The sequence below is a fragment of the Pseudorca crassidens genome, chromosome 1 (genome assembly GCF_039906515.1).
Source record: "Pseudorca crassidens isolate mPseCra1 chromosome 1, mPseCra1.hap1, whole genome shotgun sequence".
In the NCBI taxonomy this organism is placed as follows: Eukaryota; Metazoa; Chordata; class Mammalia; order Artiodactyla; family Delphinidae; genus Pseudorca; species Pseudorca crassidens.
The window spans coordinates 28,149,049-28,392,750 of NC_090296.1; the positions used below are offsets into that span (position 1 = coordinate 28,149,049).

The window sequence follows — 243,702 nt, forward strand, 5'->3', positions numbered from 1 at the left end:
TAAATAAGAAGCAATACCTATCCTCACTCAAAGTGCCTTCTAATTAATAGGAGGAGGTAGATGGAATGTCCTCTCTCCAGCATGATCTCCGTACTTTCTTTAGCCACCACTGACTTAACATTTTGGATATTCCTCCAGGAAGCCTTCACTAACCCAGCTAGTTTGGCTTGGAAGGGTGCCCCTCCTAAATACCTTTCTAGAAGATTGTACTTTCCTTTTAATAGCACTTATATACGGTTGTAATTGCCTGTTTATTTGTCTGTTATATGGATTGTAAGCTCCATAGGAAGAGTAGGAACCATGTTTATTTTGTTCTCTTGTAACCCAGCACCTGACACAAGTTGGTACTCAGTGTTTGTTGGATGAATGAATTGAAAGTTGAAAACTATCTGTACAATCTAAGAACCCCGGAATGAAACCAACAAAAAATTTAACAGGGGTTATCAGTCAGTCAGTCTTGCATTTTGGTTTAAAAACTGTTATATATGTATGAAATAATAACGACCTGATATTCTTTCAACAAATAATTTTTAGGCCTATAATATCAAGCACTTTTCTAGGCACTGATGATACATAGTTGTGAACAAGAGGGCAAAATCCAGGCTCTCATGGAGCTTGTATTCCAATGAATGGTGATAATCAATAAAGTAAACAAGCAAGACATCAATTTTATAGATAAACATTGTGAAGAAAATAAGGGGTGATGTGATCTGGTGGGAGAGCTGTGTTACTTTGCATCACATTGGCTGTGAAAAAGAGAGGTTTGGTTAAATACAAGCACAGCGTAAGTAGATCATCATGAAGTCTGGTACAATAATAGAAAAAATGGATCCAGATCAAGGAAGACAGAAGTCCCTTGTACCCTCCTATTCAGACCCAGTGTGGAAGGTTATGCAGAGTGTAGCATATCATACTTTAAAAGGAACATTGATGGGGCTTCCCTGGTGGCGCAGTGGTTGAGAGTCTGCCTGCAGATGCAGGGGACACGGGTTCGTGCCCTGGTCCGGGAAGATCCCACATGCCGTGGAGTGGCTGGGCCCGTGAGCCATGGCCGCTGAGCCTGCGCGTCCGGAGCCTGTGCTCTGCAACAGGAGAGGCCACAACAGTGAGAGGCCCGCGTACCAAAAAAAAAAGGAACATTGATGAATTCTAGAAAGGTCAGAGGAATGTGAGCTCATTAGCTCTCATACCCTTCACCCCATTCTACCAATTCTCTTCCTCCTGTATTTGCTGTCACTACCTAAAAACAAACCTAGATGTGAGTCTCCTGGACTCAGATTTGCCTCACCAACCATATCCTAACTGAGCACAAAGTTCTAAATGTTCCTCAGATGGATTTCTTAAATCTGGGTCCCTTTTCCACTCACAGTGATAGTACCTCAGCGCTTGTCTCCCAGCCTCCAGTCTTTGTCTTCCATATTGTCATCAGAGTTCTTCGTAAAGTATAGCTTTGGTCTATGTAAGGTGATCATATTGGTTTTTGTCTGTGCTGGGCACATGAGCAAAAGAAGACTTACTAATTATGCGGGGGGGGGGGAGGTATAAATAGGGACATCACATCCCCCAGCAAATCAGGACATATAGTCACACAAATCATATACTCCCCTGCTTAGAAATCTCCAATATTTTCCATTGCCCACAGGAAAAGCCAAATTCTCTAAATAAACATTTGAGGCCTTGTCTTCTGCTTCTACCCCACATATGCCATGGCCTCCAGCCACATTGCCTTCTCTTAGCCCTCAAACATCCTGCTCTCTGAAAGACATCTGGAGCCATGTTGCTGGCTTTGACTCCCAGCTCCCCTCACTACCTATGTAACACAGAGCAGGTTACTTAACCCTTCTCTCTCAGTTCCTTTTGTAGAATGGGAATACTATGAGGATTAAACGGGATTATACATAGAAAGAAAACCTTTAATTTTTAAAAAATATTTATTTATTTAGGCTGGGTCCGGGTCTTAGTTGCAGCACGTGGGATCTTTGTTGCAGCGTGTTTTAGTTGTGGCATGCCGGATCTTTTTTAGTGGCAGCACGTGGGCTTCTCAGTTGCAGCCTGCATGTGGCATCTAGTTCCCCCACCAGGGGTTGAACCCAAGCCCCCTACATTGCGAGTGGGGTGTCTTACCCACTGGACCACCAGGGAAGTCCCAAGAAAACCTTTAGCATAGTGCCAGGAATATAACAATAAATGTTAGTTGTTATCTCTGTAGGACATATTCCCACAATTTTACGATTAAAAAGTAACCTTGGGGCTTCCCTGGTGGCGCAGTGGTTGAGAGTCCACCTGGCGATGCAGGGGACACGGGTTCGTGCCCCGGTCCGGGAAGATCCCACATGCCGCGGAGCGGCTAGGCCCGTGAGCCATGGCTGCTGAGCCTGCGCGTCTGGAGCCTGTGCTCCGCAACGGGTGAGGCCACAACAGTGAGAGGCCCGCGTACCGCAAAAAAAAAAAAAAAAGTAACCTTGGAGGGCCTCCCTGGTGGCGCAGTGGTTGAGAGTCCGCCTGCCGATGCAGGGGACTAGGGTTCGTGCCCCGGTCCGCGAGGATCCCACATGCAGCGGAGCGGCTGGACCCGTGAACCATGGCCGCTGAGCCTGCGCTTCCGGAGAGGCCGCGACAGTGAGAGGCCCGCGTACTGTAAAAAAAAAAAAAAAAAAAAAAAAAGGAACCTTGGAGATGTAAAGTTGCCCAAGGTCACATAACTGATGGAACATGTTTTTTCACTGCACTGCAATTTTTTTAGTGACTTTAGGGCGGGGAGCACCCTTTGCAGATTCCCCACCTCCAGATACAGTATCTGGCAGTGCGCAAAGAATGTTGCACGAGGTCAGTTGGTCAAAGATTTGGAAGGACACGTAGAAGGAGAATGTGAAATCTGGAAAGAGAGTGTCAGGAGAGTTGACTTAAAATATTCTTGAAGTTATGTGGAAGATGGAGGGACCCAGCGTAGTCCTGGGTAGGTCTGGAAGAAACAACTGGGCACACTGACTGAGATGACAGGAGGTAAGTATTTCCTCTGGGGGGGAAAAAGGTATAAATTGAGGGGAAAAGGTATAAATTGCTTACTAAACAAAGAGCGCTGTGCGATGTTGGAAGGGACTGTTTCCCCAGTCACTGCCCTTGAGATAGGCCTGGCGCCCATGTGAGACTGGATGACCTCTGGACATCGAGACTGTCTGAGCCTAGAGTCTGTCATACAGAGTGAAGTCAGAAAGAGAAAAACAAATACCGTATGCTAATGCATATATATGGAATCTAAAAAAAAAAAAAAATGGTACTGATGAAACTAGTGGCAGGGCAGGAATAAAGACGTGGACATAGAGAATGGACTTGAGGACGTAGGAGGAGGGTAAGTAGCATGGACATATATACGCAACCAAATGTAAAATAGCTAGCTAGTGGTAAGCAGCTGCATAGCACAGGGAGATCAGCTGGGTGCTTTGCGACGATCTAGAGGGGTGGGATAGAGAGGGTGGGAGGGAGGATCAAGAGGGGACATGGGGATGTATGTGGCTGATTCACTTTGTTGTGCGACAGAGGCTAGCGCAGTATTGTGAAGCAGTTACACTCCAATAAAGATCTATTTTTAAAAAAAACTGTCTGGGGACCTGGCCAGCAATCAGGGGAGGGGTCTGCAGACCCGTCGATGACGCCCTTGCCCCCGCCAGAGCCACTGGACTCCACGCGGTCTCCACCAGGCGCCGCCCGAGGCCTCGACTTCCCGAACCGCCTGGAGGAAATGCAGCCTCGCCGCTAGGCTAAACGAGCGACCAGAGAAAGCGGAGGAAACCCCGCCGGGCCGGAAGCACCCAGAACTGCTTCCGGGTCAAGGGGGAAGGACCCACCATGGAGCCTCGCTGGGTGCCGGGGTGGCTGGGCTGATGGGGCCGCGGGCTGGCGTCTGAAGCGGGAGAGGCGCAGCGCCGCCCGGGACACGGAGGCGGGTCCCGCGGCCGCCGCCATGTCGGTGCTGGGCGAATACGAGCGACACTGCGATTCCCTCAACTCGGACTTTGGGAGCGAGTCCGGGGGTGGCGGGGACTCGGGCCCAGGGCCCAGCGCTGGTCCGGGGCCCCGAGCCGGCGGCGGCGCGGCGGAGCAGGAGGAGCTGCACTACATCCCCATCCGCATCCTGGGCCGCGGCGCCTTCGGGGAGGCCACGCTGTACCGCCGCACCGAGGTAGCGGACCCCGGCTCCGGCCGCCCCCGCCCCGCCTGCGCGGCCCTGCTCTCCCTGCTCGTCGTCCTCGCTTAGTGTTAGGGCCCCGCAGGGTATCTGTCTCGGGGTCTTCATCACTCGTTCAACTCTCCTGCACTAGGAGTTCGTTAGAGCACTGGTTTTACTGACTGGTCGTTTTTGTTTAAATCAGGCAACTGAACAAGTCATTGAACCTTCTCTGAGCCTTAGTTTCCCCATCTGTAAATTGGAGTTAGTGATAGCTACGTACCTTAAACGTAGTATTTACTTTTTAAGGTTATTTTGTGAATCGAACAAAGGTACTTTGCAAACTGTAAATTAAAGTAGTTTATGAATGTGAGGTATTGTCAAAACTTCCTTCCTATTGTGCTGTACAGCTCTCCAAGGTCGAGGTGGAGAGGAGGGGATAGCTTCAAAATTCCCACATCCGTGGCAGCTCCTCTGCCTTTGCCGTATCTTTATGTTCAGATATGAACACGCAGTTGGAGATTTTTCTTGAAGATCATGGGGAAGATTGTAGCGTGTTAGTTTCTTCAGTGATTATCCAGCAGCGTTTATGCGTGGGAAATACTTTTTTATTTTTGGTATATTCTAAGCCATTAGTTCTTAACCTTGGGAGGGACAGGACTCCTTTGAGAATCTAATGTAAACATACCCTCCCCCCAGTCCACTACTGCACACATACAAATCCTTTGAAGAGATTTGTGGATTACTGACCCTCAAGTTCAGAATGTATACTGATTAAAACCCTATACTGAGGAGTCTACTTGCAAAAACTAATCATAAACAGGGTTTGATCACTAAAGTCTTAAAACTCTAGTTTTAGAATAGGTAAGCATCCATGAGAACTTGCTGGGGTTGCTGAAGGCGATTGATCTATCAGTGATCTATCTGTCTGCAGTTCTGGTGTGTGTTCCAAGGTACTTTTAAGGCTAAAAGATGGAGGAGGAGAGAGGTGGTTGCAAGATTAATGTATAAGGTTAGAGTTACTGTTGGTATTCTGTTTTCTTATTTGTACTCAAAATATGAGAATGAGGAGATGAGCTTTGGCATTCCTATTTTATAGTTAAAGAAACTAAGATAGTATATTTAAGAACTTGCCCACTTAAATTAGAAGCAAATCCTGGGCTAGAATGGAGTTTCACATCTCCTTGTCCATGCCTTTCCATTATTATCATGTTGAACTTGATTACCAAGGTTGTTTTAAGTTTGATTGCACTTTCCCTAAAATTGCACAGTATTATCCATAACACCAAATGTTTATTACATCTGTGAATTTACAAGGGTTTATTTAGAAGCAGCCCTTTCTCTCAAGAAGCGTATATTTCATTGGGAAGACATGTTAGTCTTGTTAGTAACAAATAGCGTTTAAGTTGTATGTGTATATAAGGGGAAAAGAATGGACAAATATTTTAGTGTATGAGCTCTGAAAGTTAAGGAAATGCACAGTGGGAGGTTCATTGATCTTCCCTCAAAGTTTCAAAGGCCTAACGAAGCCATTCTAAAGGATAGGGAGGGTTATTTAGGTGGGGATGCTCCTGGGCTGGGGAGCAGTATCTGTAAGGAATTAGAGATGTTATAAAACGGAGTGAATATTGGGAGCCACAGGTAAGTCTTCATGAAAAGAGGAAAACATGATAACATAAAAGTGACAGTAGAAAGAGAGCTGCAGAATGGGACAGGGTGAGGAAAGTTAACTCAGAGCCCTTAGACCTGGCTTATTCTTATCCAGAAAGGATAAATGAAAATCACTAGAGAGAAATCTAAATTTATAAAATTAGAGGCAATTTTAACATTTCTATTTTACAAGAAACTGTGGTCAGCCATAGGTAACCATTTTCCAGTTCTCTACTTCTCCAATACAATCCTCATCATGACTAGCAGTCTTTCATAATGTCCCTCAATAGAATCTTTGAGACCTACCTCCATCCCATATTTTTTACCTGGAATTGACATCATGTAAATTAAGTGTAGAAACAATGTAACAGAATCTTTTTTTTTTTTTTTTGCGGTACGCGGGCCTCTCACTGTTGTGGCCTCCCTTGCTGCGGAGCACAGGCTCTGGACGCACAGGCTCAGCGGCCATGGCCCACGGGCACAGCCGCTCCGCGGCATGTGGGATCTTCCCGGACCAGGGCACGAACCCGTGTCCCCTGCATCGGCAGGCGGACTCTCAACCACTGCGCCACCAGGGAAGCCCTGTAACAGCATCTTAATGCTTTCCCAGGCCTGCAGTAAATTATGATGCTTGGTTGTATGCAGAACCTTTAAAGTCTGTTCATGTTTAAAGGAAAAAAAGGAGTCAGTCTAGGAAGTTTTCTTTCTAGGCTTACAGATCCGGGTGTGGATTCATTCTCTGCCAGGCGCGAGGAAAGCATGATAGCTGTATTACTGTGTTACAGGATGACTCATTGGTCGTGTGGAAGGAAGTTGATTTGACCCGACTGTCTGAGAAGGAACGTCGTGATGCCTTGAATGAGATTGTTATTCTGGCGCTGCTGCAGCATGACAACATTATTGCCTACTACAATCACTTCATGGACAACACCACCCTGCTGATTGAGCTGGAATATTGTAATGGTAAGGTAGAATTCAGTGGGACTTCCTCCAGTGAGACATTCCTGTGCTTATACTTACCTTAAGGGGGAGAGAAAAAGAAGATACACATACAAAGAGTAAGAACTTTAAATGGATTTCTAGAGTTTAAGAGAAATAGTTCAGGCCCTGGAGAGTTTTGAAATGATCTACAAAATGAGGGGAGGGATTTTTACCCTGCATACTCAGATTCTCCTTTGTGATGATAATTCCATCTTCAAATTACTTGTTCAGTTGAATTTTACATTCATTTTTCAAGGTTTTTTCCTTATGAAATGACATTAGTCAAGCATTAGAGACATAGCATGGTTTGACACTTGATATAATATATAATGAAATGGCTTGATATATAATGAAATCTTATAGGTAATATTTATTTATATTGACTTCAACTAAAGCCATCCTATTGAAAAGTGGTCCAAAGATCATAGCTGACTGAAAATGAAAATGATTTCTTTGAACACTTTTGCTTGTAAAATAGCAGTATAGCCTGTTTGTTAAGAAAATAGACCCTGAGCCCATATCCTAAGCTTCACTACTTTTTAGCTCTGTATCTTGCATTAGCAACTTAACCTCTCTGTGCCCCAGCCTCCTTATCTTAAGTGAGCTTGATGATAAGCAATAGTTACCTACTAGGGTTGTTGTATGAAATGAATATGTAAAGCTCCTAGCATAGTACTTGATATGTAGCAAATTTTTGATAAATACTGTACAAGCTATTATCCTTATTACGTAAGAGAACCCCCAAAGCCCTTTCTTGAGCTGCATGCTAAAGAGGTTCCAGCATATTCTTCACTTAAATCTCTTAAGAGAAAGCTCCTAGACTTCTAACTTTCTTACTAGATTCTTGTGTACCATGATTGTTCCTGTGTTCAACCCTAAATGTATGAGATTATATTAGAAATTTTTGAAGTAGCAGAAGCCTCAAGTAGCTAACTTCCTTTGTGGTTAGGAGGAACTAGAATGAATGGTGTATTTATTGAAACTCTGAGTTTAAATTGCAAGGGGAAAAAAGTTGTGAAACTTAACCAGGACTACAGTGTAAGTTACAGCTGCAGGTAGGAAATAAAATGAACCATCATCATTTGCAGTCTGTATTACTTGATAATGAAAGGGAGAAGCAAATTCAGACTTACTCTGCAGGAAGGAGTTAGTAAAGGGAGTAATGATTGGAAACAATCTAGAGTCTCCCCTAAATTTTGGGAAACTTTTTCAGCGTGAAGTGGAAAGAAAAAGAAGTTGATGATATACACCTGTATATACAAAACATCACATCACAGCTGTAACCCAAATGTTCTAATAGTCACACTGAGAGAGTTGTTACCAAAATATTGCAGATTCCTTTAAAAGCAGTTTCGGAAAAGAAAATCATCTGATTTTGAAGACTTTCAAAGTAATTTTACAAATTAGGGCACTATAGAAAGTGTCTTTACTCTCATCTTTTCTAAAAATGCTGTACTTCCCATTTTCATATTGAGTCTCTTCTGTTAGGGAGGGGAATCTCTGAAGAATATTTCAGATATAGTCCTTGACAGATAGGAAGAGTTTTGTAGCCATGTACCCAAGAGCTGAGAAGGAAGAAGGGGTATCTTTTAAGAGGAAGCGGAATCCTTCACTTACTGTGCCACCTGTTAAAACCCTAGGAGCGTTGATCTCTATTAAGCAATTCAAACCTGTTTCTTGTTTTATTGCAGGAGGGAACCTGTATGACAAAATCCTTCGTCAGAAGGACAAGTTGATTGAGGAAGAGGTAATTCATATTTCTGTGGAAGGAAGCTAGAATTGTAATGTTGTGATTCTTGCATTCTAGTTCTGTATTTACTCTTACAACAATGAAGAGTGTTTTTTTTCGTTTTATTTAGACTCCTTCCAGGCTCTGATTGATATTCATGAGAAAGGAAACCTCTAACAAGGAAGCTGACTATAGCTGCTTCCTAAATGGTTTACCTCCACATCATGATTCTCTATGAGCTTTCTTTCCTGGTTCTGTTACTGCATACTGGTATGCCCAGTTTTCTATACCTTTGCATTCTTCCTGGATTTCTTTCCACAAGTCTGCTTCATCATACTATATAACAATATTGGAACTATTTTATAATGATCTGCTTTTTCTTTTTTTTTTAAACCCCTACCACTTTTCTTTGCCTACTCAACCTACAAGCAAGAAATGTCAAGTCATGTTGAATCATAACCTCTGGTTGCAGCTTCCTTTGTTTTGTGTGTTCGAGTGTGTGTGTTTATTTATATGGTTTTTTTTGGTTTGTTTCCAGTCCAAGTATAATTTATTTTTTCTCTGCAGATGGTGGTATGGTACCTATTTCAGATTGTTTCAGCAGTGAGCTGTATCCATAAAGCTGGAATCCTTCATAGGTAATGAGTGAAAGAATGTGGGATGTATTCCTTTCCACCAGTACAACCCTCACCTTGGGTACCTCCCATCAGCACTATTATTTTCTTGATTAAGCAGTCAAGGCTTTTCCGTTGATATAATTTAGGAAGGAAACAGTGAGTAATGAGGGGCGTTATCTTCACTTCCTAAAGTTAAACTGTGATCTAGGAAGAATCTCCTCAGTAGCTAAGTACTGCTCAGTCATCTCTTTAAGAAGTATTTTAGAGGTGAGTTCATTAATTCATCAGTAAAGCCTAGAAAGCCACAATAAAAGTGGTATTAGATTGGTTGGAACTCATAGTAAATGTTTTCTCTGAGCAATAAAATGGGCAATTGTTTTTAATTTTATAATTAAGTCTTTTAATTTAAGTAAAAAGGGCTTCCCTGGTGGCTCAGCAGTTAAGAATCCACCTGCCAATGCTGGGGACACGGGTTCAAACCATGGTCTGGGAAGATCCCACATGCCACGGAGCAACTAAGTCCGTGTGCCACAACTACTGAGCCTGCGCTCTAGAGCCCGTGAGCCACAACTGCTGAGCCCACGTGCCACAGCTACTGAAACCCATGCGCCTAGAGCCCGTGCTTCGCAACAAGAGAAGCCACCGCAGTGAGAAGCCCGCATACCACAACGAAGAGTAGCCCCCGCTCACCACAACTAGAGAAAGCTCGCGTGCAGCAACAAAGACACAACACAGCCAAAAATAAATAAATAAATAAATAAATGATTTAAGTAAAAAGCTTATTCACTTTGTACAATTAATTATGCAGTTTTACCAGAGCTTTGGCCAGGGGAAACAGCTTTCTATTCACTTTTAGCTATAGGAGAGAACCATTATAAGAGCATTTCCATGTCATTATACCCTCCTTAAGTGAGTCATGGACCATTGTTAGAGATTAATGTTAATACACTAGCATTTCCCTTTTTATTGATTTGTCCATTCAGTTACCATATATTTCTTGATAGCTGTCGAGTGGCTACAGTTGTGTATTGTTACTTTCTTTTCGACAATTACAAAGAATATTGTTCTGTTTTTTTCACATCTTTCAGTAAAGGAAGCCAGAGTATGAACTAGACACAGTTTATTTGTGTTACTTATGGTCAGTTCATCTTTAGAAAGATAGTGATTTTATTTAGGTGATCTGCATAGCCTAATCATTTTGCTGCTGGAATGTGCTGTCTCTTCTGTTCTCTTGCCTTAACAAATTTGAAACTTTGGCACCAAGTGTTAAAATTGCCTTGATAATCACTTATTTCAAGGCACAAGTGTTAATTGAAGAGGCAGTACACCTTATAGGAATTATGATTACCTAGGGCACCATTTTTTTTTTTTTTTGGTCTGACCCTCTCAACTTTTCCTAACGACTTCAGTGTTTTGGGGGACATGCCTGTGCTGCAAAACCACGGAGGATGAAGTTAATTCTCTGCCTCCACTCCCCCAAGTCCCCTTCTCAGTGTTAAAATGTATGAGAAAGTGATGACCACTCTTTGGGATCCCGTAACAACCTGAGCAGTGGTAACACACTCTTTTTATTTTGTAATAATTTGGGGTGGGAAGGGGGATGAGATAAAATTGTTGAGTGTATGGGTTTAATATACAGCATCTTTTTTTTTCAGAGATATAAAGACATTAAATATTTTTCTGACCAAAGCAAACCTGATAAAACTTGGAGATTATGGCCTAGCAAAGAAACTTAATTCTGAGTATTCCATGGCTGAGACGGTAAGTATGTGTTATCCTTGACTTGGTTGGTTTTGTTTTGTTTTTTGGTGGCGCTATGCAGCATGTGGGATCTTAAGCAAAGTCCTAACCACTGGACCGCCAGGGAATTCCTCCCAGCGTAGTTTTTTTCTTTTCCTTTCCTGCACTGTGAGATATAACTGTACCCCTAAATTTTGCACACTTTTCTCAATATTTTTACAAGTTCTCCATACTTCTAAAGCAAGTCTTCAGGAGTCTTTTTCCTGGACCCACTAACAGTCATTTACATGCTCAGGTGTTTTTTCAAGAGCCATTGTCCACATAACAGCTCTGACATCATTGGCCTTTCCAACACTGACTAGAGACTTTTCTAAAAGCAATAAAATACTTTACCATTTTTTCCAGCCTAGGATCTTTAGTAGATTTCACTTCATCTCTCATTTAATTGTTTGTTCTTAGGGTGTTAGACATCTCTGTGTTTCCTTTGAGTTTTTTCTGGTTCAGAAACCCTATATTACAAATAAAGGCTGATGCCCAAAGAACAATCGCATCTTTAATATGATACACAGTCTGAACCGCAGAGCTCCCTTCTCACTTGATCCTATGAAAGATGATTTGTAAAGAGTAGACATAAGCTGATCTTTAAAGACAGTGATCTGATCCTTTTAGGACTTATAAAACCCAATTATTACTCTTCTGGTTTCACAATGCTTTGTCTTTAAAAGAACTTGAAAATGTAAACTAATAAAATTAATTTTGTCCTGATGATTATTTTTGATAATGTTGAGATGTGCCTACAAGCAATCTAGAAATATCCAAGGATACTGATAGCCAAGGTTGGGAGTCGGCTTCAGGGACTCAATTTGCTTGTATGACGGTGCCATATTGAGTTTCTGAGGAAGTAGTCATGTTGCATGGATTTTTCTCATCAAGAGTAATCCGATAAAACCAAGATTTAACTTTTTTAACCCAGTTAAATGCAAAGAAGGAACGATATGTAAGCCATCTGAAAAACTGCTTTGCCTTGCTGATGAAAGATGGCTGTCAGTTTTATTAGAATTTCCAGGGTACTCATTGTCTCTCATCTTGGGAGAGGCATGACCTCCATTCAGGGCATTTTTTTTCCTTCCAACACATTCTTGAACTCAGAAGGTCTTTTTAAATTTGGAAGAAATTCACTAGCTGTGTTAGTATTACAAATGTTAAATTGAGTCATTTACAAAGTTTCACTACTATGCGTTTCAGTTAGAACTTTTAACCTGTTTATTCAATTACCATCTCTGCACTACCAGTTTTTTTTTTTCCATTAGTGAACTTTTACCAAGTATGCTTTTTATAAAGTCTGTGAAGTCTTAAGTGGGTCTTGAATGCCTAAATCCTTTGTGATCCAGGAATCACAGAGCTTTTCTGTCTCCCAAATTACCATAGGTCTTTACCACAGAGATTGTCCCTTTATAATTGGCCCAAGAGATCTGATATGAATAAGATTTCTCCTCATAGTGGCATCATCTCATAAAAACCATTTTGGGATATGCTGATGAATGTTTTGTAATTGTTATCACTAGTTCTAGGAAATTTAATTTAGTTGTTGAAATATTAATATAGTTACCTCAGAAAAGAAGTTATTCTTTGATTGCTTTCTTTGTTGTTCAGCTTGTGGGAACTCCATATTACATGTCTCCAGAGCTCTGCCAAGGAGTTAAATACAATTTCAAGTCTGATATCTGGGCAGTGGGCTGTGTCATTTTTGAACTGCTTACGCTAAAGAGAACATTTGATGCTACAGTAAGTTGATGTATTATCCCTGCATTGTCCTTGCAAATGGTACAGCTTGGTTGAGAGAATCAGCTTTATCCCTGAGCTTCTGATTTCTTGAACAGAAATCAGCTGTAGGAAAAATAACCAGTATTCAGGCACTGGCTTAGTAGTGTATTACTAAAATTCTATAGACAAGATTTATTTCCAACTTGAATTCCCCACTGAAATAATCATAATCAAGTAGTTTGAGCACGGTCCTTGAATCCGTTGACTATAATTTTAAAACTGGCTCTAGGATCGACTGTGTGATGCAGCAATTTAGATAAGCTATTTCATCTCTTACGCTTCAGCTACATCATTTTATAAAAGCTAAGGCAAGTTATATAATACTCATTAAAGTGTTTTGATCTTTTTTATGAAAAATTACACCCTGACTCTTACTAAAGATTGCTACTGTTTTATAAACAACAAATCCCTTTAAGTCTCTTTTCTTTTCCTCTTAAGTAAAGCCCAGTATAAAGCAGTGCTTGCCAAACTTTAATATACATAGGAAATCACCTGGGCATCTTGTTAAAATGCAGACTCTATTTTAGTGTGTCTGGAGCTAGGCCTGATATTCTGCATTTCTGACAAACTCCCAGATGATGCCGATGCTACTAGTCCATGGGTCACAATTTGAGTAGCAGAAGTGGATTCACATCCAATATCCTCTACAAACCAGATGTGAGAACTTAGGCAAATCACTTCATGTCTTTAATCCTCTATTTCATTAGCTATAACAAGGGAAAAAATACATATTCCTCTCATAGAGATGCTCTGCTAATGTATATGAAAATGCAAATATAAGATAATGCAGAATTCTTTGGCCTTTTATGAGACCTGTTTATTTTTCTAAGTGCTGAAGTTTATTCTGATCTGTCGTCTAGTTTTCTTAAATAACATAGTGGAAAGAAAATGAATTTTGGAGTCACTTAGACTTTGGCTGAAATTATGGCTCCATTTTTACTATCCGTGTGTAGTCTTGGGCAAGTTACTTTACATCTCTGAATTGGTAATGATAACCTTGCATGGTGTTTGCAAGGGTTAAAAAACATTATATGTGCAACTTATGTTTCTATTGGTCTCAGTAAAGGTGGTGGTGGCACTGGTATAATAATTTCTTATCATTATGAACTTATTATTCATTGCCTTGTCTGTTACAGCAGAGTATCACCTGTATAACCATTATTCGGATATATAAATTAGGAGGCAAATTAGTTGGCAAAGGACATACTTAAAGCCAAGGAGCATAGCTAACCTTGCTTTCCTTTTTCTTAGGATTCAGTTGAAGGGTCAGATTATAATATACTCTGAGTATTATTCTATTGGTCGCATATTATTCTATTGGCTCCATGTTGGCCAGTTGGCTTCATTCTCTGACAGCAGTAATGCATCCCTAACCATTTCTTTTTTTTTTTTTTTTTTTTTGCGGTACGCGGGCCTCTCACTGTTGTGGCCTCTCCCGTTGTGGAGCACAGGCTCCGGACACGTAGGCTCAGCGGCCGTGGCTCACGGGCCTAGCCGCTACACGGCATGTGGGATCTTCCCGGACCGGGGCACGAATCCGTGTCCCCTGCATCAGCAGGCGAACTCTCAACCACTGCGCCACCAGGGAAGCCCCCCTAACCATTTCTTGCTGATATATACCAACGGTTGTAAAAAGAAGTCAGACCTAATTCAGAACTATTGCCATTTCTTTATATGATAGTCACAGGCATCTCAAAGCCCCTGCTAGTAGATTATAATGTCATCTTTATATAACCAAGGACAATACAATAATCATTTTCTCATAGAACCCACTCAACTTGTGTGTGAAGATTGTACAAGGAATCCGGGCCATGGAAGTTGATTCTAACCAGTACTCTTTGGAACTGATCCAAATGGTCCATGCATGCCTTGACCAGGTAAGTGTGACTTAACATATTGATTTCAGTTCAGTGCTTTCCCTTCCAGCCTCAGTGTTTGGAGTATGGCATAGATGAACCTGCACAAAACCACATCCACTTCCCCAGGGTAGGATGTATTTGGGGCTGTATCCAGGAGAATAGGCATTGGCAATTCATGATAGTTGTGTGCTTCAGCCAACAAATTCTTCCTTTACTAATTTGCGAAATGAATTTACCATCTAAATTGTGCTCCATTTTTTATGATCAAGATTAATTTTTTTAAATTGATTTCATAAAATAATAGAGGTAATTTAGAATTCCTAATGTGCAGAATGTTTACAGTTCTAAATGTCACAGTTGCCTTGCAGTGCAGCTCTAGGTCAGTATTATTCAAAGGTGGTCCAGGAACCACAGGCGTTAGAATCTCCAGGGGATGGGGGAGTTTTACAAGAAGAAAATGAAGATTCCTGGGCCCCACCCCAGACTGACTGGATCAGAATCTCTGTGGATAAAGCCCAGAAATCTTTATTTGTAACAGGCACTCCAGGAGATTCTTATGTACTATATATACTGAAATTTGAGAACCACTGCCCTGACAGTTAAAACAAGTGAGGAAGATACATTCTCATTCACATATAAGTGTTGATGATAGTGAGCATGAAGCATAGAATGTGACATAAGAAATAGGTTTTTTGAAACAGAAGGATGGTATATAGTGATCTTTGAATAACAAACCTCCAGGCTTCTAAGAGGAAGTAAAATGCGTCTTTAAATCCCATTTTGCCCATTCCATTTACTTATTTAAATATTTATTTTGGCTGCACCAGGTCTTCGTTGTGACGTACAGGATCTTCATTGCGGCATATGGGCTTCTTAGTTGGGGCACATGTATTCTTAGTTGTGGCATGCACACTTCTTAGTTGCAGTATGCATGCAGGATCTAGTTCCCCAACCAGGGATCAAACCCAGTCCCCTGTATTGGGAGCATGGAGTCTTACACACTGGACCACCAGGAAGTCCCTTGCGCATTCCCTTTAAGTTAAAACTAACCCACTGATACTTTTTAGGATCCTGAGCAGAGACCCACTGCAGATGAACTTCTGGATCGCCCCCTTCTCAGGAAACGCAGAAGGTAAAGAGCAAAGAAGTTGCTTCATTTTCTTTCTGTAGATGGCTGACTATTAGAAGCCTGACCAGAGTACTACAAAGAGAGGGTGGTGTTTCCTGACTTTGCCACTCTGCTGCTATTTTCTTCCAACAGCTCTGCTTTCATTGCTTGATGTAGTTCCTGACTTTCAGCTCCTTAACCTGTGCTACTTTGTTCTAAATTAATACTGATGAGACCCTGGAGCCCTTCACTCCTCCCCATCTTCTGTGAGTTCTAATCTAGAGTTTGGGCACTAGAGTGTAGTAATTAAGAGAGGAGGGCTCCGGACTCAGACATCCTTATGTTTGTATCTGAGTTGTGTCATTATCTTTGTCAAGTTATTTAACATCTCTGTCCCTTCGTTTTCTCTATAAAGTGAGGTAGGGTGAGGATTAAAGGAGGTAACGCATATAAAGTGCTCAACATATAAAGCCCAGGGCCTGGCACAAGGTGCTCAACAATTGTTGGATAGTAGTATGGGTTTGGACCAGGCCTTTGCTTTTTAGTGCATTTGTTTAGATGGTAGATTGCAATTGGAGGGGTCCTCTTCAGATACCTTTTGCCCATTTCCTGTAGTCGAAGTTGATTGATTCCTGACAGGTTATTTCCTGAGGTTTATTTAGTGTTAAAGATCTCTAGAGGTAGGAAGAAGGTCCTTTATCCCTCATTTTTTGTAGGAGGCTTCAAACCCTAACTCAGAGGAAGAGGTGTTCTTCATCCTTGTTAAATGCTCTAGTCTCTATTTCATCCTGTTATCTATTTTTTTTTCTGTTATACTATTTTTGCCTAACAACCCTTCTTCCTCCTCTGCCAGTTCTTTGTTTTTGAATCTTCCCAATATTCAAACATGTACTGTGCTCTTTTTCAAGTGTTGCCCTTAGATGCATTAAGTGATACCTAATTCCATAATCTCTGCTGTTTAGTCAGTAACCTTTATTCTGTTGTATTAAATTAATCTTTTTCTGGTTCTCCAGTTGATCTCCAGCCAGTGTTTTAGTGCATAGAATTATGTATAATACTCCAGATGCAGCACTGTAAACTTCCATTTATGTTCTTTTCGTATTCAGGCAATATCACCCTTTAGGGCTGGTTGAGCATATTCTAATTCTTTATCTGGCTTATTTTCCAACAATATATTCACTGTTTAAATCTCTTATTTAAATGTTTCCATTGATAATGCAATTTTTATTGAGAGAGTTGGAGATTTACATGTAGTACTTTGTTAGAACTTTGTTCTTTGTTGGGAAAACAGAAGACAGAGCTTTCGAGATAAAGCACAGACACAGGGAATTGTGGAAGTATTCAGGAAGCACTAAGTCCTGTTTGGCTAGAGGTTCTAGACCTGGCGTTCTCAATAGCAACACCTCAGGAACTTTAAAGAAAATGCTGGTTCTTAAGCACCACCCCAGGTCTTCAGCTATAATTGATTTAGGCAGAATGAGAACCCTGAGTTAGCACATGGGAGTGGATACAGGGAAGGAAGGCTGGAAAGGTAGGCAGAGAATGTTGAATGCCAGATGAAGGAATCTGTGCTTTATTCAAGGAATAGTACGGAAGTGTTGGTTATTTATGAGAGGGCAGTTCATGTGGTGAGAGATGCGCCTTAGGAAGAGTTATTTAGCAGTAATAATATCAGTGTTAAATCAGTATAGGACTGATTAAAGTGGATTGAAACTGTGGTGAGACCAATTAGGTGCTACCACAGCCCAGTTGGGAAGTAAAGCTGCCCAGAACCAAGGTGGTGAGACTGGGAAGGAGACGTGAGTGAAAGGGCATTGTATAAGTAGAATCTATAAAACTTGAATATTGAAGAAAGGAAGACATCTGAATCCAAAATCACTGAAGTTTTAAACCTAGTTCACTGGAAGAATAGAGGGTGCCAGTTATAGAATTAGGAGAGTCAGAAAGAAAAGCTCTATTGGAGAAAGACAATGAGCTGAGCTTTAGAGATGTTGAGTTTAGAGAGTCAGTGGGCAGACTAAAGGAAGATGTCAGCAGGTTCCAAAAACGAGCATCAGAGGTTCTCAAGGTTCTCTGGTCCAGCCTGGAACATTCCTCAGAGACAGAAAGCAAATGGCCCCAGACTGCTGTCCCCCTTGTATTTAATGAATTGTCTAATGCTAGGCCTATAGAACTGTTTCAGTTGTATCGAAGTACTTTCTTAAAAGTATTGTAACATTGTGGGAGGCATATGGTTTATAGAAGATTAAGTCTGTGAAAGGTTTTAAAGAGACACTAGTGCAATATAAGAACCTATTATTTCTCTCATGTATCTTTGCTTTTCTTTTGGTAGAGAGATGGAGGAAAAAGTCACACTGCTTAATGCACCTACAAAGAGACCAAGGTAATGCTCAAGAGACTCTTGAAAAGTAATATATCTTAAATTACCACCAGGGGGTCTTTCTTTCTTGGGTCTGGACATTGTTTGATCCCAGTAAGAAGCCTTTGGCATCCTTTCAGAAGCCAACATCTGCTTAAATGTCAAATAGTCATTTCAGAGAAAAGGAAAGCTATAATTTTACCGTCATGCTAAAGTGGACATCATTATCATGATGAATGTTGAAAAGTTGAAAAGTGTAGGTGTTATGGATCAGACTGCTATCTGATGTGGCTGAGCTGTGATGAAGCCTTAAGGCAGGAATTGCAAAGCCTGCTATGTTAGAGGGTTGAAATAAGTCATCGAGAAAGAACATACTTTCTCATACCATAATTGGCAGTTCTCAAGGAAAAGACTGGAAGCATTTTTCTTTGATATAATTTTTATGTTAAATGTTCCTTTGTTCTGGGGGTTGTCGTCAGGTCAAGCACTGTGACTGAAGCACCCATTGCTGTGGTAACATCTCGAACCAGTGAAGTCTATGTTTGGGGTGGTGGGAAATCCACTCCCCAGAAACTGGATGTCATCAAGAGTGGCTGTAGTGCCCGGCAGGTGTGTGCAGGGAATACCCACTTTGCTGTGGTCACAGTGGAGAAGGAACTATACACCTGGGTGGTAAGTGAAAGCTACGTACTTTAGAACAGTGACGTGCGCCTCATTGTTTACTGGGCCCAGGCTGTCTAAGAATTTTGTTGGTTGAACATGTGCTGCAGAAGTGGCAGCATGGGATGATGGAATGTGAGCTCTTTTGAGAGTAGGGATTTTGTCTGTTTAGTTCACTGATGTATCCCCAATGCCTGGTACATGTTAGGTCGCTTATAAATGTTTTTTGAATGAATGAATAAAAGAGAGAGAAAGAAAGAGAGAAAGAATTAAAAGGCTTGGACTCAGGAGATTGCATTCTCATTTACCACTGGGTGATTTCAGAAGGTCACTTAATTACTCTGTTCTATTACCATGCATTTCAGAGCAACTCATACCTGTGAAATAGCTTTGTAAACAAATGAAGCAGTGTACCACGTCAGGAAAATTCTAAGACTTCCATCAGTGATTGAAGATGGAATATCTTGAGTAGAATTTTCCTTTGTTCCCCTCTAGATTCTATCCTCTCTCTCACCTCGAACAAACTGCCAATATTTGCTGTCTCTTTTCTTATCTCCCACTCATTCCTCATTCACCTACAGTGCAGCTTCCATCCCTCCACTCAATTGAAACTACTCTTGACAAAATGACCTATAAATTGTGAAAATAAAACAGATAGGTACACTTGAGTCCTTGCTTGATCTCCTGTAGTATTTGACATAGTTGGTCACTCCCTCCTTGAAGCCTGGTCTTCCCTTGGCTTCTGCAAGAGCATGTTCTCTTGACTTTGCTCCTGTCTCTTCTGCTGTGCCTTCTCAGGCTCACTTCAGGCCGCTTTTTCTTTACCTGACCTTGTCTTATCTTAGGTTCTCGGTTCTTCCCACTCTTCCTCCTTCCTGAGGGAGCTCATTTTTTCCAGTAGTTTCAGATAACTTCTCCATGAGGACAGGCTTTATCCCCAGTGTGTAACAGAGTAGACACTCAACTATTGATTGATAGAGAGAAAGAATGAGTGATTTGGCCTCTGTTATAGAGTTTTAACTTGCTGTTATTTCCTAAAATCCTCTCACTTAAAGAACTAGCTTCTGGGGGGCTGCCAGAGGTGGATTGAAATGAGTGCCTTAAAAAACATTCGTGTAAGGACTTACAGTTGAGTTATTGGATGGGAAGAATTACTTAAATCTTTAGAACTGTTGAAAAGTCATGTAGGACTATTCTCAGTGCTTTATAGCAGCGTCTTTGATGTTACCAGATTCCTTATGACGGTTACGTATTTCAGGGAAACTGTGACCAAAATTTGTAAAACTTTTATAAGGATTTCCAAGAGGCTGTACTCCTGTAAAAAAACAATCAAATTAGACTACGTAAAGAATTTTTTCATCATCACCCATAATTAAATAGACAGTTCACCTTAGACTTGGAGAAGAAAGACAAAATTGAGAATGGGTCCTTTTAAGGCCCGATGGATATCAGTCTGGATACTTTAAAAATCTTTATCTGTTGGCAGGGGTTTTTTACTATCTACCATTAAAAGGTTTAATCCTCTTACCTTTTTTTTTTCCCGTTTCTATATTTCCAACTGATTTTTTTCCTACTGTTTTTCTTAATAAGTGATACTACAGATTAGATTAAAGATTTGGCGTGAAAAGTTTAAAACTTCACAAGACCTATTTATTTCACAGAACATGCAAGGGGGTACTAAACTCCATGGTCAGCTGGGCCATGGAGACAAAGCCTCCTACCGACAGCCAAAGCACGTGGAAAAGTTGCAAGGCAAAGCTATCCGTCAGGTGTCATGTGGCGACGATTTCACTGTCTGTGTAACAGGTAAGCCAGCAGCAGAAAGCACCCAGGTGCATTTAATGTGGGGTATTTTAGTTAATTCTATGCAGTTTTAGTTGGGATTTTACAACGAAAGACAGTATCCAAAGAACCAAAGACAGCGAGCAAATATTATACACATTAATAACAACATGCCCAACTTGCTATAGCATTAGAGTAGTGATGAGCAAGGAGAAGGCAGGTGGATAACAGAGAAGAGGTGGGATTAGGAGAAATATATCGTATGTCCCAGTTGTGGGGGGAGCAGAAATAACCTCACTACCTAGTCAGGTGTAGATAACGCTGAGTCAGGAATTAGGAGCTCAAATTTAGTTTGGGTCTTGCCATTACTCACTTTATGATGTGTAAAATAGAGATGGCCCCGGTAAAATTTTAAGCCTCTTTAATATATCATCCCACCATTCTTTTTTTAACTGTTACTGTAACAGTACACATGACCCCCTAAATACCAACAACTCTAGGCTTGATAGACAGTCTGTCAGATTTCTCTGATATAATCATCCCATGTGAGCTCATTGGCTGAGGTCATCCTCATTCCAGCCCTGGCCAGCTTTCTGATGAGACAAAATAAGTCATTCCTTTGATGGGTTCTGCTTTCCTTCCTTTCACAGATGAAGGTCAGCTCTATGCGTTTGGATCTGACTATTATGGCTGCATGGGCATGGACAAGATTGCAGGCCCTGAACTATTAGAACCCATGCAGCTGGACTTCTTCCTGAACAATCCAGTGGAGCAGGTCTCCTGTGGAGATAATCATGTGGTGGTTTTGACACGAAGCAAAGAAGTCTACTCTTGGGGCTGTGGTGAATATGGTAGGTGTAGCCTTGACTCTGTCCACTTATCCCCAGGCGGACAGCCTGACCTCTTGCTTGTGTGCCTCTAAACACATCATGCAGCCTCTATTTGAGAAGTGTTAATTCAGTAAAAGAGAATCTTTTTATTTTATTTTTTTTGGCTGCGTTGGGTCTTTGTTGCTGCGCTCAGGCTTTTTCTAGTTGTGGCGAGCGGGGGCTACTCTTTGTTGCGGTGCGTGAGCTTCTGATTACAGTGGCTTCTCTTATTGCGGAACATGGGCTCTAGGTGTGTGGGCTTCAGTAGTTGTGGCACACAGGCTCAGTAGTTGTGGCTCGTGGGCTCTAGAGTGCAGGCTCAGTAGTTGTGGCACACGGGCTTAGTTGCTCCATGGCATGTGGGATCTTCCCAGACCAGGGCTCGAACCCATGTCCCCTGCATTGGCAGGCAGATTCTTAACCACTGTGCCACCAGGGAAGTCCAGTAAAAGAGAATCTTATAGACTATTTTCATTGGGAAGGAAGCACTCATTTTATTTTATTTTATTTTTTTAAGTTGAGGGGTACAGTAGATTTGATTTGATTTGATTTCTTTTTTATTTATTTATTTATTTGGTTGCATCGGGTCTTAGTTGCAGCAGGTGGGCTCCTTAGTTGCCACTTGCCGGCTCCTTAGCTGCAGCACGTGGGCTCCTTAGTTGTGGCTCGCGGGTTCCTTAGTTGCAGCTCGCCAGCTCCATAGTTGTAGCATGCGAACTCTAAGTTGCAGCATGCACATAGGATCTAGTTCCCTGACCAGGGATCCAACCCGGGCCCCCTGCATTGGGAGCGCGGAGTCTTATCCACTGCACCACCGGGGAAGTCCCTGGAAGCCCTCATTTTAATGATTTTCTTTCTTATGTGTGTCTCAGGAAGGCTGGGTTTGGATTCAGAAGAGGATTATTATACACCACAAAAGGTAAAATCAGAGGCAACTTCTTCCTAGAGCCTATCTAGGTCACACAGACTCCAGTAATATGTCCTCTTTACCTGACTCCTCATATCAAGGTGTTTATCCCTGAAATATTTCCTATCTGGGAGACTGACAATCAGGGATTCCTAATTTAGCACTATGTGGTCTTGTCATCTGACTAAATCATAAAAAGTTGCGAAAGAAGATGCAGCCACTATGGACACTCTGGAGTCACATCTTGCTTGGGGATGAGCACTAAAATCAGAATGTATAGCGAAAAAGTCACATCAAGCTAAACACACCCTGGATGGGAAATATTGGAAAGCATTAGAGTATCCCTTAACCCAGCACAGCCATTTCCCTTCCCCTTTCCACAGTTGGATACCAAATGAAGTAGTTGTTTGTATTTAGGGGTCATATTGTATGAAATGTAATATCTAATTCCTCTCAGTACTGCAAGAGCTGGCACTGTGAGAGCTGGCATGGGAGCTGAAACAAGCAGAGAGAGCACGGTCACATGCACCCTAGGACACAGGCTCACCCACTGTTCACTATTAACAATGTTTATTTACATTTTAAAAATTAACATATATCTGTGGGACCATTCTCAATCAATAGGATTCACAGTTATTCCTCTTCTTCTGAAAAGACTATAGGAGAAGGTTTGAGGTTTGAGTTTTCAGGTTTCACAGACATCCATCATGTCCCCCCACCATTCTTCAACCCTGTCTAGTTAGCTGCAGAGGGATGTGAGCCTTCAGAAGTCTTGGCTGCTGCCTCAATCCTTGGTCACCTCACTTATTATATGACCTGACTGGCACCCCACAGGGCTACTGAGTTTCTTCTATAACTATCATGGGATCTCTGCATCTCAGAGGACTAAATCAGTAATAGATCGAAGCTTCTCTTTTCCCAGTGTTTTCTGAGAAGTCTTCCTAAGTAGGACTTATTGCTAAAACTTTTAGCTGACCTGGAATTGCCTTCTTTTACTTTATTATAAAACTTGAGCTCCTTGTTGAAAACAGTAACCTCTAAGCTTCTGGGCAAATCTGAAGAAAACAGAGCAACCTTTATTTCCCTGTAGTCATTCTGCTAAATGCAGAGCATCATTTTTGAAAGAATTTGAGGGTTTTTCCCTAATACAAGTTATGTTTGGGAGATTTTCTGATTTTTTTTTTTCTTGCAGGTGGATGTTCCCAAGGCCTTGATTATTGTTGCAGTTCAATGTGGCTGTGATGGGACATTTCTGCTGACCCAGTCAGGCAAAGTGCTGGCCTGTGGACTCAATGAGTTCAACAAACTGGGTCTGAATCAGTGCATGTCTGGAATCATCAATCATGAAGTGAGTACCCCGTTTGGTATCCTAAGTACATCATCAGAACTTCTCTAGGTTGGAATTTCTTTGGAAATGCTATTATTGGTTTGTGACTGTGGAATTTGACTTAAGAATAAAGTGACAATCTCACAGACATTATGTCCAGTAAAGTAGCCAGCCACAAAAGTGTACATACTATATGATGCCCATTATATGAAGTTTAAGAACAGGCAAAATTAACTTATGATGGCAAAAGTCAAAACAGTGGTTGCTTCTGGGAAGAGGGGCATAAGTGTTAACAGAAAGAGTAGGAGGGATCCTAGGGTGATGGAAATGGTCCATATCTTGATCGGGATGGTAGTTTTACATTTATATACCTTTAGAAAAATGTATCAAGCTGTACAATATTGTATAGTATGTTATACCTCAATAAATAAATTGATTACAAACAATCAGTGATGGAATTCAAATTCTACCTTATCACTGAAGTAGATACAAGAAAATTAACATTATGAAAAGAAACATTTTTCCATGTATCACCTCTCTAGGGAGTTTTTATGATTACTCTCAAATCACTGATCCTATACAGGCTTATTAAATGTAATTACCATTCCCCTCCTTCAAGAATGTCATAAATTTGCCACTGATATTAAGTACTAGTCCCCTGTTTGTGTTAGTATGATGAGTTTTTGTCATTTTCTAAAGAGTCATATTGAGACAAGTTTGCTGTCTCAATGGAAAAGGTAAGAATTAATTTTTAAGGGCTTCCCTGGTGGCGCAGTGGTTGAGAGTCCGCCTGCCGATGCAGGGGACACGGGTTCGTGCCCCGGTCCGGGAAGATCCCACATGCCGCGGAGCAGCTGGGCCTGTGAGCCATGGCCGCTGAGCCTGCGTGTCCGGAGCCTGTGCTCCGCAACGGGAGAGGCCACAACAGTGAGAGGCCCGCGAACCACGCCCCCCCCCCCCCCAAAAAAAAAGAATTAATTTTTAAGCAATCTCTAAAGTAGTGATTGTGAAATGGGAGAGTGCAAATTTGGAGCAGGTCTGGGGAGGGTGTCCATGTACTTTGAAAAGGCATATTCAGAATTACCATTACTTGATTTGGGTTTTGTTACAACATTGTGTTTGTTGTGAAATTTTAAACTTACATGGGAAGATTTATTTTTATGCTAATCTAAAGGGGAAAAAACAAAACAAAACAAGGGCTTCCCTGGTGGCGCAGTGGTTGAGAGTCTGCCTGCCAATGCAGGGGACACGGGTTCGTGCCCTGGTCCAGGAAGATCCCACATGCTGTGGAGCGGCTGGGTCCGTGAGCCATGGCCATTGAGCCTGTGCATCCGGAACCTTTGCTCCGCAATGGGAGAGGCCACAACAGTGAGAGGCCCACGTACCGCAAAAAAAAACAAAAAAAAAAAAGGAACGTGGTTTTTAACAAGTTGAGAATATTGTAGGTAAAATTAGATCACAGTAAACTGATGGGCTGGACAGAGTCTTCAGGATTTTAATTCCTTCCCCTGCTTTTGTTAGGTATGTAGAGTGTATAACCAAGACAAAAATCAATGATTCTATCCTTATATAGATGCCTTCTGGGATGGAGAGTTCATGTTGTGCATACCCTAATTTAGGAATCTTAAAACTTTTGTGGTCAGAAAGTCCTGTCTCATACTAAATTCTCTGATTACATATTGAGCTTATTTCTTCTTTTATTCTATTGGAGATGAAAAGCTACCTGGCACCTTCTTAATAACATGATTCGCTTGAAAGGCCTTTGGATCACCACGACAACATTTTCAGCCTGTTTCCCCTCCATTTTTTACTTCATGAGTCTTTGCTTTGTGTTCTACCTTGTTTCAGGCATACCACGAAGTCCCCTACACAACCTCCTTTACCTTGGCCAAACAGTTGTCCTTTTATAAGATCCGTACAATTGCCCCAGGCAAGACTCACACTGCTGCTATTGATGGTGAGTTGATGTACGACTGTGTACACAGGCCTTAGTATTTCAGGCTCTTTTATTCTATCAAGTAGTAGTGCTTCTTAACTATATGTACACATTCTCCTGATTTCCCCTATCATCCAGTATTATCTCATTAACAAATTGGGCGTTCAAATAAATGTTTTGTTGGTAATCATTATAAGTATATAATCTATATGTTCCTTAATGAGAATACCACACCTATAATTTCTGGCAACTGCTATTTGTATTTAGCACCATCTATAAGTTTTCTAAGTTAAATAGTACCCATTTTCCACATTTAAAATAAAATATATAATATTGAATCGCTTCCTGGGTCTAATTGGTCATAGTTCTAGATGCCCTAGCTGCCCTAGATCCAGGATTGTGTAGCTAGCTTTATATTTGTCTACTCTAACAACCAGAAGCTAGTCTATGGGACTCTGCATTGTCTGCATTTTCCCTCTGTTTCATGACCCATTTGTACCTGGTTATTTATTTTTGCTTCTGTCTCAGAGCGAGGCCGGCTGCTGACCTTTGGCTGCAACAAGTGTGGACAGCTGGGTGTTGGAAATTATAAGAAGCGTCTAGGAATCAACCTGTTGGGGGGCCCCCTAGGTGGAAAGCAAGTGATCAGAGTCTCCTGCGGTGATGAGTTTACCATTGCTGCCACTGATGGTGAGTCTGTACATGTTATTTCAGGCTTTCTGGACAGATGGCTATATTTTAATTTTTGCTTGCAAAAGAGGTGGACTGGTTATTTGTGTAGCTGGATCATATGTTTACTTTTTTATCTGTGTTAAATTGGTGGCCAGTTTTTATGCCTATGGAGCTTCATTAACTTTTCATGTGTCCAACATAGTGATTGCTGTAAAAAGGTCAGATTTCTAGAAAATGGCAAGTTAGTACTCTTAAATCCCTACTTTTTTTACTTTAACTTTTTTGGTACAATGTTTTAAGAATTATTAAATATTTATATATATATACCTTGCCCAGTACCATGTTGGTTCCAATAAATGTTGGTGGCTAGAGAGGAGAACAACATAATTTAACCTTGTTCCTTGGTTGGGGTCAGCTGCACTGCAGTGATGTCTTTAGGGACTGCTAAGGCTTGAAGGGCTATATACCATGTGTTTCTCAACTTTCTGAATTGGTCTAATGGAATTTTCTTCTCTCTTTCCTCTCAGCTATTTCTTCTCCTCAGCATCCTGCTCCTATCACTTCTCTTCTTTATTGCAGCTTCTGCTAGCCTTCACTCCCTTTCCTCTTTCTTGTGCTTTCTTTTTTTCTTTTTTCTCTCTTCCTGTAACACCTTCTAAACTCTCTTGATTTTTGTAGCCACTTCTTTCTTGTGACTAGTGAACAACAAAAAAACATATTTCATCTTCTTATCTTTTGACTCATTTTGGCTTTTTTTGTTATTGCTCATGCTCTGGGACGTCTTTGTTTTCTTTCAGTCTGTGTCTGTTACTTACACAAGAGAGGTCCAGCAATAGTGTCAGATAAGTGATCTCTTACCATATTTAATTAAGTGAACCAGCCTTCAGAGTAGCACATTAACCTTCCCTGCTTGTCCCAGAACAAGTGGTTTTAGGGAACAGACTGGTTAGTTCAGGCTAGATAAATGGAAATGGTACCTAGAAAGACAGAATCAGGATGTCACTGAGGATTAAAAATAGTATAGCAAGTTCAGTAGCACTTTCTGACAGGTCCTCAGAGAGGTAATGTTTCTTCAGTATCTGTGTACTTCTCAAGTTAAACTTCAGAATGACGAGTATAGAATTAGACTCTGTGTCTGGGCATATTACCTGTTGATAAATGTTCCTCTACTCCTTTGAACTGTACTTGATCACCTCATTCACATAGCAGACATAAACTGAGTGCCTACTATGCTCCAGGTCCTCCTTTAGGCTCTGGGACTATAGAAGTGAGTCTCAGTAAAAATAGAACCATTGTATGATCCAGCAATTCTACTCCTGGGCATATATTCGAAGAAAAGGAAAACAGTAATTCGAAAAGATACATGCACCCCAGTATTCATAGCAGCACTATTTACAATAGCCAAGACATGGAAGCAACCTAAGGGTCCATCAACAGATGAATGGATAAAGAAGATGTGGTACATATATACAGTAAATGGGATATTACCCAGCCATTAAAAAGAATGAAATTCTGCCATTTGCAACAATGTGTATGGACTTAGAGGGTATTATGTTTAGTGAAATAAGTCAGAGGATGGCAGATACTCTATGTTATCACTTATATGTGGAATCTAAAAAATAAAACAAATGGATGAGAATGACAAAACAAAAACAGACTTACAGAGAGAGTGAGAACAAACTAGTAGTTACCAGTGGGGAAGGAGAAGTGGGGAAGGGCAAGATAGGGATATGGGGTTAAAAGATACAAACTACTATGTATACCATAAATAAGCACCAAGAATATATTGAACAGCACAGGAAAATATAGCCATTATTTTATAATAACTTGAAATGGAATATAATCTATAAAAATATTGAATCACTATGTTGTATACCTAAACTAATATAATATTATAAATCAACTATACTTCAATTAAAAAAAAAAGTGACGGGGCTTCCCTGGTGGCGCAGTGGTTGAGAGTCCGCCTGCCAATGCAGGGGACACGGGTTCGTGCCCCAGTCTGGGAGGATCCCACATGCCGCGGAGCGGCTAGGCCCGTGAGCCATGGCCGCTGAGCCTGCGCGTCCGGAGCCTGTGCTCCGCAACAGGAGAGGCCACAGCAGTGAGAGGCCCGCGTACGGCAAAAAAAAAAAAAAAAGTTTCAGAAAGTCCCTGTCCTCAGGGAACTCACAGTCTAGTAGGGTAGGGGAGACATACATATAGACAGATTAGTGCAGTCAGGTAGGTTCAGTGCCATGATTGTAGTATCCAAGTCTAAAGCCTGGAGTGTCCAGGGCACAATCCTCTCCCTTTTTTTTTTTTTTTTTAATATTTATTTATTCATTTATTTGGTTGCACCAGGTCTTAGTTGTGGCAGGTGGGCTCCTTAGTTGCAGTTCCCGGGCTCCTTGGTTGCAGCATGTGAACTCTTAGTTGTGGCACGCATGTGGGATCTAGTTCCCTGACCAGGGATAAAACCCGGGCCCCCTGCATTCGGAGCGCAGAGTCTTATCCACTGTGCCACCAGGGAAGTCCCTCACCCTTTATTATCTAATTGAGCTTATTACCTTAAATCTTCCTTGTGCACTGATAGCTTTAATTACTGTACCTGACTTCTAGACTCACTGATTCAACAGTCCCTTGATTTGGATGTCTAAAGATAAAGTGGCTTTATAGCCCGGTCTTCCCAGGTTGGTCCTGATTCATGCCTACTGTCCGGGCTTAATCATTAATAGCACCCCCTTTTCATTAAAAAATGCCCTGATTTGGATAAGAGGTAATGGACATCTCAAACAAACTTACTGTATTCAAAATCAAATTTCCGATCTTCTTTTCAAACCTGTTCCTCCTGCAGCCTTCCTGTTTCAGAAAATGGCAGCTCTATCCTACACCCCACGTCCCATCCATTCACAAATTCTATAGATTATCCTCAGAATATATCCAACCACTTTTTACCATCTTCACTATTACAACTGATCTCCCTGCTTCCATCCTTGGGCCCCTGCAGTCAGTTCTCCTCATGGTAGCCTAGGGGATCCTTTTAAATACCTACTGTTCAGAATCTCTACTAGTTTCCTATCTCAAACAGTAAAAACCAAAGTCATTGGAATGGCCTGCATGACCCAGACTCCAGTCACCTCCTGACCTCTTCTATGGCCACCGTCCCCTCCTTTACTTTGCTCCAGCTGCAGAGGACTTCTGTGTTGTGTTTGTGATACATACTTTGCACTTTGCTATTCCCTCTGCCTGGAAAGCTCTTCCCCTAGATACCCACCTGGTTCTCTCCCACTTCAATCAGGTCTCTGCTCAAGTATCAACAAGTACTTCTCTGACTACCCTGTCTAAAGTAATGATACCCTACTATTATTGTTTATTTCCAGTTTTCTTTATTGTTTATCTTCCTTCTTAGCACTTAATGCTACCTGAAGTAATTTATTTATCAGTCTCTCCCCACTAGAATGTCAGTTCCACAAGGGCAGCAACTTTGTTTTGTTCTCTGCTCTCTTCCTAGCACCTCAAGCAGTGCCTGTCATGAAGTAGATGCCCAATAATTATTTGAATGAATGACCAAAAATGTTGAATGAGTGAATGAATGGATGGCAGTATGTAGGAGCGGTGGTCATTTTTACCTGGGTGGCATCAGGAGTCGTTTAGGCTTTATATAGGGGAATAAATAGCTTTCCCTTGTTTTGTACATGGTGGAAAATCTTTTTAGCTCTAGGGCATAAAGATGGGGAACCCAAAAGAGTTGGGAAGCCAGTATTCTGTTCAATTGTCTGCTGTTTAATTTTTTTTGTCTAGATAATCACATTTTTGCCTGGGGCAATGGTGGCAATGGTCGCCTGGCAATGACCCCCACAGAGAGACCGCATGGCTCTGATATCTGCACTTCATGGCCTCGGCCTATCTTTGGATCTCTGCATCACGTCCCAGACTTATCTTGCCGAGGCTGGCACACCATTCTCATTGTTGGTAAGGGTTCCATATGTGTTGGTTAGGATGGCTTTGACAGAGGATAGACCCACACCTAAGTTACTAATGGTCACATTCTGGCAAACAGAAGTGTCCTGAAGAAAAGAAGCTACTCGTGTAAGTCTTAATAATTGTCAGTGATACCATATCTAGTGGTAGGAATAGAACATTGTTTGCTGTCTTATGATAACATAAGGGCTCTGACCCCCTCGCGGTAGAATTTACTTCTAGTAGTCCACTGATTAGTTTATCTGTGCTCATGCTTTTGTGAGAAACATACAGTACACCTTTAAAAAGAAACTAAATCATAACTGCCTCCTGCATAAAGATTCCTTTGTTATGAACAAATTATAAAGGTCTGTGTGAAGGTTTACAAGTTCATTCTTTAGGTCAGCGGTTCACAACCTTGGCTGCGCGTTAGAATCCCTTGAGGAGTTTTTAGAAATCCCATTGTCCTGACCAATTAAATCAGAACCTCTGGGGTGGGACCTAGGCATTGCTACTTTCTAAAGCTTCCCAGGTGATTCCAAAGAATAGTTAAGGTGGAGAATTGCTACATAGTTGAATATAGAGTAGCTATTGGTGCTTGGCTTATAATATTTTTATCTGGTATGAGAGATAGCAGTTATCTCCTAGATTAACTCCCTATCCTAGGCTGTCACTTTTCCTGTCTCTGGCTGTAAACAATGCTTACCTACTGAATATTTTTCCTCAGAGAAAGTATTGAATTCTAAGACCATCCGTTCGAATAGCAGTGGTTTATCCATCGGAACTGGTAAGTAGCAGTATCTCAGGTACCAGTGGTTTTCGGAGGTGTGAGTCTTTGGGTTGAATTCCGTGCAGTCTCCCAAAAAAGGAAATAGGAAATATCTCTGGGAAATGAGGAATACAGTGATCAAGAGGGAAGGTCATAGTTTGGTAGATTTCACAATAAGTTATGACTTCTACATTGCGGTCAGAGGGAGAGTACATCTTTGCCACCACACATGTGGGAGTAATTACGTGGCTTGCCCAACATTGTATTGTGACTTACGTACTGTTCCTTTCCTTTCAATGCTAGGGGCTATGGGTTCTGTCTACCCTTTACTTCCATAGTGTTCCCAGGGGTATTCCAGTCTATAGAAGTAGTCCTTCAGAATAAGCCCTTAGAATTAAAAGTTGGCTGAACTTTCAGTGTAGTTGGGAAAATCAGCCCAAACCTCTCTAATACTTTTCCTTTGGCTGCTTTCTTCATGGTTCTCTTATTTGGGGCCATGCTAGGAAATTGAATCTGTGTTCCTTCTGGTTTTCCATTTGCTAGGGTACCTGTAGTCTTTGATGTCTCAGAACTGGATTCTGATGTTTTGTGCAATCAAAACAGATGAAGACCCAGAATGAAAGCAGACTAATCCTCCAAAAAGACAGTTGAAAATCTGATCTAGACTTGTTGAGCTCTAGTTTACACAAACACACATCATACCTTTTATTAGTTTCCTTTAGTAATCCATTGCTCAGCATCTGTTTATGCATATTAATATCTGTCACAAATGATAAAATACCTTTTTGCTAAGCACAGCTGTTATATTACAGCTCTGTTTTACTAGAACAGTATTTAAAGGAAAAACTTAAGATTAAAAGCACATGTCCATTGTCTGGAAAATATAAACTCTGTAAGGGCAACGATTTTTGTCTTTTTTATTCAATAATTTTATCCACATTGCCTAGAAGAATGCCTGGCAAATGGTAAATGCTCAGTAAATATTTGTTGGTTGACTATGTTATAACCATCCAATGGAATATTATATGTGTTAAAATGAACAACATCTACAAATATTTCCATAATGTGAAATGTAAAAAGCAAGTTGCAGCAGACTACATGCCTTTTTATAAAGTTCAAAAACAAGCAAAATAAATAATATATTGCTTAAGGATACCTAAGTATGTGATAAAGTTTTTTTTTTTTTGCAAGAAGAAATGAAAAATACAAAATTAATCAGAGTAGTTATATATAGGTAGGAGGCCAGAGAAGGAAGGAATTCACAAGGCAGATGGAGCAAAACAGGTATTATTCTTGTTCAGCCCTGTCCCATAGCTCTTTCTGCGATAATGGAAATGTTCTATGTCTGTGCTGTCCAGTGTAATAGCCACCAGCCACATGTGGCTGTTGAGCAGTTGAAAGTGGCTCTTGCGACTGAGGAATTGAATTTTTCATTCTGTTTAAATTTAAATAACCATATTTGGCTAATGGCTACCGTATTGGAAACTAATTGTACTTTCATGTAGTAGATGCATGTATGGTTATTTTGTTAGGCATCAAAACTTACACATATGTTAAAAATAGTCTTAATGTGTATGTCAAATGTAACATAATTTTTAAAAGCCATTTAAAACAAAAAAGCAAGCTTAAGAGGTTATTTTGGCGTCTGCAGTTCTGCTGCTTTGGTAGGATCACAGTGTGGCATAGTCAGTCCTCAAGCCAGGTTAGCTGATGAGCGTAAATAAGCTTTTACATTTAACTTTAGAATATACCATGCAATTTTTTTTTTCTTTTAGCTTTGGCAAATTACTTTCTTAGTTATATTTTTCTTTGGCTCATATTAAAGCTCAGTGTCATTTCCTGACTGTACATCAGCTCATCTTCATTAAATGTAACTTGGAATATGCTGCATGATATTTAAAGAACCAGCCATCATATTTTTTAAATTCTTACGAATAGTCATTAAAGAATTTAATGAATTTAATGGTTGAGGACTTCTCCATTCAGGTGTTTCCCCAGAAAGGGAGTTAATGGTGAGTTTATCTGGCAACTTTAAGAGGTGTTTGGCTCAAATGTGAAAAAGCTTTGTATATAAGGTGAACCTCTATGAAGGATGCTGGAGTCTGGGTATATCTGTTAAGGCCTGGATGCTGTGGTTGGGGTGAGTATTCAGTAATGCGGTAGAACATTGATAATCTGCTGTGGACATAAGGATAAGCAAGTTTGGAAAGTAGAAGTGAATATTGCTATAAAGATACTGATACACAATACCTTGTATAAAAACTAAAAATTTAGTCCCAAGTATCTGATTTACACTGTTGCTGTTCTGCTTCACGCAACTCTAGGAACCTCTCCGGGGGTCGGTGGGGCTATCAGATGGTAAATCTTGCTGCATAGCAAAGCTTTCTATTTCTGTGCTGTGTATCTGTCAGTGGTTCAGAGCTCTAGCCCAGGAGGTGGCAGCGGTGGCGGTAGGGGAGAAGAGGAGGACAGTCAGCAGGAATCTGAAACTCCTGATCCAAGTGGAGGCTTCCGAGGAACAATGGAAGCAGACCGAGGAATGGAAGGTTTAGTCAGTCCCACGGAGGCCGTGAGGATCAGTAGTGGGGCCAGCAGCTCCTGTCCTGGCTGGCTTCGAAAGGTAATTCCTTTGGTAGAGGTACCTCTGTAGGGACTAGAAAGGATCTGTTTCCCATGTCCTATCCAAGCGTTTTGCAGCAGGCATCTAGGTTTCTGATTTCTACCTGAACCGAAATCACCAAATCTCTAATCCTTTTTCTTCCTGACAAGAAAAGGTATAAGATGTGCTCATACCTGTATTACTTAAATGAATGGAAATTAGTGCAGCCTTCCTTGAAGGCAGTTTTTGTAATGCATGCATGCAAAGGTTAAGCTTCTAGATTTTGTACTGTGGTTCGTAGAAGTAGAATATTGGGGCAATTGGAATGCCTTATGGTAGAGAAATGCTTAACAGTGGTTATCTATGAGTGATGGAATTACTGGTGATTTTTATCATCTCCCTTTGCCCATCTGTATTTTCACATTTTCTACAGTCAACATTTATAGTTAGAGAAATTTTAAATTTTGTACCCGCCCCCAACCAAAGAGAGAACGTGTAGATTTAAAGCTCCCTCTATAATAAGATTAAACTTGATAGCTACATAGGAATATGAATGGAGGAAGCAGCACACAGTTCTATCTAAAGCTTTAGGTCAGCCTTTAGCAACCTGGCAGTTGGCCTCACTGCCATTACCTTAGAGCTTCCCAACTTACTGAATAGCCTGTGTAGACTGAGTGTGTTAGAGAAACATGTCAGACACTCCAAAATGTTCTTGGATTTGAGTTTGAATTTGCTTCACTGTTCACTCCTCAGAGGAAGGAATGGCAGGATGTTGACAGGTAGGGCGAGCTATGTTGTAACCACAACTGTCCTGCTCCACTAGAGGGTGCTGATGTCACGACAGAGTGAAAGCTATAGCAAGAAGGGAATTTGGTCGAAAGTAAATGGCTCAAACAGAACTGATGAGATTCTTTCTTTTATACATAGGAGCTGGAAAATGCAGAATTCATCCCTATGCCTGACAGCCCATCCCCCCTAAGTGCAGCTTTTTCAGAATCTGAGAAAGATACTCTGCCCTACGAAGAGCTACAAGGACTCAAGGTGGGCTCTGAAGCTCCTTTGGAACACAAGCCCCCAGAAGGAGCCTGGGTAACTGAGCTTTTGCCTTTAAATCACAACTAGGTAAACAGTGGCTGTAAGCTCTGCCCACTTCTCCTGGCCTCACCGTCTTCCCCTCTAGCTTCATTGGTTTCCCAGCTGCCCAGCATCAACTCATACTGTCTGTTCAGTAGTGCTTAAAGCCTGTATGCAAGGCGAAACTGATTTCTGTGGAAAAGTATCTACCTTTTCACATTTCTGACAGGCCCCCATCTTTCTATACCAGATGATTGTCTTTCTTTTCTCTCTGCCTCAGAAGTACCAAAACTGAAATTCCAAAATTCAAATCCAACTCTTCATGACACTGCTAGGGTAGGTTGGAGGTTCTAAATGTAAGTAAGAAATAATACTTGTAGTCTACTGGGGGAGCAATGCATGTATACCTAATTTTGGTAGAAATCAAATTGTGGTAAATATCTCAATAAAACTGTAAACCAGGGATCATCAAACTTTTTCTAAAGGGCTACATAGTAATTATTTTAGGCTATGCGGACCATACAGTCTCTTGCAACCATTCAATACTGATATCATAACACAGAAGCAGCCAAAAATAATGCATAATGAATGGGCATGCTTATGTTCCAATAAAACTTTATTTATAAAAACAAGCAGTAGGCTGGATTTGGCCCATGGGCTATCATTTGTTGACCCTTCCTATAAACAAAGTACAGTAGAAGAAGGGAGGAAAATCCAGGCTAGGATAATTGAAAAGCTTCCCAGAAGAGGAAATAAAGCCTTTGAAACTTCAAGGTAAACATTTTAATTCCTCTGTCAGTTAGCTGTCTTGAATTGTTTTGGCGATCCTATTTACTGAACACCTCTTAAATCTCTTCTAAAGTGTGATCCACTACATTTCATGAATATTGACCCTTTGAATCATGGTACCCTCACTGTGATCAGAAAGACTTGTTCCATCTGGGAAGATCCCACATGCCGTGGAGCACATAGAGTAGAGTGCGCCACAACTACTGAGCCTGCGCTCTAGAGCCCACAAGCCACAACTGCTGAGCCTGTGTGCCACAACTACTGAAGCCCGCACGTCTAGAGCCCATGCTCCGCAACAAGAGAAGCCACCGCAATGAGAAGCCCGCGCACCACAACGAAGGGTAGCCCCTGCTTGCCACAACTAGAGAAAGCTGGCGTGCAAAAAAAAAAAAAAAGAAAAAAACTTGTTCCAAACCAAATTGTGCATTCTCTCACTTCAGCATTTTAAATAGGAAGATATCAATGACTTTAAAATTTTTCACAAAGTTCTCCAAAATAGATGATTATTCTTTTACCTTACCATAATGCAGACTGAGGCACTGAGAGTCCTCTTGCTCTGTTATGTTAGAGCCAGGTTCTATTGTAATCCCAGCAGTTTTCAGTTTCTCTTCCATTTACTTTGTGTATATGTGTTTTATATTGTTACTTTAAAGTAAAATCTGGTAGCACTTAGAGGACATTTGGATTGGGGAGCTGTAGCATCCGGGCAGAACCTCCTATGACCCTTTTCTCCTGTCTGTCTAGCCACCTCGGCTGAATCCCACAGGAACATGCGCTGGGAAGGGAACACCCTTGACTCCTACCTGTGCATGCAGCACTCTGCAGGTGGAGGTTGAGAGATTGCAGGGTCTGGTGTTGAAGTGTCTGGCTGAACAACAGAAGTTACAGCAAGAAAACCTTCAGATTTTTACGCAGCTACAGAAGCTGAACAAGAAATTAGAAGGAGGGCAGCAGGTGAGAGCATTAAAAGGATAATTGAATTTCTAATTCTGTTTTGAAGAATCACAGAAACAAAACACCAGTGCCTGAAATAGGCTTACTTCTTTGCAAGTACTTACCTTTTGATGATGTAATGTTTGTAATTAATCCCAGATGCTTGGTCCTTCTTCAGGCACCTGGATTGAATCATTTCATCACCTAACTTCCATTGTATATTTGTTACCTTTGCTTTTTCTTCTACTTATTATGAAAAACTTTAAACATTACAGTTCAGTGGACACCCATACATCCACCATCTAGGTTCAACCGTTGTTAACATGTTGCTGTAATTATTTCAAATGTGTTTGTGTCTGTGTATGTTTAAAATATGTGTAGGTATTTATCTGTGTATTTGAAGTATGAGTGTGTGTATGTGCATGTATATTTTTTCCTTTTTCTTTTTTTGCTAAACCATTTTCAAGTAAATTATGAAAGTCATGACATAGCCTCCCTAAATACTTTATGACACATATCTAAAAATAAAGACGTCATTCTTCTGGAGAACCACAGTACTATTATCACACTTAACAAAAATAACACTAGTATTCTCGATTCTCATCTAGTAGCCAGTTGATACTCAAATTTTCCCAGTTTTCCCATAAAAATGTCCTTTATAACTGTTTTTATTAGACCAGAAACCAGTCAAGAACCCCCTTTTACACTATTATGTTTCTCATTTCTTTTAATCTAGAACAATTCCATCACCACTTCTACCCCCCTTTTTTTTTAACATTTTTAAATTGTTTTATTCAGTGATCCATACTTCCCTCACTGATTTGAAAGATCACATTTAATATATTGTAAATATCCAAATACACACGGGTTCATTTTTAGGCTCTCTTTTCTGTTGCCTTGAGCTATTTAATTAGTCCTATTTAAAATACTAGAGTTTTGAATGTCTTGATTCCCAGTAAGGAAAGTCCTGTGCTCCTTTTTATTCTTTTCTGGGGTTACATTGGCTATTTTTGCACATTGCTTCTTCTGTATGAATCTTAGAATTCCTCAAAAGTGAAGTTTCTCAAAACTCCCTTTGGTATTTATATTGGAATTTATTAGATTTGCTTTGAATTATATCTTTATTTGAGTAGAGTTGACTTGTCTGTAATGCTGAGTCTTCCCAGCCTTGAATAGTTATTTATTCAAGTCTTCCTTTATGTTCTTACATAAAGTTTTATCATTTCTTAGAAGTCTTGTGCGATTATTTTTGTTGTCATCTACCCCCGTTTTTTAAAAAAATTTCCATGGCATTGGTTTGTTGAAGAAACAGGGTCAGTTGTTTAACAGAATGTCCTACATTCTGGATTTGCCTTATTTTCCTGAAACATTGCTTATCTTATTCTTTTGTCACCCTGTCATTTCTGTAAACTGGAAGTTAGACTTAAGGCTTGATTAGGTTCAAGTTGAAACATTTTTGGTAAAAATACTTCACCGGTGATGCTGCTTGCGTCGTTTTTTTGTTGTTTTTTTTTTGCGGTTCGCAGGCCTCTCACTGTTGTGGCCTCTCCTTTTGTGGAGCACAGGCTCCGGACGCGCAGGCTCAGCGGCCATGGCTCACGGGCCTAGCCACTCCGCGGCATGTGGGATCTTCCCAGACTGGGGCACGAACCCATGTCCCCTGCATCAGCAGGCAGACTCTCAACCACTGCGCCACCAGGGAAGCCCTTGAGTCGTTCTTAAAGGGCCATAGTATTGCTCTATATAGAGTGAACTAGGTTAGGGAAATACTGTCAACCTTGGCTTTGCCATTTACCAGGTTTATGTGTTTGGACAAATTACTTTGTTTCTCTGAGCCCTGGTTCTCACCTGAAAGAAGAAAATAGTTGTTGTATGGTTGTTTTGAGAATTAGATGAAATAATGTCTATGAACGTACTTTGGAAAATAATACACACACTTGAAGTAAGCATGGAGTGATTGGCAGCTGTAGGAGAGAGGAGGATTGTTTTGCCTAGGGCTGTTTGAGTTTTAAAACTGAAGAGTTCTGCATCCCAGAAAATCCTGCGGTCCTGGGCAAACCACGACACTTGGTCACCTACCTGCAACAAATGTACAGGTGTGGACTTTACCTAAGGTCCTATTATTAAGGTAGTAGTATGAGCTTCTCACAAAACCATGGCTACACATTCTTAGAGGTGGGCATTGAAAATCTAGTCCTGAAATGCTGTAACTAGGTGGCAATGTTGTTAACCTGGAACTGTGTTTTATCTGGACAGGTGGGGATGCATTCCAAAGGAACTCAGACAGCAAAGGAAGAGATGGAAATGGATCCAAAGCCCGATTTAGATTCAGATTCCTGGTGCCTCCTGGGAACAGACTCCTGTAGACCCAGCCTCTAGTCTCCTGAGCCTGTATAGCCTCCAGGAAACTGGAATCCAAAGACCTTCACAGCACACTTACTGAACGCAGAGAGCGCTTTCCTGGCTTCGTTCACTTGCAGACAAGGAGTGCGAGGCAGAGGCTCTGAAGCACTTTCCATGTACACTTGGAGAGTAGCATTGCCTATTAGATAGGATCTAGGAGTGGTTTTGTGTTGGAGAATGGAAGGGCCCCATGGCCCTGGCTTTGTCCTCAGTGACTGCCATAGCAGCAGCAGCTCTGTACCTCATCTGGTGATCCCACCTTTGAAGAGGAGACACAATGCTCACCTTAATTTTGCTGGTAGCAGCTTACATCCCACGTACCGTTTTCACCATTAATTGGAAGCTGCCTTGGGAATTCGACACCAGGCATTGCACCCCTGGGTGGAGGAGGTTAAAGTGTAAAGCTGGAGTGGGCTGGAACCAGGTGTGGCCCATCCAGGGTGATCTGGAGAGTGGTGAAGTGTTCTAAGCCCTCTCAGGAGCCTTAGTCCAGGAAAGTATGTCTGGTGGAGTCAATCTCCAGCTTGTTTTCAGAAAGTTCAATTATTTTGTGCAGCTAAATGCTTGAGGAGGAGCAGTGGGCTTAGGTTGCTTTTCCTCTGAGGGTTGAGTGAGACTTCTTCGATGAGGAGTAGAGAAAGAAGGGTAGGTCCCTCCTCGTCACACAGCAGGAGTGTGAGGCTGTGGCCAACGCAGGGTGGGATTTCCTAGCTTTGGAAGATTCCTCTGAGAGATGAGGCGTCTCGTAGAGAATTGAGTCTGTGGGGCAGTAAGAATGGACTTCAGAGGAAACTGTGAGGGGAGGCCCTCCTTCAGCTGCCTCTACTCGGTGTCTTCGAGAGGGCCTAGAGTGACTGAGTCTTCTGCCCCTGAGAAGACTTCTTGTGCCTCTGCCTTCATGGCTCTTAGGGTTCTAATCTTGACATCAGCAGCTCCAACCGCTCCCTTTCTGTATGTCTAGTCAGTGTGTTTCCCCTTTTGGTGTTTTATGAAGCCATATCAGTGAATCTGTATCATCTTTCCTACTTGAGTGGCCCAAAGCCAGCCCCCAGACCAGGTAGTCCCTGAAGCCTAGCAGAACAGGAGGAGCCTGCCAAGTGAGAGGAATTTGGCTGAGAGCTCCCTTCTGATCCCCGTGTCTTCATGTCCTTGTAGACAGGAGCAAGCTAGCTTTCCCGGAGAGAGAAAGTGTCCTAGAAACGTTTGATGGTTTTACTTAAGGATGTGAGCGTTGTGTTTCCACCTATATACTAATTTTGAGTCACAGGAGCTGCCTTGATGAGTCTCATATCCTACCTCCCTAGAAAGAGCTAAATTAATTTTTGTTTCATTTTTCCCCAACCAAAAAATGAATGTTTGATATCTGTTTAATATTTTGGAAGGACCTGTGCAATGAAAATTATGCCATTTCCCTAAAACTGGTAGTGAAAAGGCTGCTGCTCTGGGAAAACCCCTCAGCTGGGGATGGGCAACTCTATTCAATGGGATCTTCTTTGGTTTAATATTCCCATTGTTTTCTCAGTTCTGGGAAGCCTAGTACAATGGTACTAATGTAATCACTGAAGCCTTTTCTTAAAATAAGGGAAGGGGCCAACCCTGGATTAAAGTTACAAGTTCTGGGGACTTGGGGTTTGCAACAAACCCTAACAATGGGTTTTGATTCATCATGTAAATGCAACTTTGATTTTTTTTTTTTTTTTAAGGACTGACTGGCCTTTCACGTTCTTGTATCCCTCATGCTCACCACCTCAGCAGGCCTGAGAGGCAGGGTCATTTTGGGTGTTAATCATGAGTATTGCTTCTGCCATGGAACCGAGGAACATGGGCATGTTGCTGAGACTATGGGATGAAAGTGAGCACTGAAGGGAGGGTGAGAGCTGGGCTCTTGGTCCGGAGGGGAAGTCACTCTAGCAGTGGAACGCTGGGGTCGTTTTCTCTAGCACGTTCCCTTGGGAAGTCTAGGTTTGCTGTTAATCTGGCTGAGAATCTAAGTTCTGTGCCTTAGAGACAAGTTGCACTTTGCCAAATTGTGCCTGGGATAGCCATATGATTTTTCCCACCAAAAAGCTACGCAGACAGAAACCAGTTCAAAGGTGGTAGCCATGCATCAGATGAAAAGTAAAAGGTGAGGCAGCAGAAATGCCTTTGAATGGTTTTCTGTAGCTAATTCTTTTAAATTGCAACCTACTTTTCTTCTTTATGTAGTGCTAGGTGTTTTAAGTTTTCCAGTAGTATTGCTTTTGAGTTATAGTATAACCTGAGTTACTCCTCTGCTCTGACATTGTTGCTGAAGAATTAGCTTATTGTTAGCCAGATGTTTGAAAGGTTGAGGGTGGAGTGGTTTGACATTTCTGTTTTAAATAAACATTTAAACTCTCAATCAGTGCTATGCCTCAGTGAGCCTACGCATCGACCTTAGTCACTGGGGATAAAACACACAGACTCTAGGCCTTCGTGAATTTTTGATTCAGTGAGTCTTTATATAAATAAAGAAATAAATAGTCTTGTAACAGAAACAATGCAAGGGACTTTTGCACAGAAATAATCTTTGCTTCTTGCCAGTTTCTTTTTCTTACTAATAGAATCATTTTTGCTGCTACAACTTTTTTCCCCCCAAAACTTCTAAAATATAGTGCTTAAAATGCAGAAGGAGAAAAAGATGAGCCATTAAAAGAGGAAGGGTCATGTCTTGTACTTATCTCCACAGTGGGCTTTTTCAAGGTACTGCCAGTTTATGTTTGTAAAACTGTTTTCCCGCACAAAGGCTGAAGTGTATTTGGTCTCCCTGGCACAGCCACGTTGTGCCTTCTCTTGGCTGAACGGTTCACTAAAGTGTAGAGCAAGAGCAGCCTTAACTCACATTTCATTTGATTTTGCCATAGACTTGGAAACATTCATGATAGAACAACTCTGGTGCAAGGATGTATTGTAAATGAATTATTTCAAATGAGCATCCTTGGGCCTCCAAAGAAATGTTATTCATGATAGTGTCAGGGCAGAGTGGGCTGTAGTCAGGACTACGAAACAAGTTCCTTCCTGCCACAAAGCAAAAAAATCATTTATTGCTTCAGTGATTAACTATGGAAATAAACATGCTGAGCACTAAACCTCACAGAATTACGAACATTAGGGAGAAAAACACTATATCACATCTCTGCTGCCTCCTGTGTAGTTGTGAAAAGTGACAAACTGATGACCTAAAGCAAATGTTGGCCAAAGGTGCTGTGCTGCATTCAATACACTGCATATACTTTTTAACGAAGTGAGTTTCACGGTAAGATTTTTTCTCATTGCTTAACCTTTTGAGCTTTAAAATTTATAACATCTACTTGCACTAAAGTTTCTTGGATAAAGTAGTATAAAACACGGACATTAACAAGCAGCATTTATTTATCCTCTGTCATCCTCTGCTATCTAGGAAGAGATGTAGATAGAAAAAGGTTCTTCTTCCCAAAGATCCGATCAAGCTAAATTTAAAAGGCTAATAGATATTCCTGATATAATCAAAGGCCTAAACATGTTGAGATCGAAGGGAACACTATGGCATTGACTATTCTTTGTTCCTCTAGCAGCATAAGAAAGCACTCCCCACACACACAACATTTGTTCTCCCTGGAGGCCCCTGGTCTGTGACCTTTATAATGTCATCCAGGGGTTCCAGGCCAGGCAGACAAGGCAAATAAGTGAAGCACGCCAGGCGGGGCTGTGGTGATCGTGCTCCACCCCGTCTGGAAGGAGCAACTGATTCTAAATCCCACTCAGTTGGTGCTATACAGGGTGCAGGCCCAGGGTTTCCAGAACTTCCAGTTTCTCAAAAGATGCTCCATATCCCAATTTTTTAATGTCAGATTATATTTTTAATACTATGTCAGTCAAATAAAACATACCTGTGGGGCAAAGCAGTCCACAGGCTACCACTGTGTGACCTTGGCCACCACTTATTCTAGTCACCTACTGCTTTTACCATCAAGTGTGAAACTTAAAGTGGGTACCTCATTAAACTTGACTGGGAATGTATATATTGGGTTAAATATCCAGTGTCTCTCTGTGAGTTTTCTTTGAACGACCAACCAAAAAGCCCTATTATGTGATACCTCTCTTTCTTTGTAACAGTTATGAAGAGCATAAAGCAATACATGCAGTTTTTTAAAACATCATTTTTTTAGCCTAGCGTCTAGCAGCTTCACAGCTAAAGCCTTAAACTTGCATATCAAATTGGTCTGATCTGTTAGCCCAGCCACTCAGCAGAAGCTGCAGAGGAAATGGAACAAGAGTGAGTGGCCATCTGTAGTTTAGTAAATGTGGTTTTGTGGTCTGCACAGTCCCCTTTGCCCAGGTCAGGTTAGTTGATTTTTCTCCAGTGTTTTTTTTTTGTTTGTTTGTTTTTTCTGTTTTAACATCTTAATTGGAGTATAATTGCTTAACAATGGTGTGTTAGTTTCTGCTTTATAACAAAGTGAATCAGTTATACATATGTCCCTAGATCTCCTCCTTCTTGCGTCTCCCTCCCTCCCACCCTCCCTATCCCACCCCTCTAGGTGGTCACAAAGCACCGAGCTGATCTCCCTGTGCCATGCGGCTGCTTCCCACTAGCTATCTATTTTACGTTTGGTAGTGTATATATGTCCATGCCACTCTCTCACTTTGTCACAGCTTATCCAGTGTTTTAAGCTAACAATTTGAGTGATACTCTCAGGACAGTAATCTTACTAGTATTTCAGATCTGTTGTGTTAGCTTCATCCTACCTGGACTGATAGCTTCTCCCCCATCAGACATTACCTTATCACTTCTCCCATTTGACAAGTCTAAGACTCACTCATTTTATTATTTGTTTAATTTTAAATTCCCCAAACCCATTTATTGAAGGCCTAATTATGAAGGTTACTTGCAGTAGGCATGATTCTGCCCAGAGAAAATTTTAGATCTGCTATCTTTTCCTTCAAAGTTTACTTCCTAGAATAGAAGTTTACTGTGATGTGATCAGCAGGGACATGTGACACCAGAATGTCCCAGGTTGCTTTGATGGTATATTTTGCTGCTTCATTTTAAAAGTCATTAAACCAACCTGATTTGAAAGCAGAGTGCTAGCAATAGCTGAAACTAACGTTCCTTCCTTCCTTTTTTTTTTTCTGACATATGAAATCCATTAGGAAGGAACAACTGCAGAGACATAGTGTGCTTTTCCCCATCCCTACCCTGTAAAGTATTGTACATAAAGATGAGGTTCCCTTTATTACACAGTACAACATGGGGAGGCTTTAGGACATACTGGCGCCTGAACCTTCCATGCTTGTATTGACTTTTGGCCAGGACCATGTATCAGGGAGGTCATTTGTCTTACGGCAAAACTGTATTTTTTATAAGATACCATGATCCTCTGATACCAACGAGCCAACTTCTTGCAAGAACAAGAGTTAACAGAAGCCATAGACATACATGCAGAGGCAGTGGCAAGAAGGCACAGCAAATGCAGGCACTTAACCAGCACAAACCACAATCAGGCTTGCAAGAAGAGAGCTTTAATGTAGCCTCCTCGCTACTCTTACGTGCCCTCACCCATCAGTTCTTAGGGCAACAACATGAGGCGCCCCAGCCGCAGGCGGTGATTTAGTGGGAAGCTGAGGCTTCCTGTTGCCTCCTGCTGCTCAGCAATGGGTCTCTCTCTCTTCACCGATTTCAGCTCTGCAGGCAGACCTGGGAGATGTAAAAGTTTTAGTTCTTTCTGCTCTGCATCAAATTATTCTACTCCCATTTACTGCTGAAGAGAAGCGTAGCCTTCTGGACTATCAAGGAAGTTTCCACTGTTGTCTGCTCAACTGCAGTGCTTCCTTGGAGGTGGAGGGCGGTTCTTGATGGTCTTACACTTAGGAATGTGCCACTCTGCCACCTTGGGAGCAAAGTGGCGGCTACAGTGAGGACACTGAATATAGTCTGGATTTTCTGCAGGCAGGATGGGCGGCAGGTCGGAGGGGTTTCCACCTTTGGCAATTATCTGCTGGACCTCTCGAGCCTGACGGAGGGTACGGATGAAAGATTCGTGCTTCTGTTTCCAGTTGGTCTTCCAAGGAGGTTCAGCCTGTAAGTTGAAGGAAGACTGATCATTTAACTTGGTGTCTATCTCATCCCCTTCCTGAGTCTCCGTTAGAATGACAGTAAGGAAATTAAGGTCAAAGAGAACAGGAAAGAAGCGACAATGATAACTGACTTGCCAGAGTGGAGGCACTTAAACCAGGGGCCCCCAGCGCCCCCGGGGCTGCGGACTGGTTCTGGTCCACCGACTGCTAGGAACCAGGCCGCACAGTAGGAGGTGAGCGGCGGGCAAGCAGCGAGCGAAGCTGCATCTGCTGCTCCCCCATTGCTCGCATCACCGCCTGAACTATCCCCCTCCCCACCCCACCCATGGAAAAACTGCCTTCCACAAAACCGGCCCCTGGTGCCAAAAAGTCTGGGACCGCTGACTTAAACTAAGGGCCTGCAAAGGCCTATATAGTACTGAGAGGCAAGCCTATTTCCCAGCAGAACCCCTGGGAGGCTCAGTGCTTGGACATACAGGTAGTGGGAAGGGGGAGGTGAACAGGTTGGCTCCCAGGGCTCCTCTCCACCTTGCACATCCAAGTGTCCAACACTTCCAGCACCCTCTCTGGAGAAATTGAACCAGACAGGTTTCAGACTCAGGACATCCAGGCACAGTGGAGAGCAGGGTTAATCTAGGGGCTGAAAATGGAGATTAAGGGCAAGTGTACGCAATGTATTGTGGAATTAACTGTCAGCTTCCTTCCCCCACTCAGCTCCCAGAGTACCAGACACAGGCACCCTCATAGGAGGCAGGAGTTCTCTGGATGCACCAAGCAGTTGAGAGAAAAGTTGAGATGCTGATTCTGAGGGACCCCAATGAAAAGGCTCACTGTTTGACAACCCTAATATGAAAGCCCTCAGTCAACAAGCCCCACTTAAGCTTAAATATGAACGGACAGTCAGTAAAGCTCTAACAAGGAAGAGACCAAACAAGTACAGGAACACACATGCATACACGCTCAGGAAGTAGCAACAAGGCAGGTAGCAGAAGAAATTTTTTTACAAAAAATCATAATATCAAAGTAGTGTTAGAAGAGATTTTATCTATGAAACAAGAATATATATACTATGAAAAAGGAATGAGAGAACCAGAAAGAACTATTATAAATTAATACTGCAATAGCTAAAAATAGAACTGTTGTAAAATAATGTCAGAAAAGTTACGCAGAATGGGAAAAAGGATCAAGATGGAAAGTAGAAAAGATCAGAAAATTAGGAAGTCAATCTAGAAAGTCCAACACTGACTAATAGGAGTTCCAAAAACAGAAAGCACAAGGAGGAAATTATTAAAGAAGACAATAAACATTCCTAGAAATAAATATCACTACCCTTGAGATTGAAATGGCCTACCCACTATCCAACACAATCATTGTAGAATAAAGAGAGAATCCTATAAGTTTTAAGAAAAAGAAAAAAATCTATAGGTTTCATATAATGGAGCAGAAATCAAAATGGTATCAGATTTCTCAACAGTAACATTGGATGCTAAAAGCTAGTGGGGAAATGCCATAAAAGTTCTAACAGAAAATAATTTTCCAGCTAGAATTCTCTACCTGGCCGATTCATCAATCAAAAATAAAGCTATTATATCGATATTTTAATTCATCCCAAGACAAAAAATATGCCTCCCGTGCACCCTTCTTAATAAAGCTTCAGCAAAGCAAGGAGTAAAGCAAGAAAAAGGAAGACACAGGGTGCTGGAAACAGGAGAGAAGCAGAGAGAAGTTCCAAACAACAGGTCTGCACCAGGCCTGGAGAAGAACCAGTCTGGACTGGAGCAGGAAGAAAAAGAATGGTGGGATGGAGGTTCCAGAAGAAAAAAAAGTCAAACTGATAGAAAAACATTAACAGGTGTCTGATACTGGGCAGATCATTCAGGGGAAAAAAAATACAATTAGGTATGTAGGAAACCAAGCAAATTAAAACTTGGGTCAGTTATTAACTCTGGGTGAATGTGGGCAGGGGCAGAATCTGTCCACTCAGCAGTGAACAAAATTTATGTGGTTATTATCACAAAAACAGCTGACTACTGGTTTAACCCCAAACTGTGATATCACTACAATGGAAGGATAAGGGAAGGAGAAAAGTGGGAGGAGAGGGGATAAGAACCCAGAGTGTCCATAAGAGGTCAACAGATAATGTGCAAAATTGATAAATCAAGCAAATAAGTATATTATTTAGAAATATGGAAATGCATACCAGAAGAGCCATCTATCAGAACTGCCTGTGGGAGCCAGATGAGGGGCCAGAGAGGGATGAGGCAAAATACTGTTGATCTGCATTATAGGTCACTCAGTACTGCATGATTTTTCAAATGTATTCAAATACTACTCAGATGAAAAGAATATTAATTTTAAAAAGAAGAAAAAAGAAAAGCAAGTAGCTGCTTGGTGATGAATATAGGAAGAGATGTTATCAAAGGAAAAGGAAGGATCCATCAGGAAAATCTTACTGAAACAGACAAGGCAAGAGAATCAGAGTGTTAGAGATGCTATTTAGGAACCTTTAGAATTGAATTAGGGGAAAGTTCCTCAACTATATGATACTTATACTTTGATTCTTCATTGTACTGAAGTTTATTCAATTAACACTTATTAATCACAAAGCACAAAGATATAGTCTCTATGCTCAAATACATAAGGTCTAGTAGAGAGACAAGAGTATGAGTCTGCTGGAAGTTATGTGAATATTAAAGGATAAAAGAAAAATCACCTGTTCTTGCAAGTACACTGAAGGAATAACAGAGAGACACAAACCACTCAGCTTACAAAGGCACAAAGCTTTGGAATAAAACCTGGGACGGTCCAAGGAGAGGAGTCCATCTCAATCCAGATCCTTTCTGCCTTGATGTCCTCAATGCAACATATTTCCTCAAACTAGTTTCCACAAAGCTAGGGCATCTGATCTCAGAAACCCTTTTTTTTTTTTTTTTTTTTTTTGCTTTATTGCTACTGTATTTGGGAATTTAAGAAACACAAGATTCTTTTAGGTTCTGGCCAGAAATAAACCACTATAGTGGGACAGAGAATACCCAAGTGGATTATTGGGTTGACCAGAAAAAAAACAGGATAGAACAGGAACTGATGATCATATCATTATCTGCAAGGGCAAAATGTTGACTTCTCGTTGGAAACCCGATTTCAGGGAGATCGTCGCTAAACATGGAAAAGACTTTCTTGTAGTGATCTCCCATATCGTATTGAAAGAAATAATTAAGACTGCAAAAGACTTCTCTTAACAGCCACCACATAAACGTGAGTTTTTAAAAGCCCCGCAAATACACACATAAACTGTAAAGTGCTAACGGACAAGAGGTGTTAGCGTGGCAGTGGGAGGGTTGGAAGGAAATGAAAATAGAATAACACTCTCACAGTTTACGAGACTCAGAGCTGGACAGGCTTTGAGATCATGTGGTCTAGGCTTTCGCACATTTTGATCATTTGCATACCACTTTCACTTAATCCCTCTTACTATTTTTCTTTAAATTCATGATTCCTAGAAATCAAGGGCTTACCATGTTTTACTTTTCTAATACGCATTACAATTACTGAAATAAAAAATGCAGGTCAGCATGCCACACTTTGAGAAACACTCATTTACAACCCCAGTGTTATAACCTTGACAAGGTGGTAGAAGCTTCACCAGACAATCTTCTCCAGATCTGACTATCCAAATGTGCCTATGAAATTCCCCCAAATGTATGGAAGTGTCTCAAAGTCACTTTTTACAACATTTTTCTGCAGCTAGGAATGTTCACCAAAGACGAAGTCCTCTAATCCAGCAACCCCACTTCTGAGCATGTATCTGGAGAAAACCATAATTCAAAAAGATACATGCACCCCAATGTCCATAGCAGCACTATTTACAGTAGCCAAGACATGGAAGCAACCTAAATGTACATCAGCAGAGGAGTGGATAAAGAAGATGTGGTACATATACACAATGGAATATTACTCAGCTATAAAAAAAAAAGAATGAAATAATGCCATTTGCAGCAACATGGATGGACCTGGAGATTGTCATACTGAGTGAAGTAAGTCAGACGGAGAAAGACAAATATATGATATCACTTATATGTGGAAGCTGAATTGGGCGATTGGGATTGACATGTATACACTGATGTGTATAAAACTGATGACTAATAAGAACCTGCAGTATAAAAAACCAAACAAACCAAAAAAACAACTAATACTAAACTTTCTTTGGGTTATTTGTATGGAAATATGTTAATATAAATGTTTCAGACATTACATGAAATTTCTAAAAATCTTATATGTTCTGGTATAATGTTATAAGTCATAATTCTAGTTATTACTTTAAAATGTATATCTCAGAAATAACTAAATTTCCTTGTCAACTGCATTATTATGAACTTTCATCAAATCTTTAACCGTGGTCATTTTTAAGTCTTTGGTCATTTACAGAGAGTTCTGGGTGTACTCTGATGCTTTTGCAAAAATGTTCCTATAAAAGGGTTTCATCTTCAAGGAATTCATGGAAAAGACTCTGACAAGTACAGGTTTCTGGTAACTGACTATACTGCTGAACTGAATGAATAAGCATTTTCAGAACTCTAATGGAAAACTGATGAATTCATAAAAGAGCTAACAAAAGATCAAGATAAAAAAATTAATTACATGGGACAGAGTGAACTGATGAGGATGATTATAATTTTAGTGACTTTCTGTTTGAATTAAAAAAAAAATCCCACAAGGACTCAGAGGCAAAAAATATACAAATCAATTTTCACTGCAAAGTAAAGGAGCTGTTGCAGTGGAGGATTACTGGACTGAATGTCAATATTATGACATAGAAAAAATATATATATATGTGTGTGTGTGTATGTCATCTTGGGCATGTTACTTAACTTCTTGCCTCATATCTAAAATGGGATAGTAGTAGTATTGTTGGGAAATTATGTGAGATAGTATATGTAATCTAGAGCACTTAGAATGGTATATGGTTCAACCAAAAAAAAAAAAAAAAAAAAGGTACAAATGAGCTTGTTTCCAGAACAGAAATAGAGTCACAGACATAGGGAACCGACTTGTGGTTGCCAGGAGGGAGTGCTGAGGGGGAATAAATCGGGAGATTGGGATTGAGATATATACACTACTGTATATAAAACAGATAACTGGACTTCCCTGGTGGCGCAGTGGTTAAGAATCCTCCTGCCAATGCAGGGGACACGGGTTTGGGTCCTGCTCTAGGAAGATCCCACATGCCACGGAGCAGCTAAGCCCACGCACCACAATTACTGAGCCTGTGCTCTAGAGCCCACGAGCCACAACTACTGAGCCCACGTGCCACAACTACTGAAGCCCGCGTGCCTAGAGCTTGTGCTCCACAACAAGAGAAGCCACTGCAATGAGAAGCCTGCACACCGCAAGAAGAGTAGCCCCTGCTTGCCGCAACTAGAGAAAGCCCGTGCGCAGCAATGAGGACCCAACGCAGCCAAAAATAAGTTTTAAAAAATAAAAATAGGGCTCCCCTGGTGGCGCAGTGGTTGGGGGTCCGCCTACCGATGCTGAGGACGCGGGTTCGTGCCCCGGTCCGAGAGGGTCCCGCGTGCCGCGGAGCGGCTGGGCCCGTGGGCCGTGGCCGCTGGGCCTGTGCGTCCGGAGCCTGTGCTCCGTGGCGGGAGGGGCCGCGGCGGTGGGAGGCCCGTGTACCGCAAAAAATAAATAAATAAAAATTAAAAAATAAAATAGATAACTAACAAGGACCTACTGTATAGCACAGGGAACTCTACTCAATATTCTGTGATGACCTATATGGGAAAAGAATCTAAAAAAGAGTGGATATATATATATATACATATAACTGATTCACTTTGCTGTACACCTGAAACTAACACAACATTGTCAATCAACTATACCCCAATAAAAATTATTAAAAAAATAAAATAAAGTCTTCTAACCTTAAGGTGTTTACTCTCTAAATGGGGAGAAAAAGAATTCCAAACAATTGTGTTTCATGTATTTACTAAGAAGGTATATCAAAATTAGCCAATGTTGAAAAAATAGATACAGCTTATAGGAGTGGTAGCAAGTCCTAATCTTGGGAGGGGGCAGAATATATTGCAGAGAGCGAAGAATTCTCTCAGGGTAGTGAAAGGCTTCATAATATTTTTCTTTATATTTTTCATTCTCTTAAATTTTCTAAAGTAAGTGTTTATTACTTTTATAATCGAAAGGACACACACACACACACACACACACACACATATATATATATTTTTTCTTTTTTTTGCGGTTCGCGGGCCTCTCACTGCTGTGGCCTCTCCCGCCGCGGAGCACAGGCCCCGAACGCGCAGGCTCAGCGGCCATGGCCCACGGGCTCAGCCGCTCCGCGGCATGTGGGATCTTCCCGGACCGGGGCACGAACCCGTGTCCCCTACATCGGCAGGCGGACTCTCAACCACTGCGCCACCAGGGAAGCCCAAGGACATATATTTTTTAACTCTAGATTTTTGGAGTCATTCTGACCCAGATTTATATGCTGACTGTCATTTAAGACTGTTTGTGATCTCAAGCAAGTTAACCTCTCTGACACTTGATTTTTGAACTGATAAAAGATAATGAAATCTTCACAGGGTTGTGGTGAGGATCATATGAAAAGCTCCCATCACTGTGACTGGCACACAGTAGTAATCAATAAATCAAACGTTAATTCTCACTTTCTCCCCATATGACACATGAAATTTTTTTAAAGAAAATGGTTGAGTATATAACAGGCTCTTAAAATGATCCCCACTCAAGGCAAATCCATAAGGCCCTTGTTACCTTGACTGAGGCTGGTCCCTTCCAGTTCAAGTACTGCTCTAGTTCTGTGCCCTTGGCCCGGGCCCTGGAGGAATCAAACACTTTCCTCTTGGAACTCTGCATCCTGCGGCAGACGTTGGAGTGTCTCTCCAGCCTGAGCAAGAGAAACTTTCGGCCACAGTGGCTGCACTCACCCAGTTCTGGCTCTTCAGTGGAACAGCCAGAGCCCGAGGAGTGTGGTGCCCTAGATGAGCTAGAATTGCTGGTGGACCTCCGCAAAGCACTGAGCGGCGCTTCTGAAGCTTGAGAAAACGTCTCCTTCAATCGCCCTGAGACTCGGTCTCGGATGTTGTTATTGCTTGCCACCAGTCTTTCCCTTTTGAGCTTCTGAACTCCATAATCAGAGAACTGGAATGGACTAGATCTTTCTTGAGACCGTCCCCAAGTTTCATCCTCTCCTGTGTCTCTACTGAAGACCTCCTCAGACATGAGTTCTGGGGAGAAGATAGGTTTGTATGTGGTATTGCCTTTAACTCTCCTCCCGGGGAGTACCATTCTCTGCAGCTCTCTTTTTTCATTTTCCTCAGCCTGTTCTTTTTCCTTCTGGATCCTTCTGAGTTCCTCCTCTGTCTTCTTCAGCTTTTCCCTCAGAAGAGCCTCTTTTCTGCAGATTTCCTCCTCTAAACTCTCCCCTGCAGCCTCTAGTCTTTGGATCTGCAGCCACTCCGTCCTGTTGGGGTTTGCCATGACCCTGTCCTCCTGACTGGCAGCAACTGTACCAACCACAGATGAATTCACCCAGTTCCTTGAACCAAAGCTCTTGTATGAAAACTTTCTTGGCTCAGGGGGTCTTGGAGAGACATTCGGGTCCCCATCAGTGCCAGCCTCACCTGTACTATGGGGCTTCCGGTGAAACACAGGTTTCAGTGGGTATGCCCGGTCCACCCCAACTCGCTTCTTTGTAAAGGGGATGAATTCCTGGTTATTTGCTTTGGGATACTGGGATTGAGGGCCTGGTGAGTAAAATAAACACTTTGCTTGGCCCTGGGGATTGCTTCCTGAGTCTTGCTGGCTGATTCCAGCACAGCAGGGATAAGAGTAGCTCTGGGCTTTCGTGCAGGTGTTCCATTTGGGGTGAGTGTAGAGGTTATCCAGCGTCTGCTCTTGGTTGCTCAAAAGCTTCTGCTGGACATTGTTCCTCGGGTGCCCCATAGAGGACCGCTGGGAAGAGTCACCTTTTTCAGAGGGGTCTTGCTTAGCTGAGTGGAGCTCTGGAGCTTCCGTTTTATTATGTGGGCGCATAATGCCCACAGGCAGAGGCAGTGCCAACTGGAGACCAGCCATTCAGGGCATAGACTGAAAGCCTAGGGGAGATTTAAACCAGATGTATGTGAGGAGTTTGTCTGAGGTTCATGTCGGCTGCTAAAGTAAACTGTTTCTACATTTGTCCTACCCACATTTTCCCTTAGACTTCTTAGGGACAGTGGTGCTGGGTCTGCCAGAGCTTTCATTCAATAAGCATTTGGTGAACACTTATTATGTCTTGCGGGTGCTTATTAGGTCCTGAGGATAGAAAAAGGAATGTGATACAGGTGTTCCTGTCACCTGGCTTTCCTTTGTATCAGTACCAGCCGCTGCCATACACAGCATACTCTGTAGCAGGTGGAAAGAGCTATTGGACTGAAAGTCAGTTTTTAGGCCTGTGACACAGGACAAGCAGCTTCCCCTCGCTGGCTCCAGTTTCTTCACCTGTAAACTGAGGGGTTCTCTCAGAGTTACAAGACTCGAATTTAGGGACCTTAGGACTCCAAGTCTAGCCCCATCATTTTATAGGTGAGAAAACTGCGGCCCATTGCTAAGTGACTGGCACAAAGAGCTCTCGGGGCTTCCCTCCTGCTGAAACAATGCTTGACCCCAAAGAGCACAGCTGCTGCAGCTCAGGGCCTGCAGCAGGTGCCTGACTGGCAAACCCTCACCCAAGGAGTCCCCGCGGCACAGACGGCAGGTCTGTAATCCGAGAGGCGGGGACCACCTGATCTGGCCGCCGCGGGTTTTAGATCCGTAACGCCTAAGTCGCATTCTGACCTGGAGGGCTCAACCGGGAAGCCTCTACTGGAGACTCCGCTTTGGGGACAAGCCCTCGCTCTACAATCTGTCGGGCCCTTGGGAGGTCAAGGTGCTGACCCCATGTCTCCCCGCCCTTCCGCGTACCTGAGGCTCTCGGGGACAGCTGTTGCTCAGGCGAAACCCCAGGACTTAGTTTTCCCGACCACGAACCCTCCCTCCACCGACGGCCGCGCAGGCGCTCTCAGCTGGCCTCTGTTTTTCCCGTTGCCTGGAGACGGGAGAGCGTGGGCGCCCAGCCCCACCTCGCCGCGAATTCCGCGGAGGGTGGGTGGGTGAGGCGTGCGCAAGCGCAGTCCGCACACCACCGGGCGCCGCCCCGGGCGCGGGCGCGGTGGACCAGAGTGTCGCCTGACCCGGTGTCCCGCCAACTCTGCAGCTCCTTCCAGCTCTGCCCTTAGGGGACGGGGGAATGGGGTGGGAGAGGCTTTTCTGGGGCTCCATCAAAGAGCTTAGATTTTTCTCAGAGCGATGGTCTCAGATCCTGGGGTGTGCCCTTCTCTGGCAAAAGACGGAGCGCCTAGATGTGCCCTCAAGTCATTCTGCCGCCGGATTCCGGTGTCTGCCCCCTTAGCGGGAGTGGGCCTGCTGATAGCCTTTCTTAGCACGTTCGGCTGCCTTGTACGGGCCCCAGGTACGGCTGTATATTATCTCTCCATGCTTTTCCTCGCAAATAGTTTGGAGCTTGCGTCAAATTTTAGCAAGTCGGCTAGGTTTTGCTACGCAGAAGGGGGGAAATTTTTGTAGCCAATCTAATTATTTTGATATAATGTTTTACTCTCACGTGGTAACTCTGGCCCTCTCTTCTTAGGGCCCAGGAGTGACTCAGACAAGTGTAATGATAATAAAGTTAACTACCAGATCGAAAATGCTCAGTATAACCTGGTTTCAACACTAAAGATACTCCATAACTTGCTAACATCAGAAGAGAGTTTATTTGTCTTCATACTTCAGTTCATTTGTGTAAGCTGTTTGGAACAGGCAGCTTACTTTTTTCCCTGTAACTACTTAAAAGATTCATGCACATGGAAAATAATATAGACAGCAGTGGTCGGTGTTAATACTTCAACATGTCATAATACAGCTTTTACATGTTATAAAGAAATGCCTTGGTGGTGTTCCAAGGCAGTCCTTTTATGCCTTGTTTTCTTTCCTAGCTGACTCTCCAATGCCTTCTCTATGTATGCATTTTCAGACATTTCCCACTCTTCTCAAGGTCCCAGTTATCTCAGCATGGGGCTTGCCTGTCATCAACTCCAGAAGCTCCCCTCCAGCCTGGCAGAATTTCCCAGGGTGCCTCCCTCCATCTTGACTTCTTTCCCTCTTGTTTATGAGGAAGAAGAATCTTTGTCTTTCCTTGAGTTCTCTTGACTTAGTCCCTTTCAGTACCCTCCAGGAATTGACTCACTTTACCCCTGCATCTTGTTAACTTCAAGTTGTATCTATCCACACACGCTTCTGTGGTTTTAGAATATGCTTAACTTTGCCCTGCACAAAAAGCCTCATTTCCCTTGGCCACACCTTTCACCTTAGGGTCCCATTCCTTTCTCCTCTTCTCCACTTCTTAATAGAAAACTCTACATTTCCTGCCCCCACTTCCTCAACTCCCCCTCATTGTCCAGTCCATTGTGGTCTGGTTCCCCTCTGTCCGCTTTATTTAACTGCTAGGCTACCAGTGACCTTCCAATGACCCTAAAGACAAAAGCTGCTATTTCTTCAGCCTACTCATTTGACATTGATTTTTCTCTCCGTTGGAACTCTTCTCACTTGCTCCTGTGTGCCTTCTTGGTTTCTTCTTTCATGTCCTTGCATTTATGTCTTTTCCTCACCTTCCCCTCAAATGTAGGTGTTCTCCAAGGCCCTCGTATTTCTCATATAAATGTAGTTTCAGACATTCTCTTCCTTAATGATTTCAGCCAAATGCTGAAATTTCAGGTCTCACCTATGTTTAAATGGTATCTAGGTTAGTTCTCTCTCCTTAATTACGGACTCAAATTTCCAAATTCCCATGTAGCACTTGCACGTGAATGTTCCTCAGGAACCACAAACTCAATATGACAGAAAACGAAGTTGTGATCACCTCCGCATTCCCCAATCTACTTCTCCAGTGTTTCCTCTCATGCTGAAAGGATCAGTCATCTTCTACTCCTCCCACTTTGTCACCCCCTCTCTCTAACTGGTCAGCAGGTTCTGTTGAAGTTACCCTGCGATGTCTCTTATATGTGTCCCCTCCTTTACGTTTCTACAACCCTAGGTGAGTTCCTCCCTCACTTCTCACTGGGATGACACCACTCTCCTAACTGCTATTCATCTGCTCCCCAAACCTATCCTTCTGGCTGCTGCCAGAATAATTATCCTGAATACTTCTGACCCCATAATTCTCCTACCCAGTGGCTGCTTCTTTACCTATAGGATAAAGTTGAAATGTGTAACTTAGCATGGAACTTCAGCTTGCCAGATTAGGTCCAGCCTACCTTTCCAGTCTTGCCTCCCCAGAGGCTAGTCCAGGGCGTCTGAACCTTGGCTGTGCTTTAGGACTACCTGGAAAGCAATTTCTGGGAGTGAGGCCTGGGTATCAGGATTTTACAAAGCTTTCTCCAAGGTCCTAATGTGCAGCCAGGGTTGAGAAACCCTGGTCCAGCCACACCTGACTACTTGCACTTTCTTACCTCAGTGGCCTTACTCCAAGCTCCACGTACTGGGAGGTGGTGGAGCATAGCATTCATGGGAGTAGGTTCTGTACTCAGACTGCTTGGAACTAAATCCCAGCTCCATCACTTACTGTTTGTGGTTGTGTAACCTTGGGTAATATGCTGGTTCCTCCAAGAATGCTTTCCCACTCTTCCCAGCCAGAATGGATCTCTTTGCTCCTTTGTGTTCTCATAATATTTTCTGTCCTTGTTCTAGCACAGGGCTGGCTCATGACGAGCTCTCAGTGGATGCTTGTGGAATTGAATTAGCATGTTGTGCATTGTATTGTCATCATTTGCACGCGTATTTGTCCCTTACACTAAATAAAAAACTCTTTGAGGGCAAAGATTATATACCATCCATCTTTGTATATCCTGCAGTGTATATACACAGTAGATACTCAATAGGTTAATTCTACAGAGAAACTAGTTTTTAAAAAATAAATTTTAAATAATATAAGCCAGTTACTCTGTTCAGCATTATTTTCAAATATTACCAAGCGTAACAATTCAGTTCAGCTTCCCACCCCACTCCCACCCCAACGCCAGCACTGAGGTTGTATGATTCTCCAGGATCTGGATCCTCACTTTGTAGCGGGCAGCTAATGGAATAATGAACCTCCATGGCTTCCATTGCAAATCCATCTCACCTTGCCAAGTCTGCCAACCTGGCATATTCACAAATGGCATCTTATGTTATGAAGGGATGTAAGGTACACAAGCACTCCAAAGAGCAACAATAAACACCACAGTTTTCCTTCATACACATTCTTAATCTTAAGGGTATCTGTATTCAAATGCCTTCAAGGTGACCCTACTTTTTTTTTTTAATTAATTTTTATTGGAGTATAGTTGCTTTACAGTGTTGTGTTAGTTTCCACTGTACAGAAAAATGAATCAGCTATACATATACATATGTCCTCTCTTTTTTGGATTTCCTTTCCATTTAGGTCACCACAGTGCATTAAGTAGAGTTCCCTGTGCTATACAGTATGTTCTCATTAGTTATCTATAAGGTGACCCTATTTTTGTTGTTGTTGTTGTTGTTGCGGTACGCGGGCCTCTCACTGTTGTGGCCTCTCCCGTTGCGGAGCACAGGCTCCGGACGCGCAGGATCAGCGGCCATGACTCACGGGCCCAGCCGCTCCGCGGCATGTGGGATCTTCCCGAACCAGGGCACGAACCCGTGTCCCCTGCATCGGCAGGCGGACCCTCAACCACTGCGCCACCAGGGAAGCCCAAGGTGACCCTATTTTTAACAATCATTACCCACAACTCCCCTTGACAATTCCCTTCTCCCAAAAGAAATTCATGCAACTTGGTCACTTGGCTTAGATTGACTGATTCAGTTGTGATTATGGGTTATTTTGCTTGTGCTTGTGATTGATGGATTGATTGCTTTAGATAAGCATTGTTTGTAGTTTTCTTAGTAAGGTAAACTCTGGTGGGCCGCTTCCAGAATCACAGAGGGAGAAATAACCTCCACTGGGACCTCCTATACACTTATCTCTGCTGCTACCAATTCCAGACTTAGGCATGACTCAGAATTGGAAGAGAACTGAGAAAAAGGGCAGAAAAGTTGTATGTCTTCTATTTAATTTGTTTGTCTGTTTGTTTATGATGTTTAGTGTTTATCATCTGCCTCCAGAATTTAATCTCCTCCGGTCCAGGGATCCTTTTTGTTCATTAACGTATGTCAACCACCTAGAAATGTGCCTGGCACACAGAGGCTCTCAGTAAATATTTACAGAATGATTGGATTTATCTCAAGTGTTTCTTCGTCTTTGTCTTTATCCCCGCTAGAAAATGAAAAAAGGCGTGCGCTTAGTGACAGTTGGGGTGAGGGCTCGGTGTGCAGAATCCTAGCCGAGACCCTGGACAGATCCCGCCCCCCCGCCAATCGGAGGCTCTGGGGCTACTAGACACTGGCGTCCCGAAATCCCACCCTCTAGGCGGGCTCTGGGCCGAGCGCGCCGTGCGTGATTGGCCGGCGGAGGTGATGGGCCTGAGAGACAGCGAAGGAGGAGCCGCGTTCTAAGCTACCGGGCGCGGCGGTTACGCAACCGGGAGAACAGTTGGCCTGCTGGTCTCCCGGGTAGTCCATCGGAGAGGAGGACCAGGAGAGTGAGCCTGGGGCAGCGCCCCGGGGCGTGCTCATCAGTTCGATTAGCCCTAAAATATTAATAGGGCATTCTGGTGGGGGCGCGGAAGCCAGGTTCGCGTGGGAAGAGGGAAGGACGGAGAGGGAGCGGGACCGGGGATGGGTGTAGGGAGGTAACTGGATAAGCAGGTAATTGCCCCAAAAGAGGCCTCTGTGGGCTCCCTTGCCCGGGTGTCTTCCTGTTAACTTCACACACCCGCGCTTACACGTGACCGCTTACTTACTCCGAAGTACTGGCACCTTAAGGTCAGGGAGAGGTCACAGTGGTTAACGATGGAGAGGTGTGTGTGTGACCCTTTCTGCCTCAGGATTGGGGGCCCGGGTTTAGGATAATGAGTCCTTTACTTTTCTGCTTTCATGGTCTCTGACAGGTCTGAGCGTGAGTATGGCAGAAGGGGACACCCTGATATCAGTGGATTATGAAGTTTTTGGGAAAGTGCAAGGTGTGTTTTTCCGCAAGTACACTCAGGTATGTGGCTTACAGGCTTTGGGGACATACCTAGGGTATGAGCATGGGAACAAGAGACATGTTCCTGAAAAATATGCATTGGAGAACCTTTCTGTTTGGTAGCTGGATGGCAAAGAGGTGGTTTGTAAAACAATGGGTATGAAAATGCTTTGCAGTGGATAAAACACAATGCAAATGGAAAATTTGTCTACTGTTATTATTGGTCTTTTCTAACAGTGGTACTTGAGTACCTAGACACATATGGGTGAGCTTCTCTTTTCCAAAGGGGAATAGAGGGCTTCCCCAGTTCTCCCTGTTGTGGCATCATCAAACCAAGTCACAATTCTTGTAGGAAAGTTAACATTGATCAAAGAGATGGCATTTAAGTGACTTTTAATTGCTTCCTCTGCAGCTGCTGCATTTTCTTCAGACCTCTTTCCTTTTTCAACTTCTCCCATTCCCCTATGTAATTCCTTTCCGCTCATTTTAGCTTTTAAAGAACAATTACCTTTTCCAGGTGAAGCTTTTCTAATGAAAATACTTTATCTATTCCAGGGTAAGTAATGGTAACATTGAACATGGAGCCTGGTATTCCTATTTGATATTAGGGAGTAGTTGAGGGGATGAACAAACTATTGACAGCCTCTGTCTTAATATCACTAATCCTCCCTCAATGGGCACACACAGATGCAATCTCAGTTTGCCTTCTGTCTTCTATAGAGGGGTATCAGGCTATTGCCTTCCCAATGTATCTCCAACCCCAAAGATACTGAGTTAAGACTGCAGAACTTGCCAAGTGTCACATTCCGGGGACTGTGGTACTTAAAATTCAAACGTGAATCTTTGAAATATGAATGTTAAATATCACTACCTCTTTTTCCAATTACTTGCAAATCATTTCCTCCTGTTTCATGCTCATATATGAAGTGCCTATTGGAAAAAAAGAATTACTGAAAGTCATAGCAAGAGCTATGTTCCAATTAGCTTTGCTACTAATTACGTATGGTAAGTTCCTGTGATTTAGTAAATGGAGGTGGCAGCCTGAAAGATTAATTAAAGTTGTTGAGCGAAAAGGACCAGATGGCAGTATACTCTATCTTTCTCTACTGCGCCTCCCACCCCCCAATTTAAAGAGAGAATAAAAGAATGCAGAAAAACAAATATTGATTTGGAAAACTGCAAGGAAAATGTCATCCTTTTTTCCCCTTAATTAGACTTGTAGTTTATTCTTGACTACTTATAATCATTTTATTATATATGTTCATTTTAACAATTATTTTGTTTTGCTACAGTCTTTTTATGTGTTGATATCATCTAGCCTCTTAATTTAACTCCATCACTCCTAGAATGAGTGATAATACTTGAAGGGATTTTTTTTTAAAGTTAGAATATAGTGTCTTCTCAGACGCCGAGGTGGTGGGTCATGGCACTGCGAGCCCTTCTTCTGCTCCTCACGGGGGCCCTGACCCTGACCGAGACCTGGGCGGGCTCCCACTCCCTGAGGTATTTCTACACCGCAGTGTCCCGGCCCGGCCGCGGGGAGCCCCGCTTCATAGCCGTCGGCTACGTGGACGACACGCAGTTCGTGCGGTTCGACAGCGACGCCCCGAATCCGAGGATGGAGCCGCGGGCGCCGTGGGTGGAGCAGGAGGGGCCGGAGTACTGGGATCGGAACACGCGGAACTGCAAGGACGCTGCACAGATGTACCGAGTGAACCTGAACAACCTGCGCAGCTACTACAACCAGACCGATGCCGGGTCTCACACCGTCCAGTGGATGTACGGCTGCGACGTGGGGCCGGACGGTCGCCTCCTCCGCGGGTACAGCCAGTACGCCTACGACGGCGCCGATTACATCGCCCTGAACGAGGACCTGCGCTCCTGGACCGCGGCCGACGCGGCGGCTCAGATCTCCAAGCGCAAGTGGGAGGTGGTCGGTGAAGCGGAGCGCCACAGGAACTACCTGGAGGGCACCTGCGTGGAGTGGCTCCTCAAATACCTGGAGACCGGGAAGGACACGCTGCAGCGCGCAGACCCTCCAAAGACACACGTGACCCACCACCCCATCTCTGACCGTAAGGTCACCCTGAGTTGCTGGGCCCTGGGCTTCTACCCTGAGGAGATCTCACTGACCTGGCAGCGTGATGGGGAGGATCAGACCCAGGACATGGAGCTTGTGGAGACCAGGCCTTCAGGGGACAGAACCTTCCAGAAGTGGGCGGCCCTGGTGGTGCCTTCTGGAGAGGAGCAGAGATACACGTGCCACGTGCAGCACGAGGGGCTTCAGGAGCCCCTCACCCTGAGATGGGAACCTCCTCCTCAGTCCTCCGCCCCATCATGGGCCTCATTGTTGGCCTGGTTCTCTTGGTGGTCACTGGCGCCGTGGTGGCTGGAGCTGTGATCTGGAGGAAGAAGCACTCAGGTGAAAAAGGAGGGAGCTACGCTCAGGCTGCAAACAGTGACAGTGCTCAGGGCTCTGATGTGTCTCTCACGGATCCTAAAGTGTGAGACAGCAGCCTCGTGGGACTGAGTAATGCACGGTCCCACTATGTGGCTTCAGATCCCGTGACTCCTCTTTCTGCAGCTGCATCTGAATGTCTGTGTTCCTCGTAGCATAATGTGAGGAGGTGGGGAGACTGGCCCACCCCTGCCCACCACGACCCCTCCCCACCCGGACCTATGTTCTCTTCCCTGATCCACTTGCCTGTTCCAGCAGAGGCAGGGCTGGGCCACCTCCATCCCTGTCTTAACTTTGTGGTGCACTGAATAATAATGTCTTAACTTGCCTGTTGGAAATAAAATCTGTATATGGAAAAAAAAAAAAAAAAAAAAAGTTAGAATATAATTCACATTCCATAAAATTCACCCTTTTGGGACTTCCCTGGTGGTCCAGTGGTTAAGAATCCACCTTCCAATGCAGGAGACATGGGTTCAATCCCTGGTCGGGGAACTAAGATCCCACATGCCGCGGGGCAACTAAGCCCACTCACCGCAACTACTGAGCCCATGCACCACAACTACAGAGCCCACGTGCTCTAGAGCCCTCATGCCACAACTAGAGAGAAGCCCGCGCACCGCAACGAAGAGCCCCTGCACTGCAACGAAGATCCCGCTTAAGGCAACTAAGACCCAACGTAGCCAAAACTAAATAAATAAATTAAATAAATAAATATTTTTTTTAAATCACCCTTTTAAAGTGTATAATACAGGTCTTCCCTGGTGGTGCAGTGGTTAAGAATCACCTGCCAATGCAGGGGACACAGGTTCGAGCCCTGGTCCGGGAAGATCCCACATGCCGCAGAGCAACTAAGCCCGTGCGCTGCAACTACTGAGCCTGTGCTCTAAAGCCTGCGAGCCACAACTACCAAAGCCCGCGTGCCTAGAGCCCGTGCTCCTCAACAGGAGAAGCCACTGAAATGAGAAGCCTGCCCACCGCAACGAAGAGTAGCCCCTGCTCGCTGCAACTAGAGAAAGCCCACACGCAGCACCGAAGACCAACGTGGCCAAAAAAGAATAACAATTAAATAAATAATAAATTTATTTTTTTTAAAGTGTATAATACAGTGGTTTTTTAGTATTCATAAAGATGTACACTAATTCCAGAACATTTTATCACCCCAAAAAGAAACCCCACACCCATTAGCACTCACTCTTCATCCCCCCAGCCCCTGGCAACCACTAACCTCATTTCTATCTCTATGGATCTGCCTGTTCTGGACATTTAATGTAAATGGAGTCATACAATATGTGGCCTTTTGTGTTTGGCTTCTTTCACTTGACATGTTTTCAAGATTTATCCATGTTGTAGCTTATATCAGCACTTCATTTCTTTTTATGGCTGGGTAATATTCCATTGTATGGGGAATTCCCTGGCGGTCCAGTGGTTAGGACTCGGCACATTCACTGCCAGGGCCTGGGTTCAATCCCTGGTTGGGGAACTAAGATCCCACAAGCCTTGCAGTGTGGCCAAAAAAATAAATAATAAAATAATTGTTTAAAAAAATATTCCACTGTATGGATATAACACATTGTATATATCCAATCATCAATTCATGGGCATTTAGGTTGTTTCTACTTTTTATCTGTTATAAATAATGATGCTGTGAACATTTATGTACCTGTTTTTATGTAAACATTATTTTCAGTTCCCTTGGGTATATATACCTAGGAGTAGATTGCTGGGTCACATGATAACTCCATGTATAACTTTTTGAGGAACTACCAAAGCAGTTTTCCAAAGCAGCTGCACCATTTTACAGTCCCACTATCAATGCATGAGAATTCCAATTTCTCCCAATTGTCAACAGTTGTTATTGTCTGTCTGCTTTATTATAGCCATCCTGGTGAGCGTGAAGTGGTATCTCATTGTGGTTTTTTGTTGTTTTGTTTTGAGGTATCAATGAATTTAAAAGGATTTACGTCATATAAAGCATGTTCTCCTATGACCATAATGAAACTAAACTGCCATCAATAACAGAAAACTGGGAAATTCCCAAATATTTGGAAACTATAGAACACATTTTTTTTAATTGTGGTAAAATATACGTAATGTAAAATTTGCCATTTTAACCCTTTTGAGTATACAGTTCAGTGACCTTAAGTACATTCATATTGTTATGGTACCATCACCATCATCCATCCACAGAACTCTTTTCATCTTGCAAAGCTGAAACTCTGTACTCATTAAACAATAACTCCTGATTCCCCTTCCCTAGCCCCTGGCAGTTACAGTTCTACTTTCTGTCTGTATGAATTTGACTACTCTAGGTAACTCATATAAGTAGAATCATATAGTATTTGGTTTTTTTCCTGACTTGCTTATTTCACTAGCAATAACATCCTTAAGAGTCATCCATGTTGTAGCATCTGTTCAAATTTCCTTCCTTTTTAAGGCTGTGTAATATTCTGGTGTATGTGTATACCCTCATTGTGGTTTTGTTTGCCTTCTAATGATTAATGATGTTGAACATCTTTTCATGTGCTTATTGGCACATGGAAGAAGATATTTCTTCTTTGGAGAAATGTCTCCAAATCCTTTGCCCATTTTTTTTAAATATAAATTTATTTATTTATTTTTGGCTGCTTTGGGTCTTAGTTGCTGCACGCGGGCTTTCTCTAGTTGTGGTGAGCAGGGGCTATTCTTTGTTGTGGTGCGCGGGCTTCTCACTGCGGTGGCTTTTCTTGTTGCGGAGCATGGGCTCTAGGCGCGCGGGCTTCAGTAGTTGTGGCACGTGGGCTCAGTAGTTGTGGCTCGCGGGCTCTAGAGCACAGGCTCAGTAGTTGTAGCACGTGGACTTCAGTAGTTGTGGCGCACAGGCTCTGTAGCATGTGGGATCTTCCCAGACCAGGGCTCGAACCCATGTCCCCTGCATTGGCAGGCGGATTCTTAAGCACTGCGCTACTAGGGAAGCCCTTTAATACATCTTTATTGGAGTATAATTGCTTCACAATACCATGTTAGTTTCATTTGCACAACAAAGCGAATCAGCCACACCCATACACACGTCCCCACATCCCCTCCCTCTTGAGCCTCCCTCCCATCCTCCCTATCCCAACCCTCTAAGTCATCGCAAAGCACCGAGCTGATCTCCCTGTGCTATGCTGCTGCTTCCCACCAGCCAACTATTTAACATTTTGTAGTGTATGTACGTCGATGCTACTCTCACTTAACCCCAGCTTTGCCCTTCCACCCCATGTCATCAAGTTCATTCTCTATGTCTACCTCTTTATTCCTGCCCTGCAACTAAGTTCATCAGTACCATTTTTTTTTTTAGATTCCATCTATATGCGTTAGCATACGGTATTTGTTTTTCTCATTCTGATTTACTTCACTCTGTATGACAGACTCTAGGTCCATCCACCTCACTACAAATAACTCAATTTCATTTCTTTTTATGGCTGAGTAATATTCTATTGTATATATGTGCCACATCTATGGAAAACAGTATGGAGGTTCCTTAAAAAACTAAAAATAGAACTATCATATGACCCAGCAATCCCACTACTGGGCATATACCCTGAGAAAACCATAATTCAATAAGAGACGTGCACCACAGTGTTCATTGCAGCACTATTTACAATAGCCAGGGCATGGAACCAACCTAAATGTCCATTGACATATCATGGGCAGTTTTTAATTACTAATTCAATCTCTTGTTATAGGTCTATTCAGATTTTCTATTTCTTCTTAATTCAGTTTCTGTAGTTTTTGAGTCTTTCTAGGTATCTGCTCTTTTAATCTAAGGTATCTAATTTGTTAGAATACAACTGTTCATATTATTCCCTTATTATCCTTTTTTTTTTTTTTTTGTAAGGTTGGTGGTAATAGCCCCTCTTTCATTTCTGATTTTAGTACTTTGAGCCTTCTTTCTTTTTTTTTATTGATCGGGCTAGCTTAAGGTTTGACAACTTTGTTGGTCTTTTTAAAGAATCAACTTTTGGTTTCATTTATTTTTTCTTTCTTCCTGCTTTCCTTCCTTCCTTCCTTTCTTTTTTTCTTTTTTCTGTATCTATTAACTCCTGCTGTAATCCTTATTATTTCCTTTTTTGTGCTTGTTTTGGATTCAGTTTGCTCTTCTCTTTCTAGTTTCCTAAGATGGAAGTCTAAGTTATTGGTTTGAGGGTACTTTCTTTTTAGATTGAGACTAGAGTTGGTGATTATATTCGTTAAAATGTTTCCAGGGGCTTCTCTGGTGGCGCAGTGGTTGAGAGTCCGCCTGCCGATGCAGGGGACACGGGTTCGTGCCCCGGTCCGCGAAGATCCCACATGCCGCGGAGCGGCTGGGCTCGTGAGCCATGGCCGCTGGGCCTGCGCATCCAGAGCCTGTGCTCCGCAACGGGAGAGGTCACAACAGTGAGAGGCCCGCGTACCGCAAAAAAAACACAAAAAAATGTTTCCAGATGACCATCCAAGCAGAAATATTATTATGAGGGAGAATTAGCTTTTTGGAATTTTCGTAGGAGAAAACACTGCTTACTTGTTTAGATATATATTCAAAACTGAACATGACTCAGCAACATTATGTTATCATTTAAAAATAAAAACAGGGACTTCCCTGATGGCACAGTGGATAAGACTCCGTGCTCCCAATACAAGGGGCCTGGGTTTGATCCCTGGTCAGGAAAGTAGATCCCACATTAATGCTACAACTAAGAGTTCACATGCCACAACTAAGGAGCTGGTGAGCTGCAACTAAGGAGCCCACCTGCCGCAACCAAGACCTGGTGCAACCAAATAAATAAATATACATATAAATGTGTGTATATATATATATATAAAATAAGAACAGAAGCGAGTGCACAAATAAAACCCATACGAAATCTCCATTCTCAACACCAGTCAAAGTTGGGAGTGTTTTGTTCACTCTCAGAGTTCAGATAAATCATATTGCAATTTAAAATTTAAATAAATTAGTTTTGAGCAGTACTGTTATAACCTCCTGCTCAAAACTCAACACAATCATTCCTATGGCTAATTACCATATAAGGTAACTAAGAACTAGGGATAGCCCGTTCCCCTAGGTTAAAAGAAGTAGAGGAGTGCAGTTGTTACACAAAGTCAGCTGGATGTGGAGTCTTATTCAAATCCATTCTCTGCATTCTTTTTTAATGCCACAATCTACAACACTCAATCATGCTGTAGGTATCTCTTATTTTTCTTCATTCCTTAATTTCCTCTGTATCCTTTAAACTGTTATTTATTTGACCAAAGTCTCTTGTTCATTATGCAAACATGTCTTTGCTTTGAACGTAACTGATTTGATGAATACTTCAGTTCCTCATCAAACATAGTTTTGCTATGCATAACATTTCCTTTGGCCAACTCCAGCAATTTCCCATATTTACTAGGTCACTCGTCTGGCATTTGGACATGCAATCAAGTTAACTCCCGTTTTCTTTTGTAATCTAACCCCTTCTATTTAGATAGAATGTAACAGTCAATAACTTTTATAATATCCTTAATTGGAAACTTTACAAAAATAAAATTGCCTCTAAAACATTGCTACCTTTCCCCAATTTTCAGTCATTCCACAGTTAGTGATTTAAAGGAAAGAGCATTGGAAAGTCTAAGAAAAGAGCAACTACAGTGATTAGATGATTTTCATAAGCTTATGCAACATTAAAGACATTGTGATTATTTAGACAGAAGAAAGTCAAGTGAAAACAATAGTTAATGTAGTCTCATGAAACTTTGGTGTTTAGAGGCTGATCACCAGCTGCTTTTTCCTTCTCTAGGAGGATGAGAGAAAGTGGGCTTTGGGTGCAACATAAAGACCTTGGGTTAGACAGTTTCTTTACAGTGAGAACAGTGGATTGCCTTGCCCAGGAAATTGTAAAATACTCTCTAATGATCTTTAAAGAGATATTGGACACTTAATCATCTGGATTTGTTTAGGTGTGGTCTTGGTTAAAGAAAAAAAGAAGGATCAAATAGCTTCATGCTTTTTCTATTTAATATACCCAGTAGATTCTTGATTAGGAGACGGAAAATGAACAAGATATACTCCAGTATCCTAACAACAGTCATCCTTAGGGAATCATTTTGAAAACATCTGATTTGGTCTTAAATCTTTAGTACTTAACCAAATTGACGACATAGTGAAAAATTCTGGTGCCTGGTTTTATAGGGTGGAAGAAGGAAATGGAGTCAAGTGGTCAACACTGCATGTTAAGATCAGCAATGAGATTCTCCTTGCTGTAGTTCTGTTTTGACTGTTCTGGACAACATCAAATTAGTTTCAGTGGCTTGATTCTAGGCCAAGATTCTGGCAAGAGATTGTAGTCTAATTTTGTTTTGTTCAATCTCACTGGATTTCTCTCTCTTGTCTTTTTCTTTCCCTTAGGCTGAGGGTAAAAAGCTCGGATTAGTAGGCTGGGTCCAGAACACTGACCAGGGCACAGTGCAAGGACAATTGCAAGGTCCCACCTCCAAAGTACGTCATATGCAGAAATGGCTTGAGACAAGAGGAAGTCCCAAATCGCACATTGATAGAGCAAGCTTCAACAATGAGAAAGTCATCTTAAAGTTGGATTACTCAGATTTCCAAATTGTGAAATAACGGTCTGAATTTAAATTTTCCAAGATACTCAGTGGTTTTGTTTTTTTATTTTTAATAGGGATAGAATTATTCTGTGTTCAATATTAGAATTTGTAAGTAAGTTATTTTAGTATCAGATATTTGATAGTTACTGTATGTGTATGATGGAAGGATTACAACTGTACACAATTCTAATCAATAAAAACACAGAACCTTCTGTGTAGGATACTTATTTTCTTTTTGGTAAACTTCATTTTGGGCAAAATAAGAGGTATTTACTTAATAAACATCTTTGGGAAGAGAATTTTGAGGAAATTTAAAGAAGTCTGAAAGAAAAAGCAGTTACTTTTAATCATTTCTTTTTAATAGTTTCCATGAACTTTTCTTCAGGAAATTGTACCTAATAAGAACAAATACCACAAGTTCAGTTTGTTAGCTGTTCAAATGATATTTTGGACCAATTGTTTTTCATTTTCTGGAGTTTCTGCTGTCATCCCTGTCCTCTGCGTAAGGAATTCACATAAATTGATATTATGGGCTAAATTATCCCCCCCCCCCAATTCATATGTTGAGTCCTAACTCTGGATACCTCAGTATGGGACTGACTACACTTGGAGACCGGGCTTTTATAGAGGTAATTAAGGTTAAATGAGGTCATTAGGGTGGGCCCTAATCCAATATGCCCCAGTGTTCATATAAGAAGAGGAAATTTGGACGCAGCCCTGTGTGCACAGAGGAAAGAACATGTGAAGACAGAGGGAGAAGACAGCAATTTTACCAGCCAAGGAAAGAGGCCCTAGAAGAAATCATCATTTCAACACTTTGATCTCAGATTTCTAGCCTCCAGAACTGTGACAAAATAAAGTTCTGTTGTTTAAGCCACCCAGTTTGGTACTTTGATATGGCAGCCTTAGCAAACTAATACAAGCAATAAGCATTTTGCTTCATCAGACTTAGGTATCTCCTGATTTGGTTTAGTCAGCCATTAAAAAAAGTATGTATCAGGGCTACCCTGGTCGCGCAGTGGTTGAGAGTCCGCCTGCCGATGCAGTGGACACAGGTTCGTGCCCCGGTCTAGGAGGATCCCATGTGCCGCGGGGCGGCTGGGCCCGTGAGCCATGGCTGCTGAGCCTGTGCGTCCGGAGCCTGTGCTCCGCAACGGGAGAGGCCACAGCAGTGAGAGGCCCGCGTACAGCAAAAAAAAAAAAAAAAAAGTATATATCAAATGCTAATTGAGTTTGACAAGTTTATCATAAATTCCAGTTTTTTAAAATACAAGGTTTCAATGAAAACAGGACAAAACAAAAACTGTAGGTTGGTTAACGAGTCCCATAACACCTATTCTCACAATGCCCTTAGAGTTCCACTCTCATTCCATTAGAAAAGAAAGCTGCGGTGGTATTGGGAAGATACCAAAAAAGTCAATGAAGGGAGTCTTGTTGTCTTCATCTGTAAATTAAGAATAGAGCTATATAGTTTCTTGGTCTTTTCCAGCTCTGAAATAATACTATAGATCTCTAGATGGAAGGCTTTGGATTTATTAATTAACTGAGTACCTAACATAAGCCAGGCACTGTTCTTGCCATGGGGATACAGCAGCAAACAAAAATAGACAAAATCCATACCTTCATATAGCTTACATTCTAGTGAGAGAAGATAGACGATAAGCAACTAAAATATATATTGAATTAAATGGTCGTACGTGCAAAGGAGAGATGAGAGAAGGGGAAAGAACAAAAAACAAGTAAAAATTGCTAGAAACAGCTTTTCACGCCATGCTAAAACGGGAAAAGGATTGAGAATTCGGGGTACTAGGGAGAAGAGACCATGGGACACATGAGTACCGAAGCCGGGAACACCTGGTGCGCATGCGCATTGGGGTGTCAGGGACTAGAGGGTGTTATCGGCGGGGCAGCTGAGAAGCGCATGCTCGCGGGATCGCGCGTGCGTGAGCCTCGCGTGCACGAGCCTTGCGAGCCAACGTGCGCGCGTCCGGCGTCCGAGGCGGTTGGTGTCAGGGAGTTGTCGAGGCGCGTTACGAGGTGACTTGGGGAAAAGCACGCGACGAAAGGATGATTCCGGGAGCTCTTCTACCACTAGAAGGGCCCTGGCGACCGCTGCGGGCCAACTTTACGGGCCAGCTGCGCAGGGGCTCCGGGAGGCCCCCTGGCCTGCCTTCAGCGGGGCGCCCGAGCCTGGGCAGGCTGGGGTTTCTGGTTGCCGGCTGGGGTTTCTGGTTGCCAGCTGGGGGAGGGGATGGGGGCGGAGCTTGGGTCTGGCGGGGTAGGCGGCCTCCGCCCTGCTCCCCGAAGCTTTCTTATGAGCTCGGAACCCGGATGGAGTCGTCCCGTTTGTCCCAGGAGCCCTGAAAGGACTGGGATATAATCAGGAAATCGTTGAGTTGGGTAGCAGTCGGAATACTTATTAAACGTTTACCTCTCATTTTTTGCCAGCTGCAAAGTTCATGATGTTAGAAATCGTCAGATCTGCAATTATCGCTCTGATTTTACCGGGTTTGAAAAACTAGCCCTACCACTTGCGAGAGGTCCCCCCCATGCTGCTCTCAGCTGTGAAGGGAGGGGACCTTTAATTGCACTATAATCTTATTTTTTTTACCTGTCAGAAAACTTAAAATCAAGTTTAAACAGCCCCTTGCCATCATGATTATTGCCAAGGTAGTTTGAAGCCATCTGTAAAGACCAAAATACAAAATAATAGTAAAGGCCTTCTGAAAACTTATCAAAGTAATACATGAACAAGATTTAAAAATCAAATACAGAACGGCTTACAATGACAAGGAATTTTCCTGTCCTATCCTTTCCCATTCTTAGTCTGTTTCCCCTGAGATAACTACATTTAGCCAATAATAATAATTATTATTATTAATCTTAATCTCTTCTTGACATAATTTGATTTTATTTCCTTTTGTTCCTTCACCCTAGTTATTACAGTGTCTTAACACTTCATTATAAGTTTTTTCTAAAAGTCATGGTTATTGTGTAATGTATAAATGTTGTGAAACTAGCTTGGACTTTTTTTCATGAATAATTTCTAGCTAATGTTTCTTAGCGTAATTTAGGCATCTGTTTTTGGTGAAGTGATTAGCATTTTGAACATGTCTTTGCAGGTCAACTTCAAGTGTGATTATGATTTCACTTTAGGGCATATGGGATTTAGAGAGGAGCAATAAAAATTATGAAATTATGAATGCTGTTTTGGATGTTAAAATCACTGCACCAAACAAGAGCTGTGTGATCTGCCTAGAGATCAGAGCTGTAATTTGTTTTGTTTTACAATGTGGTTTAGTAAGAGATTTCATTTACCTCAAATATTTCTTTATAAAGCTTGAGAGAAATGGTTGATGCCGTGTAACTCCGAAGCTTTAAATGTGTGTGTGTGTGTGTTTTGTTTTGTTTTTCCTCCCATAGGCAATTATTTCCAGTCAGAAAAGGGAACCAGTGCCTGCCTGGCTTTCTCACCAGCTTTCTACCTGCCATGATCAAGTGCTTGTCAGTTGAAGTACAAGCCAGGTTGCGTTCTGGTTTGGCTATATGCTCCTTAGGCCAGTGTGTTGAGGAGCTTGCCCTCAATAGTATTGATGCTGAAGCAAAATGTGTGGCTGTCAGGGTAAACATGGAAACCTTCCAAGTTCAGGTGATAGACAATGGATTTGGGATGGGGAGTGATGATGTAGACAAGGTGGGAAATCGTTATTTCACTAGTAAATGCGACTCTGTACAGGACTTGGAGAACCCGAGGTTTTATGGTTTCCGAGGGGAGGCCTTGGCCAGTATAGCTGACATGGCCAGTGCTGTGGAAATTTCATCCAAGAAAAACAAGTCAATGAAAACTTTTGTGAAGCTGTTTCAGAATGGAAAAGTCCTGAAAGCTTGTGAAGCTGACTTGACTCGACCAAGTGCTGGGACAACAGTCACCGTATATAACCTATTTTATCAGTTACCTGTAAGGAGGAAATGCATGGATCCTAGACTGGAGTTTGAGAAGGTTAGGCAGAGGATAGAAGCTCTCTCACTCATGCACCCTTCCATTTCTTTCTCTTTGAGAAATGATGTTTCTGGTTCCATGGTTCTTCAGCTCCCTAAAACCAAAGACATATGTTCCCGATTTTGTCAAATCTATGGACTGGGTAAGTCCCAAAAGTTAAGAGAAATAGATTTTAAATATAAGGAGTTTGAGCTTAGTGGCTATATCAGCTCTGAAGCACATTATAATAAGAATATGCAGTTTTTGTTTGTGAACAAGAGGCTAGTTTTAAGGACAAAGTTGCATAAACTCATTGACTTTTTATTAAGGAAAGAAAGCATTATATGCAAGCCAAAGAACGGCTCTGCCAGTAGGCAAACGAATTCAAGTCCTCGGCCTCGGTCTAGCCCAGAACTCCATGGTATATATGTAATCAACATGCAGTGCCACTTCTGTGAGTATGACGTGTGCCTGGAGCCAGCAAAAACTCTGATTGAGTTTCAGAACTGGGATACTGTTTTGGTTTGTATTCAGGAAGGAGTAAAAATGTTTTTAAAGAAAGAAAAATTATTTGTGGAATTATCAAGTGAAGACCTTAAGGAATTTAGTGAAGAAAATGAGTTTAGTTTATTTAGTGCCACTCTTCAGAAGCAAGTGTCCTCTGATGAGAAGTGTGACCAGGTCAGTTTCCAAGAAGCATGTAATAATATTTTGGATTCCTGTGAAATGTTTAATTTGCAATCAAAAGCTGTGAAAAGAAAAGCTCCTGTAGAAAACATAAGCACACAGAATTCTAGGGACTCGGAAGCTATCAGAAAAAAGACAAATGATTCATTTTTGTATACTTACAAATCCGATGGGCCAGCGCATAGTAAAATGGAGTCATCTTTACAAAAGGAAGATAGCGCTTGCTCAGAGTCAAGGATCTTAGAACAAGAGACAGCTGAAGCATCAGAATCAGGAGCAAATGAGAAACATAAAAAGTCTTGCTTGGAACTTAACTCTTCAGAAAATCCATGTGGAGCCAGTTCAGAAATGTCTGCAAGCCCTTTTCAGACACTTTATCACTTTGAGGGGAGTGGAGAAGGTCTAGAAATACAGAAAGTAAGTACTACTGCTAATGGCATGGCTGCCAACATCCTGAAAAATAATAGAATTCAGAATCAACCAGAGAGATTTAAAGATGCTACTGAAATGGGATGCCAACCTCTGCCTGTTGAGACGGCATTATCGGGAGCACATGGTGCTCAGAGAGAAGAGAAAAGAAAAGAAGAACCTAGTAATTGTGGAAGAATAAATGTTTTTAGTTATGGGCAAGTTAAATTATGTTCCACTGGCTTCATAACTCATGTGGTACAAAATGAGCAAACTAAATCAACTGAAACAGAACATTTATTTAACAATTATGTTCAACCTGGTTTTGTGAGTGCCAAAGAAACATTTGGAAATAGAACATGCCATTCATTTGAGACTCCAAACACCAAAGATTTAACCACCACTTTAAGTAAAGAATTTGCTCAACTGCCCAACAAAAGATTGTGCAGAACAAATATAAGTTATGGGCTAGAGAACAAACCTACAGCAACTTATAAAAATTTTGCTATTTTTCAGGAAAGTAGTAAAACATCATACACAGGTTGCTCACTACCTGAGACATCCTCTTTCACTTGGGGTAGACGTGGTTCAAATGGTAGTAAGAACACAGGTAAGTTGATTGGTTCTGCCAAACCCATAGCTCATAAGAAGCTAAGCTTAAGTTCACAACTAGGATCTTTAGAGAAGTTTAAGAGGCAATATGGGAAGGTTAAAAATCCTCCGAATACAGAAGTGGAGGAAAGTATCACTTCAGAAATCACTACCGATCTCAGTCCTCAGGTTGAACCTGACATTCTGTGGAAAGACAAAAACCACTTAGACAACTCTGGTATTTGTAAAATCACTACTATGAAACATGATGATTCAAATAGTAGTTGTCAACCAGTAAGTCACATGTTTTATTCAGAAAAGTTACCATTCTCCAAGGAAGACAGTTGTTTGGAAGAACAGATGCCTTGCTTAAGAGAAAGCCCTATACCTCTACAGGAGTTATCTCATTTTAACAGAAAGCCTTTGGATGTTGAGAAGTCACCTGAATCACTAGCCTTTAAATTATCCAGATTGAAAGGCTCCGAAAGAGAGACCCAAACAATGGAGATGACGAGTCATTTTAATGAACTTTCACAATCAGATTCCAGTAGGAAAGACAGTGACTTGCCCAGTGGGTTAACCCTAGATTCTTGTAAGTTATTTAAAAATGAGCATAAAAAACCAGAAAGTGGCGACATCCCAGTGTCGGACTCTGTCACACAGGGTAATCCCTTCAATAAAGACAGTGAGACACATGCTAACAGCAATACAACAGAGAACGCTGTGATGTCAGAAACTCCTTTAGCACTGCCCTATGATCATTCTACAGTTATTGGTAAGGATTCAGATGTTCTTACAGCTTCAGAACAACAGATTGGAAGTCCTGACTCTCCGAGTAGAACGTTAGTGAGTCACGGAGAAGATTCCACAGCTGGCCAAAATGGAACTTGTTGTGAGAGTGAGGAATCTATAGCAAGAACTTGTTCTGAAAATGAAGAGTCCAACACATGTTCTTTGGATTGGCAGCAGCATTTTGATGTAGCCCTGGGAAGAATGGTTTACATCAACAAGCTAACAGGACTTAGCACATTCACTGCTCCTACTGAGGACGTTCGGGCTGCTTGTACTAAAGACCTGACAACTATGGCTGTGGATGTTCTACTTGAGAATGGTAAGTATATGGTGTTCACTGGCATGAATGCTTTGGAAGGTGGGAATAATGGCTGAGGAGTAAGATAATCATGTTCAAAGAGATTATCTCAGCAGATAGAATATTTTGAAGCTTAATTATAAAATGTATGTGAAAAGTCTCCAGGTCTATTATTATGTAAACATAAAAATACAGTGAAAGAATGATACAGAATGGAAGTGTATGTATATGTGTCTATGGGTGTAGGTATGTGCAAGAGGGTGAGACAGTTTTTAATGAAAATGGTGCTATTGATAGTTGAGAAGATCTACAGTGTTTCCCTACCCCACTTTCCCCTCTCTCCCAAACACACAACTCTCTAAGAAATTTGTCTTTAAAGGCACCTGCAATGCCAGCGTGGTATTTTTCTGGAAGTTGCTCTCTGCAGCTCCCAGGTAAAGGGCCAGAATGATCCCGTAATCATCCTAGGTTTCCCAGGAAAATCTATGGCTCAGTACAGTAGTATATTTATAAACTTTTTTTTTTTTAAAGAAAAAAACTTGACCATAAATTTTGGGGAATATAGTTTAAGTATGTATTTTTATAATCATACTTTTCAAATGTACTTTATTATAATACATATGCTAATAATCTTGATCTGTATAAGTGGCTGTTATTCAGAAAGACAATAATGTGGCTTTTAGATCAGACCACAAGGCCACATTGGAGCCTAGGCTAGGACTCTGAGTTCCCAGGTCTCAGTCAGCATTAAAAGTGACATTGTTTTGGCAGCGTGTTGAGAGCCAGATGTTGGGAGATGGTAAAACTGATTTCCATCTGGCAATAATCTTGGTTTTGCATCAGGATGATAAACACTAAATGTTCATCTGTATTAAAAGTCTTGAATGTTGCAAAAGAATGTAAATAGTATGAAGGTAATTGCAAATTAACTTATAATTTCTCCCTAGGATAAGTATCTCTAACAGGAGGCTCTGATTTATTTAAGGTTAAATAAGGCTTTTATTTTTCAATGGTTTCCAGTTTTTTTCCTTGTGAAAAAAATAATCACTGTAGTAACTTTCAAAATATTAAATAGAAGAAAACCCTTTTCTTCAGTACTGCTCCTGAGACTAGCAGGCGGCTCATAAAGACACACGTGTTTTTCAACGTATGTAGTTTTGTGTCCTGATTTATAGTGAATGCTTATCGGAGGTAAATCTAAGGCACTGGCACCTCATCTTCCTGAAATGCAACTGCTTCTGATGTGGTGACAAAAAATAACTGGATCACATTAAACTGAGATGGTTGTTGCTAAAACAAAGGGGGGCAATCTTGGCTGCCATGCTCAACCTAAACATCTGCTCCTGTTAAACAAATCTAGATGTGTAAAACACTTCAACCTGCTCAACGCCTGCGTTAGCAAGTCTTGTGGTGAACTTTTGAGAGTCATGTTAAGTCAGAGATTCATAATGAGAAATTAAGTAGTTATAGGGTCTAGAAACTAGTTCGAAGAAAAGATGGCTTCCGAGCACCCTCCATTCACAGGGAGGAAATGGCTGGTGCGTAGCAGAACAGTAGGACTTGTTGAACCACCCATAAAACATCACATGAGATGAACTGTTAAGAGGTACATTTAATTGGACAGAAGAGAGGATCTGTAAAGGTAATTTTAAGGAATAGTGTCAAGTCTCCAAGCCCTGGTAGTTTTTTTCTTTAAAATGTCTTTAACGCTGTCCTTTCTGTTAATAGTGGCACAACCTTATTTCACCTCACACTTTACTTTTATCATTCTGAATTTATCTCTCTCCAGTTTTTGTCCAACACGTTTATCTTTTTGAAATAATAGTTTCATCATGTTTTGCCCCTGTTCAAAACTGTCAAATTCAGCATTGTTCCTAAAACTCAAATCTTATCATCCTTCAGAGAGGAGGGTAGAATTTGGGCCAGATCTTACTGGACTTTGGAATTTAAGTTGTGAACCTTTCATTCATTCACCTATTCACTTATTCACTCATTTGCTGGTCATTCACACTGTGTTTGGAGCTGCCACATTGCAGATTAACTGGCTTTGCTTTCAAGAGTCCACAGTCTATTAGGGAGGACAGCCATCTAAACAATTATAATATGATGAGATAAATGTTAGACACATACTGGGCACACACACATATAGAGAGACACATATATTGGGAATAAGAGGCATGAAAATTGGGGATCTATTCTTCCTCATTCTGTCTGATATAGATGGCTAATAGGACTAAGCATTAATGCAGATTCCTAAGTTAGCAGAATAATTTCATTAAAGAACTTCTGACTCAATCTGTTGTTTAGTAGTCTGCCTTATGTCTTAATTCAGTTTGTGCAGAAAGAGATTTTATGTAACTTAATTTTTTAATAGTTTATTTTTTGAGTTCAAATGTCTAGGTTTTTCTTTTTTATATTTAGGATCTCAGTACAGGTGTCATCCTTTTAGAAGCGACCTTGTTCTTCCTTTCCTTCCTAGAGCCCGGGAAGAGAGGACTGTGATGAGACAGAATAACAGAGGTAGGGGCATTAACAGAGATTGCCAGAACACCTAGTACATACTGTGCCACCTAGCTTAAAGAAAACAAAGCAGGGTTGTGTTATTGAGCTTGATCAGTGCCAGCTGTGCCTTCCTGGAACCAGGAATTCCCCACGGTCCTGTCTAACAGCAGAACTAAGTAATTCAGTGCATGCATTTAGATCAGAAATTACTTTTCCAGACGAGGTCAATACTGTGTGATAATGCAGTCTGTGGTGCCTTGTGATTGAGAAAATGTTTCTTATTTGTAAAGATTGGAGCTGAGTCCATATTGCATTAGTTTTATATAAGCAAAATTCTTATCAGCAAAAAAAGCTACAGACATTTATCATTTTTCTTTTCTTCATTTCTAAAAATAGATAAGGTATATTTTTACCTAAAAGAAGTGAGGCTACTAATTTGAACGGTTTTTCTTCTGGACTTGTATTCTGAAATGTCTGGTGCAAATAGTTTGGAGAAAAAACTATAGTGCCAGAAGATACAGTCATCAAGTTTAGTTTAAAAAGTAACAGATCAAAACAATTTAGAGATACAGCAAACGCTGCACATTTGCAGTATGTGGGAACAATGTGTCTGATCTTTGGTCTTGAGGCCGCACCACACCAAGCATGAGACACCATTCACCATTCACCCACTTCCCTGAGGCTCTTGATGCCAACTTTACTTGTCCCCTTTTGCTGTAGCTACTGGGGACGGTGCTGTTGGTCCCGAATCGCTTCAGTCTTTGTTCTCAGAATGGGACAACCCAGTATTTGCCCGTTATCCAGAGGTAGGTCTGCAGCAATTTTTCTTTGCTTGTTATTTAAAAATTTGAATTTCATTTAAATTGGGTATGGACACGAATGACTATATTCATTTGTAATTATGAATGGCAAGTGAGCATGTTTCCAAATAATTTATTTGGAAATTAATATTTACTGTAGAGAGGAGGAATCAGAATTCATAGCAGTTTGGAAGCTCGGACATTTTGGATTATACATGTGTAACCACTTTGTGAATAGTGAGTGTGTTACCACTCTCAGAAACCCTGACTTGCAGCTTTGGCAAAGTATTTAGGGTGGTGGTAATAAAAACTGTTATCATTAGATAAAGCAGTGGATCTTCTGCTAGAGGAACAGTTCACCACTGGACCTGAGTATGCATCCTCTCCTCAGTGGGTTATCACACAATGCGCTTTGTGTGTTGTAATACAGGTGTAGAGTATATGAGCATTTGTCACTGATTCATCAGTTAAGATGTCTTTAAGGACTTGCTCATGAAGCGCAGGCAAATTGTTATTCTGAAAGTATTGGTGTTTGTCAGTAATTTTCTGTATAAACAAAAATTATTATTTAAGAGTAATAATTCATAAAGCCTTTTGAATTTTTATAAGTTCCCTGAATTCAACCCACCTCTAATAGGTTCTGTGAAAATGAATGTTTGTAAGGCACTTTGAGATCTTGGGTAAAACAGTTCTGCAGACATAAAAGATTACAGTGTAAATGACGTTTGATCTGGGTCTTTCTAGGTTGCTGTTGACGTTAGCAGCGGCCAGGCTGAGAGCCTAGCAGTTAAAATTCACAACATCTTGTATCCTTATCGTTTCACCAAAGAAATGATTCACTCCATGCAGGTAAAAGATTGACTGTAAAATCTCATTAAAATATGTGTGTGTATATATATATATATATATAAGACCTAAGCTAGACTAACTCTTGTGAAATTGGATTTATTTGATGATATAGACCATCCTGGTCAAGGCACATGTGTTCTTTTTAATCTTACTGAAACTTTTATCATCAGAAGAAAAAGCGAAGGATTAATTATAATTACAAAGAAAAAAGTGTCCTTTGTAGTGTGAGCAGGTTTGGAGGGATGAATTATGGATTCAGGCTCACAGTTTCAAGGATTATATATTGACTTTCTATACTGACAATAATTTGTATTTGTAAATCAACCAAGTAATGTAGAGAAGTTGTCCTTAACTGTGCAACAATACCCCTTTTTAAATGACCCTCTATTGTATGAGGCTACAAATGATATGGCTTAGGAGACCCCAGATTGAGGAGTTCCATTAACAGAAGGGACCCCTTCTCTCATCTGCTTTTCTAGTTTGCCCTCTCTCTACGCCACTCAGGCTGTCTTCATCTCCTTATTTTCAGTATGGAAACAAATTAGGAGGTTAGACCGATCTAGGCAGAGCAGAGCCACCAAGGTCTGAAGCCACCGGTGGCTTTTAACTTACTGCTTTAATGGACTAGCTCCTACAAGATGGGTTTCCTTGCTTTTGCATACATTTTCCAAATTTTTTTCAGACCTATTTGTTAGCAATCTCTGGTCGTATTAATAAATCTCTAGTCATATCACCTGTTAATAAGAGTCATTCTGTTGGGAACATTTCAAATCTACTTGAAAGTTTTATTAGCATTAATCCTCTTAGATGCCTCAGTCTGTTTCCTTGTAGTCTCTCCTTTTGTCTTCTGATCACTCTACTTGCCTATTCTTTTTCCCTTCCTAATGACTCCCTCAGGTTCATCAGCACCTGTCCTCAGTCTTAGATATGAATGTTATAATGCAAACAACTTTAAATTAAGTACAGTTTTGTCTCTCTCTATGCAGATAAGCCTTTGTTAATCTTTATTTAGTATTGTACCACTTATTTGAATGTATGGCAGGTTCTCCAGCAAGTGGATAACAAGTTTATTGCCTGTGTAATGAGCACTAGGACTGAAGAGAATGGCGAGGCAGGTAAGAATGAGGTTTAGCCTCAGTAACCAGCTGGTCTTCTTTTTTTTTTTTAATTAATTAATTTATTTGTTTGTTTGTTTTTATTTTTGGCTGCGTTGGGTCTTCGTTGCTATGCGCAGGCTTTCTCTAGTTGTGGTGAGCAGGGGCTACTCTTCGTTGTGGTGCGTGGGCTTCTCATTGCGGTGGCTTCTCTTGTGGAGCAGGGGCTCTAGGCACGCAGGCTTCAGTAGTTGTGGCTTGCGGTCTCTTGAGCGCAGGCTCAGTAGTTGTGGTGCACGGGCTTAGTTGCTCCACAGCATGTGGGATCTTCCCAGGCCAAGGCTCGAACCTGTGTTCCTTGCATTGGCAGGCAGATTCTTAACCACTGCACCACCAGGGAAGCCCCAGCTGGTCTTCTGACAGCCTCCTTTTAAGGTTACTTTTTTTATATACGACACAGTTTCAATGATTTGGACAGATTAGGAAAAACCAATCTAAATTAATATTATGAAACAACAGTTTTAAAGTCCATTTAGTTTTGTATACATAGACATGTATATACATGTTAAACTATTAAGAGTGGTTACCTTGGGAGTGCCAATGGAAATGGGCAGAGGGGAAATTTCATCTTTTACTCTTTAAAATATTTTATAGTCTTTGACTTTTTAATAATGTTTTAATGTGTTCCCTTTATAATAATAGAAAGTTTATATGATGAACTCTGATAGATTTATCAAGAGTTACATATAATCTCTTGGTGACCTGCTTTAATAAAACAACAAGAATTTGTAAATAATAACATTAACTCATTCAACAAATATTGATTGAGTGCCTATTGCATGCCAGGAACTGTGCTAGGGATACAATGGTGGGAGAAAATATTCATGCAAGAGAAACAGATAGTTACACAAACAATTAAAATTTTAACTCTAGTGTTATGGAGGAGAGAAACAAGATGCTGTAAGAATCTGTATTGGGAGATTTGATTTAGTAGGGAGGTCAGGGAAGGTTTTGTGGGTAAAGTGAGATCTGAAGTATAAGTTTAGGTAAGGAAAGGAGGGAGGAGTATTCTGGGCAGAGGGAATAATATGCAATTTGTGCTTTCCTCTCCTTCAGTGATAGGAAGCAGGGCAAGCGCTTCCTTGTGTGAGAGCAGGAGACAGGCTAGACAAGTAGGTTGCAGCCAGATCTTAAAGACCAGTTACAAGCTTTGTCTTCCTCCCAACACCAATTGGAAACAATTGAAGGCTTTTTGTTTTCTTTTTTATTGTTTGTTTTCGCAGCGGCACATGTCACATCACATTTGCATTTTGAAAATACTGCTCTGGCTGCAGTGTGGAGCCTGGAGCGCGTGTCGAGATGGAGTCCCAGTAACTGCAGAGAGACTGTTAGGAGATTGTTGCAATATCTAAGAAATGATGGTTAGCTGGGATCAGGGTGACCTAGAGAGAAAGATATTTAGGAGATAAAGTCAGCAGGACTTGGTGATGGATTGGATATGGGGAAGGTATATCAAAGATGACTCCTGGTTTTCTGACCTATGTAACTGAGTGGATGATGTTGCAGGACGACGAGGTTGGAGAAGAAGCAGGCAAGAAGGGTGAAAATCATGAGTTCAGTCTGAAATCCCTTTGAAATGTTCAAGAATGTGTCAGGAATATTACAGGTCTAGGATGCGAGAAGCATTCTGACATGGAGATCTAAATCTGAGCTGTCAGCATAAAGTCAGTCACTGAAGTCATGTGTATAAATTTTATCACCTAGAAGAAGAATGAAGAGTGAGGAGGGGAAGAGAGATTCTGAATCTAGAGTAATTCTGCCATTTAATAGCTGGGTAGAAAAGGGTGAACCAGCAAGAGAGGTTATGAAACAACAGAAATAGGAAGAAAACAAGCAAAGGTTGTGTTGCAAAGGCAAGACTTTGTACTAAGTGCTGCCGAGAGGTTAAGATGAGGACCAAAATTATCTGTTAGGTTTCCAGACAGTGGAGGTCAGGGACTTCAGATGAGAGCTGTTTCAGAGAAGACATAGGACAGGAGAGACTCCAAAATCTGTGACATGGAAGAGGGACTAAGGAGAGTGAGGGTGCAAGGCTTTTTTTTTTAACTGGGAGACTCTCGAGCCATTTACAAGGAATGCTTGATCCTGTCAGGCTCTGGAAAAGGCCTGAGTGGCTGAGTCCTGAGCACCACTCGAGGAGGTGGCTCCCGATAGGTAGACCTGCAGGCGAGAGCTTCTAAAGTTTGAAAGCAGTTCATTCTCTTTGTACTTCAAAATATTCTTTTTTATCTTGTTTACAGTATAAATTTATTTAGTAACTGTCACCATAGATCAAAGGTAAAGTAACCAAAAGTTTTGTCGTAATTATCATAAATATAGAATTAGTGAAGGTCAAATTCTAGTAGTCTTACTACTTCTAGAAAGTGAATAGATTGTTTTCTAAAGTTTTGATTACCTGGAATTCTTTGTTGTTTAATACCAAAATCTCTACTAATGGCACCTGAGACAGGTGTAGCCACCAAATCTCCAGACAGTTAAATTTCTCTTGAGATTCTGGATTGTTACGGTATTGGTTAGCTGCCATCAAGGCGTACTTTTATATAAAGGATTTTTCGAAATCAAAATGTAAGTATTTTTATTGTTGCTCACAAATACCAAAAGCAACCTATTCCTATAATTTAGTTACTTTTATTTTAATATTTGCACATATTTTTAATGCATAAATATACTCTTGTTTTACATTATTGTGAAATTAATGCCATATAATGGCATTTTTTATTGCATGTTTCCACCTATAATAAAATACAGTTGTTCAGTTATGATCCTCTAAAGAATAAGGATTCATTCATTTATTCTGTAAATATTTACTGAGTGCCTATTATGTGCCTAGTGCTATTATACATGCCAGGAATATAACAGACAAAAATCCTTGCCCTGATGAAGATTCTATTCTGTTATTTTGGAATATCAAAAATACAGCTCTGACATGAGTAAATTACCTTCATATATTCTGCTTCATTCAATGAATGGAAAATACCATGAACATTTTGTAGACTATAAATCATTCCTCCAGAGTCAGGTGCAGGATTGATTTCGTAGGGTCTCTGACTCTTGGTGATTCACATTGGCTCAGGTTTTGAGTTTGAGGTTACTCCCTCATAATTTATTATTTATTCCATTGTTCTGCCCAATACAGGATGTTCAGTATTCATCACAACCAGCTGCAACTCCTCCTATCCTCAAAGGAGTTTAAAATTCAACATTTTGGGGCCTGTTCTGTGGTTGAACATGCTGTCAGAAAAATCATAATCTTTTTATTTTTCAAGTCAGTAGCTCTTACGCCATGAATTTGATGGTGTCATACAATTTTTTTAATCTTTAGTAGAAATAGGAAAAACAGGCATTATCTAGTTTGATCAAATTCAAGAGGAGAACTTTTATTTCAGTATAATCAGTAACAATAAACCTCAACCCTTTGGCCAAAAGTAATAAAATTACAAGCTAAAAAGATGTACTAATGTAATAGAGAATCAGTCCTCCTGTCAGTGAGAAAGGGATTTATTTCCCTGTAGGTTTGGCTTTGGGGTCAGGACATTCTGCTTCTCTCTTGCACCTGAGAGTGTAAAGCCTTGCTACTCAAAATCAAGGTCTGTAAATAACATCACCTGGGAGTTTGTTAGACTTGCACAATCTTGTGTCCCACCCCTAACCTACTGAATCAGAATCTGCATCTTAAAAAGATCCCCAGGTGATTTGTCTGCTGTTCAAAGTTTGCAAAGCCTGAGTCTAAAGCTAGGCAAACTGTGGCCTGGGGGCCGGATCCAGCCATAACCTGTTTTTGTACAGCCAGGGAGATAAGAATGGTTTTTACTTTTTTTTTTTTTAATTGACGTGTAGTTAATTTACCGTGTTACATTAGTTTCAGGTATACTACACTTTTAAATAGTAAAAAAAGAGCAAAGGAAGAGTTATATTTTTCGACACATTAAAATTATATGAAATTAATATTTCAGTGTCTGTAAAAAGTTTATTGGAACACAGCTACAATATTCACATGTCTATGACGGCTTTGGTTCAGAATGAATATTTGAGTAGTTGTGACAGAAACCATGTGTCCCAAAAGCCTAAAATATTTACTGTGTGGCATTTCACAGAAAAATCTTGCTGACCTGTGATCTGAAGTGTAGTAGAATGCTTCATGGGTTCTGGGGCAGCTTGCGAATCAAGGTCAGCTGACTATAAAATGTGTGGTTTAATGATCCTTCATTGTATCAAATTTGAATTAATAAAGCAAAATCAGTATTTAAACATTAAGAATGTAGGGCTTTCACCATGTTTTAGAAATGAAATACTAATGAACTAAAGAGTTTTTCATCAGGGATACATTTGTTTTCGTTTTTCCCATAACTTTAACTTTGTAGGAAATAAAAGATACAGTTGTTATTGCTCAGTTTGTATGCTTCTCTTATGCTCACGTTGTTAAATAGTTTGAATTAAGCTTTTTCTCCCTCAACGCAACATGATTATTTTAATCTTGACCTGAGAATTTGAAAGCCGGTGGTGCTTGCTGGTCTTCTAGGTGGAAACCTGCTAGTCTTGGTGGACCAGCATGCTGCCCATGAGCGCATCCGACTGGAGCAGCTGACCATTGGTAAGGATCTGCTGAGGACTAGGAAAGATTCGGGACTCCCCAGCAGAGTTAATGTACCTGAAAGAGTTTTTCTAACTGTGACTGTTGGGAAAAAAGATGAATTGTACGTTTTAAAAAATGAAGCTGAAAAAAAAAAAAAACTGTAAAGAAAAAATGAAGCTGAAGCCTGCAGGTATGGCTTCTTTTATAATTGAAAGAAGGTAGTAGTTCACGTTACTAATTCAAACATGTGGGTCTTAACACATGGTCAAAGGCATATTTGCTGTATCCTTATCATCAACCCTAAAGATTAGGCTACTTTATTACAAACTTTCAGCACAAAGATACGCCCCTCCGCATGCCCGTGTGATCTTGGTTTACCTTCACAGTTCATCAGGCAGAGACTACCAAGCAGCTCAGAAGGCCCAATATATTGTTTTTATTTTAAAATTTAATTTGTTTTTGAATAGGTAGTATAATCCAATAGGCTCAAGTCTGAAAGGTACAAAAGGGAATAAAATAAGGTCTCTTTTCTACCCTTGCCCTTCATCCAACCTAGTTTCTCTCCCCAGAGGCAACCTGTATCACTGATTTGTTATGGATTCTTCCAAAGTCAATATGTGCTTTTTAATCTTTGCTACCCATTTTTCTCATATGAGGCAGTCTGTTCCCCAAGGTGTAAAATACCAGAAAAATCTTTACTCCTGTGGTCAAGTAATAAAAAACCCAAATGTTGTAGAGTTAGTTGAGGACCTAGGGAGGTATTTCATGGACTAGAATGGCAGTGATGTTACTTCCATGTTCACTTTTCCTTATAAAATGAAGACCTAAGAGTTGGGAAAGATACAATAAAAAGTATTAGAAAAACTTTCTTGCTCTAGGCCCTGGACCATTTGAGAATAGTACTGACTGATTCTCTTCAGAGCCTGGGAAATCCTTCTGGAAGAATGAGGGGGCCTTCTTGAGCCACCGGGTTGTGAAGTAAACCCCTTTTATCTCCCCAGTAATCCATATTAGTCAGCCTCTGTTACTGAAACCACATTTGTTGACTATCTACAGGAACATCGCATTGTTCATTTGAATGTAAGATTAAGTCTTATATTTCTTATTTAAGAAAATACTGCTAAAATGAATAAACAAACTAGATATTTACTAGTTTGACTTTAATAATGGAAATTCAAAGCCTAAAACTGAACACTGAACATGCTGCTAAGCATTATAATAATTCCATGACTGTGTCTTCATTTTTATCTGAATCTGGAAGACTTCACTTCCTGCTCTTAACCCATTCATCTTTCTCTCAATAGGTTCCTATGAGAAGCAACAGCCACAAGGCTCTGGTCGAAAAAAATTACTGTCTTCCACTATAAGTCCTCCACTAGAGATAACAGTGACAGAGGAACAAAGGAGACTCTTATCGTTAGTACCACCATGAGGTTGTGATGTTGCTAATGTACATTCTCTGGCCAGGGTATAAGCATAACTATTGTTGCTTATCTCAGTTGAGGCACTGAGACCAAGAGAGGTTACATGACTTGTTCAAGGTCATAACAAGTTTTAAGTGGTGGAGCAGGCACTCAGATGCAGGTCGTCTGACTCCAAATGCTGTTCTTTCCACTATATCACAGCTATTGAGTATAGGATAGAGTTTCCCTGATAATTTTTTCCAGCAGTTGGCTTAGAGTACTCTCACCATTTCTTGGAACGGTCAATATTTATGCTGTGCTGTTTCTGAAAGTGAAGTTACTGCAGTAATTGCTTCCATTCTGCTTTGCCTTGGTACATTCTAGATTCTTAGTTTTTGTTACCATAATCATACTGGGAAGAAAGTAAAACACCAGGCCACAAGGAGGGGGCAAATCATACAATGAGTCACAAGATAGGACATTTTCCTACTTCGGGGTGGCACAAATTATTGGAAATAAAAAAGAGAGAATTGTCTCTAAATTTATTTAAAGTTTGGGAATATGCCACTGCCAATAAATCTTTTTCCCTGGGGTATAATTTATATTAGAGGCAGATCCATTTATTTACATTCCGTTAACTAGGACTTCTCAGTTCCTCCCACTGTTAATTTCTCCCTGCTTTTAATGCTGATTCAAAACATCCTTAACCCTTTTATTTGTGCCAAACTTCTTTAAGTGCCAGCAAGGAGAAGTTAGCAATTCCTCAGTGAAGAATAAAACATTTAGGAACAAGACATAGAAACAAATTGATTCTCTCAACGGAAAAGAGGAAAAAAAAATGAAGGTTACTGTAATTCAAAAAGGAAATTTGATAATAAAATCTAAATAAACAACCATGAGTGTGAGAAAAATATTGTACGTTTTAAAGCTTTTGGCAGCTTTTGAGAAACTATCAGGCATTTGGAACTGATACTGAAATGTGAATGAAGTAATTCTTTTACATTTGAGGTTCTCTCTTTAGGTGTTACCACAAAAATCTGGAAGATCTGGGCCTTGAAATTATATTTCCAGACACTAGTGATTCTCTGGTCCTTGTAGGAAAAGTACCACTCTGTTTTGTGGAAAGAGAAGCCAGTGAACTTCGAAGAGGGAGATCTACTGTGACCAAGAGCATTGTGGAGGTAAGACACAGCTGCAAAAGCCGAGAAAACTGCTGAGTGCTAATAACCTCCTACTTTGTTCAGAAATTCTCTATATTCATCTTTTATTCAACAAGCATTTATGAAATAACCTGCTGGGTGCCAGGTGCCAGAGATTCAAAGATGAATTAGCTCAAGGTGAGGGAGAAGGACATTTAAATAATTATACTATAATGAAATTTGGCCAGCAGAGGTATGTTCAAAAGTGCTATGGAAATACAGAATATTTACTGTGCCCAGGAGGGTGGAGGTCAAGGAAACTATCACAGAAAAGCATTTGTTTTTTTGTTTGTTTGTTTCAGGAAAAGCCTTGTAAAACAGTAGGAGCCTGCCAAGTACAGAAGAGGGGATAAGGTCATTCTAGACAGAATAACAGATATCAGAGACTTGAAGCAGATCCCGTGCTTAGGGAGCTACCAGTACACATGGCTCGAATTAAGATACACACAAGGTAGTGGTGGGCCTAGATGAGGCTAGATAGGTTGTCAAGGCCAACTCATAAAGGGATTTACCATATTCAGCTGAATAGTTTGCGTTTCATCCTGTAGGCAGCCAATGAAGAAGAGCAAAATACACTTTAGCACTGCATTTTAAATACTTTACTGACGTGTTTCGTTTTTTTAAAACAATTTATTTTGTATTTGTTGTCTTTTCTTTCCTCCTTTCCTGTTTTCTATTAGAGTTTTCTTTATTTCTCTTTTTTTCCCCTCTACTGGTTTAGAAGGGGAATTTTAGCTTGCATATATAACACAGTTTAAAGGTAATTTGTTCTTCTGTTCTCTTCATAAACCGTACACAAAACTTACCACCCTTTCTCTTGTACCACTTTTCTCCCATCTTCCATTTTGTTGCCTGTTTTAATTCCACCTTGTCTTTAATTCCCCTGGTAGACCTTAATTTTATAGTAAATGTTTATTTAGCTTAACCAAAATGTTTTCCATTCTTTGTTCACTATTGCTTCTTGCATCCTGTTTATTCTTTGTGTTCATTTTTCTTTTCACTGAAGTAAATCTCTTAAAAGTTCTTTTGTTAAGAGTCCAAGAATAAAATATCTTTGAAAACATCTTTATTCCACCTTCACATTTGCATGATTGTCTAGCTAAAAGTAGAATTCCATTTTCTTATTTATTCCTCAAACATTTCAAAAATATTCTATTACTTCTGACATTCTATTTTTGCTACTGAAGTCCACTGTCAATTTTATTATCATTACTTTGTAGGTAGCCTGATTTTGTCTCTGGTTGCTTTTAAGATTTCTCTGTCTTTGGTGTTCTGCCATTTCCCTATGATATATCTTTGTGTGGATTTATTTTGATTTCCTTCTTGAGATTCATCTTACATATTCAATTTGGAAAATATAGTTATTATCACTTCAAACATTGCTTCTTCCCCCTTCTCTCTCTTGCCTCCTAGAAATGCTATCAGATGTCTACTGGACCTTATCATTCTATTCTCCATGTCTTTTGCCTTCTCTTTCGTATTTCCCATGGTTTTATCTCTCTGTGATGTATTCTGGGAAATTTCCTCATTTATCTTCCAGTAAACTAAGTTCACTCTTCATCTACTGTTTAATTAGGTGTTTAACTTGTCCACTGGGTTGTTTATTTCAATGACTGTTATTTTTTTCCAGAAGTTTTATTTGGCTCTTTCTCAGATCTATCTGTTCGTTTTTCATGGTGTCCTTTTTTATTCATTGTGGTTTCTTAACTCCTTCTTTAGCTCTTTCTGTTTGGAGCACAGGAAAATCCACATCAACTCAGTCTATCATTTTTTCCAGAAATCTGAATTACTTTAGTAATATTTAAAAATAAAAAGTAGAAGATAGATTTAGTGGATAAAGTGTGGGATACATGGATATAGGAAAGATTTGAGGTAGAGAGCAGTTGAGAGGCTAGTGCACTGGTGCAAGTAAGACAGTATGAAGATTTGACTAAGTCAGTAGCAATGGGAATGGAGAGGAGGGACATATTTGAAAGGTAGAATCAAGAGGACCTGGTGAGCAAGAGAATATAAAAGAGATAAAGGAGAGAAGATAAGTAATGATTCTGAGGGTTCTCACTCAGATGACTAGAGGGATGGTGCCGTTGACAGAAAAAGGAAACAGAGGAGGAGAAGTACACCTGACTAGGGAGTTAGATTATGAGCCTTAGTTTAGACACATTGAATGTGCCTTCAAATGGAGATGTCCAGTGGATGGACAGACTTTGAGATCTAGCACTTGGGAAAGAAGTCAGGGCTGTAGTATCTATTTGGGGGTTAACAGTATACAGTTGGCCCTTGAACAACATGGGTTTCAACTGTGCGGGTCCACTTATACTCGAATTTTTTTCAAAAAACACACACTACACTATTACAGGATCTGTGGTTGGTTGAATTCCCAGATGTGGAACCGTGTCTACGGAGGGCTAACTGTAAGGTTATACAAGGATTTTCTACCGCACAGAGGGTTGGTGCCCCTAACTCCTGTGTTGTTCAAGGGTCAATTGTATGTATTTTGATAATATCAGAATCTGGAGAAGGGTCTAACAGACATGCAATTGTTCAGGGAGAATATGAAGAGAAAAAGAGAGCCAAGCATGGAGGCTGTGGAACACCAGCATTCAGGGTGTATATGTTTTGGCAAAGGTCCAGAAAGCTACTGCTGAAAAGAAGAGACTGTAAAGGGTGATTGAAAATATTTGGTCAGAGAAGGAGGAAGAAAACCAGGGAAAAGTAATATTGCCACAGCCAAGGGAAGTTTTAAGCAAGAAGGGAATGGTCAACAGTGGCCGGAGAGTAAAGCCTGAGGAGTTGGATTTGGCTGTCAGGGGACACTGCCTGCCTTGTGGAATCTGTTCCTAGGGGTGGGCAGGGGGTCAGGAGTGAGGGAAGGGAGAAAGGGGAGCTAAGGAGCCCTCTCTTTCCAGGACTTCGGCTACATACCAAAGAGATGGGGGCGACAGCTAAAGGTTAAGGGTGTCAGGAAGTGTGGGGCAGGACACAGGTGGAGGAAAGGTTTTTGTTTCTTTTCAGATGGGAGAGACTTGAGCCTGTTTGTAGTCTAAGTGTGAGAAGACATTTGAGAGGAAGAGGCAGCTAACATGCCAGCTTTGGGATCATCTTGACTTTACCCTTCCCAGAACTGCCCTTTGATCAGACCACCTCTGCTTGGCTTTCAGCAGCGCTCTTTTCTCCCAACAGAGCTTATTTTCTCCAAGGCTCCTCCTCCAAATTGTCTTAAATCCAAGAGATAGGATCTGTTAGAATCTTTTATAGTAATTCAATCCTTAAGTATTTAACGAGAAAATTATAATGAAAACTTTTCCTAAAGTGACTTCAAAGAGTACTGGCAAGAAGTTTACCTCAAACTGAAACAAGGCTTATGGTTTCAGCAAGTCTTGATTATGTTAATTCAGGCTGATCAGGAGAGATTTTGTTGATTCTGAAAGAAGATGGAACAGTTCTGGTATCTTGAAAAGGCGGTAGTTACTTGGATCTAGCAGTTGAAAGATCACGAAGACATCTTTCTGTAAAGTTCTATCCTCTAGCCTAATGAATGAGCCTTTTAAATATTAAATTATCTGGCATTACTGTTCAATTTGAAATCGAACATTTGAAATGTGAAATGAATGGAGAATAAGATCCGTTTCCCCTTCTCCACGCTTACAGACTGATGTTTTACAAGTCCCAGATACATAAGCACAAGAGAGAAGAGCAAAGAAGTTAGGTTTGATCTGTATCCACACTAAACTTTGTTAGTGGGCCAGGTACTATGAGACATCTTTCTATTTAGGTTTGTTTGGGAAAATATGTGGCTTTTAAAAAATACATAGTATCTACCAACTAGCTCTTGGTAACTGTGCTCATTTATAAGTATGGTGGACTAGTCTGTAAATGAGGCAGGGAAGAGAATTTTCTTTTTTGTTTTGAAGTTTTAAACTTTTAAATTCTTTTTATTTTTTTAATTGGAGCATAACTGCTTTACAATGTTGTATTCTGCTGTACAATGAAATGAATCAGCTATATGTATACCTATATGCCCTCCCTCTTGGACCTCCCTCCCACCTCCCTCCCCCAACTAGGCCATCACAGAGCACCAAGCTGAGCTTCCTGTGCTCTATAGCATGTTCCCACTAGCTATCTGTTTTACGCATGGCAGTGTATATATGTCAATCCTAATCCCCCAATTTGTCCCACCCTCCCCTTCCCACCCCCCCATGTCCATATGTCCGTTCTCTACATCTGTGTCTCGATTCCTGCCCTGCAGATAGATTCATCTGTACCATTTTTTTTTCTAGATTCCACATATATGTGTTAATATACAATATTTGTTTTTCTCTTTCTGGATTACTTCACTCTGTATGACAGACTTTAGGTCCATCCACATCTCTACAAATGACCCAATTTCGTTCCTTTCTATGGCTGAGTAATATTCCATTGTATATATATACCACATCTTCCTTATCCATTCATCTGTTGTTGGACATTTCGGTTGTTTCCATGTCCTGGCTACGGTAAATAGTGCTGCAGTGAACTTTGGGGTACATGTGTCTTTTTTTTTTTTTTTAAACATCTTCATTGGAGTATAATAGCTTTACAATGTTGTGTTAGTTTCTGCTGAATAACAAAGTGAATCAGCTATATGTATACATATATCCCCATATCTCCTCCCTCTTGAGCCTCCCTCCCACCCTCCCTATCCCACCCTGCCCATTTTGAATTATGCTTCTCAGGGTATATGCCCAGCAATGGGATTGCTGGGTCATATGGTGATTCTATTTTTAGTTTTTTAAGGAACCTCCATACTGTTCTCTATAGTGGCTGTATCAATTTACATTCTCACCAACAGTGCAAGAGGGTTCCCTTTTCTCCACACCCTCTCCAGAATTTATTGTTTGTAGATTTTTTGATGATGGCCATTCTGACTGGTGTGAAGTGATACCTCATTGTAGTTTTTGTTTGTTTGTTTGTTTGCGGTACGCGGGCCTCTCACTGTTGTGGCCTCTCCCGTTGCGGAGCACAGGCTCCGGACGCGCAGGCTCAGCGGCCATGGCTTACGGGCCCAGCCGCTCCGCGGCATATGGGATCTTCCTGGACCGGGGCACAAACCTGTGTCCCCTTCATTGGCAGGCGGACTCTTAACCACTGCGCCACCAGGGAAGCCCTCATTGTAGTTTTTTAAATTTACTTTTATTTATTAATTTTTGGCTGCGTTGGGTCTTTGTTGCTGCGTGCAGGCCTTCTCTAATTGCAGCGAGCAGGGGATACTCTTCATTGCAGTGCGCAGGCTTCTCATTGCAGTGGCTTCTCTAGTTGTGGAGCACGGGCTCTAGGCATGCAGGCTTCAGTAGTTGTGGCTTGTGGGCTCTAGAGTGCAGGCTCAGTAGTTGTGGCACATTGCTCCATTGTGGGCTTAGTTGCTCCACGGCATGTGGGATCTTCCCGGACCAGGGCTCCAACCCGTGTCCCTTGCATTGGCAGGTGGATTCTTAACCACTGCGTCACTGGACAAGTCCCTCATTGTAGTTTTGATTTGCATTTCTCTAATGATTAGTGATGTTGAGCAGCTTTTCATGTACCTCTTGGCCATCCGTATGTCTTCTTTGGTGACATGTCTATTTAGGTCTTCTGCCCATTTTTGGATTGGGTTGTTTGTTTTTTTGATATTGAGCTCCATGAGCTGTCTGTATATTTTGGAGATTAATCCTTTGTGTGTTGCTTCATTTGCAAATATTTTCTCCCATTCTGAGGGTTGTCTTTTCGTCTTGTTTATGGTTTCCTTTGCTGTACAAAAGCTTTTAAGTTTAATTAGGTCTCATTTGTTTATTTTTGTTTTTATTTTCATTACTCTAGGAGGTGGGTCAAAAGAGATCTTGCTGTGGTTTATATCAAAGAGTGTTTTTCCTAAGTTTTCGGAAGAGAACTTTCTGAGTCTGGTTTAAAAAGAAGTCTATCATGTTGTAATCTTAGGAAGCTAATTTTTTTTTTTTTTGGCCTCACTGTGTGGCTTGTGGGGTCTTAGTTCCCCAACCAGTGATTGAACCCAGGTCCCAGCAGTGAGAGCTCTGAGTCCTAACCACTGGACCACGAGGGTATTCCCAGGGAAGCTAATTTATACATAGCCATTTCTAGGAGTAAAGAAATCCTGTGTTTTCTTATAAAGAAATTATTAAATATGCCATATCTCAAAACAGTTTTTAACCTCCAGAGGGTAAACAAATTAGTAGCACGAAATAGTGTCTGCTTTAAATTTCTTTAGTCCTTTTGTAAATATTAACATCTGCAGGGATGTTACTATTGAAAAGGCTACCCTAGGGACAGAGATATGCAAAGGAGGAGAAATTTCTCAACAAAATGCCTCAGAGAGCAAGCTTTTTGACCTGAAGGGAATTGTCACACACAAAAAAATGCCTGTGGGAACTAAGTGACTACTTATTTTTATGATATTTAAACAAGTGTTATACTGAGTGCATAGTTGTAGTGATGATTGTCGTGTATTTATTCTGTTTATGTGCAGTATTAAACATGTTCTAGCTAAGGTTGTAAATGCAAACAGAGAGCCTCTGAGTGAGAAACCTCCCTGCTATTCAGCTGAGTCATTAGGCTACCAGTTATATAACCTCATGAGTTGATGAGCTATCTGGAGAAAGCTTCAGTAGCTAAATACACTCTCCATTCAGTAAGAGTTCTTTCAGTTGTCTTGGTATTTTGTATTCAAAGTGCCTTACAACAAGTAAATTATTTGCATCTAGGTGCTATATTGCTGGAATTCTTTTCTTCAAGAGGCATATTTTAAAGAAGAAAATTGGAATATTTTGTAAATTATCAAAGAGCTATTATAACATAGCAATCGATTAATGCCTGTTTTCCTTTTTCTCCTCGTAGGAATTTATTCAAGAACAATTGGAGGTAAGCTTTTCTCTTATTTTGGGGTTTCACACAGAGACACCGCACACAGAAAGCTCCATTGTCCCATTTGCTTTTCCATTAATAAAGGATGTGTTTATGCATTAGCTACTCCAGACCACAGGAGGCATCCAAGGGACTTTGCCACTGACTGTCCAGAAGGTGTTGGCATCCCAAGCCTGCCATGGTAAGACTCTCGACACACTAGCTATTGAGTGCCTTTGCGTGCTGCGCGCTGGCAGGGTTCAGCAGTTATGAAAGAAGTAGAAGACACGATTATCACCTGCCTCTTGGAGGGTTCAGTTTGGATCAGGAAACAGTACACTAAAAATTACTTTTACAAAGCAAAATACCACCATATATATTGGACCATAATGCAGACTGACTTATATGAGTGGAGCAGTAACTGCATTTTTGAGTCAAGTTTTGAATGAGCTGTGGGACATGGATTCAGAGGAAGGGAGAGATTACTACAGGGGAGGAAATAGCCTGTGCAGAGATCCAGAGGCAGAAACGAATTAGTTATATGAGGAGCAGCAAAGAATATCAGGAAATTAAGCTGGTGAGGAAGCACAGAAACCTAGAAGGTCACAGCAAAACCTTTAGACTTTATACAGAGGGCAAGAATCATTGCGGGTTCTTGAGTAGCGCAATATGATAAAATACAGAAAACGGTATTGGAGGAACTTACTTTAGGGATCATGACAGCCACAGAATCCCCTGCAACTATCATTTGACCATGGTGGGGTGTCCCCTCCAGACACCCTCCCTCCATTTGATCTCTCCCCATCAACCTTCTCCTCTCTTCACTTCCTGTCTTTTCTGGCTTTGTAACCTCAGTCGCTCATTAGTTTGTCTCCTGTGAATATCACAAACTCCTTCCCCCCTTTATCCTATCTTTACTCCTCATATTACTCCATCCCCAATTTCATCATCTCTGCCTTCAAAGTGTATCTTAAATGTCTCCGATGTGATCGGTTTCTACTGCCGCCTCCCTAGTTCTTGCCACTGTTGAGTCCTCTGACTTAGTCTCCTCACATCTATTCTGGCTCCCCTTCAAGCCATTCTTCCCTCAACACCCAGAGGAATCTTTTTGAAACATTCCTCTGAGCATGTCATTCTTCTACCAAAAGCCTGACAATGACTACCCATTGCTCATAGGATGAACATTTTATTCTTTACCATGGCCTGCAGGCGTCTTCATGGTCCAGCCTCTGCCTGCCTCTCCAGTTTCTTCTCACATCCCTCTCCACCTTGCCCTTCACATTCCAGCCTGCTTCCTTGGTCTTGGTCTTGTGTGCTAAATTCTGCTCTTGCCTTTCTCCTCTGTCTGAAATGCCCTTCTGCTCATTCTTCAATTAGCCATGTTTTTCTTAACCTAAGATCTCAGATTAAATATCATTTTGTCAGGAAAGCCTTCCCTGAGCCTCCTAAACTGGGTTTGGTCTTCCGGTTATATATTCTTCGATATTCTATATTTTATAGTACTTATAATTTAAACTATTGCGTAACTGTTTAATGCTTGTCTCACCTATTAGATTGTAAGCATCATGGGGGTGCAGGGCATCCATCTCATTCACTGCCTGGCACACCTCCAACACAGAGTGTATACTTAATAAATATTTGTTGACTGAGTGAATTAATGTATGCATAAAGGCAGATTCTGACAATATGAGAGTTTAGAGTAAGAAGATTATGCTAGGAATAGAAAAAAGCAGCAAATAAAATGGACACTGTAGGGAAACAATTAGAGATCTTGGTGATAGATTGGCTCTGGATGAAAGATGACCTTGATTTCACAAACCTAAGACGTAGGCAAAAATACTGCTCTTGCCTCTTTGAAAAAACTCTGCAGGCAAAATCCTAACAAGTTAAGGGATGCCTGCTACAGGGATTAGACAGACAGTGACTCCATAAGGAAAAGCTGAGCGCAGGTCTGTCCTGAAGCCAATTTCAAGCAGTATTAAAGTCACATGAAAGCAGCCTCAGAACCACGTTGCTCTTCCCAGATATTTGGCTCTGACCCCAGGGCCAGCACCGGTTTCCCACCGTACACACCATACCCTCTTGTTTCTGTCTTTTGTTTAGGGGCCATTAAGTTTAATGACGACCTGAGCCTAGAGGAGAGCTGTCGCCTTATTGAAGCTCTGTCCTGGTGCCAGCTGCCTTTCCAGTGTGCTCATGGCAGGCCCTCCATGCTGCCATTAGCCGACATTGACCACTTGGAGCAGGACAAACAGGTGGAGCAATGACTAACAGGAGACTAGCTCCTATTAACCAAATGTAATCTGTCTTAATTCTTTCCCAATTATGAGAGTTTTGAAAAATATGCATTGGAAGTTTTCTTGGAAGTCTCACCATTTCATCTTCTAGCTCAAATTCAAAATGGAGTTTAGGCTGAACTATCTCATTATACATATGATGCCTTTGTATTTTATAAGTTTACCACATGTACAGACTGATGTATCCTGAACATTTGTTGCCTACGGGCTCTAGGTTTGATAAGATGCAGAAGTTCTCTCTGGGGCCACAGAAGGTTGGTAGAAACACAGCAAATTCACTGCTGGCAAATGTAGCCGAAACAGCCAGTTGCTTGATAGTACTTACTGGAAATGGTAGCCATCTCCAGGGATCTCTAGAATAACGATTTGAGGACCTTCAGGCAGGAAACCAAGCTTAGGACATTTCACATTATGCTTTGGCCCTGATTGCTCAGCAGTCCAGGAACAATGATGTGGATAATGCAATAAAGGCACCGAGTGGTTTAAACTAAAGAGCATTTTCTGTCCTTGTTATAATCTTAAATGAAACAGAACGTGAGAGCATCATAGGAATGTCTACGTTGCCACTTTCCAAAATCTTTTATTTTGCTTACCTTTCCTGTCAAGGGCTATAAAGTCTTTTATTGCATGGAGTTTTCAGGTACTGATGTTTTCTGACTCATCTAGTACATTTTACTCCATTAAGAACTTTTTGTTTCATATGACAGTGAAAAAAATGAAAAAAGTTTTGTCTCCATTCCCGAACAGATGTGCCTCTAGACTGAGTTTTCAGTCCCATTTATCCTAAGGAAATCTATAATCTTTTCCCAATCCAGAAATTAGAAATCAAAACTGATTTGAGTAGCCATAATTAGGAAATACTTATATGTTCCTTGGCTTTTCATACTGCTAACTGGAGTTATTCTCTTTCTTCCCATAGATTAAACCCAATCTTGCTAAACTTCGCAGAATGGCTCAGGCCTGGCATCTCTTTGGAAAAGCAGAAGGATGTGATACAGGGCAAAGCCTGCAGGCATCTGCGCCTCCTTGTGAGCTGCCATGAGAACAGAATCATTGTCTCTAAAGAACCAAAGGGATGCTGACTGTAGGCCTCTGGGCAGAGACTGTGAGCAGCAGGCACTGGCAAGGTCTTGACTGAATGGGCCCAGGGCACCAATCAGCATCTCCACCTGCCCTGAGCAGATGATCCCTCCAGTTAAGTAGCCAGATGGAATTCAAGCCTAAAGACAGTTCATTCATTGGCATCCGTGGACACTGGAGGTTGCCCTATAATATCTACTTTTTGTAATTTATTTGGGGATAAAATCTAGTGATTAATTGTTTGATTGTCTGGTTGTTTGTGGGATTTTGGGGGGATGGGATGGGGTTTTTTGGTTTTGTTTTGCAATTTTTTTCCAGCCTCATAGTTTGCACTGATGTGATCTACCTGATGCTGAACTCCCAGGGGTCAAGCCTGCCTTCCCTAGACCTCCCACAGCCTGCTCCCACAGCCCCTCCTTCCCCCCCAGCCTCCTCCACTTCCCTCTGCTGCTGCTTTACATTCTGTATCACAGCCTTAAAGAGTTTCTCCATGCTCATTAAAAACGTGCTGGGTAGTCTTCCACCAGGCCTATAGTTGGATTATTTTAAGGAGAAAAACGGCTGACAAAGAGAAGCAAGGACCAGTATGGAATAGAGCAACTATAAAGCACTGCTCCTCGTTCTTTGTTTTATTGCCTCCTTAAAACCCTTCAGCTTTGGAAAGCAATGTGCAGATTCAGTGCAATCCCTGTCAAACTACCACTGGCATTTTTCACAGAACTAGAACAAAAAATTTCACAATTTGTATGGCAACACAAAAGACCCCGAATAGCCAAAGCAATCTTGAGAACGAAAAACGGAGCTGGAGGAATCAGGCTCCTTGACTTCAGACTATACTACAAAGCTACAGTAATCAAGACAGTACGGTACTGGCACAAAAACAGAAATATAGATCAATGGAACAGGATAGAAAGCCCAGAGGTAAACCCGCACACATATGGTCACCTTATCTTTGATAAAGGAGGCAAGAATATACAGTGGAGAAAAGACAGCCTCTTCGATAAGTGGTGCTGGGATAACTGGGCAGGTACATGTAAAAGTATGAGATTAGAACACTCCCTAACACCATACACAAAAATAAGCTCAAAATGGATTAAAGACCTAAATGTAAGGCCAGAAACTATCAAACTCTTAGAGGAAAACAGAGGCAGAACACTCTATGACATAAATCACAGCAAGATCCTTTTTGACCCACCTCCTATAGAAATGGAAATAAAAACAAAAATAAACAAATGGGACCTAATGAAACTTCACAGCTTTTGCACAGCAAAGGAAACCATAAACAAGACCAAAAGACAACCCTCAGAACGGGAGAAAATATTTGCAAATGAAGCAACTGACAAAGGATTAATTTCCAAAATTTACAAGCAGCTCATGCAGCTCAATAACAAAAAAACAAACAACCCAATCCACAAATGGGCAGAAGACCTAAATAGACATTTCTCCAAAGAAGATATACAGATTGCCAACAAACACATGAAAGAATGCTCAACATCATTAATCATTAGAGAAATGAAAATCAAAACTACAATGAGATATCATCTCACACCAGTCAGAATGGCCATCATCAAAAATCTAGAAACAATAAATGCTGGAGAGGGTGTGGAGAAAAGGGAACCCTCTTGCACTGCTGGTGGGAATGTAAATTGATACAGCGACTATGGAGAACAGTATGGAGATTCCTTAAAAAACTACAAATAGAACTACCATACGACCCAGCAATCCCACTACTAGGCATATACCCTGAGCAAACCATAATTCAAAAAGAGTCATGTACCAAAATGTTCACTGCAGCTCTATTTACAATAGCCAGGACATGAAAGCAACCTAAGTGTCCATCAACAGATGAATGGATAAAGAAGATGTGGCACATATATACAATGGAATATTACTCAGCCATAAAAAGAAACGAAATTGAGTTATTTGTAGTGAGGTGGATGGACCTAGAGTCTGTCATACAGAGTGAAGTAAGTCAGAGAAAAACAAATACCGTATGCTAACACATATATATAGAATCTAAGAAAAAAAAAAAAGGTCATGAAGAACCTAGGGGTAAGACGGGAATAAAGACACAGACCTACTAGAGAATGGACTTGAGGACACAGGGAGGGGGAAGGGTAAGCTGTGACAAAGTGAGAGAGTGGCATGGACATACATCCACTACCAAACGTAAAATAGATAGCTAGTGGGAAGCAGCCGCATAGCACAGGGAGATCAGCTAGGTGGTTTGTGACCACCTAGAGGGGTGGGATAGGGAGGGTGGGAGGGAGGGAGACACAAGAGGGAAGAGATCTGAGAACATATGTATATGTATAACTGATTCACTTTGTTATAAAGCAGAAACTAACACACCATTGTAAAGCAATTATACTCCAATAAAGATGTTCAAAACAAAAAAACCCTTCAGGCAGGTGCAAGCCCACAAGGGGCGGTGGCTGGAGCTGGCGCCCCAGGTGGCACGCAGCTCCGGAGCCTCCGCCTGCCCACGTGAGGAGCTGTCAGCTCCAGCCCCGCTCTGTCACAAGCTTGTTGATCATATGAAAATTCTAGAAACAGGTCCCTTGACAAGACATCTAAACATGTTGGGACTGGATTTGTGGGGGCTGTACACATGGTGACGTAATGAAATTCCAGATTCAAGTGGATGAAAAGGGGACGAGCGCCAGGTTTAAGATTTGGCTGTGGCTCCGATTGCCTCCAGCCGGTGAGCCACCCCGTGGGTAAAAGGGAACCGGCAGAGGAAGACTTGACCATCAAAACACGGACATAGGGCTTCCCTGGTGGCGCAGTGGTTGGGAGTCTGCTTGCCAATGCAGGGGACACGGGTTCGAGCCCCGGTCTGGGAAGATCCCACATACCGCGGAGCAACTAGCCCCGTGAGCCATAATTACTGAGCCTGCGCGTCTGGAGCCTGTGCTCCGCAACAAGAGAGGTCCGCGATAGTGAGAGGCCCGCGCACCTCGATGAGGAGTGGCCCCCACTCGCCGCAACTGAAGAAAGCCCTTGTACAGAAACGAAGAGCCAACACAGCCATAAATAAATAAATAAAAATAAATAAATAAAAGGCAAAATTCCTTTAAAAAGAAAAAAAAAAAAAAAGCACGGACATAGGTACTTGCCTGGTGGCGCAGTGGTTGAGAATCCACCTGCCAATGCAGGGGACACGGGTTCAAGCCCGGGTCCAGGAAGATCCCACATGCCGCGGAGCAACTAAGCCCATGCACCACAACTACTGAGCCTGCACTCTAGAGCCAGCGAGCCACAACTACTGAAGCCTGTACGCCTACAGCCTGTGCTCTGCAACAAGAGAAGCCACCGCAATGAGAAGCCCGCGCACCGCAACGAAGAGTAGCCCCCGCTCGCCGCAACTAGAGAAAGCCCGCGCGCAGCAGCGAAGACCCAACGCAGCCAAAAATAAATAAATTAATTTTTAAAAAAAACAAAACACTGGCATAGCCAAGGAACTCTCCTTCCTCCTGTGGCTGCACTGTTCCCTGCTGGCTGAAGGTGCAGCCCAGGCCGCCCTGGCGGATGACACAGGGAAACAAGAACCCAAGGGGGCAGAAGCGGAGAAGAAAGGAGCCCTTGGTGAAGAAGCCTCTGCCAGGTCGTATCAGCTGTTTGCTTCCCCTCTCCCCCAGTAAAAGAGCTATGGGATACACACATGTGCTGTTCACAGTGTGGCTCAAATGCCAGCAAAATACACAGTTTAATTGTTCTGAATCCTGTGGTTTCTTTCAGCCCACATTTATCACCTTAACCCAGTTCATGTATATTTTGAATTATGTATATGATCTCAAAACCGAAATCAATAATGAAGCCTCAAGTTCTGGTAGTCCATGAAGTGCACGAATATCTGATTTCACCTGAATCTATTTTGGGGAAGATTACCAATAGAATGTCTTGGTCTAATGATTTGGTAGAACCAATTATTGTACATAAAACATATTTGCATATATGTAAAAAATAAAAGAATGTAAGACAAAAAAATAAATAAACCTCCTTTCAGAGACTGATATTGTCCATATCCCAAACCAGTAAAATGGTGAACGTACTATGAACTTGTTTTAGAAAACATTTTTTTGTACTTAAGTATCTATGTGAAAGCAATCTTCATATCAAAAATGCAGCATTTATTCTTTCAACCTAGCCAGATGTATTCTCTACACTTTTTCAGGAGATAAATGTTACTTTGGTCCCTTTCCAATTGTATCTTGGTTGCATTACAGTATGCCTAACTAATGGCCTCATAACTTCATTTGGGACCGGGACTGATCTTTCTGCAGATGCTTGTTATGCCACTCTTAATCCATACTCCCCCTACCTTTTTAGATGACTTGATTTCTGGTTAATAAGACTCAAAAGACTAAAGTCCTATAAAAGAAAAAAAAGAAAAAGAAAAAAAACAGCTCGTAATGTTTTTTGCATCTGGGATGCCATACAATGAGAAAGATGTTGCAATGAGAATATCTACTTTTGTATTTCCTGACCAGCCTGCTCCCACTGGTCTTTGTAGCAAATGGAATGATTTTCTTCGTTTTTTAATACAGGAAACAAATTTGTGCTTACGGGAGAAAAATTCGTTTGCCGGCAGCCCTGCAGTGAATCTTACGGGAGGGACGAAGTAGTGCATTCACAGAAGGTTTAGGGAAAGCCTTCACTGGTTTTCAAGGGGATCCTCGTAGATCCTTGTAGAATTACGTAATTGGAACCCTGAAGAATAGGCACCACTGGCCTTTATTCTTCTAAATACGTATAAGTGGTTTCATAGACTGGGAGGGCTAGCCTTAGAAAGGAGGGTATTTTCAGGGGCTCAGCCTCCAGGCCCGGTGGGGTGCCGTGGCCTCTGGACATCTGTCTCCCCTCTCCAGAGCTACATGGAGGTCAGCTGTCCCAGGAGTTTTAAAAATCTTTTTAGGTCAGACCAATCTGTACGATTAAAAAAAAGCGTTACGATACCTCTTATATTAGGGTGATGGGGTGTGATTTCACAAGGTCTTGCTAATAATCTCAAACCCCTGTGTTCTTGAGAAGAGCAGAGGACTAGAAAAAGTTCTCCAAAAATCATGTAACCAATCATCCTGCCCAGCCTGACTCTAGCAATGCAAGAGATAATTATCCTATCTTAATAATTTATGAACTCAGTAGCATGTATCAGCATAAAACCAACCAATTAGCCAAAAATATCTAACATTACTTTTATTGCCTGTCAGGGTTCTGTTTCATTCTGTTTTGTTTTTTAACTCAGGTGCCATAAGAGCAGAGATACATTTAATCTTCAAACACATGACGGTAATCATTAACACCTATATGGTGTTTTAAGGTTTACAAATAATATTTGCATAACTTATTTGAATTTCTTGGCAACCCATGAGGTAAGGTGGTATTATTCTCCCCATTTTACAAAGTGGGAAAGTAAGTTTGAAAAATATTCTCTAAGATCACATAGCTAATAAGTAAAGCTGAGAGTGGTATCCAAGTTTTCTGGCTCCAAGAACAAGAATACTAGCTACCATTTTTTTTTTAAAGATGTTATTTTATTTTATTTTTAATGTTTATTTATTTATTTGGCTGTGTCGGGTCCCGGTTGTGGCACACGGGCTCTTTGTCACGGGCTCCTCTAGTTGTGGTGGTATGTGGGCTCCAGAACGTGCAGGCTCAGTGGTCACGGCACACGGACTCCGTTGCCCCGCGGCATATGGGATCTTAGTTTCCTGACCAGGGATCGAACCTGCGTCCCCTGCATTGGAAGGTGGATTCTTAACCACTGGACCGCCAGGGAAGTCCTGATACTAGCTTCCATTTACTGAGGGCTCACTATGTACCAAATGCTTTGTATACATGATCTCTAATCCTTACAATGGTCCTCTTAGGAAACTAGTATCTCTCTCTTGCCGTGAGACTACTAAACCTCAGAGATGTTAACCGGTTTGCTGAGAGGGAGAATTCCAGCCCAGGTCTGTAGGACTTCACACTGCACACATTCCCATCATTACCCACACTGCCCTATGTCTTTTTAATTTATTGGGGATTTATCAGTTTGTAAACCTAGTGGTTTAACTGTACTTGATTCTGGTTAGCGGAGGCTTTGTTAACTTGAGAGATGAGATGTGTAACGAAGCCATTCTTAACGAGTTCCTTTGTCAGCAACACTCATCAGAATTGTATTGAGAAATAAAGGTGCATGCCTTCAAGAAGCTTAGCTTCAGTCAGAGAGAGAGACAAGGAAACCAGTGATAGACTAGGTAACTTCCTCTAAGTGTAGGGATCACCCTGAGTTACAGCTATGTCTTTATTATTGAAATAAATGGAAATTAACAATTCTACCGTCAGAATTAAGGCTATATAGATGGCAATAGGAGCTAGTATCAGAAAAGCTTAAGGCAAAGCTTAGAATGTAGGCTAGAAGGAAAAGGAGAGTCTGGGGAGGGGGCTAGGGCAAAGTCCAGAACCCAGCTGGGGATCTGGAACTCCATGAGTAGTTGAGAACGGAGAGGGTCTAGCAATCAGACGTCAGAGCAAGGCAAAAGGTCAGACACAAATGAACAGCTGGGATCTGAGCCTAACAGATCATAAAAAGAACAAGGCAACCATAACAGGTCAGAGCAGGAAGGGGCCCAAGGCCAAGTTCTAGAGATGTGCAGGGGGCTGAGGAAGCCATGCCAAGTAAGAACAGATGCAGCCCATCAGTTCCTAGACAGCACTGACAACCAGGCTCAGCCCGAGCTTCAGGTGGGGGCCGGTACCGGAGTATCTGAAGGAAGGGAAGAGCAGTTTCTGGCACAAGGAACTAGACTCTCCCTACCTGTTTTCCACTGAAGTGCACCTCCTTCCATCAAAACCCTTCACAAAAGCAGGCTAACAATGAGAACTGACTGGTATGTTTGCCACTGTATATCGTGCCAATTTTCACCCCTTCTCAGCTGAAGTTGCTCATCAACAGTGAGATGGCAAAAAGGTGGGCTCAGAAGAGAGGAAAAGAAAGTCTGGGAAACCAAAAATCTGGATAATCTGCTCGAAATAAACACTTCCTTCCTTCTCTCTCTCCATTTATTCATTTATTTATCATTCAGTAACATTTAGTGAGTCCCTTCTAAATGTATTGAGGCAGAAATTGTGGAAGAGATAAAGAAAAAAGAAGTTATCTTATGGTTTAGGATTTTTCAAGACCTTGAATCACTTTCATCCCATGCCCATTTGTCACAGAGTACTCAATCTTATCCAGAAACATCTGATAAAGTTCAGGCAACCTGATCAAAGCCTGTGGGAATCTGAGTGTCTTACATCTGAGTGTCTCCATCTATCGAACCAGCAAGCTAGCATGACTCAAGTAGCGGTGTGAAGAAGCTGGATTTGGCCAGACTTTCCCTGTACAACTTGCCTGACTAAACAACTTGCTCTAAGGAGCATCCAATCGATCAAAAAAGAAAAAAAATGGTAGTCTGGAGTTAGCTACTGCTATTAGTTTATCATTACTTAAGTATTTCATGACCTCTCTTTTATAGTAGTTAACTGCAGAATTTTACATATAAATTATGAATCTTTGGAATCTTGTCAAGTTTTTAAGTAGCTTCCTTCTTCTCTAGGCAGGTCTTAATTCTAAATGTAAGTAGGGACTTCCCTGGTGGTGCAGTGGTTAAGAATCCGCCTGCCAATGCAGGGGACATGGGTTCGAGCCCTGGTCCAGGAAGATCCCACATGACGCGGAGCAACTAAGCCCGTGTGCCACAACTACTGAGCCTGCGCGCCTAGATCCTGTGCTCCACAACAAGAGAAGTCACGACAATGAGAAGCCCGTGCACCACAACGAAGAGTAGCCCCCGCTCACCACAACTAGAGAAAGCCTGCACACAGCAACGAAGACCTACAGCCAAAAATAAATAATAAATAAATAAATTTATAAAATAAATAAATGTAACTAACATGCCTGCAAAAACACTACTGAAAGGCCCCTTCTCGTCAGCACAATATTTAATTTAAACATTAGGCGATCGTCGTTTCAAGTGTGGTTAGGCTTGAAGGCAGCCCTCTGCTGTGTGTTGTGAAGACTGAAAGCTTAGACTATAGCTCTTTATTGGTTGTAATCGCTTAGCCATTGCACAACATCCTGGAACAACTGTTTGGTGAATGAAAGGATAATCCAAAGCAGAGATTAAAAAACATTTCCAAACCACATTTCAAAATAGCTCCTTTGTGTCAACTAGATGCATATCTGCAGAGGGAGTTTTTGCAAGGACAGGTGGATAGTGTAGGCCTTTACAATAATTACATCACCATCTGGTACTATCTTTATGGCAAAGCATTCTGATGTAGTGAGTTCTACATATGTGGTATTACAGAGTCATGGAGCTCAATGGTGGAACTGTGAGCCTGGCAGCCTTCATAAACCCAAAGACTGCTGCAACAGATTACTTTGAGAAATGGCTTTGAAGCATATCTGTGAAACTTCTGATCTTACGAGTACCGGCATTTTTTTCTTTGAGGTATCACTTTACACTTCAGTTTTTCTTGGTAGAGTATTTTTCAGAGACTTCTCTTAAGAGGCTATGTTGGGAATTTCTATTCCTTATTTGAGTTCCAGGAATTGTGCCTTTCCTGCCCTCCGTCCAAATTGGAAGACATAAACCATGGGAAAAAGCGTCTTTACAACTGTATTGAGTAAGTGATCTAACTTGGTTTATTAAGCCTATTCAGGAAGACTTCCACGTCCATGTAATCCTCTATTAATTTTCCAAGCTACAACAGTTTTTAAATGAGCTTCTGGATTCTGCTCCAAAAGCAGGGGTGAGAGGCAAGCCCAAACAAAGGCTGATAAGGTAGGAAGCTGACACAAACACCTTAGCTTCTCCCTGTTCAGATCAGGTTCTCCCTTTCCAATATTTACTCTTCCTCAACTGGGAAAAGGGAGAGAGAGAAATAGAAAAACCAGGCATATAAACAGCTTTGTGGGATTTACTTGACTGAGGTTCTAAAGAGTACGCATTTGTGCAGTTCTGTTCTAGGCACTGTAAGTGTTGACCAAAGAGACAGCCTCTACCCTGGTAAACTTCGTCCATCTCAGTTCTGCCTGGGCAGGATGTTGGTGCTAATTTTAGACCCAGGGACCAAGATGCACAAAGGACAAGTATCATAAAGCACTTTTGGAGCCAGAAACAGATTTAAGTTCCTTGACTCACTGCTGCTCTTACCCCAGAGCACATGGTCGTACCCAAGTGAGCTGCCGTCAAGAACTGGTGCCTTCAGAGGAGACAATTGCTCGAAATTGGTAGCTATAAGCCACTTCACTGAGAAAGCGTGGGGTCTTAGATGCTTTAAGAAATAACTGACAGAGACCTAAGTGAGCCAGGCTCTTCTGTGTCAGAGAGCTTTTAGGTCAGTCCTTTAGACTGACCCTCTTCAGTCTTGCTTTTTCCCTGTCTCAGGGAAGATAAGAATCCTAAGGAAAAGATCTGCTCATGTCAAGTAGCTAACAGAGAGTAGAGCCCTTTCCCTCATCGTCTACCTCTGGCCAGTGTTTATCAAAACAAGGTTATCAAATGCCCTGTTAAAATCCCTTGGGTTGCTTGTTAAACATGCAGATTCCTAGAACTTCCTCCCGTACGTCATAGACACTGCTGCGAGAGGCAGGAGGCTGGCTTTGTGACAAGCATCCCAGGGGGTTCCCCCTGCACACTCAGTGGACCTTGGACCCCTGTTTTGGACCAAACTTCCCAAACATGGCATCCAGATCATCTGGATAACCTGGGGAGACTTTTTGAAATCATAATTACTAAAGCAGTACACATAAAAAATAGAAACAATATACAAACACACTAAATAAAATTTGAACCTGTCCTCCTTCTTGCCACCGTTTGGTGTTATTCTTCCAGACTTTTATCCTATGCATGCATATATTTTGTTTTAAGGAAGTTAGTTAGGGTCATATCATGTAGCTTGCTCTGCAGCTTGTTTTCCCAGCTTGATTTTGGTTTTATACAGAATATAAAACAGACTTGCTTACAAATCTATCCCATTCATTAACACAAGGGTCACCACTCAGATGCCTACGAGGGTTCGGCAGACAACATAAATGAGTTTAGTGGACATGGCTTGGAACAGCAGAAAACTGGGGGTTTTCCATTTAATGGAATTAGAAGCTACCCAACTATAGCCAAATGCTGCCATTTGGTAATGTGGGCCCAGAGTTGCCAAATCTTCAGGAGTAGCAAGAAATCTGAATTTGTTTAATGTGTAACCTCCAGATTTTAAAATACTGGTAAATAATTCAAATTAAATACTAGATGAACCATCTAAAATGTCTAATCCAGACACTGATCTCAAGCCACCCTTAGAAACCTCTGTTGCAGTGTATACATAATGTTCCACGGTACATCATACTTATTTTAAAACCTGTCTTGTTTTTAACTAACAGAATACAAAATGCTATATTGCTGGACACTTAGGCTGTGACATTACAGCTGCTACAATGGACATTCTTGTCTGTGTCTTTGTGTGCTTGTAAAAATAATTCTAGAAGACTCAAAATTGCCCTGGAAAAGGTTGTACCAATTTACAGTCCTATTAACAGTACATGAGGGCGTCCTTTTCTGGGGCACTCTAAGCAGATTCCCATGTGCCATCCCAGAGATCAGATGCAGTAGGTCTGGGATTGTATATTTTCTCAAACTCCCAGATGATTCTGATGATCAGTGATTTTGGAACCATTGTCTTGGATTATTAACAAGTTGTTTGGGATGAATTCCAGTCAATTATAAAGGAATCATAAACACTTTCATCTGCATTTCTGTTTTAGGCTGTTACCTCTGATTATTGCCCTCTATGAAAACACCAAAGGGCTCTGCTGCTGCTGTTGCAGGCGCTTCAGTCAGAGCAGGACAGTAAATAAACCAACTCAGGAACCTTCGAGCAGCCTTTATTGGCACAGCCTCAGAAAAGGCGTGGTAGTCATTTCTGAGCAAAAACCTGTAGCCCAGCAAGGTCTGCAGTGTTGTGTTTAACACACCACTGAACCAGAAAGTTTAAGTTCCTGAAACAGATGCCCCAAGTCACTAAGAGGCTCCAAAATCAATAGGTCAAGCCCTGCTGCTCTGTTGAGACCTGAAAGGCAAAAAATCGTCCTGGATGTGCATCCTGGTTATAGGATGACTGAAACGGTGGGGAACAGTATCAGTATCAAGTTTTCTCAGCTTGACTCCAGATCACTCCCCCATTACAAGGAAGATGTGTTTCAGCCGTGGCACTGAAGTCTCCACTCCATTCTGTGTTTGCCTAAGCAGCTTCTGCTTAGGACGAGTGGTGGTCATAGGACATGATCATCAGGATGGTAGAGCTCACTCATCAGGCGGTAGATGTAGGAAGGTGCATTCCCACCAATGTTGGAGATAAAGAGGGTAATGAGCTCTGGGGGAACGTAGTCAAACACAGGGCAATGAACACTGACTTTCTCCAAGATGTCCCCTGAAAGGTAATCACATGAGCAAAAGATAAAACCAAGGCTCCTGTTCTAATAATTAAGTATCTTATAGATTCTAGGCTCAGTAATGCAAGTACACTCGCCACCCCAAAGAAGGGAAACTGCAGCAACATACAAACCAGAAGAGATGACTTCAGATCATGATACACCCTATGCTTATAACTGTCTAATGCCTTTCCATAGATAACCCTTAGAATAATATTCAAATTTGGGATTGCAACCTTCAAGATCTGGCCCCTCGCCACCACACTACACTAATTATAGTTCATATTACTCTCTCTCTTGCTCATTACTCTCTAGCCACATGGCCATGTTCTTCCAACTGGCTAAGCATGTACCTAAACCAGGCCCTTTGCACCAACACCTGGAAAACTCTTTCCTTCATCTTCACATAGCAGGCTGTATTCCTTCAGGACTCAGCTGAAATGCCATCTCATTAAGTCCCTTCCCCGGACTAAGGTAGTCCCCTCGTCACTTTCCATCTCATCCTTCGTATTTGTTTTCTTCCTAAAACATCCCATGACCTGACATATTCTTGTCTGTCTTTTGCAACATAACGTAAACTCTGGGGGAGCAGGGCCTATCTATGTTATTCACTGTTATATCCCTAGTGCCTGAAATAGAGTTGGATACACAGTGGGTACTCAATAGTCATAAATATTTCTTGAAAGAATGAATGTTTGGATAAATGGTGAAGTTATTCAATTTCCAAGAAGAATCAGCACCCCGAGTACTATGCTTTGCTCCAGGAGGGTGTTAAAGCCCACGCGAACTGTTGACGAGGCAGCAGGCTCACTGAGCAAAGCTGCCTTCAGAATATGTGAGAGAAATGGACCCCAACACACAAAGGTGTCCAGGCTACAGGCGAGTTTCAGAAGTAACATTTCAGAGCCTGCTTTCTTTGGCAGTCACGTTACCAGAATGACTCCCTGCAGCAGCCGAAAACAAGAACATTTTCTCATTGGGTTGTCGCCTGTGTCTCAAAGAACTTTCAAGGCCAAACCCAGTCAGTGCTGGGTGATCCAACCCGCCATGGCCCCAATAACGCAGCTAAAATATATTAGTTTTAGAAGAAAATGAACATCGACTAGATCAGGACCCCAAGCACTCTAAGCTGCTAAAGAGAACAGTCCCCACAAGAAGTATGATAAAAAAAACCACAACCTGACGGCATTCAATCCCATTGGCCACCAAAACCAAAACCAAAAGACCGAAACACACATACACAAAAACCCAAAACACACATACACAAAAACCCAAAACATACAAGCGCGTGTGCCGCATACATTCAAGCAACTTCTGTACCTTCTGTGAAAGGCAGGACTTCTTCAGGAGCCACAAACTTGTGAAATGAATCTTCTTCATTGGGGAACTGGAAAAGAATTAGGGAAAAAGAAAAAAAAGAATTAGGGAAAAAGAAAAAAAAAGAGAGTGTCAGCTCATCTGACACTTCCACTTTTAGGTATGCGCCCAAGAGAAATAAAAAACATACATCCACAGACATTTGATTACAAAGGCTTACAGCAGCATTATTCACAAAAGCCAAAAGGTAGAAATAACTCAGATGCTTATCAACAGATGAATGGATAATTAAATTGTGGTATATCCATGCAATGGAATACTATTCGGCCACAAAAAGGAACAAAGTACTGTGCTACAACTCGGATGAAGCCCCAAAACATTATGCTAAGTGAAAGAAATCAGAAACAAAAGGGTCCATGTTGTATGACTCCTTTTATGTGAAATATCAAAAATAAGCAAATCCATAGAGACAGAAAGCAGATTAGCAATTACTAGGAGATGGGGAGAAGGAGGAATAGGGAGTGATTACTCAATAGGTACAGAGTGTTTTTCTGGGATGATGAAAAAGTTTTGAAACTAGAGAGCGGTAGTTGCACAATGCTGTGAATGTGGTAAGTGCCACTGAACTATACAACTTTAAATGGTTAATTGTATGTTATGTGAATTTCACCTCAATTTTTAAAAAAGTAGACACCTATAGATAGGCTGATATGTTCAAAACAAGTAGTTTCTATCACTGGTGAAACTGCTCTTCACTTAGTAACTTCTTGTATTCAGGCTACAGAGGACAGTCCCTGGAACAAATAAAACCAATTCTATGTTTCTAGTTTCAACTTACTTGGCATTTTCAGAAATGGTGTCAGCGAGTGGTGGCAATGTAAACAAAGGGCCTTCCCCAACTGCGTATTGTCCTGACCTTACAATTTTGACTTCCTGAAGCTGACAGGTTGTAACTATCAATGGCTTTTCCTGGATCAAGACTTCTGTGGCTTTTTCCAGCCTCCACTGGGTCTAATCCATTGAGTAAATGCAGACAAAGAGAAGCCCCAGAGTGAGAAGGTTGAAGGCCCACAGTTCAGACCTACACCTTGACTTCCTTCTGTTGCCTAGAGACAGACGAGAGAGCAGATGGAGACAGACAGACATACCTGTGGGGAAAGCTTGAACATAGGTGCACAGACGATGAGTGGGGTGGAATGGTGTTTTGCTGCCAGTGCTAGAGTATGAGTTCCTGTCACAGCTCTCAGGGCACCGTTGGCCAGGATGGTCTTTGTGCCAATGATCACCTTTGGGACAGGAAAGAAAATGTTAGCCATCCTAGGAATAGAGCCCTAAACAGGCCATTGGGCACAAGAGCCGGAATGCTCAGCCTCAGTCTTGGTGTACTGGGGGGTCACACGCTGGTACACCCAAGGGAAAGGGAGTCTAGGCTCAGACCACAAGTTCTAGCATAAAAGTGGGTTCGCAAGGGAAGAATGAACATAGTACAGGACAGGAAACTGCAATATCCACTGTTCTTAGCCCTGTCTTTCCTGGAAATCTATCTTTCATACCTCCTGAGAAGCAGGGAGCCTTTCTTCCACCATCCACCACCGCCAAGCTCTCTGAGCAGAAATGAGCAGCCCTTTACCAGATCCCTAGCAGCTGACACACTTACCTTAGTCCCACTTAATTCTTTTCAATGCTTTAAACAAAATGAGGCTCCTCCAAGTGAGGAATAATGATTCAGATAAAGGGGGAAACAAAATCAGTTAATAGATTAAAAAGGCCCATGTATATATTTTTAAAAGGTGCTAGAAACTTTCCTCCCTTCTCATGGATATTGGGGGTGGGGTGGGGGTGGAGAACCAACATTTTAGAAGTATAATCTTCATGAATTCGACACACTATAACCCAAATACACCCACCTTGTTGACTCTTGACATAACAGCAAAAATGGCAGCATCCGTCATGACAGTCGTCTCAATACCTGTTTTGGACAAATTGACTGCCATCTCATGACCCTGCAATAGGAGAGAAAGGCTGATGCTGGGAGGAAGAGTGAGAGAGAATGAACGAGCTCTGGGAATTCTGTGATACTGGGTATATCCAACGTGCAATTTCCAACAGATAACTAACTCATCTGGTAGGTATTCTCTGGGAAGCAGGAGGAAGCCCAGGGGACTCTAATAAATGTTTATTACTCCCCAGCAGCACTAGGACAGCCACAAAACTGGAAATATGACTTGCTTGCATAATGCAGCAGAGCTGACAAGACAGATCCTAGCTCATTATTTTACAACCTCCTTGCATCCTTACATACTTCCTTTTTTGGAGACCTATTATTTACCTAAAGATTGAGTGAGGTTAGACCAAGCATCAGTCATCCTCAAGGTAATTTACCCTATTTTGATTCCTAAAACAACCAATATTTATTTTTTTCTTGGGCCTAGCAGCTCACCCAACTTTCTTTTTTTTTTTTTCTTTTTTTACCCAGTTCTATGAAAACATTTATTGAGCCTTTATTTTACAGAAGTGAATACCACTGACTCTCTCAAGGAGTTTTTAGGAGAGGCATATATATATATAAAACTTTTAATATATATATATATATTAAAAAAACCTCTAACATGCAGTAATAGATATAATAATAGAGGTACTGAAGTAGGAAGTAGTATAGAGCTAGAATTGATTCATTTACTATTGGAAGGGTTGGGGAGAAGGGGGAGAAGAACAGCCGTGAAAAACAGTTTCCCAGAGGAGATGATATCTAAACTGGGTCTTGAAGGTTAAAAACAAAGGTTTCTTTCTTTATATGGTATGAAAAATATGTCACCCAACTTTCCTAAACCAATGTTTAAGAATGTTAACAGGATGAACTTGAAAATTCCCTTAGTGTTTTACTTTGTCTTCTCACTGTGCCTTGCTTATCAATTCAAAGATGGCATGGAGCCCACCTACCCCTCCTTTATTCTCTCCTTATTTTAAATTTTTCTTAGCAACTCCAGCAGTCCCCGTACCTGACAGAAAGGTGCACACTCTGCCACGATGACATGGAATTTCCTCTTTCGGGCAGCCTCTTTGAGGAAGGCCTCCACTGTTCGGGAGAAGCCAATGGTCATGATCACCTCATTGGAGTGGATGTGCTCCAGAGCCTGGGCTGCGATGTTCTCCGTTGTCCCTTCTGCAAGAAGCCAGTTTTTCAAGAAAAATATGACACTGCTATGCTACAACACAGACAAACACTACAGAAAACAGAAAGGGATGTGCACCCTTCTCTAGACCGCCCACCTAGCAGACCCTGGTAACACGTGGTCAATGGACTTAATGTGGAATGTCACCTTTCCTTAAAAGCCCTGCTCCTCCACGATCTTCCATCTCCCAAGTTCTCAGCCTACCCTCTTGCCCAGCAGCACCCCTATTCATCAACTTACTCCCTGTGCCCCTGCCGGGTCCCAACACCAGCTCTTTACAATTGACTTTGAAGACAATGAATTTAGGCAAGAAATGGTCCAATTTGGGAAATTCTAAAGTGCTGAGCGTGGGGTAAACAGAGCTTCCCCCCAAAGAACTCCTCATCCAAAAGGTGGCCACAACACCTCCAACTGACAGGGAGGCCACGGCAGAAAAACTGGGGGTGGGGTGGGGGGGGTGGATTTGGAAGCAGCAGCTCAGTGCACAGACAGACTCGGCTTCTTCCTCCCCTGGGAACGCTGATTGCAATAAGTATCTACAGTTCTCCTGAGTCACACAGACAAGTGGGTGAAGGTGGCCTATGTGTATGTGTATGTGTATGTATATGTGTATGTGTGTCTGTATAAAAATTCAAGAGGAAGTTTAGTGAAGGACGGTCTATCAACTGTGGTTTTCGGGGGTTCATCTTCTTTAAAATAAAAATAAAGCTCTTCCCAAATAGAGTCTCCGCCACAGCAGATCTGCAGTCGATAAGGGGTTAGTCTGTAAGGAAATGTAAAGAGGGTTATCTTAGTCTGCCACCTATTCCAACCCTTCCTAATCAGGATGAGGGCAAACTTCCGAGCACCAGAGGACTGGTAATCTCCCATCTCTGCTGATGACAACTTCCAGGGTCTTCTGTTCCCTCATCTGCCTGCCACCTGTCCTGTCCACCTAGGGATCAGGACTCACCCAGTTCCACAAGCAGCTCATTAATTGCTTCAATGATGTTGGACTGGAGTTGAGCATAATGGGAGCGGAAATCCTCGCTCGAGCCCCCGGATGTCAAGAGTTTGTGCAGGGACTCCTGCTGATCGCTCTCGTCGCTGCGTCCGTGGAGTCTATGGAGGCAACAAGACCCAAAGAGGGAGGTGGGGAAGAGATGTGGTCATTAAGGTAACAACAGCTGCTCAGCTCCAATAAAGGCTCCATGTAAAAAGCGTCACTGGGTCCAACCCCCGGCCCAGGACGTGGGCCTGACCTGCCATACTCCTCCCGGATGATCCTGAGCACTCTCCGCACCATGTTGCCCACAGTGGTCTCTGACGGTTGAGCGGCCGTCATTCTCCGGCCTTCTCTGCGGATCAATTCCATCAGCTCCCCTGTCGTCCAAAGAGAGAGGGTAAGCGCGGCAAGGGCGCGGTGGGGCCTGGGCGACTTTCCGCCCGGGGATAGGAAACGGAAAGTGGCGAGGGAGGCGATGGAGCTAGGCCTGCCTCACCTGCATTGCTCCAGCGGCGGTCCGTGATGATCCGGCGCAGCAGCCCCAGGGTCTCCCGGGCCATGTCCTCGGAGCTGTGCCGCCCGCCGCCCCGCTTCAGTGCCTCTACGAAACTCTCGATCCTCTCGGACAACTCCGGGCCCTTGGCCTCAGCCCCCGGCATCTCGAAAAAACCCGCCTCGCCCGCGGAATCCACACCTGCACGACCTCCAGACTTGCACTTCCGGGGCAGGAGAGGTCGGCTTCCGCTCTGCGAGGAAGACTCCAGTTTGGGAGACGGCAGGGCCACGCCCCTCGCTGCCACATCCCGCCCCCCCACCTGCCAGAGCCAATCAGAGACTTGGAGCTCGAGTTGTTCAGTTACGGCCGAGCGTCCGCGCGCCTCCGAGGTTGGAGGACCGGAAGTGACCTTTCTTGCCTCCTCAAACGCTGAAGACCTTGCAAGTGAGGCCTCAAGAGGGTGGCTAGACCAGTTGTGGAAACAGCCAGTCTGAACGCCCCCCACCACTACCGGAGGCTACGCTGGAGAAGTTGCCGCCCTCTTTCCCGGTTCCTCAGCTCCGGTGACGGCCCAGCCTCCAGATACAGACGCTCAGAGTGTGCGTCCAGGGTCAGCTACCCCATGAGCCGACGCCCCATTATAATGCTGTTACACTGCGTGTTACTGGTTCGTTTGCGCCTCTGTCTTTCTAATAGATTGAGCTCCCTGACGGCAGGGACAATATATATATTGTTTGTTTGTTTGCCTTTGCCCTTTCCTTTTAAACGTCTAGCACGCATAATATAAGACAGAGGAATCGGGGATGAGGAGATCGAATACCCACCAATAAGGAGATTCAAAGTGGGAGTTAATATGGGAGCAAAGATGATATCCTTCCATCTGGACTACAGAGACTAGAGAGTATAACATAACACCAAGAGCTACCATTTACCTAAAGCTTACTAGGTGTTGGATACTGTGTGTGAATTGTCTCATCTAATGCATCTCTGTGAGGTAGGTCCTCTTATCCTCATTTTACAGATCAGGAAACAGAGCACAGAACTTAAGCAGTTAGTAAGGGGATGCGTTTATATTTAAATCCAGGTGTGTCTGAACCCAAAGTCTGTGTGTAATGAGAATCTCTAATTATTTCCTTAAGATAAATTCTTAGAAGTGAAGTCCTTGGGCACACACATTTCTAAGACTGCTGTTACAGTTGACAAATTGCCCTCCAAAAAAATATATCAATACGAAAATCAGACAAAGATAGTACAAGAAAAGAAAATTGCAGACCAGTGTCCCTCATGAATGCAGATACAAAGATCTGCAACAAATTATTAGCAAACCAAATCCATCAATACATAAAAGATTAATGCATAATTATCAAGTAGAATTTAAACCTGGAATGCAAAGCTGTTTTAATATTCAAAAATCAATTTGAGAAACCATATTAATATTCTGAAAAGTAAAACCACAGGATCATATCAATTGATGCAAGAAGCATTTGACAAAAATCAACAGCCATTGAATATAAAAAAAAACCCACAAAACCTCTCAGACAACTAGCAACAGAAAGGAAATTCTTCAGCATGACAAGGGACATCTACAAAATCCTATACCTAACGTCATACTTTATGGTGAAAGACTGCTTTCTCTCTAAGATCAGGAACAAGGCAAGGATGTCCACTCTCACTACTCCTATTTAATATTATACTCAAAGATCTAGCCGGTGCAATACGGCAAGAAAAAGAAATTTTAAAAACATACAGACTGGAAAGAAAGAAAACTGTCGCTATTAACAGAAAACATCATTGTCTACATAGAAATTCCCAAAGAATCAACAATAATAAGAAAAAGCCTCCTAGAACTAATACATGAATTTAGCAAGGATACAAGGTCAACACACAAAAATTTATCATATTTCTGTATACTACTGATGAATAATCAGAAACCAAGATTGAAAACATAGTAGCTCCCAAAAGCCATAAAATATTTGTCAATTTTACTGTGTGTTAAGTTTAAAATGTCCAAAAAATTCTATGAGTTTACATGCTTGCTGGCACTTATGTTCTGGCCAGTTTTGGATATTGTCATTATTTTTCCAGGTATAAAGCCGTTAAAAAATAAGGTACATACTATTTTATACATACAAAAGAATATGTGCGTATGTATATGCAAGTTATGAAACTTGACAACAAAATGAACACCCATGGGCCCATCTGTCAACTTGAAAACTAAAAATCTCAAATTCATAGACACAGAAAGTAGAATGGTGGTGGTCAGAGGCTTGAGGGAGGGTTCATTGTTTAATGTTCAGAGTTTCAGTTGTACAAGATGAAAGGAATTCTAGAAATGGATGGTTGATGATGGATGTGCATTTCTATTGTACAACAATGTAAGTGCATTTAATACCACTGAACTGCACACTTAAGGGTTAAAATGGTAAATTTTATGTTATGTGTATTTTACCACAATTTTAAAACATAAATAATTTGTGATATTTTTTAAAAAACACCTAGAATACTGCCAGTACCATCACATCAATGTGTGTACTCTTTTCCTAACCCATTTCCCTGCCTTCTACCACACCCAAGGATAACCACTAAACTAAATTTTGATTGATATTCCTTTGCTTTATGAAAAAATAATTTATATTTACAATTCCTAAACAACATAGTGATTAATCTTGCTTGTTTTGGAGTTTTTTTACAAATGGTATTATAATGTAATCTTCTACAAGTTGCTGTTTTTACTTAGCATGACGTTGCTAAAATTCATCCATCTTGTTATATGTATCTGTAGTTCTCTTGTTTGCACTGCTGTGTAATGTTCCATCATGTGACTATACCACAATTTATGTATTCATTTTCCTTCAACAGATATTTGGGTTGTTTCCAATCTTTTTGGGGGGTGAGAGAATATAAACTATAAATATTCTTTTGTATATCTTGGCATACCTACAAGTGGAACAGCTGGGTCATAGGCTATGTGAACATTCAACTTTACAAATAGTGCTAGTATTCCAAAGTGGTTAAATCAATTTATGCTCCCTCCAGTAGGGCTTAAAGAGTTCTAGCTTACCAACACTTGGTATTATCAACTATTTTGGGGGGTGGGGATGGAATCAGGTGGATATAAAAGGATATATCATTGGAATCTTAATTTGTTTTCCTGATTACTAATGAGGTTGTTCTTTTTTTTTCTTTTTCCATATGTTTATTGGCCGTGTGTTTTTTCTGATTTGTGAAATATCTACTTGTGTCTTTTACCTACTTGCTTTTGGTTAAAAAAAAATCTTTTTCTAATAGATTTGTAGGCGTTCCTTGTATATTCTGAATACTAATTTTTTTCTTAGTTTATGGCTTGTCTTTTTACTCACTTTGAGATGTCTTTGAACAGAGTTCTTGATTTTAATGTGATTAAATGTATCAATCTTGTCTTTTATAGTTAATGCTTTTTGTGTTTTATTTAGAAAATCCTTCCCTAATCTAAAGGCATAAAGATAATCTCCTGTATTTTAAAAATTGCCTTTACACATAATTTTGAATTACTTTCTATGCAGGGTAAGAGCTGGGATCCAATTTTATTTTCTTTTTCCATTCTTTCTTCAGTGATTTTCAGTGCTACCATTGTACTATGTGAAGTTTGTATATTGTGTGAGTCTGTTTTGGGGCCCTGTATTTTGTTCCATTGCTAAATTTGCTTATCCCTGAGGCAGTATTACATTATCTTAATTATTACTGTCTTATTTTTTTTAAAGTCTTGCTCTCTGGTAAGAAAAACTCCCTTACCATATTCCTTTCTTTAAGAGTGTCCTGACTAGTTTTGGGCCTTTGCTCTTTCATATATATTTTAGAAATAAATTGTCTATTTCTCAAAAAAAAACCCAAAACACTGTATTGAGATTTTGACTGACATTGCTTTAAACCTCTATATCAATTTGAGGACAATTGACATCTTTAAGATACTGAGTCTTACTATCCATGAACGTGGTGTATATCTCTTCTTATTTAGGTCTTCTTTAATGTTGTCCAGTAAAATTTTAAAATTTTCTCCATTTAGGTCTTGCACATCTTGTGTATAAAATTTATTCCTAGGCATCTTATATATTTGTCACTACTGTAGATGATTATCATTCTTTTTCATCATTGCCAAATTGGTAGAGAAAATACAGAAACTCCTTTTAATTTTCATTCCTTTGCTCATTAATCAAGATGAGCCTTTTTCATGTTTATTTACCATTTGCATTGCTTCTCTTATGAATTACTGGTGCATGTGGTTTGCCCATTTTTCTAATATGATGTATAGCAGACATTCTGATTGTTCATTCAATATCCATTTTTCTCTTCCTTGTTAAAAATAACTGATTTTGTTTTGTTTCTACCCACAGGGAAGGTGGTTTTAGCTTATGAATAAATCCTGATTGGTCTAAGCCAATCATAGTAATTCCATTCTACTTTTTTTTTTTTACAGATTGGTGTAGAATAACACACTTTCTAGTTAGTGAGATGTAAGGAAAATCTGTTTGGGACTTCCTGGAAAGATTTCCCTGTTCTTAAGAAAGAAACAGACTATGTAATCTCTTCTATTTCTGGACTTCTTGGATGAGATTCCTAGAGTTAATGCAGCTATCTTGTGACCATGAGGTCTTAAGACTGAGGATAATGTTAACATTCTGAGGATTTCAGAACAGAAAAACAGAAAGAACCTAGACTCTTGATAATGTCAATACTTAATGGATAGTTTACATATATTAACTCTTCATCCTTAAAACAATCCTTTGAGACAGATACTATTAATATAACCATTTTCAAAAGAGGAACCTAAGGCATAAATAAGATAAGTAACTTGCTCAGTGTCACACACTCAGTAAATGGAAGGGTTGGGATGTAAACCCAACAATCTAGCTTCAGAGCCTGCACCATTCATTAGTCTATATATCGTGGTGCCTTTTTCTTAAAGTTGTGTGAAATCGACAAATTCAGAAGTTGCCCTACCTTTAGACTTCTTATTATATGAAGTGATAAATTTCTCTATTGCTTATATAATTTTAATTGGAATTTTCTGTCATTTGCAGCCCAAAGCATCTTGATTTTGGGTATTTATTTTTTCTAGTTGACTTATAAGATATATTTATATATTAAGGATACCAACTGTTTGACTGCAGTTTATGTTGAAATATTAGTATTTTTAGAAACTTTGCCCAATTCTCATATGTTGCTGTGGGATTGTAAATTGAAACCTTTAATAGGACAATTAAAAAAAAAAAAAAGCAAAAGACTTTAAAATTTTTTTTCATACCCTTTAAACCAGCATATTTATGTCTAAAAATATATCCTAAGAAAATAATCAGAAATAGGCACAAAGATTTATCCACAATATTTTTCACTGTATTATTTATAACACAAAAATAAGAATATTCCTAAAATTCAAAATTAGGAAATTGTTTGGAAATTATAGTATGGCCATGCAATGGAATATCATGTTTTAGAAGAATATTTAATGACATAGGAAGTGCTTAATGATAAGGAGAATTGTTGACAACATACTGTTAAGTTTCAATCACTCTGGAAAATAGTTTGGCAGTTCCTTTCAAAACTGAAAATGGACTTATAATGCAACCCAGCAATTACACTGTTGGTCATTTATCCCAGAGAAATGAGCACTTATGTCCAAATAGGAAGTTGTACATGAATGTTCATAGCAGCTTTATTCATGATAGCCCCGAACTGAAAACTACCCAAATAAATGTTCTCCGATTGGTTAATGTTTAAACAAACTGCAGTACATGCATACCGTGGAATACAGCTCAGCAGTAAAAAGGAACTATTGGTGTATGCAACAACTTAGATGAACCTCTAGACAATTACACTGAGTGAAAACCAATCTCAAAAGTATACATACTACCTAATTCCATTTGTGTAACATTAATGATAAAACATAATTATGGAGATAAAGAATGGATTCATGGTTGCCAAGAGTTAGGGATGAGTGGGGGGATGGGATGGGTGTGGCTCTGAAGGCATGACACAAAGGATAGTAGAACTGAGTTTCTTGATTGTGGTGATGGTTATGTAAGGCTACACATGAGTCCATGTATAACTAGTGAAATCTAAGTTCTATGGACTGTACCAGTGTCAATATCTTGGCTTTGATACTGTACCACTGCTGTATAAGATGTTACCATTGGAGGAGGCAGGGGAAGAATGCATGGGCCTTGGTGTACCTTGCTTTCAACCTCCTGTGCATCTATAGTGATTTCAAAATAAATAAAACTTCATGGACCAGGATTTATAAAGGAAAAACATGTATTTAAAAGAAAATCATAAAGTATTACATTACTCTAACTGTAATTATTAAATGACTCAGTGCTAAAATAGATAATAAAAGAGAATTTATTTAAGGTCTGCAATTTTTCAAAAAAGGATGAGAAAATAGTATAATTGGTGGTATCTCAATTTCATTTAAAATATTTATATGTTATTCATATAAATTATAAAAATACACACACATATATACTTACACACACACACACCTATACACACACACACACATATACATCAAGTATCATTATCTATATGTCTACATATACCTATATCTGTATTTCTATGTGCAGGTGTGTGTGTGGTTTTGTATGTGTGTATAAATGACGTATACCAAGATGTTAACAGTGGTTATCTCTGGGTGTTAATGGTTACAGGTTTATCAGAGACCCCTAGTTGCCTCAAAAGCCATTGTTCTATGATAATAGGGTTTTACCTGGGCAAATAGCCACCCAGAAAAAAGACTACATTTCCCAGTCTTCCCAGCAGGTAGATGTGGCCATGTGACTACATTCTTACCAATGGGATGGTATGGACGTGTTGTGTTGCTACTTATGAGAACCTTCCCTAGGAGATAGCCGTCATGGGTCCTTGGCCTCTTTATCCTTTTCTCTTCTTGCTTCCTTTCTGCTCTGCTAGCTTAGATTATGAGGATGCAGGCCTCACTGCAGGGAAGGCAGAGTAGTGAGCTGGAAGGAGCCTGGGCATCCTGAGGCCTCCGTGAGAACTCCCATGCCAGCCTGGACTTTTGGACTTCGTGTAGCTTTGAGCAAAATAAACTTCACTCCTGTTTAAGCCATTGTTATCTTGGGGTTCCTCTCACTTGCCGTCACACCCAGTCCTAACAAATGCAAGAGTGGTTTTTATTTTCATTTGTGTACTGTTCTATATTTTCCAAAATTTCTGCAATAAACACACCCATTTATAATCAGAAAGAAAAGTTATTTGTAAGTCAAAGAAAAAAATCCTTCATCAGGCCCGTTCTCTCAATGAGTAAGATTATGTTGACCAAATCTTCCAGGTTTTCCCAAAGGATCCCAATCTCAAACATTCTGGCTAATTGTCTGCATAATTATCAAATCGCAGTTTCCAAACTTAATTTGGAGAATAAGGTGATTATGATGATAATTCTCAAGTAGGGGGAGGGAAGCTGACCAAAATATTTGTGTCTTTCTCCTGTTCTAAAGAATCTCCTTTAGGCCATCAGATCACTTCCTTTTCCTGAAGGGCTTTGACTCAAGGCTTGGGCATGTGAATGCACTACTGTTTTTATCCTTCTCTGATTGTTTTGGTGGATAAGTCATGTCTCTACGCAACCTGAGAACAAGTGCTATTGTAGTGGACACCTGTTGTTTTTGTCTGCCCTGCACCCCCTTTCCTTTGGGAACTGCCCCTCCTCATCCCATGTCATTCAGGTGAAACTGTCAATCCCAGGGTCTCCTGGTGCCCAGCATGGCCCCTCACCGCAGGGATGGCACACCACCCAGGTCTAGTCAGTCACCCACTTCCATGATGGCTGGTTTTGCAAAGCCATTCAGTTCTTCCCTGTGATTTGCTATACAGACCTGGAAGACAGCAGGTTTCTCTCCTCTAAATCTGCTCTAGGGAAGTTGGCTTGGACTATCAATGGCCAGCTTTCCTGCGTCATGGAGAAAAGCTTGTCTGAAGGAGAAAGTCAGGCAACTGCTCCAGGAGAAGCAGAAGTAAGCAGAGCCAAGTCCTAGAGCGAGAGGGGAAAGAGCAAATGGAGCCTGAAGGTGGAGCCACCCTTGGACTTCTCAACATATTCCCCTTTGGCTTAAATTGTTGAGTTGCTAGAGCCTTGACTATGTTTCTCTTTTGTCCTCCAAGGGACCCAACCCTATTCTCAGCTAAGGTAGGAGTTTATTATTATTTGATTGATTCTGCTAGACTAGAAGCTAGTCTTGGTCTAAATGTGGATTTATATTTTTTGGAAACTGGCTTTGTTCTTGAGATTCCCTGGCACTTAAATGTGGTTCGTTGCTAGGAATTTGGAGGGAAATTCTACTGACAGACACAGTGGTAGTCCCAGAGAGTGTGATTAGAAGAAACTACGACCACTATTGTTATTAAGACTGTATTAACAGTTGCTCTTCATAGAACAACATATTCAATAGGCAACAAATATTTATCAAGCATATAAATAAATATAAGCACCACATTGCATATTGGAAAATAGCCCCTGTAGCAGGGGAGACTCAATAAGCAGCAGCATCCCTTACAGTTAGAGGATCTTGCCTTTTAGTTAAAGATATTCATATTCCTTATCTCTTTTGGTCTCTAAAGACCCCTATGAAGTGGGCTGGCTCTGGTCAAGGGATCAGTTATTCCACAATTGACAGGTCCATCCTAAGTGAGAATTGTACCAAGCACATAGGTAGACAGAATCAAATAGTCTGTGATTCTGGGGGAAAAAATGTGGAGACCAAGGCCCATAGTTATCCTCTTAGCTATGGTAGCAGTGTACTGGAATGTTAAATGTTTAAATGCTTGGGCTTGGAAGTCATGTAAATCGCAGTTGAAATCTTAGGTCTGCCCCTCTGAAACTGAGTGATGTTATCTGTCAGTGGAGATGATAATAACAGTGACGTTTGATAAAGGGTAGTGATCTTAAAGATTCAGAGACATTGTACTACTATTGATCTTTAAAGCAGTAGGTCTGGATACCCATACCCATAATCAAGAGAATTTTTTAAATCTCTAATAAAAGGTGATTCTGGTGTACTTAGAATTTTGAAGACCAGATAGTCCAGACAAAAATAATGCTAGCTTTTATTTCTATAACTCCTCTCTTCAAGAATGAATCAGTTAGTGTAACTACCTGAGAGTGTTTCAGAACAGCTACAGACCTTGCATGATGGGGCAGCCCAGTCAGGAAGCCTGGGTCCTGGGTGCTAGCACTTCCTACCACTTTTGGGGCATAAGTGACACTTAGCAACTAACCTACGGGCAGAGGCTGCTGGTGGCTTGCAGGGACCCAAGGCCCACCGTCTCCCATCTGGCTCCCCTCCTTCTTTCCCTGGAATAGTTTCTATCCCTGGTTTGAGGCCTGTGGCCAGGAACATCCTTAACAACAGACAGTGATTGTCTAACTGCAGAGGGTAGGTTGATTAACTGGTTCCTGACCAGAGTGGAAAAAGGAGAGGCAAGGAGGCTTCTCAAGCGTGCTGTCTACATTGTGCAGAATGCGGCAGATGGGGAGAACTGAACTGAGTACTGAGATCAGAAGGTTCTTTCTTCTTTTTTTAATTATTGTTTTAAAAATATTTATTTATTTATTTTTGGCTGCATTGGGTTGTAGTTGCAGCACGCGGGATCTTCATGTGGCATGCTGGCTTCTCTCTAGTTGTGGCGCACGGGCTCTGTTGTTTGTGGCACGTGGGCTTTCTAGTTGAGGCACGTGGGCTCAGTAGTTGTGGCACGCAGGCTTAGTTGCCCCGCAGCATGTGGGATCTTAGCTCCTTGACCAGGGATCGAACCCGCATCCCCTGCATTGGAAGGCGGATTCTTAACCACTGGACCGCCAAGGAAGTCCCAGAAAGTTCTTTCTAATATCAGCTAATTTCACTTCTTAGGGCTTGAGTAATAAGAATCACAGTGTCCTCCACTTACTAAGCACCTGCGTTGTGCCAGAGGCTATGTATTAATTACATCGAAACCGTCCAAGTCTCTCCAAGGTAAATGTTAACTTCTTCATTTTACACTGGAGGGCACCAAGGCTCAGAGAGGTTAAATGCCATGCCCAGGCATATAGCCAGTGAGACAGAGCTTAGGTTCTAACCCAGGTTGGTCTTCTCCAGTGACTTCCACAGTGCCTCCTAACTCCACAACGTCTATATCCTTCATGTTGTAGTGGGAGGAATGGTCTTGAGGGGTCAAATGGGCCAGACTCCCACCAGTCCCTGAGGTCTTCAGGATCTTGGGGATATAAAGCTCTGTGTCCCTACCCTGTCACATGAATAAGGAGCCAAAGGATGAGACTGGAGCTGATGCTGAGAAAGCTGAGTGGCAGTCCTCTGAGAGCTGTGCCCTAGCCTTGCTAGGATGCCCTGCACACAACTGAGGGCGCTGGGGGGTGGGTAAGGGAATCTCCCTGCCAAACCCTACCCCCTGAAGGGAAACCTGAGTGGAAACCTCCCAGGGCTCACAAGCCTAGCCTGGGGTGGATGCATCCTTGGAGCCCAGTGGCCAGGCGCACCCCGTGGGAAAGCCTTGGCCCTGGCCTGCCTGGGAGCCACGGTGGTGCCGCCTCCTGCCCACGGCTTGGCTCAGCGGGTTCCCAAGTGGCTTGACTTCCTGCCCCCCTCCACCACCACCCCCCACAGCCCCCAGGGAGCCAGGGAAGCCACTGGCAGAGTTGGCTCTCAGCCCCCAGGCCTCCCAAAGCCCTTTCCCCCTACACCTTGGGGCCAGGTTTCCTGCAGCGGAGCAGGAGGAGAACCTCCCATCTCCCTAGGTCTCTTTAGGGCTGACTGGCCCCATCCCTACTCCTGCTGCTGCACACTGAAGCAACACTCTGGGCTGCAATAACAGGGCTTTGGGTATGGGCTGTTGTTTTTGCAGCTGGGCTGGGGCGGAGCAGCAGCTGGGAAGGCTTCTCGGGTACCGACCATCTGAGAAAGCCCCGAGCCCGCATTCCCACTATGGCTGGGACAGCCCCTTCAGGCTAGCAACTGTACTGTTCCTACAGAGAGGCCCCTGGGCAAGGCGCAGAGTGTGAAGGGAAGGCAGAGAAAGAGGCCAGCCAGGGGGGAGCGAGAGCTTAGGGGAGACCCTGGGCCTTCTCTGAGCCAGCCCTCGCCCAGCAGGCTGTGCTTCTCCCCTCATTTTTTCCAACTGCAGCTGGACCGAGCCTCCCCCCCACCCCACCCCCGCACACATCTGGCAGATGCTGAAGCAAGCTTCCTTAAAACAAACAACAAACAAACAAAAAATCTCATTTACTAGGGGCAAAATGTCGGAAACTAAAAAGAATAAAGATCAACCCGTAATCCCTTCACTCAAAAATATTCATTAAGAACATTTTGATGTATTTTCTATGACCTCTTTTTTCTTTTAAATTGTGGTAAAATATACATAACATAAAATTCACCATTTTAACCATTTTTTAAAATAAAGTTTGTTTTTAAATGTATATTCATATTCTTTTTAAAAATTATTTATAAAATTATTTATTTATTTATTTTTGGCTGCATTGGGTCTTTGCTGTTGCGTGTGGGCTTTCTCCAGTTGCGGCGAGCGGGGGCTACTCTTTTTTTTTTTTTTTTTTTTTTTTTGGGGGCTACTCTTCATTGCAGTGCGCGGGTTTCTCATTGCGGTGGCTTCTCTTGTTGTGGAGCACAGGCTCTAGGTGCGCGGGCTTCAGTAGTTGTAGCACACAGGCTCAGTAGTTGTGGCACATGGGCTCAGTAGTTGTGGCGCATGGGCTTAGTTGCTCTGCAGCATGTGGGATCTTCCTGGACCAGGGCCCGAATCCATGTCCCCTGCATTGGCAGCAGATTCTCAACCACTGCGCCACCAAGGAAATCCCTATATTCATATTCTTGTGCAACCATCACCATCTCCAGAACGTTTTATCTTCTCACATTGAAGCTCTGCACCATTAGACAGTAACTGTCCACTCCCCCCAGCCCCTGGCAACCATTCTATTTTGTGTCCCATGAGCAGTGTAGGAAATCCAGAGCCTTTTCCTTCCTTCACCACACGTTTAGCGCATTTCTGAGCACTCATGCGCCTGGCCCTGAGGAGCCAAGGCTGCTTGTCCATGACTTCTCTTTCCCTAGAGAAAGACGGAGGCCTCCACCAGCAGGGATTCATGTACCCAACAATCTGTGAGTGCCCCCGGGCTCGTCTGTCCAGTTGAGGTGCCAAGTCGTTGATGGCCATGCAGTAGAGTGACTCAGGAGAGAGCCAGCCTAGGTCTGGAGCCTACTCAGAGAGACTGCAGGGCAGAGCTGGCCTGGGAACAAGGAAGCATCTATGGGGTAGGGGTTCAGGGTCTCCATCCTAGATGTGGCCTAAGTTTGGCCCAGGACCACTTGGCAGACCCCTTAGTGACTGCTCAGCCAATCCCACGCAAAAGTATAGCCGTTTTTTGAGGGATTACTATAGGCTAGGCCCAATGACTCCTCTCACAAACCCTAGGCAATAGGTACCTCTATTGTCTCCATTTTACTGACAAGGCAAGTGAGTTCCACAGTCATTTGGTACCTTGTTCAGGGCACACAGCTAGTGTGTAGTACAGCTGGGATTTGTACTCAGGTGTCTAACTCTAGACCCTGTGCTCTAGACCAGGGGTCCCCAACCCCCGGGCCATGGACTGGTACTGGTCCACGGCCTGTTAGGAACCAGGCCGCACAGCAGGAGGTGAGCAGTGAGCGAGGGAAACTGCATCTGCTGTTCCCCACCGCTCACATTACCGCCTGAACCAACCCCACCAACCTGCCACCAGTCCATAGAAAAATTGCCTTCCATGAAACTGGTCCCTGGTGCCAAAAAGGTTGGGGACCGCTGCTCTAGACTATTCCCATTTCCTGCTTCTTCTCACAGGGGCTCTGCTGGCACCCAAAGGAAGAGAGGGGGAAGGGCTGTGGACCAGTGATGGTCTATGGGGGTGGGATTTGGGTCTGCCCTCTCTGCCCAGCCTGGTCCAATCCTAGACCAAAGACCCCTGGCCACTGGGAATGGGGAGTGCTCTATGCCCCAAGGGAACCTGGGTGGGGCAGGGATGGGGGCAACTGGAGAGGGAGCAGCTGGGGACCGCATTGCACACAAAGAACCTGATTGTGTTGCAGCCTCTTTTGTTTGGGAAAATGAGTATCACGAAGTCATCTTGTTTTGGACAATCTGGTGTCCCAGAGACCCAAAGCCAAAGAAAACATGGGCTGAGGAACCGGAGCCAGCAATGCTGAAGCCTGCAGGTGAAGCTGGCCCTTCCGGGGTTGGACAAGGGAGCTCCTGTGGGTTCTCAAGCTGGAACCTGGGTGCTGACACCCAGAGCAGGCTCCTTGCCTAAGGCTCCTTGTAGTCCAGTCAAAGGACAAGCCTTGAGCTAAGAAAATTAATTATTCCACAGCCAGATGGGAGCAAGGGATCTGAGGTGCTCAGAGCCCCCCACTGAACCCCAACCTTGGCCTGCAGGCAGAGGGGCCTCACCACATCCAGGAGTCACTGGAAGGCTCAGAGATCCACCAATTCCCTGGGCTCCATCCCTCAGCCTGAGGAACATGAGTGAGATGAGGCCGGTTGGGGGCCGGCCAGGCCTCGGGCGGTCACAGCACCCTACAAGGCAAGGGAAGGCAGCTCAGTGGGAACCCAGGCGGGGAGGGGTGATCTTTTTTTCCGGAACAGGATTCCCTGTGGGGCGCAGAGCAGAAGTCAGTAGGCTCTAGAGTTCTGGACATGCCTATTTGACTCGGCTCAGGTCAAGAGGGCGGCCCACTGGCCTGGCCTCACCAGCCAAAGCCAACACAGGAAATGCCAAGCAGACCTCAATGTCCAGGCACCTAATTTGCGCTGGTTGGCCGGGAGCGCCTGCCTCCCCAGCACCACTGGGACTGGGAGGGAGCGATGGCGTTAGTGCTCAGGGGACGCACAGTCTCCAGGCCTGTCCTGGTGGGCCCTCCACCCCGGGGCCAGGAGGAGCCAGGCAAACACACAGGAGACCAGCAAGCAGCGAGAGGAGTCAGGCGTTACCCTGGACGGCGGCCCCCGGCTTGTTGTTGGGATCCAGTTTCACACTCCTGCTCCTTCGAGGAGAGCTGTGAGGGGTCACCCCCCCCCTCAACACCCTGGGAAGGAGACTGACGGGCAGACAGTTGTTAGCGCGCCGCCACCATGGTGATTAAGGCTGCTGTAATTGGCCTCGCAGCCAGGCAGGGGCCGGGCCTGTCAGCCAGCAGCCGCCAGGGTCTGCGGAGCAGGGGAGGGGGCCACGGCGCAGGGAACAGCATGTGCTATAGCTGTTTGCACTGATCGGATTAGTTTGTGAATTGACATTCAATCCTCCTCGGTGATTTTCTTTCTGGGGCCCCAGCCAGGGCCAGAACTGTGGGGGTGGGTGGGTTGTGGGCAGGGAGGAGACACGGGTCTTCCGGAGCTCTTTTTATTCAGGCACCAGCTGGGGCAGGGTCCAGGGCGAGGGTCCGCATCCTAGGTGTGGCCTCAGCTTGGCCAAAGAGTCTTCTGCAGCCCCTCAGTGACTGCCCAGCCAACCCCATGTGGAGAGACCTGCTCATCTCTTGCTGGAAGGGCCCCTCATCCCCATATGCCCACTGGTGCCTGGTACCGGTCGAGCCTTGCAGGTGCATTCTGTACTCCCAGGCCCAGCATAGTGCCTGGCACAGAGTAAGTTAGCCAAGGATATCGGCAAAGTGAGTGAATCGGTGTCCTCTTCCCCAGTTGGTCTGAGTGCCTTGTGGGAGAATCTCTGTGATCCCCTTCAAGGTCTGGGTGGTCCTTGTGGGAGCATTTTTCCAGACAGTCTGAGGAATAGAGAGCTCTTGGGCCAGCGGCCCTGCCCCTGCTTCTACAGGCAGCATTCCTTAAGCCATCTCTGATGGGCTGTTGTGCTACACTTCGGCCAAGTTCTCCTTTTTGCATTAGTGTGTGTGTGCGTCCATGCATACGGCTGGGGGAGAGTATGTGTGCTGCCCTGGAGGAACACTTGATATTTTCTTTCCTCTACATCCTCTGTGTTCCCTCCCTTGGAGGTCCCAGGCAAGGAGGAGGAAAGCTAGGTGTCTGGTGTGGAGGCCTCTGGGTCATGACCTTTTCAGAGCCTGTCTTATTTACAACTTCAGCCTGAGGCACAGGCCAGGCTGGCTTCCCACCTTCCTGTCCCGTCAGTCCCCTCCCTGAGGGGTGCCCCAAGCCATCTGTGAGTAGGAGCTGGTCCTGGCTGCTCAGGGCCTTGGCTGGGATAAGGGGCAGCGCCCTCTCCACAGGAGGATATGTTGGAGGCCAGGTAGCTGGAGCCCTAGAGGGAGGCCCATCAGGTCAGCACTGGTGGGCAGGGGCAGTGGCCAGCACCCACCAATGGTGTCAGGTGAGAAGTATCCCTTCAAGCCTAGGAATGTATGTGCCCCAGGCACATTGGGGGCTGAAATACAATCCTTCCTTCCCTCTTGCTAGGTTTGGTTTGAAAACCCCTTCTCTGCCAGGTGACCAGCCCTGCCCAGCCCAGGCCTCCAGCACCCCAAGACCCTGAGCATGGGTACAGCATGGGCTCCTGGGGGACACTGGAGGAGAGGCACCACAGCACTGACCCCGTACCCCTCCCTAGCCTGCTGCTTCCTTCTCATTCTCCAGCCCCTTTCTCCCACCCCAGCCCCTTTCTCCCACCCCAGCCCTTCCTCAGGGGTTTTCCAGTCTCTGCTCCATCATATCCATTCTCTGCAGTGAAGGGGCTGGAAGCTGTGGCAAGATGAGAGTAAGGCCTGGCTGTGCAGCCTGGGACAGCCATTAAACTGTTCTGAACCTCAGTTTTCTCATCTTTAAAATGGGAGTGAGGAATATCCACACTCTATTTACTGCCTTAGAGGGATATTGACGATGCATTGTTGAATGAAAACAGCAGGATGTAGCACAGAATGCATTGAAAAGGTCTGGAAGGACATCCAATAAATTGTAGACAGAGGTTATCCAGGAGTGTGGGAGTTAAGGGAGGGACAGAGCAGTGAGTGCAGTTTTTACTTAATATACCTTGATATTACTTGAATTTTATTTTAACAAGTATGTACCTCTTTTTTTTTTGGCCATGCCGCATGGCATGTGGGATCTTAGTTCTCCAACCAGGGATCGAACCTGTGGCCCCTGCAGTGGAAGCACGGAGTCTTAACCACTGGACTGCCAGGGAAGTCCCCACGTATGTACCTCTTTTGTAATTAAAAAATGTAAGGGTTCTAACTTAAAGGGCTATTGCCAGCTTTAAATGTTAATGTACGTTTGTTGAATGAATGAATGATGGATGAAGGCCCGGTGCATGTCTGGCTCAGGACATGCTTCTCCTACCCCCACCCCCGCCAAGCCAACTCAGACTCCCCACTTATCCACCTTCTTTTCCTGAAGGGGTTAAAACAGCAGCACTTCCAAAGCAGAGTAAACGGAGTCCAGAAGCCCCTAATGAGGCCTCAGTGGGATGTGTGGGGTGACATGGAGGCGGCACCCGCCCGGCAGGCCACTAGGCCAGCCCACTCTGCTCAACTCAAGACCTGCTTCCAATTACCCATGAAATCTGAGCTGGAAGAGACCTATTAAAGCCCCATTTAGTTTGATCCCCCTGGGGGCCAGGGATCTTTTCCGGCGACATCCCCCTCCTTATCCGACTGGGACTCCAAGCCCTTTGGATGTTATCTCCTCCTGGGTCAATATTGTGACAACTCCAGCTGTGACCCAGGCCACCCTGGAGCCAGAGCTGATCCGAGCCTGCTGTGGTGCAGGGGGCCCCAAACCCAGCTCCCTTCCTACCTCGAGGCTCCCAGAGGTAGCAGGCAATCACGGCAGGCTGACCACCTCCTGCGGAGCCCAGCCCAGCCTCTGCCCCTCGTTCCAGGCTGGTCTGTAGGAACCGGCTTGATGGCTCCTGGCCCACCTGTTCATTCCCATGGGGAGCTCTTATTGGTAGGGACCATCTTTCACACATTCCCAGTCGTGCCTGGTACAAGGTCCCATGTTTCATAACACCCGTTACATAAGAAATAATAAATAACGATGATGAATGACCTCCTCCCCACATCCCTGAGCTCGCCTGGGTCAGACCTCCCAGGGAAGGCATGGGGGCTCCAGAAGGAGGAGGGGGGAGCCCAGGGTGTAGCGGGCACTCACCCTCCTTCCACACCCTCCCCAGCACCTCTGCATGTCCTCTCCCACAGCCACTCCCTCAGGAGCAAGAGGAAGCCACCAGGAAAGGCAAGGCAGGGGCCCCAAAGCCCCTCAGAGGAGGGGGACCCAGCACAGAGGTGGTGGCCCAGGGCACGCCCTCACGTTCAGTTGGCTTTGGCTCCCTCAGGACCACCCTGGTGGGAGCCTGTGCCCACCGAGGCCTGCCCTCTCCCTGCCCTCCCAGAGCGCCCTGACTTCCCGAGGCACCCCTCCCAGTTTGGGCCTCTAAACACTGTTCCTGTGGGTGGAGGCCCAGGGCTACACTCCAGGGACCAGGCAGGCGGGACTGGGCTGGGCCTTTGGGGGTGGTCTGCTGGGAGAATCTGTGGCTTCTTTCCCGAATTCTGGAGCAGCAGGGAGGGAGTGACTTTGGGGGCACTTTGGGGGCAAGGCTGGGGCAGCCACTGGGAGGTGAGAGGAGGGCAACAGGAAGTGGAGGATAAGAAGGTTTTGGCGGGAGAAGAGGAGGGGAGAGATCTTAGGGGCAGTGTCCAGAAGTGCGCCTGGCTTATCCTCTCCCCAAACTCCCCTCTGGGCCCCCTCAGAGCTGCAGAGGACACCCAGCCAGTCTCCTGCCTCCGATCCCCCCCACCACCCCGTGGATGGATCTGGATCCTGTTTGGGGGATCTTTGCGGACGTAGATTTTTTTGGCCTTGGTCAATGAAGGATGCTCTTTCTTTGGGTCTAGGCTAAGCTTCCTTGCTGCATTTTAAACCTGTAGCTTCTCGTTCCACCTAAAGTGGGTTCACACAGATGGACGCTCCTTCAGCATTATTAACCTGTTGCGTTGTTCCTCTAAAGTTCACTCCCCAGACGAAAGAGGAACATAGCCCTGGCATTCTCCAGGTACTCTGGCCCTGTCACTGTCCCCACCTCCAGCATCCAATATATGCCACTTCTCACAGGCCCAGGGAGGGTTCCCATTGCCTGGGACAAGAACAGAGCCATTACCTCTTGCTGGACCCTTCCTGAGCCCTCCTAGTCCTGGTTACTGGCTATGTGGGGGACAAGGGGTCCTGAGGGCTGGAGGCCAGGGGCCAGATCACCATGGGGCCAGACCCCTGCCTCTCACAGCTGCTCATTGCTATGGCTGGGCAACCGCACAGGAATGCTTCATTTATCTCTGTCAAAAGTCAGGATGCAGTGTGCAGCCCCCTCCTCATGCCCCTGGAAGTTGGGGGTGGGTGGCGCATGGAAGGCACACTGCCTGGCCTTGGCCTTCCCCAGTACCCGTGGGCAGGGCAGAAGGAAGCACACCAGGACACGGACACCTGCATGCACAGACAGATTCTCCTGCAGATGTGAGCACATGCCTTGTACACACACACACCCACAAAGCACATGCTTTGGCACACGAGCACAGGGTCTCCTGCACAGGCTCATGTGCACACACATTCACACACCTGTACACACCCACTTTCACACAAGCAGAGGCACATTCATTCCCACACACTTCCAAACCCACACAGCTCCCCACGCACATATGCTGCCTTATATCTTCCCCTGAACGTACATATATTCATCTGCATACAATGACACATTTCATGTGTACTCAGAAGGGACATTAATGGAAGGTTCAACTGCTGCTTGATTTACATTATGGAGTATATGATGGAAGTTGTTCAAAAGCCATTGGCTCTGGAGAGCACGGGAGGGGGTGGAAGAGGAAACCTGGGGCCCCAAGGGAAGTTTCTCTCATGTCCGTTTGGGAGCCATCAGCCTCCCAGGGCACCAGGAGACCCCAGGCCTTGCAGAGTGGGTAGAATTTCAGTAGATAGGCATGGAGCTGTGTTCCAGGAAGAGGGTCTGGCCTGAGCAGGGGAGTAGAGAAGGGGGAGTTTCAGGCCAAGTTTGGGGCAAGGCTTGGGGATGGCTTGATTGGAGGGAAGGGTTCTCTGGAGGGTTCATCCTAGGGGATGATGCAGCCAAAAAGTGCAAAAGGCTTTTTGCAGCAGGGAGCCATGGCAAATGTTTGAGCTGGAGAGTGTCAAGATGAAAGGGCTCCTTAGGTAGCTTCATGCAGTCAGTGCTTTGTGCTATGGGAGCCCAGAGTGGGGAAATGAGCGATTCTGCCAGGTACCAAGGGGAAGGAGCAGGACAGCCTCATGTCTGACATGGGCCTCCAAGCTGGCAGCTGGGGGCGGGGGAAGGGCTGTGCTCTTATTCACATGCACCCCATAAAGCCAAGCACAGATTGTCTTGAGGAACTGAGCTATCCCATCTATGCTGGAATCAGGAGTCCAGGCAGCTATGACCAAGTCTACCGGGACATGCAAAATGAGGCCAGTGAACAGTGCCTGATGCTACCCTGGGGCAGGTTGACCCGACCTCAGAGAGGAAAGGAAGTATTCTCCTGAATGAGGGAGAGCCATGGGTTGAGGACACAGGAGGAGCCTTCAGGGCCAGCTGGCTGGCCTTCCCAAGGGACCACTCATGTCTCAGGGTCACCCGGATAAAGAACGGATGGAGTTATGGGGAGCACCTGGCTCTGATCCTTTGACACATCCCCTCCCTTGGAAACCTCACTAAAGACATTCTAACCAACCTCCACCCACTGGTGACCCCACCATCCTGCTGAGATCTGTGGCTGAGAGGCTCAGCATTCCAGGCTCCAAAGCCACCATGGCCCCATTTCCAGCCTCCATCTCTTCAGAGCGGGAAACACCACATCCCAGCTGTCTGACCCAAATCCACCTGGAGGCCAGCCAGCTTGGCTGAAGTCCAACTTAGGCCAGATCCAGGAGACACTGCTGGGAAGAGGCAAGGGCTGGAAGGAAGCTGCAGGGCCAAACCCTTTCTGGGCCCTACCCCGTAGGGTTCTCCCTGGCACACCCATGGGCTTGCCCATTGCCATGTAATTCTGAGCCGCTGGCCCCCGGGGGCTGCAGGCCTTAGGCCTTTCTGTGAAGTCCTAAGTGATACAGGTTACCATAACAGTGGGTGGTTGGACCCCATCCTGATTGCCAAAGGCCTGGAGGTCTGGCTTTAAGCCCCACTTGGGACAGAAGTGAATCTGGTTGAGAACCCAAAGTCCCATCTTGCAGATTTGAAAGCTTGTCAACAGGCTTATGCAGAGACCCTCACTCTGAGAACAACTCCCTCCTTCCTCCGGGCCCCCCGTATCTCCCACCCCCACCCTCAGCCAACAGACAGCATCAGCAGCAACAGCTGCTGCAGCCCTCGGGACAGCCTAGGGCCACCACCACCCCTGCTGAAGGTGAAAGGAGCTTGGGCATGTGCGGTGCAGGGCTGCTGCACCCTCCTTAGTTCTGGGGAGCCGGCACCTCTCATCCTCCAGACACCTGCCCCGTGGGTCCCCAGCCCCTGAGCAGGCTCTTCGCTCCCTTCCCTCTGCTTTATCCTCCATCCATTCAGCTCCCAGCCAGGAGACGCTTTTCTGATGCCCATGGCATCTGGTGCCACAACTGGTCTGCCACATTCCATGCATATTCCCTCTCGGCCCCTTTTGCAGAGAGAGGAGCCAGATGGATGCAGAGTCAGGGTCAAGAAGCAGGATAGAGACAGCCAGAGGACACAGCCACTGAGACGGTCCCCGAGGACATCTGGTGACAGAAGCAGACACAGAAGAGGATGGCGAGACAGAGGCCCAGGGTCAGGTGACTCCCACTGAGCAGCCCACATGAGGGTCGTGGTGGGTGCTCCTGTGTGTGGGCGGGGCCAGTGCTGAAACAATCTAATTAAGGGCTGGCCCCTCCCAGCTTCCCCACTGCTACTGACCGCCAGGTCTGGAGCTCGGTGGGTCACCTTGTGGGCAGGTGGTTAGGGTGGGGAAGGGTGTGCGCTTTGGAGTGAGATGCTTGGATCCGGCACTCACAGGCTATGTGACCTAGAGCAAGTGCCTTCACCTCCCCACGCCTCGGTTTCCTCAGTGAAAATGGGTCTGCTGTTGTAGCCATGATTCTCGAGAGAATTGAATGAGTTAACATTTGCAAAGTGTTCAGAGTTTCTGGCACCGAACAAGCGATCTCTAGGTTAGGCTATTATTACTCTCATTTTCTGAGCCTGATTTCCTTGTTTGTTAGAGGGAAATAATAATACATGCATCCCAGTGGCTGTGGGGAGTGAGTGAGTAGATGTCAAGGCGGGGTCCTTGAAGGCAGTCTAACTTGCCTGCCCCCGGGGCCAGGGCCCACCCCACGTCCCAGCCCCGAGCCTGACTGGCCACAGAGGCCCCCAGGCAGGCCTCATGCCCAGCCAGGCAACAGGTGGCAGGGCCGGCAGAGCGCAGGTGCTCCGCCTGGGGGTGGTGGGGGACGGGGGGGGGGGATCCCTCCAGTTTCCTCCCCACGCCCTGCTTCCCCCAGCTGCTGGCTGGGCAGGCTGTGCCTGGGAGGAAGGCTGGGCGGAGGGAGGCAGCAAACGTGCAGCCGGGGCTGAGTAAGCGCCATTTCCTGCTGCCCCCGTCAGCAGCTTCAGCAAGGGTGGCCAGAGGGCGGCTCACAATGCTTGCTGGGGCAGGCGCTCAGCAACGCGGCAGGGTCACTTCCCTGAATTGTCTTGTTCGCTGGCTCCCCCCAGCACACCTGGCAGGCCTGCCTGCCTGGGGAACTGTGGGGTGCCCAGCCAGGCCTGAGAACATCATCCTGGGTGGCAGCCAGTCCCCAGCCCGCAGCGGGCCAGGAGGCAGGGGCTTGGCTGGGCATTTGCTCTGGGGTCTGGACACAGCATGAGGCTGGGGCCCACAAGAGAGCCAGGCGGGGTCTGAGTTTGGCCCTAGCCCACTGTGCCCTCTAGCAGCAGCAACAGGAGTGTCCGCACAGGACTTTACACCAGGACTGGATTGGGGCCACCGTCCCTGAAGCCCTTACTGGCAACATCTCTCACTGTCTCGGTGGGCTTGACGTATAAAAAACCCCAGCAGACACTCAGCCAGAACAAATGCAAACAGCTAATAGTCACTTGGAGAACTCACTCGACTGCCCAGTAACCAAGGAAATGTATCCAGAACAAACCTGAGACATGACCTTCCCAGATCTGATGGCAAAGGTGTAAAAGAATGATGATACTGAGGACTGCCAAGGTGTAGGGATCTCATCATCCTGGACATTGAAGGGAGGAACGGGACAGCTTTACTGGAACTCGACAATAAGCATCAGAAGGCTTTGACCCAGAAATCCTAGGAATTTAAGGGATGCGAGCATGCTCCTTGTAGTGCTGTTAATAATGGAGAAAACATTAGACATTGCCTAAATGCCCAATTATAGGTAGATTTGAAAAGAAAAATTTAATTACGCAGTGATAAGTCTTCCCTGGGAGTACAACCATTAAAAATGACGCCACATTACAGCACTCTCAAACTTTAATGTGCACGAGAATATCCCTGGGATCTTGTTAAAATGAATATTTTGATTCTACAGGTCTGGGGTGATAGCTGAAATTCTGCATTTCCATCAAGCTCCCAGGGGAAGCTGATGTTGCTGGTGCCTGGACCACACTTCAAGCAGCAAGGCTGTAGAATTTTTACTACTAATATGAAAAGACATTACCAAAATATGATAAAATGAAGAATAGCGTGCTACAAACAATATGATGCCATTTTTATAAGAGATAAGATATGCGTGCATAGAAAACAAATCTAGAAGAATATAAAACAAAATATTAATAGAGGTTTTCTCTGGGTGATGCGGTTGGGTGATTTTTATTTTATTCTTTATGTTAGTTCGTATTTTCTACAATGGATATATGGTCATCTCTTGGTATATGCCAGGCACTGGTTCCAGGACCCCCCGAAGATGCTCAAGTCCCGTATATAAAATGCCGTAGGGGCTTCCCTGGTGGTCCAGTGGTTAAGACTTCACCCTCCCAGTGCAGGGCCCCAGGTTCTATCCCTGGTCAGGGAACTATCCCGCATGCCTCCGCTGAGAGCCCCCATGCCGCAACTAAAAGATCCCGCATGGGGCAATGAAGATCCCACGTGCCGCAACTAAGACCTGGCTCATGCCGCCAAATAAATAAAATAAATAAATGAATATTTTTAAAAATAAAATAAAATAAAATGGCATAGTATTTGCATATAACCGATGCACATCCTCCCATATACTTTAAATTATCTCTAGATTACTTACAATACCTAATACAATGTAAACGCTATGTAAATAGTTGTCAGTATGCAGCAAATCCAAGTTTGCTTTTTGGAACTTTCTGGAATTTTTTTTTACTGAATATTTTCAATCCGTGGTTATTTGAATCCTTGGATTCAGAACCCTCAGATGCGGAGGGCTGACTGTATACTGTTTAATTAAAACAGAGTGACTGTTTATACCCCTAGGCCACACCCTGAATGTAAGAGGTGAGTCTCAATGGAAGGGAAAGCATTGCTGAGACCAGTTATGAAAATTGCATCCCTTGGTGCAAGAGCCAACCCTGAGCTGAAAGGCCTGGCCAGGCAGAGGCCTGGGAATGGGGTTCTTTGGACCTGGACCAAAGAAGAGGAAGAGACTGCAAAGTGTAGGAGGAACCCTAGGTGGTAGGCTTGCAGATGAGCTGTCCTCATGGAGGCAGGTACAGGCCAGGAACTGAGGCCCCCATCCCAGGCCCTTGACACTGGAGGGCAGATGTCTATCTCAGGCTCTGGACAGTGAGCCATTCCCCTTCCCTCAGTGTTTGTACCTCCTTTGTCCTTCCTTCCCCTGAGTGCCCACTGGGACCAAAAATGTGGGAGCAGAGGGCATCAGGAACAGAGAGACCCCCATGAGAAGGTGAATCCTGTTTCAGGGCAGAGATCAGACTCACAGGATGGCTCTTCCAGAAGTTCTTCTTCCAGGACCAGCCTCTGAGGGTCTGGGTTTGCTACAATGCAGGACAGGCTTCCCACACAAAGTGATGCTGTGTTCACCTACCTGAGGACAGGGTGACTAGAGAGGACCATCAAGCATTTGCAAAGTATTTTGTGGGGTAACCTGCTGGATGACCTTGCATGGGCCCTGTGACCTTCTCTACATGAGTTTTTGCAGCCATAATAGAGAGGAAAATTACCCAGAGATCTTTTGGGCTGCATAAGGCTGTGAGCTTCATATGCTTGGGGAAAGAAAAAAAACAACACACAACTCTTTGCAAGTTGGAAAAACATGTACCAAAACTGAGAAGCCTGCCTATCCTTTTTGTTATTTTTCAGAGAGAACATGACTTGAGGCTTCCTTGCCAGTGAGAGTCTGCTCCCCAGACATTACACCTACCCTGACTATGGGATTGGGATGTTCATTTTTCTATGCCATGGGTTCTCAAAGTATGGACAGCATATGAGATGATCTGGGGTGTGTTTGAGATGATTTTAGCTAGCCTTTAATAGTACGGAGTCATGGAGTAAGAAAATTTTCCCCTTTCCAATTCTCTTTCCATCCTTCTAATGAGTTAAAAAGAAAGCCTCAGTTAGGGGCTAATGTGTCTCTAACAACTCATTAACACTTGCTAAATGTCCTTTTTAACAAAAAAGAGCAGACCTTAGGCTCAGAGTCTTCACTGGCATTATTCAGCTATAATTTAATTTATTTTTACAGTTACTTTGCTATTTAAGGTAGTGATATAAAGTTTCCTTTAAATTTTTTTTAAGTTAAAATAATCAATCTAAACAAACAAATACTAGTGTAGGTGGTATTAGGATACAGCAAGCTTCATGAATGTGGCACATGGTTATGAAGATTTTTGGTCCTTGGAGGGATACGGCACACTTGCGGAGAGTGATCCCTCCAACTGACTCTTCTGAGACCCCCTCACCCATCACTGCTTATACTGGCTCTGGTCTTAGGGGTGACTCCTCAGCTTTTCCTCCTAGTGCTGCCAGGTTTTGAACATCACAGGGGCTGAAAGTGGCTTAGTTCTTGGACTCTCCCCCAGTACTACCTAGAACAGGGCCTGGAATAGGATAGATGTCATTCAAAAAGGGCTAAGAGGTCTGAGGTCAGAGGTCAGACTCCATGCGGCATATGGTATTTGCCATTATCCAAGTACCAAGTGGGAGCTGGGAAACTGAGTTCTGGTCCTTACCCCTACGCTCATAGCTGTGTGGCCCTGGACAAGTCCCTTCCATCCCCTCATCTGGCTGCTTCACGGGGTGTTTTCAGCACACTAAGTATGTGAAAGGGGTTTGAAATCAGGAAATCTCTGTAAGGTTCATTAGTATTATTATTGGCCGAATCACAAATCCACTGTCATTCAAAACCTTTTGCATACAGAAAATAAGACGTGAAGATGAGCCTGGAGGAAAAGAGGGTGGTAAGATGCGGTGAGAGGCAGCAGGGCTGGAAAGGGAGGATGCCAAGGACCCTCCTTCACACCCTGATCTAGGTCTGGGGATACCTGGAAACTGCCCTCTGTGACTTTGAGAATAGGCCTCCCTGCCACTGGGGCTCCCCAGCACTGTCCAGCACAAAAAAACCTGGTCTTTGGGGTCAAGTGTCTAGTATCACTTGACAAGTTCCAGCTCCGTCACTTACTGGCTAGGTGACCTAAGGCAAGTTACTTAACCTGTTGGTGCCTCATCATTCTCATCACTAAAATGGGGCAATGCCGACTCTCAGGACTATTGTGAGGATGGAGTGAGATCGCACATGTGTACAAAAGACCTGACACATAGCAAGTGCTAAGTAAATATGGGTTCCAGAGAACTCCTGCAGGTTCCTGGAAGGAAGGGAAGTGATTCACAGTATATGACATCATCTGGATCATTTGATTCATAATTGGGGCGAATTGGACTCACCAGAGCTGTTCTGGTCTAAAGCTAGAGCTGGAAAGTTAGAGAGTTAAAGTGCAGCTGTCAGCTCCATCTCCACTCCCATCTCCCACCTTCACCACATAATACCCAAGGCAGGCGCCAATTCTGCCCCCTTAGGGTCTCTTGAGCTATAGATTCGAGGCCCCTGGTATTCTCCAAGATGAGGGGAGCTGGAGGAAGAGGAAGATCTTTGGAGGAGCAGCCAAGTGTTCTTTGACTCATAAGAGAGCCGGGGGCCCAAGGGGCCAGCTGGAGGTCCACTGTCTGTCTGCTGAAAGCTCTGCTAGACTTTCTGTCTCCTCCACCCCTGGGAATCCAACCATAAGAGTAACTAATCTGGCTCCCCTCTGCATCCCTTGTCCCCAGCACAGTTTCCTTCTTGTGCTCTCTGGGAGAAGATGAGAGCTGGGAAAAGAGGGATGCGGCTGGGGAGGCAGGTCCAGCTCAGCTGGCCCACAACATCTGTACCCTTAACTGTGGCCTCCCCATGCCTGCTTCGAACTGAGAGGGGATTGGAGAGCGCCAGTTCTCCCTAGGAAGCAGTAATCTGACTCACTCTCCAGGATAAGCCATGGACGATAGCAGTCTTTTTTCCATAAAACTCATATAGAACTGTGGAACTCATGTTCTCACCTTTATAAGGCAAAATGTGGAATAGCACATGTGTTAACAGAAAACTGCAAAATAATGACGACTTAAACAAGATGGAAATTAATTTTCTCCTCACATGAAATAATTTTGGAGTTAAATAGGCCAGGGCTGTTATGAAGACCCTGCAAAGTTTTCAGGGACCCAGTTTCCTTCCAACTCATCTTCAAGGTGCAAGATGACTGCAAGGGCTCCTACCATCATATTCAAGTTCCAGGCAAAAGCTTGGCAGATAGAGAAGTAAGACATGCTTCTTCCTTTAAGGAGACTTTCCAAAGGTCAAACCCCAAACTTCCATGTACACCCAAAACTCTAAGAAGCCCTAAGGGGCAAGGATTGCCAGAACTTAGGCATAAAGTCACTGCCAGCTCCAGAGATGGCTGGGAAGTGAACTCTTTTATCTGGGTGGCACTGGGTCCCATCCCGTCTCCTCACACAGCCACTGTCCTGATTCAGGCCTCTCTCAACTCTATGATAAGCACAGATCTGGTCTTCCTGCCTCCAGGCCAACCCTCCACATCTGGCCATGTCACCCCCTTGCTCAAGAACCTGCAGTGGCTCCTTGAAGCCCTTCGAAGAATAAACTACAAGCTCCCAGTATGACCTGCAAAGCTCTTCACAATCTGACTCCAGACTTCCCTTCCAGACTCATCTCCAGGTACAGATGCACACCCTCCGCACCCTGCACACAGTCCAGCCGCACCAGATTCCTCTATGTCCCTCAAAGGATCTATACCTCACCAAGGTACTCCCCTTGACTACAATGCTCTTTCCACCCTTTGATTCCTGATAAACTTCCATTCATCTTGTGAGATGCTACACAAGCATTACCTTCTCCATGTGAAGCCTTACTTCTGTCCTCTGTGGACCTCCCGGAAAGTCTCTGGAACACTCTCTCACATGTCTGAATGCCCTCGAGAAGACGGCCATCTAAGGTTCAGAGCCGCCCACCCGCATGCTACCACGGGCCTGCAGCAGCGGCCTTGGAGGCTTTGTTTTGCACAGACTTAGTATTGTTTAAGACAGCATTATTAAGCCCTTCGCGCTGCACCGGAAGCTCCTCCAGCACCATCGCTGTCTTGGTGTCCCCAGCAGTGAGCCCAGGGGCTGGCACTGAGCAGGGCTGAATGAGCGAAGGACCCACAGAAGACGCAGCTCCTTCTCTCTCCCATTGTAGCTCAGAGCCCTGCCGATTCACCGGCCTGGCCCCCTCCCTCCGAAGTGCAGAATGACAGCTTGACCAAGGACTAACACTCTTAGGGATGACATTAAAATGGAACAGATACGGGCCCTCACAGCAATCCTCACCCAGATCCACGCCGTTCCAATTATGAGATGTTTAGTCTATACTGTCTCCACTGACCTTTCGCCCCATAACAGACAACGTCATTCCTGACGAGAACAGAAGCCCCTTGCCACCCCCTGGGCTCCCAACACTGGGGAAGCACCGAGCCAAGAGTCTGGGTCCTTCGTCCCCTGCCAGCTCTGGGAGGCCGAACGGAAGACAGACTGGCTGCCCAGACTCCGCAGCCTCTGGACATGGTGCTCTGAGGGTGAGGCGTGGGGGTGGGGCTTCTGGTTGCTATTTTCTTCTACCTCTCCCCAAGTGCCCCACCCCCATCAAGTGCTAGGAAGTCCTTCAGTTACTACCCAGAAAGTAGGCAGGACGTTTTTCCTTTGGGGGAGTCCCTGCAGAAGACTTTTGTCACACTGCCACCTTGATGAAGTGGCTGGGGCATTAAGACCTCCTTCCCCAGGAAGCATTAGGCCCTGGTTCTAGGGCCCATCTCCCTTCCCCTTCCAGCTTCTGGGTGGGTGCCTCGTCTGGGGGAAGGGACGGTCAGGATTCTCAGGCCAGGGAGGTCCAATATTGATTTTGATCCCCCATCCCTACACGTGCACGCACACGCACCAGCAGCCTTCTCCCCACTCTTTCTGCTCCCGTAGCACTTTGCAGCTTGACTCTGGTTCTATAGAGGCTAAGTCATAATTAACTGTGATTGTCTATGACCTGGGAGCATCTGTCTCCTTAGGTGAATGGTACAGAGAAGGGGCCCGATGGATGTGGGCGCCCTCTCCTCTCCCATCCTCTCCCACTCTGTGGAGAAGGAGGTCTCTGAGGTTGGCTCCACCCCTTGAAGGGCAGAAGAATAACCCAGAAGCCTTGCCTCCTCTGGGATGGTTTTCCTGCCATCCGTGGTAACCATGGTGACCATGGCGAGGTCTGCTTGAAGCTCAGTGGGGGTAATCTGGCCCACCTCGTTCCCCTCTCCCCAGGAAATGATTATAGCAGCTGAAGTTATTAAACACTCACAGTGTACCAGACACTCTGCTATGTGATCGACTTCCACTTTCTCACTCAAGCCACACAACCAGTCTCTGAGATGGGGTTAGAAAGCTGAAAAGACTTGCCCAAGGTCACACAGCTAGAAAGAGCCAGGCTCTTAATCCCTGCCTGACGCTCCTTCCTTGCACAGCCTCAGCTAGTCCTTGCCCATCCCTCTCCCTTCTGCTGCTTGCCTGGAACACAAGAGGTACTACCCCGGCGGGAGCTACTACCCGCCATCATCCCTCAGGCCTCCTTGGTGGAGTGGGGGAGGAGAAGGTTGACCTGCCACCCAAGCCACCCAGCTGTTGCAGAGGCAGGACAGCCCGGAGCTGTCACAGACTCTCCAGTTCTCAGAAAGCTCTGTTCCACATCACAGCCGATTAGTTACAAATTGCTTCCTCTCCTCGTGTATCACTTACACAACAGAGAGAAAGGGGAGATTGTTCCTGAGGACAGTCTCCCCGGGGCCTCGCACCAGGGCAGCTGGGAGACACAATGGGAAAGAGAGGAGGGGCTAGGAGGAGAAAGGGGGAATAGTCACAGGAAATAGGATGTGGGGGGTCCCAGCAGTTGGGGAGGGACCCACTGTGTCCACCCCGGTAGGCAGCAAGCAGGCAGGGGACCAAGGCTTAGCAAGGGCCCTGAGCTGTGAGGGCAGAAAGGGGAAGCAGCTATGGTACCAGCTCAGAGGCTCAGTTCCTGGAAAGCAGCTTGCCAAGGACCCCCAGCTTCGGAGGACAGCCCCTGATTGGGTAGCCGGAGCACAGCAGGTGCCCGGCCTCTGGATTTCTCGAGAGCTTTGGACACCCTGGGATCTGAACAAATGCCCTCCCTCAAAGCAGCTGGCCGGCCCTCCAGCCCGTCTGGTTTCAATAAAGCTCTTCCAGTCTGGAAGAGCCTGGAAGGAAGTTCAGTGTCAGTGAGGCTGCTGGACACGAGGTGCTGGCTGTGGCCCCAGAGCCTCCCTGTGCCCTTGGTGTTCCTTGACTTTGCTGCCGCCACTAAGCTACATCCCTCCGTTAAAGCAGAGGGCCAAGCATGCACAGAGTACCCCTTTGTCATTCCACTTAGCACAGCTGAGACCAGCTGGCATTTTCACAAAGGGCTTTACTAAAATACTAAGGGAGAACAAAAGGGAAATAATTACAGAAAACACAAAAAACCCAGGCCCGGCTGCCAAGTTCCCAAAGTACGGGTTTCTGATCCTTTGGTGATGACACGTTGCCCCAAAGGCCTGGGACAAGGCCGCAGGCACCTTGCCTGGCCGCCCTTGTTCGCAGCCTCGTGGTGGGCGCCATCTTAGTTTCCAGCCCTGGGAACCACTGGGTCTCCCGTGGGCTCTGCTTTTGTCTCCCTTCCAACTCGGACCCGCCCTAGGCCTCCCACGGGGTTCTGGTGTTTGGGCCGAGGCGAGGCGTGAGCCTTGTCCCCTGGGGGCTGGCAGGGCTGTGGTGACCATCCCAGGGCATGATTACATGGCAACGGGAAGTTGTTTTCCCACACTTACCCCACCAGAGAGGCCCACACAAGCTGTCTTGAGCACAGGGTCTAGAAGGGCTACCTCTGCGGGCTGAAGGACATCTGCGTAAAGAATGAGCAGGCTTGGGACGTTTTCCCTGTGGAGAGAGGAGAGAGTGCTCTGAGGATGGGCCCACCTCAACAAACATCAAGTAAGCCCCTACTGTGTGCCGGGCACTGCACAGGGTGCTGGGAATCCAAGGGTGAACAAGTGTCTGCCCTCTCAGATCTTACAGACTGAGGAAAGACAGACCAGCATCTGGGCAGTGATGGTGCTGAGGGCCAGGCACCGCGATGGGAGGGAAATTCCAAGTGCTGGGGGAGCCTAGGTGAGGAGTGTCTCACCCAGTGGTGGCAGCCAGGGAGGCCATTGGAGCCTGAATGAAGTGCATGGAGAGGAGGAGAGAGGCTCAGGGTTGAGGCTGAGGAAATCCCAGCCCAGAAGGCAGGAGGAGAAGGCAGAGAGGCCAACCAGCCATCTTCTTGCTGGTGACTTTGGCTAGCTGGTGGCTGCGGCACGTCCAGCCTATAGCGGACAGGCCTTCAACCTGCGCTGCCCGCTGCCGCTCTCCCTGCCAGCCAGGAAACAGGAGATTCTAGTCCTTGGACGCTCTGCTGCTCACCCACCTCTGGCCACATCCAGATCTGGGGCTCAGGGACAAGGTCAGAGGGAGTGTGCTTCTCTAGGGCCACCTGAGATGCCACTGCAGAGGCTGATGCTCGATGTCATCAAGGGAGACAGAAGAGGTCATAGTCGGGAAATAGATCAGAGGGTCAAGACTCCGAAGAGGCCAGGCCAAAATGAGAAAATGAGTCAGGAAGCTAAAAGCCAAGAAATAGGATGGGCTGACGCAAGCGTCTCGGGCTAAGACCGTGACTGATGCAAGGTGTGGGAAGCCCTGTGTTTTAGGGCAGCCCCGGAAGGCAGCCCAGCATGCAGGACTAGAACCCATGGCTGCTCAGGGTGACTACTGTCATGGTCCAATCAGTGTTTCTACGGCCTAGACCCTTGTGTTTACCTGTATTTACCTGTGACAGGGTCAATTCCAGGCCTGGGATGACAGTGTCTGTCTCCCACACACCAACCTTCAGAGCTTGTCAAGCAACCACTCTGCTCCAGCAAAGGGGAGATCGAGAAAAGCTTTGGGACACCAGCTCTGCCTTCAAGGTATTTGCTACCTGCTTGCAGAGAGAGCTTGTGCTCACTGGAAAGAGCGCTGGAGAAAGACCTAAGCTTGATCCCCATCTCTGTTCCTTCCCTGGTAGCTAAAGGTCTATGGCCCAATTACTTAAACTCCCTGCACCTCCATTTTCCCATCTTCAAAATGGGAATATTTAAAACCTACCTCATAGGGTTGTTATGAGAATTCAATGAGTCGAAGTGCTAAAAGTGGCAGGCACACTGCTTGACACATAATAAGTGCTCAAAAAATACTTGTTCTCTCCCTGAAACAACAACAAATGATCACCATCCTACAGCTAAATGTTGAGTTGTGAACGCTGATGCTACCAGTGCTCAGCACCTGGATCTACTCAGAAGGTGTCAGGGACAGCTGGGGACTGATTGCCTGGATGGTGATGGTGAGAAGTTGCGTGTGTGTGTCTGTGTGTGTGCACGCATGTACATGCATGCACACATGCACATCCACGCGCACGCAAATCCCTGCATCCTTTTTCTCCTCTGCATTTGGCAGAAGCATAAGATTCTTCTTTTTCTGTCTCATGTCCAAGATGGTGAGGACTCTACTCTGCAGTGTCTTTTTTTTTTTTTTTTTTTTTGCAGTACGCGGGCCTCTCACTGTTGTGGCCTCTCCCGTCGCGGAGCACAGGCTCCGGACGCGCAGGCTCAGCGGCCATGGCTCACGGGCCCAGCTGCTCCGCGGCATGTGGGATCTTCCCGGACCGGGGCACGAACCCGTGTCCCCTGCATTGGCAGGCGGACTCTCAACTGCTGCGCCACCAGGGAAGCCCTGCAGTGTCTTTATATCTCTAATAAGAATCAAAAGTTGAATTAGAAATCATGCCTAACAGCTACCATTTCCTGTACCCCAGGTGCTTTAGCAGTCCTCACCTATGAGGTAAGCACTGTTATTATTCCCACTTTAGATGGAGGAAGTCTGGGCTCTGAGAAGTAAAGGAAGTTACTTGAAGTTATACAGCTGGTAAGGACTGGAGTCACAATCCAGGACAGCAGAGCCTCAGCACACCTGCCCTGGACTGGATGTGAGTAACAGTAAACCTCTATCTGACTCATGGATATTCTGAAAGTCTAATTGGTTTCCCCTAGCCTACCCTAGCTAATTCATCTCGCAACCCAAGAAGCCAAGTTTAGAAGGATATGGTCTCCAGTTTAGTGACAAAAAGACTGAGGTGCACTTGTAGGAATCGCAGACACTGCCCAGGCATCAAGCTTATTCCAGAGAGTAGAAAGGGAGCTGCAGCATTCCCACCCATCTGTACCTACCCACCACCCCCCTCCTTGGCCCTGGCTGTGAACGTAAACTTCAAGGGAACCACCACACCACATGCCCAGTGCCTAGAACATAGTAGGGCTGAAGCAATACATGTTGCATGAAAGGACGGATAAATGAAAACAAACACACACAACACGTACAATCTATGCACCCTTATACATACACAGTTATAGGCAAAGGTGCCCAATGCATAAGTGCTCAAAACACTCAGTTATAGACAAGCATATACAAAACAGATACTTCAACACACACACTCATACACAAAACACACCCATGTCCACATTCACAAATCCAAAACATGCATATGTATACACAGATATCATGAGCAAGCATATATGATCCAGATATGCACAAACACACATCTACTCACCCCAGCGATGCCCAGACATCCTCCACCAAGACCCTGGGCCCAGGAAGGAATCTGTCTGCTCCATGAGCCTTAGCATGTTGGAGCTTGTCAGAAAGTTCTTTGCCCCCCCTTAGCTGGCTGGTGACTGGCCCCTGGCTCCTGGACCTCCGGGTTTGGGGCCGGCCAGGCAGGAGGCAGCATCTCCGGCAGCCCCGCGTGGGTGGGCGGGCAGGCAACGGACGCAGAGGTCACTGGGGTGAGAGCTGGGGCTGCCCTGGCCTCTCTTTTCCTGGCTGGAATGTGAGATGTAGGGGCCACCTCTCAGGCCTCCCTCCTCTCTCCCAGCCGCCCACCAGCCCCAGGCCCAGGCCAACCCATGACCCCAAATCCTGCCAGGTTCTCGTAGCCAGGAAGTGTGCGCGGAGGGTGGTGGTGGTGATGAACACTCGAGGACCGTGGGAGGCATACACAAATAACACAGAGATGCACAGTCACACACAGAAGCTGGCCCGGATACTCACCCACGAAGACACACACACAAAGACACAGGCAGGCATACAAGTTCACAATCCCACTGAATGCACATTAGACACACTTCCAAACACAGAAGAAAAATCAGGCACATCCATCACACACACACACACACACACACACACACGCAATCACACAGGCATACAGAGATACCAAGAGACCAGACGCCCACAAAGCGACATTTGCACATACAGCAGATGCACACAGACACTCAGACCACACAGAGACTGATAGCACACGTGGATCTTCACAACTGCACGCAAATGCCCACACACAGGCACAGAGACACGCACACACAGACCCCTTCCGGCAGACCCCTGCCATGTTGGAGCACTTCCTCCTCCTCCCGGGACCAGGAGGAAATGCTGCACTAGTAGGCCACTCTCCAAGCCACATGTGGCCGGCTTGCAGGCAGGGCCCGGAAAACTGCTTGCCACAAGAGGAAATAGTGCTGAAGCCCCCGCCAGGTGCCTGCCGTCTGAGTGCCTGGCCAGGAGGATGGTGCATGGGCTGAAGAGACAGCCACATGGCATGGGTTTTGTCTCTGTATGTTAAACACACACGCACACGCACACACACACACACACTTTTCAGGAGTACATATGTATGTACAACGTATACAGGGAGGGGCACTCTTGGAACCTCAGTTTCTTCATCTATAGCATAGGGTTGATAATTCTTTCACCCTTGAGGATTATGGGGATGGCATAAGGTGGCACTGTGACGTACCAGAGCAAATCACTGCCTTCCTGGGGGTCTGGAGCTGCATCTCTGCAGAGGCCTAATGTCAGGAGACTTGTTCGCAGGCGTTGGGCTCCACACCTTGCTGCCCCCGCCCAAGGTGGCCGGCCTGGAAGAGCCGGAGCCAAGCTGGGGGCCCCTCTCCTGGGCCAGCACTGGGCGCTGCCTGGCTCAGCCGGCGCCCCGGGCAGCAGGCTCCGAGCGTCCCGGGAGAAGCTGCGGGCTGGGCTCCGCCGGGCGGTGAAGCCCGCGTCTCGAGGGCCCCTTCCACGCACTGCCGCCCGAGCTCGCTCAGGTCCGCGCCGCCCGCCCGGCCTCTGGCCCCGCTCGGCGCCCGGCCGCTCCCTAGGACTCGGGTCTGGAGCCTCGTCGGCGGTGGGCGGGGCGGGCTTGCAGCCCCGCCCCCACTCGCGGGCCCTGAAACCCAGCGGCCGACAAGCTTCAGTCCCAGAAGGGAGCTGCTGTCTGAGGAAGAAGCTGCATCTTCACTCGCCAGCCACGAGAGGACCTGGGGTCGCTCCGGGCGCCCGACGGACCCTCCTCAGGGACCCGCCTGCCCCACACCGACCGGCCCTGCCGGGCCCTCCGCACCAGGTGCCCCAGCCGCAGCCTTACCTGCGGGCTCCAGAATCCCCAGGGCTTCTAGAGGATGCTCGGGCCACCGACAGGGACCTCGGGGCAGCAGTGAGGGGGGGCACCCAGCCCCCCATTCAGCTCCTGTCCTCCTGTGCCAGGGGCTCCCCCGGGGTACGAGCATGGTGGTTTTCCCTTGGAGCCCCCTGGCTTGGTACGTCTGAGAAGATGCCTGCCATGAGGCTGTTCACTTGCTTCCTGCAGCTCCTGGCTGGGCTGGCCCTGCCTGCTGTGCCCCCCCAGGTAAGACCCCCACGCCCCAGCCTGGCTTCCCTAATCTTCCCACCCCCAGCACTGGGAACAGGGGGCTCTGAACTCACAGACCCACTCCCGGGAGCAGCACCTCCAAGGATGTCCACACACTTCCCACGAGCCAGGCTGGACCACGTCGTCTGGGAGGAGTCCGCAGGCTGGGCTGTCCCAGACCTCAGCTCCGGGGTCTGTCTTGGCGGGGGCAGGGAAGCCACAGGGAAGGGAGGGAGGTTTCCTGTCTGGCCCCTGGAGCCCTGGTGGCTTTGCTAAAAGCATCTCTCCACTAATCCCAGGCGGGTCCCTGGCCTTGTGGTCAGGGTCGAGGCCCTGTGACCAGGCAGACGCCCCCAGGACCTCTGACCTGGCCTGGTGGAGGGAAAGCCGGCTGAAAAGACTACTGGTGGGGAGGCTGGGCCCTGCCCCCACCAAGGCTCCAGGCTGAGCCCAGGGCTCCTGGGTGGGCTGGGGGCAAGACAAGGGTCCCACTGCTGTGCCCTCTCTCCCGGATGGGCAGCTGGAGGTCCTGAGTGCAGGGCCTGGGGAAGTGAGCAGGGCCCTTTTCCCAGGAGCTGGGTGAGTCTGGCTGTGAGCCAGCTTGGGCAGCGAAATCCTGACAAAGCCAATGAGCTCCCTTCCCACTGCGCTGTCCCACTGCCCTGGGAGTCCCGAGCCCCAGCCCAGAAGTGGGTGGGCTGGGCAGTTCCACGGGGCGGAAGGGCCATACCACCCGCCACCCGCCGCCCGCTTGCCTGCTGCAGGGCTGGTCAGAGGTGTCACTTTACCGGCAGCACCGGCTCCTGGCGCCACCCGCTCCAGCGCCTCGGCTCTCACCAGCTGATCGCCTCCCCCTGGGCTCTGGCACCCAGCCAAGGCGAGCTGCACAGGGCCCAGCAGGGCTGCCTGGGGGCTGGGTAGAAGGGAGACCCCAAAGGATCGCCAGATCTTTGGGACAGAGCAGGCAAAGGGTCTCCAAAAGCTTCCAGCCTCCCACCCTTTCTAAATGAGGAAACTGAGGCCAGAGACGGGGTGGGATCCACGGGACCCACCCAGGGTCCCTTGAGTTTTTCTCGTTGAACCTGGAAGGAGCCAGCCGTGAGACAGGGCAGAGTGTGTGCAGCGGGTGGGAAGGAGCTCAGAGTCAGAGGGGCCTCTATGATCTTACCGACACACTGGGCCCCAGAGCGCAGAGGCCCAAGGTGGTCCCCCTCATCTCTGCACCTTTCTGTCCACAGCAGTGGGCCTTGTCTGCTGCGAACGGCTCATCAGAGGTGGAAGGTAAGCTGCCTGGGCCCAGGGGGCGGGGGCGGGGCTGGAGGGGCTGGTGCACAGCTCGCCAAGTCCTCACCTCCTGGGCCTCTGCAGAGGATGGGAAGGGTTGGGAAGGGTGGGTGCAGGCTGATACTGAGCTGGGGAGAGTCTGCAAACTGGCTGACGCCCTGGCCGACAGAGTTGGCAGGGCCTGAGAGATCCCCCCATTGTGACCCAGAGGCCTAGAGAGGTGTCTTCCTGGGCCAGGGTCACCCGGCGCACAGAGAGCAGGGCTGGGGCCCGTTTACCCAGGATTCGTCAGGTTGGGGTTCATCAGAGCCCCTTCCCAGCATGATGTAAGGGGGGCAGATGGGGTCTTGGAGGGCAGTGCAGGCAATGAGTGCCAAGGGCCAGGCTGGGGGTCTGTGAGCTGGATGCAGTGGTCCAGCAGTCAAGAGGACCAGGGAGGGGCAAGAGGACCTTCCCAGTAGCCAGCCCTGGAGGAGCTTCAGGGACCTGACGAGGCCTTTCCAGACAGAATGAGTTGTGCCTTCCCTGGCCCCAGCACTCCCCACCCAGGGTTGTATCAAGAGGGAATCTTCAAAGGGTGAGACAATTTGCCAAAGAGACATACGTGCAGAAGGCAGGAGGCCCATGCCAGGCCCCCTGCCTTGCCCCTCCCTCCCTGCCTCTCCAAGACGTGCAGCCAGGCCACACACCACTTTCCACGGAAGAAAGGGAGCATGTAAGGACATGCACATGCACACGCGTGGTGACCTCTGTGAGCTGGGAACACCCTCCCTCTACTGCCTGTAGCCAGCCTCTCCTGGGCCTGACCATGCTCTGACGGCTGAGTCCCAAGCCCCTTGGGCACTGAGAAGGTGGGGGTGGTAGCAGACGTTGATTTCATTGATATCCTCTCCCTCCCCCTGCTTGCCCTCTGGGATTGGCACAATATTATGCTCTCTGGGATTTGGAGAGAGACCCATCACCTACCTCCACCCCATGGCCTTTTTGATGCTTTTAGTATATTTCAGATAACAGCTATCAAGGAAGTCTGAGCCTCAGTTTCATCATCTATAAAATGGGAGCATTAAACTACATGATATCTAAGGTTCTTTTTCTCAGATTGTAGGATTCTCTGACTCCATGGAGGAGACACAGGAGTATATTTCTCCCAGGGACCCGAGTGAGGAGGGACCCGGGAAGTGTCGATCCATTAGGACAGCTCACCTGTCATCCTGATCAATTAGGGAGCCTGTATCATGACCAGGGAAAGAGCTTTGGACCCCAGTTATCAAAATCCTGAAAATGCCATCCCCTCCTAACACCAGACAAGAGACAGAATGGTCTGTGCTTTGCAGCCGCAGACGTTGATTTTTTACTATTACTACTCATGGTAATATTATCAGGCATTTACTATAACTCTGTGCCACAAGCTGTGAACTAGGAAGGCACTCGTATTCTCCACGTTTTATAGATGAAGGCTCTGAGGCTCACAGAGGCCCTTGGGGTCGCCTAAAGCCTTGGACACTCTTCAGTGCATGTGACAGAGCTGGAGCGCGTGGCACCGAGCCTCCCCACGGCTCACAGCTGAGCAGGCATTGAGCAGGGTGTCCCCTGCCGCAGGCTGGGTGTGTGCCCCACCGGTGACCACCAAGAGGACACCTGCTGGGCTCGGGCTGGTGGCCAGTGGCTCTGCCCAGCCCGGTCCCCCCACCCTCCCAGTGCCCCCCCCCCAGGAGCTTGCTCTCAGGATGAAACACTTCCCATCTGGGGTCTCCTCTGTCCTGGGTGGTAGGCAGCTGGAGCCAGACGGGAGGCTCACCCAGGGGCTGGCAAGAGAGCCGAGAGCCCACTTTTTGGCCCCGGGAGCAGCCAGGCGCCTGCCTCGGCCACAGCCTCCTGTTCCTCTCCCGCACCCCGGCCTCTGAGCAGGTCTGGGGCTGCCCGCAGGAGCAGCTGAGCAGAGCTCTTTGCCGAGGGGCTCAGCCCACAGCTGGGAGCGGTCACAGCACTCCCTCAGCCAGCCCCTCGCCCAGCCCCCTCTGTTTCTCCCACACACCCAGACAGCAGCCCCAGGAATGAGCTGCCCCCTTTCCTGGTGTCTGCCAGGTAAACCAGGCCCAGCCCACCTCCTTCTCAGCCCTCTCCCAACACCATCCGGCCATGAGGCCCAGAAAGCGGTGGGCTTCAGGGCCCCGGAGCCTGGGTCCTGTTGCCGCAGTCTGCATGGCGGATGAGGGGAAAGGAAATCCCTTCTGCCTCCTAGGCCCTGCGGCTCTGCTTAACCTGGCGGTGGCCCCATGGCCCAGCTGGGTGGAGTTTGCTTGCAGGATGGTAGGGGGACGGGGTGCCCCTTCTCTGCTGCTCTCCCCCTCCCTGATGGCTGGTCCCGGGGCAGGACCCTGAACCTTCTGTGGCACTTTGGCAGCTGGCTATCCCTCTGCTGTTATTTATGTTTTCCGAGGCAGAGATTAAATGTTCAGAGTTGTGTAGTGCTTATGAAGGTTTTAGACTAAACACGCACTCATAGAGTTACAATAGGGAGGTGCTCCTCTGACCTCTCCCTGCAAAGGCTGGCTTCCCTGGGGCTTTGGAACGACCTGGAGGAGAGGGCCTTGTTTCCCACTTGGGTCCAGGGAGAGTGACCCAGTGGCCTGGAGAGGCAGGATCAGGGAGGTCTCTGGTCTCCCTCCCATCCCTGGGCCCAGCCCTAGTGCCCCCTAAGCAGACAGGGCAGAATGGAGCAGCAGACGCTCAGATAAGCACAATTTATTGCTCTGTGGCCGCTTCAGCCAGCTCCACGTGGACACACTGCCTCTTGGGTATTTTCCACCGGCTTGCAGCCTTTCCCGAGGGCCTCTGCTAGGGCTGAAGTTTATTTTTCCTCTGAGATTACCCTGAGACTCACGTCCTCGTAGGCTCAGTAGAATGGACTTCAGCCCCTTCTGCCTCCTAGGAAGGGACATGGAAGGTAGTGAGGGGCTGCTAGGAGAGGCCATTGCCCTAGGGCAGAGGCTGCAGCGTCCCCAGGTGGCCCAGCTTCCCTGTCCTCCCCCACCAGCTGAGGATGACCACCAGGTACAGAGCAGGATGACCCAGGACTGGAGATGTGTCTCTGCTCACGGTCTCACAGCTGGGCTGGGTTGTGTGCACAGAATCACAGACTGCCTGTCAGATCTGGGAGAGCCCTTAGCAACCATCTATTCCCAACCTTCTTCTTTTTCCTCAGCTGAGGAAACTGATATACCCAGAAAGGTGAAGTGACCGCCCCAAGGTCACACAGCCAGTGTAGGGCCAGGACTAGAAGCCAGGTCTCCTGGCTCTGGCTACTCACTTCCTGTGAGCCTCTGTTTGGGACCAGGCCCCAGGCCCTCCCCTGAAGGAGCAACGTCTTTTGAGAGACTCCAGATCAGCCCGCAGAAGTTCCTGGTCAAGACCACCAGGACATCGTGGGGGTCAGGGATGTCCCTGATAACCTTCAGTGAATTCTCATCTAATCAATCAGTAATTACTTAGCCTGTGTTTACTGGGTGCTTGGGTCCGTGTCTTCAAGGAGCCTCAACTTGCTTGTAAAAAAGATAAGAGCCACCAGTGACGGAGATAAGGCAAGCCCTTGGGGCTGAGTTATGCTCAAAAAAGGAACATCTGTTCACGCTGGACAAGTAGGAGAAGGCTTCGGAGAGGAGGAAGGGAGGCGGGCCTGGGGAAGTGGGAAGTGGGCTTTATTTGGTTAGAAACGAGAAGGGGGCAAGGAGCATGGACCTCAAGTGGGAATTAGGATGATGTGGCCCCGAGCTCTCACGAGGGTGGCCTGACCGAAATGGAGCACGGGAATGGGGCATGTTGCTGACTGCAGTCTTGGCCACCAGGCAGAGGAGCTGGCCCAGTGTGGGCAGGAAACAAGGACTAAGGGGAAGGCTAACCCTCCCTGTGGGACTCTGCAAGCCAGTCTTGCAGAACTGACTGTTTTCTGCCAATTCCCCAAGACTGAGGAAGCACCAGGTCAGGGCTAAGAAAGATCCAGAGGGCCTGGGGAGCTGCCAGAGCACGCTCCTCGAAGCTTCAAGGCACCGAGGCAGATGCGGCCCCTGACTTGAGAATAGAGCTGAGAGCTCAAGACACTGAGAAATTCCGTTCCACTGGGATTTCCATCCGGCAGACGGGTTGGAGGTCCAGCTGTCATCCCAAAGGGATCACATCAGGAGTTCAGAGCCGGGGGAGCTCACATAGGCAGGGGGCTTCCTGGAGGAGGGGGTGTGGGCTGAACCTGGGAGGACCCGCAGGGCCTAGGCTTCAAGGAGCAGGCCCCTCCTGGCCTGACGCAGCTGTCTGTGCCTCCTCGCAGTGGTGCCCTTCCAGGAAGTGTGGGGCCGTAGCTACTGCCGGGCCCTGGAGAGGCTGGTGGACATCGTGTCTGAGTACCCCGGCGAGGTTGAGCACATGTTCAGCCCGTCCTGCGTCTCCCTGCTGCGCTGCACGGGCTGCTGTGGCGATGAGAACCTGCACTGTGTTCCAGTGGAGACGGTCAATGTCACCATGCAGGTAAGCGGGCTCTCCTCCTCGTGTCCGGGCCTGCCCCTCTGTCCACATGCTGCTCAGAGGGCCACAGAACCTGCCCCCGAGGGGGCCCGGGAGGGAAGGAGGGCAGGCCAGGGTCACAGGACTGGGACTTACGCCCAGGCCTATCCTCTTACCACAGTGCCCCTCCTTCCTGAACCCCTGCCCCAGCTTTGAGCCCCCTCACCTCCTCCCTTACCAGCTTTCTCAGCCTCTGGCTTAGCCCTGCCCCAGGACCTAGGATATCTGGTTGAGGTTGGAAAAGAAATCTGTTCGGATTCAAGATGTCCCTGTTTATACCAGGGACATTTGGCATTTCACGCCCTGAGCTTTCTTACACACTCACACCTACAGTGGTTTTTTGAGCACTAGTTGAATAATGCCAAGCGCTATGCTAGGTGCTTCAGAAATGTTACCTCAACATTCGATCCTTGGAGCTAAGTGATATTCCCATTTCACAGATGAGGAACCTGAGGTTCAGAGATGTTATTTCACTTGCTCAGCAGGTGGAAGAGCCAAGCTTTGAACATAGGTCTCGCTGCCTCCAGAGCAGGGACCCCCTTCCTACACTATTGCTATGCTGGTGGCCCTGGGACGGGAGGGACAGGGGCCTCCCTCAGCTCCACATGCAGGCGGGAGGGCTATTTGCCCCACACTCAAAGCGAAATGAGGGTGTGTAGTCCAAAGGCTGGTGGGAAATAGGGAGCCTGGTCCTCATGCAAGGGGAGGCTGGAGGGAGTATTGGAAACCCCAGGCCGCCCCCAATCCAGTCACCCAACCTTCCTCTCCCCTCAGCTCCTGAAGATCCGCTCTGGGGACCGGCCCTCCTACGTGGAGCTGACGTTCTCTCAGCATGTGCGCTGCGAGTGCAGGTGGGTCCTCGGGTGTGGCAGGGACAGCCCCCACGAGCCTGGCAGCTTCAGCCAGGGGCTGCCCGTCCCTGCTTCCTAGTTGAGGGAGACCAGGGAAATCGGCGACCAGTGGCAGCTGCTTGTGTCTCCCCATCAGCCGGTTTTGCCCAGGGAGCTGGCCCCAGCAGCTGGACCACAGCTGCTGAGAAACCACAGGGATGGAGGGAGCCAGGGTCCCTCCCAAACTTGCCAGGCTCAGGGCACGCCATCTCCCTCCTCAAGCTGGGAGGCAGCTGCCACGGCCCTGGAAGAAGTGACTGGACTTAGTTCTAGGCCAGGCTGGTGCCCACGGGAGGGGTCAACTGGCTGAGGCGCGCAGAGACGGACAAGCCCTGGTGGGAGGGAAGGGGCAGAGGGAAGGAGCTTTCTTTAAAGTCGCTCCCCCACCCGGGAGAGCCTGTCACCAGCACATCTTGCTGCTGGTGCCCAGGGTACTCTGAGCATTAGTTACCAGGAGCAGCAGGCCTGGCACTGCCAACCAGGCACAGGGAAGAGAGAAATGGGCTCAGGTGCTCTCCTGGTACCCCTGGGCCATGGATGGAGACACCAGACAAGAGGTCCTGAGCCCTATCCTGGGGCAGGAGGAGGGGGAGGACCACCATTTATGGTGCATCTCCTCTGTGCCTCGCCACGCATTAGGCACCTGACTGTGTTTTCTCATTTATTCAATAAACATCCATTGAGCACCGACTGTATGCTAGGCACTGTCCCAGCTCCTTGGGATACAGTGGTGAGCAAGAGAGACCAAGTCCCAGCTCGCCTAACAACCCTAGGAGATAGGTACCATTGTCGTCCCATTTTACGGATGAAGAAACTGAGGCTTGCTATGGTTACATGATTTGCCACAGCTAGTGAGTGGACCCCAGCCTGTCTAACCCCTAAGCTTGCCCTTTTTCTTGCTACCTCTCGTGGCCGTTACCACACTCTCCAGGAGCCCCGGTACTGCCCTGGGCTTGGTCCTGCCTACTGTCCTGGGCTCTGGCCACCCCTTTTGGATCTGTACCACTGTTAGAGGCCCTGCCCCAATCTGTTTCCTCCTGTCCCCCCTTGCCAGGGCTTGGCCATATAACAACAGTTCAGTAACAAACCCTCCCGGGCACAGTGCTTGACAGTGACCTTTCACCTTCCACATCACCTTTGCCCTCACAGCCTCTCTGTTGGGGCAGACAGATGAGAAGACTGAGGGTCCAAGAGTGTCTCTGACTGGTCCCAGATGGCAGAGACACGACCAGGCAGTCCCAGGAGGCGCTGGTACCCTGCCCTGGCTCCCAAGGGAGATGGCCAGCCTAGGGAGTCTTCCCTGACCTCAAAGCTTGCTGTCGCTGCGCTGCCCCATGCCCCCACTCTGGCTCCCAGGGGAGACTGAGGCCCTGTCCCCTTCCAGAGGGCTGGGCAACAGGGCCACCTTTCTTCTCTCTTCTGGGTCAACAGCCACAGCGCCCGGAGGCAGAGCCAGGACAAGCCTGGTGACTGTGGGGCGTTCAATCAGCTCCCCTCACCCCACCCTTCACCCTGGCCCCCTGATGTTGCCTGCACCGTCACACATCCTCAGGGTGGGGGGTGGCGCGATGTCCACCTGACAGGTGGCCTTGCGCCTCATTCACTGTCAGCGAGGAAACTCCCAGAGGGCACCCAGGAAGGAAGGGCAGATGCGAGGGAAGGAAGTGAACAGAGAAAGGCAGCAGAGAGCAGACTCATTCCCCAGATTTGATGCCAAGAGGCAGAGGAGAGCAGAGGGTGTGGAGAGGACCCCCAAGAGGGCATTCACACCGCTCTTGGTGGGGTCACCAGAGGCTAGAGTGGGAGCGGAAGCCCCAAGGCCTCTGGGCATCTCTCCCTAACTAGCTCCATGCTACCCCCTAGTGGCTTCAGTGCCAACTACAGGACCAGCGCCGGTGATGTCCGAGGGGGCTTAGCGGGGCAGGGAGCCCCCGCTTACTGCTTTCCTGATTCTCCCCTGCTCCTCTCTGTTTTCCCAGGCCTCTGCGGGAGAAGATGAAGCCAGAAAGGTAAGCAGCCTGGCTGGGGCACCGGGCTGTTCTCAGGCCTGCCAGCCCCTGTCCTAGCATGGGGGTCCCCAGCCACTCTGTCCTGACGCTTTTGGCTTATTACAGGAGGAGACCCAAGGGCAGGGGGAAGAGGAAGAGAGAGAAGCAGAGACACACAGACTGCCACCTGTGAGTGCGCGGGGGGCCCAGGGATGGCAAGGAGGCTGGGCCAGAGGGGAGCCCAACCCTGCCAGCAGGGTCAGTGGTCGGGGAGGGACAAAGCCAGTGGTCGGGGGCCACAACCTAGAGATTCTAGGGCCTAGGAAGCCTCAGGTGAACCAGGACAGGAACCAGGAAGCCTTGCTTCTTGTCCTGGCTTAGCTCTAAGTTTCTGTGTGGCCTTGAGCAGGTCACGTCACCTCTCTGAGCCAAGTTTTTCTCTGTGTGTAGAATGAGGGGTCAGGGGGTCCACCAAGCATTCAGTCGGTCTACGTTTACTAAGCACTTACTGTGTGCCAGGTACGTCAGTGGGCAAACCAACAAGCTTCCTGCTCTTACAGGGCTTACATTCTAGTGCTAAAACGTCCAAACACTCAGCCAGGGCTACCTCCTGGTGGCCTTGGGGAAGGTGTAGCCCCTCACCGGCTCCCAGACCAATATTTCTTCCACCCTCCCAGGGAGCCTTGGGGTCCACTCGCTTCCCTTTCCCTCTCCATGTTACCTGCCCATTTGGCTTCACATCCGGAGGACTAGGCTGGAGTCCAAGCCTGAGTGTTGGGAGAGCAGGATTAGAGAAGGGAAAACCCAAATCTGTGAGAGTAAAGAGTAAAAATAAAGGATTTCATCATGCACAGTAACTCAGTCACACCACGGTTCTCCTTCAGGGCCTGTCTCCTTCCACCAACAGGACTCAGGAAATCATTTCATGCCATGGGACTGGGGCTGGCCAAGTCCTACCCCATGAGCCCAACCCTGCACGAGCGGAGACCTCCACCCCACTCTGTGAAGATAGGGATGCTGGGGAGGATTCTGGGTGGGTCCTCTGCAGGCACATGGCACTAATTTCTCCCCTGGGCCCAAGCAGCGACTGGGGGAGGAGCTGGCAGTGTAGTCAGTGCGGGGCTCCCCAGCTGGGCAGCCCCAGATGGAAAGCGGCCTGTCCTCTATCTGCTAGGGCAGCAGTCTTCAAACGTTTCATTCGGGAATCTCTTGAAAGAAATTCAAAAACTCACGTGCTCCCTTGTTCACTTTTAAGTTGACATTGAACTTTTTCATCAAAATTGTAAATAGTTGCAAAGGATGTAACTTCTGGCCGATCATGAATATTAATATTTTAATATAAAGCCATTATATCACTCTCCAAATGTATCCTGTGGAATAAGCCATCCTAATTTAATACCATCATCCACTCTTAAAAAAACTGAACAACAGCAACAAAAAAAATACATGAACGCTCTCCTTTGATAGCTGAATATTTCCATTGCTTCTTTTTTCCTTGAACTTGTCTTTCCACTTTACTTTCCCCACAGAATTTCAGCCTAATGTAGTATTTTTTTTAATATTCAAATGTCTTTTATTTATCACCTTGTCATATTTATCTGCCACAACAATGGTTTGAATTATTTTAAATTTTCTGTGAGCAGAAAACTCGAAATTCAGTTTTCTCTTGGAATGAATTATCACAATAATTATTATCAGTAGCAACTGATCAAAACAGCACAAATACATCATATTTTACTAGATGCTAAACGCAGAAGTACAACCCATCTTATTGGGAATGCACCTCAATGAGATGGATGCAGCTACTTCTTTTCAATTAGTTAATGAACTCAGTAACGAATGTTACCTCCTGCCAGACTGAGGCAGGATTCAATAGTAATCCCATTCCTGTGCATCGTTTTTTATAGATGAAAAGAGTGAAAAACCATGTTCACATAAACAGGTAAATGGGACTGGAAGTCACTCAATCACTTGAACTCCTTCCAAGTTGTTTGCCAAAAACCTCAAGGTGATCTACAAAAATTACTTCTCATGACAGATTAACTGACAATTCGGTTAAGCTGTTCTTCAATTTTGTTGAAAGCAGACTTGGAAACCACCCCACTTGCAAAATGCTTGCTTACCCAGTCAGTCACCATATTTCCTTTCTCAACGCCTACAACAATGTCTCAGATGGTTATTTTATTCAGTGTCCCCTCGAATCCTTCTTACCTTGGGGAGAAGTACTGTAACAGGATTTAGAATGGACAAGATGCTTCCTTCCTTCCTAAGGGAGAAGGGCAACTGGGAACAAGATGGTGGGAAGCAGACCTCAGGTGGAGAAGATGGGGGAAGCGGACCTCTCATGCAGACAGTTTTCAGGCAGAGTACATGGGAAGGCTGAAAACGAATTTCTTTAAAACCATCAGTACATACACCTTGGAAAACCTTCACGTACACCTAGGGGTTCCCATATCCTCGTTTGAAGACTGCTGTCCCAGAGTAAGCAAAGGCATTGGTGCATGGAGCCAAATTGCGTTCAAAGTAGACTTCGTCTCTGACTAGCTGTGTGACCTTGGGCAAGTTTCTTAACCTCTCTGAGCCTCCGTTTCCTCATCTGCAAAAGGATGATAGTGCCTTACTCATGGGATATTTTTAAGGGTAAACGAGAGAGTGCTTAGCGCGGGGCTGGGCACCTGGGTGCGTGCTTGGTGAGGGGTAGCTCCTAGATGCTTCTTGGCCTCGTGCAAGCAGAGATCCAGGCTTCCCATGCTCCCTGTCCAAGCTTCCCCTCTGGGTTTGTCCCCCCTCCCATAGGAGGGACCCCACCCTCCACACTGGGCTGATACCCCCTTTCTGTGTCTGATCTCTGGCAGGTGCGGCGATACTGTTCCCCGGAGGTAACCAGCCCCTCGGAGGAGAGAGACCCCACACCCAGCTCGTGTATTTATTACCGTCCCACTCTCAGTTACCTCCCTGCTGGCACCTGCCCTCTATTTATTAGCCAATTGTATCCCTGCTGAATGACTCACTCCCTCCAAGAGGAGGGGCAGGGAGGGACAGGACCCTCAGGAATTCAGTGCCTTAAACAGAACGTGAGAGAAAGACAGAAGACAGACCCATGTGGCTTCAGCTTGGGAAGAAGCAAGACGTGTGGCTTTGTGAGGGGCAGGCCAGGCCCCAGAGGCTCCGGGGGTCACCAGGGGGCTGGAGAGGGAAGGACTGGAGACCCACCGCCTGCCCCCCGGCCTTGGGCTCCGCATGGACCAGCAGCCCTTGCTGGGGGAGCTCCTGGCCGGGGTGGGAGTGGAGAAGCCTGCTCCCACTGGCCCTGCTGGGAGAGTGAGCAGGCAGCAGCTCTGCACCCTCTTCCTGGCAGCAGCTCTACCCCTGGAGATCAGAACATTCAGCTGTGGAGAACAGTGGTTGCCTGGGGGCCTTGGCCACTCCTTGTCCCCTAGGTCTGGCCTCACATCTTGCCACTGCTTGTGCTGGGACATTGTTCTTTACGGCTAAGGCGTCACCATCCTGCCCCTCCCAGGGACACAGGCAAAGAGTGGCCCCAGGCTGGACATGGAGCGAGCTGCCCCCGCGTGGCTGTTTGACCACCAAGCCAGATTCTCTTGAATAAAGTATTTTAGTCTGGAAACAGCTTTCCAGGGGAGTGTGTCGGCCAGAGCAGCGGGCAATAGCAGGACATGGAAGCAGGACAGAAGTAAAAGGGACCGTGGGCTCCAGGGCTCCCCGGGGGTAGCTCGAGCCTGTTGCTGCAGCTCCCTGGGGCATCTTCTCCCAGGTGCTTTAGGCACGACCCTGAGGCCCACTCCTCCCGTAATGAGGGGTTCCCAGGATGGAGGCTTGGCCCCAAACTTGGGAGGCCCTGACCCCAGCCACCCCGATCACCCTCAAATTCAAGAGCACAGTCCCCTTCCTCTCCCCGCCAGGGCCACCCTATACCCAGCCCAGTGCCCGACCCTCTGGACCCTGAGTGAATGGGGGCTCCCAGGTGCCACAGACTGTGGCCCTGGGGGACTGAACTGCACCACCTCCAACCCACGCTGGCTGCTGAACGCAGGGATTGGCAGATGCTGCCTGATCTCTTCCTCCTTTGACCTCCTGTCTTCCTCTGTCTTCCTCCTGAACACCTTGGCATGAAATGAGAAAAAAATGTTTTTTCTTTTTTCAATCCCATACACTTACTCTCTGATTCCCTTCTGCCTTTGACCCACAAGATGTGTTTGTTTTCCTGTTGTGTTTTGGGAAGGGGAGCTCCCTGTTCTCTCTAATTGCAGGCTGCTCAGACAAAGCCACAAGGCCCGGGGGCAGGGGCCCGCCCCAGGCTTTGGAAGGAAGCCACGGACGCTCCAGTGAGGTAGGTGGAGTGGGGAGGCCCTGCTGAGGCCCTTGGTGGTCTGTTCACCGAGGCCTGGGCCCCCCTGGAGGACAGTCTGGTCAGAATGTGCTTCTGGCTGGTGATCACAGAGTAGGGGTGGGCCAGCCCCGGGGGACACGCTTTGCAAAAGAAACGCACTTTCTCTCCAGCGTCTCCACTCTTGGGCTGTACGCATTCTGAGCCGTTGCCTCTGACAGACTGAGAACTGAGAAGAGCACCCCTCCCCCTTAGGCTCTGATGTGGCCCCAGGGACCCTACCGCAGCTCTTGCAGCATCTCCAAGGCTCTCAGATTCACAAGTCACCCACATGGAGGTCTGCCTCCCCACCCAGACCAGCCACCTCTGTAGAGAACTAGACAGAGACCAGGGGAGCATCCAGAGGCCAGAAGCAAAAGTCTGCATCCGGGCCAGAGCCTCACAGCAGGAGTCAGTAGGAAAGGAGCTGACTGTCCACCTGACTACACTGGCCGTCCTTTCAAATCATTTAGGACCTAGAGGGCCCTTTTCCTTTGCTCTTTATATATTTGTGGAGCCCCACCTGTGTACCTGACACTGTCCTAGGCCCCAAGGACTCAGTGGGAAATAAAACTCCCAGGACCTGCTCTCATGGATCTTGTATTTAGTGGAGAGACAGACCATAATCGTGGTCCAATAAGGATGTTGGGTGGACTTTATTCTTTTTCAAATTGGAGACTGGACCATAACTTAGGAAAAAGGGGTCTTGAGTATCCCACACTCTAAAACAAAGAAGGAGCAATTTGGGGCTGGACACATCTGCCTACAGGATTTATTAAGAGATGGCTGAAGTAATCCTGCTAGGCTCAAACATCACCCAGCATCCCCTTCCTCAGTCTCCATAAGCGGAGGACCAGGGAGGGGGAAAGGAGAGAGAAGGAGGGGAGGTCACCAGAGACCTGGGTTGCTGGCCCCTTCTCGTCTCCCTGGAGCTGGATTTGTCATTCAGATTAGCCCATGTGCTAGCTGGCTGGGAGTTGGAGGAATGGAGAACTGAATAGTGAGTAACAGAGGATGGGGAGAGGGGACACCTCAGCACCTCCAGCGGGAGTTTCCAGGGGGACATAGGGGAAGGTGAATGGCCACGAGCCTCCTTTCCCGTGTTCTCCCAAGAGGGATACGTGCAGATGAGGAAACCCCAGAGGCTCGAGGCTGTGGACCTAGGGTTGGGACAGTAGCTGAGTGGAGGTGTCAGGTATAGATCTGGAAAGGGCACACAGTAGGGAGCAGTGCGTGGGGTAGCCCTGTAGTGTGCAGTGCACCCACGTGAGAGTGGGCATCTAGACGCCCGTCATACGAGGCACATTCATAGCTGGAGAAGAAATGGCCACAGCGAAGAGAAACTTTCCCCTAATTTCTCCTTCCCGGCCCTGTGAAAAAAGAGAAAGGGACTTTGGCGAGGAAAATAGAGAGGAGTACAGGGGCAGACTACGCCTCTCCCCGCTCCCTTGAGCCAAGTCCAGGCCCTGCCCAGGGGAGAGAAAGGGCTTAGTCTTAAATTGGATGGACCAGCCTAGATGGGGCTGGACCTTTAATAAATTAAAGTGACAGGAACATTAGAAGGTCTGCCCAAGATGCTATTAAGAAACAGGAAAAGGAGGATCAACATAGTTAATCTACAAGCAATGATGAGAGAAAGAAACTGGTTTGTTTGTGCTCCCACGGTTTGCTCAATAAGCAATCTATACATGTAAACAGAGAAATTAACGAGAAAATGACTTATTGCCAGAATAAGGTTCTGGCATATTAGAGATGGCCCTTCCTTTGAGTTGACCTGGGTCTGCTTTGATCAATAGAGTATAGCAGAAGGGACTTTATAATTGTTCCAAGTCCTTTAAAGAGCACTGGCAGCTTCTGCCTTGGTCTCTTGGAACCCTGGGCTGCCATGTAAGCAGTCCAACTATTGTGAGGTCACCATGTTGGAAGGAAGCCCAAGCTAGCAATTTAGATACGTATGGATATGTAGGCAGGGGTAGCAGCCAGCTTCCAGTTGCTCCAGCTCCCAGGCATTACAGTCATCTCAGCTGAAGCCCCAGACCCCATAGAGAAGAGAGACATTAGCTGTACCCACTGTCCCCTGTTTGATTTCCTAATCCATAGAATTATGAGATGTAATAAAAACAAAGTGTCTGGGGGCAGTTTGCTATGCAGCAATAGGGGCTGAATGGAAAATAAGGAAAGGTGATGAGATACTGTTTGGGGAAGGTTCTCTAGACCAGGAGGTCACGGAAGGCCTCTCTGTGGAGGTGACATTTATGGTGAAGTTATGGTCATGTGAAGATCACTCCAAAACAGGACAAGAGCCCTTTGAACAGAAAACACAGCTGATGCAAAGGCCTAGAAGGAATCCCAGTGTGGCTAGAGCGTGATGAGTAAGGAAGGAAGGGCCAGGAGATGTGATGTTAGAGGTAGGCAGGTCATGAAGGGCTTTGCAGGGTAAGGAGTTTGAATTTGGTTGTAATGTAGAGGGAAACCACTGGAGGGTTTCAAGCAGGGGAATGAAGTGGCATTACGTACATTTTTGAAAGATCACTCTGCCTTCCATGCGGAGGATGGACTCTAAGGGCACAAGCCCAGAGGTACAAATACCACCTAGAAGGCTATAGCAAATCCAGACAACCAATTATGGTGGCTTTGTCTAGGAAGAAGCACATGGAATGGAGAGAAGTAGAGTTTGGTCTTAATTATGCATGTGGGCTCGTTACTCCGATCATTCATTCATTCATGAACATTTTTTGAGTCTACTAGGACCACGCATTTTGTAGCAGATACATGTGTGAAGGGGCAAAATATGTTAGCACATGAAAGTCTTTCCAGCGTCCCCACTTACTAAAGAAAATCCCATTCTGGAAGAAATAAGGATAAAGAGAGAGGTCTTAGCTGGAAAGACTAAGTTGTCCACCTGAGAACTAAGAGAGAGAAGGCACGATTCTGAGAGAGAAATAAAAGATGCCAGGGCCAGAGCTAGAGAAAGAGCTTGGTGCTCTGCTTGGAGCTTCTGATGATTTAAGACAGCGTGGGGAGCGAAGGAAGGGTTTGGGGAATGTTGCTACACTTCCCTAATGCTGAAGGCCCTAATGTTCTTAGGCAGAAACCCAACCCAGTGAAACACCTGGATTAGCTAGGATTACACAGAGATAGCTAAGACATTGTCCCTGCTCCTAGAAAAACTCGTCAAAGGAATCAGATACGCACAGGTGATCACAACAGAAGGAAAGAAGGCCACATAGCTTCAGCAAAGGCAGATGGAGTGCTACTAAAGAAATCCGAGCTGAGCTGATTTACCCATGGAGAAAGTCAGGGCCAGCTTTGCAAAGTCAGTGACATTGAGGAATAGGCAAGCCTGAGTGCAGGGAGATGGCTGGGGAAGGTGTTCTAGGTGGAGGCAACCCACTAACAAAGACCCAGAGGTGCCCCCTCCCCCAAATCCAGGGTAAAAGCCAGGGCTTTTCCAGTGGTTCAGTGTGACTGATGCGTAAGGTAGGTGCAGCAGAGGAGTGATGGTTAAGGCCAGAAGGTGGGCTGGGCCCCAGGCGCCATCCTCGGGGAGTCAGGACTTTGCGAAGCAGCGGGAGGCACGGAAGTGTTCTAGGCAGGAGGGTGACGTGATCTTGGAATTCCAGGCTGAAAGAAAATTTACAAATAATCCATTTCCATACCCTCATTTTGCCAATGAAGAAGCTGAGGGCCAGGTGCGTCCAAAGCCGTGGAAGTTAAGTGAGTCAGAATTTCACAATTGACCAGTAAGTGACAGGAATGGAATTGAATCCAGATCTGGATCCAAACTCCGTGCTCTCTACCCCTCACCGCATCATCTCTCCTCAGGATGGAGCGCAGAGGAGAGGAGGGGAGGAGAACTGTGTCTGCTCCAAACCTAAGAGGCAGGCCAGACATCTGCGTGGTGGGTCCACAGAACGGGCCCCTCTGCACACACTGGTGGGAAACCGAGGCTCCAGACAGGGCGGTGACAGGACAGAGCCTTGGTGTGGAAGACGGCTCTGTCAGCACCGGAGCCCGGCAGCTGTTTTCCTAGAGAAGGCCGACCCTTCCCTTTCCTGAGGGAAGCCTGGAGTGTGCTCTCCCTACCCCGACGCTGGCTGTGACAGGCAGATGAGGGCCTGGTCCCTGCTAGCCATCTGTGGATCCCACCTCACAGGCCACAGGGCTCCAGGCCAAAAAGATAGTGTTTCTAGCCCCTGAGGTAGCTTTTTACCATGGCAACCACCAGGCAGGACAGTCCGGCGGGGAGGAGGGTGAGGGCTTCCCCACGGGGCTGGGCACCCTCCCACCTGCATTCCTCCCACGGAGAGGGCGTTACCTGGGTGACGGGCAGAGGGCCCTGCGGCCATACTGACCTTCCGTCGAGGCACTTTGGAGAATCAGCCCCTGTCCTCACTGGACTCGGAAGAGGAGAGTCCCCCACCGCCAGCCCCCATCTCTAGGCCTATCCCTTCTTCTCTCCCATCTAAGGCCCCGGCTCCCCCACCCCCACCCCCACCCAGCAGTCAGCCCGGGCCCCCCATGAGTCACCGTGTGAGCCACTCAGCAACGGGAGCCTCTGTGCTCACACAGCCAGGCCGGCAGCCCTGGTTGTTTACAGACATGTAACCGCCTGACGCCCCCAGCGGGGGTCTGAGGTTTAGACTGTAATGATGGTGATATCCGCCCCTCCTTGAGCTCTTTATCCCTCCCAAAGCTGTCCCTGCCACAGTCCTCTTCGGAAGCCTGTGAAGTCTTTTCATTTGCCAGACAAGTTGGAAGGAAGTACTGAGAGGGTGAGAAATCTGCCCGAGGAATTCCAGCCCCAGAGTCTCTGGAGGGTCCAGGGGGCTGACAGCTGGCCGCGGCTGCCACACAGCGAGGCAGAAGCTGAGGCCTCGCGGGCTCTGATCGGCTCGTGGACCCCGGGCCAGCCCTTTGGGGTCATGGAGGTCATCACTCAGGAGGGAGGGCCCAATCGGAACCTGAGGGTAGGGGGGAACCTGAGGGTAGGGGGGCACCCGGGAGCTATGCCTCCCCCACCCCAGGTCACTGGAAATACAACTTCTCACCAGACCCGCGGAGGTAAGGAGGGGATAGCACTCTTCTCTCACAACCAAGCCGTGAGTCCCAATCCAGGAAGCTCTGGGTGCCTTTGGGATCCTTCTTTAGAAACCAGTCCTGGCCAGTCAGGATTAGCTCTAGCACAAAGACTCCCCCTGGGCTGTTTCACTGAGACCCTTCATCTTCATGTATGTGTGGACTGCCCTGCCATCTCTTCCCTGCTCTTTCCTTCTCTTCCCATCCTCTCAGGAAAAGATGGATTGTTATGTGGCTATAGTAACAAGTAACTCTTAGCACCAGTTATCTACCCGGCTTCTTCTATGACCACTTATTTCAGTAACCATGCTCCTGGAGCCGCACGCTCCAGCAGTCATAGCCCACCCTTCTGAGAATAACCAGTCAGCAGCGACCTCACTCCATTGACGGTGCTTCTAGAGCCAAAGGTCGACCATTCCTAAACACTCTGAAAGTTGACCCATCGCTGAACTCCACGCTTCCCCAAAGCCTATATGAGATGACCTCTCCCCCTTGCTCAGAGATGCCTTTGCAGGTACAGCTCTCTTAAGCAAGCAGTACACTCAAGACTCCTGTTTCTGATAGTGAGCGGTCACATCTTCCTTTAAAACTCTGCCCCCCACCCAGATATTTCCTATAACCTATCACAAATTCCTCCAAAATCCAGAGAACGAGCAATACATTTTTTTCAGCTTTGGTATAAATTTGGCCTAAGCTGGGACCACAAGTGCCTTCCTTCTTATCCCTCTGCCCTCCCCCAACATTCCAGCTCCATCCTGGACCCACATGGAGCATCCACAAGACAAATAAACCTCCCTTTTGATAAAGTGGATCACTTCCCTTGGCATAATTTTGGGCATGTTGCGTTATGTCAAATGACCCCCTCCTCCTCCCACCACCAGGCATGAAGACAGGGAGAAGGGAGGAGGTGGAGGAGACATCCTGACACCGAAATGAGATCGTAATATATTCATGATGTTATAACTTGCTTCTTAAACTTCATATGTTGTAGACATTCCCCACGATAGATATTCTTCTACGATATAGTTTTTTAAGCACTGAATTGCTTTGCGTCACTTGGATATCCCGTAATTTGATTACTCGATCTGTTGCTGGATATTTAGTTTCTCTTTGTTGTTGTTGTAATAAACAATACTATGATGAACGTCCTTGTGGATATGTCTTTGTGTGTAAAAGTCTTTCCCATCATAAAAATAACAACAGCAGCCGGAATTAAACCCAGACTTCAATGGCACGTTCACCCTCCAGGGGCCTCCCTATCCCAGTCTTGTGCTTTAGATCCCCGTGTTTTGAGATTTGTCTATATTTTCAGTCTCTTTCTTGGCATTTCTACTCACTATCATAACACAGCCCTGCGAAAGTGATTCCAGCGATTTCCATGGTGCCAATCAGAGTGTCCAGTTTTCATCTTACCCAACAGCACACAATATTCTGAGAATTAAACTCCCAGTCCTTTCCTCAGCCTACAGGCCTCCATGAGGTCAGAGCCCTGTCCACCTCCCCAACCTCATCTCAAGCCATGTCCCCTCTTTCTCTAAAGCCTAACACACTTACCTTTTCTTAGTTCTGGGAATTTGTGGTACCCCCCCTCAGGGCCTTTGCTCATGCAGTTTCTTATGCCAGGAAATCTTTCCACCCTCCCACGCCCAACTCCTTACCCTTGCTGACTAATACACATGCATCATCCACAACTCAGCTCAAAGACACTTCCTCAGGCAAGTTTCCCAAACATCCCTCCGCATCAGACTAGGTCTAGCCCACCATTAAAGGCTATGGAGCACTGTCTACTTCCTTGTAGCATTAATCACTATATGCTGAAAAATAATTATATATTTTCATGTATATATATATATATATATATATATATTTCATATGTAATTTTTTTTTTTTTTTTTTTTTTTTTGTGGTATGTGGGCCTCTCACTGTTGTGGCCTCTCCTGTTGCGGAGCACAGGCTCCGGACGCACAGGCTCAGCGGCCATGGCTCACGGGCCCAGCCGCTCCGCGGCATGTGGGATCTTCCCGGACCGGGGCGCGAACCCGTGTCCCCTGCATCGGCAGGCGGACTCTCAACCACTGCGCCACCAGGGAAGCCCCCATATGTAATTTTTAAAAATTAATTTATTATCACAAATAATATACGAGTTTACTTTGCCCTTTAAAAACATAGAACATTACAGGTATTGCAGAGCTTTATTTGACCACTACCCAGCTCCTCCCCCAAGTCTCGCTCCCTGCCTTCCCCCACTTCCTAGATAACATCACTGTTATGAGCTTAAGATGATCAGCATCGTGGCTCAGAGGTTCGGTTCTGGAGCCAAACTGCTAAGATTTGAGTCCCAGTGCTTGCTCCTACTTCCTATGTAACCTTAAGCAAGTTACTTAATCTTTCTCTGCCTCAGTTCTAACATCTGTAAACTATGGATTAATAATCTTAACTAATAGGGTAGGATTAAGATTTATATGAGATGTTCCATGTTAAGTGATTGGGGTAGTGCCAGGCTCATAATAAGTGCTGAGTAGAAGTTAACTATTACTATATGTGATAGTTAATTTTATGTGTCAGCTTGACCGGGTCATGGGGTGCCCAGATATATGGTTAAGCGTTATTTCTGGATGTGTCTGTGAGAATGTTTCCAGACGAGATTAGCATTTGTATTGGTAGATTCAGTAAAGCAGATTGCCCTCCCCAATGTGGATGAGCGTCATTCAATCCACTGAGGGCCTGAATAGAACAAAACAGTGAAGGAGGGGAAAATCCACTCTCTCTGCCTGACTGAGCTGGGACGCTGATCGGAGACTTATGCCCAGTGTTCCTGGTTCTCAGGCCTTCAGACTCAGACTGGAGCTAGGCCAGGCTTTTCTAGGTCTACAGCTTGCAGACATCAGATCAGCAGCTCATGGGACGTCTCAGCCTCCATAATTGCACGAGTCATTTTCTTACGGTAAGCAACCTATCACCTATCTATCTATCTATCTATCTATCTGTTTATCCAACCTATTGGTTCTGTTTTTCTGGAGAGTCCTAATACTCTATAATATATAGATCGTATACAGTATTTATGTGTGTGTGTAGTTTAAAAATATAAATATAGGGACTTCCCTGGTGGTTAAGAGTCCACCTTCCAATGCAGGGGACCCAGGTTCGATTCCTGGTTGGGGAACTAAGATCCCACATGCTGTGGGGTGACTAAGCCCGCGTGCCACAGCTACTGAGCCCACACACTCTGGAGCCCACACGCTGCAACGAAGAGCCCTCAAGCTCTGGAGCCTGCACGCCACAACTAGAGAGAAGCCCGTGCGCCACAAAGAAGAGCCTGCATGCCGTGACTAAGACCCCACGTAACCAAAAAATAAAATAAATAAATAAAAAATAAATATTAAAAATATAGGACTTTCCTGGTGGCGCTGTGGTTAAGAACCCGCCCACCAATGCTGGGGACATGGGTTCAATCCCTGTTCCGGGAGGATCCCACATGCCACGGAGCAACTAAGCCCATGCGCCACAACTACCGAGCCTGCGCTCTAGAGCCCGTGAGCCACAACTACTGAGCCCGTGCGCCACAGCTACTGAAGCCTGTGCACCTACAGCCCATGCTCCGCAACAAGAGAAGCCACCGCAATGAGAAGCCCGCGCACTACCACAAAGAGTAGCCCCCGCTTGCCGCAACTAGAGAAAGCCCATGTGCAGCAATGAAGACGCAACGCAGCCAAAAATTTTTTAAAAAATTACAAAAAATAAATACATAAATCAAAAATATATATAAATATAAATGGCATCATATGGCAGGTAGCTCTTAGGAACTGACTGTTTTTACTCAACAATATGTTTTTCGGATCTTGCATGTTAGTACACAGAGATTTAGTTCTGTTTCATTCCTTTAAAATGCTGAATAATAATAATAACTCAATATATGAATATACCACATTTTATTAATTCATTTCTACATTGATATTTCACAAGATACTAAATTTGGAATTTTTTCCAATTTTTTAATATTGCAGGCAATGCTGCAGTGGATATCCATGTATATCCTTACGTATCTTAGCAAGTGTTTTTTTTTTTTTAGATTAAATGTCTAGAAGTGGAATTGATAGGTCATAGATTATGTGTATTTCCATTTTAAATAGTTCTGATAAATCACCCTCCAAATATACTAATTCCCATATCCCTCCCCACCAGGAATATTTAAAAGGTGATTTCTACCTGAAGATCGTGCTGATATTCTTCGATACTTTCTTCTAAAATTTTGAGGTTGTTCTCTTTTTTTTAATTTAGAATTTTAAACTTGAATTTAATTTTGTATAAGGTATGAGGAAGAGATCAATTTTTTTTCCTTAAGTCAATTGTCCCGACACCTCTCATGAAGAATTCATCCTTAGCCCACTGGTTCGAAATGCCTTCTTTATCCTAAGTCAAATCCCCTAGATACATGAATTTTTTTTTTTGGACTCCAGTCTATTCTTATCTATTTATGTGTACCAACGTCACCTCTTTTAAAAATTGCAGCTTTATAATAACTCTTTAGATCTGGTAAGGCAAGATCCTAACCCCCACCATTTGTTTTTTTCCAAGGGGCTGGGCTATTGTTGCACATTTCCATATACTGTGTAAAATCGTCATGAGATATTATGTATCCGTATGTCTGTGTCTTTACTACTGTTTTTCTCCATTAGAAAAAGAGCTCCAGGAAGGCGTTTTTGTTTTGTTTTATTTACCACCATCTCCTTACTATCTAGAACAGGGTTAGGCCCATAGTAGGCCCTCCATAAGTTTTTGTTAAGGGAATGAATAAACATATGGATTTTAGAAGCATCCCGTCAAGTACTACAGAGTGTTTTTAGTATTTTGATTGAGATTGCATTGAAGTTTTAAATTATTTCGGAGAGAATCAACATCTTTACGACGATAGTCATTCCCTCATTGAACACAGCACGTCTCTCCATTTTTTGTGACTTTCAATTTTATTATTTCCTCCATGAAGGTCTTATATACTTCTGATTAGTTTATTCATAAGCATTTCATAGTTTTTGTTACTGTGATGAATGGGATTTTAAAGTTATTATTACATTTTCAAATTGTTATTGTTGATATATAGAAAAGTTCTCTTGATTTGTAAATATTGAACCGTTCTAACTCACTAATTGTTGCTCTGGGTTTTCTAGGTGAGTAATCACATTATCACAAATAATGGCAATTTGGTCTCTCCCTTTCCAATCTTTAAACCTCTTCTTTTTTTTGTTTTGGCTTGTTTGTTTGTTTACATCTTTATTGGAGTATAATTGCTTTACAATGTTGTGTTAGTTTCTGCTGTACAACAAAGTTAATCAGCTATATGTATACATATATCCCCATATCCCCTCCCTCCCACCCTCCCTATCCCACCCCTCTAGGTGGTCACAAAGCACGGAGCTGATCTCCCTGTGCTATGCAGCAGCTTCCCACTAGCTATTAGCTATTTTACATTTGGTAGTGTATATATGTCATTGCTACTCTCTCACTACCTCCCAGCTTCCCCTTCCCCCCCTCACCCCGTGTCCCTAAGTCAGTTCTCTTCATCTGCGTCTTTATTCTCTTCTTTGTTTTTAATTTCTTATCGTGTTAGTTGTAACTTCCAGTATATTGTTGACGAGTAGAGATCTTGGCTCATTTCTGACTGCACTGGGGTATCATTCAAGATAGGTCAAGGTTTGCTGCAGTAACAAACAGTCCCAAAATCTAGTGGCTCAACACAATCAAAATTTATTTCTCATTTACACCTCATATTCAACACAAGTCATGGGTCAGGGAGGGGTTCCTTATTGTTATTTCTCAGAGACTCAGGCTGATGGAGGCTAAGCATGTGGACGTGTGCTTCCACAATCACTATGGCAGGAGGAATTATGTACTGGCTTTTGAAGCTTCCACCCTGAAGTAACTGCTGTTCGGTCCACTGACATTTCAAAGCAAGTCGCATGGCCAAGCCTAACTTCCAAAGGGGTAGGGAAGTGTGATCCTTCCATATGCCAGAAGAACAGCTGGACCGTGGGAATGCTTCTCATGCTCCACCGTTACACATGGTGTTTGCTCTAAGTTTCTGGTAGATAACCCTTTATCAAGTTTAGAAGTAAGTGCACGAGTTTGTTTAGAACTTGTTAAGTAAAGAGTTTCTCCTTATCATGAATGAGTGTTAAATTTTATCAACTGTTTTTATGTCATCTGTTTGATGTGTAAATGTTATTTTTCTCCCTTAATTTGTTAAGGCATTTATATATGCTGTTTCTTTACCCAGAACATTCTCCTCCGCTGTCCTCTTCAAACAGTTTTCCTGGTTAATTCTCATTCTTTAGAGCTCATTCACTCATCCAGCCAATATTGATTGAGCAATGCTATGTGCCAGATGTTGTTCTAGGCACCTGGGATACATCTGTGATACATCTGGGATACAGAGCAGATAAAGGTCTTGCCCATGTGGATCTTACACTGGGGGGAGGTAAGAAAAGAAACATATAAAATAAATAAGTAAATTAGATAGCATGCCAATAGTCTTGAGTACAACAGAGAAGAAGCAGAGCAGGGCAAGGGAGAAATGGAGATGTTGGGAGGGTATAGTCAGAGTAGGTTTCTCATGATATCAGGGCAACGACTCAAAGCAGGGGTAGAGTTTACTAGGTAGGTATCCAAAAGCAGACTGTTCCAGGCAGAGGGTAGCAGTGGGGCAAAGGCCCTGGGGTGGGAATTGCCCTGTGGGTTCTAGAAGCAGTGAGGAAGTTCCGGGATTGAAGCTGAGTGAGTGAGCCTGGCAAGGGATGAAGCTGGAGAAATAGTAGAGGAGGGTGACTGTGAGGGCCTTAGAGGTCATAGCAGGGCCTTTGAGTTTTTCTTGGACTAAGATGGGAGCCCTTGCAGACTTTTGAACAGAAGGACAGAATCTGACTGAGCTTTGAAAGGATCCCCCTGATGCAGTGGTGAGAACCACCTTTAGGGTGGCAAGGGTAGAAACAGGAAGACAGGAGGAATCGCCTACGATAACTCAGGTGTGAGATGAAGATGCTCCTACGAGAGTCATAGCAGTGGAGGTGGTGAGAAGTGCTGAGATTCTGGATACATTCTGAAGGAAAAACCATGATGATATTCTAATGGATTAGATGTGGAGTGTGAGAAAATAAGAGAAGCCAGGATGGCTTTATGGCTTTAATGGAGCTGGAAGAGTGGAAGAGGCTTTAGGTGGAGAAGGTTTCAGGTGGGGGAGGATCAAGGGTTCAGGTTTTTTTTTTCTTTTTCATTATGATAATTATTTTATTGAGATAAAATTCACATATCATAAAATTCACCTCTTTAAAATGTGACTTCGATGGTTCTTAGAATATTCATGAGTTTTGCAACCATCACACTAATTCCAGAACATTTGTTGACCCCCCCAAAAGGAACCCATACCCATTATCCACTCTCCTTCCCCCCCCAGACATCTACTTTCTGTCTCTATGTATCTGCCTATTTTGGAAATGATATATAGATGGAATCATACAGTATGTAGCCTTTTGTGTCTGACTTCTTTCATTCAGCATAATTTTTCCAAGGTTCTGGACCCTTTGAATTTGAGGTGTTTTATTAGACTATTAAATATTTAAGTCTGGTAGAGAGGTGAGGGCTAAAGGATACAGAAAATATAAGATATCTGTAAATATATATATAGAATCATCAATATATGGAAGAATACTACTTAAAATCATGAGACTAGGTGCAATCCCTCATCAAGTGAGTAAGGACAGAGAGAAGGAAGATGCCCAAAACTGGCACACTCGAACATCTGGAAGAGAAGAAGCCATCACAGGGGACAGAGAAGGGGCTGCTGGTGAGAGGGAGGCAATAGAGAGTATGGGTCCTGGAAGCCTGGGGAGAAAGTGCATGGACAGAAGGCTGTGATCACCTGGGTCAGATGCTCCTAAGAGGTCAAGTAAGATGAGGACTGAGAAATGACCATTGGGTTTAGCACCCAGGAGGTCATGGAGCTCCTGGTTGACCAAGAGCTATTTCAGAGGGATGTCAGGGAAGAAAACCTCATCAGAGCGGGTTCAAGAATGAGTGGGAGAAGAGAAATTGGAGACAGGAGAGACATCTCTTTTGAGGAGTTTTGCTGCAAACCTGGGGTGGTAGATAGGAGAGAAGTGAGGCCAAGAGTGTTTTTTGTTTTGTTTTCAAGATGGGAGAATCAGCATGATGTTTGTTTCAGACAGGAATGAACGATGCAGTGAGAGCCAAAAATTAATGATGTAGGAGAGAAAGGGGAGAATTGCCGGACGGGGTTCCTTGAGGAGGTGACGGGACAAGATTGATCCCAAGGGGAAGGTTGGCCTTTGATGGGGCTCGGACAGGTCATCTGTCGAAAGAGATGGGGAGACAGTATGTGGGTGCAGACCTGGCCAGAAGGCAGATAGTAGGCAGGGTAGGAGTCTGTGTTCCTAAATTTTCAAGCGATGGAAGAAGCATGGTCTTTGGCTGAGTGAGGGGGAGGAGGTGTTGGGAATTAGAAGGGAATGGAGTGAAAAGGTATCTAGAAGAGAGCAAGTGCACTAGGGAAGAATAGTGTGAGTCCAGGCAGCATTAGGGTGCAGGTGAGGTCTGTGTGCCCAGTTCAGATATCACCCCCTCCTGAAAGTCTTCTCACCCCCACACTAGGTCACTCCCCTTGCTGCCTCATGGCACCTGTGGTGCTTCTCTCTCGCAACTCTGATCACAACTGGAATGAAATATCAACTGCATTCTTTAATTCTTTAATCCCTGTAACCCTCCCTAGACTGTAAACCCCATGAAGACATGAGCAGAGACTGTCCCCTCCGTCGCGGTATCTTGGCATCTAGCTCCTCCCACACAGTAGTCTCTCAATACATAATATTTAAATAGTTGAATAAATGAATGAAGTAATGGATGAGAAAAGTCCTGGAAGCTGCATGTGTGCTTTTAGTCGGCCTAGATTTCTGAAGCAACTCCTTCCGCATCCCTGTGAGATTCTGGACCTCCTCTTTTCGCAGTTTTTACCCCCACACCAATCCCTTCCCCGCCCCCCTCCCCTTCCCCCCCCTTCCCCCCCCTTCCCCCCCCTCCCCCAGCGCTCCGTTTTGTGGGCGCTTCTGCTTTAAGGGCCCCGCAGAAGTCGAGCCGGGCGCTGATTGGTGGTTTATTCTAACGGATAGAGGATGAGCTCATCTGCAACCAATGACCGAGCTGCATCCGGCCAGACCCCTGCACCTGGGCGGAGGGCTGAAAGCAGCCGCCCACGGTGCAAGGTCCCCCGCGGGGGCGAAGGGGCAGTGGCGGCCGGGCTGGGTCTGGCCACGCGGACCGAGCTCCTGGCTCGGGCAGGTACGGTGTTTGCCCGGCTCCTCCTCCATCCCCCTCCCCTAGGAGAGGATGCCCCCTCTTCTCACTCCCCCAGCCCGCCTTCCTCGGAGACCCCCGAGAGGCGGTGCACCTTGCGTACCGGGGACTCGCGGGTTGGACGCGACGCTTTCTGGGTCCAGGCGCGGCTATGCGGTTCTGCCCGGAGGGACCCGGCCCGGCGGGTGGTCCCGGAAACCGGGCCCTGACACAGAGCAGCCCGCCCTGTCGGCCTTGGTGCCTCTGAGCACGGGACTCAGCGCGGCATGTCCCTGGTGACTAGGCCGAGTGGGGAGGGTGCGGCTTCCCTTCCCCCCTCCCTCCACCTCCTGGCCGCATCCTGGCCAGAGTTCAGCTCCCCGCTGGCTTCACAATGTGGGTTTTCCTCCCCGCCCCACTCCCCATCCTGTTCTCTCCTCCCTCTCTCCACAGAGGCAGAAATGACCTGGAGTTGGCAATTTGGGCCCTGCTCCTTCCCAGTGGGGCCTGAGGGAGCGAAGGTGCAGAGGCTGCAGTGAGGGGCAAAGGCAGCTCTGCTGGCCTCTCTCTGAGCCCTTTCCTTTCCTGAAGACACTGCGCTTATCCCTTTGGCCACTTGTATCGCACACTGCTCAGGGAGGAGCTGCTGTACGGTCCTTGGAGGCCACGTGGCCTCCTGACCTTCTCAGAGACAGAGCCAGGAGGCCAGAGGCATCCCCTCCCTAGGGCTGCTTGGGCTCTGACCTCATTCCTCTAACTCCACCCAGAGTGGCACTGAATCTGCCACTCAGTCATCTCATTTGCCCGCGGACTTTAAGGCCAAGCCCTGTGCCCGGCTCTCTGCCTGGCTTCTTGGGGGTCCTCACTCCCTGGCCACACTGACCTCAGGACCTAGGGAAATGAAATAAAGCAGGGGCAATCCATTCTGTTCGAGGAGGTACCATGGAGCCAAACCTTGAAGGATAAATGAGATTCCCATGGGAGGACCAGGGAGGGGAGAACAGGCAGGATGGAGGGAACAGTATAAGGAATGGCCTTTGGGCCCCGGGCCCTGGCTTCAGCCTCGAGTGTGTGACCTCCATGTTTAATGTGTATAGAGGCCCTTTGCAGGCATATCCTCAGCTCTCTCCAGTGCTCAACACATAGTAAGTGCTCAAGAAATACTTGATGAACTGAATTTGAATTGAAAACAAAAAACCCAGAGCCCAAAGCATGTTATTATTCTGTTATTACCACCACTTAGGAAAGGTCTGGCTCAGTGAGGGATATTACCCACATTAGCTCTGATCCCTCCAGCCCTTGGACGTGAGCATTCGTCTTCCCAATACTCAGTGGAGGAAACCAGGGTGCAGATGGGGTGTTACTCCCAGCAGGATTCTCCCTAATGCCTCTGCTCATTCCAGGTCCCTGCTCCAGGGCAGCCATGAGCCTGGTGGCCCGTGAGTGTCCCCCTGGCCCTGGCCTGGACCCCGAGCCCTGCTCATGAGTGCGGTCCCAGGCCCTAGTGTACCGGGAGCAGATTCGCAACCGGGTCACTCCAGGGGCATCTGACATGACCAAGCGCGACTACCTTGTGGATGCAGCCACACAGATCCGGCTGGCCCTGGAGCGTGATGTCAGTGAGGAGTATGAGGCAGCCTTCAGCCACTACCAGAATGGCGTGGACGTTCTGCTCCGAGGCGTAAATGGTGAGGCTGGGGCTGGGCAGGGACGGAGGCTGGTGGTGAAGGGCTCATCCCGCCGTCTGTCCATCTGAGCTGGGCGAGCAGGGCTCTCTGTGTGGGCCCTGCAGGGCCTCTGCAAAGGACAGTAATAACAGTTCTCATTTATCGAACGGTTCCTATACACCAGGCGCTGGTCTAAGGGCTTTACTTGTATCAACTCATTTCCCATTCACAGTAATACAAACCACTGTATATGTTCTTGCATGTACTTCCAAATATATAAGAATGATTTTTATTCCTGTTTTCCAGATGAGGAAACTGAGGCACAGGGCAGTTAACTAGCTTGCTTGAGACCCCACAGCTGTCAAGTGGCAAAGCTGGGGTTTGAACAGTGTGGGCTCCAGAGGCTGTGCGCTTAGCTCACTCAGCTTGCCCGCCCCTGGAGCTGGGCTGGGGTCCTGCCCTCGGGAGGCTTGCATTCTAATGGGGGAGATTGATGAGTTGATGATGGACTATTATAGTCCCAGGTGGCAAGAACAATGAGGAGGAACTGAAGGGAGGGAAGAGGGAAACTGAGGCCAGATTAGGCTGGCATAGGGCGTTTTCTAGAAGTCAGAACCCTAATCTGAGTACTGAAGAATGGTGGGCATGTTGTCCAGCTGAAGGGCTGGGTGGGGCTCCAGAGGGAGAACCCCACAGGCCTGGAGGTGAGAGGGGAGGCCTGTTCAGGGAAAAGGAAGGCATTTCCAAGTAGGGGGAGAGGCTGGCCCTGAGGCCACTTGGAGACCCCTGAGGGCCTTGGTGGCCAGGCTGGGGGTAGGAGTCAGGCCCCAATTCACGCTTCCTACCCTCCCTCCGATGAGACCTCTCGACACCTGGGCTTCGTGCCTGTCCAGTGACTTCCTTTACCCTCCCGTCCTGATCCCCATTCTGGCCTCTTTCACACTGGGCATCAGAGATAGATAGAACGTGTGCTCTCTGGGGGCTTCTGTCTCCTACTCTGAAAAACGGACATGGAAATCCACACTGTGTCCCTTCCCAGGGTGTGATGGTGGCCAGCGAGGTAGTAGGTGCCAACTGTAAAGTGCTGTAGGCTGAGTGGCGACTGTGGTTCCCAACCTCTCCTGCCACCATCCCTCCTCCTCCTCCCCTGCTGGTCTCCCATCCAGAGGAGGACCCAAGGACAGAGGTGGGGTCAGAATCCACTGAGCAGCATCAGAAATAGGCACTACCTCCTCTGGAGGGCAGAGGGCGGGCAGTGGGAGCCCAAACCCCAGCGTCCTCCCAAGGACAGGACCCCTCCTCCCCACAGTCGACCCCAACAAGGAGAGATGTGAGGCTGTAAAGCTGAAAATTACCAAGTACCTGCGGCGGGCGGAGGAGATCTTTAATTGCCACCTGCAGAGGACGCTGGGCAGTGGAGCCAGCCCTGGCACGGTAAGGAGACCCCAAAGGCCTGAGGGCTCTGAGGGGAGAGAGCTGAGGCCCTCACCCCACAGGCCAAGGAGCTGTCGCCCGCCATCCTGGGCGGCAGGCAGATGGTGGAGAGCACTGTTCGGCTGGTGTGTGTGCCAGGGCTGCCCTCCTCCCCGCTCCTGGCTTCCTCTCTATCCCACACTCTCCGTAATTCATTCATTTGCAAACGCTTAGTGAATCATCTCCAGTCCAGTCTTACGCCCCCACAGAGTACACACACACACACACACACACACACACACACACACACCTCCCTACCCTCACGCATGGCCCGTACACGTGCTCACCTGTGCGCACACTCAGGCTCCCAGATCTCTCTGTGTTTGGCTGGGCTGCAGTGAGTATTCAGAGCAGACCCAAATACCCACGTGCATATACACACACATGAATGTGTGCATATATAAATGTGCAGAAGTCCTCTCCCCAGACGGCTTTTCTTGACCCAGTGGGCACTCAGACAGGGTTGAAGATGCACGCACACTTCTCAAGCCCACAGGTGTGCACGTACACACCCCTTCTAGGCTTGCTGCACCTTGTAAGCTGCTTCCCCCAAAGCAGGTGCCTGGGCCACATGCCTTGGTCTTCAAGGCGTGTTCCCCGAGATGCACATGTTCCCAGGTTACTTCCCCCCTCCCTGGGCGTATCTGCCTCCTGTGGATGAGGCTTCTGAGAGGGGGTTTCTGAAGCCCTGAGAACTCCCTGTGTCTGGGAGGAGGGCTAGGTGGGGACCGAGCTGAGAGGGTGGCCTGGCCACCCTGGACCAAGGCCAGCTTCTCTGCTCAGTCTGTCCCTGTGAGGTGGGCCCTGCCTGTACCCTGGTCCTGCCCTCTGTGGCCACTGCTCTCCTGGCAGCCGGGGCCCTGCCCACTGCCTGCTGAGAAGGCTGTGGCTGAGTAGGACTCACCCTGAGGCCGCTACGTGGCTCTCTCCTGCCTCTGCAGGGTTTTAGCAGCCTGAGGCTGCGGCCCATCCGCACACTGAGCTCTGCCCTAGAGCAGCTGAGGGGCTGCAAGGTGGTTGCGGTCATCGAGAAGGTGAGTGAGCACCGCCCGAGGTGTGGGAGGAGGTGTTGCGTATAATTGGGAGGGGCAGGTGTTGGAAAGGGGTCAGAGGGTCCAAGGGGAGGAGATGGCTGTGGCGGTCCCGCACCCTTCCTCCACCCCAGCCCACGCCAGTCAGCTCTGGAAAGGAAAATGTGAGGAAAAAGCAGAGGCGCGCAGCTCCTCTCCACAGCCCGCCAGCTCAGACGCAGAAAGCCACTCCCTCCGGGGCCCCCAGCCAGCCCGCGCTGCCCTGCCTGCCTGCCCCATTCCACTTCGCCAGGGCTGCAGCCAGGAGTCTCCCCACCTAGCACAGCCCAGAGGTTCCTGTGGTGGGAGTGCGCTTATCTCCAGAAACCCGTTCTGCGGATGGTCGAAGTGGGCTGGTGCCTTGTCCAGGGCCTTGGCAGCTCTGCCCTTTCTCTCCTGGCTCCTCCGGCCACCCCCCCATCCTGACCCCATCTGGGATCTTTTCCCTTAATTCAGGGCAGACAGGAAGATAGGAGCTGACAGCCAAACCTGAACCTGGGACACTCTTCAGAAGGACAGACAAGTTGGGTCAAATGAGATTTGAGCCAATATTGGATCGCTCTCCGCCCCAGCCCAGGGATACCTGAATATTTGCTAAAGCGTTTTTTTCCTCAAACTGGCTGTTTATCAGAATCCCCTCGGGGAGCTTCCTAAAAATACAGATGCCCGGGCCCCATCCCAAACCCACTGAGTCAGAATTTCTAGGGTTGAGCCCAGGCACCTGTAATTTAAAACACTCATGGGGGATTTGGACGGGTCTGGGAGCCCGCAGAGAAAAGGGGACCGGTGTGTGCTCCCCGACATGCCGAGGGTGAAGTGCTGGCCGGGCTGGCACCGCGTGGCCACAGACGAGCTCCTTTCCCTGTCTGGGCGCTGGTTTCCTCATCTGGAAGTGGAGGTAAGGATCCTCCCACCCACCCCCGCCCCACCCAGCGTGATGTGGGAACTAAATTGAAATGATTCAGGGGAAAGGCCTAGCACACGCTAAAGCATTTGATACAAGTTTGGTGGCCGTGAAGGCGAATGACGAGAGTGTGTGGCGAGCAGGCTTCCCATCCCAGCCTTGCTCCAGCTGCTGCTCCCAGGTCCCTGGAACAGGCCCCAGTCTGTCAGCCAAGGCCCAGCAGCTTCCATCTGCCCAGCCCTTCCCTCCCATTGCGCGAGTCCACGTGGCTTGGCCGCTTCCCCGGGCAGGCGGAGGAGGTGACAGCCACCACTGTTTCCCCGTGTGGGATCCCACCGAACCAGTGGTGTTTTGGAGAGAGGGGTTCTGGGTCAAATAAGTTTTGGAAACAGTGAGTTAAAGTTACATTACTTCAGTTTTTTAAGTATAGGAAGTTTCAAGCTTTTAGGATGCAGATGTACACAGTGAATCTCCAAGAGGGAGGTCTGTGACAGTATTCCCCGAATTTGAATTTAACCCCGGACACACATGTGCAAAGCATTTTTGGAATCCCATATACTGAGGCCTGTGCATATGGGCATTAGAAATTCAGGCCAAGCCCAGCCATTCTGTCTTGAGAGTGCCCTCTTTTCTTTCTTTTTATATACTTTCTTGGGCACTCAATTTACTTACTCCACCTCCCTCGTAAAATCCTGCTTCCGTTTTCTGAGTCATTCCCAAGCCAGGAACACCAATCTCCTCAAATTAGGAGAGGTGTTGGGGCCACTGGGCCCAGGTCCCTGCAGCCAGGCCTGGATGAGTATCACCACATTCCATACCACAGCTCTGCCCAGGCAGATCTGGGCAGGCAGGTGGGAGGGCAGTACCAGCCTGCAGCAGCTCGCAGACTCAGGGGGAGCAGAGGGCCTGGCTCAGGAAGCCTTGAGTGCCCCCAGAAACACCCCACTGTGAGGGTTAAAGGGGCTGGGGAGCGGGGGGTCCCTCGGGACCGAAGAGATACTGGCAGGGGTAGTGGGTGGCAGGGAAGAGCAAGGAGGGTGGATCAAGGACTAGGCAGGCAGCAGGCCAGGAGAGCCAGGGTCTGCTCTTGGGGAGCCTGGGGGGCTTGGGACACAATGCTGCCTATTTGCTGAGCTTTGTCCTGGAGCCAGGCCCTGAGTCAGGGAGGGGAAGAAAGAGAAGACCAGCCAAGTCACTTCCGTGTTTTTGGCTCAAACACAGGGGTGTTTTTTGAATTATTGTTAGTTATCAGCATTTAAAAATTGGCAGGTTTCGTAGAGAAGTCCAGATTTCCTACTTATCCTGAGAAATCAGAAGCTCTGGAAATGCTGCCTCACATTCATGTCAGCCGGAGCAGAGGACGGGCTGCCCGATTTAATGGGGCACCTGCCCTCCGTCGGCCCCTTTCTCATCCTGCCCATTGGCTCACATGCCCAGCCCCTGTGGACCTTAGTGCTTGAGAACCTGCTTGAAACTTCTGGATTTGTTTGCTCCAGGAGGAGTCCTCCTGGCCTTGGTACTGTGGACATTTTAAAAGAAAGTGCTAATGTGTTTCACCAAAGCTTTCATTGTCCCTGAATCCCGAGAACTCAGTGGGTTTCATTTTTAAAAAAGAGATTTCCCTTTTTATTTTTTATTATTTATTTATGGCTGCATTTGGTCTTTGTTGCTGTGCACGGGCTTCTCATTGCGGTGGCTTCTCGTGTTGCTGAGCACAGGCTCTAGGTGCGCGGGCTTCAGTAGCTGTGGCTCGAAGGCTCTAGAGCTCAGGCTCAGTAGTTGTGGCTCACAGGCTTAGTTGCTCCGCGGCATGTGGGATCTTCCCGGACCAGGGCTCAAACCCGTGCCCGTTGCGTTGGCAGGCGGATTCTTAACCACTGCACCACCAGGGAAGCCCGAGATTTCCCATTTTAAAAAGATGAAGGCAGGCACCCTTCACCAGAACTGCCTTCCACCTTCCCGATAGCAATACTCACCTGACATTCGTAAGGCCCATTCTAGTTTGCCAAGCTGTCGCATTAAACCCGCTCGGTCACCCTGGGGAGGAGAAGGGTTATAAACCTGTGCAGTCCGCTACAGTAGTCACCAGCCACATAAGACTATTTTAATTCATTAAAATTAATCAAAATTAAATATTCTATTTCTCAGTGGCACCAGCCACCTTTCAAGGGCTTGATAGCCACATGTGGCTAATGGCTTCTAATGGACAGTGCAGATATATAATATTTCCATCATGGCAGAAAGTCCTACTGGACAGTGCTGCATTTTTTTAAAGGTATTTATGTATTTATTTATTTTGGCTGTGCCAGGTCTTAGTTGCGGCATGTGGACTTCTTAGTTGTGGCATGTGCGACCTTGTAGTTGTGGCATGCATGTGGGATCTAGTTCCCCAGCCAGGGATCGAACCCAGGCCCCCTGCATTGGGAGTGCCGAGTCTTTCTTACTCACTGGACCACCAGGGAAGTCCCTGGACAGTGCTGCATTTTAATCATTGTCTTACAGAGAATGTAACTGAGGTTCATAGAGGTCAAGGGACAAACTAGTGCTCTATAGCACAGAGCAAAAGAGGAAGGGGATTTTTTTTATTTGCTTGGTTTAATGGGAAAATGCCCCCTTTTGAAATACCATGAAAGAGAAAGGAGTTTAGAACAGAAAAGAAAAAAAAATTCCCCACCATCCTATCTAATTCCGAGATAATCACTGTTAATGGCTTGGTCTAATTCTTTCTTGATAGATGTGTGTGTATATATACATTTTTTCTTCTCTTTTTTAACACACTTGTTTCAATGTACTGATCAAGTTTTATTTCTGGCCTCCACGACCTTCACTGCTGTTTTTTTGTAAACGAGAAGACTTGCCCAAGACAAGACAAGGTGGAGGGGAATCCCACTTGGCAAGTGGCAGTAGGGAATTATCCGGGGTGTCAGCACTTGTGGGAAACTGTATTATCCTAAATGACCCCAGAGTTCTCTTTCTTTCTTTTTCAAGCTTTGCGTAAATTTGGCCAAAGAGTGGGGACTAGGCTGGACTCCATCTCTGGCTGTTGGAGGAGAGACCTCTAGTGGTCAGAAGGGATGCCTCACGCCTGCTGCCCCTGTGCTCAGAGTCCACCACCTTCATCTCACTGACGATGGGGAAACTGAGGCCCAGAGGGGAAGGCATGCACCAGGTCACCTGGTTGTGCCCCTATTTGCAGTTATGTCTCCAGGGCTCCGGGATCAGCCTGTCTGGATTCACATCTTGGCTCTACTACTTTTTAGCAGGGGGACCGTAGGCAACGTAACCTCTCTGAACCTCAATTTCTTCATCAGTAAAATGAGTCACTAGTAATGCTCACCTGGTAGGGCTGGCGAATGAAACTAAATGACCTAGATAAAGCCCTTAGCGCAGAGTAAATGCTGTATAGCCAGTGTGGGGTTTCCCTGTGATGATATTAATAATCGTCACTATAGACTATCGAGAGCATGTTATGTGGCAGGCACAGGCTGCTGCTGTACTTGAGTTGCTCGCTTTAATAGAATCCTCCTAATGGCCTTCTGAAGGAGGTACTGCTATGACCCATTTTGCAGTGAAGAAGGCCAAGGTTCACAGAGGCCATGTGACTTGGCAAATGTAACTGACATTCCCACCGCCTTTACATTCTCCAAGGGCCTTCCCATTGGTGGCCTCAACAAACCAGTGATAAGGGAGGGTGGGCATTTGTAATTCCTGTTTGGTAGATGAGAAAATCAATTCACTCACCCAAGATCTGAACCCCAATCCTAGGCTGCAGCCTTCGTCACTGTCCAGTGGCCTGGCCTCAGGGCCTGGTTCCCATGTGCCACTACGGGGAACGTGTGCAGGGCAGGCTGACGGCTAAGAAGTCACAACACCAGGGTGTTGGCCTTGCCCCCCACATGCCCCTCATCTGGGCCGAATCTTCCGCTTTCCTCCCCTGACGTGTCCTCTCCTATGGCTGGGGTCCACCCCTGCCCACCATGGAGATGAGTCTAGGGCCCAACTCCAAACAAGGCTCTGCCCAGCAATTGGCAGACCACTGCCTCCAAGCAAAACCAACAGGAGAAGGAATGGACTGCCCTCCAAAGATAGCCTCCAGAAAGAAAGACCATTTAAGAGAAGGGGCTAGGGGCAGGGGACGAGACCTGAAGGAGCACAGCAAGACCACAAGGTCTCGGGCACCACTGGGGCCACATTCTCAGAGCTTTGGCTTCTTCACCTGTAACATAAGAGATCAGAGAAGGTGACTGGCTCTGAGGTCCCTTCCAGCCATGACACCCTCGGACCGTACAGGATGGACCACTCAGCATGCATGCGGGAAGCACCGACTACCTCCCTGTCCTATGCAGGCCTCTGGGAGTATAGAGCTGGCCACGTGGTCCCTGCCCTCTCGGAGCTCACAGCCCAGCGGGGAGACAGGAAATTAGGCACAGTGTGATAGGGTGAGCCCAGAGAGCACTGGAGACAGAGTAGGAGCCCCAGCCTAACGTGAGGGTTGGGAAGGCTTCCTGGAGGAGGTGGTACCTGAGCTAAGACCTGCAGATCTAACAAGGGTGGATGAGCAGGACAGGTTCGATGTCAGTTTGGTGGTGGGGGGTACACTCTGCACTACCAAAGCCTGGCCTCCCAGCCCAGCCTTGGTGGAGGACCCTGGGAGGCTGGGGCTGGGGCCATGGAGTCCCGGGAACTAGCATGTGACTTGACTAGTGCCACCTGGACCTCGGCAGGTGCAGCTGGTCCAGGACCCAGCGACTGGAGGGACCTTCGTGGTGAAGGCAGGTGCCGCCCAACCCCCTGCCGTTCTGCATTCCCCTTTGGACTTTCTCAGAGCTCTTGGAAACCCCTACCCCCTGGGGAACCTCTACCCAGAAGCCGTATGGGAAACCCACACTCCCTCCAATTCAACAGCTGTTGTTCTGCCCCCAGCATGCACCCCGCCTCCCAGAAATGTGCACGTGTGCACACGCACACACACATTGCCTCATCCTTGGACCAGAGATGGGAGGGCCTGCCTTCCAGGGTGTAAAGAGGGTTGAGGGTCAGGTTAGGAACTGGGGGCAGGCAGCTGCTCTCCAGGGTGGCTCCCACCCTTCGTCTGGTTGCCCCTGAAGAGCAGAGCAGCCTCTGGCCAGTCCCCAGCTGATCTGCCTGCTCTGCTCCCTCCCCAGAGCCTGTCCAGGTGCCACGCGGTGAGCCGGGAGCGGCTGACCATCATCCCACACGGCGTCCCCTACATGACCAAGCTGCTGCGGTATTTTGTGAGCGAGGACTCCATCTTCCTGCACCTGGAGCATGTGCAAGGTGAGGGGGCCCTGTCAGCTCCTCAGGCCTTTGGGATGTCGTCCTGTCTCATCCTCTTAAACTGCCGAGCCCAGATGAACAGCACAGACCAGGGGACCCAGCCTTCCTGGAGGATGATGGCTGCTGGGGGCTTCTGTGTGGTGCCAGGGGGGCAGGGGACGTCCTGGGAGGATGTTCACATCTTGGGCGGGTGAGAGGGCATTTATGCAGATGTCCCCTTTGTCACCCTCTCCTCCAGTCTTGGCTCTTTTCACTTTCCTAGTCTGTGCCCACCCCTCAGAGTGGCCCCGTGGGGTGATGGTGCTGAAGCTGTAAGGACAGGAACTGGGTCACGTAGCAGATATTTATTGATCAGCTATGACTTTTTTTTAAATGAGGTACACCTCTCTGGGTCATGATATACAGTCGTCGCAGGTCCGTGCCTGGCCTTGTTTTTATTTTACTTACTTAAGCTTCATTACACTTTTCTCCCTTAAAAAAAATTATAATACATTGAACACTGGCGAACCCACCACCTAGACCAAGGACATTAAGAATAATTTACATCTCCTTAGGGGTTAAGCACCTATTTTGTGCCAGGTTGTGAGGCTGGGGCCACTTTAGGTGGGTGGAGAGGAGGGGAGAGGGCATCCTAGGCTGAGGGAGGGGAGGGAGCAGAGGTGAGGACCTGGAAGGCAAAGGGTCCGTGCCCAAGACGGGGGGTGGGGGGTGGCGGGAGTGGGAGAGGGACCTGGGCCCCACGCTCTTTTACTCCTGTCCCCATGCTTGCTGCACCCTCTGCACGGCCCAGGAGGCACTCTGTGGTCCCACCTGCTCTCCCAGCCGTGCCTCCAACAGTCTGGGACTAGGTCTGGCTCCAGCCTGGAGAGGATGAAGGCTCAGCTCGACTCCCGACTCAGTCTCCAGACCCCAGCTCGCTTCCCACCTGGCCACACCTGCCTGCAGGACGGAATCCCCCTGGAGCCTCCCCGGACTTCTCAGAACCTTACCCCGGCCAGGGGGGCCGCAGCCATCAGACCCCAGAGAGAGGCTGAAGGTGAACCCTCAGCCGGGACCGGCCCTTCCTGCTCCTGGGACCTTCCAAAGGCCCCAGGTGGCCACCTGCACCACCAAGCCAGGCGGGGGCCCGGCCAGAGCTCTGATCCGGGGCCCCCTTGTGGGCTCCCTTGGGTTCGTGCAGGGGCCGGCCGGGTGCTGGGGGGCTGTGGCCGAGGCAGAGGTCGGAGCCGCCCCTCAACCGGTGGAGCCGCCTGGAGTGTGAGGGAGGAGCAGGTGAAGCAGTGGGCAGCCGAGATGCTGGTGGCCCTGGAGGCGCTGCACGAGCAGGGGGTGCTGTGCCGGGACCTCAATCCCCGGAACCTGCTCCTGGACCAGGCAGGTAGGAGCCCTGGGCCCAGGGGGAGAAGAGTGGGCCCTCACCCTACCCCACCCTCCGGCGGGAGGCCCCCGAAGCCTCAAGACGGAGAAGGAAATTTCCCCAAAGTCAAGCGGATGCAGAGGTTATCTGCTTCTTCCCTTGCCTCCCCTCCCCGGCCTTTTCAGGAAGGACTCTGCTGAGCCTGGTTGGTCAGGGTTGAGCTTGGGAAACAAACCCTTTCCCTCGATGAGCTCAGGGCAAGGCTCCTGTGAAGACCAGGTTGTTTCGGGGCCTCGGCGTTGCGGGGGGGCGGGCCCTTAGGGAGCTTCTGCCCAGCGCAGCCGCTGGCCGCTGCCTTGTGGCTGTTGGGAGAAGCGCTGGAGTCCCCTGCGTCACGCCTGCAGCTCCAAGATGACTAACAGCAATTTTTGTCCCCTTTTATTCCTCCCTGCATGCACTGCATGACAAGGCCACATCCGGCTCACGTATTTCGGCCAGTGGTCAGAGGTGGAGCCCCAGTGCTGCAGGGAGGCTTTGGACAAACTCTACAGCGCCCCAGGCAAGAAGGGAAGGGGTAGGGGGTAGCCCTTGGGTGTCTTTATGTGGGTTGAGCCAGGGGACTGAGGATGATGGAGGGACCTGGGGCACCTGGGTAGGGTGAGTGGAGGGGAGACACGCCTCCTTGGGCAGGCGAGACTGAGACACGTATGTTCTTGTTCCCACAGAGGTGGGTGGGATTTCTGAGCTGACCGAAGCCTGCGACTGGTGGAGCTTTGGGTCTCTGCTGTATGAACTGCTGACGGGAACGGTGAGCGGTGTGTGGGCAGGGTGTAGGGCCTCGTGGGTGTCACTGAATGTAGGAGCGGCTGGGGTTAGTCCAGCCAGTCGGTGTTGGGGCAGAGCCTGTCTGGTTCCCGGAGACCTGGCCGTCGGGCCCAGTGTTCTGCCAGCACAGCTCCCGCCTCCACCGCCAAGACCATGAGAGACCATGGAAGCCACTCCCACCCAGGCCATGGCCACACTTCGCACCGCTGCCAGATGAGTGGCTATAGCTAGGGAGACTGTCAACTCAGTGAGAGTGGAGTCGGGATGATCAGGGAAGGTTTCTGGAAGACAGCATCCGGGCCTGGATCTGGAGGGAGGGTGGAGTTTGACACAGCCCTTTTACTTAGAAGGCCACCGGATCATCCCCCAAGCCTCCTCTCCCCGCTGCTCACTCCCCGCATCCACACCCTTCAGAGCTATAACCCCCAGACTTTGGCTGGACGACCAGAGAGAGGGCCTCCTTCATCCCAGGCTGGCAGCTGCCCTGTCCGGCCTGGGTCAACCCAGAGCTTAAAGTTCCCCTGGCAAGTACCCTTGCTCAGGATGATGGCCTCCGCCCTCCATCCTCCCTCGTGAGCTCAACGCCACACCTGGGGCTGGTTAGGTCGGGCAGCAGGGAGAGGCCAAACTGCATTTGAGCAGGAAATGCCCCAAGTGGATGCAGTGTGACCGGAAGTCCAGATCTGACTGGTCCCTCCTGGCTCCCTCCTGGTTTGGTCCTGTAGCCAGGGCCTTTGAGAGCCCTGGTGGCACACAGCCCCACAGAGTGGCTCTCTCCTCTTGGCCTCCCACCACGTCTCCAGATCAGGGCTTCTGGCCTTCCTCCTGGTCGCTTCTTGCCTCTCTTCCTGACCTCCAGACAGACCTCTCTGCTCCCTGCAGCTGCACCCTTCTGGAGCACAGAGAGGTCCTACCTTCTTCCCTCGCCACAGCCCTGCCTTGGCCCTGGCAGTAGGACGCCATGTCAAATGAGTCGCCCATGGAAATTTTTTTTCTGTAAGGAGACAAGTTTCAGTGCTATTCCTGATAGAGTGCCTGCCCTGACTGCAACCCAAGACCGATGTTTCTAGCAAGCTTGGAGCCAGAGGGACCTGGGTTCAAACCCTGAACTCAGCACAAATCCCTTGACCTCTCTGAGCCTGCTTCTTGTCTTTAAAATGGGGGTAGTAATACTTACTCTGAAGGTTGTTGTGGAAATTACGGATAATGGGTCTCAGGCATCTTCCGCAGCCTGACATGCAGTAGATCCAAAGCAAGAGGCAACAAGCAGCAGCAGCATCATCCCCATGAGATGTGACACAGGGGGAAAAAGATAAAACCTGGCCGCCATTGGAGTGTACAGACCCTCCTGGGGTCGCCCCCGTGTGTCTTCCCAGGCGCTGTCCCAGAGCCACCCCTCAGGAATCCAACCCCACACCCAGCTCCAGCTGCCCGAGTGGCTCAGTCGCCCCGCAGCCTCCCTGCTGACTGAGGTGAGGTGTGGCCGGCCCGGAGCAGGCAGCTTCTTTGGCCTGAGGGTGGACAGAAGGGAGGACAGAGCCCTGTGTGTGAACAAGCCGCCCAGCCTATTAGGTGTCTGATGTGGGTGCAGGAGGTTAATGGGGACAACAAATTTCTATATGTTGGTGGCCAAACACCAGTGTCTCCCAGGGTAACACTGGGGGTTCTGTGGGCTGGGCTGGCTGGGAGCAACGGGGTTGGGAAGGCCTGCCCAGTGCTGACTGGGCCTTTCTCCACAGCTGCTGAAGTTTGAGCCCGCCGGGCGCCTGGGCGCTGGAGGAGGCGGTGTCAACAAACTCAAGTCCCACCCCTTTTTCAGCACCATCCAGTGGAGCAAACTGGTGGGGTAACCGGAGGGGGTGGAGTAGGCAGTGGAAGCAGCTGGACTGGTCTGGATCTCCTCTCTTCTCTTTGCCTGCCACCCAGAGCTGGCCATTCTAATCAGCGGCCCTCGGGCAAAGAATGAAAGGCAGCTTGCCTTTCCTGGTCGGGCCCCTTGGGCCTCAGAAGTCTCTTCACTGACCAGGAAGGGCCTACGGAGTCCCCCAGCCACGTCCTGGAGAAACCCTTCCTAGATGGTGCTGAGCGGGAGGGAGAGAGAGATCTCAGCCTGTTAGGCAGCTTGAACCCCTCCACCCATCAGTCAACAGTCACCTGCTGAGTGCACACCCTGGACTTGAACTTGGACCTACCATGTTAAAAGGTGCCTTCCTTTGCATTAGCTCTGAGCTACTGACCACCTGCTGAGCCGTGAAATTTTGTGACTCATTATCTGCCATGTGCCCCACTCGGGATGTCTCTGGAGACTCACCTCAGGATACTAGTCCACTGGCTTAGTGGTCCCAAACCAGGGCTGCCCTGGCTGGTCATCTTAACCATGCAACTAGTGGGCCTCTTCCACCAGAGGCTACTTTTGCAGGGGGTCGGGAGGCTGGGGAAGCAGGCAAGAAGTCTGTAGTGGGCATGGGGTGGGGTGAGGGAATGGGGCAGGACAACCCATTCCCCTCTCCTGACCATGCCCCTTATCTTGTGATTACAGACTTTGGAGAGCAAAAGGAAAGGAGGGGAGGAAAATTAAGGATAAAGAGGAATGGGGGGAGAGAGGAAGGCACAGCTCTGCCACTTAGAGAAATTTTGGAAACAAAGAGCTCCCTTCCCCGGCTAGCCCACCCATGTGGAGAGAAAGGAAAACCTGCCCCATGGGTCTGAGGGGAGACCGCCATTCAGTCTCCAGGCTGAAGCCACTTGAAGAAAAGTTGTACCCACTAGGACTCCCTTCTCGGACGTTCGTCCTGTTTACCATTTTGCATTTTAGTCTTGAGGGTCCACTCAATCCACTGCCCACTGTGACTTCATATCCTTTTGAAATGAAACCACAAAACACATGGAATGATTGCCCAAGCTTTTAGCCGGAAGCAAAATGTTTCTGGTCTCGGAAGAACTGGGGTAAGTAGTTATCCCCAAAGACAATTCCCTCCCCAGATTTGGGGGCCTTCTTCCTCTCAGGACTCACCCTGTCACTGGGGTGTGGCATCTAAGACAAACTTCCACAGATCTCCACCAACTCCTTCCCGCCTGCGTCTCCGGCACCACCAGGTGGCGCCTCTGACACCACCCTCCAGTCTGGCTGTGAAGGCCCAGCTCTAAATCTGGGGCTGGGGACCTGTTGTGGGCATGGCGCGAAGCTCCTCAGGCCCTCTGGACGCGTCTGGGGGACGTGGCAGGTGCAGCCTTTGGAAGGTCCTGGCTCTCCCTGGGGCTTGCCCACGTCCCTCCACCCCGACTCCAATAAAGCCTGCTGTTGCCTCTGGTGTCCTTGCCTCATTAACGCAATGAGAGGGGATGGGGAGATGGGAGGGTTCCTCCAGAGCAAGCTCCACGATAACCAAGAGTGTGCTTGGATCCTGCTAGGAAGGAGGAAGCAGGGCTGGTAGTGAACAGCACGCCAGCCTGTACCCAGCAGAGCAGTTGTGAGCCCCCCAGAAAGTGGCAGTACTGGGCTCCATGAGAAGTAAAACAGGAAAAGACATCTTTGAAGAGGGTCATGGTGCCTGGGGGTGGTGCAGGGGAGTGGACCTAACCCTCACGGTGACCTCTTCAACAGATGGTGGCTCCTGAGAACTGGAATTCAAAGAGGGAAATGACAGGACCCGGCCAGAGCCTGGTGGAACCCGCTCCAAGTCTGTTCCTTCCGCTACACTCCCTCAGTCAGGTCAGAGCACCTCCAACTACTGTACAAAGTGCAAGTTGCTTCTGGAACTTCTGGGCCTCATTCATGCAATGAACACTGCACATCCGGCACTTTGCTAGGCCCTGACTTTAGAATACTGTGGTCCCAGCCCTTAAGAGGCGTACAGTCTATTTCCATTTGATAAAAATGGGGCTAAATGTACCTCCTTTGTAGGTTTACTAAAGAAATTAAAGCTTCTAGCTCCATGCCCCAAACCTGACCTAAAATTCTTCCTTTCACTGAGCCCAAGCTTTTTCTACTAGCTCTAGTTCTACCCTCTAGGAGCCACTGTGTTCCCGTGACAGACCTTCACATGAACATGGTATCACCGCAAGCGAGATCAGCAGGCAGGGACTGCGTGTGGAAAAGCCAGGCTGAGTTTAAGCCTGGACACCATCAAGCCTATCACACGTAGTCAGCGCAGATTATCTCTCAACCCCGTCTACTCGCCGTCACACACCACTTGCTCCTAGGAGGTGATCTACCCTCATTTGTTCAAATCAACCTTGAGCATCTGGGTACCCACGTGGCAATCAAGTGCAAAATGCGAAACTATGTTGCTCCACCACTCCCCCATCCATCCCAGAAATAACGCAAGGCAACGCCACCAAAATCTAAATGTCTGTTGGTGTTTGAAGGGGCTTCACGCAGGTGAGAACCAGTTTCTCTTCAACAGTGTGGCTTGCCGGGCTCACCAGGTTCAAGGAAGGAAGTGCCCTGGAAGGAAGCCAGGGCACTTTTCTGGATGAGAGGGACATTACGTGTCTTTCAGTGCTAATGACAGTTACAGTGCTGGAGACTTGCACAACCTCAGTAACCAAAAGAAGTACAGAAGCAGGAACCCTGTCTGCGAACATTTGCCCTTTAATTTGCATTTAAAATCAGTTTCTTTAAATATTTTAGTTACAAGTTCTGAATAGTGAAGACATAGGAGATGCTGCAGGCACTCAGTACTGGCTCCCACCCCTTCCCCCTACCCCAACCCCCAGGCCTTGCTTCTTCGCTCAAAATACAAATGGGCACCCTGCACTAAATAAATGGCTCCCTGTGTCAAGTGTCAGCAGCCTCAGGCCTGGATGCAGTTGGATACGAAGCGATGAAGCCCAGTAGCTTTCATGACAAGACGTGTGCATTCAACCATCCTCCGAAGAATTCCAATGACTGTGTCCAGACCCAAAGCAGTACCTCGTAGGTGACATCGGCCATTTCCCCACTGTGCACTAGCATCTTGGGCTGGTTTCCACCACAATCCATCCTCTCCCAGACCTGTGTTCTGTGGAGGAAGCGCTAAGGCTCCGCTCCCTAAGGGCCATGATACAGGAAGGAACAGAACTGCCTCTTCAGCCCACAGGCTTAAACCAATGGAATTTAAAAGCTCAAGACAATGTGAGCCAGTCCACAGTATGCCTCCTTCACTCCAATCTCTACCAGGCGCCATCCAGCCCTTGGTTGTGACACGCTGTCTCCCTGCCATGTGCTAGAATCTGCTCTAGATGAGAATAATGTGGTAGAATGGTCCCAGTGGTCTGGAAAGGTCGGCACAACCACAGCTGGGCATGCTTGTGCCAAAATGGGTCTTCCTGGTACAAAGCTATGACGGAGAGTGTGAGGGCAGGCCTGGGCTCTGCTCCAGCCTCATTTATAACCTCTGACCTCAGAAGCTGTCCTCCCCTCAACACTGCCTACCCATCCCCTGCCCCTCCAGATCCCCCAGCCTGTGCTTCCTGGAAGAGGTAGAAGAGGCAGCTTGAAGTCAGTGACAGCTGAGAATGAAGATGCCATTTAAGAAGCAAAGCAGCACCTCCTGGCCTGTGGTCAATACCTCCACACGGGTGGAACCGAGTAAGGACGTGCACAGCCAGGACAGAAGTTGCTCCGAGCTTGGGAGGCACAGCACCCTCCTAGGCATCTCTGGAGAACAGACTTTCAAGAGATAGAAACTTAATCACATGGTCCCCGGCAGTTTCCCTATGGTATACTGGACGGGGGAGAAGCAAAATCATCTCAGCGGAGGGCTAATGGAGAAAGGCAGGAATATTAATGAGCATCCATTAAGGCTCTCTCTCTCCCTCAAGCCTAAGGAAATCAGATATTCGAGGGTAAGAGAACGGCGCAGAGAGGGAGAGAGCCTGGCAGGAACACCAAGAGACCTGTGACTGCTGGTTACATAGTGCCCTGGTTTCCTTGCTTGAGAACAACAGCATATGCCTGTCTGTCACCAGGCTAACCCGGGGCCCGTGAGGGGACAGGGAGAAGACTGGTTTTCAGTTCCTGCATGGTTGATGTGTAGGGCGCATGGCTTCCTCCTACAGGTCCAATAGGAGGACTCTGGGATCCTCTACCGCTGCCTTGATTTTCCGGAGGAAAGTCACGGCCTCTCTGCCATCGATCAGCCGGTGATCATATGTCAGGGCCACGTACATCATGGGCCGCACCTCCACCTACAGAGAAGAGAGGTCGACAGGTTTGTCTGCCCCGTTGTCTGCAGCGAGGCAGAGAAAGCCCAGATGAAAGGGGAGATGACACAGCACAGCCCATAGTTAAGTTCCCAGTTGCAGAGCCTTTCCTGCTTTGCTGCTTCTGGATACGTACAGTATATTCAAAGACCAAGCCCTACCCTGAGTGCAAAGCTCCCACACTCAAAAGCTTAAACCAAGAAAACAGGAGTCTCCTTACAACTGCCTTTAAAAACACAAAACAAAAGAAAACAAAACACCATGCTCTGCCCTCTCACTTGTCTGCTGTCTACAGGGAAGTTCCTCTTCAGTTCTGGCTGCCTGCAGTTGCTTCTTTCGGGTTATAGTAACAACAACAAAATTTTTTTTTATCCTGGGGTCCACAAATTCTCTGAAACTCTATGCAAAGTTGGGTGTATGAGCATTTTCAGGGAAGATCTATGATTTTTAGATTGAAAAAGGAGTTAGTGACCCAAAAAGGTTCTAAACATAGGAGTCCCAGAAAACATTTTCCTACCAACATATCTTCTAGGGCCAGCTCCAGACCCTTTGCCCTCATTCCGTGAACTCCCAGAAAACCTCTAAGCCTCATCATTACAACTTGGCAGCTTGTAGATGGCTCTGCCCTGCTGTCCTCTGTTCCCCAGGAGCAAGGACCATGTCTTCAACTGTATCCCCACTCTCTACAGCACCTAGAGAATGAAGCCTGTTGACTAGTCCCAGATGAAGGAGCAAGCTTTCTCAGCTCAAAGGTTCTCAAACTTTAACGTGCATCAGAATCATCTGTACTTTCTGCTTCACTAGGTCTCGGAAGGGGTCCAAGAATTTGCATTTCCAACAAGTTCCCAGGTGCTGCTACTCCACACACAATTTAAGAACCAGTGCCTCAGCTAGTAATTAGAAACTGGGAGATGCAACTTATGCCTGAAAGTATAGCAAATCTTTTATAATGAGCATCTAGTTAGACTTACCTCTCCTTATCGCCTAGCTGCTAGGACATTAATGGTGATGTTCCCTACCTTGCCTCCCACGACCACTGGCCTATCAACGATGGCATGCATGCCCAGGATGGCAGACTGAGGGGGGTTGATGATGGGCGTTCCAAAGAGTGAGCCAAAAACGCCTCCGTTGCTGATGGTGAAAGTACCACCATCCATATCTTCAATGGCAAGTTCATTCTTCCGGGCCTAAAAACAGATTTTACAATTGAAAGGTAAGGTCAACCCAGCTTTCTTCACCTAAAGGAAGTCCAGAAGGCTCATATCTAAGATCAACAATCCAAGGTCTAGCTTTAACGCGAAAGCATTCAGCTAAGATGCCTATGACTAGTGCTCCACCAGGGGAAAGGACTTCAGAATCTTTACTTTTCTGTGGTTTCCTCTGATGAGCTCTTCAGTCATAAGAGCACGATAAGCTCCACCAGGAAGCTGTACTTCAGCTCTCGCTTGTGACTGCTGTTCACAGGGGCCACGCACTCCTTTCAGAAGAAAGTGAGGCTCCAGCTCCCTGAGCACCGCTCACTGGCCCAGCCTTCCCCAGGCTCTCTTCCCTGACCTGCCCAGCAGCTCATACCATCCTTTCTCTTTTACCTTCTCTCCCAGTTCACTGATGGTTCGCTCAATATCGGCATAATTCATAGTTTCCACATTCCTGATGACGGGAACCACCAGACCCTGATGAGAGTGAAAAGTTCTTTTCAGTTGCAAATTAATAGTACCCTTTATAGTTATAACTCTCTTGATTCAAGCCTATGGTCTCCCCTCCCCCAGAATATCCCCCAGACTCGTGATTAACAGAGTCTAAAATATTTAGGCTTGCCAGAGATAGAAGAACGTGGTATGGTCAAAAACAGGTTACTCTTCTAGTAACTCCCTTCTAAAAAGACAGAACTACAGGAAAGATCTCTCCCAGGGGTCTGCTTCTTCACACAGGTAAGGAGAGAGTCAAAGATCAGAGCTCCCCACTTCTTGCCCCAACATACCCGAGGCGTGGCCACTGCAACGCTGATGTCAATATAATCCCTATACACCACCTCTTTGGTTGTATCGTCAATCACTATGAGAGAGAAAACACACATTACATACAACTCCCTAGGCCTAGGCTAGTGAGGAAAAATTTGCATTCATAGAGGAAAAAACCACGGTGCTTGGTACAGTGTGGGGTGACCAACTAGCACAAAACCCACCACGTTACAAGTGGCAGCTGACACTCCTCTTACTCCCATGCCAGCCAACTGTAACTTCTCCCAAGTGCCCTGACTAAGCATGAGCACAGGGGCATCCGTTTCCTTGGCAGCCCTCAGAGGGATCAATACACAGGCTAACACAGGATAAGTATGTGCCAAAGTTCTTGTTAGCTAGCTCTACTCCAGCCCTCCCTTAGCTAACGGCAGGTTTAAAAAGTGTTCCCAAAAAGGGCAAATTAGTAAAGGAAGTGGGGGGATGGGGATGCTGCCCCTTCTGCTGCCCACTCTCAACAAGAAGGCAAGCCTCTTTCTAGGAGACTCGGTAGGAAGCAGGGTGGTCTGAGAGAGCAAACCAGCAGCTAAAAATTTAGGTCTGGTGCTCGTGAGAAAATACAGGCTTGGGAATCTTTTTCATAGAAAGTCTGCATTGTATTACAGATAAGACATCCCGGGAAAAGCATGTAAAGTGAGAAAGAGGTCAGGGGAACTCTGAGAAATGCCTACATGTATGTGTAGGCAGAAGCGATGGAGAGAGTCATCAGGAAGCATAAGAAGAACGGAAGAAATAAAGAGATACACATCAGGGTGAAACAAAGCCCTTCCACCCACCTTAGGGCACACCACTTGGCGGAAGGGACTAGGACTTCTATTTCTAGACCTTTAGGGACCCTGCACTGCTGAGGGTTGCAGAAGTGCCACTGTCCTCTCTAATCTTCCAGGGAACAGAGAATTGTCTCAATGGAAAAGAGAACTGCTTGTTAGGTCAACATTCCAATGATGTAGGTGAGCAAAAAGTAAGGAAAATGGGCACCAAGTCCAGGAAAGAGGGGCCAGGCCCAAGACCTCCCAATGAGGTCCACTGACCAGAAATCAAAGGTCACCCTGGAGCTATGCCAGGTGTAAGAGTCAGGTCCCAAGATAACAGGGCTTGTGGGAGGGTGGGCATCAGCCAGAACACAAGTCTCCACACTGACACGAGAAGCCTGGATGGCTGACCTGGCTCAGAACTGCCTGTCGCCACAGCAGCTGCCAGGCTATGCACTGTGAAGAGAACCTGTTCTGTCCAGCTGCGGGGGAGGAAGTAATCATGACGTCCATTTGGGAAGGTGAGTCAAGAAATCCCCAGGGAAGGTACTCAAGTTTTCACACGTATGAAATAAGAAGTCTTAGTCTGTCGACCGCCGTCTTTGTGTCTGTGTGTGGGAGCAGGTGTGTGTTTACACGCACACCTCCCAGGACCTCTGTGATTCTAGCCACCACAAACTCACCTGCATTTACAACAGGCTGCTCCTGCAAGGCAAAGGCTGAGGCCTTCACGAATGCCGACATGAAGCCTAGTTTGAGGTTATGTTTCTTCAGAAAAGCATCTCTGTGCCGAGACCTCATCTCCTGGATGTTACTGCAAAGACACATTAACATTACAAAACAAACTGACCACAAAAGCAGCCTCAATTCTGACTTTCATACTGGTTTCTAACTCTGTGTACACAGCTGCGTAAGCTTTATTCCCTTACTGTGGACCATCTACCTAAGTTCAAGTTTTGAAATAGTCCACCAGAGGTCAACACAATAACTTTATTCCTTTACAAAACCTGGACCCAAAGGAACCGGATCCAATCTGTCTTTAAGGTAGATTGAGTCCTTTACAGGCCTCCTTTGTGTTCCAGAAGTCAAAGATTTCAGTTACAGACAATATGAACGAGAGCTCAGACAGCACAGCAACATCCTCACCCTGGACAAGAAAGTGACTTCCAGCTACACTACAATCATAAGCCATCCACACCGAAAAAAGCTTTTTTTTAAGCATAAACAAAGTCTGCAAAATAAGCACCATTCTTTTTATCTCATTTGATTTATTTTCAAAATACCACCAAACCTGATTATGACTTCCTTGTGACATTCCTCCTGTCTCCTAACTAGTGAAGATGAAATAAACCCCAAAGCCCCACAGGTTCATGGGCTTCATGGGAGCAAAAGCAGTCATGACTATCTGTGGATGGGTATAATCCAGTGTTGTTTTAGGCTCACGAGAAAGTCAGTAGATTCATTCATCTCCCCAGAGTTAGCAGTTCCATCCGCTTGTTCCTTCTACCGTTTTTTTTTTTTTTTTGCGGTATGCAGGCCTCTCACTGCTGTGGCCTCTCCCGTTGCGGAGCACAGGCTCCGGACGCGCAGGCTCAGTGGCCATAGCTCACGGGCCCAGCTGCTCCGCGGCATGTGGGATCTTCCCAGACCGGGGCACGAACCCGTGTCCCCTGCATCGGCAGGTGGACTCTCAACCACTGCGCCACCACGGAAGCCCCCGCTTGTTCCTTCAAACAGGTACTAACACCCACCACACGTGGGGGTCAATGCAGGGCACCAAGATATAAAGATAATAAAAGACACAGTTCCTGCTGTTAAGATTAGTTTGATGGACGTGGTTTCCCTGGTATTTAGAAAAGTGACCATGTGCGGACCTAAGCTTTTTAAAGTACAAGCAGCAAGGCCCCTGAGAAGCCTTTGCAAGGTGACCAGTCTTTGTTCCTTCAGGGCTGGTTTTTCACATACATACAACACATGTGCAACAGAGTTAGTGGGAAATGGCTTTCCCATCATTTTGCTGCAGAAACCTCTGTATTTATGGGAATACAGTTCCGTGATGGAAATCGAATTTAACTTTATCTTAGGCCCAAATGCTCAGTTCTCCCTTTCTCTCTATAATGGCCTAATTTGACATTAGCACGAAAGATAAGATGATATAACTTTAACTCCCCCCTTTAGACCTTTTGTTTTTTAAAAGGGAAGTTTTCCTAGGGAGACTGATTGGTTTTAAAATGTTTTGTTTTCCTGAGTCTAACCTCATTTAGTGCTAGGATTACCACCCTAAAGACATTACTGGTTCCCAAGACACAAGAGCTGCAGAAGAGGGAAAGAGAAGTGATAAACATCTCTGCTCTCAAAACTGCCCAAATGCTATTGTCTGGTCATTAAGTAGTTTCTATTTCAGAGCTCTGCCCTTGCAGGCAGAGGCTGGGACAACAGGGGAGAGGAGAAGGTCTCAGAAAGGCCCCTTATGGGTTAGCTGATCAGTGCAAGACCCAAAGGGCACTCAATCTAAACCAGATTACTGACTGCAGTAAGACCCCAGGCCATCATTAAGTGACACTTCGATTAGCTGCTGAAAGGAGATCCAGCTATTGTACTTACCTTCAATCAAAGCTGTTGGGCCAACTGCATCTTTCAAGGCCACAAATATTTACATGTTTTGTCTTAAGGAATTGGGTAGAATTTCAAAGCCCAATTCGATTTGTGTACAATTTGGCCCTAATGCACTGAAACATAAGCTGCAGCCCTTGTGATTCATTAGTCAAGGTCCTTCCCTACATCCTATGGATAGGAGAGAAATCTTTGGCTTGAATGACATCCAGTCTTTTGGGAAGCTTCACAATAGAATGTATGACATCTAGTGAAATGGGCCACAGAGTCCTACTCTGTGAGTGCCACAGCACACTCCCCTCTCTACACTTCTCAGACTCCTTCCAAAGGAGACCAATTTCCTTAATGAAATGTAGATTCACAGACTAAACACTTGGGACAAAAATAAAAAACAAAGAGATGACCTGAAGACTTGATGGTTTTACCTCCTGTATTAACTATGAACTCTTACTCTGGCACTTAAAACATTCTGAAGTATGGATCCAACTTTCTTTACCATTCTTTCTTACACATATTTCTCGCGATTGTTTCTCAAATGTGTCATGTACTTTCCTGTCTGTGCCAGGTCCATATTGTTAACATCTTCTGGAATGACCTTCCTCCACTATGTCAAAGTGCTAGTCGTTCTTTAAGGTCTATTAAAAATCTCTTTCCTCCAGGAAGCCTTTCCTGATCCCTACCTCCACCCTGTCACCTCATAAACAAATGATCTCATTCTCTTCTCCACTTCATACGTTTTATATCCTCCTGATACTGATACTAGAGATTTTACTTTCTATTTATCTAAGCAAGATGGTAGCTCTATGAAGGTAAGGGCTCTTTTTCACTCATCTTTGCATCCCCCTCAAATATAGTGTAATATACTGTGCACAGTAAGCACTCAAAAACTGTTTGTTGACTTTAACTACATTCTCTTCCCTACAGTCCTGACACCTATAAACATCAAAGTCTTGAAGAAGATAAGTGAGTCAACGATTAGCTCACTACAGAAATGGGTATACTGAATTAGCCCCTTTGGTTAATTCTGAAGTTTTTCTTTAAAAGCACAACTTGCTTCCCATTTCATTATCAAAGCTGGGAAAGGTGAAAGATACGACAAGCCTATGCCTTTCCACCCACTCAATTCTGAGTCGCTTAGGAACACACATAAGGAGCAGTCCCAGTGAGAAGGAAGCAGGGTATGGCGCCTGACTCTGGACACGCTGTCAAGTGATTCTGTATCCCTAGGGGAGCCTTGTCAGCCTGGATGCCCTATCTCTCTACTTGTCAGCTCGACAGTAGTCATTAGATTTTAAGACTATTACCAGCCTCGTTTATCAGAAATCACAAGATTCAGGTATAAAAGTAAAAGGCTAAGTTTTTTAGGTCACAGAGGAGGCAGGCACAGTATTAGGAAAGTCGATTAGAGAGTGAAACCAGTGGGTCACTCTGTATAAGTCAACAAGCACTGCAAAGAAGTACTTCTTTCCTGTTAAGTTAGTTTTAGAATCAGCACTAGGTAGGGACTTGGGCAAGTTCAAGTGTTCTCCAAGAAAATGGGCACAGGGAGGAAGAGGACTAGAGCTCTCACCTCATGTCAATCTCATTGAAAGTGGTAAGCATTGCGCAGGTATTCTGAGCCTCCTTCAGACGCTGAGCAATGCGCTGCCGCATCCTATTCATTTTCTCCTGAAAGGGAAAGTGGGACAAGTATTGACCACCTGGTCTCTCTGGAACTAACCCTTCACACTTAGTCTGAGGGAGCACTGGGCTTCCTAGGAGTGGATAAGGACAGACTGTAGTATCTAAATACAGGGAGAGATCCAGGCTTCCTCTTTCCTGTGGTGGCCTTGCTCCTCTGTGCAAGAACAAGGAAACACAAACTACCCACTCAGATGTGCCTGAAGTTTGACCAAGAATAGAGGCCTACAACAAACACATGAAAAGATGCTCAACATCACTAATCATTAGAGAAATGCAAATCAAAACTACAATGAGGTTATCACCTCACACTAGTCAGAATGGCCATTATCAAAAAATCTACAAACAATAAATGCTGGAGAGGGTGTGGAGAAAAGGGAACCCTCTTACACTGTTAGTGGGAATGTAAATTGATAAGCCACTATGGAGAACAGTATGGAAGTTCCTTAAAAAACTAAAAATAGAACTACGATATGACCCAGCAATCCCACTACTGGGCATATACCCTGAGAAAACCATAATTCAAAAAGAGTCATGTACCACAATGTTCACTGCAGCACTATTTACAATAGCCAAGATATGGAAGCAACCTAAGAGTCCATCGACAGATGAATGGATAAGGAAGATGTGGCACGTATATACAATGGAATATTACTCAGCTATAAAAAGAAATGAAATTGAGTTATTTGTAGTGAGGTGGATGGACCTAGAGTCTGTCATACAGAGTGAAGTAAGTCAGAAAGAGAAAGACAAATACCGTGTGCTAACACATATATATGGAATCTAAAAAAAAAAAATGGTTCTGATGACCCTAGGGGCAGGACAGGAATAAAGACACAGACATAGAGAATGGACTTGAGGACACGGGGAGGGGGAAGGGTAAGCTGGGAAGAAGTGAGAGAGTGGCATGGACATATATACACTTCCAAATGTAAAACAGATAGCTAGTGGGAAGCAGCCGCACAGCACAGGGAGATCAGCTCGGTGCTTTGTGACCACCTAGAGGGGTGGGATGAGGGTGGGAGACGCAAGAGGGAGGGGATATGGGGATATACGTATGCATATAGCTGATTCACTTTGTTATACAGCAGAAACTAACACAACATTGTAAAGCAGTTATACTCCAATAAAGATGTTTCTATTAAAAAAAAAAAAGAATAGAGGCCTCGGATATGGTTTGATTTAAAAACCAAAACCAATTTATGGAAGAGTGTGGGGTAGGGCTAGCCAGCCCAGGAGTCATTGCACAAAGGGAAATTTCTGGTAATAAAGACTTGCACGAGAATAGCTACTGGTGGAATGGAAACTCAGAGGCAACAAACTTTTGAGGCTATAGTATTTTTAGGAGGTATTCTCAGGCAGAGGAACCCACCCTCTTGACCATACTTCCTTGAGGTCTTATGTCTGCTCCTGACTGCCACTGGGTAGCCCTCAGCTAAGTATCCCGGAAGTATAGGAATAGAGCTCACTAAACCACCTCTCTGAAGTATGCGTTATCGTGGGAGGGAAGGGATGCGTCACTAGGCTACCATCCCCTGCGTATATCTTACTCACCCACAGCATCTCGCTGCTGGCATAACAAAGTGGGAAAAACCAATGGACAAGTGTTCAGAAGACCTCTGGTTCTAGTCCTGTCATTTGACAGTCATGTCACTGAACAAGTCGCATCCTAAACTCAATTTCCTTGTCAAGGCCAAGGGAATCAGCTGCCAGCCATTCAAACGTAGGCAGAGCACACCCACTCCATTAATCTCAGCACTGCCCCTCGGCTTCTTTCTTGGAAGTGGTCCTCAGAGACTTACCCGATGTTCTGAACGCAGACCTGTGCCAGCTCCTGGCTCAGCTACTGGAGGGGCAGCAGTGGGTTTTACGGCAGACACTGAAAATGAAGAAAGGGTACACTGCATCAGAAAATGAGAAAAATTTACTTGAGTACATGCCAGTGCTTTCATACCGTACTGTCACTTAATCTTCAAGATATGCTGAGGTGAATTACTATCATTCCTACTTCACGAACGAACAATCTGCTCAGAGAAGTTAAATAACTAGCCTAAAGTCACACAGCTATACACTCAGCTAAAAAGCTGAGATGCAAACCCTTTGTATCAGGTCTTCTGATACAAAGTCTAGAATTCTTTCTACAAAGCAGACAGTGGAGCCTGTTCAGAGCCGTAATTAGTCTTAGACTGTGAGGGAACATAAGATGAGATGTTGTTCTCCCACATAAAGACACGTGGGAGCCAGAGGCTTACCTGGTTTGCTAGTGAGAGGTTGTGAGGGCGAGGGCACTGGTGGCATCTGAGTGGGTACAGATGCTGCAGGGGGAGGAGGAACTGCCGATGCTGCAGGTTCTGCTTTTGGGGCTGCGGCAGCAGGAGCTTCGGCTGGCCTGGCCTTAGCAGGAACAGCTGAAAAACAGGAAAAATAGATGCCATTGGCACTATCTAGAATGGAAAGCAACCAAATTGCAGATACTAAGTAGAATTTAGCAGCAAAAGCTCTATCTCCAATCAATTAACAAATGCTTCCTGAGTATTTGCTATACATGTAAAGCTTTGAGATACACCGAATGATTTAAGGCACTATGCTTCTATTCCCCAGGGCTCCTAGATGTCCTACATTAGATAACTGACTTAATTCAGCTGCCTTCCTGATTTCACAAATATCTACTGATCATCAAATTCAGCCAGTACTTTCAAAGCACCTACTGAAGTCCATGGTAATGTAAACTTCAAAGCAAAAGAAACCCAGGTAATTTAAGATGTTAAGATACACACGTAAGAGCAACACCTTTCTAGTTATGGTAATACTGATCGTCTCCTCTTCTATTTTAACATCCCATGTGGGAGAATACTCTTAACTATTAAAACTTAAAAGTTTAAATAATCAAGGGCACATTTAGACTGAAGACTTCAAAGCATTTTATCTAGGGTGACTTTATAAACCAATGAGGTGGTCAAGCAATATAAATTCACAACTTTAAATATTTTTGATTTTACCAATTTGGACATCACATCTGGGTTTACATTTAAATTAGAAGAACATTCTCTTAAGGAATGATCAGAAGATGAAGTTCTCCAACTAGAAGAATCAATCTTATCCCCTAGCCTTCTACTGTATGTTGTTTCCATTCCGGGCTTCTGGTCTTGCCCTGATCAATCATAACGATGCAATCTACCATCTTTCTGCTTAACTATCTTAACAATGAAAAAACTACTTTAGTAGTTACAGCATTTAATTAAGAATCAGAAAGTTCTTTTCTAATCTCTAATACTGGCTGTGAGATCCAGTACAAATTCATTTCCTTATTTCTCATTTCTTCCCAAGAGAAATCCAACTCTCCCTAAAAAATGTTATGAGAGAATAGATATGAAAAAACTACACCAAATTCTCTATAACAGACAGGATGAAATACTACTTCTCGTTTTAGAAGAGTGGCTCCCAGCCCTAGCTGTGTATCAGAATCACTTGGAGAGCATTAAAAACAACAACAACAACAATGAAAACTATGATAAGATAACCAGGATCTGAAAACCCCAGATTTAATATATCAGAATCCCTGGGACTCAGAATCTAGGCATTTGTATTATTTTTAAAGCCTCCATGTGACTCTGACGCCGGGGTTGGGGTGGGGGGAAATCACTGTCTTTAGAATCTTCTTCATTCCTATTTAAGAAAAGGTCCAGCACAATAAAGAACAGAGTATTATGAGCTTTACTTTTTTAATACCCTTTTCTTCTAAAACTTGACATTTAAAGTTCACAATATAAATAGCTCCCCTCTTACTGCCTCAAAAAGGGCAGAGGGAATGCCAAATGGTCTTTGAGGTATAAAGGAATTAGTATATTATGCTCAACCCCAGTTCCAAGGGGGAACACTGGAGACCTTGACAACCAGGAGAACTTCTTTACCGCCAGTTTTCCTGAGTGTGAAAAGAGGAGTGCCTCCTTCTACTTTTCCCCCATCAGGTACCAAAAGAGCTTCAATCATGCCATTTGCTGGTGATGGAACCTGCACAGATGTCTTGAAAAGAAGACAGATGGAGAAAGAGTCCAAATTTTTACTCAGCATTAGAAAATTAATTGTATAGAATCTCAAATGAGTCACAAGAGTTGCAACACAGATACACAAGACCCTGTATATAGAAACACCAAGGCCACACTTTCAGAGTAAGAGTAATCAATGCTACTGTGAAGATTCACCCTTTCTGTCCTTTCTCAGAACACTAAAGCAAGATTCAGTTAATGTGTTTCCAAGTGATACATAAAAACAACTGGAAACAGCTCATGCACACACACACAAAAGCTATAAAACTAAAGCTATTAAAGTACATAGTACATACACCTAGAACAATCTAAAATTAAACTTTTAATGTTTTCTTTTTAATGAGCTATTCCAACAATTTTACAACTGAGGCAGTTAAAAATTATCTATAACCAACAGTTAAGTCCCCGTTCCTTTCATTAGGTTAAGAAACCAAGGGGAGACCATGAAAAGTTGGTACTAATAGGACAAGCCTACCTTGTCAGTTTCAATCTCACAAACCACTTCATCTTCTGCAACTGTGTCTCCAACAGCTGAAAAGATAGTCAAAGGCTACCTCTTAGGGTGCAGGGGGGAACCCTCCAGTAGCCACAAAATCCCCATTGGCAGGTGTGTTACAAGACCCCTTTCCTAAAGCCAGGGGCAAGTACACTGCAGGTAAAGAAAAGGGTGGAGCCACTGATTATCGTGGGGGTAAAGGGGACTTTTCAAAAGTATTTAAACTTAAGAAGTGAGAAGGCACTAAATCTTACCTTTCTCCCACCTGACATCCCCTTCTGTGACAGATTCTGCAAATGCTGGGGTATTGACTGTAATCACATCATCCTCTAGTAAAAGAGGGGGGAAAAAAATCACATAGTCCACATTTCTCCTTTTTAATTTTTTTCTTTAATTAAATTCAGTCAATTGTTGTTCTTCCCATTAAAACTCCATTCCCAATAAAGTAGGGAGCTGAAGGTACTTACTGCACACCGCTGTAGTTCTGAAAAAGCGAACACTGAAGACACTACCGCTGTTAATGCTAGAAAACAAACATAAAAGCAAACTCCTTTAACAGGTGATTCACTCACATTTTAGTCTAGATAAGGCATCACGGGTCACCTTCCCTTTTTTATTTTCATTTTTTAAATTTTTATTGGAGTATAGTTGATTTACAATGTTGTGTTAGTTTCTGCTGTCAGTAAAGTGAATCAGTTATACATATATCCACTCTTTTTTAGATTCTTTCACCTTCCCTTTATTTTTTATTATTATTATTATTTTTTTTTTGCGGTACGCGGGCCTCTCACTGTTGTGGCCTCTCCCGTTGCGGAGCACAGTCTCCGGGCACGCAGGCTCAGCGGCCATGGCTCACGGGCCCAGCCGCTCCGCGGCATGTGGGATCCTCCCGGACCGGGGCGCGAACCTGCGTCCCCTGCATGAGCAGGCGGACTCTCAACCACTGCACCACCACAGAAGCCCCACCTTCCCTTTAAATCAGTGATTCTTGACTAGGAGTGCCCATCAGTGTTACCTGGGAGAACTTTTTCAAAGCATACATGTCTAGGCCCCATTCCCAGAGATTCTGACTCAGCATGTCTAGAGCAAAGCCTGGATGACTTGGGTGCCTTAAACAGTGAGTCCCTTGGGTGAGTGAAATGTGCTGCAGTGAAATGCCAGCTCTCCCAGAACAGATCTAGTTTGGGTCTTTGAAGAAAAAGATAGCATCTTGGCCCTTTGCATACCCACCAAAAGGACTCAGCTTCCTGATGACGTTTTTTTCTTAACTAAATGCAAGTAAGATAAATTGTGTGTCCTCAGGGTACATGCCACTGTGCCACATACAACAGAATTTCTGTCCACACGATTATAGATTTATATAGGACAGCAAGATGAGACAGTTAACAAGTAAAACAAAGTGTTATATGCAAAACAAACAAAACACCAAAAAACTGATACAGTATCTCCTAATCTGTTCTCTTGCCAGGAGGCAGCATATCAGTCCATTCTGGACTCATTCAAGAGGAACTTCAAAAGAGCAAGGTAGGGCTTCCCTGGTGGCGCAGTGGTTGAGAGTTCGCCTGCCGATGCAGGGGACACGGGTTCATGCCCCGGTCTGGGAAGATCCCACATGCCGCGAAGCGGCTGGGCCCAGTGAGCCATGGCCGCTGAGCCTGCGCATCCAGAGCCTGTGCTCCGCAATGGGAGAGGCCACAACAGTGAGAGGCCCGCGTACCACAAAAAATATATATATATATTACCTTGTATGCACAAAATCATTAATAGTGGTTACCACTGGAGAGTGGGAAACGTAGATATATATGGTATCTATGGTTATCTGTTACATACACACACATTTTGGAAGAGTGATTTGGACTGATGGGGACTTTCACTTTCTACACTTCAGGACTGTTTGAATATTCTACCATAAGCATCTTTATAACAGAAAAGTATAACAGATTTAAGTTGCCTTTTGATATTTTTATTTTTATAATTTCAAAATAACTATAAGGTCTATGTAAAATCAAGGGGAAAATGTATGTTATTAAAAAAATACAGAACACAAAGTGTTCTGCCAACAGTTTACAACCATGTATAGGTACATGTTCGTAGGCAAGAACTAACAGGTAATGTATAAATGCAGAGACTGCTCTCTGAGGACACCCGAGAACATGGAGCACTGGCTGCCTCTGGGAAGAGAAACTTGGTGGCACCGGAGAACAGGAAAAAATCTTCTCATGGACACTCATTTTACTTCTGAACCATGTAAATTTATAAGCTATTAAATAAAAACATAAAACCAAAAATAGTTTTACAATAAAAGATTTTTAAGTAAAATGGGTACCTTATTCATGAAAAAAGACAATATACAACACAAAAACAGTTATTAGAGTAATACCCTAATGTGTGATCCTTATCCCTCAAAGTTTAGGGTATTTTAAAATAATTTACTTTTGAATAGTTATTTATTGCATTTATTGCATAGGATTTGTGGCTGCTCCACTTTTCATTTAAACTGCAGATGAGTAACACATTTTGAATATCCCTAAATAACTTTTAAATTACAAAAGTATTAGATGTTAACAGTAGAATACTTAGAAACAGCAAAAGGAACATTTACAATGGGATTATGCTTGTAATGCACAGTGAAGAAGGAGCCAATCTGCTCACCCTTCATTTTGAAGATCCTACCTGTAGAGAAAATAGCTTGACAGCTGCTCAACAGGTAACTAAAGAGCATCCTCTTACCACCACCCTGAAAATACTTGGAATGCAAAGTAGCATTAAGCAACATTCATAAGCAGAAGTTAATCTGAAACACACATGGGTGGCCTTTCCCCAAACTTTGCATTATGCAATAATAGCATTCCCTCTGAACTAGGCAAAGTCCCATGACTCAACTGACTAGTCTTCTGCTTTTACTGTTTCTAAAATGAGTAACCATGCAACCAAACAGATGCTCTTAATCTCCACAATAAATGTAACCTCCAGTCCCTCAGCTTCACTTGTATCCAACCAGAATATTTAGGAGCACCCTTCTATATCTATTCCCATAAAAAGAGGATTCCAGCTTCACTTTCATTATAATCTAAACACCTCAGGACAGACACACTCCTGGTCCAGCACTTAACATGGGGCTGAAGCTCAAGCACATGTCATAAATTAACATCAAGATTAGGTAGAGGGACTCAACATAACCAGCTTGATTACTGGGCTTGAAAGACAGTTAAGACAGCAGATGGTTCAACTGGTGTCTTAAATACCCCATGTCCACATATCTGTGCTTCCCAGTGATACTTACACAGTCTTCCTGCTGTCAGGGTAACCTGGTCCCTGACATAAGGAGATCCCTGCAAGAAACAAAACAACTCTTAACCAACAACTCTTTATCTTATACAGGATACCTGCTGGGAATGGAAAAGAAGTCTGTTCACCCCCTAACTCTGAGGTAGAACAGGATCAACAGCAGGCAACAACATAATCTTTATCACACAGAGTCCTGCTTCTTAAACTTTTCCACCATAGCAATAGTAATGGCAGAGAACAACAGGCATGTGGGACTTCGGGTGGGAATGGCTTTGAGGAAGAAAGGGGAGAATTCTATAATCTTATTTATCTTAAAACTCATAAACTTGCATTATCCCTTTATGTTTTCATAATAAAATGCTCTACTCCCCAAGACTTCAAATACAATTGAAGCTTGAAAAAGACACATGATGGCTTATCCTGTGACTACATATAGCCTAATCAGAGAAGCAGTGGGAATGTTTGATCTGAGTTTGTTTCCCTGGTTACTTAAAATGCACTGAGCAGGAAGTCTTGTTGCCTGAACCCCAGTAGCAAAGACTAGGCTACTTCAGGCCTAAGGTCTCCAGCTTGCTCTAGGACCGAGCAAATCATCGTCCCTCCTTTCAGTTTATTGTCTTCCTACACTCTTCCCGAGGCCTTCCACTCTGGTCATACTCAACAAGGTGGGAGCTCCTTTCTGCCCCACCAATTGTCCTTATCACAGATAACTGCACTTCTTCAACTGACAACTAATTACTATATCTGCTTCACCTGATTATATTCTTTCATGTGTCTTATTTTTTCAGATCTATTAACAACTCTTTCTGAACCACGGGCACGGTAAACACCAAATGGGAGACAATTCTCTCTTGTGCCCTCCTCCTTACAAACAACCCCAGGGTTTCAGAGGCAAGTTAAGTCACCTCTATATCCAGTAACCAATGATGCTGCAGTACAAATCCCAAACACAGCATATATTTGAGCTAGAACAGTCAGCAGCCCTTACTGATTTTTGGAACCCTAACTCCAATTTAGAGTTCATCCTATAGCAAGTTTCATTTGTACAGCATTTAAGAGTTTATAAAAAGCTTTCACGTAATGACCTCATTTTGATTTTTGTGTCTCACAACTCCCTGAAGTGGAACGACCATCTGCCATTACTCCCGTTTCATATATAAGCAGGGCTTCTGGAGGTTAAGTGACTAGCCCAAGGAGAAGCCCTGAACCACAACGCAACCCCCAAATACAAGGCTCTTCCCATTGTCCTGCCAATCTATGAAGTGGAGAAAATGTTTACTGACATTTTTCAAAATTCCAAGTTAAAAAGTTTATTACTGAGAGTCCACTATGAGCGAACACTGTGCTAGGTGCCTATGATCTCATGACTCTAAGGATAAAGTCCAAAAACTTTCCATATTCCTGTCTAGCCCTCCCAGACAGGCTTCCTTTCCATTTCTATGACCGGTCAAGTCTCTTCCTGCCTGAAAACCTTTGCACAAGCAATCCCCTTTGTTTAGAATATCGTTCTCCTGGCCAACTCCTATGTATTCTTCAAGACTTAGCTTAAATGTCACTTCTTTGGGGAAGCCTTTACTGACGTTGCCACCACACTCTCCACCCTCCCAAGCCTGGCTACATCATCCCATCCTCTCATTACACTCCACTTCTCCTTTATAGTAATCACAATGTAATTATGTCCTTAGGTATGCATAAATATATATTTGTTTTCTCTCCAAGTAGCTCCTAAGATCCTGGAGGGTAGAGACCACCTCTATCCCTGTCACGTAGCACACTGCCTGGCATGTAGTAAGAATTCAATAATCTGTTGATTATATGAGTAAATGATAACATGGTGGGTTAGGAGTTCGGGCTGAGGAATAGGCAGACCTGGCTTGACCAATAGTTGGCTGCATCACCTTGGTCAAGGCACTTAACCTCTCTTAAGTCTTGAGTTATACATTTGTAAAATAGAGAAAACACCTCTTTTACTCTTTCTTGATGATTAACTGAAAAAATGCACAGGAAGCACTCAGAACAATGCCTGGCACACAGAATGCCCACAATAAGATCAACTCATTCAACAAATACTTATGCCACGCATATAAAGAACTGTTGAGATAAAACCTAAATTCTCGCTAGTCTCTATGCCATCTTCTATCTCATGCCACTCTCTCCCTCAACTAAAATGCTCTGGCCAAACCACCCTTTTTCCAGTTCCAAAATACTGCCAAGCTTTTCCCTCCTCAGGGACTTTGTACATGCTATTCTCTTTCTTTCTCCTGCTTTTCATCCGGCTGGCCTGTCACATCCTCTGGGTCACAGCTTTAGTGTCCAGCTTCGTATGTTTCCTTCTCAGCATTTAACCAAGATTCACAATAGTTCACTTGTTTAGCAATTTACATTTTGTCTTTCCCACTAGACTGTAAGCTCCAGGAGGGCGAGAACCCATCACTGCTGGATCCCTTGTGAGGGCCTAGCATGGTGCCTGACACTCAGCAGATACTGAGTAGCTAAGTGCTAAATGAATAAATGATAGCTGTTATTAAACAACACCTGTTTCACTTCTATCTATCTGAACACGATGCGAAGAAACACAGGCACCCCGATTTCCTCGCATACTGCTCTGCCCAGGAGGAGAGCATTTTAGGTGACGGCAAGGGCAGAACTTACCAGGCAGGGAACGTCTCCCTAGAGGGCAGTTCCCCTGTTGAGAAAGAAGACATTATCGACGTCACCCAAGACGAAAGGGGAGAATAAACAGCTTTCTCTTTCAAGCACAGACTCAAAGCTGCCCAGGTGCCGGTGACAGGCGAATCTCATGACTCCAAAAGGTGAAGGCAACAGCCTGGGCGGGCTCTCAGTCCGTCAGCACACGGGGCCTGCCAAACTATCTCAACTTCCCAACCGGATTGATATCCACCAACTTAAACAGAAAGGAAACGGGCCCCCGAATCCCGTCGGGGCTTCCGCGGCGCCTTCTCCCGAACTCTGAGTCTCGTGCGGGGGCGGGCGCGGCTCTAAGGCGGCTCCTCCGCCCGGGCGGAGGGTGGGGTCCAGCAGGGGACGGGGCGCCGGCTGTCTCGGGAAGGCGACGGGCCGGTGAGCTCCGCAAGACGGCCCCGAGGGCAACAGCGGCTCTGGGCCGCCCAGCCCGCGGCCTCCGAGTCCCAGTGCCCTTGGTGCCCGGCCTGGCCGGGGCGCCACGCCCCTGTCCCCAAGCCGCCCGTCCGCCGCCGGCGAGTTTCTCACCCGCCGGGGCCCCGGCCCGGCCGTACCATACCTTCTGGAAGGCGGAGAGCGAGCGGCTGAACGCCCGGGACAGGAAGCGGGACCGGGACAGCATCGCGCCGGCGGTGGCGGAGGCGGCGGAGCGGAGGGCAGGCGGCCACCGGATATAGGGCCCGGCAACAACCGGAAGCGGGGCGGGCCGCGGCACCCGCCGCTCGGGGAGGGGTGTTCGGAGCGAACCACTGGCGGGCGGGGGGAACCGACGGGCAGCGCGGAGCTGCCACCGCCTCAAGCCAGCTGTCCGCGCTGGTGAGGCTGCCGCGCTGCCAGCCGGCCGGGGCCGGTCCTCCCGAAGGTGCCCCTCTGTCCTGGCACCCAGGGGCACCGCGCCGTTCCTCCTCTGCACTACCGGAAAAGAGCCGAAGGCGGCATGGGCTTCGGACTCGGACCTTGGCAGACTTGCCTGCCTTATCTTACACTTGTGTGGCCTTGGGCAGGTGACATTGCCTTCCTAAGCCTCAGGTTCCTCAAATATTGAAAAAAGCAATAATCACTTGCCTCGCTCCCTAACACCGGAACAAAGAAACAGAACCCCAAGGAACCTCTAAAGGGCTCCCATTGCCCTTTAACCGAGCTGAAGATCTTCACCAAGTAGACTGACTTCTGCATCCACATCTCCTGATCTGCCATAGTGCCAACTCAAACTGTCTCCAGCTGAGCTAATTGTTCCCCATACATCCTGTACATTTTGAAGGCCATTCATTTGTCACTCTACCCCCAGAATATAAAATCCATAAGATTAGGGACCTTGTCTGGTTCACTGATGTATCCCCAGCAATTTTTTAAAATTACAGTTTTGTTGCGATATAATTGACATGTAGCACTGTGTAAGTTTAAGATATACAGCATAATGATTTATGTGTATCATGAAGTGATTATAACAAAAAGTTTAATGAATATCCGTTGTCTCATATAGGTACAAAATTAGAGAAATTAAAAAAATTTTTTTCTTGTGATGAGAACTCATGACTTATGCTCTTAAAAACTTTCATATATAACATACAGCAGTGTTAATCTATCATGTTGTGCGTTACCTCCCTAGTACTTATTTATCTTATAACTGGAAGTTTATACCTTCATCCAATTCCCCCACCTCCCTCACCTCTGGTAACCACAAATAAGATTTCTTTCTCTATGAGTCTGTTTGCTTGTTTTTGAAGTATAATGTATCCCCAGCCCTTAGAACAGAGACTGTCACAGTTTAGGTGTGCAATAAATATTTGTGGGCTGAATTTGGGCCTCCCAGCTTTGGGCAGACCATGCTTCAAAGTGAAAGCAGGTAGCCCTCCCTCTACTCTTTAGTTTCTCCTCCCCTTAAAGCCCCAGGCCCCTGAGTATCCACTTTTATAGTTTGCCTTCCTAATAGAAAAGGTGTTCTATAAGCTTCAGTTTGAATTAAGAATGAATGAGCCACTTGGTGCCTACTCACGTTGGTTTCTTTAGCTGAGTCTTCTTGCCTGGTCCTTAGGAGCTTTACGATGCCTTCACTCACCCAAACCCTGAAAGCACTTCCACTGCAATTCTGGAGGGATGAGCAGAAGCCCTAACTTTAAATAGAGAAAACACCCTTGTCCTGCAGCTGCCTCTGATCAAGTCCTCAGCATCCTTCACCTGGATTGTTTAAAAAACTTCCTGGGGACTTCCCTGGTGGTGCAGTGGCTAAGACTCCCCCTGCCAATACAGGGGACGTAGGTTCGAGCCCTGGTCCGGGAAGATCCCACATGCCACGGAGCAACTAAGCCCATGCACCACATCTACTGAGCCTGCGCTCTAGAGTCCGCGAGCCACAACTACTAAGCCCACACACCGCAACTACTGAAGCCCGGGCGCCTAGAGCCCACGCTCCGCAACAAGAGAAGCCACCGCAGTGAGAAGCCCGAGCACCGCAACGAAGAGTAGCCCTCACTCACCGCAACTAGAGAAAGCCCACACGCAGCCAAAAATAAATAAATAAATAAATTTATAAAAAATTTAAAAAGCTTCCTGAAAGGACCTGGGCCTCCACTCTCACTTTCTCTAACTCATCCTCCACACCTGTGTCAAAGATGTCTTTAAAATGCAAATCTAATCCTGTCACTCCCCTGCTTAAAGTCCTTTGGTTGCTTCTCTGTCAGTAGGGTAAAGTCCAAACTCTTCAACTTGACCAGGCACCTGATAACCTGGCCTCTGGCTATATTGCGATCCTCTCCCTAACCTTCCCCACCCCCATTCTCCCAGGTGCTGAACTTTAGTGCTATTTCACTCCTTCACATCTTTGCCCAGGCTGCTCCCAACTCCTATTTACCTAGGGACTCCTAATCATCCTCTAAAAGTCTTTTGAATCCCTTCCTAATCCCCTTTAGCAGAGTTAACAGATATCTTTTCTGTTTTTCCAAAGCATTGTGTCTGTATCTCTACCTTGATTGTAATGTCATTTTTACCTGTCTGTCTCCTCTATTGGGCACAACAGCAGAAGGAAAGAGATGACTCTATTTTCCTAAATCCCCTGCACAGGACACAATGGCTGGTACTCTGTAGGTACTCAATAAATACAACTGGAATGATTAAATACTGCCATGCTGACAGCACTGCTGGATGCAGCTAAAGAGTCCAGAAACAGTAATCAGGACTTGTGGCAATCCTTTGCAGGGGTTGCTGTTAATATTTCTTAGATAACTGCTTAATTTTTTCAGTTTTACATAATTAATTTTTGAGATTCTGATTGAGAGTTTAGAAGTTCAGGCCTGGATAATGTGGCAAAGCATTTCTCCTGGAGTTTCAGTGATTGCCCAAGTTAATTAGATGTTATAGTCAGACACCACACACGTAGGAGTGCACACACACACACAGTTGCGTGCAAAATTTCTCTCACAGGATAAAGGTTAAAACTGATTTCCTTGAGAGTCACATATGAGCTTCCGTGGAGCCCAGGGTCCAACTCAATAAGCTCACACCTTCTTCTGTATCGAAAGCCTTTCAGGACACAGCATCACCTATTGGGACAGGAGTTGATAAATACAAGTTCATAAACTCGTGTTTATGGCAGGGTTCGAAAGAAGATTTTTATGGCAAAATATATATTCAAAAGGGTGTATAAATATATGTGTATGATTTAAAGAAAAGTAACAAAAAGAATACCCACACTCGCCATGCAGCTTAAGAAATGACAAAGCCCTATGTGACCCTCCTTGCTGGTCGTCCCAGTTAACCACCGCTATACTGAATTATATATTAACCATCCCCAGGCTTTCATTGCAGCTTCAATATGCATGTGTCCTAAACTGTACACATGTTTTTGTTTATTCTTTAAATTGAGGAAAAGATGTATTTAGTTTCAAATTATATAAGAAAAAGAAATGTGTTTCTAGGAAGAATAAGTGGCTCAGTTAATTTATAAAAACACCACAGAGAGGGCAGCTCAGCTTCAATAATACACACAGCATTCTTTTTCTTTAACTGAAATTCCCCAGTATTCATAAGTGTGGTCTGAACCATACACTCACATCCTTACTTATATTTTTTCTAATATTATTGACCAGATGATAGATGGAGCTAGAGCCTGGGGTCCATAAAATAGAGACTATACCCTATATTCACTTTGAATTACTCATGATACCTAGATTCCATCTATCTCTTCATTCAGTTTAATTAAAAATAACGGATAGATGAGTACTCAGCGAAAATCTAGACATTTTGGCCTTTTTTTTTTTTTTGCGGTACGCAGGCCTCTCACTGTGGTGGCCCCTTCCGCTGCGGAACACAGGCTCCGGACGCGCAGGCCCAGCGGCCATGGCTCACGCGCCCAGCCGCTCCGTGGCATGTGGGATCCTCCCGGACCGGGGCACGAACCCGCGTCCCCTGCATCGGCAGGTGGACTCTCAACCACTGCGCCACCAGGGAAGCCCCTTGGCCTATTTTTAAACGTAATATAAATGGAATACCTGTGTCATTCTGTAATATAAATGGAATACCTGTGTCATTCTGTGATTTGCATCTTTCACTCAACATTACATTTTGAGGCTTTATCCATGTTGAATTGAGCTTTAGTGCATCGATTTTCATTGCTGTATTTCACAACATTCACTCCACTTCCCAAAATGAAGGAGGAGAAGTTGCTAAAATTCTAGTGATGTTGGGGGGAAATGATTTGGCCAGTGAGTTCTCCCCAGCTCTGCCAAAGAAGGGGGCTTTTGGCCCAGCAAACAGCCTCCCCAAAAGTGTTCAGACCTCTGCTGGAGGGAGAAGCTGCATAGCCTTCCTGCAGAGCCGAGATGCCATATTTTTGGCGCTGGCCTGGTTTCCATATCCTCAGGATGCGTGAGGGGTAAGGAGAAAGATGTTCACTTTGGAGCTGACTCTCTGGAGAATCTGGAAGCCGAGGTCAGGAGCTCCCTGCTGGAGGCCAGTGTAATGGGCGAAGCTGGGTAACTCAGTCTCAAAATATCAAGGGGCTCCGTGGATCCTTAGGCAAGGACAGAAGAGATGGCATTTCAAGAAGGTCCTCTCTGAGCTGGCTTTTCTGGACATCTGAGATGGGGTGGGAGTGGGAGATGGCAGGGGGGCAGCCAACCAGCTCTGGCCTCTATCTGCATATTCATAACCCCCCCACACTGGTTGGCTGCGATAGGCAGCCCTCACTGTCCCCAGTGCCAGCGGCTGCAGCAGGGCTGGGTCTGTCAGATGGTGCCTTGCACTGAGAAGAGGTGGGAGGCTTCCCTTACCCAGCCACAGGCACCAGGCCTGCCTGGGGAGGAAGCAGGGAAACCAAAATCACTTCATGACTGTGGCTGTGTTGCTGCTCCAGTTCCTGGGGTGGCGAGCCCCACCTGGCTGAAGAGCCCAGGACCGGACCTCCCGAGGGCGTCTTCTCTGTGAGTAACACCATCCCTTCCATTTACCTTTCCAGAGCACTTTTTATGATGATGGAATGTTCATTTTAAAAAATTTCAAGTATGCAGAAAAGTGGAGAGACTAGAGTAACAACACCCATCTATAAACCCATCACCTAGATTTAACCATTGTTCATATGTTGCCATATTTGCTTCATCTATTTTTGTTGGCAGAAATAGTTTCAAGTAGATCACAGACAGTGAGACTTTTCACTCCTAACACCTCACTCTCTAATACCCTGGTATGCATCTCCGAGCAGTTTTGAAGCTCATCTTTCATTAGGTTCTCAGACAGTCTTAGTGAGGGGGTGATTATCATCCCCATTTTAGAAAAACAGGTAAGGCATAAAGTGTGGCTTGCGGGCAAATGGCTGGGAGTAGAGCCCAGACCTACTAACTCTCAGCTTGGAGCACCTGTCTCAGCCACATGAAAGGAACTCTTTATGTCCAGGGGTGTTGTCCTAGATAACAGTGAGACATGGCAGCCGCTGTGTGACCTTGGGCATGTCACTTCTACCTCTCTGGGCTTCAGCTGCCTCATCCATAAAGCACAGGCATGGTTTGACAATCAGAGGTTCCTGAACACTGGTCTGTGATGTTTTCCTGATTTTCGGAAAAGACAATATAAAGAGTTTTTTTTACAAAGCTAAATTTATTTGGATATTATGCCCTTCCTGCTTTTTTTTTTTAAACAGGGTGGTTAAGATTCTTTTTTTATGAAATAAAAATGATAGGTTGCAGTCTTTTATACTTATTTTTGTGCCCTTAACCGCAAATAAAGTGTCAGCAACTCTCAAGCTGATCCTTTTGTTTTTTTTCATTTTATTAATGATTGAAATCTAAAAGCCTGGAAACCACCCACTGTACCAGGTGATTCCTAAGCCCGTTCCAGTGCTAAAGGTCCATGGCTATGGGGCCTTCCAAATCTGCCCTACGGGGAAAGGAAGCTGCAATTTAAGGAGCACCTATTATCAGTGCTGGAGAGTGCAAGCACTGGACATGTGTTAACACCTGTGATCCTCACCTAACCCCTAGTAAATGGCATTGTTATCAACCCCATTTTACAGACAAAGAAACTGAGGGAGGGAAGAGGCAAAGTTAACTTGTATGAGATCACCTAAGAGCTGGTGAGTCTGACCCAGATCCAACACCAGTAGATGATTCTATAATTCATGGGCACTAGTCACGCAGACCACCAGGGCTTCCGACTTGGTTGTATCTATGTCTGTCGATGGTCAGGGCTGTGCACATTGGGCCGTCAGGCTGACCTCCTCTCACCATTTCCATCATCAGCCAGTGCAGCGGGGAGAGCTACTCAGGGCTGGACCAGAGATGAACGGGTGCCCCCGCTCCCACCCACAGCCATGTGGGGATGGATGACGCAGGGGACCCTCAGAAAATGAAGCAGAGGTGAGGTCGTATATGAAAACACCTTAGTAAAGCACGGAAATGCTGTATGTCCTTGAGATGTGCCACCTTGAACAAGTCTTAGGTGGCAGCTAAAGTTTGCTGAGCCTGCTAAGTACGAGGATGGGAGGCTGTTCAGAAATACTATGGATCAGGCAAGAATGTATTCGTATATAAATGTGTGATTAAGTGATCGTTATTATGAATCACCCGTGGTGGGCCCTTAGATCCCAGGACATCTGTACAGAAGAGGCTGTTTCAGGATAAGGCATTTTCCTCCGTATTTCTCCAACCATATTGGAGTGGTGATCTACTAGGTTGGTCCAATCGGAATCCAGCTGAGTCTAGGAAGTGAATGAAAAAAATCCTGCAAAGATAAACACTAAAATTTCCCAACAAAAACCTTGCAGGAACATTATCAAGGAAGTAACAATAAACCTCATATAAATCTGGTCTGAGCGTCAGTCATAGGGATGAGAATGACCTAGCATCTCTTGGGCTTCACATGGTGCCTCTTATCTAAGGACTCCTCATAAGCCCACCTTGTTTTATTGATTGGTTCTTAGTGGCCCTGCTGGAGTTTGTCAGAAGTGTTTGCCGTTCCCTAAATGTGGACACACCACAGAAGGGGAAACACGGCCTGTGAGCTGCTAGTCTCACCCCAGGTGGCCCTGTGGGCAGCTCTTCCCCTTTGCCCTCTTGGGCAGAGCTTTTGGGAGATCTCAAGGGAGATCCCATGGAAGGGCACAGACTCGCAGGGAGAAAGGCTCTCATGTCAGGAGGTGATCTGTGCAGCTGAGCTGTCCTTTTAGCTCGTACCCATGGTTTCAAATACTTCAGCTGAAAAGAGGTGACACACAGCTTCTTTCTTATGTCTATTATTTACTTGAAATTCAACCTCACCCTCATTTTACACTTTCTAGCTATAAAATCCTACATACCTTTGGAGTTAACTTATAAGCCCTGTGTTCTGTGCTTGTGTTTGTAGCTGAATTTTCTTCTCCAGTGAGGTTCTTCCTGTCTGGTCCCAGAAATGTATGTCTGGGAAAGAGTCAATAAGAGAAAAACACCAGTTTTGTTTGTTTGTTTTAATAGACTTTATTTTTTTGAACAGTTTTAGGTTCATGGCAAAATTAAGCAGAAAGTACAGAGATTTCCCATATATATTCTGACCCCAAACATGCGTAGGCTACCCTATAAATGCAAGTTTTATTAAATTATCCAAGGCAAGGGATGCCTTTTTTTTTTTTTAATTACGAGAGTGAGAACATACCCACTATGGAAAATACAGAAAAGTAAAAAGAAGAAATAGAGAAAAAAATTACCTATGGTTCTATCACCCATGAAGAACTATTGCTAACATTTTAATGTATTTCTTTCTCATCCTTTTCTTCTTTGTATTTTTAATATGTGATTTTTCTCTCCTTACTATAAAATAATGTTTGACAAACTCTTCTCAAACATGATTTTTTTAAATGGCTGCATAGTATAGCATCACATAGATGATATCATACTTTATAATTTGTTTAACCACTCTCTAGTCTTATAAATAATATTAAGATAATCATTCTTGATATAAATCTGTGGGTATCAGATCATTTTTAATTTTTTTTAATTTTTATTTTTAAAAATTTAAAAATTTATTTTTGGCTGCATTGGGTCTTCGTTGCTGTGTGTGGGCTTTTTCTAGTTGCAGCTAGCGGGGTCTACTCTTCGCTGTGGTGCACAGGCTTCTCATTGCGGTGGCTTCTCCCGTTGCGAAACATGGGTTCCAGGCGCACGGGCTTCAGTAGCTGTGTCTCGCGGGCTCTAGATCATAGGCTCAGCAATTGTGGCGCATGGGCTTAGTTGCTCCACGGTGTATGGGATCTTCCCGGACCAGGGCTCGAAACCGTGTCCCCTGCATTGGCAGGCGGATTCTTAACCACTGCACCACCAGAGAAGCCCTCATTTTCTTTTTTTAATTTTTAAAAATGTATTGTATTTTATTTTATTTATTTATTTTTTTTTGCTGTATGCGGGCCTCTCACTGTTGTGGCCTCCCCCACTGTGGAGCACAGGCTCCGGACGCGCAGGCTCAGCAGCCATGGCTCACGCGCCCAGCCGCTCCGCGGCATGTGGGATCTTCCCGGACCGGGGCACGAACCCGTGTCCCCTGCATCGGCAGGCGGACTCTCAACCACTGCGCCACCAGGGAAGCCCAAAAACAATGTATTTTATTTTTTAATAGCATCTTGATTTTACTTCGTAGATGTAGAGTCATTGACTCAAATGATATAAACATGTTTAAGTTTTGTAATATACACAACATAACTACTTCTCCCAAAATATATGAAAAATGAGCAAGAAATACAAATGATGAGATAACATTTTCACCCATCATATTGGCAAAGATTTAGAAGACTGACTCTGACAAAAGACTGACATGCTCACTGTTGCTGAGGATGAGACGATATGTGTTCTTTTAAAGATATGTTGGTAAGAGAGCAAACTGGCTATTTAAAAGTGTATATACAAGTAATGCATGAGTACTTTCTTATGAAAATTCAATTAATGCAGAAATATACAGTCAAAATGGAAAATTCTCCTTCAGACCCTCATCTTTACTCCCGATCAGTTGGATATAAACTGGAGGGCAGCTGTGTGACAAGTATGAAAGTTTAACATATGCCTAGTTTTGGACCCAGAATTTCCACTTCTAGAAATGTAACATAAGAAAATAATAGGATAAGTTGCCAAGGATATAGATAGGAGTGTTCAACCCAATACTACTCATAATAACAATAGCTAACACATCAGCAATTTACTATGTGCCAGGAGCTGCTCTAAAAATGTGACATATGTTAACTCATTGGATCCTCACAACACCCCTATGATAACAGTAGGTACTATGGTTATTCCCATTTTTTTGACGGGAAGGCTCAGTACAGAGAGGTCACAAAGCTAGTAAGTGGCTCTAGGGATTCAAATCTAGGCAGTCAGGGGCTTTCCTCGTGGTACAGTGGTTAAGAATACACCTGCCAATGCAGGGGACCTGGGTTCAAACCCTATTTCAGGAAGATCCCACATGCCGCGGAGCAACTAAGCCCGTGCGCCACAACTACTGAGCCTGTGCTCTAGAGCCCGCAAGCCACAACTACTGAGCCCACGTGCCTAGAGCCCGTGCTCCACGACAAGAGAAGCCACTGCAATGAGAAGCCTGCACACCATAACGAAGAGTAGCCCCTGCTCGACAAACTAGAGAAAAGCTCACGGGCAGCAACGAAGACCCAATGCAGCCAAAAAATTAATTAAATAATTTTTTTTAAAAATCTAGGCAGTCAGACTCCAAGGTCCATGCTACGGCTATAATGGTGAAAACATAAGAATGAACTAACTGTCCCTAGAAAGGGAATTTATTAAATAAGTTATGGTACATCCATACAGTGGACTAACTGGCTTTCACAGTGCTGCTGTAGATTAATATTCATTGACACAAAAGAGGCAAAAAAATTGGAAGCTATAGAACTATGCATTTATGATTCCATTGTTGGTTTTTTAATGAAAATAATTATGGAAATTTATCTGTACACAGAGAAAAACATTGGAAAAAATGATGAACACCAAAATGTTAGCTGTGATTTTTTTTCTAGGAGGAAGTGTCTTTCTTCTCCTATTAATACATTTCTATATTTGGGGTAAAATGATTCTGTATTACTTTCATAATCTAAGAAAGGCAGTAAACCTATTTTTAAAGGGTTGTGACAATGGCTACTTCGATCAGTGAATGTGAGAGTGCTGCTAGTTAATTTTCAGACAGAAAGCATTGTTGCTTCAGGCCACACCCAGATCAAGGGCTCTGGGCAGCAGGCTGGCTCCAGCACAGAGGTTTCCTGTTTCTCAGCTGCCCAGATGCAGAGTTTCCATGATTGTCCTACAGAGACGGGCGTAAACGTCTCTGGGCACCCAACCACAGCAGAGTCTGGCTGGACTTCCAGTTTCTGACCTCAAGGCATTCTTGCTGATTTTTGCTTCATTGAACACACTGAGTCCTGTCTTTTACTCTAGCAGTTGTGCCTTCCGGGGCACAAAGACTACACGGAACACTGGCAACAATACCTTCAATAACCCACAAGGGAGATTTGGCAGTTGGTGGTTCTATGCTCTTCTGTCTATCTGTCTGTCTGTCTGTCTCTCGGTCTGTCTGTGTTGATTTTGTTTCATGCACAAGGCTCTGTGCTAGGTGCTAGAGAGATCTGAAATAATGTACCTCTAATGAGGAGACAAAAGTCAGTCTAAAGCGCTGAGAGAATAATTTATTTAACTGAGTCACCACAAATCTGGTGACAATTCATGGTCAGGCACTACTTGGGGACACAAGGCGGGAGCTCAGAGTCTGAAGGAGAGATGCACTGATAGCTTCAGAAAGGAGCTGATATTTCAGTTGGATTTTGAAAGAGGAGTAGAGGTTTCTCAGGTGGAAAAGCAGGAGAAGGGCCTTCCAGGTGGAGAGAACAGTAGGTGCAAAGACCCAGAGGCATGAAGGGGTTTGGTGAGCTCAGGAAACACAGCCCAGGACAGTGCAATGCAGGTAACTGTTTTTTGTTTTCTTTTTTTACAAATTATTATTGTTTGTTTATTTATTTATTTATTTATTTATGGCTGCATTGGGTCTTCGTTGCTGCGTGCGGGCTTTCTCTAGTTGTGGCGAGCGGGGGCTACTCTTCGTTGCGGCACGTGGGCTTCTCATTGTGGTGGCTTCTCTTGTTGAGGAGCACGGGCTCTAGGCGCCTGGGCTTCAGTAGTTGTGGCATGCGGGCTCCATAGTTGTGGCTCGTGGGCTCTAGAGCGCAGGCTCAGTAGTTGTGGCACACGGGCTTAGTTGCTCCGCGGCATGTGGGTTCTTCCTGGACCAGAGATCAAACCCGCGTCCCCTGCATTGGCAGGCAGATTCTTAACCACTCAATGCAGGTAACTGTTGAGGGTAGTGGCTCCAGAGGAGTTAGAATAAGACCATGTTATGAGGAGCTGAAACATCTGAACCTTATGGTTGATAGGAAGTTAGCAAAGGCTTTGATTCCATGGATGGGCATAAGCAGACCTACAGTTCAGAAAATTCATGCCAATGACAATGTTGCTGAGAAAACTGAAATAATCAAAAGGGACTTCCCCCAGCTCCCATCACCGCATCTACCCACATGCCAGCACCTGCCCACATACCTGCCTTTCTACTGCCACCACCGATAAACTGAGGGTTCTCCTCTCTAAAATCAGCCCTCCTCGTGTGCACCACATCACACCCCCTCCTTCCTACCCAAAGACAAGGCTCCAGAAATTCTCCCCCTCTTGCCTATATTAACAAATACTATCTTTCTACAACATCATTGCTATTAGCCTGCAAATATCCTGTTATTCCTCCTGTCTTGAGAAATCCTCTCTCTCTCTTTTTTTTTTTTTTTGCGGTACACAGGCCTCTCACTGCTGTGACCTCTCCTGTTGCGGAGCACAGGCTCCGGACGCGCAGGCTCAGCGGCCACGGCTCACGGGCCCAGCCGCTCCGTGGCACGTGGGATCTTCCTGCACCGGGGCACGAACCCGTGTCCCCTGCATCGGCAGGCGGACTCTCAACCACTGTGCCACCAGGGAAGCCCTCTCTTTTTTTTTAAATTTATTTTTTATTGACATATAGTTGATTTACAATGTATTAGTTTCGGGTGTACAGTTATACATATATACTCTTTTTCAGGTTCTTTTCTATTATAAGATATTGAATATAGTTCCCTGTGCTATACAGGAAGTCCTTTGTTTATCTGTTATCTGTCTCATATATAGTAGTGTGTATATGTTAATTCCAAACTCCTAATTTATCTCTCCCCCCCATCTCCCCTTTGGTAATCATAAATTTGTTTTCCATGTCTGTGGGTCTACTTCTGTTTTGTAAATAAGTTCATTTGTATCACTTTTTTTAGAGTCCGCATATAAGTGATATCATATGATATTCGTCTCTGTCTGACTTACTTCACTTAGTATGATCATCTCTAGGTCCATCCATGTTGCTGAAAATGGCATTATTTCATTTTTTTTATGGCTGATTAGTAGTCCACTGTCTCTATATACCACATCTTCTTTATCCATTCATCTGTTGATGGACATTCAGGTTGCTTCCACGTCTTGGCTATTGTAAATAGTACTGCTATGAACACTGGGGTGCACGTATCTATTTTTTTATTCTTTTCCACCCGGCATGCGGGATCTTAGTTCCCTGACCAGGGATCGAACCCATGCCCCCTGCAGTGGAAACACGGAGGCCTAACCACTAGACTGCCAGGGAATTCCCAACATGTATCTTTTTGAATTAGAGTTTTCTCCTGACATATGTGCAGGAGTGGGATTCCTGGATCATACGGTAGCTCTATTTTTAGTTTTTTAGGAACCTCCATTCTGTTCTCCACATTGGCTGCACTGGTTTGCATTCCCACCAAAAGTGTGGGAGGGTTCCTTTGAGAAACCCTCTCTTGACCCACTTCTCCTTCCAGCTACTGTCCCATTTCTCTCTTCTTTACAAAACACCTTGAAAAAGTTGTCATGGTTAATGTCACCAATTCCCCTTCTTGTCCTCTCCCTAAAATTCAATCCAACCAGGCTTTCCCCCCCTCCACTCCACCGAAACTGCTCTGATCAAGATCCCAAATGACTCTGATTAACATCTGGAATTACTAACTTGAACGGTCAATTCACAATCCTTATGTGACTTGACCTCTCCCGACTCCTAGAAACACTTTCTTCACTTGGCTCCCAGGACCTCACACACTCCTAGACTAGACTAGATTTCTTCCTAGGACTGATTGGTCCTTGTGTTTCCTGTTTGGGTCCCCTCTGGCCCCAGCCTCTTCATGCTGTTAAGTCCTAGGACTCAGACCTCAGCCCCCTCTCTATCTACGTTGACTCCTTGATGAGTTCACCCATCTACACACCAGCAACTCTCAATTTTATATTTCTAGCCCAGATCTCCCCACTGAACCTGAGGCTTAGTTATCCGACTGCTTTCTCAACACCCTCATTTAGATGTCTAATAATTACCTCAAATTTATCATGTCCAAAACTGGGTTCCTGGTATTCCTCCCCAAGCCCGCTCCTTCTGCAGCCCTCCCCAGCTCAGTTCATGCAACTCCATCCTTCCAGGCCAGACACTTCAGAGTCATCATCAGTAATACTTCTTTTTCTCTTGAGCCTCACATCTCATCTGCTAGTAAATCCCATTGGCTCCAGCTTCAACATATATCCAAGACCTGACACAAGTTCCCACTTCCATTATTGCCACCCTGGTCCAAGCCATCTCATCGGGGTTATTATCATCTAGATTATCGCAAGAGCCTCCTAAGTAGTCTCCCTGTTTCAACCCTTGCTCCCCACCCCCTTGTTTATTCCCCACCCAGTAGAGAATGAGCCTTTTAAAACTAAGTCAGGTCACATTGCTCATAACCTTCCAATGGGTCTTCGTTTGTCTCAGAGTAAAGCCCAACGTTTTTACAAATGACCAACAAGGCCCTATATAATGGCCTTCCATTACTTAGTACGTTATTACATCTGCCTCCCTTTGCATGGATGTTAGCTTCACATGGGCAGAGGATTTTGTCTGTTGTCAGCACTCAATCCATGTTTGTTGAATGAATAAATGAATGAATGTAGAAGAAGGACCAGAGTAAGGAGAGGCTAGAGGATGGGGACCAGTCATGAGGTATTGGAATTGTCCAGGTGAAAAGTTATGAGACGTGGAATCGGGAAAACATAATGGGAAAAGCATGGCAGAATGTAGTTCAGAGACATTTTTGCCCAAAAATTTACCAGCCATGGTGACCAAATTAATGTTGAGGATAAGGAGGTGGGCAGGGGTCAAAGAGACTCTCCAGCTTGTGGCTTGAACAATAAGATAGGTAGCAGAGAGGTAAGGCAGAGGGGCAGCTCTAGAGTTTGGGTTTGAAAATGTTGAGTTTAGGAAATATTCACTAAGTAGTTAGAATAACTATAACCAAACCCCTCTTCTTTTTGGAAGCTACTTAACTGAAAATATACATGGTTTATACTATTGTTGTATAGTTCCTCTTGGTTAAAATATCAATTCTTCCCGTGTAGTGATCATTATTAGTTAGAAAGCAGCTAAGGCATGCTCAATGACCCAGTTATGCTTATTAGATGATGTGATTTTAAAATAATTTTTTCATATGATACAAATAATATATATTCATTGCCAAATGGTCACAGGAAGTTAAATGTTTCTCTCTCCAAGAGGTGGTAAACCATCCAAACTGTTGGTAAAACTTGGTGATAACAAATTCTTTAATTTATATTAATTTGGTAAGTCACATTTTTTTTAGTAATTTACAAATGTATTCCTTACTCAAAGCCAGAATCTTCTAATCACTCTGAGCTGAGAACCTAGCCTTCTTTCAGTGGCGCTTCCCCCATGACGGCACGGCAGATGCCACCACCTCCCACCCTCTGCCCGGGCACTTGGTATGACGTTGCTCATAGAGAGCTTGTGTTGTGCGGCTGCCAGTCACCTGCCGGCTCCAGGTGGAGGCTGTGGTCAAGTCTACTGACTAGAACCCACTGGATGCAGAAGAGCTGAGATTTCCTGGAGCAGAGAATTCCAAGTAAGCTTCAGGATGAAAGTGGGAAGAAGAAAGCAAGCTCTCTCCCGCCATCATTTGGACTAGAGCAGCAATCGACAGTGAAAATTTGTAGAGAAAAGAGAAATTCACTTACCTTTTCTAGGAAAGGATGAAACTTTTTAACAGGCAGAGAAGTCGGTCTCTTATGCAGGTCTTTTCATCTTCAGGGAGGGAGCTGAAGTGTGGCTGCAACAGAAGACTTGGAATCTTGTAACTGAGAGCCACTCAGCCTCACTGAGCCTCAGTTTCCTCATCTATAAAATGGGAGAATTACACTGACTCTCAAGGTTGGTGTGAGATGCAATGACGTTACATGAACGAATGTTTCGTAAACTCAAAGTGCCTTATACCTGCTACCGGAAGCCTCCTGGTTCAAGTGCAGTGTGCTTTGATACTCATGGGAATAAAACAGCTTTACTCAGTCTTTTCTAACATAGCTCTCTCCTTCTCCCCATACCTTCATCCCAATTTCCAGTCCCTTATTGTGCTTTTTCTTCATAGCAGTTAGCACGACCTGAAAATGTACTTATTTATTCTCTCTTCCCGTTACACGCCCAGCTCTGTGAGAGCAAGACTCTGCTGTCTTGCTCACCACCGACTCTCCAAGTGCCCAGAAGGCCTGATGTATAGTAGATGCTTAAAAAGTAGCTGTGAAACGTGGAAAGGTAGATGCATAACCTGACACTTCCAGGAGCAAGATAGCATAGCGGTCAAACAGCGGCTTCTCAAAATTTAGTTTGCTTGTTTTAAAGGCAGGTGCCCTGCCCCAGCACCAAGAGATTCTGATTAATTAGGACTGGCAGGCCTACTGAATTTGCTTGTTTTAACAAGCGCCCAGGGTGATTCTGTTGCAGATAGTCACTCTGAATCAAGATAAATATTGTTCTGACTCCAGCCTGACACTTACTAGCTGTATGACCTTAGGGAGGTAACTTCTTAACTCCTCTGAGCCTGTTTCCTTATCTGTAAAATAGGACTGACAACATTCCCACAGAGCTGTGATGAGAAATAAATTAGGTAATGGATGTAAAGTTCTTGGCCCAATGCCAGTTATGCAGTTAGCTGCCATTATCATTATCATTACAGATTATTTTATTGTTATGCCCTGGCAGGAGAAGAACCTTCTTGGAGAATTGCTCTTCAGAATCTCCTCAAAGTGTGGTCTGGACCAACAGCATCACCTGGGAGCTGGTTAGGGATGCAGAACCTCTGCCCCACTCCAGACCTGCAGACTCAGAATCTGCATTTTAACAAGATTCCAAGGTGATTTGTTTGCACGTACAAGTTTGAAAAGCACCGCTCAAAGTCACACGTACTGTTTTCTCCTGTCTCTAATTTCAGAGTCTGACCAGGAGGTGGGTAAGCCCCGGCATCGTAGAGTCTGAATCCTTCCTCTTTGTGAAGAGAAGCCCCCAGCTCACTGTAGGTGCACCTCCAGCTGAGGACCTGAGGGGGAGGAATTCTCTCACAGCACCCTGACTAACAGCCTCTGAGGAGCCAAGGGATGAATCCAAACTTCAGCTTGCTTTCTCAACCATCCCGGGACTGCTCATACCTGGCAGAACCTCGTACCAAAGATGGAAGAAGCCCGTCCCCCAGAGAACAGGGCAGAGACTCCCCATTTCCCTGGAGCCAGGTCCCCAGCTCCAGCCTCGCTGACCCTGACTGGTTTTGGGATGAGCACATCCAGGCAAAGAGAGCCAGAGTAGAGACCATCGTCCGAGGCATGTGCCTCTCCCCTAACCCTCCGGTGCCAGGCAATGCCCCAGCCAGGGACAGCCCGTGCTGCCCAGAGAAGGCCCGGGAGCGGAAGAGGAAGCAGAATCTTCCCGTGCAGCAAGGCCCCCTGAAGCCAGGCCCTGCCGGGGACCGGGGAAGCAGGAAGGGGGGCCCTCGGGTGAGAGAACAGCTTCACCTGCTGAAGCAACAGCTAAAACACCTGCAGGAGCACATCCTGCAGGCTGCTGAGCCCAAGGCCCCAGCTCAGGGCCCGGGAGGCTCAGAGACAGGGAAGGACCCTCTGAGTGTAAAGCAGAGGGATGGCTCTGGGTCTAGGTCCTGGGCTGTGCACAGTGACCACCGCCAGGGTTCCAGCGGGGACCTCTCCAGGGTGGAGAAGCACAGAGTGTCTGAGGTCAAACACCAGTCTGAGGAACCCAGGCTCCTTCCTTCTGGAGCGCGAGCTTTGCTGGAGATTCTGAAGAAAGAATTGACGGGGGCCATATCGCAGGCTGTGGACTCAGTATTACAGAAGGTGCTATTGGATCCATCAGGCCACCTGACTCACCTGGGCAGAAGCTTCCCGGGACTGGTGCCAGATGGTAGAAGCGAGCCCTCGCCTCCTAAGGGAGGTGGCTGTAAAGATCCCCTTCCTCTGGCTGCCTTGCCCAGGAGGGCCCAGCCACAGACAGGGGCTCCACTGGGAAACTTATCTCTGGCCAAGTCTCTAGATTCTCCCAGGTACCCTGTCTCTCCGAGAATGATCCCCAAACCCTGTCAGGGTCCCCCAGCAAACTGTCCCTTGACTGTGCCTGCCCACATCCAGGAAGATCAGATTCTCAACCAGCTACTGGGCCATAGGCCCAGTGGCCACTGGAGGGGCAATCTTCCGCAGGACTCATCTCCCCAGAGCCACCCCTCCTCAGAGGCGGCCCTGCAACCTTGGCGAGCTGCCAAACTGCGACCACTGGCTTTGAGCCAGCAACAGTGCCCCTGGCTCTTCAAGTCCACCTGTTTGGAAAGACTGCCCCTCGTTCCCTCAGTGAAAATGGAGCAAGGTGGCCTGCAGGCCGTCACGGACGCACTTCCTTTCTCTTCAGCCCTTTACATATCCTTTACTAGTAATCGAAGTTCTCGTTGTCACAGCCCAGAGAGACAGGAAGTCTGGACGATGAGGGGAGGGGGGGACAAATAAGTACCCAGCGCAGGGAACAGCTCTTCTTTCCCGGTGGTCTTCTTAACGTTGCTTCTGGGCCTCCCTCCCCTGTGGCTCGTATGTGTTAGGCTCCTGAGAAAGTGGTGACCACAGCCTGGGATTTAAGGATGCTTGGAGGGGTCCGTCACCTTCCTCTGTGACACATCAGATTCTACCACTACTGACTGAGTCCTTTGGGTCTGAAAGGGTTTTGTCTGTTTTTAAACCCAAATTGGCTCCCAAAATACCCTGTGGAAGGAAAACCCCCACCATTTGGTTGTCAGCTGCCCATAGACCTTGGCACAGCGGGTCAAAGGAATGGCCTCACCTGAGGCATGGCTCCTGGAGCCTCTTGGCCCTACAGGCAAAAGGCCTGCTCTGAGCAGATAATTCACGGGGAAGAGACGAGGGACCAGAAACTTCTGGAGCAGATGGGAAAGGGGAAGTTTTCTGCAGGGACTAGACCTGAGGGGTGAGCTGAAAGGGCTAAGAAGATTTCAGTTTAAGGACTAGCTTCTAAGCTGCAGCTGAGGAGAGAGCACACATGTGGAGGAAGAGGAGGCCCCCATGGGGAAGCCTGCGGGGCCCAGGCTGGTCTGAGAGGGTCCGAATCTTTTTTTTTCAATTTTTATTTATTTATGTATTTTTGGCTGCGTTGGGTCTTTGTTGCTGCGCGCGGGCTTTCTCTAGTTGCGGTGAGTGAGGGCTACTCTTCGTTGTGGTGCGCGAGTTTCTCATTGCGGTGGCTTCTCTTGTTGCGGAGCACGGGCTCTAGGTGCGTGGGCTTCAGTAGTTGTGGCACTCAGGCTCAGTAGTTGTGGCTCGCAGGCTCTAGAGCGCAGGCTCAGTAGTTGTGGCTCACAGGCTTAGTTGCTCCGCGGCACGTGGGATCGTCCCGGATCAGGGCTCGAACCCGTGTCCCCTGCATTGGCAGGCAGATTCTCAACCACTGCACCACCAGAGAAATCCCAAGGGTCTGAATCTTATTGCATCATCTTTGCAACCCTTAGGCAGACCCCACTCTTAAACAGTTTTTTCTTCAGAGTAACTCTCCCTCAGGATGTTAACAGTTGTTGAAGTAGGAGAAAAAGTAGCTTGGGTAAATAAACACTGGGTTAGTTCCATTACTGCGGGACTTGTCAGAGCCATGCTTAAGTCCAATGAAAAGCTCTAAGAGGAGAATGTATGCAGCCCCAAACTCATATGACCAAAGGACCCTTTTCCAACAGGCATCTGTAGGACTCAAGTTCCTGAGAACATATTTTGGATGTTGCTTTTTTAGGGAGCCAAGCTCACGCTGCTGCTTCTCAGGGACAGCCTTACGTCGAATCTCCTTGTGCCTGTGGAGTCACACAAGCAGGTGTGAACAGTCGTGCCCTCTACCTGGCAAGCAGTGGTGAGGACGCAGGATGGGATGGGGCCAGCTCACTACCACGCCAGGCCTGCCCTTGTGGCCTAAATGCTATGAGCACCCCCTGCTGGTCACAGGTGTTAGAAACACTCCCGAAGCTCTGGCCCCGCTGGCTGCTTTCCTGGCAGGCAGTGAGCAGCTACAAAACCAACGCTGAGAGCACCTCACCAGCCACCAGTAGGCATAGAGATATCAACATAGGCAGAATTTCTCGTCAGGTGATAGCCCTCTGTGAGGAAAGCTATCTGTCGGGCCTTTGATAAGAGGCTACTGGTTAAGACTCTCTGTCAAAGTCAGGTGGTGGAAGAACCTCAAGGGCTCAGTCCCCAAAGATTCTCTGCTGTCCTTCCCCTGTGAGGGGCACCTGGCCCTGAGAAATACACACACAGGGGTGTGCCTGGCCCTGCCTCATGACATGAGGATTGGGCTCCAAGAGCTTCAGGAGGTTTCGGGGGGCACCCGGGTCAGGTACTTGGCTACCTTTGGAATGATTGGGGGCCCCCAGGCAGCATCCTGGCCCCAATTATTCCCTCATTCCAGCATTAGAGATTTATTCCTCTGGGCCATGAAAGCCACCTAAGAGCAAGTTCTTCACGTGGCACGTGGAATACAATGTTGAATGGATAAGGTTCTTGCTCTCAAGGACCTGCACATTCACATGATACCCCTGTGAAACAGGTAGAGCAGGTATGATGATGAGACAATGACGATTTACTGCACACCTTCTCTGCGGTGGGCACTGCGACTCGCAGTTCCCCTGCTCACCCCCTTAGCCACAATTCTGAGACACAAAACGCTCTGAAAACCTCTATTTCTTTCCCCTAAGGTTGATGGGAACTCACTTGGTTGCAAAACCTGACTGCACTGATAGGAGGCTATTTATAGACTATCTCACTTAGCATAATTAGTCATTGATTTTGCTGTGGGAATATTAAACGGATTAGACTCCTGCCACAGACCCTGCTGTGGGTGTTAACTAACACATCGTACATGCACCGTATTACCTTTATAAAATAACAGGGATTCTGAAGTCTGGCCTCCATTTGGCCCAGAGTTTCAGATAACGGATTGTGGGCCTGTGTTATCTTACCCTCCTCAATCATCCACTCTAGATCAGTATCAGGGAGGCAGAGACAGAGAAGCAAAATAACTTGCCCAAAGTCAAAGACAGACACATGCAGAGACAGGATTCAAACCCAGCATCTGACTGCTAAGCACAAGCTTCAACCACTACACTCCACAGTTTAGAAATCAGGCCCAGAGAACATAAGTGGCTTGCCCAAGGTCACACAGGGTCTTGGTGGCAAAATCTGTATCTGAAACTGGGTCTTTGGACTCAATCCAGGATTCTGTCCACAGCATTTATGAAGGATAAGAAGTAGGGCCAATGAGGCAGGGAGCAGGGGCCTCCTGGACAGCAGCCTGGGTGACTGGCCAGCTATAATTATAATCAGTTGCTTGGTTTCCTTCGGGTAAACTGACATATCCTACTGAGAAGTCTTTATTGTCCTAAGGCTACAGCTCAGGCCTGAGCTCCGGGGTAACTCTGTATGCTTGCACTCAGCCCTAGGATTGTTCCTGGGAATGCTAAGTGTTCTTGTGTAAGAATCTTTTATTTCCCTCTCACCCTGGTGCTAGTTTTCACACCACAGCCCCCTACTCTTATTAAAGGGGAAGGAATCTGTTCCCAGAGTGAGGAATGAGTTGGAATAGAATTGCCATATTTGTGTATGGATTAAAGTTGACCATTTAATCACTCCCTCATTCCTTCATCCAACAAACATTTATTGAGCACCTACTATGTTCCTAGCACCGGGCTAGGCACGTGGAATACAAAGATGAAAGGATAAGGTCTCTGCTCTCAAGGAGCTAACAGTCTAAATGGGGAGACAAACATGCAATAAAATTCCAATAGTGTCATTGTTACAAAAAAAGGTTTATACAAAGAGTGTTGGTAGCCCAGGGTAAGGAAGGCCTAATTTGGCAAGAAAAGGTTTCACAGCAGAGGGAACATCTGATTTGAGATGGGAAGGATGAGGGAAAATTCTGCCAGGCAAATGGAGAGCAGTTGCAGCCCAGCAATTCAAGCTTCTTGAGCCAAAGTTAACTGTGATCTGGTACTCAGTCTGGTTAGATGCTCGTTGGCGTCAACACTGCAAAGGCAATGATGAGAGCCAGAATGGGACCATCGAGTCGACTCCTCTCATTTTACAGATGAGGAAACTGAGGCAGAGAGAAGTAAATCTCTACCTGAGGTTTTGAAATGGTTTATCTGGGAGAGAGTTGCCATCTCTTCCCATCGTATTGTGAAATCACACACACAGTACAACAAACTGTATTTGATATCACATGTGCCATAGAACTTTTACACATCAAAATGCTTTATAAATTCTGCAACTTTACTGTACATATATGGTATTCAGCATCTGGAAAGAAAAAGCTTATCTGATCATACTTGCTAGAGGCAGAAAAACAGAGCAAATACATCATTCAACCAGAAAAAAAATAAAATAGAAAGCATAAGGAACAGGGCAATTTACTATTTGGATAATTTGACAAAATTATTTGATAAACTGGTATTAGTTTTCCTTGACCCTGGGATAAATCCAGGAGGGCCTCAACCCTGGTCACTTGAAGAAGGCCAAACTAATGTTTTTCTTCACACGCTATCCCAGTTCCAACCTCCTGAAGGCTTATTTTCCTGATGTTCAGGTAAACTCCTTCAACTCAGTTTCAGCCTCTGCAAAACTCCCAAGTGGCAGCGGGTTTTTCCCATGTGAGGCAAGTCCTAGGTCATCATATGTGCACTTTAGCTCCCCTTCATGTTGTGGATGGAATTGGTGGCATTTTTGGTCTGGGCTGAGAAACTGCCTGAATCATCAGGGGTAACTTTGAGGGTAGGAAAGTTGGGTGTCTGAATTTAAGCTTTTGAACTGTAGGTATACCCAGAAACATACGGGGAGAGAGGCAGGGTTAGAAAGAACCACTAGGAAATGGCGTCTTTGGCCTAGTGTTCTGTCTTTGCTGGGGACGCTATGAAAAAAAGAAAGAGTGTATCAAGAGTTGGACACTGTCCCTGTCAACTTTACATTCAAACTGCTGTGTTTCAAAATCGACTGAAGGTGCATACAGATCAATGTGACAATAAGAAAAACGAAGGTCTGGTGGTTGGAACCAGGCCTTGCCTGTTTCCATAAAGTTTCTGAGGGCCTCCTTTACCCTGGGTATTGGGTTAGGGGCTGTTAATACTTTGTATCTATATCATCCCTTTGCTGTTTTTGAGCTCTTGCCCTCATATCCAATTGCTCGGTTGATCCCTGCACAAAGCTCTCATTCTGATTCATTCCGCAACTCCGAGTTGCCAGTAAATGGCTCTCTGATCTATACCTTTACCCCTTTCCTTGGCTCTCTACCTGGCAGAGGGCTCTGGGGCTGCCATGCAGTCTACCTGGGTGCAGCAGAAGCTGGGACCACACTAGTCTTGACCCTGGACCCTCCCAAAGTCACACTTCAAGAGTGAAAAACCTTTATAAATCTAGGCTATAAAATACATTTTCTAATGGGCATTATGGCCTAATTCAGATTTTTCTGTGTATAACTGTATAGGCTTAGAAAACAGCTGTGGCTTCTTTTTTAAAGAAAGCCCTTTTTAGTGTTGCTTGAAGCCATTCTTGTTAACCCCTGTGTTGAACTGGAAGCTGACAGTTCTGACCGAGCACCTCACGGCAAACGTCTGAGTTCATGGACCCTGTTGTTTGTACAGTTCAACCGCTGCATTACCTCCCAGATGATCAAGTGGTTCAGCAACTTCCGTGAGTTTTATTATATCCAGATGGAGAAATTTGCCCGGCAAGCAATTTCAGATGGTGTCACAAATCCCAAAATGCTGGTGGTTCTCCGCAACTCGGAGCTTTTTCGAGCTCTCAATATGCACTATAACAAGGGAAACGACTTTGAGGTAAGATCATGTGCTTGGGTCCCAGGAGGACTGATGAGTGCCTTCCCTTTGTGATTGGAGTTTTACAAAAGATCCCCTTCCGTGTCTGTCCTTACATCACTGAGAGCAGGGCAGCCTGGGGCCAATCTCTGTACCATCCACAAAGATTACAGCCTGCACATCTTCTCTTAGGCAACTGATGGATGCTGCAAACTGAATGTACAGCCAGTCTTTATTCATAAACTTGGCCAGAGGTCAGCTGTTATGCCATTTTAGACAATACTCTGTAATGACCGAGTTACACAGCCTGTCGACCTTCTCACCTTAGCGCCAGGAGGCCCAGGACTGAATGCAGGGCTCAGCTGCAGCGCCTAGTCTTGGCCTAGGTTTTCTTTACAACAGTCTCTGTTCTTTCAATCATTTGGTTCTTATCTTCATTCTCCCTTGAACAGTTTTATCTGTGGGTCTCCCATGGCAAGTCACCTCAAATCCTTTCTGGAAATAATAAACAATCCTCAAGCTTCTCAGTCCTTTGGGGATCTCTGTGAAGGCACGCTGGTGGCACCGTAGAGGTAAAGCATCAGTAAAGGGTGAGCAGGTGGCCTAAGTGTCGCTGGTGAGAACTCGTAAGCTTCCTTGTGTGTGGCTGACAGCTCGGTTAGGCTGGCATCTTGTTCTGCAGGTGCTGGGTGTGTCTGGTCACTGACTACACTTCCCTCTTCTCGCATTTCTCACTTGACTGTGATCACAAAGCAGTGTAATGACACCTCCAAAAAAGAGAAGCACTGCTGGCATCCACTGGTTAGATGCTCCATCAGAGTATGTTCGGAAACCTAAGCCTACCTGTGGGGAAAATGGACCACGCCTCCTTTGTGAGGCTCGTGGGGGTCAAGGCATGTGGTTGGGAGGCAGCGCTGCCACGTCTTTCCACGTGCGGGTGTCATCTGGCACGCAGTGGTGGCAAGCCCCAGGCCAGGCTGGATCTGGAGGCCCTGTAGGATGTCCCATCATTAATGGTGCCAGTCTGGGTGAGGTCCTGGAACATCTTCTTGAGGCCCCCCACACCCCTGCAAGCCTCCTGGTTGGCTTTGGGAGCAGGAATGATTCCAAGTCCTTCGAACCCAGTCCCAAAAGATGGCAGAATGAGGTACGACAGTCGTAAGCTTGGGGGCAGTTCTTTCCACATGAGGCACTAAGGAAAAGAATACGAAAAACCTCTTCTGAACCACAGATTTAACTTCAATCAGAGTCAGTTTCCCACGTACTAAAAACGCCACTCATTAGTGGAATCAGCTACTCCTGCAAAGGAAGTGTCCCTAATACGCTTTCTCCCAGGGCTGTCTCATCAGTACCATCATTTTAAGGTATGTATTTGATGAGGGAGGAAGAGATTCCACAAGTCAGGGGCCAGTAGAGCAGGGATGCTCTGATCAGCCCACAACCCTAGGAACAGGCAGCATCAGGCAGTGAGGTCTGTATGGTGCCAGTGCTTCACAGCCTCACGTCTTTTCTTCCTTGTGGGTCTCTTTGGGAGTGCAGGTCCCAGATTGCTTCTTGGAAATCGCCAGCTTGACATTACAGGAGTTCTTCAGGGCTGTCTCCGCAGGCAAAGACTCAGATCCTTCCTGGAAGAAACCCATTTACAAAATTATTTCGAAACTGGACAGTGACATCCCAGAGATATTCAAATCTTCCAGCTATCCCCAGGAGCTGTTTCGGAATTAAGGTCCCACAAAGTGAGGGGCGACTGGTCTGGGTTTCCTGGGTTTATCTTAAATGGCAGTCAGTACAGCTGTAGTCATATAAAAAGAGCATAAGGAGAAACCCCTCAAATAGGTACCATTACCATTTTTGATCATTTATTTCCTTTTCCAGAATTACCAGAGGTTTAACATTAACTATAAAATATTGTAAAAGGAACACAACAGTTTGGAACCAGAAGTATCTCCACGCCACTGTTTCCAGGTATCATGACCCTGGGAACTTGCAGGTGTCTCTGCATCTGTAACATGAGGTTGTATGGATAAAAAGACATGTCCTAAAGTGCTCTGTGAAATGTTTCTCACTACACAAATGTTATTTTTTTTCTCCTTCATCCTTCAGATAAGGCTATCTTATTTGGGGTTTTTATAAATTGCTGTTTCGAGTTACCTATTTATCAAGTTCCACTTATTTGAAAGACACTTTCAAATACATTACCTTTAAGCTTTTTACCCTGAAACATTTTTAAAACAACCAAACAGAAGTTTTAGAACTGTAAGATAACTCGCCAAAGGCTATGAGGCTAGGGCTTTGGGTTGGTAGGGGCAGTCAGGAGTGTGGAGCAACCCATGGCCTTCTGATGCCAGGCTGCATGTGGACCACCTCATGCTGCCGCCCATGCTCTCACACAGGCCACCACCCCCGGTGAGCATCCAGCACTGATGCGGCACTAGCTTCTGACAACCCCTGCCTGGCACTTAGGAGTGCTTCATCACCCGGATGTCCACCGATCGTTCCAGCAAAGCCGACACAAACTTTCTGCAGGACCTGAGTGTTGCCGTACATTCACATTTATCTGCTGGAAGAGTTTATCAGCTGAATAACCCACACAGTCTCTAGGTGACCAATGCAATTAATGCCCCAACTTCCCGTGTGCAGAAGAAACTGAACTTCAGACCACGAAAGCTAGAAGGGCCTTAGGGGCTCATCTGGCCTACCCTGCTTAAAAGAGGAAGGAGGAATGAAGCCCAGATGCGAGGCTTTGCACAGACCGTGGATGGCTTAAGTGGGACAAATACAGCATCACACAGCAATGGAAATTCTCCTGCTCCATAAGGACATTACAGCCCATGGTCAATCTTTCACAGATAAAGGAATTCATGAAATCAACATTCCTTTCACCTACTGCTCCAACACAAATTGTGACTTGCTCTGAGCATATAGGCAAGACATCTGCAAAGCTGAGTAACTGTATCTAGCTTCCCAGCTAGTCAGGGTCAAGTCTTTGAAAGGATGCCAAAGGTGCGCAGGCCAGGATAGGCGTCACAGAGCTTGAGCTCTGTGCTCTGATTAAGGGGTGTCTGTGACTTCGTTAGTTTACTTCTTTTCCCTCTGTGCAAAACAAGTTTCCACATTTAACTACTCCACTTCCTTGACTTTTCAGGTCAGCTGGATCAGATAAGATGAAATCCCTAAATTATTGCTAGATGTATCAACATAAAAAGGTAGGAAAGACGACTTTCTTTTGAATTTTCTCTTACTCCAAATAGCTAAGAGGAAAAACAAAACAAACATACTCAGCCCAAGCCAGTCTTTTTGGGCTGCTTTAAGGCTATTTGTAAGTGTCCTTCATCACATCCAACTGCACTCAGATGATCTTTGCCCTATTTTCTCCCACAATGTTCTCTTCACAAAAATGAAGGACTCCGCCAAACCTCAGTTTTAAAAGCAAGCAGGCACTGAGTATCCTGAGCAAGGGCAATCAGGCATCTGTGTTTGGGGACAGAAGAACCTGCTGTCCAGAGTGACATTACATAGTTATTTAAGACATTCATGGGAAACAATTCCAAGTTCACATGATTGTCCAATATGAACAGCCACTTTCTGTCCCAAACCTGAAATTCATTAGTTTTAAACACTGAGCCAAGCCACCTCCAGGGCAGTGAACCTTGTCCCAGGGACCAATTAGATGAAATGTACAATTCAAATTGAAAACATTTGGGTACTGCAGTCTTTCCAGGAAGTGTTCTCTAACCACTGAGCTAAACACACAAGAATGCATAAATATATATGCTCTGCCAACAGAAGAATTCTAGTTTACTATATTTTTCTGTCTCTACCAAGTATGGTGGGAACACATTCGAGCATAAGCTGAGATGGTTATTGTGTTCTTTTAGCAGTCATAATATTGCCAAAGGTCTGCTTATTCTTTCCATCAAGGTGTTATGTGGATATACCCAAATTAGACATGCTCAGTGTCTGGTCAAATACTGCCTAATTGTCCAATCCTTCTTTGTTGGACAGCAGGGGCTGGACTGTGGTTTAAGATGATGGCACTATTGAGGACTTAATATCCAATGATCAATTGAAAGCAGGCAGTTAACTGGCATTCCATGCAGAAAAATGTTCATTAGGACCCTTTATTTCAAACATGGTTGTATACAGTATACACAGCTCCAGACCGGATTCATACGGTGAAGAGGCGAAAGGCATCTCCTAGGTATATAAGGGGCTACCCGAGCCATTTTCTTTCCATCAGAGGAAGGGCATACCTGGCAGCGATAGCACAGCACTCTTTAATAAAGTTCTGCACCCCAGACCCAGGGAGGTACACAGGTCCACTTTTAAAAATTGTCTTTGTTTTCAATGACGTAATATAGAATCCTCAGAAAGAATAATTTAAAATAAGCCTTCCATAACATAATTTTACATGTGCCTTTAAGAAAATATTTCTTTTAAAATCTTTATAAAATTGGCTGAAATTTTGGTAACCAGTTTCCTGGATGAAGTATATATTCTAAATGTTCATATTTATTTATTTATTTATTTTTTGGCGGTACACGGACCTCTCACTGTTGTGGCCTCTCCGGTTGCGGAGCACAGGCTCCGGACGCGCAGGCTCAGCGGCCATGGCTCACGGTCCCAGCCGCTCCGCGACATGTGGGATCCTCCCGGACCGGGGCACGAACCCGCGTCCCCTGCATCGGCAGGCAGACCCTCAACCAACTGCGCCACCAGGGAAGCCCTTTTTTTTTTTTTTTAAGTGAAGTACAGTTGATGTTGTGGTAGTTTTTGGTGTACAGCAAAGTGTAAATGTTCGTAATACTGGATTCTATCGTTTTTCTTTTATAGTTTTGAACCTTTGCTCTGTAAAGCAGATCAAACATAGTTTGATGATGCATGCATTCAAAACAAAACAGAACGTTTAAAAATCCATTGATTTTTTACACAAACTCTATTAGGTAATTTGTTATTTCACATAATACATGTGTATTTGTATTTCACACAATGTAAGATCATTTTCTCAGGACTGAGAAAATCAGAAAAGATAATGAGATAAAGTGATGAGGGGGAGAGCTGAAGTTATAGTTCTGTCAGGCTGATGCTTGTGACAATATGGCAAATACAATACTTCTCATGCAAGTATATTCTTGGTCAGATTTAAGTATATACAACACACACTGTAAAGACTGAGCTCTGGTTACATATTTGAGAGCATTACTAATGCATGCTGTATCTCTGAGGTAGATCATGGTACCTACACTTAAAACTGTGTACTAAGTGCTCACCCATGGAGAAAGATAATTCTTGAAAAGGGTATTTTTCAGGGGTAGACAATTTCTATAGACCAGAAGAAGCTCTTTCAGACTATATAAACCTAAAGAGTATAACCAAGTGTCCAGGAGTTGAATGCTCAATCATATTCTTTTAGAAAACCAGATGCTAGGCCCCAGAGGAAGAAGGGAATGTCTGATGAAACGTTGAGGGCAGGTACAGACAACGAAAACAGTATAGGAACACCCACTCCAAACCCCACCAGTTTCACATGTCCATCTACTCACACTGAGGAGTCTGCCTGCTCTTTCACCAAGGGTCTCTCGGGGTTATTTGTTTCTAACAATCTTACCCTTCACACTGACAAACTCTTGTTTTGCCATTTCCCAATTCTCCAGCATCACCCCTCAAACAAACGTCAGGTCCTAGAGTCTTCCCTTAGAAAACCCTTTTTCTCCCCATATTTACTGATTTCTGTGG

General features: G+C 45.7%; 9 protein-coding genes, 4 long non-coding RNA genes and 1 pseudogene across 38 annotated transcripts; 8 read left to right on the forward strand and 6 right to left on the reverse strand.

Annotated features, from left to right (window-relative positions):
- Positions 1-3,809: 3,809 nt before the first annotated feature.
- Positions 3,810-41,074, forward strand: NEK9 (NIMA related kinase 9). 2 transcript variants are annotated; one of them, XM_067730018.1, is made up of 22 exons: positions 3,810-4,180; positions 6,601-6,778; positions 8,488-8,543; positions 9,093-9,163; positions 10,798-10,903; positions 12,536-12,667; positions 14,473-14,583; positions 15,633-15,697; positions 18,006-18,056; positions 18,512-18,704; positions 20,354-20,498; positions 21,125-21,325; positions 22,216-22,262; positions 23,443-23,598; positions 25,426-25,534; positions 26,042-26,203; positions 29,969-30,139; positions 30,855-30,914; positions 33,308-33,516; positions 34,423-34,536; positions 36,103-36,312; positions 38,548-41,074. In XM_067730018.1, exons 1-22 carry the CDS (start codon positions 3,962-3,964, stop codon positions 38,668-38,670), a joined length of 2,889 nt encoding a protein of 962 aa, XP_067586119.1. In that variant the 5' UTR covers positions 3,810-3,961; the 3' UTR covers positions 38,671-41,074. The 2 variants fall into 2 exon arrangements, with proteins under 2 accessions (XP_067586119.1, XP_067586120.1); XM_067730019.1 differs by having other exon boundaries at positions 3,812-4,180; positions 34,423-34,584.
- Positions 41,075-44,198: 3,124 nt separating this feature from the next.
- Positions 44,199-53,869, reverse strand: ZC2HC1C (zinc finger C2HC-type containing 1C). The gene is made up of 3 exons (XM_067730020.1): positions 53,746-53,869; positions 51,556-52,898; positions 44,199-44,771 (listed from the first exon to the last, which is right to left on the reverse strand). The coding sequence occupies exons 2-3, from the start codon at positions 52,876-52,878 to the stop codon at positions 44,508-44,510; spliced, it is 1,587 nt and encodes a 528-aa protein (XP_067586121.1). The 5' UTR covers positions 52,879-52,898; positions 53,746-53,869; the 3' UTR covers positions 44,199-44,507.
- A 117-nt stretch (positions 53,870-53,986) lies between these two features.
- Positions 53,987-68,212, forward strand: ACYP1 (acylphosphatase 1). Of its 2 annotated transcripts, none has more exons than XM_067730074.1 (3): positions 53,987-54,292; positions 58,881-58,978; positions 67,801-68,212. In XM_067730074.1, the coding sequence occupies exons 1-3, from the start codon at positions 54,130-54,132 to the stop codon at positions 68,014-68,016; spliced, it is 477 nt and encodes a 158-aa protein (XP_067586175.1). In that variant the 5' UTR covers positions 53,987-54,129; the 3' UTR covers positions 68,017-68,212. The 2 variants fall into 2 exon arrangements, with proteins under 2 accessions (XP_067586175.1, XP_067586177.1); XM_067730076.1 differs by lacking the exon at positions 53,987-54,292 and adding an exon at positions 58,400-58,563.
- LOC137220607 (BOLA class I histocompatibility antigen, alpha chain BL3-7-like) lies at positions 60,337-61,758 on the forward strand (annotated as a pseudogene).
- A 127-nt stretch (positions 68,213-68,339) lies between the features above and the next one.
- MLH3 (mutL homolog 3) lies at positions 68,340-97,724 on the forward strand. 10 transcript variants are annotated; one of them, XM_067730022.1, is made up of 13 exons: positions 69,134-70,037; positions 71,424-74,776; positions 77,177-77,275; positions 77,978-78,063; positions 78,802-78,906; positions 79,949-80,021; positions 84,580-84,651; positions 85,938-86,049; positions 87,058-87,217; positions 94,100-94,123; positions 94,229-94,307; positions 96,209-96,360; positions 97,322-97,724. In XM_067730022.1, exons 1-13 carry the CDS (start codon positions 69,823-69,825, stop codon positions 97,442-97,444), a joined length of 4,653 nt encoding a protein of 1,550 aa, XP_067586123.1. In that variant the 5' UTR covers positions 69,134-69,822; the 3' UTR covers positions 97,445-97,724. The 10 variants fall into 10 exon arrangements, 8 of the variants coding, with proteins under 8 accessions (XP_067586128.1, XP_067586132.1, XP_067586123.1 ...); XM_067730027.1 differs by lacking the exon at positions 85,938-86,049 and having other exon boundaries at positions 68,340-70,037; positions 87,135-87,217; XM_067730024.1 differs by lacking the exon at positions 77,177-77,275 and having other exon boundaries at positions 69,138-70,037.
- A 10,654-nt stretch (positions 97,725-108,378) lies between these two features.
- On the reverse strand, positions 108,379-115,170 carry EIF2B2 (eukaryotic translation initiation factor 2B subunit beta). The gene is made up of 8 exons (XM_067730045.1): positions 114,912-115,170; positions 114,672-114,792; positions 114,383-114,531; positions 113,257-113,420; positions 112,165-112,260; positions 111,406-111,543; positions 110,261-110,327; positions 108,379-108,939 (listed from the first exon to the last, which is right to left on the reverse strand). Exons 1-8 carry the CDS (start codon positions 115,072-115,074, stop codon positions 108,782-108,784), a joined length of 1,056 nt encoding a protein of 351 aa, XP_067586146.1. The 5' UTR covers positions 115,075-115,170; the 3' UTR covers positions 108,379-108,781.
- Positions 115,171-115,261: 91 nt separating this feature from the next.
- Positions 115,262-138,457, forward strand: LOC137220705 (uncharacterized). 2 transcript variants are annotated; one of them, XR_010941756.1, is made up of 4 exons: positions 115,262-115,905; positions 131,019-131,100; positions 135,590-135,734; positions 137,496-138,457. It is a non-coding gene; the product is annotated as an uncharacterized lncRNA (long non-coding RNA). The 2 variants fall into 2 exon arrangements; XR_010941753.1 differs by having other exon boundaries at positions 135,590-135,729.
- On the reverse strand, positions 126,209-149,755 carry LOC137220718 (uncharacterized). The gene is made up of 4 exons (XR_010941762.1): positions 149,427-149,755; positions 145,333-145,441; positions 128,391-128,516; positions 126,209-127,194 (listed from the first exon to the last, which is right to left on the reverse strand). It is a non-coding gene; the product is annotated as an uncharacterized lncRNA (long non-coding RNA).
- Positions 149,756-149,855: 100 nt separating this feature from the next.
- PGF (placental growth factor) lies at positions 149,856-169,647 on the forward strand. Of its 8 annotated transcripts, none has more exons than XM_067730050.1 (9): positions 149,857-150,032; positions 150,173-150,314; positions 151,556-151,598; positions 155,923-156,119; positions 156,930-157,006; positions 159,025-159,054; positions 159,160-159,222; positions 159,918-160,066; positions 161,889-169,647. In XM_067730050.1, the coding sequence occupies exons 2-9, from the start codon at positions 150,240-150,242 to the stop codon at positions 162,014-162,016; spliced, it is 762 nt and encodes a 253-aa protein (XP_067586151.1). In that variant the 5' UTR covers positions 149,857-150,032; positions 150,173-150,239; the 3' UTR covers positions 162,017-169,647. The 8 variants fall into 8 exon arrangements, 7 of the variants coding, with proteins under 7 accessions (XP_067586163.1, XP_067586157.1, XP_067586151.1 ...); XR_010941724.1 differs by having other exon boundaries at positions 149,858-150,314; positions 161,889-163,384; positions 163,637-169,647; XM_067730062.1 differs by having other exon boundaries at positions 149,856-150,314; positions 159,941-160,066.
- On the reverse strand, positions 155,178-170,133 carry LOC137220725 (uncharacterized). Its single transcript, XR_010941764.1, has 3 exons — positions 170,054-170,133; positions 159,755-159,843; positions 155,178-156,082 (listed from the first exon to the last, which is right to left on the reverse strand). It is a non-coding gene; the product is annotated as an uncharacterized lncRNA (long non-coding RNA).
- A 4,092-nt stretch (positions 170,134-174,225) lies between these two features.
- Positions 174,226-178,142, reverse strand: LOC137220789 (uncharacterized). Its single transcript, XR_010941797.1, has 2 exons — positions 177,960-178,142; positions 174,226-174,961 (listed from the first exon to the last, which is right to left on the reverse strand). It is a non-coding gene; the product is annotated as an uncharacterized lncRNA (long non-coding RNA).
- Positions 177,694-192,720, forward strand: RPS6KL1 (ribosomal protein S6 kinase like 1). 7 transcript variants are annotated; one of them, XM_067730084.1, is made up of 12 exons: positions 177,709-177,841; positions 178,289-178,980; positions 179,239-179,523; positions 180,812-180,936; positions 181,917-182,009; positions 187,674-187,721; positions 188,115-188,247; positions 189,038-189,625; positions 190,074-190,163; positions 190,330-190,412; positions 191,806-191,901; positions 192,169-192,720. In XM_067730084.1, exons 3-12 carry the CDS (start codon positions 179,388-179,390, stop codon positions 192,277-192,279), a joined length of 1,503 nt encoding a protein of 500 aa, XP_067586185.1. In that variant the 5' UTR covers positions 177,709-177,841; positions 178,289-178,980; positions 179,239-179,387; the 3' UTR covers positions 192,280-192,720. The 7 variants fall into 7 exon arrangements, with proteins under 7 accessions (XP_067586186.1, XP_067586185.1, XP_067586188.1 ...); XM_067730087.1 differs by having other exon boundaries at positions 178,289-178,356; XM_067730085.1 differs by lacking the exon at positions 178,289-178,980 and having other exon boundaries at positions 177,694-177,841.
- A 2,280-nt stretch (positions 192,721-195,000) lies between these two features.
- On the reverse strand, positions 195,001-214,890 carry DLST (dihydrolipoamide S-succinyltransferase). The gene is made up of 15 exons (XM_067730095.1): positions 214,771-214,890; positions 214,161-214,194; positions 211,504-211,552; positions 208,688-208,743; positions 208,475-208,549; positions 208,200-208,255; positions 207,590-207,701; positions 205,931-206,086; positions 205,481-205,557; positions 203,569-203,666; positions 200,069-200,199; positions 198,597-198,670; positions 198,205-198,288; positions 197,635-197,802; positions 195,001-196,600 (listed from the first exon to the last, which is right to left on the reverse strand). Exons 1-15 carry the CDS (start codon positions 214,831-214,833, stop codon positions 196,466-196,468), a joined length of 1,368 nt encoding a protein of 455 aa, XP_067586196.1. The 5' UTR covers positions 214,834-214,890; the 3' UTR covers positions 195,001-196,465.
- Positions 214,891-231,208: 16,318 nt separating this feature from the next.
- Positions 231,209-240,000, forward strand: PROX2 (prospero homeobox 2). The gene is made up of 4 exons (XM_067730129.1): positions 231,209-232,526; positions 236,632-236,741; positions 237,793-237,987; positions 239,506-240,000. The coding sequence occupies exons 1-4, from the start codon at positions 231,209-231,211 to the stop codon at positions 239,689-239,691; spliced, it is 1,809 nt and encodes a 602-aa protein (XP_067586230.1). The 3' UTR covers positions 239,692-240,000.
- The last annotated feature ends 3,702 nt before the right edge of the window (positions 240,001-243,702 follow it).

What these genes read in the sequence shown, in the direction of transcription:
- NEK9 (XM_067730019.1), top strand. Translation starts at nt 3,962, where the DNA reads ATGTCGGTGCTGGGCGAATACGAGCGACACTGCGATTCCCTCAACTCG. An exon ending in CGCTGTACCGCCGCACCGAG is followed by an intron (nt 4,181 to 6,600) that starts GTAGCGGACCCC and finishes ACTGTGTTACAG; the next exon opens with GATGACTCATTGGTCGTGTG. An exon ending in TCCATGCATGCCTTGACCAG is followed by an intron (nt 14,584 to 15,632) that starts GTAAGTGTGACT and finishes GATACTTTTTAG; the next exon opens with GATCCTGAGCAGAGACCCAC.
- ZC2HC1C (XM_067730020.1), bottom strand. Translation starts at nt 52,878, where the DNA reads ATGGCTGGTCTCCAGTTGGCACTGCCTCTGCCTGTGGGCATTATGCGC. An exon ending in AGGGACCAGCCTCAGTCAAG is followed by an intron (nt 44,772 to 51,555) that starts GTAACAAGGGCC and finishes TTCAACTTACAG; the next exon opens with GCTGAACCTCCTTGGAAGAC.
- ACYP1 (XM_067730074.1), top strand. Translation starts at nt 54,130, where the DNA reads ATGGTCTCAGATCCTGGGGTGTGCCCTTCTCTGGCAAAAGACGGAGCG. An exon ending in CTGCCTTGTACGGGCCCCAG is followed by an intron (nt 54,293 to 58,880) that starts GTACGGCTGTAT and finishes GGTCTCTGACAG; the next exon opens with GTCTGAGCGTGAGTATGGCA. An exon ending in TTTTCCGCAAGTACACTCAG is followed by an intron (nt 58,979 to 67,800) that starts GTATGTGGCTTA and finishes TCTTTCCCTTAG; the next exon opens with GCTGAGGGTAAAAAGCTCGG.
- MLH3 (XM_067730022.1), top strand. Translation starts at nt 69,823, where the DNA reads ATGGGACACATGAGTACCGAAGCCGGGAACACCTGGTGCGCATGCGCA. An exon ending in GGATGTTCTACTTGAGAATG is followed by an intron (nt 74,777 to 77,176) that starts GTAAGTATATGG and finishes TTTTATATTTAG; the next exon opens with GATCTCAGTACAGGTGTCAT. An exon ending in GGCATCCCAAGCCTGCCATG is followed by an intron (nt 94,308 to 96,208) that starts GTAAGACTCTCG and finishes TCTTTTGTTTAG; the next exon opens with GGGCCATTAAGTTTAATGAC.
- EIF2B2 (XM_067730045.1), bottom strand. Translation starts at nt 115,074, where the DNA reads ATGCCGGGGGCTGAGGCCAAGGGCCCGGAGTTGTCCGAGAGGATCGAG. An exon ending in ATCCGGGAGGAGTATGGCAG is followed by an intron (nt 114,532 to 114,671) that starts GTCAGGCCCACG and finishes TTGCCTCCATAG; the next exon opens with ACTCCACGGACGCAGCGACG. An exon ending in TGTTCAAGCTTTCCCCACAG is followed by an intron (nt 110,328 to 111,405) that starts GTATGTCTGTCT and finishes ATTCTTTTCCAG; the next exon opens with TTCCCCAATGAAGAAGATTC.
- PGF (XM_067730050.1), top strand. Translation starts at nt 150,240, where the DNA reads ATGCCTGCCATGAGGCTGTTCACTTGCTTCCTGCAGCTCCTGGCTGGG. An exon ending in CGGCTCATCAGAGGTGGAAG is followed by an intron (nt 151,599 to 155,922) that starts GTAAGCTGCCTG and finishes GCCTCCTCGCAG; the next exon opens with TGGTGCCCTTCCAGGAAGTG. An exon ending in CGGTCAATGTCACCATGCAG is followed by an intron (nt 156,120 to 156,929) that starts GTAAGCGGGCTC and finishes CTCTCCCCTCAG; the next exon opens with CTCCTGAAGATCCGCTCTGG.
- RPS6KL1 (XM_067730085.1), top strand. Translation starts at nt 179,388, where the DNA reads ATGACCAAGCGCGACTACCTTGTGGATGCAGCCACACAGATCCGGCTG. An exon ending in TCTGCTCCGAGGCGTAAATG is followed by an intron (nt 179,524 to 180,811) that starts GTGAGGCTGGGG and finishes TCCTCCCCACAG; the next exon opens with TCGACCCCAACAAGGAGAGA. An exon ending in CAAACTCTACAGCGCCCCAG is followed by an intron (nt 190,164 to 190,329) that starts GCAAGAAGGGAA and finishes TTGTTCCCACAG; the next exon opens with AGGTGGGTGGGATTTCTGAG.
- DLST (XM_067730095.1), bottom strand. Translation starts at nt 214,833, where the DNA reads ATGCTGTCCCGGTCCCGCTTCCTGTCCCGGGCGTTCAGCCGCTCGCTC. An exon ending in GTCTGCGTTCAGAACATCGG is followed by an intron (nt 203,667 to 205,480) that starts GTAAGTCTCTGA and finishes TTTCCCTTTCAG; the next exon opens with GAGAAAATGAATAGGATGCG. An exon ending in GCAGCCTGTTGTAAATGCAG is followed by an intron (nt 198,671 to 200,068) that starts GTGAGTTTGTGG and finishes TCTCTCTCATAG; the next exon opens with TGATTGACGATACAACCAAA.
- PROX2 (XM_067730129.1), top strand. Translation starts at nt 231,209, where the DNA reads ATGAATCCAAACTTCAGCTTGCTTTCTCAACCATCCCGGGACTGCTCA. An exon ending in CTTATTTTCCTGATGTTCAG is followed by an intron (nt 236,742 to 237,792) that starts GTAAACTCCTTC and finishes TTGTTTGTACAG; the next exon opens with TTCAACCGCTGCATTACCTC. An exon ending in ACAAGGGAAACGACTTTGAG is followed by an intron (nt 237,988 to 239,505) that starts GTAAGATCATGT and finishes TTGGGAGTGCAG; the next exon opens with GTCCCAGATTGCTTCTTGGA.